The sequence below is a fragment of the Lepidochelys olivacea genome (genome assembly GCF_965140295.1).
Source record: "Lepidochelys olivacea isolate rLepOli2 genome assembly, chromosome: 6".
Lineage (NCBI taxonomy): Eukaryota > Metazoa > Chordata > Testudines > Cheloniidae > Lepidochelys > Lepidochelys olivacea.
Genome location: NC_140416.1, coordinates 92,891,332 through 93,179,689, shown reverse-complemented (window position 1 = coordinate 93,179,689; position 288,358 = coordinate 92,891,332). Strand labels below are relative to the sequence as shown.

The 288,358-nt window shown below is 41.3% G+C and overlaps 1 long non-coding RNA gene across 3 annotated transcripts; it reads right to left on the bottom strand.

Moving 5' to 3' along the window:
- Nucleotides 1-54,874: 54,874 nt before the first annotated feature.
- Nucleotides 54,875-171,402, bottom strand: LOC311523087. Of its 3 annotated transcripts, none has more exons than XR_014712256.1 (4): nucleotides 171,320-171,402; nucleotides 119,058-119,123; nucleotides 112,620-112,721; nucleotides 54,875-54,955 (listed from the first exon to the last, which is right to left on the bottom strand). It is a non-coding gene; the product is annotated as an uncharacterized lncRNA (long non-coding RNA). The 3 variants fall into 3 exon arrangements; XR_014712257.1 differs by lacking the exon at nucleotides 171,320-171,402 and adding an exon at nucleotides 146,144-146,218; XR_014712258.1 differs by lacking the exon at nucleotides 171,320-171,402 and adding an exon at nucleotides 127,515-127,606.
- Nucleotides 171,403-288,358: the final 116,956 nt, after the last annotated feature.

The window sequence follows — 288,358 nt, the reverse complement described above, 5'->3', positions numbered from 1 at the left end:
TGCATATCCTTCTGATAAAAAAGGGTGTTTGTAAAACATTACATAGATAGCTTTATTAACTTATGCTTTTTCGATATTCTATTTTCATTTTGAATATTTTATTGTTATGAATTAGAAATAAATCCTTCTGCAGCAGGCTAATTCAATTAGCTTAACTCTTTCCACCATTTGATGGCTGTCTCTGGAGGTACTGGCCCAAAGGGAGAGGTCAAATGTATGTTTGATACCAGTGCCCCCTTTCTGACAATGATAAAGGCCATGATTCAGCAAAGCACTCAAGTGTGCCCTTACGTTCATTCCTGTTCAGCGAACTACATAAGCATGTGCTTACGTTCCATTGGTGAAGGCCTTGATTCAGCAAGCTATTTAAACATGTCAACTTCATTTGGACTACTACATATGTTGAAAGTTACACATATGCATAATGAAAGGTTTCAGAGTAGCAGCCGTGTTAGTCTGTATTCGCAAAAAGAAAAGGAGTACTTGTGGCAACTTAGAGACTAACAAATTTATTTGAGCATAAGCTTTTGTGAGCTACAGCTCACTTCATCAGATGAGCTGTAGCTCACGAAAGCTTATGCTCAAATAAATTTGTTAGTCTCTAAGGTGCCACAAGTTCTCCTTTTCTTTTTACATATGCATAAGCGACTTTCTGAACCAAGGCACTAAAAGTTAAACAGCATTTAAAGGCAAGCCCTAGGGACAGTAAATCCATGAATCTGGATAAAGAAATCTAAGTCCTCTCTCACTGTCTAATCCAGTGTGCCAGCTCAGCAGCTTCAGAGGAAATCCAGCAGCATTCACAGTGTGTAGCTCTGGCAACATAAGGTTCTTGTTTTTCTTTGAGCAAACATGCCAAACCCACAGAAAACTGTTTGAATAATCATATTTCTTAACTAGATACGGTACAAGCATAAGATACCATATGATAGCAAGGGCTTCCTCTCTCCGGCTTCATATATTCAGATGTAAAGGAACTGAGTTATTAAGGAGTAATAAAAAAGTAAACACAGGATCTGGGTTGTAAGCAAAATAAATTAAGGAATGAAATAATCTCTCAAAACAGTGCATTTGGCTTTAAAATGTTTGGTCCAATTTGTTTATATATGAATTGCTCCTTCATACTCCTCATTTTTAAGGCCCTGCATATGTCCTTGCACATTCACATCTAGTCTCTCCTTTTCTTCTTTATGTCCTATACTCTATCCAGTCTATCCAATGTTTTCTGCTAAGTGTTCCCTTTGGGCTTACCTACACCCAGTTTTTGTACTGCTATACCTATATTTGTTTAGAAACAGATATAGTAAAATCAGGACAATCCCCTAGTGTGGATGGAGTTACATTGGTATAAAGATGCTTATATCAGTGTAAGCATATAAGCTATATTGTCCCTAAACTGATAAAGTGGTGCAGACATTGAGTGTAGACCAGCCCTAAGAGCAATGAGCTGGAGTTGGTTTCTGCTAAATTGAGCTCCCAGACTGGAGTGAATAGAATGGAACAGGGCATATAACCTGTGTAAGGCCTGTTGTTGTTTTTTTTTCCTAACTCACTCTCCATTCCCAGGCGCTCACATTTAGCACTGGGAACTCAAAGGACCAATTTGCTCTCAGTGAAGAAGTGGTCTCCCCAGCTAAAAGCAAGCATTTGGGTGGGTTTCCAGAGGGATACTAGCACGTTGTCCAGTAGATCTTTCCAAGGACAAGCTCAGCAATTCACTTTTGGCTAAATAGCATTCACTTACACAGTAGGAAAGAATAATTCCCTACACTGCAGGAATGGCTGGGTGAAATTTAATAGCCTGAGTTATGCTGGAGGTCAGACAAGATGATCATAGGGGTCCCTTCTGACCTTAAAATATATGAATCTATGGCTCTATGCTTGAAAGAATCCTCTAGATATTAGATACGGACTAACAGCCGGAACAGTGTGCTGAAAGGTAGGAAATTTTCTTTTCTTTTCCTGCATAAAGATCTGGCAGAAAAGAGATTGGATGCTGTTTTTCTTTTTTTCCCTTTCTTTTCTTTTTTACAATCTTCCCCCATATGCATTTCAGACACAGTGTCAACTTTTTCCTTTCCCCTAAGGCAACCCATGATTTTAAAAGCTTCTACCCTATTTGAATGAATTGTTTTTTATTAGATTTAGGAGTTACATATAATGAGTACAAGTATGCACCATTCAAGGATCTTTACAGGACAAACTGTACAGCAGAATGGAATGTGTACAAGGCACACATATATATATAATGTAATCACTTGAAATTAGTGTGATAACCAGGCTGTCAAGGTTCCTCCCCCACTCTGAACTCTAGGGTACAGATGTGGGGACCTGCATGAAAAACCTCCTAAGCTTATCTTTACCAGCTTAGGTCAAAACTTCCCCAAGGTACAAAATATTACACCCGTTATCCTTGGACTGGCCGCTACCACCACCAAACTAATACTGGTTACTGGGGAAGAGCTGTTTGGACGCGTCCTTCCCCACAAAATACTTCCCAAAACCTTGCACTCCACTTCCTGGACAAGGTTTGGTAAAAAGCCTCACCAATTTGCCTAGGTGACTACAGACCCAGACCCTTGGATCTTAAGAACAATGAACAATCCTCCCAACACTTGCACCCCCCCTTTCCTGGGAAATGTTGGATAAAAAGCCTCACCAATTTGCATAGGTGACCACAGACCCAAACCCTTGGGTCTGAGAACAATGAAAAAGCATTCAGTTTTTTACAAGAAGACTTTTAATAAAAAATAGAAGTAAATAGAAATAAAGAAATCCCCCCTGTAAAATCAGGATGGTAGATATCTTACAGGGTGATTAGATTCAAAAACATAGAGAACCCCTCTAGGCAAAATCTTAAGTTACAAAAAAGATACACAGACAGAAATAGTTATTCTATTCAGCACAATTCTTTTCTCGGCCATTTAAAGAAATCATAATCTAACACATACCTAGCTAGATTACTTACTAAAAGTTCTAAGGCTCCATTCCTGGTCTATCCCTGGCAGAAACCAGCATATAGACAGACACAGACCCTTTGTTTCTCTCCCTCCTCCCAGCTTTTGAAAGTATCTTGTCTCCTCATTGGTCATTTTGGTCAGGTGCCAGCGAGGTTACCTTTAGCTTCTTAACGCTTTACAGGTGAGAGGAGCTTTCCCCTGGCCAGGAGGGGTTTCAAAGGGGTTTACCCTTCCCTTTATATTTATGACACAGGCAATACTGAATCATGTGGTTCAATTGCCTTCAAAAATGAGAGAAGGGGCAGATTTGAACTATCCTTACTATACTTTAAAAGCTAATCATAAATGGTAAAGAGCTGGCTTATGTACTTTCACTGGCTTATGTACTTTTCACTTTCATCATTTAGTTCCTCCTAATTTTCATGAACAGCGAACAAACGAAGGGTAGACAATGGACAGATTGTGTTTATTCTTACGGATTAGCTTTTCAATTCAAACTGTCTGCTGCCTTCCAAAAAGTACAATTTGCTAGCTCCAAAAAGTGATCTTTCAATGAGAAAACAAAACAAACAAAAACAGTGTCACCATGTGGCCACACATATCTGTTATCTGTATACATTAAACAAGGAACCCACTCTCCCCCTGAAGCTCTGGTACAGGCCACTGTCTGAGACAGGACATTGAGCAAGACGGACCCTGGCCTGACCGCAGCTCTTATTTTCTTATGTTCTAATGGGTGGGGGCCATTACCACTTTGGGGCAATTTGTTTCCCCACTCAGGATAGTTTTCTGATGTGATTTTTTTTTCTTCCTCATGAAAGCCAAAAAGGGAATGTGAGGCCAAGAAGAAAAAAGTGCATTCGAGAGGGAAACAGGAAAATGTGAAGGTTCCTCTGTTTATGGGGACTTCATGCTCTCATCCACAGGTGATTTGTGCTAAGTCTCTACAGAGACAACAGAAGAAAGGGATTATCAGATAACTCGGTGGTTTTGTAAATAAAGACTCGGTGCTGCATCTAACTCCCTCATCCACACATAAAACCCTCGCACAGGAATTGGTGGTGCTTTCAACTTGACCTAGATGGCACGGCTGGAGGTATGGGTTAGAGTCCAGGTTTTGCTTTTGGTGAGGCTGGTGAACCACCCACCTTGCAGTGAGGATGCAGGCTAAACCATTTGAGTGCCGATAGTCATCCAGTGCTTTTCCACAATTCTTCCCATATCCCAGAATGACAGACAAGTTCTCCCATAATTTACTGGGCAGAATCATAGAGTGGCTCAGTTTACTGGAGCACAAAGCAGCATGGGGTATGCCCCCTGAAGTCCTAGTGGCACACAAGTGAGTGCAGCACCAGTGAGAACACAGTAACTTGTGTAGTTTTGGTGGCTGCTCACATCCAGGCTAGGCTCAGACTTGGCTGCTGATCACCTGGGCTAACTCTGCAGAGAAGACATATGCTAAGGCAAAGCAGCAGTAAGCCAAAGCTGCTACCATCTGGTTACTGTCATTTGATCTGTTTATCTGTGTTAAATATGTATAAATTACCAATCACCCATATCATCTTGAGATCCAGTTGGTGATCACAGTTCAGTCACTACCAGACCTGTCAAAAGATTACCATCATAATTGATACACAGTATAGGAGCCAATGATTGAATGGAGCAGAGATTTCAGTACCTTGGGTGAAATCCTAGCACATCACAAATTTTCACACCACAAAAACAAAACAAATCCAAATAAAAAAAGTTTTGCAAAAATCAAACTATCATGAATTCCCTTTATTCACAAATACAAAAGTCTACTAATAAAAAAATAACAAGCGCTTTTGGGTTCCTCTCAATTATTTGTTGCTAATTTGGGACAATCTCAAAGAGGCCTGATTTTTCAGAGGACGGATGCTCAGCTGCTCCTGAAAATCAGCCCCCTTTCATTTATCTCAAGTTAGTGAGGGGAGAAAAAGGGAGCTCTCCAAATCACTAGTCACCTTTGAAAACTGTGGGACACATTTGTTAAGTTCCTTTGTTTGAGAAAACCTTTCCCTCCCCTTCCAACCAAGGGCCAGTGGTACAAGATGCTCAGTGTCTCTTGCAAGGTTCTGTGCACCTTTGAAGATGCTTGGTACCTGGTAGGTTCAGGCCTTTAAGGCCCAATGCTGATCCTCTGAAAGTCAATACAAAACTCCCAAAGGGCCTGTGGTAACATGGTTGTGTATCAGACACCTCTGGGTTGAAATGTGGTAACTGCTCAGTGGTACATAGTAACACTGCAAAAACATTAGGACAGAAAGTGAAGAAGAATATATCCTTTTGAAATTACAGTGAGAATTTTATGTAGGCCCGATGTAATTTTATATTTTATTATCATAATTTAGGGTTTGTTGATGATAATCAGGCATGAAATGAAAAAGAAAGGGAAAAAAAATCCAAACACCAATTCAGTTTTTGGTTCAGACAGTGGTTTGTTTATAAAGCTTTAATGACTTCCACATTTTCAGCTTCATCTGGGGAGCTCCACGCCATTACAGTTAGCTGTGGATGGACTATTCGGTGTTTGTAGAGCAGAAAGAAACCACGTCTACAGATTGCTTTTCTTCTAAAGCCTTCTGTCCCATGGGGGCAACAAACTGGATTTTTACGCTGTTAAAAATGAAAAGCAACATAATTTCTCAACAATTATAAATAACTGCAAATGCCTGTGCAGATTTCATTCAGCACTACCTCGAGAGACATACTGTATCCTAACAGCCAGAACTGATGACCTTTCTGTTGAGTACTCTGGAGTCAGTACAAGTCTGGCTTCTTTTTTGGTGACCCAAACCCACTGTTAAAATAGCAAGGATCTGCAAACATTCTCTTGCTTACTCCCTTTCTTTCTTTATCTCCCACTTTTTGTCCACTCATACAACTTATGAGCCAAGGATCTTGGTGTAATTATAATATTTGTTGTCACAAGTATGGACCTTTTTGGTATACACACTTGTGACATACTCACCTCCGTGGTGCCCTTTTGGGTTCCAATGGGGCACTATTCACTTTCTCTGTTGTGGGGCCTCTAGTGGTCCGTTGCCCCCTCGTATGGATCTGGTGCAATGGTGCTCTAACCTTCTGGCTAAAGGCACACTTGAGTTGCACCCCTTTCAGGGTATTAAAGTCCAAAAATAATGGAATACTGTGAACTCAGATTTCAGAGTGGTAGCCATGTTAGTCTGTATCATCAAAAAAGAACGAGGAGTACTTGTGGCACCTTAGAGACTAACAAAGCATCTGATGAAGTGGGTTTTAGCCCACAAAAATCTTATGCCCAAATAAATTTGTTAGCCTCTAAGGTGCCACAAGTACTCCTTGTTCTTTTTTATGAACTCAGGATTGTCCAAGGCATTTTTGGCAGGACCCCACCCTTCTATTCAGAGTTTGTCTTCATGCAGCCAGTCCTTTTATTTAGTTCTCTTGGGCCTGGTCATCTCATCCACTGGAAGGCTCATCCAGGCAGCAAGTTGTCTCAGATGGTTAGCTGAAACTAGGTTTCCCTCACCTAGGGGGAAGTGGAACTCTGCTCTCTTTGTGGATAGCGCCAAACTAAGTAGGCTTTCTCCTTTTAACTCCACTCTCCACTACTTCATCTGCTACCAGTGGTAGCAGGGGCCAACCTGATCCTCATTAACCCTCATCTTGCTAGTGTGGAGCCTGTATGCCCCATCACAGCACTAAAACAAATATCTTCATATTCTTAGGGATTTGAGCCCTCCCCTCACCGCCCCCATGTACATAAAAGAATGATTACCAAAGATTCTGCTGTTTTTCTGAATGAAGGTTCAGGAGAGACCATTATGTTGATTCTGCCACACTTACTTTGCAAGTTGCATAGTTACTTCCTCTGCAGGCAGCCCTATTGAAATAAAATTTGGAACTGAACACAGCAGCCATTTAACAATGCACTGCAACAAGGACCAGAGATGAAGAAGAGAGCTGCATGCACTAAAAACTGCAGATTGTATTTACAAATTTTGCCAGGACCATAGGATTAACATCCTTAACTTTTGCAAAAGGGTCATAGGAATTTTAACATACCTGGGTAAATGGTAACTGTATGCATCTTAACAGCACAATATCCCCTAGCACCAAGATGAGGTGTTGGTTAATTACCAATTCAGGCAGAAGACTGCTACCTTATATGCCCCTTTTCTTAATTTGTGCTAATGGAACAATATTTTGCAAACACTGCATCTTTTTTAGAGCCCCGAGATACATTTCATTGAATATTTTGCAAGAAAAGTTTTGTTCAAATGCAATCTTCTACTGAATATAAAAGATTGCACCTATTTTTGACATATTCAGAACAATAATGGAAATATTATTTAAAACAGCCTTCTGACCATGTATTATTGAACATAGCTTTGCCACTGGAAAGAGTCCTGGCCTTCTTGTTTTTCAGACTTGGTGGATAAACCTGGGGGTGGAAGAATGTTTTAGGGGATGTCCCTGTCTGGAATGTGTATTAACAGCATTCTGATTACTAGCCAGGCAACTTCTTAATATTAAAATGATTATGAGGTTTGTGAAATAATAAAATACCACTTAGATCTGAATAGGGTGGATTGCATTAAATGTGTACGGTACTGTTCTGGGAATTGCAAGTTCAAGCAAAGTTCAGAGACTTACTGCTTCAGTAAAGAAAAACATGGGCATGGAATCAGGCTTGCATTAGCGGAATCCTATCAGAAAGGTATCTTCTGGCTTCTAAACAATAAACATTCCATACCAAACACATGGGCATTGGAACCAAGGTACAAATCCTGCTGAATGCCCTCAGTTCCCCCACACTAATTTAAGACATGTGAGGTAATTCTAGGGGAGAAGATTTTCAGGCCTGTATGACTTCAATGAAGACTATAATCAAGAAAATCTTTTCTGTCTGCTTCAGTTTCATATAATTAAAATCTGTCTATCATTATGGGCTGAGCTAAACTGAATGTCCTCTCTTTATAATGTGTGTGTGTGTGTGTTTGGTGACTCTCAAAGTCATAGGTAGTTCAGTTTACTGTACTAAAATGCATTTTCTACTGGTGTATTTAGAAATAATAAACCAGGTTTAAAAATTAAAAAGAAAGCTCTATGAACTTCCTCCAGCTGACCTCAGACCTCTCTCTCTCTCTCTCTCGCTGTCTGGACTTGTATGGCTGAGCACCTCACAATCTTTAATGTATTTCTCCTTTTTGTGGCCCATTGTTTTAAATGGTGCCTGCTGAACAGAGGTGTGTTTGGGGGCCTTTATTAAAGTATGATTGTTCAGCCTTTTAAGATCTTTGGCTAAGAGGTGTTATAGAAGGTGTTTCTATGCAAAACACTGTAGGGTATTTGGTAAGTACACTGCAATTAGCTACTTTCTTGCCTGAATCCAAAGTTCAGCATTGGATTTCAGATGAACCATGGAGCTCGATCTGATTTACTATTGTGTAACATTTTAGAATACCTAATATCCCTTATGGGCTTTGCTTTATTTCATCACCAGTCATGACTGATGAGCCCAGAGTCTGTACCACAGCTTCAGGGAGAGCAATCTAAACCGTATCTGAATGGTGTCAAATTACCCAGCTCTAACGCAGACATTCTTCCTCAGATGTAATTAATGAGGGCTTCTCTTATACAGAGCTCCCACAGGGATTCTGTTTACAAATAAGAAGAGCAATGTATTGCAGCTTCCTCGCTCTCCCTTCTGGCTGCCAATTCCTCTTCTCAGACAGGCCCAACAGTCCCTGTCTCACTTTCTTTTCATTGTTCTGTGAACATCATTGAAGGTGGCTTTAAGATGAAAAAAGTTAGTTCCAGTTCCTATCTCTCCACTTTGAGACAGCCAGCTCGCAAGCCAGGTTTGATCCAAGAAGGACTAGAAAAGCGGGGAGTGAATAAAGAAAGGTGTTCATAAAAAAACACAATAGGTAGCAGGACACATGGGCAGAAAAGAGTGAGGGCTGGCATAGGTGAGTGTGAGATGAGGACCTTGGAAGAGAAAGGAAAGACACAACCTGTTGTAGTTGGATGCATCTTGCAAAATCTTTATCCTGATTAATGGTGCAACCTCCTGTGACAAATATGGGCCAGAATCAAATCTGCATCTAATACACAATGTATAAGTTAGTTAGACATTTATGTAGCTTGCCCAAAATACTCCACCTCTTGCTGATAAAAGCATATGAATGTTTGTCTATGTGTATGGCTCTACCACGTTTATATATTTAACCCTCTAGATTTATAACAAAATATTTACCAATCTTGTTTAAAGAAGACACTCAGCACACAGTGATTTTCACCTGCAGTGCTCCAAGGGCTTCACGGAGCTAAGGCTAGATTGTGAGTGCACAAGAAATGGAGAAGTTGCAAAGACCTTTCTTCATTGCACCTGCACCTCTATGCTCAAGCACAACAGAATCACAGACAGTCCTTGTGCTTTGTGCTGGTTGGGAATTTTCCACCCAAATGATTTTTTTCATTGGAAAATTCTGATTCTTTGAAACAAAACTGTTTGCAGAAAAGTAGCAGTTTTGATGTATCTCCTGATAACTATTGGTGGGATGGGAAAACCATTTCCTGCCCAGCTCTGCTTGTCCTCATCTGAATGCTAGGACTGCACCAGATTAGCACCACTAGCCAACACAAAGGGTTCAGGAGCAGCCATGGATTGTATCTTTTGGAAGCACAAGAGCTCCTTGTAGCCCTCGGGGGACATGGCAGCTTCACATCACCCAAAACTGGGACTGTGCCTATATGTCAGTTTTGTTCCTATGTTAGTAAATGTCATCATCCCCATTATACAAAGGGCAATCACTCAGGGAGTGGTTTCCTTACTCAGTGACTGGCAGATGTTCAGCACCATGCAGTGTCAGGCACTCTTTCTGTATAGTACTAAGCTCACCATCATCATTCAGTAAATAGTAAACCCAATATTGTCATCATAAATAACAATGAGGAATTAACAGTGAGACATCTTCTGCCTACTGGAACCTGCAGTCTCTGTAGGCAACACCTGCTGATTGCAATTTAAGGTGACTAGAGCACATTTTGTACAATTCAGGGGCCCATGCTTCCTCCATGGACCACACTCTTTTCACTCCTGCACTCCGCAGTAGGCTACACCGCTCTCGTCAACTCATGATCCCATTTTACTACAATCCAATTAAACTGCCATGCTTTTCCCATGGATGCTGATGTTTGTGAGTCATCACAAGCTCAGCCTCCCTTTTTCCCCCTCTGTCCTTCAGTGACCTCAGAGTCAGATGCTTGTGACATCACAGTCTTGGTTTGCTACTATATTGTATATTGTAATGTCTTCAAAATTGTCTAGTGCCATCTGTCAGTGAAACCGACAGGAGGAAACAGGCTGCTTATAGAGATTGTAGCTTATATCTAGACACAAATCTCTAGATAACCCTCAAAAATCGGAAGGGAACATGCAGAAGAAGTTTATGACAGTTAACTGTAAATTTGCTTGTAAAATTGCATAAGCTCTTTTATTAATGCTATGTGCATTAACAGAGACGTATTCCATTTAAGATTTAATGGCAGATGGAATTTTATGGGAAGAAAATTGGATGTAACATGTCAAGGGAGGGAGGCTTCATGCAGAAAATGTCAAGGAGAGCCAAGTATTGTAAGAGTCATCTAGACTTCATGTGATCGTATTTTTCAGTCTGGCAACAAGAAGATCACTACAAGCCAACTCCCCATGTTCTTGGGCAATTCAGACAATGCAGAACTCAGTCCATGGGCTACACCCTTGCCAGATATAATCAGAGAAACTTCTTTTTCGTTCATTAAATACCCTGTCAGGAAGATAACCAGGAACAGGGTAAAAAGAAAGTACAGTCTTAGATTTATGTGCATTCTTTTATGAGGCTGAATCTACCTGTCTAACAATGAGATTCCATTCATCCATATGTAAAATTGGAGGAGTGGCAAGGAAGAGGACTATTTGCCTCCAAAGAAACTCTGCTTACTCAGGGTAACCATTATACCTGGAGGCATGTGAGAAGACAGAAATGATATTAAATACACTGAAGACTTAGATTTTCCATTTTATTCTGACTTTTCTGAAATGGTTTGATTGTGGAAAACAAAACAAATAAAAATAATCCCTTCCTCTCTCTCAAATGTAAGATATTCACTCCAAATGGGAGTTTTGTTTTCAGTGAATAGGGAACTGCTTTCCCTCCAGAAATGATCTCAGTTCTGAGGGAAGGAAAGGCAAATACTTCAAAATTTGATTTGGACAAAAATCTCTTTGGATCAAAAGGATGCAAAATTTTGCCTGCCACCTGATGTGAAAATGGCTATTTAATGGGGAAAAATGCCTGGGTTGTGAAATGGTCCACAATGAAGTGATGAATGATGCAAACAAAAAAATGCAAAACAAGCCTCATCCTTTTTGCACAGCTCCTATTTACATTTGACTCTCTCTCTCTCTCTCTTACGCACACACATACACACATACACACAGTGAAAAGGAGAAATTATAGAGAGGATCAGCAAAATCACTGTGGGGACTTTACATTTATATTGGCTCCCCTTGTTGGCCTTAATGTTGACTTGTCATTATGTTTACTCCTGAGAAGTGTGCCCTACTGCTTATGGATGGATTATTCTTTTCTGTGGAGAAACTATCTGACCATCCATCATTATGTCAGCCCTTGGCTTTACTCAGGTGTTGTCTATTTTCTTGGCTTGTTGAGGAAATGTTGTTGATCCATTGTGATCTGTTTTCCTGTTAGCTGTTTTCTCTGCTGTGGTATTGATGGTGCCCACAACACCCATTGGGGATCTGAGCCTTCATCTATTGAATGACCAGACTTTCATTGCTTCAGTGGGTGCTGAACTGAGTCTTGATTACTCTTCTTCATCTATATGTATTTTTATTCACTCTGCCAGGTAGGCAGGCAGAGCTTCAGAGTCTCAATGCGTGGATAAGACGATGGTGTAGAGAGGAGGGGGTTACATTTATTAGGAACTGGGGAAACTTTGGGATAGGTGGAGCCTATACAGGAAGGATGGGCTCCACCTAAACCAAAGTGGATCCAGACTGCTGGCACTTAGCATTAAAAAGGTTGCAGAGCAGTTTTTAAACTAAGAGATGGGGGGAAACCAATTGCTGCAGAGGCGCATGTGGATCCGACAGAGACTTCTCTTAGAGGAGAGTCTATTGATAGAGATTCTCTAGGTTTTAGTCAGGAGGAGAGGATGAAAGAGGACAAAGTATGGGCCAGATCAGATGAGAAACATTCACATAAAGAATCTGACACATCAGAAAAGGGCAGACAAATAAACAGTGACAAGTTTTTAAAGTGCTTGTACACAAATGCTAGAAGTCTAAATAATAAGATGGGTGAACTAGAGTGCATCGTGTTAAAGGAGGATATTGATATAATAGGCATCACAGAAACCTGGTGGAGTGAGGACAATCAATGGGATACAATCATTCCGCAGTACAAAATATATCGGAAGGACAGAACAGGTCATGTGGGGCCTGGGGGGAGTGGCAGTATATGTGAAAGAAAATGTAGAATCAAATGAAATAAAAATCTTAAATGAGTCCACATGTTCCATAGAATCTCTATGGATAGTAATTCCATGCACTAATAAGAATATAACAGTAGGGATCTATTATCGACCACCTGACCAGGACAGTGATAGTGACAATGAAATGCTAAGGGAGATGAGAGAGGCTATCAAAATAAAAAAACTCAATAATAGTGGGGGATTTCAATTATCCCCATATTGACTGGGTACATGTCACCTCAGGACAAAATGCAGAGACAAAATGTCTCGATACTTTAAATGACTGCTTCTTGGAGCAGCTGGTACAGGAACCCACCAGGGAAGCGGTGACTCTCGATCTAGTCCTGAGTGGAGCGCAGGATCTGGTCCAAGAGGTAACTATAACAGGATCACCTGGAAGAGCCACCATGGCTTAACAACCATGTAAAAGAAGCAGTGAGAGATAAAAAGGCATCTTTTAAAAAATGGAAGTCAAATTCTAGTGAGGTAAATAGGAAGGAGCATAAACACTGCCAAATTAAATGTAAAAATGTAATAAGAAAAGCCAAAGAGGAGTTTGAAGAACAGCTAGCCAAAAACTCAAAAGGTAATAACAAAATGTTTTTTAAGTACCTCGGAAGCAGGAAGCCTGCTAAACAACCAGTGGGGCCCCTGGATGAACGAGATACAAAAGGAGCACTTAAAGACGATAAAGTCATCGCAGAGAAACTAAATGAATTCTTTGCTTCAGTCTTCACAACTGAGGATGTTAGGGAGATTCCCAAACCTGAGCCGTCTTTTGTAGGTGACAAATCTGAGGAATTGTCACAGATTGAAGTGTCACTAGAGGAGGTTTTGGAATTAATTGAGAAACTTAACGGTAACAAGTCACCGGGACCAGATGGCATTCACCCAAGAGATTTGAAAGCACTCAAATGTGAAATTGCAGAAATATTAACTATGGTTTGTAACCTGTCCTTTAAATCAGCTACTGTACCCAATGACTGGAAGATAGCGAATGTAATGCCGATATTTAAGAAGGGCTCTAGAGGTGATCCTGGCAATTACAGACCGGTAAGTCTAACGTCAGTACCGGGCGAATTAGTTGAAACAATAGTAAAGAATAAAATTTTCAGAAGAACATAAATTGTTGTGCAAAAGTCAACATGGTTTCTGTAAAGGGAGATCATGTCTTTCTAATCTATTAGAGTTCTTTGAGGGGGTCAACACACATATGGACAAGTGGGATCCAGTGGACATAGTGTACTTAGATTTCCAGAAAGCCTTTGACAAGGTCCCTCACCAAAGGCTCTTACGTAAATTAAGTTGTCATGGGATAAGAGGGAAGATCCTTTCATGGACTGAGAACTGGTTAAAAGACAGGGAACAAAGGGTAGGAATAAATGGTAAATTTTCAGAATGGAGAGGGGTAACTAGTGGTGTTCCCCAAGGGTCAGTCCTAGGACCAATCCTATTCAACTTATTCATAAATGATCTGGAGAAAGGGGTAAACAGTGAGGTGGCAAAGTTTGCAGATGATACTAAACTGCTCAAGATAGTTAAGACCAAAGCAGACTGTGAAGAACTTCAAACAGATCTCACAAAACTAAGTGATTGGGCAACAAAATGACAAATGAAATTTAATGTGGATAAATGTAAAGTAATGCACATTGGAAAAAATAACCCCAACTATACATACAAGATGATGGTGGCTAATTTAGCTACAACTTATCAGGAAAAAGATCGTGGAGGCATCATGGATAGTTCTCTGAAGACGTCCATGCAATGTGAAGCAGCACTCAAAAAAATGAACGGGAGGTTAAAAATCATTATGAAAGGATAGAGAATAAGATGGAGAATATCTTATTGCCCTTATATAAATCCTTGGTGCGCCCACATCTTGAATACGGAGTACAGATGTGGTCCCCTCATCTCAAAAAAGATATACTGGCATTAGAAAAGGTTCAGAAAAGGGCAACTAAAATGATTAGGGGTTTGGAACGGGTCCCATATGAGGAGAGATTAAAGAGGCTAGGACTTTTCAGCTTGGAAAAGAGGAGACTAAGGGGGGATATGATAGAGGTATATAAAATCATGAGTGGTGTGGAGAAAGTGAATAAGGAAAAGTTATTTACTTGTTCCCATAATATAAGAACTAGGGGCCACCAAATGAAATTAATGGGCAGCAGGTTTAAAACAAATAAAAGGAAGTTCTTCACTCAGCACACAGTCAACCTGTGGAACTCCTTGCCTGAGGAGGTTGTGAAGGCTAGGACTATAACAGGGTTTAAAAGAGAACTAGATAAATTCATGGAGGTTAAGTCCATTAATGGATATTAGCCAGGATGGGTAAGGAATGGCATCCCTAGCCTCTGTTTGTCAGGGTGTGGAGATGGATGGAAGGAGAGAGATCACTAGATCATTACCTGTTAGGTTCACTCCCTCTGGGGCACCTGGCATTAGCCACTGTCGGTAGACAGGATACTGGGCTGGATGGACCTTTGGTGTGGCCATTCTTATGTGTTACCTTCCTTACTGTCATTGTTGACCTACAAAATGTATTTACAGTGAAGGATGCTGCTTATTCTGATACATAGAAAGGGAAGGACTTTGGACTTAATTCTGCTTCTACTAAAGTCAATAGGACTTTTGCCACTGACTTCTATTGGGGCATGATCCTACCTATAGTCCAGGCACTCCAAAAGAAAGTGTTAGAGTTTTTATTTTTTCCAGGTTAAAAACCAAATGTTTTACATAGGTGATGAATGTGTTGCAATTAAAGAATTGCCATATTATTTAGTACTACTTTGGAGAAATGCTACTCAAGTGCTTTCAGCAAGCTCTAGCTTTTTAAGATTATCATTTGAGTAAAAATTGTTCATTAAATGTCTGTTGGCACAGGCCCCTGGACTGAATCTTAGTGTAATGCAGTTAGGCTGTCAGCCCACTGCATCTAGCTACCTGTCTGAAAAAAATGTGATAAGGCTCTGTAGTTACGTCTGTGCAGTAATCAGCGGTTTTGGGTCAGAGGGATGAATGTTTTCACTGGGTTCCAGGCCTGAAGTTTGGCTTTAAATTCTCAATTTTAAACAAAACCCAAAAGCTTCAAGTGAAACTCATGTCAAAACATCAAGTTCCTCCTCGTTGTACATCAAAACCAGGAGAAATGGCAAGTTCCCTGTTTTTCATGCTATGTTATAAATTAGTCTGGATTCTGCATAGAGAGGAACTTTAGTTGGACCCCATATTTAACTCCATCCCCAAACATACTGGGGAGAAGAATCAAACTCTTTGCCAAAAAAAACCTGTTTGTTTTCATAGCTGGGCCTCTGTTTACAATGGTCAAAACTGCAACACTAAATCCAAGCACCTCTAAATATATATAGTTAAACGCACATTTTCCAGTTCAAATCCACTTTAGATAAAACTAGACCCTCTATCGAGCATATCATGAAACTTCAAACTCAGTATGTTTTGGATGGCTTGGGTTTCTTTTCAAACACTTCTGCACAGCTCCGCCAGAAACAAGTTAAATATTGTACTATGAAAGTTGTAGTGGATAGGGGGCATATGGTGAGGGGGGAAAATGGATAGTTTTCTACCAATGAAAAAGAAAAGAAGAGGAAAGCATAATGACCTGTTTGATCCATTTGTGTTCCATGAGTGTGTATTCCAACCAATAATACAAACCAAATTGTTTTTGTAAGGAAATGTATGTCTCTTGCTTTCCAGTTCCCTCTCAGATAGCACTTTACTCAACAGGATGGCATATTCCCATCCACCCCCCATTTCCTCGCTACACACCTATTTCATCCCTGTATGGCAGGTTTGAGAGATCAAACTCACTTCTCATGCCCTGATGGTAATGTTGTTGAACTATAGTGGAAAGCTCTGTTTCACCATAAACAACATAGGCCCATCCTCAATGGTTTGACTGAATAAAGAATCAACTTCTTTACGAGATGTTTATTTCTTCTCCATACTGAAATCAGGTAGATGTTTTAGTTTTGTTTTATACACACTGTTTTATTTATTTGAACAGAGTCTGCTACAGGGCTAAGGAAACAGTGAAATTCATCCTGAGAATTAACCCAGCCAAGGCCTGTGCACCATTTAAATCTCATGTCAGCCCTCTGCTTGGTGATAAACTTCATTCATTGTGAATAATCATCTGATTTCATGGAGCTCCCCTGTTAATTAAATTTCACGTAATGAATCTTTGTGGGTATGGGTTACTGATGTCCATTGTTTCATTCAAAATGCTGCTGCAAAGATCATTGTCCTGACCATGTTGAACCATGCCACCTCTCTCTCTTTGCTTCCCTCCACTGGGTCCCCCTTCTCCATCACATCAAACACAAGCTAATTGTCTACATTTTCAAGGCTCTTCATACTCTAGCACCACTCCACTTCTCATCCCTCATTCACAGCTGAGATGTTGAATCCTGCCTCTGCTCTGCATGCGATGCAAACCTTCACTGATCATGTGTTAAATTTTCAAACATCACCTTTGTGCTTTCCCCCTGTGCTGTGCCTCATGCTAAGGAGGAGCTTCCTGTAAACATTTGCAAAACTAAGACATTATCTTCATTCATATTACCCCTTAAAACTCTCCTTGTTGGGAGGTGTAGTGGGGCAGTTACCCCGCTCCTGAGATAAAAGGAGTGAGAACAGCTGAGGGAGGCTGAGGCAGGCGAGACATCAGACCATAGAAGGCGCTCAGTGCTGGAATGAGCTCATTCCCAGATGACCAGCAGGAGGTGCTGTGGTGGTGAGTCTGTGATCTGCTGCAGGAGGCCTACAAAAAAAAACTTGACAGTGTTTCAGTAGCTAGTGTGCTGTGACCACTGCCTATCATGCCGACCAGCACTGACTCCTTGTTTCCTTGTCCTCCCCTCGTCTGTATCCACCTGCTGTCTTTAGACTTAGGGTCTAAGCTTTCTCAGACAGGGATCATCTTTTAGTTCTGTTTGTACAATGCCTTGCAGAATGGGATCCTGTGTCTGTGGCTGGCACTCTTAGATACTACCACAATACAAACAATCAATAAGTAATTTTAAAACTCATTGGCATGTGATTAGCCAGTAAAAAATAAAGCCTCCAGGGATCTGAGCATCGATGCTTAACATTAACATTGAAGGTGTTTTGTGCCTTTCAAGAGACACTTGATATCCCAGAAAGCATCAGGACCTAGCTCTGCCATACATAAATCCTTGTTCTGAGCTCCTTTCTGCTTAGCTGTTGTGCCAGTTTTTCTTCCTCAGCAAAAAAATACACATAAAATAACACCGCCAAAAGCCTTAATTCTTGGAAACCTGCTAACAAAGTTATGCCATCTATTAAGACCTGTCAGTTTCTCTGAAAATTTTAAAGCTTCCAGAACATTGTAGTGAGCACCCAGCTCATTTAGAATGTAGCATAAATGTTTTGCCTTGCATAAGATCAGTGGCTTTATTTTTTTTAAATGGCTGGTGAAACAAAAAGTTATCATTTGTTATGCATTTTTTCTAATGAGTGCCCTTGGGCAAATGTGCATTAAAGATCTACATTTTCCTCTTAAGTCAGCTTGTAGTGTTTATAACTACAGTTTGAAGCTTCTGCATTGTGACAGGAAACGTAACCCAAGGCTTCAGCTCTCAAAACAAAATAAATAGTTTGGTCTGATTACATTTTGGACTCTTGTGTGAATTTCATTCACATGTATGGGGATGTTTGGAAACTACTGTAAACCCTTCCATTAGCGGAGACCATCAGAGAAAGAGGAATGTAAGAAATTAGAAAGTGGCTAGAACGACCACTCACGTTATTTCTACCAATTTTGCATCATTTCTTAGACCCCAGTCTTGTGCTACAAGATGTTTACCTATCTCATACAGCTGGAAGACAATACTCAGACCTTATAGTTGAGGCAAAGCATGGTCTTGTGGTCAAAACACAGGCTGGAGAGTCCAGAGAGCTGGATTCTAGTCTTGGTTCTGCCACTGATTGTGTGTGACCCTGGAAATTCACTTAACCTCCCTTTATCTCAACTTCCCCGTATGAATAATGCAAATAATAGCACGTCCCTCACCTCAGATACTTGTGATTCTTTTCTTTTAATGTCTGTTGTAAAGATCTTGGGGATCCCTGGATGAAAGTCTCCAATCAAGTAGAGAGTATTAAAATAATAAGAAATTGGTTGAAATGGTTTCCCTGTAGTGGAATATTCATAAATATTAAATCCTAGTTTTCTAGATTTCCCTCGTGCTGCCCTTGGTTAAAATGTTTCTTTTGTTCTTGTCACTACGGAAATCAAAACATCAAAATCTACACTCGGTAAAGTGCAGGGGCCTGCAGTTTCCTGGATCTTCTATAGACATCTTTTTGAACAAAGGCTTACTTCAGTTTCTCTGCAGTCCTCCCTTTTCTTTCCAAAGCAATTTTGAAAGTATCTAGATAACCTTTTTTGATTGCTTCTCCACTTTATTGTCTTTCATTCAAAACATATAATTCTTAGGTATCTATAGAAAGACATGTGTCCCTATACATAATGCATAAACCTTATCTATACATAATGTATAAGAACAAACATTGAACCATATAATGCAGTTATAGCATGAACCAGTGCAAAGCCATATATAAAGCAGTTTTGAATGGGATACCGGAGGGAAATTGCTCTAATCTGAAAATATTAGGAACTACTATTTTTCTGACTTGCACTCTGTGCAACCATAATAAAATCACATACTTCTGTGGACTTAGAATCATAGAATATCAGGGTTGGAAGGGACCTCAGGAGGTCATCCAGTCCAACCCCCTGCTCAAAGCAGCACCAATCCCCAAATAAATCATCTCAGCCAGGGTTTTGTCAAGCCTGACCTTAAAAACTTCTAAGGGAGGAGATTCCATCACCTCCCTAGGTAACGCATTCCAGTATTTCACCACCCTCCTAGTGAAAAAGATTTTCCTAATATCCAACCTAAACCTCCCCCACTGCAACTTGAGACCATTACTCCTTGTTCTGTCATCTGCTACCACTGAAAACAGTCTAGAGCCATCCTCTTTGGAACCCCCTTTCAGGTAGTTGAAAGCAGCTATCAAATCCCCCCTCTTTCTTCTTTTCCACAGATCCTAAACAATCCCAGTTCCCTCAGCCTCTCCTCATAAGTCATATGTTCCAGCCCCCTAATCATTTTTGTTGTCCTCCTCTGGACGTTTTCCAATATTTCCACATCCTTCTTCTAGTGTGGGGCCCAAAACTAGGCACAATACTCCAGATGAGACCTCACCAATGTCGAATAGAGGGGAACGATCACGTCCCTCAATCTGCTGGCAATGCCCCTACTTATACAGCCCAAAATGCCATTGGCCTTCTTGGCAACAAGGGCACACTGTTGACTCATATCCAGCTTCTCGTCCACTGTAACCCCTAGGTCCTTTTCTGCAGAACTGCTGCCGAGCCATTCGGTCTCCAGTCTGTAGCGGTGCATGGGATTCTTCCGTCCTAAGTGCAGGACTCTGCACTTGTCCTTGTTGAACCTCATCAGATTTCTTTTGGCCCAATCCTCTAATTTGTGTAGGGCCCTTTGTATCCTGTATCCCTCCAGCATATCTACCTCTCCTCCCAGTTTAGTGTCATCTGCAAACTTGCTGAGGGTGCAATCCACACCATCCTCCAGATCATTAATGAAGATATTGAACAAAAGCGGCCCGAGGACCGACTCTTGGGGCACTCCACTTGATACCGGCTGCCAACTAGACATAGAGCCATTGATCACTACCCGTTGAGCCCGACAATCTAGCCAGCTTTCTATCCACCTTATAGTCCATTCATCCATCCCATACTTCTTTAACTTGCTGGTAAGAATACCGTGGGAGACTGTGTCAAAAGCTTTGCTAAAGTCAAGGAACAACACGTCCACTGCTTTCCCCTCATCAGCAGAGCCAGTTATCTCATCATAGAAGGCAATTCGTCACACATGACTTGCCCTTGGTGAATCCATGCTGACTGTTCCTGATCACTTTCCTCTCCTCTGAGTGCTTCAGAATTGATTCCTTGAGGACCTGCTCCATGACTTTTCCAGGGACTGAGGTGAGACTGACTGGCCTGTAGTTTCCAGGATCCTCCTTCTTCCCTTTTTTAAAGATGGGCACTACATTAGCCTTTTTCCAGTCATCTGGGAACTCCCCCGATCACCACAAGTTTTCAAAGATAATGGCCAATGGCTGTGCAATCACATCTGCCAACTCCTTTAGCACTCTCAGATGCAGCGCATCCTGCCCCATGGACTTGTGCTCGTCCAGCTTTTCTAAATAGTCCCGAACCACTTCTTTCTCCACAGAGGGCTGGTCACCTCCTCCCCATGCTGTGCTGCCCAGCGCAGTAGTCTGGGAGCTGACTTTGTTCGTGAAGACAGAGGCAAAAAAAGCATTGAGTACATTAGCTTTTTCCACATCCTCTGTCACTAGGTTAAAAGAAAAGGAGTACTTGTGGCACCTTAGAGACTAACCAATTTATTTGAGCATAAGCTTTCGTGAGCTACAGCTCACTTCATCGGATGCATACTGTGGAAAATACAGAAGACATTTTTATACACACAAACCATAAAAAAAATGGGTGATTATCACTACAAAAGGTTTTCTCTCACCCACCCCACTCTCCTGCTTGTAATAGCTTATCTAAAGTGACCACTCTCCTTACAATGTGTATGATAATCAAGGTGGGCCATTTCCAGCACAAATCCAGGGTTTAACAAGAACATCTGAGGAAGGGGGGGTTAGGAAAAAACAAGGGGAAATAGGTTACCTTGCATAATGACTTAGCCACTCCCAGTCTCTATTCAAGCCTAAGTTAATTGTATCCAATTTGCAAATGAATTCTAATTCAGCAGTCTCTCGCTGGAGTCTGGATTTGAAGTTTTTCTGTTGTAATATCGCAACTTTCATGTCTGTAATCGCGTGACCAGAGAGATTGAAGTGTTCTCCGACTGGTTTATGAATGTTATAATTCTGATTTGTGTCCATTTATTCTTTTAGGTAGAGACTGTCCAGTTTGACCAATGTACATGGCAGAGGGGCATTGCTGGCACATGATGGCATATATCACATTGGTAGATGTGCAGGTGAATGAGCCTCTGATAATGTGGCTGATGTTATTAGGCCCTGTGATGGTGTCCCCTGAATAGATATGTGGACACAGTTGGCAACGGGCTTTGTTGCAAGGATAGGTTCCTAGGTTAGTGGTTCTGTTGTGTGGTGTGTGGTTGCTGGGGAGTATTCGCTTCAGGTTGGGGGGCTGTCTGTAGGCAAGGACTGGCCTGTCTCCCAAGATTTGTGAGAGTGTAGGATCATCCTTCAGGATAGGTTGTATATCCTTGATATTGCATTGGAGGGGTTTTAGTTGGGGGCTGAAGGTGACAGCTAGTGGCGTTCTGTCACTAGGTTGCCTCCCTTGTTCAGTAGGGGCCCACACTTTCCTTGACTTTCTTCTTGTTGCTAATATACCTGAACAAACCCTTCTTGTTACTCTTAATATGTTTTGCTAGCTGCAACTCCAGGTGTGATTTGGCCTTCCTGATTTCACTCCTGCATGCCTGAGCAATATTTTTATACTCTTCCCTGGTCATTTGTCCAATCTTCCACTTCTTGTCAGCTTCTTTTTTGTGTTTAAGATCAGCAAGGATTTCACTGTTAAGCCAAGCTGGTCGCCTGCCATATTTACTATTCTTTCTACATATTTGTCCCTGTAACCTCAATAAGGATGCTTTAAAATACAGCCTTCTCTCCACCTAGGGTCGGAGAAAAAAAGAGGACCACCTGATAATGAAGTACCTGTTTTAATACGTATGATGAACATGGTATAGATAGGTAGCTAGGTCTGCAAAGAATTTTCCCCTTACTATCACATTATTATCTGATCATTATTCTATAGCTGAAGTGGATGAAAACCATTACACAAGGTTGTGCTGGAACTTTGCCACTCTGGGTCAGTACAGATTTGATGATGTTTTGCAACATTCTCTCCTCACTGGATTCAGCTACCACTAGATCAGCATCCTAGTTTCTAATGGTATCTCAAAGACATTCTGCCACTCTGCCTGTCTATCACAATGAGTACTAAAGAATTAACTATCTGCATGTTACTCAAGGATATCACCTCCCATTCCCCCACACAAATCATGGTTTGAGATTACAAAGTGACAAGAAACTCAGACCAAGTTGTCTTTACATACTGCACTATTGGATAAACATTTAGTAGGCAGTATGTCATAGGGTACTCACTCACCATGGGTGGCACCTCCTCCTGGCTGCTCTGGGCAATAGCTCTCTTCCAGGTCTGACATCTCCCTATATAGTCTCTCCACCCATTGTCCTTCTTCTCACTCTGTGGTCCCGCTTTCGATCAAGGACTGTAGCTTCCTCATTGTGACTAAGCCTTCTGGTCAGGTCACAGAGTTTCACTGGACCTGCTGTCCAGGCACTGCCATTCTGCCAGTGGCTAGTAGGGGAATCTGAGTCCACCCACTAGTCTGGGTTCCAGCCTGGATGCCCCACAACCATGCTGTCAAGGTCTGTTCAGTCTCTACTCTTGCTGCTGTCTCCACCGAACTGCTTCCTACACACCTCCCACAGGAGTGCTTCTCCACCTTCTCTCTTCTGGGTACACACTTCCCTCAGGTGTTGTGGTTCAAATACAAGACAGAACAAAGCTTTAAGCAAGCAAGCAGGCTGGTCTGCCAACAGGCTGGTCTTGTCAGCTTTCCACCCTCTCCTTGATTCTCTCTCCCCGTGCATTACATTTTCCAACAGATAAAAGGAATACACTGGCTTTGTTTAACATTCTTATTTACCAATTTCTATCTACCGCATTCCTTGCTCTTGGGCCTTGAGCCCAGTCCTGGGAGGCTTCCCACAGTTCATGTCATCTGGGCGAGATTCCAAGGTTCATGTCCTTGAGAGGAGCCATGTGTGCACTGCTCCTACACAACACTCCGGGTGTGCCCTGAATGTTGCCAACTGCATGAACCTTGTATGAATGCTACATCCCCTTCTTTTTTGTTTGTTTGTGCTCTGCCATCTCATGGTAGCCATCAATTTGCTTTTGCAAGCCAATTAACTCCCGGACAAACAAGGTCATAACTCGTGGAGCCTGCCAGGGCGGGTCTCGACAAAGCCTTAACAAAAAGGAAATACATTGCACACAGCAACAGCAAAAAATAAGCCCAAGAAGGTAAAGTGTAATTGGCCAGGCCCCAATTAGCCATGCTAGAGTACTGGGAAGAGAGGTTCGCATAAGCAGCGAGCATCATCTCATTCCCTATTTCCTCAGAGTGATGACATACTGGAATAAGGCATGTACCTAACAATTCTTCAGCTGCTACAAAATCAGATAAACAAAAGTGGGTAACATTTGCTATTGAAGCCAATCTTTCCCATAGGTTATATGTCATTTGGGCCCGTAACGGAGGAGGCGCTCCCGAGTCAACCCCTACAGGAAATAGCAGGCACATAAGGCACACAATCAATACAGAATTAGCAGTGATTTGGGCATGAATGGCCACAAACAGAGTCTCAGGAGTCTCTGGCTGTTGGTTTGCTGCCAGTCTTCGTTGAGCCGCGGCGACCAATACTTTCACTGCTCCCCATGTCACGGGCTGGCTTGGGACGCTACGTCTCCTCCGTCTCCGTCCCGCCATTGTCGACCCGGGAGGCACCGCGTTCTCCTCCAAGGTCAGCTGAAACTCCAGTATGGGGTTCGATAGCCCCCGGTACCACGCCAGGTTGTTTCAGTGCCGGTCGCACACACCGGGCCGGAACCCACAACGGTCCTGCAGGGAGAGACACAGCAGCATATCCCCGACCCCAACTAATTAAAGGTACTGGGCCCAACCATTGCGGATCGGGCAGCTGACGGTAATAGACCCGCAGTCTTTCCAGTACCTCGGACTTATGAAAATGCCAATCCACGGGGGTCTGCTGATCTGTATTCAGTGTTAAATTATTTAAAGTAAACAAAAGGACATGCAATTGTTGCTGAATGTCTCCTAAGGTTGGGAGACGCAGCTCCCCTTGTTTTAATTGTTTGTCGAGCAAGGATTTTAGCGTGCGATTTGCACGTTCAACAATAGTTTGGCCTGTGGAATTATAAGGGATCCCGTGTTTGAGAAGGACGTTCCATTGGGCACAAAAGGTGGAGAGGGCTGTGGAGCAATAGGCTGGGGCATTATCTGTTTTTATCTGGCTCGGGCGACCCATAACAGCAAAACAGGCTAGCAAATAGTGAATAATTTTGGGAGTGGCTTCCCCACACTGTGGGGTCGCCCAGAGGCATCCCGAATAGGTATCAATGGAAACATGTAAAAACAAATAGGGGCAGAATTGTGGCACGTGAGTGACATCCATTTGCCACAGCTGATTCGCTGCGGTACCTCTGGGGTTAACGGCATAAGAAAAGGTAGGGGCAGCAGCGGCACAGTGGGGGCAGGAACGAACAATAGAACGTGCATGATCAGCAGGAATGTGAAATTGTCGGGCCAAAACAGAGGCAGACTGATGAAAAAAGGAATGGCTTTCAATGGGGTCAGAAAAGAGGGAATTTACCTGACCACGTAACGCGCGATCAGTGCGTGCATTGCCTTCAGTGAGTAGCCCAGGCAGAGGGGTATGACTGCGAATATGAGCAAGAAAATAAGGGAAATTACGAGTGGTGATGAGATACTGTAAGGACAAAAAACAGGTGGAGAAGGTCCACATCGACCTGAGGGGTAATGAGGGCAAGGGGTAAATGATCTATTACCTGATAAACATAACGGGTGTCCACAATTAAATTAAAGGGACAATCAGCAAAAAGTTGAAAGGCCAAAATAACAGCAGCCAGTTCTGAGTGCTGCGTGGAACGCTGAGGCAGTGTAAAATGAGAATGCCAACGAGGGGGGTCACCTAATTGATAGGTGACAACACCGCGATGTGGAGAGCCATCAGTAAAAAGAGTGATAGCTGCAACAATAGGTCGAGAGCGGCTAAGACGATGTACGATTAGTGGCACCTTTTGTGTGATCACCAACCGAGGATCTTTTGGGGGATTATAAGAAATCTCTCCCACATAATCACAAAAAGCAACCTGCCAGGCCAAGGAGGTGTGGTACAAGGAATCAAATTCACTACGTGACAAGGGGAACACAATGGCAACTAAATCAGTGCCCGTGAGTTGCACTGCACGGTGGCGGGCTTTACGAACAAGGTCGGAGAGGACGTCTAAATAAGGATAAATATTCCGAGGAGGAGTGGAAGACAAATATATCCGCTCTATGATAGAGATGGCTGTGTCTGTACGAGGTACAAACAGAGCCGCAGTAAGTGTATGAGGGGTGGCAAGGAGAACTAACCGCAGGGGACGAACCTCAGGGAGTCTATCCACAAACTGCTGACTCAACATTGCATTGATCTGTCGAATGCAGGCAATGTGCTCCTCAGTGATGGCAATAACTGCGCCTGGTGCCCGAGCTCCACGTAGGAGCTCGAAAAATGGCTGCAGCATCGATGTGGGGAGATGGAAGTAGGGTCGAACCCAATTTAAATGACCCAAAATTTGTTGTAATTTAACGAGGATTAGGGTTTGGGGTAGAACCACTTCCAGGCGAACAGGGGCAGCATAGGTTTGTAAAACCTTATGCCCGAGATATTGGTAGGGATAAGAGCGTTGAATTTTTTCTGGTGCCACTAACAGGACATTTTGGCCAAGAATCTGGGACAAATATTCAAGCTGTTGTGCCGTGATCTGGGGACTGCTAAGCAAAATATCATCCATATAATGGTAGACCTTTAGTGTGGGGTATCGGGCACAAAAAGGGGCAAGGGCCTGATCCACAAAAAATTGACACAAGGTTGGACTATTTTGCATTCCCTGGGACAAAACCTTCCACTGATACCTTTGAGAGGGTTGCTGATTATTATATTCTGGCACCGTAAATGCGAATTTTTCGCGATCTTGTGGGCAAAGGAGGATTGTGAAAAAACAATCTTTTAAATCTAACACACAAAGCTGATCGGTTTGAGGAATTAAATTCGGGTTTGGCAACCCAAACTGCAAGGGGCCCATGGGTTGGATGCGTTTATTTATTTCCCTTAAATCGTGTAACAGCCTCCATGCACCAGATTTTTTCTTAATAACGAACACCGGGGTGTTCCAAGGACTAGTGGAGCTCTCCAAGCGCTGTGTATGTAAATGTTGTTGCACAAGTGAATTAAGCGCTTTCAGCTTTTCTAGGGGGAGGGGCCAGTGGTCAATCCATGCGGGCTCTAAGGATTGCCATACCAATGGTAATGCGGAGGGCAAGGTGGGTGGGGGAGGGTTTTGTGCCATTATATATTAATATCAAGGGTGGTGTCCAGCTTTACAAGTAAGTCAGGGCCCCAAATATTGAGGTGGACAGGGAGCACAAAAGGGCGGATTGTAGCAAGGGCACGGCCTCCTGGTTTAGAGACCATGACCCAGACAAACTTTGGCGCCCGGGTTTGCTACCCCCGATCCCCCACAACTCCTTAGAAGGAACTGTTGGCCAACTGACCAGCCAGTCCTGATCACGAATCACCGTAACTTCAGCTCCAGTGTCCACCAGCCCTGTAAAAGGAAAATTATTTAAAAGAAGTGTTAACTGAGGTTTCGAGGGGCGGAGCAACGTTGTTAGAGCAACAAGTGGAGAGGACGTGTCGTGAGGCGGTGACTGAGACAGCATCGATCCAAAGCCGCCTCCACCCTGGGCTCAATCCTCTGCGGCTGGCACCTGATAGGGGACTAAAATCAATTGTGCAATTGACCGTCCATGCGGGAGCGACTGTGGAAGATGAGTCCACACCTGAACCTTAATAACGCCGGTGTAATCGGCGTCAGTGACCCTTGGGATGACAAAAAAACCCTGTTTCCCAGCTTGTGAGCGAGGGAGAACTAGACCCACAAATCCGGCAGGGAGAGGTCCCGTCACCTGTGTAGGTATGGCGCAAACCTCCCCCGGCAACTGAAAATCAGCATCCTCCTGCATAATCAAATCAAGCCCTGCACTTCCGGCAGTCACCGCCCTCATGGAGTCTATGGATTTTAAAGCAGAGGAACAGTTGTCTGAGTGGGGAACACCCCCATTTGGTCCTGGGTTCGGGGGGGACCCGTCGTGCGGTTTCCCGACCTGCTACGACACTGACTAGCCCAGTGATAGCCCTTCCGACACTTGGGGCACTTCTTTGATGGGCGGGCGGGCGCCGTCGATGAGCAGCACTCCCACTGAAAGTGACCCTCCTTACCACAGTGATAACAACGCTTCCCCTCCTTCCCGCTTTTCCGCAGGGCGGCGGCTAGAACCCCAGCTTTATGTGCTTGAGTTCCGATGTTTTGGCACGCCCGCAGCATGTCCGACAGCTCTAGAATGCCAGCAGCTTGTGCCACCTGGAGAGCACGGCGGCAATCCTCGTTCGCATTTTCAACCGCTATTTTTAACAATCTCCTGAGCTGCCACAGGGTTATCCACCTGTCGGAGGATAGCCTTCTGCAATCTGTTGGTAAAATCCATAAAGGACTCTGATGCACCCTGATGGATACTGGCAAAGCTTTTGGTAGGCTTACCTGAATCCAGGACCCTCTGGAAAGCATGCTGGGCGCAGGCAGAAATAATGGGGAAGACGGCCTGCTGGAGTTGAGACTGCATCTGAACGGTAGCAAACTGGCCCTCCCCTGCCAAGTGCTCACAAATGACACCTTGCTCTCTATATACCTGGGCTTGGCGTTCCGCCATCTGCCGATACTCACTAAGCCAAATAACATACTAACTGGGCGTCAGCATCATGTGCAACAGCGCCTTCCAATCTTCAGGGACCAGGGTGTACCCAGTACCTAGCCCTTCAATGAGACCATGTACATACGTGCTAGTGAGGCCGAACTCGTGAATCGCTTTCTTTACCTCTCTGATCACCGAGTAAGGCAAACTGACCCAGTTTGCAAGCTGGTTACCCTGGCCATCATCCTGCCAGGTCACCGGGCAAACTGAGACCAGATCAGCTAATTCCTCTGCTGTAAGATCTGGGCGAGTCCTCACTGCGTGAACCATTTGTTGCACCAGCGAAAGCCCCTGAGCAGATGCGGACGACCCCCCGGGAGGCCCCAGAGCATGGGGCCCCACGGGGGGATGGTGATCACACACCGGCTCTGGTGGGGAAGACAGGGGAGGCGGTGGTAATTGAGGCACTGGGGGTGAAGCAGCGGGAGGGATGGCTGCAGGAGCGGACAGGGGTGGCGAGATCGGCAGCCCCACTATTGGCGCGGGAGAGGGTCTTTCCGAGGCGACACGCTGTGTCGCATCGCCAGGAGGGGGGATAGCTGCAGGAGCGGACAGGAGTGGCGAGATCACTAGCCTCTCTATTGGTGCGAGGGAGGGCCTTTCCGAGGCGACACGCTGTATCACATCGTGGCAGAGGTGCCAGGCATGTAAAGCCTGCACAGGCGCCCGAGGCTCTTTGTGCAATGTCTGGCCCAACCGCTCCCAGTCCACTAGCTTAAGGGTTCCGGCTTAAGGGTACCAGGGGCATTGGGCACTCACCTCCTGTAGCAGGAGAGTGAGTTCTCAAGTGGGGCAGTCATGCTGAGCCTTACGCAGCAAATACTGTAGCTCATTACGGTGTTGCACTTGCAAAGAAGAGAGGGATCTTCCCATACTTACCATAACGAAAAATACTCACCGGGATCCGCAAAGCGGATGGGTGACGTGTCTGAAACCCTTGCCAGGCGAGGTGAGTGCTGAGGTCCCCACGTTTGGGCACCAGTTGTTGCGGTTCAAATACAAAACAGAACAAAGCTTTAAGCAAGCAAGCAGGCTGGTCTGCCAATGGGCTGGTCCTGTCAGCTTTCCACCCTCTCCTTTATTCTTTCTCTCCCCGCGCATTACATTCTCCAACAGATAAAAGGAATACACTGGCTTTATTTAACATTCTTATTTACCAATTTCTATCTACCGCATTCCTTGCTCTCAGGCCTTGAGCCCAGTCCTGGGAGGCTTCCCACGGTTCATGTCATCTGGGCGAGATTGCAAGATTCATGCCCTTGAGAGGAGCCATGTGTGCACTGCTCCTACACAACACTCCGGGTGTGCCCTGAATGTTGCCAAGTGCGTGAACCTTGTATGAATGCTACACTCAGGTCCAGGTTTCTACCTTTTTCCTGGGTTACCCTTCTTCCCTCTCTAACGCACAGAGAGTAGCTTTAGACTTCCTCACTGCAACCATTCCTGTTGCCAGCTTCCTGGCTTTATACTAGCCCAGCCGCGCACCTGCTCAGCTGAGCTCCATTTTCCAATCAGGGTTTGCTTCTCTAGCCTAAACCCCTCATCTGTCTCACTTATTGGCTCTTTCTCAGCTTCCTTTCCCTTTCAAGGCTGTTGTGGGGTGAACATCTTATCACAGAGTGGTGTCAGTTTTTCTAACCTTTATTTTAACAAAAACTAATTAACATGCCTTTCACTCACATTAAGATCTTTAAAAAAATAAATAACTCAAATGTGGAAGCTTTATTAGCAATCATGACGAACAATGACTTACAAAATAGTTCCATTACTACTTTATGTTCCTATTATCTTAATTCTGAATACCATTAATCAGCTTTGTTAATTGTATCAGTGGAAAGAAGTGGCAATAAAATGCAGGATGGGTCTGTAACTCAAACATGAAGCCCATAAAATGCTTCAGAATTGTCTTGAAAAGTCAAAAAAAGAATGACAATGGAATGAAAGCCTGCCACAGTTTTGAGGTATGAAGCTGTAAAGCGGAAGTGGAGATATAATTTATGCAGCTACTTGAATAGGGAATCCAAACAAACAAAAAAACAGATCATCCCAGCAGCAAGAATAGCGAAAGTGGTCAATTTTAATACCACCTATATGATTAGGTGTTATTTATTTACTGATCTACATGGACACCATAACTTAATAGAAGTTAAAATATACAAATACAGATTCAGAAATCAAAATCCTTGTCCCTATGAATTTACAGTCCAAAGCCCACGTCAGACACTGAATTCCATATGAGTGAACCTCTGTATCTGTAGAGCCCATAAAAAATGGCTTTATTTGAAAGCAGGTATTCCCTCACACAGAGCCCAGCAGTGAGAATGGGACCTATGGTCTGATCCTGGGCTCTCTAAAAATCAATGGGGGTCTTTCCATTGACTTGAGTGGGTTTTGGATCAGACCGCAGAGCCATGAGTATGTACATTAAAATGCAGCAACAGCAAATTACTAGCATATGCTCTTTAAAGGGACAATAAACTCGGTCAAACGAAAACCAAAACAATACATAGGAACAAATTATTTCAAATGTTTTTGTATATCAAGCACAGTGGAAAAAGGTTTTTTTTAAACAAAAAAGCATACCCCTGTGGTATTTTGCAATCCAAACTACGTAATATTGGACTAATGCATCTCAACCTAAAAGTGAAACTGAGTAGAAATTTAGAGCCCGCCAAAAGATGGGAAAAGAGAAAACCGCAGACATTTTGGTAAATTGAAAAGCATTTCCCATCCACCATGTTTTCTAATGATTCAATCTATTCTTTTGTTTGTTTCTCTATTTATTTCTTCTAGTTTAAAGAAAAAATCTACATTTTAATTTTTCTGATTTGGAAAATAATCCCACCTTGTGAATTAGCACACAACATTACACAGTAAGAAAACAAACACTAAAACAAAAATTGGAACAAAATAACAAACAAGAGAAAAAAGAAAAAGAAAACCCACCCAATTTTGCATAAGAATCAAAAGGCTGATACTTTTCCAGTTTATTTATTTTGTCACAAATATTTGAGATTTTGTATCTGAAATCTTAGCTTGTATATTTAGTGCAGTTATCCACCTAGTCTGTCCCCAATAGTGCCTGAAGACAGAGGAGATGGCCACAATGACAAATTGGAAGATATAAATCCTGCTCTATTTCCTCTCCCCCTGCAACTCCCCCAGTATTATAATGCACCTAAGTATGCTATACTTTCCATATCATTGATGGAAATTGTTTTGGCTGAGCTCTGCACAGATTGTCTAACTTTACTGAGATTTCCCTTTAAAGGCTATTAACATGGGGTTTCGATAGACAGTCAAATGTCCCCTGAAGTATGAGCAGGAGGTGGGGTCTTCTTCAGTGTCTGCCATTGGAATGATTGCTAAGTGGACTCAAAGTGGTATCACTCTCACATATGTTACTCCTTCCTTAACCATTGAGCTTCTGGATTTCATGCAACCACCTGGGCTGCTTAAAGAACTTTCATTTCTTAGGACCTGGGCAGCCTGCCTACCTTTTCACACACTTAATCAAACCAGACAGAGGGAACTTCAGACTTAAAAGGGAAAAGAAAAAAAATTGCTGATGGAAAAAATAACACAAGGTTTTGTTATTCTAAAGAGGGTTCACATTTGTTTTCAATATGGACCTTGAATATACTGAGGAAAATTGAAATGGTATGTTTCTTCGAAGGCAGCAACAACATAAAAATGAATGGAAAGGGTGATTCAAGACTGCAGAGAATATCCGGCGCACAATACCATTTTGATATGAGTAATTTCCAAGCCATTACTTTGCTCTACTTGGTTGCATTTTTCATGGGGGTAAAACAAACCAGGCTAATAATTGCTGCAGCCGGGCTATGTTCCCTTCATTGAAAGGCTTTTTTTCTTTATTTAAAGGACAGCTGTTTTTACCCATGCACTCTAGGTAATGCCACTGTTATTTTATCCACTGCTTGGCTTTTAGCGTAAGCCAGAGGCTGTGGTTATCAGTGTTGCCAGGAAATGAAAGGAAAGCACAGCATCTTTAGCCCAGGAGGTAAAATAACCCTCTGAAGTGAGTCATCTGGTCTGTTTCACCCTAGAGTAAAAGAATCTGTTATTTGCTAATTTCTGTTTATTTATTTTCGTATCAGATTTGCCTGAGCTAGAACAAGGCACCATTAGTAATACCATATGCAGACTTCACACCAATAAAGCAGACATTAAGTAAAAGCCAAATTTGTTCAGGATGAAGATTATATGAGTGTCTGTCAGTGGTTCAGCAGTCCAATACATGGTGTTTGTTGTCTCTTGCATTTCTCACTCCTCCCTGGGATGCTTCTAGACTAAACATGGCTTTTTGATTAGCTTGACACTACATCTTTGGCTTTTGAAAGTTTAGTTTCCACATCTTCCCCCCACCCCCAACTCCTCTCAGTGTTGGCATTTTGCTTCCAAAGTTTCTTTGCAAGCGTATTTTGTTGTACTTTTGTTAAGAGAGTGTCAAGGAATAAGCTACCAGCTTCTGTCCACCTAATTGTATAACTAAGCAAACTGCTGCAACCTTCATAGCCTTGGTTTAGGGGCATAATTTCTTGTTGCCATGCAAATGTTTTGATTGGAAAGGCCATGAAGCCAAAGGGAACTCAAGCAAACACCAAACTCTAAAGAACAATAGAAATCAAAAGTAGGTTATTCTCCTGCTTATCACAGATGAAAAAGATGAGCTCAATTTTGTTCTGAATCTAGTGACTAATATGTTGGGGTTTTTTTCAGAATGACAGTCAAGGAAGTGCCAGGAGGCATCCTTAGTATGTACTTACATTTGTTCATACACACCAACGAAATATAATTGGGGTATGCACCTCATAGTTACTGAGCAGTAAGCATCTACAACTCCCACTTAAGTCAATGGAAGGGTACTCAAGACCTCTGGAAATCTAGTCATTTCTTTGTAAGGGAATCTAATGTGATTTTGGAGGTTCCTGAAGTCTGTACTGCTTGCTCAAGAGTGTCTGTGCAGCACCAGATTCTACCTAGGGTTGTCACTGGTGCAATTTTGTTGCCGGGACAGGTTTGTACATCAGTGGCACATCTTTCATATCATAAAACATCATAATGATATGGCATCAAAATACCATCACGATTTGAGGTCTCTGGAAGTCAATTCAGGACCTGTTACCAACCTACAAGGTTGAGGTTTCTGAAAATGAAATGTTTTTATCCATTGCATCAATAGACCATTTTATGGTGCACCTGACCACCTATATAATCCAAATATATGGGTGGGTGGCTATAATTCATCCCTGAGAGGCAATATATGCCCTAGTATTACACCGTAGACAATTCAGATAATAATAACATGCTGCACTCATATTCCCCAATGTGATATGCACATAATGTGCCAGCATACACTCCCTTAAAAACAAAAAGGGCAGGCAAGGGGGAGGTAGAACCACTAAGACCATAAAATCCCAGTGTCTTTGAATTGTAAAAGGCAGAGAAGCTATCTGAATGAAACAAAACTGAGATCAATCCTTCAGTAATCCCCAATGTTAAGTGTAATAGAAATATTAAAAAGCAGCAAGGGAAAACCAAATCTAATTGATTTAATTTTTCAATCAAGAGTTCAGCAAGTTCTTTTTTTATTATTTTATCTTATCATGAAAAAGCAACAGATAAACTTTTCTCTGGTAAGTGGTTAACTTAAAATATCATCCATTCTATGGCTCCTACTCTGCAATCGGATCCTTGAGGGCAGACCCTGGGGCCTGCGTAGAGTCTCACTGCAGTAAATAAGGCCCCACACAGGCCCATTGGTCTGCCCAGTTACTGGAACTGGGTCTGTGTTAGGTGACATGCCGTATCTGATAGGTCATTATAGCTCAGTGATCATGGTCTCACTTGTTTTTCCTGGGGAATCATTAATTTGAAGAAATGGAGATGGAAGATTATTTTTAATAGGGTAAAAGAAAGGACAAATTTAATTTGGATTTTACCACAATAATGTTAAGTAATAGGCATGACTATTTAGTGAATGATTTTGAAAGACACATTTCTTGATTAATGTCACCTCTTCTTCTCTTCTGGAATTATCTGTGAAAAGGTGGTGAGTCTCAAATGTATTTGTTATTTGTAATATTTTGTGGAAGAGTTCCTAGGAATCCTCTTTTGTATATAGCTCATTCCTATATGAAAACATTTGTTATGCGTGTTCAGAATTCAAGCAGTTCTGAGAGGGCACTGTCGTTATTACAGTGGCTAGCTGTACCTCTGTATCGGTCTTTCTGAGTACACACATTTCAGGTCTTAGACATCTGCCTCCTTCCTGCATCTGGGTGGAATTTCACAATTCTCCCACACTTTGACTGCGACCATGGTCACATTGCCCAGTGTATGTAAACCGCTTATTGTCCTGCAGCTCTGACTGGGTTTGGGGCACCTCCATTTCCTCCCTTCAGGAATGAAATGACCAGTGAATAATACTGCCAAACAGCCTGTCATAAATACAAAGGGAAGAGTAACAACCTTCCTGTATACAGTACTATAAAATCCCTCCTGGCCAGAGGCGCACAATCCTTTCACCTGTAAAAGGTTAAGAAGCTCAGGTTTACCTGGCTGGCACCTGACCAAAAGGACCAATAAGGGGACAAGATACTTTCAAATCGGGGTGGGGCGGGAAGGTTTTGGTCTGTCTGTTCTGTGTACTTGCTGGACACAGATCAAGGAAGCAAGCAATCCAACTCCATTAGAATCAGTAAGTACTAGCAAGGGAATGTGTTAGCTTATTTTTGTTTTGGATTGTGATTTTTTTGTGCTGAGAGGAAGGTGTATTCCTGGTTTTCTTTTTGTAACTTTAAAGCTTGGCCCAGAGGGAAATCCTCTGTGTTTTTGAATCTGATTGCCCTGTAAGATTATCTTCCCTTCTAATTTTACAGAGGTGCTTCTTATACCTTTTTTCTTTCTAATAAAGTTCTGTTTCTTTTAGAATCTGATTGGGTTTTTTTATAAGTGTCCTGAAAATCCCCAAGGTTGGTCTCTGCTCATCTTGTTTATTCTCAAGCCTCGCCAGGAAAGGAGGTTTGGGGGCTTGGGGGAATTTTAGGGGGGAGTAGAAACTCCAAGTGGTCCTGAGTTTGTCTAAATCACTTCATGGTGGCAGCATTACCTAATCCAAGGTACAAGGGAGAATTTGTGCCTTGGGGAGTTTTTAAGCTAAGCTAGTAGAAATAAGCTTAGGGAGTCTCTCATGTGGGTCCCCACATCTGTACCCTAGAGTTCAGAGTGGGGAGGGAACCCTGACACAGCCATGTTCTTGAAAGAAAGCAAAGTACATTTATTTAGGGGCAGGAACAAAGCATTCAAGAAAAAAGGATTATAAAACCTCCCACGTGTAGTCATGTCTCTCTTACCTAAAGCATTACCATCCCATCATGGAGATGAAGACAGGCTTATCTTCTTCAGAGAGTCTGGTGGCTTCCTTTTTCTGACTGGATCTCTATTGTATCCTGCTCTGCTCCCCATCTCCCAAGCATCTGTTTCTTCTTCAAGGGTTGGTGGGGTTCCCCCACCTCTCCTACCACAGTCAAACAGTTCTGTAGGCTCTGTGGGATGGGTGGGAAGGGGGAACTAGGGTCGGAGCTAATAATTTTGGTATTGTCCCTTAACAAACCTTATATGGAAGCTGTTACATAACCATTATAAGCCATCTCCTCCTGTTCTAGAATTGTCCCAGATGATCTCTTGAGCCTTGTCTTCATTAGGAAAAGGTGTGTTCTTACCCTGTGTTAGCTAACAAGCGGTAACTAATATGATGTACAATCCTAAAGAAGATAAGCAATTTGCAGTTTTAACTAGGGCTGGCCAGAAAACAATAATTCCATTTTGTGAAAAAAATTGAGATGCGAATGTTTGTTTTCATTCCTACGTGAAAATGTTTTAACTAGTTCTTCTTTTTACACATTAGCAGGTTCAGATAAATCCTAAGCTCCACTGTAGTGGGTTACCTCAAACTATTAAATTGTTTGTAAGCTACAAACTGCCTGATTTTCATGAGGATTTTACCATATTAGATAACACATGGTAAGAAAACAGCTTCTTTGACTAGTGAAGAATCACCCATCTGGAAAAAAGACACTAACATTACTAAGGCCGTGTCTACACTAGAGAGTTTACAGCAGCCCAGGTGTACCAATGCAGCTGTGCTGCTGTAAGATCTCCTGTGTAGCCACTCTCTGCTGACAGGAGAGTACTCTCCTGTTGACATAATTAAACCACACCCAATGAGAGACCATAGCTATGTTGGCCAGAGAGTGTCTCCCACCAACATTGTGCTGTCCACATCAGGCTTCCATTGGTGTAACTTATGTTGCTCCGGGGGGTGTTTTTCTACATCCCTGAGTGACATAATTTATGCCAACAAAAGTGCTAGTGTAGACATAGCCTAAAGACTCATATTTGTGGCAGGTATATCACATGGTATTGCTTCTGTTCCCTGACCGGCTAAGCTTCGTTTTTAGAAACCGGTTGCTGGTATGAGTAATCAAGATTATGAATTTTAGATTTACTTTCCACAAATAGTCCGCAACATCTGCTGAAAATTTGCTTTTATTGCTGGGCTCCTGGCAGCAAACTTGTTCACAGAATATTCATGGGGAATGAATGAAAAAGGGATATGAACACAGTCAAAGTCAATTAATTTCAAACGCTGAACAAATATGCTTGAAAGGTTTTTGCTGTGTTTGCCCTGCTCTAATAGAAATATAAGAACTGACTTCCCCTATAAAGCATCTAAATGTATTTTGATGGAATGACTCACGTAAATAAGGGATTGAGCCCTAAAAGATGTGGCCAAGGAAATACAGGGTTTGTTCCCATTGAAATCAATGGGGATTTTGCTGTTAGCTTCAACAGGAGCAGGAGCAGGCCCATAATACTTAGCTCTTTTCATCTTCACAGTCCTTCACAAGCATTGGAAAAGATTTCCTGCAATATTCTGTAGCCTAGTACTCTGTCCATGCCCATCTCCCCTTGGCACACTACACACAAGCTCCATTCAGCAGAAAATCTGAGCCATTAACTAAATACTTACAGTGTGGCTGGAAGGGGAGTCTTAGCCAGTAATACAAAAGAGGAAACTGAGACAGAAAGGTTATGAGAAATCCTCAGGGGCACAGAAGAAGTCAGTGTTGGACCAAGGGTTATAAGAATTCAAGAAATCCTGACTCACAGGTTTGTACTTATACCACTAGACAATACTTCATCCTGGCTGCCTGATCCTTAATCCACATTAGTTCTCTGCCCTGTCCCTATTATTCAAAGGCTCTACACAGAGAAGCAATTCCAGAGGTCCTATATAACTTTGAATCCAGAGGCTCTTAGTCAGTATTTAGTCTCTCCTTACTCCCATTAATATCCATTGGAGTTTGCCAGAGCAAAGGGTAAATGAAAACTGCCAGAGGGCCTCAGGATTTGGCTCTACTTGCAGATCTTTCCTGAACGTATCTGGAGTATTTTTATATTCAGGATTTTAAAGTACTTAGTCATTCCCCATAACAGTTCATGTTCCTATTATTAAATGGCTAAGGAAGTAAGAATGGCCTTACGCGGTCAGACCAATGGTCCATGTAGCCCAGCAGCCTGTCTTCCAATAGTGGACAGCGCCAGGTGCTTCAGAGGGAATGAACAGAAGAGAGCAAGTTATTGAGTGAGTCATCTCCTGTTATCCAGTCCCAGCTCTTTAGCAATCAGAGGTTTAGGGACACTCAGAACCTGGGGTTGTATCCCTGACCATTTTGGCTAATAACTCTTGATGGACCTCTCTTCCATTAACTTGTTTGTTTTTTATCTGAGTTATACTTTTGGCCATTTTGTGAGATCACTTTTTGTAACTTTTCGTGGTCAGCTTTGGACTTAAATATCTTGAGTAATTTTGTATCACCTGCAGACTTTGCCACCTCATTGGTTGCCCCATTTTCCAGATCATTTATAAATATGTTGAACAGCACTGGCCCCAGTACAGATCCCCAGGGGGCCTTGCTATTAATCTCTCTCCACTGTGAAAACTGGCCATTTATTCCTGTCCTTTGTTTCCTTGCAAGTAGTTATTGATGCATGACAGGACTTTCTATGACTGCTTAAGAGCTTTTGGTGAGGGACTTTGTGAAAAGCTTTCTGAAAGTCCAAGTATGCTATATCAACTTGATCACCCTTGTCCATATGTTTGTTGACCACCCTCAACAAATTTTAACAGATTGATGAGGCATGATTTCCCTTTGCAAAAGCTGTGTTGACTCTTCCCCAAATAATTGTGTTCATCTATGTATCTCCTAATTCTGTTCTCTACTATAGTTTCAGCCTATTTGCCTGGACTTAATTTTATTGGCCTTGATTGTCTGTGGAGCCTTTAAAAAAAGTGTTCCATTAGCTATTCATCAGTCATCTGGTACAGAAGCTGATTTAAGCAATAGGTTACATGCCTCAGTTAGTAGTTCTGCAATTTCATATTTGAGTTTCTTCAGAACTCTTGGTGAATAGCATCTGGTCCTAGTACTTATTACTGTTTAATTTGTCAGTTTGTTCCAAAACCTCTACTGACATCAGTCTGCTATAGTTCCTCAGATTTGTCAACTAAAGCTGCCATTACTGCAGACTGCCTTTGTTAACACTCCTAATTGTAGACACTAGATGTGAGAATGACCTGGTGTGTCCACCATGGGGAGATGATTGCAAGGAAGCACTCAGGGGCTGGGACAATGTACCTTGCATCTGTGACTCTAATATATGGTACTATCGCAACCTATCAGTGCAACTCTTTTCTGCAGATGCCTGCTGCTTCGCATTGTGCACAGTACGTTTTTTCCCCTGAGTGAGTGTGTAGTGGCCACACCACCGAGGGTAATGCAGGTGGAAAGAGCTTTCAGATATTCAAGCTTGTTCAGAGTCCTTGGGGGATGATTGCTGTCATGTTTGAGTGCATTAGGAAGGATGATTCTTTGTGTGTGAATCCTCACCCTCTGAATGTGTGACTTGTCCTTTTGGTTCAGGCTCCACATTACTGGTTTGATTTTTCTCCTCTGTTCAGAAACTCATCATTCTCCATACAACTATTTCCTTACCCCACTCGATTAAGTGCTTATTTATTTTTTTCCTTCCTCACATCCTTCATCTTTGTCCACATGGGTATGTTTATTACTGGTGTGCTATTGTCATGGTATCAGCAAAAGACACACAATGAGATTCAATTTGGGGACATGCACTGCAGCTTGTATAATCTGTAAAATTTAAGAAGGTGCTCCCCAACCTTGACCAGATGCCTGTTTGTCAAAACAGTGACCCCCAATTATGCTTTCACTTACAACTGATGTCATCAATGCCAACGGAGTTACTCCTAATTTACACTAATGGAAGTGAGAACGCAGTTTGGGCCTAGTATCTGCAATCTGTCTTCTGATCATGCTTTGTAATGGCTGTTACATGACAGTAATAATGAATCACAAAATCACTTTCTACTAACACTGAACAAGGAACATTATTGGGATATGAAAAACACCCTTATCCATAAGGCTGGCTGAGAGAGCGAGCATACACGTGTTCTCTCTGTCCTTTCCCCCTCCAAACCTTTCTTGTAAAGCCTATGTCTTGAACCATCCTGCAGCCCCTTCATGTCTGGCTTTCCACCATGGATTTAAAGAACCTGTATACATTCCTCACAATGGCTAGTGTTACTGTTCCAAAGCTGCATAAGAAAGTTGACAAAAACAGAAGAAAACATCCTTAGCAGCTACAGAGAGCTAAAGAAGAGGAAAATGTTGGAGGTTATTATAAACTAACAGCTGCTGCAATGAATCAAAACTCATCTTCCTGGTCCTGAATCATTAGATATCTCCCAGATCAAAATACAAGGCATGCTGCCACTATTAATAATAGCAATACATTGTACTTTTGTAATATTTTTCACCCAAAAATCTCAAGTGCTTTACAGAGATGGATAAGTATTATTATTATTTCCATTTTACAAACAGGTAAGAAAAGGCATCAAGTGAAATGCTCCAACCACTATCTGGGCAACTTAAAATAATAAGGGTAATAAAATGTCATGGCTATCAGCAGAATCTGCCTGCCTTCAAGGGTCAAGAAGGAACTTTTTCTTTGCTTAACTGGCCATCTGTGTTTTGATGATTGTCTTTATCTTACGCACTTGATATTAACCACTACCCAAGACAGGATATAAGACTAAAAGGACAAATGGTAGATTCATCAATTATCTGTAAAGATTTGTAAAACAGGGAAAAAAGATCCTGTGACAGGGGGCACTCACCTTTTGAGGGCTGCCTAGTGACTGGGAGTGGTACTGCAAGTCTTTTCCCCCAACTCCTGGCACCCTGACCTCACTAGGTGGGTCTTCAGTAGCTCAGACCTCCAGCCACGCCACACCATCAACATGAACTCTTTCGGCATACCAAGAGTTAATCAAACTGTCTCACTAGGGTCTTCAGCCCCATCTATGGGCCCTTTAAATCCAGCCCTTCAAGTCAGACCTCTAAAGAAGCCTTGTCTCCTGCTCAGGGCTTAGGCCACTTTGCCAGTGGGGTAACCCAGCCCACCCACTATTCCAGGTTCCAACCCAGAATCCTATAAGCAGCAGACTTCCTTTAATTAGTTGCTGCTGCATTTCCTGGACCTCTTCCAACCTGGTCCCTTTACCTTCACCTGTTATCTTAGGGTTAAAGTTCATAGGTGCTCTTTCTCCTGGGTCCAATAAATCATGCAAGGTGAGCTCCTTTGGCCAGAGAGGAGCATCTTGTCCTTTCTTGCCATTTGGTCCCAACCAGGAACTGACCTCCTCAGCCCCTTCAGCTCCTTTTATCTGAGCCACCTGGGCTTTGATTCCATGAGGCCTTTCTAGGCAGCCCTGGAACACCCACTTCCACTGCTCCTTCCTGGGATAGGGTGCAGTAGGACAGCAGGGCTACCAGCAGGGGAATATGAAGGGCCAAATACACCCCATCACAGACCCAAAATACATGAGTAGAGGCTATTATTATACAAAACAAGCTGCTTATTTATTTTAAAAATTGAATATATAACAGTATTTTAGATAATTGTACACGTCTTAATGTTTTCAGATTTGGGGACTTTTTGAGCTCAATATGAGAAGGACAATGTTAGTTAAAATCCACACGTGAAAAAGAAATTCACAGTAAACCTGCTCTGTCATTTAAACATTTTTTTTTAAAGTATACACTGCTAAATAGAAAGAATTTCCAGACCTTTCCTATGTGTTCTGAAAGGTCTCTCTCAGTATTCAGACCAGGAATAGCTATGCTTGTGACCATGTATGGAAATTATTATCCTATATTGCAACCACAAACCCTGGAGCAACGTATGATGGTAGTGAAAGAAAGTCCAACATTGCTGAACAACAACCCCTAATGGCTGGTTTTAGTAATGATGTTGGGAGAAGGGAGACAATTTTCCTTGGCTGGAGTTTGGTGACAATAATGCTGAGTCTTTTTAACAGGAGTATTGGAAGAAGGGCAAGTTAATTAATTAATATTATTACTACACTTTCATAGTACCTGTAATCTGAAGATCTCAAAGCATTTTACAAACATTTATGAATGAAGCCACATATCACCATAGGTAAATATTATTATCCACATATTACAGCTAGGTAAAATGAGGCATAGAAAGGTTAAGGGACTTATCTAAGATCACACAGAGTCGGTGGTGTAATCAGGAATCACACCCAGAGGTCCTAGCTGTAACCCCTGAACAACACTCCTTCACAGATATGCTTTTCATGTCCACAAGACACTGTCTCATGGAAGATCCCTGACGGGGGGGAGGGAAACAAAAACAAATTTGAAACACGTATTTTCATAAAAGCATTTGAATAAAAAACAAATGCAAATAAATGAGGTGATTTGGCATATAAAACCAGAATGTTACATGCCAAGAGCATCCTGGAAGATTTTTCTTTAAATTAAAAAAAAATGACAAAGTGTTTTTCAGTTCAGAATGTGAAAAATGATAGAACAAGTTATCTTTTTTTAAGATGCAGACTCTACTGGAAATCCAAGTACTTATGAGATCCTATGTTAATGTAGAAATAATAAAAGATTTGTGAGAAGAATAGAAAGGTGACATTATAACAGAGAAAAATAGAAGAACATGAAGTAAACCAGCCATTCTTTGTTCTGTCATGGGTCCTTTGAATAAATAAACAAAATTGTAATTGCTCCTGAAGAGATGCCAACAGGAGACGTGATAAACTTTATCAAACATAGATCAGAACTGGGCAACTCCAGGGGTGGCAACAGAATATGGAGCCTTCCAACTCTGGGTTCATGTCTGAATGCAGTCCAGGCTGCATTGATAATGAATCTTATCAGTTGGTGTCTGGACTGATGTGAAATGTGTTAGTTATTTTCATCCAGAATGTAGTGGATAGGTGTCTACATTATAAAATCTGCTCTTATAATTGGCACTAGTTTGATCCCAAATTAACAGCAGTAAGATCAACTACTAAATGGCTGATGGACAATGAGCTACCCTCTTGCCCAGAGGTAGTCTCTGGGACAGACAGGCTACAGATATGTTGGTGATACAATGTTAAGAAATTTGCACTGGCACTGGCCGGGTTATGTCCTTTGTCTAAACTGAGTTCAACTCTACAAAGTCTTGTATGTAGCACCTGCCATACACTTAGAAAAAGAAAAAAAAAAGGAGCAAATGAATGTGAACTTAACTAGAAGTCAAACAAACAACAAAGAATACTTCAGTAAATATGGGAAATGGTCACAATACACATACTGACAGGTTTCAGAGTAACAGCCGTGTTAGTCTGTATTCGCAAAAAGAAAAGGAGGACTTGTGGCACCTTAGAGACTAACCAATTTATTTGAGCATGAGCTTTCGTGAGCTACAGCTCACTTCATTGGATGCATACCGTGGAAACTGCAGCAGACTTTATATATACACAGAGAATATGAAACAATACCTCCTCCCACCCCACTGTCCTGCTGGTAATAGCTTATCTAAAGTGATCATCAGGTTGGGCCATTTCCAGCACAAATCCAGGTTTTCTCACCCTCCACCCCCCCACACAAATTCACTCTCCTGCTGGTGATTGATTTGTGCAGGAAATGGCCCAACTTGATTATCATGCACATTGTGTAAAGAGTTGTCACTTTGGATGGGCTATCACCAGCAGGAGAGTGAATTTGTGTGGGGGGGTGAAGGGTGAGAAAACCTGGATTTGTGCTGGAAATGGCCCAACCTGATGATCACTTTAGATAAGCTATTACCAGCAGGACAGTGGGGTGGGAGGAGGTATTGTTTCATATTCTCTGTGTATATATAAAGTCTGCTGCAGTTTCCACGGTATGCATCCAATGAAGTGAGCTGTTGCTCACGAAAGCTCATGCTCAAATAAATTGGTTAGTCTCTAAGGTGCCACAAGTACTCCTTTTCTTTTTGCGAATACACATACTGTCATCCCGCAGCCAAGTGGTAGCAGATATTTTGCAGGTCAGTTTCCCAGCGGAGGAGAAATTAGTGATGCAGAGTCTTGATATATGCTTAGTGTAATTTGTTTTATTTACACAAATATACCGGTCTTGGAATAGAGGTGGTTACAAACAGCATTTAGGCAATTGCCACTTTCAGGCTGAATCATTTTCTGATTTCCAGAGAGCAAGTATGCCTCAAGAATTGACGCTCATCAGAAGCCAAAGCTCAGATCAAGCTCCCCTGCTGCTCATACAGCTCCATCTGCACAGAATCTTGTATAACCATGCACGACCAAAGCTAACAACAACACAGCATGGCTTCCTAGAACTGAAGATTTGCTTTCACAATACTGAACTTAGAAGACTACACATTCTCTAACAGGGCCACCTGCTGACTCCTGTCTTAACAATATCGATGAGTCTAATATGAATGAGTCTAATTAAGTGGCAAATACAATGTTTTGTCATATAACATGTATTCCCTTTCTTCATTTTTAAGGTTAAGAGTGGCATGAGGGTCATAACTAAGGCTAAGGGCGTGACATCTTAAAAGAAAAAAAATTAGGCGGCGTATCAAAGGAATGTTCCTAACGGTGAGGTCTATCAAACACTGAAATAATCTCCCAGGAAGTTGTGGAAGCCTCAAACCATGACTTATTTAACCTAGACTGAGTAAATCTCTGCAGAATATATACTGGCTCTCTAGACCTAATAGTTTTTCTTCTTTCTGTAGCTATGGTAGGTCAAATTCAGAGATGATAAATAAGGAGGTCCATGTTCCATGCTGTAAGTGGATATGAGGAGTTCATAGGGAGAGTAATGATGTTTATACTGGAGTAATTTACATGCTAAGGAACTAGGGGAAAGTATCAGTCACACCTCCGTAAACACTCTGAGCCAAATTAACTCCCCAGTTTAGCTACCAATGTCAGTGAAGTTATATCAGGGGATGAATTGGGCCCATGTACATCACAGAATTAGGCCTATAATTCCATTGTGATACTATTTGTCACAACAACCAAATCATTCTTCTTCCCTGATGTCTTCTCCAATCCCATCCTATAGAATCAGACCATCTTATGGGGGATTGCAAGCTTTCTCCTGGTTCCACACTCTGTTACCTAAGCTGCCATGCAGGGTTACTTGATGACCCCATTATCTGTACATGTTTGCAGCCACAGATCGTTACACCACCGCTCTGCTCGTTAGGCTGATGAGTACTGAGACAAATGAACAATCAGACATTCAGCAGTAGCCAGGATAACACCATGTCACCATCTGCTTCTGCAGTTTAAAAGAGCCCCATTATCAGTGTGCGTCAGCTAAGACATTAGGAAGCGAGATACTATTTTCTTTTAAAATAGTAGTAATAAAAAAGAAATCCTGTTTATTTTGAATAACAGCTGTCACCTGTTTAATACATAATTTAAACCTGGAGCAGATACTCCTGTCCCCTCCAATGTTTTTGTTTATTTGGTTAGGTTTTGTTGTTGTTGTTTTGGTTTTTTGTTTGGTTGTTTTGTTTTGTTTTTTGTCTTCAAGTGGAAGCTAGTTGGAACAACACAGTTGATAGGCCCGTGAGAATAAGCTGGTGAGTTATGATGACAAGAACCACTCTGAAGTGTCTGAATGGTGGATCATCGAGGAGAGAAAAAGAAAGATTAGGGCCTCAAATCTCTAGTGGGTAATTCAGTTCCTATCCAACATGCTGGATCCTGGTAAATTTATGTTATTATTTGGAGTATTGGACAAATGCTCTCCAAACAATTGTGATATTGTTAGCAGGATACTGTATTATGAGCTGGGCATGATTTTATTAATACCTGCTTTCTGAAGAAGTGGACAGTTTTATTTTAAGTCATTTTAAAACCGGATTACAATGCTGACATTGAATTCAGAGGTTCCAGCTGACGAGCGTTGCAAAAAGATTGAAAAGCTGTAGTATGCAATGTAATTTCAAACACTGATGTATCTAAACAAAATAAAGTAACTAACAGCCAGCTGAATGTTAACAGCTTAATGCTCAGGATGGCAAAAGGAGAAGAGAATCCTCAGTTGTGCTGATGTACAGATAATAATAATAGTAACAATATGTCCATCCTATCCCTTTTTGTGTATTTATATATATGTATGTATGTCTCAGTTGTGTTTATCTTTATAGGTTTAGATTGGAGCCTCTCCCTGCAGTCTCGTGCTTCTGCCCTGGGATTTGAAACCACCTCTGGCCATACAATTCCTGTGCACAAGGACTGGAGGACACTTGTGCCTAGAGTGGCACTAAGAAAATGATAGGGAGGAAGGAGGAGGGATTTCCTGGTGCTACCCTTCCCCACTGTACTGGCTAGTGGAGCTTGGCAAGTGCAGGGGAAGTTTGTGAGGCACCCTGTAAAAGGGCATAGCAGCTGCAGCTCCTTCTGTGCCCTCCTGGAGGCGGTGACTGACTCAGGGAGGCTGTTCCCAAGTTGATGTGCCTTTCTGGCTAGCGCTCCCCGATGTGACATGACATAAAACCATAATCTAGCCCACATTAAATAGTACATACTAGCATATAGCACCTTCCATCCCAATCTGAGAGAGCTTTACGAATGCAAATACAAACTATGTGCAGGGATCAGTTCACCTACCACAGAAATGCAGCTACCTCCTCTCAGGTCCTCCAGATTCTGAAACACCAGTCTCTACTTCTTCAGCTAAAGGAGAACTTTGATAGCTGCTACTTATAATAGTACATTTCCATATCCACTCTCTGGGCCATTTACTGAGAGGCCAAGAGCCCACACTCATTCATGTATACAAAGCCAGTACATTATTGCATCCCCTGTGGAATTACTAACATCATCAACTCCTCGAGCAGCTAGGTGCTTTGGGAGATCTCCCTTCAAAGCGCTGACCAGGTCCGATGCTGCCTACCCTGAATGGAGCTAAGTAGGGTCAGGCTGGGCACTAAATATAAATAAATAAAATGGATGTTTATTCAAGTAAATCGATGATCCCTCCCATTATCTGAATAAGGGTGAGGCCAGATCTGTTTATGTTCCAGTAGCAAGGCAGCTCGGCACAAACAATTGAAGGAAACCCCAGGAAGCCTGTGCACTGATCCTTTAGGCAGAGTTTTTGCCAGAGACAGACAGAAACTATTACAATAAGAATTTTTTCCTGTGACTTTCTGTTCCATTAAATGATGCCACCACTGAATGCATGCCAAACTGCTAATGAAAGAACTCTCATGCTTAGCAGACGGGGTGAACACTGGAGACTTCAATGTTATGTCAGCCTGCCTGGCTCCGGTGTTGGCTTTTGTCCAGAGAGGATATCTGTTTTGATTCCTTATATCAGAGCTCACAATAGACTGAGGCATGGGGGCTCGGGGGGAGGAGGAGAAAGAAATGCCAAGCAAGTGGCTCTATCCAAACTTCACAGCTGTCCAGCAACCTCTGTAATGGACTGAACCAAATCCATGCATTCGAGCACCCTCAAAGTTTAAAAAAGTTTAGATTCAGAACTCAGCATTGACTCTTTGGATATGTCAACTTCTTTTTCCTTAGTGGATGAAGATACAGTCCTAGGAGTGATGATGTTGGAATGATGGACAGTAGAGCTGGTCCAAATTTTTTCGCCACCAAAATTTTTGAGTTTGGAGCCAAAAAAAAAAAAAAAAAATCCCAAACCAAAAGATTTTGGCTGAAAATATTTTGAAGAAAAATGACATTTTTTGTGGAAAGCAGGCACCTTTTGAAAAAAAAAATTGTGTAATCGAAAACCCAATTTTCTGTGGAAAACCAGTTTAGTCGGAAGATTTTCAACCAGATATACCGGAGAGCCCTGTAGATATATGAAGTCATATAAGTTACTTTGGAATAGTGGAGCAGATTTATCTGGCTGTATGCCTGTCATTGGAATGGTGGGACCTTCTGCAGGTAAAAAAGACTCTAACTCATTTCAGAGGGAACTCTGACACATCTAGGGCGGCTTAACAGACAGCTATAGTTCATATACGCATTTGCTGAAGCAACAAAAGTTTGAAGTTTGTTTTTATTTCTTTCAGGGAAAAATATACTTTGAACAAACCCAATCCCCATGCCCATCCCTTTACTGCAAGTGACCTTCAGGGTGTAAACTCTTTGCACAGCGGCCATGGGAAGTGACCTTGCAGTTCTCAAACCAGTCGCTACATGACAGCCAGGGGACTCTGAGCTTTAACTGCCTATACTCAGGGCTGTGCCCAGGCAATAGCCCTATGTGCCTCTGCTCTGTTGATTATTGGATTGCTTTATTTTTCCACACCACTCCCTCCTTCTGCTTATTCTCCTCCTGCTGCCAGACTCCAGGCATGTTTATTCCTATCTAACACCCCCCACCCACCAAAACTACCAGTGCACACAGCAAATCTTCCCTCTGGAAAAGAAATATTTACAGAGGCTTTAAGTACCATAGCAATTACATGTTTATTTAGACTTGTTTGTGCTGGTAGTTGGACCCCAGAGGGCCCACTAGAGCATACGTGACCCTGTGTGGGGAATACAAGGTTTAAAGTATGTCACCAAGTAGAAAGAAATATTCCTGGCAGCTGAATTTGTAGAAATTCTGTCCCAGTATTCCAGACAACCATGGCATGGGAACTTAGTCCAAGCTATTGTATTGTATGTACAACAAGGTAAAGAATGTACCATATGAACTGGACTGTGGCTATGAAATACAGCTCCTTCCTTGAGTTTATTCAGGTAAAAGCAGCCTAGATGTCACTATTAACTTGCAGTAAAAAGTGCCCTTTTCACATGGGACACCCTTTTTGCATTAGTCTGTAAGGCCACCACTCTCTCTACTTTAATATCCCTCCTCAAGACCGATCTCTACTCTACATCTAGAAGAAATCAGCCAATCGATGACAGTTGGATTGTGTATCAGTTGAGGAGAACTGACTGTATTTTATTTTTAACAGAAAGATTTGGTATATTCAAGATTGCTCAAGCTGTACAATAGCTACCCTTGTAGGTTTGTTTCACTCAGCAGTGAAAGAAACAGATGCATTAAATAATACAATAAAACTAGTCTAGCAAGTGTGTCTGGCATATTGCCCACTATTCATTCTGTATGGTCAAATAAACCTAGAAAAGAAAAAAATATATATCAAGGCTTTCATATGTATTCCTTGTAGTAAAATGAATCCCATAAAATCACCCCTCTCTTTGGGGAGGGCAGACTGAGGTGTGTGTGTAAGGGAGATGAGGGAATTCTCTGTATTATGAAAGCTGGAAAATTTAGGGGCAATAAACAATAGACATAGAATGTCAGTGCCAGAAAGTTTTCAGGCAATAATTTAAACTTGTTTGAGCTGTAAATCTCAAGATATTTATTTTTTTGTAATGGGCATTTTGGGGCTGTGTGTTTATGGTATATAATTATTATTTATTTGCATGAGTCAATATATGTGCAGGGCACTTAGACAAAAGATGAGTTCCCTAATTCAAAGAATTTACATTCTAAGTATGAAGAAAGAAAGGAAGAAAAAAGAAAGGAAGACATGTTTTCTTTCTATAATCATCATAGTCATAATAAACACTTTTACAGTTTTTATTACTCTCACAGTTGTGCTTTCTCATCCCCAATAGTCTGTGGTGGGACAGAGCTGGTGACATCATTGTCTTTTTATGGGCAGTGATAAGGGTCTGAGTTCTTCATCCTGTCAACAGTGAGTGTGACTGTCTGAAGGGCAAGGATATGTCGGTGCACCTGGGACACATTTGTATAAATACACTTTCTGCCTCTCCATTGTCCTCAATCCCACCCACAGCCCACTTGACATGAGGGAGCAAGAAGGAGGGGGAAGCCTTGCAGCGAGAGGGACTGAGGAGGGAGGACGCTGCCTTGAGAATGCAAACACTTTTTTTTTTTGGTGGTTCACAGGACCAAAGCAGTGATTTATGGATCTGTCCTTTTTCCCAGTCAGATTCTTGTTCAGTTATCTCCCATTATGACCAGTGACATATATAAAATATTTGATTTGTCGCTTATCTCTACACTACTCTATACATACATATGGCCTAAGCAGAGAAAACATCTGCAGTGTGTGTCTTGTACATTTCCTTCTCACTAAACTTAAGTAAACAGACTGCAGTTCAGATCTGATACACTCCTTCTTGTTCCTTATTTATGTACAGCACTATCTCGGCCTTAAACACGAAATACATATAAGCCCTACATTAATAATGTCAGCTTCTGACTAAAAGGCATCAAATGATTTCCCACTGTGCTCATATTTGGCAAGGACTCTGACTGGAGACATCTCACATTTTTCAAAACTATACATTGTCCATTGTATAGTATAACATAGGTTTGTTCCCTACAATATTTGCTTTAATGTGAGGATTTTGTTTATTTGATTTTGTTTTTATATCCTTTATGCTACAATCAGGGATGGATGAACTAGCTTGGACTAAATTAGAAATGGCCAAAAATCAACAACCCCAAACTCTTACAGCCCCCAAATTTGAGGTAGATTGATGTCTCATACCCACATCTAAATTTTGCTAATGGATCCTTCCTTTATAGCAAGCTATCCCAAAAGCCCAGCTCGAACATGTAGAAACATTAAAGCACTTGAAAACTGACATCCAGATTGTTTGGCCTATCTCTGTGTCAAATAAGAAACAATAAAATGTCTTCCTGAAACTCAAACGGAAGTTAAAATCTTTATTTTTAGGTTCAAAAAATGTTAGGATAACATTATTATATTAATTAATATTTATATTATTATTCCTGTTCACTTTAGGTATTTCTTTATATCCCAGTTACAGAAGCAGAGATCCTAAAATCCTGTTCCAGAATCCCCACAGTATTTCCAGCATATCTTGAAACATAAAATGCCAGAAATCTCATGAGAAAGTTCATTCACATGATATTTCCCACCCAATTTTGCAGCCCCAAAAGAGATGATAATGAACACTTAAAGTTTTCAGTGGCCTTTCAAAATAAACCAAAGTTCCAAAATTGTTCAGCTGTGCCTGTCTTTAACCACAAAGTTCTTTCCTTTTGTATATTTAAATATTTTTATTCTATGAGGGGCTATATTTCCTCATAGCCTTTGTGTCATGACAGTGCCAATATTAATAGTTTTTACTTTAATAAAATAATATTGCACTTATATATTGCCATATTTTCAAGGATCCAAAAATGCATTACAGGAGCTAATAAATTAAGCCTTGAAAGCTTTCCTGTGTTGCAAAATTTATTTTCATAGATTAAAACATTTTCCTGCAGCTCTCAAAACATTGATTGATTAATTCCTCCTTACATCTACAGAAAGACTTTTCATTCTGTATACGACAAGCCTTAGGGGTGAGCGATGTGGTAAGGAGGCCTTGGACTCCTGGATCAGGGGTGTTGCGGATGAGCTCGGGATTGGAGCCCCTGGCCAGACAAGTGGGGATCAGGTGATGGCACCTGGATCTGCCAATCTGGAGGGGAAATAGAGGCAGCAGGGCTTGCTCCTGCAGAGCCAACAGGCCAGCCTCTGGGTCCTCGCTTCTTGTGGTCCTGGGCAGTGGCTGCGCCTGGTAGGTGATCAAGTGACTTGTGGACAAGGGAGCCCCCGGCACCAGAAACTGCTCTCTGTGCAGCCCACTGGGCTTTGGGGCCAGGAACTGCTCTTCACTCCCTGCAGCCCACACTGCTGTTCTCAAACTCAAATAAAGGGCACCAAAATACATGTTCACCCAGGGCAGAATTTTCCTTCAGGCTGGCCCTGATTCTGGACCGAACCCTCATCAAAATATATGTGTGTTTGAGTTAGGGTCTTGGATCAACTCATTATAGACAAAAGGGACAGGCATGAAGTTCAGATCTAGAATCAGATGTTTAGGATGGTTCAGATCTAACAGAATAAATGAATGGCAGAAGCAGAAATGGATCAGAACCCAGAAGTCCTGACTCTCAGGCTCCTTCTGTAACTCTTAACGGCAGGTAGTCTTTCCACCTGATGCACACTCATGTCAACCCCAGTAAGACTAGAGGGAAACATGCAGAGGAAGGTGGAGGCCTCAAAGGACTATGGCGAATTCCACAGCCAGCAAAAAATATTCTTTTGAGGACTCTCCTCCTCAACTGCCTTTTGCTGATTTAATACTGACTTTCCCTTTGTACTAACACAGATGTTTCTGATGTGTGGGTGTAAGATATAATTTTAATATAAGATTCAAGTTCTCCATTAACTTGCTTCCCTCTTTGCCAAGCGCCCTGAGAAAGAACCTGAGGCAAGGCAAGGAAAATGAGGAGAGTGCTTCTTTTTATATTTTTTAAAACTTGGAATGAACTGTTCTTTGTATCTTAAAAAGCAGCAAAGGATGAGAATGTAATACACCATAGAGACTCCCCGTGTATTGAACATACTGTCACAAATGCCAATTTGGAAATGGGACAGCCTGCTTGCCACAGTAGACATACCTTGGTTAAAAAGAAATGTGAAAATCAGTTACCAACCCCCCCCATCCATATGACATTCCCTGGAAGGACATCCACACCAGCCTTCCCTGTGAGCTTACCTGCATGTAGTCCATATGTTCAAATCATTATTAAATGAATATGCCAGAACACTACATTGTGTGTGTGAGTTAAGGTTGCATACATAACACAACATGAGAAAAAGTTATGGTATCTAAGATAATGTAACCTACTACTCCTTAACCCAGAGACCCACCCCTTTTACATATAGAACAACCATCATACCACACAGACAAAACACCACTATTTTAAGTCTGCCTCATATAGAGATGTGAGCCTTCCAGCCACTCCTCCCCCAAACAAGCGAGACTCCTCCCTTACTCTCTAATCTGCACTTTTGTGGAAAAATTACACCTCACTCATGTTTAGGTAATCTTGATTCTTTATCTTGTCTCTTACAGTGACTACTCACTCTCTGCCACTGATTACAGCTTCTTCAGTTTCGTTCCATACCACTGCCAGCCCTTTTTCATGGAATTCACTACTACTGCTTATGTTTCATGATATAAGCCACCAATTAACTATTTTAGGGTTAGGAAGAAAGTTTGTATAATTGTCCATTATGGAGGCTTTACACCTTACAGAGACTTCTCTTGTTGGGGATGGGATGTTAGATTAGATGGACCATTAATCTGATCTATCAAATTCTATATTCAAGGCTATTTAATTATGAAGAGCGACTGTCAAGGTTCCTCCCCCACTCTGAACTCTAGGGTACAGATGTGGGGACCTGCATGAAAAACCTCCTAAGCTTCTCTTTACCAGCTTAGGTCAAAACTTCCCCAAGGTACAAAATATTCCACCCTTTGTCCTTGGATTGGCCGCTACCACCACCAAACAAATACTTGTTACTGGGGAAGAGCTGTTTGGAAACGTCTTTCCCCCCAAAATACTTCCCAAAACCTTGCACCCCACTTCCTGGACAAGGTTTGGTAAAAAGCCTCACCAATTTGCCTAGGTGACTACAGACCCAGACCCTTGGATCTTAAGAACAATGAACAATCCTCCCAACACTTGCACCCCCCCTTTCCTGGGAAATGTTGGATAAAAAGCCTCACCAATTTGCATAGGTGACCACAGACCCAAACCCTTGGATCTGAGAACAATGAAAAAGCATTCCGTTTTCTTACAAGAAGACTTTTAATAAAAATAGAAGTAAATAGAAATAAAGAAATCCCCCCTGTAAAATCAGGATGGTAGATACCTTACAGGGTAATTAGATTCAAAACATAGAGAACCCCTCTAGGCAAAACCTTAAGTTACAAAAAAGATACACAGACAGAAATAGTTATTCTATTCAGCACAGTTCTTTTTTCTCAGCCATTCAAAGAAATCATAATCTAACACGTACCTAGCTAGATTACTTACTAAAAGTTCTAAGACTCTATTCCTGGTCTATCCCCGACAAAAGCAGCATATAGACAGACACACAGACCCTTTGTTTCTCTCCCTCCTCCCAGCTTTTGAAAGTATCTTGTCTCCTCATTGGTCATTTTGGTCAGGCGCCAGCGAGGTTACCTTTAGCTTCTTAACCCTTTACAGGTGAGAGGAGCTTTGCCCTGGCCAGGAGGGAATTTCAAAGGGGTTTACCCTTCCCTTTATATTTATGACAGCAACATTACACAACAGTTAATGACAGGATGTAAGGAAGACTACCCCATTCCTTTCAAACTGCCAGGGGGAGCAGAGGGATGTGTATGTAATATCCTACATTGGAATTTGGCTAGGATATTGGTTATCAATCCTGCACTTGCAGAAAGTGCCATGCAGTCTTCAATATTCTTGAATGGTTAGAAGCTCAGTATGGTTAGAAGGCAGCTTTCCCAGAGGTACAGTCGCTCTAATGCGATAGTGAGGCATCAAAAGAAGTAGTAACTCAGACCCCCCTGGCGAATCATGAACACCACCACTTCTTTCAGACTCCGAATTTTCCTTGGAGTTCTCCCATCCAAATCCAATCTGATTAACATGTGAGCTCCAGCATGATCACAATGCAAGGTTGTGTGACCACAGGTGGTATGCATTCCATAGCTTCAAAATGGTATGTTACAAATCATGCTTTGTCAGGATACGCTGCTGGAGAGGCAGAGGGAAAGACGTCACTGTAAGTTCAATAAGATTTGAAATAAATGATGGAGTTATGTTTAAGAAAAAATAGGACATTATGGCAAAATATGCAGTAATCCTCTTTATTTATGAATAAGCCAGTCATGTAAAATCTACACCCTGTGGAGTAACTGTAGGTGCTTAATTGACTGCCTGTAAGCAAACCATTACAACTCTATTACTCCATCAACTGCAGGGAAGACACAGTGGGGAAAAATAACTTGTAAGTAAAGTTTTCACACCCCTGCTTGGTGGTGAACTCCTCAGCTGCCTTTCGCTGAATCTGTAATGTATCTATTTTTTTATACTTTGTGTCTGCAACATTGGCATACACAGCACACCCTGCAATGACAATTGTGCCAGACAATTAGAAACGAGTACAGCCTTGTGTAAAAATGTGCAGTTCCTAGTAAAGGCAATGGCTTTAAAGGAAGAATTACCAGAGCAAGAAGCTCAAAAAAAGGTCCATTGACATTGTTTTACTTTTAAAGAGCGATTAGATGTCACTGATGGAGATTCAGCTGTTCTTGTTTATCCTCAGTTTGGATCTCCCTGGTGATCACCTCCCTGGAACTAAAGAAAGCTGCAAACAGAAGGGGAAAAAAGTGGAGAGGTAATAGATATTTTAAAAGATAAAATCTAACTTTTTATTGGCAGTAAAATATATGTTGCATGTTGAAAGGTCTCTTGCTAACATTAGGTATGTCTGTAGCACTGACCTTTCCATTTTGAGCTTATGGACAAAACTAAGATTTTTAGATCAGGGCCTCTATGCAATGCAATAATATCAAACTTTACATTCCTCCACTGCAGCTTACCTCATCCTAGTTATTGATTTGTCTGTTTCAAATTCCAAAATAGACCAGAAACAATAAGACATAGGGAAAAAATAATTATTTTCTGTCTCCTTCCAATTAGTTGAATATCCTAAAAAAATCCAGAGTCTTCATGAAGACCAATGACCCATGCAGGAGCAGGATTGCATTATGGGAAATGTACCCCAGACCTCTGATCTGCCCAACATTTCTATGATTAAGACTCCCGAGTCGATGAATTTTTTGAATGCATAAATCAAATCAATCAAATCAAATCAAAATAAAAAATGCAGGCTCTTTTTAAAAGTTTCCAAAACTTCCTGATTCTAGTTGAACCAGAAATTCCAACCAAAGACCAACTGGAATCCCAAAGTGCAGCAGCAAATGTGAACATGGAAAAAAAAGTCACAGTTTATTACAAGAGCGATGTACTCTTTTGAACCCCAGGACATATTTGGTTTGAATTCAGTTCAAGTTGTGGGAAAAGTTTGGGTTGGTTCATGTTTCATGAGAATGAGTTCACCAGTCACTACTTATCACTATAGATTAGTTAGTTCTTTCCTATGGTCCATGGACACATGCAGACATGGTGCAAACATGAAGAAGCAAACTCTGGAAACAGCTTTTAGAGAAGCTGGTTAGGTGTATGTCCAAAAACGTGTGTTTCCCTTTTAAAGCAATGGGCATGGAGAAGCAGTTGTTGCAACTCAGATTTTTGTAAGTCCTATGATTCTGTGAGTCCTTATTATTGCTGCTCTCCCAACAGATGCTCAGTTCTTTGTGTAGGACATTATCACTGTGAACCAAGGGAGTGTGGAATGGTGCGTGGATGGAAAGGATTTCACTTCAAGCTCTGAATGCAGCTGGAGGCTCAGCCTCAGAGTTCCAGGAGCAGAATAATTCTGCATTCCTAAATCACACATTGTTGCATTTTCTCCCCACAGCCTAGCCATCAACATTTGGTGGGAACGAGTTCACCAAAAAACCCTCAGCTGAGTCTTTCTGTGTTGAATAAAGCCCCTGAGGATGCAATTACCTAGAGAAATTTGGGGTGGAGAGAAGATACAGAAGGAACCAGTCTTTTCTCTTCCAAAAGATGTTTTACTACCCACACATTCATCTTGTTAGCCTTGATGGATTTACCCTTAATGCTTACAATTCTTTGTCATTAATCCATCATAAGAGATTTGCCTTATCCCACAGGGAGAGCCAAATATGGTTCTACATTTTTCTGTACACCATTTTCTCTCCATCTTTCTGTTTTCCCTGTTGCCAATATGTTTCCACGATAAATCTCAAAATGAGCTCAACACCACTATATATCTCCTTAGAAATTGACACCATCTAAGTGAATGATCTACTGCACATGAGATAAAAAAAATCCCCAGTAATGTGCAGGGAAACCTCTCAATATTAAGGTAGTGGAAGCACAGTTATGTCACTCGCAAACCTAACATCTATAGCAAGCGTTTTACCTTGATTTTCTCTTTACCTCTTTTCCTTAGAAAATTACTTAGAAAACTGGGGCCTGTTCCTAGTTTTTATCCCCCAGAAAGTAAAGAGTAAAACATAAATTTCTCAGCTCACACTTTTCAATCTGCTTAATTGCTGCCATTAATTCTGCTTAGAAACTAGGAGTGAGATTGCATAATGCTTTCTGCAGGGGGAGCATGCAAAGAACCTACTCCCTCCCTCGGGCATCCAAAGCCAGGGCCCGTCATAATCCCAGCCTCTGAAACTTTCTGACCACAGGGTCTTCTCCCAAAGGAAAAGGGGAGAGATCTAGACCATAGTCTTAACCATTGCATTTCTCCCTGTCTTGTTTTGATTATTGACTTGTCTGCTTTGGGCTACAAAAATAGATAGGAGACAATAGGAAAAACAATATAACTCTTTCCCCTCTCCCTCCAGGGGCTGCAGGGATCAAACAGACTACATCATTCTCATGGATGGTTCAGCCTGTGTAGTCCTGTACTCCAAGCCACTCTTTAGAGCTAGGAGTTAACTGGCCCTAGACAACCATCTATTGAACAGATGGAATGTGAAAAGAATAACAGCTCCCCACTTTAAGGAGCGGCTTGATTCTGTGTGGTGCTGAGCCCCGCTAATAAATATAGCATTCAGTAGGAGTGGAGAGGAGAAAGCACCATCCAGGATGGAGCCTTTGTTTTATATGCTTTATTCACAAAGCTTGTGAATGGACTTGACTACTCCAAACTGGATTTTTGTTTCACTGAGTTCATTGTAAATAAGGCAGGGGGTGCCATGAAAGGCAAACCAACAAAAGCATATTTATACAGACAACTCATAACAGAGCTGTCTTACAGGTAACAAGAAAGAATGAAATCTTCAGTCACCCTCTCATTCTTGAGAGCCAAGGGACCATCATGTGCCTTCTCTCACTTCCTTTTCCCTGGCAGGGAGCAGAGCTTTTATCTGAGGATTACAGATTTCATCACTGCAAGAGGCCTTATATACCCTTGTGCCATAGATTTCACATTCTAACCTGTGGTCTATCATTGCTACACAGAGATCATCTTTTGTGTTCTGTAGACTGAAATTTTGAGAGCCAAGCGTAGAGTTGGCAGAGCAGGTTAGGTGGGGATTTGTGTCAGGCTCTCTCTCTCTCTTTCCATGCAAAGAAAGTGGTGCATAGCATGGGGGACCTGTGGACATACTGGTTCTATGTCCACCCCACAGCATTGTTCCAGTTTTATTATCCTGTGTTTTCCTCATTTTAAATTGTCTCTGGAAATAGAGGTTTCACCATCTGAAAACATTTTACAAATAGTGAGTCAGCCCCACAAACCCTCTGTGAGGTTGGTAAGGTTTATTAGTTCTATTTTAAAGATGTTGAAATTGAGGCACAGAGAAGTGAAGTGATGTGTCCCAAAGTCACACAATAAGTCAGTGGGCAGAGCGAGGAATAAAACCCAACTCTAAATTGCATGCTGTAACTCTCAGACCACAATTCCTCTCTTCCAAATTTAGCAATTTAGTTTTTCCAAGGTTTATTCTTATCCTGCTCGAGAGGAAGACATTTCTGTTTTTTATTTGTTTCTGTGTTTTTTAATGAAAAACCCATGCACTCAATGTGTATTCAGAGATCTTAAAATGGCTTTCAGTACGATACTGAGGGCTCATTTTTATGATCTTAAGGCTGCAGCAAACACACGCTCCAGGCTTTTTTACTTTAATGTTGTTGTTTTTTTTTCATATTCACAAAACAGTGCCTGTCCCCAGAAAAAAATAAACGTGCTCCCTGGGGATTCCACTCTTGGAATCAAAGCATGGGTGCATGCATAGTATTAGTTGTGATAAATGAGGCCAGGTATGTTTTAATAACCTTCGCTGTGGAAGGCATTTTTGCACTACTCTTGCTCTCAGTCAGTTGCTGTGTATCTTGGCAAAGCCAGGTCTGTTTCTGAGGAAAGAAAACTATTTCCATCTTTAATAAGTCATTCAAAGTTTCCTGTGATGTTATAAATAATCGGGCAAGCAGCCGGCTTTATTCTGCTTAATTCGATATGGCAGATTTGGAGAGGAGAAAAGTTCAGTCTCAACATAAGCTCTGGAGCTGGACTTTGACCAAGTCTCCCCCCCTGCACTTTCCTGATGAGATAAAGTTTATCATAAAGCACACTTACCAAGGCAGCTGAGACAGGGCCTGGCCTTCGTGTCTATTTTCTGAAAGCGCCCTGTTCATACTCAAGTACCCTGCGTGCTGTGGACATGAGGTCACACTATGCCAGGTTTGCTTTGGGGAGTTGGCAGCTGCACTGACAGTGTTAGCTAATACACTTGCCATTCAGGGAAAAGAAAGTGCTTGCAACACAAAGTTTAAATTAGTTCATGAGTAATTGAAAAAGGAAGTGTAAAGTCACATCCCTTCATATGCACATAGGGCAATGCTTACAGTGCCTGGATGGTTGTGGAGGTCAGGTGCCCTCATGCCAAATTGAATGCCTTTTCTGAAGCTTGGGGAGGTGCAGTATTCTTCAGGGGACATTGGAAGGTTGTATATTCTAGGCATGCTAGAAGGTTGCATAGCTCATTTGGATGAATATTCATGGAGGAAAAAGTTGATTGACGAGATGCACTTCTTCATAACAGTGAGAGAATGAGTGGCTGTGTGGTCTAGTGATTAAACTGGAATTTAAGAGACTAGGATTCCATTCCTAGCTCTACTTGTGATGTTCGGCATGATCTTGGGCAAATCATAGAGTTTAAAGCCAGAATGGACCACCAGATCATGTAGTTTGACCTCCTATATATCACAGGCCACCAATACCATCCACCCCTGCATGCTAAACCCAACAACCAAAATTAGACTAATGTATTACAGTCCACAGGAGACTGTACTGTTATGTGCCACAGGCAGAGAATAGGAAGGACAGAGGTGCACCAGTGCCCAAGGACCTCAGAATGTCAGGGAAATGGCAAGTCATTTAAGCTCTCTGTCTCTGTTATTCCTTTTGTAAAACGAGGAGGATAATGATCTATCTACCTGACTCACAGATGTAGAGTGAAAATTAATTAGCTAATGTTTGTAAAATGACATACAAGTCCTAAGAATTATTACTATAGGCCAAGGCAGTACATTGATGATGACCATTACTTTGAACTAACAGGGACAGATTTTTTTTTGTTTGAATGCCTCAGGTTCTATTTGCAGATCAAATTCATTTCCAGAATACAACCCAGATGTATTGTTATGGATTTTTTAATAAAATTATTGCTTAAAGGTAAAGCATAATAATACAAAAACAACTTTCTTTGGTGAGTCATAATATTAAGTAATTTCCTTTTAAAAATAAAACTAAAACCTCAGTTTGTTCCCTTAGCTCATCTGGTGCTGTTCCCAAGGTGATTACACATCCAACTTGGATCTAGTATTCTTTCTAACTGACTCAGCATTCCTAAGAAAATGCTCAAATTTGGGAATCAGAATATTTTCTGGTTGAATTACCCTTTGGATCTGGAAAACTGGTATGAGAAAAGCAAGATGTTCTTGGAAAAATTATGACATGTCTTCCTATAGCTCCCACTGACTTGCTGAGAGAGTCCCAGATTAACCTTTCTAATCCTCTCTCCCTTATCTATCTTGCAATCAGGCATTTAGAGGGAGGGATAGCTCAGTGGTTTGAGCGTTGGCCTGCTAAACGTAGGGTTGTGAGTTCAACCCTTGAGGGGGCCATTTAGGGATCTGGGGCAAAAATTGGGGATTGGTCCTGCTTTGAGCGGGGGGTTGGACTGGGTGACCTCCTGAGGTCCCTTCCAACCCTGATATTCTATGATTCATTTGCCAGAATTTAGGGAATTTCTTTTCAGGATTGAAAATGCCCCTGTAGCTAGTACAATGTAGTATACAATGAAAGAAAAGTGTTACATTACTATATGTAAATCAAGTTATGGTTACATAACACAATCTGACTGCTGCCTAGAAATTCAGGGCCTGGTTCTGATTTACTGTTCAGGTAATATAAAGGGACCTGAAAATGGGAGTACACGCTCTATAAGGCCTGTTTACATGGCTAGAAGAGTGGAAAGCAGCTGGGGTGGGGATCCAAATCAGCCCCTTATAAATTTAATCCTGGCATGAAGAGAAAAAACATAGGCTAGGAATTTCAAAGGCTCCTAAGGAAATTAGGCCTCTAACTTTCATTGACTTTCAATGGGAGTTGAGTGACTAATTCCCTTAGGCCTGTTGAAAATCCTAGCCATAATGGTTGGCCTGTGTGTCTGACTGCATTGTTGTTTAGTGGCTGGCAGACTACTATTATGCAGAGTTTCCTTTAGGTAGAGGCTTGTATTTCAGGGACTCAAAGTCTTTGATTCTACACTTGATGCTGCATGTTTGCGGGTTAGCTGACAACTGTATTGTTTTTACCTGTGGTTTTCCTACAATATCACTTCTAACAAGCTAACCAGGGAGAGAGCTGGTCACCACTCTGTTTAAGTCAATAGTAAACCAGTGCCCCAGAATCAACCACACAACTAGCAGTCAAGTAACCTGTAACAAACCAGTTATCTCTGGGTCATCAAATTTTGATACATACCACTATTATTATTTGTATTACAGTAGTGTCTAGAGGCCTCAGCCCAGATAGAGCTTCTTAAATGCTGTACGTACACATAAGAGACAGCCTATGCTCCAAAGTGTTTCCAATTTAAGTCGAGAAGACAAAAAAAGGTAAGAGACAAGTAGCCCAAATGGGAAATGGCAGCACCAAATGGTTAAGTGACTTGCCTACGGTAGAAGTAGTCGGTGACAGAGATGTGATTTGAATGCAGAGCCCCACCCCCAGTATAGCCTAAAGCCTAAGCAACAAGATCATTCTACCTCTTTAGTCTCAAGAGCCCAACTTAAGATAAACACAAACCTCCAGTAGCCTGGGCTATCTACCAACGGACATCAGAAATGTAAATAATCTCTATCTCACAGAGAGGTATATGTCTCTAAAATCCAAGTTGGCTTGTGATCCAACCAAGGAATGGTGGGATACATAAAAAAACACATTCAGTCAATATCTGAAACAATCATAGATGTAAAACAGAGGAATGTAAAAAGCTAAAAGTTCAAGGTGAGTAATGATGATGGACTCTATCGATCTGATTAGCAAACAAACCTCTAAACAACTATTCTTTGTTCTAGTGAGGCAAAATTCACAGTACACTCAGCATCTGAGAATTTGTTAATTTATTACATGTGAGGCAAGGTCACTGGATGCTTTCCCCACAATCAATAACATTAGAAAATATATTAATTCCTGGCCTCTGTAAAAGTCTTGCAACCAGTAACACCTTTCTGGGGGGAGAGGGAGATGACTGGGAAAAGCCAAAATAAAATATAGAAAATGTCATTTCTAGATCCCTTGTTTGAATCCAAGCCAAGTTGTTAGTGATCAAAAGTTATAATCTGAAGCCCAATTTTCGAGCTTGAGTGTCTCAAGTTAAGTATCTATATCTAGTCATCTAAGGGCTGATTTAACCAACTACATTTCCATTTAATCCCTAAATCAAAACTTATGTTCCCTAATATGGATATTAGTGACTAACTTTAGGCATCCATGCAGGAAAACTGGGCCTTTGTGACTACCTGGTGGATAGTGTAACATGCATTTAGTGATATAAATCCAGTAATAAGTGTAGAGGTGATCCCTAGGAAGACAAAAAAAAATGTCATTGGAATTGATAACCTTGTCTATAGTCCCCCACACAAAAGAAGGACTTGCTGGGCCATGGAGACTGAAAACATAGTTTACACCTCTAATGGGACTGTCCCTTCAGGTAAGGGTTGAGGTATATTAGCAGGACAGCTTGCACAGTTATTGTCTTCCTGCTGAGTGATGAAATGGCACTGTTGATGAGTATTAAATTAGATTTTCTGATAACCTGTGGTGATGAGCAATGCACCCAACTGCCCGCTGAGGCTTCTTAAAACAATAGTCTTTAGTATTCCAACTTTTTATGAACCATGAAGTTATACAGCATGGATTCACCAAGGGCAAGTCATGCCTGACTAATCTAATTGCCTTCTATGACGAGATAACTGGCTTTGTGGATGAGGGGAAAGCAGAGAACGTGCTGTTCCTTGACTTTAGCAAAGCTTTTGACACGGTCTCCCACAGTATTCTTGCCAGTAAGTTAAAGAACTATGGGCTGGATGAATGGACTATAAGGTAGATAGAAAGCTAGCTAGATTTTTGGGCTCAACAGGTAGTGATCAATGGCTCCATGTCTGGCTGGCAGCTGGTATCAAGGGTCGGTCCTCGGGCCTGTTTTGTTCAATATCTTCATTAATGATCTGAAGAATGATGTGGATTGCAAGTTTGCAGATGACAATAAACTGGGAGGAGAGGTAGATATGCTGGAGGGTAGGGATAGGATACAGAGGACCCTAGACAAATTAGAGGATTGGGCCAAAAGAAATCTGATGAGGTTCAACAAGGACAAGTGCAGAGTCCTGCACTTAGGACGGAAGAATCCCATGCACCGCTACAGGCTATGGCTATGGCTATGGCTATGGCTATGCAGCAGTTCTGCAGAAAAGGACCTAGGGGTTACAGTGGATGAGAAGCTGGATATGAGTCAACAGTGTGCCCTTGTTGCCAAAAAGGCCAATGGCATTTTGGGCTGTATAAGTAGGGGCATTGCCAGCAGATCGAGGGACGTGATCGTTCCCCTCTATTCGACATTGGTGAGGCATTGGTGAGTACTCATCTGGAGTACTGTGTCCAGTTTTGGGCCCCACACTACAAGAAGGATGTAGAAAAATTGGAAAATGTCCAGCGGAGGGCAACAAAAATGATTAGGGGACTGGAACATATGACTGATGAGGAGAGGCTGAGGGAACTGGGATTGTTTAGTCTGTGGAAGAGAAGAATGAGGGGGGATTTGATAGCTGCTTTCAACTACCTGAAAAGGAGGTTCCAAAGGGGATGGATGTAGACTGTTCTCAGTGGTAGCAGATGACAGAACAAGGAGTAATGGTCTCAAGTTGCAGTGGGGGAGGTTTAGGTTGGATATTAGGAAAAACTTTTTCACTAGGAGGGTGGTGAAACACTGGACTGTGTTACCTAGGGAGGTGGTGGAATCTCCATCCTCAGAAGTTTTTAAGGTCAGGCTTGACAAAACCCTGGCTGGCATGATTTAGTTGGGGATTGATCCTCCTTTGAGCAGGGGGTTGGACTAGATGACCTCCTGAGGTCCCTTCCAACCCTGATATTCTATGATTCTATGGGGAGAAAAATAATTTCAAAACAATGTTTGCTGCCTCTGTGTAGTATCGTCTATTGTTTTAAAAAAAGCCAGCATAGGACTCAATCCTGCAATCCTGAAAGAAGTTTTAAACAGGGGAATCACTGACCTGGACATAGCATAGCTGGCTAAAAGATTTAATCATTGTAAACCCTGGCTTGGTACAACAGCTGCAATTATTTTATTTATACAAAAAGCAAAAGAAATTTCCTGGTAGAAAAGTACATTTCCTTGAGATTCATTCATTTTTGACTGGCCCTTTGTCTTGTGTGAATGTAGATCACTAGACTCTCTGAGGACAGCTCTTGCCCAATTTATATGGGTGCACAAAGCCCCCAAAAGCAGCAGAACCAATTCCTTCTTACCGCACAGTGGCAAGCAAGTCCTGGAGACACCATACGGGGGCCTCCACATCTTGTATAGGAAAAGCAGTCTCTGGTGGGACACACAGTTTGGGGACAGAGGCTGGTCCAGAAAAGTGGTAGGGAAATAGTACAATGGCTGTTCATCTGCACAGATCCCAGGGAAATATGGACAAGACCCAAAGGTCACCCAGTCGATCCCCCAACGGGACGAGATAGTTTTCCATCTTCCAAATGACAAGTACCAAACTTCTACTACTTCCCTTTGGATGTGACGGGGGGAGGTGGTTGTTTCTTGGTTGGTTTTGTGTTTTGTCCTTCATAAAATCTACAGATGGACCTAAACCACAAAAGTTAGATCTGTTTTATGAATTAAAATAATAAATTAATAAAATAACAATAATAAAAACTGTTTCATTTTCTCAGCAACCCAATCTAATTACCACCATCAGGTTCAATTGGTAAATTTCCTATTTTTCCCCTGAGTTTGTAAGTGAAAGACTTCATACTCCTATTTATTTTCCTTTCCACCAGTGCTGTCAAAGTGTTCCATGCCAGCTACTCCTACCACCTTCTTTTCCCTTTTATAAGGTTTGATTTGCCAGTAAAATAAATGTATCATATATGTATTGCCATAAAAGCTCACACTTCTGCATTTGTTTCCTCCTTTGTTAGCAGTCCATAGTAGCCACATGTTCACAGCATGGATTTCTGGCAGGAGCACCCTTCATTTAATTTCCTAGCATAGCCCTTACAATGGTGGCAAAGTCAGGCCAGCCAAATGCATTTTTCCTTCTATAATTGCTCAAAATGTTTTCATAAAGCCTTTGACTTTTTACAAACAAGGGAGTGATCACCAGAGACTTGTCCAGACACACGAAGGGTTGATGGTCAGTAGGTCTGAGGAGATCAAAGAACATTATTGAGAAGGCTGGAGTTTGCATATCAAGAAACAAATAGATGCTTTAGTTTTTTTTTTAAGTGTTGTTCAATCATTGTATTAATGTGATTTTTTCTAATTCTCAAAGGTCCTGAGCATAAGAAAGATCTGCAGCTTGAAAGAGACTCAAATGTCAGAAGCTTAAGGGGTCACTAGCTTAGTACTGGCAGTAGAATGATGGAGGGTACACACTGAGGGTGGGGAATTTGCACAGTATAGACATTTTTGCCCACTTTTTGGCAGCTGTCAATGCTAAAGAAAAAAGAATTTAAATTACATTGATTTTAACCTTCAGTTCTCAGAACTGAGGATAGGAATAATAATACTCTACACTTCCCCACTAAACAATATGAGGGAAATACCCTAAGGGGAAACTCACAGTTTCTCTACTTCCACACCTTTCATGGGAGGGGACAATCACCGAGAGATATAAACAGTATACAGTATTGTCACTGTTCCGCTTGCATGTTGTCACCAAAATAATTTAACAAAACATTCTGGAGTGGAATAATTTAATCCTATGGATGGAGGGGAACTACCAAGTGTGTGAGTGCTGTTGCTTATCTGACCTTAATCTAACCATTCATAGTACAGAGAAGATAGGTGGAAGCCTGCAAATGCCAGAGATGCAGTTTTTCACCTCCGCCCCATTGATGTTTCAGCTTTCAAGTCTTTTGGTGCAGAATGCCATTTGTCTGGCATGCATTTGCATCATTCAATGTAAAAAATATTTCCCCAAACAGGAAAGAAACTAAGAGGAATCTTGGTCTTCTAGTCCAATGACAGGATTATCGATGATGATTTCTTTAGTCATGAAAATTAAGGACTACATTGTCACAATACAATCCACTATTAGTATGGAGTGGTGCTCTGGGTACAGAGCAGGGAATGAACTGCTAGTCCAAGAATTAGTCCAGTCTCTGCTTGCTCCAGGGTTAAATCGATCCGTGCTAACCCATTACCAGGCACAGAGGACTTCTCCCTCTTCATAGCCTCAGCTGTGCAGTTCAGTGTGTTCTGTAGGGGATGATCGAGTCAATGCTCCATAGATTTCCCCCCTCTCAACTCCCGTTGCCCTGTGCTTCCCTCACACCATGTAGGGAAGTAAAGAGGCAGCTGAAATGCCTTTCTCCCCTGCTTGAGAACATACAAAAAGCAAAGATCTTGCCCTGAGTTTGCAGTTCAATCTTTCCTAGGTTTTCTGCTTGCATGTTACACAATCTTGGGTACATGTATCTCCATGGAGTTAAAAAATACATACAATGTGCACTTTGTCTTTAATAGAAAACTCTGGACCAGATTCTGACCTCAATTACACTGTCATAAACCCGCAGTAACTCCAATGATTTGAGAGGAATTACTCTGGATTGAAAAGGCATAAGACGGACCAGAATATAGCCATACAAATCTAGCAAAAAAACTGCAGAGCATTCACATACAATCAGCAGGTGGGATTTCCACATGGCTTTTTCTTTTTAATTGCACACTTAAAATATCAATTATTCATGCCCTAATCCAGTTTATGACATTATCTGGAGGATACAAATCACTATTTCATAAATTTCGTTCATTTCATTCAAAGCCTTGAGCAGTTTTCAGCTTCTACTTAGGTTTTTTGTCCTTTGTGACTTCAAAATGTAAGAGGCAGGTTATTTTTGTTTCAGTTTTGTTTCTAATATTAAAACAACACAAGTCTTAGTGGAGGGGGAAAAAAGCTGTAAGTGCCACTATATCTATGTAGCCTTGCTCCAAACACAAACATTCCTTCCAGCCATGGGGCAGTCACTAAGGCAACTTCACATTATGTCACAGCTAGTGACATGTTCCCTATAGTTATTGACAGGGCAGATATTTCATAGAATCATAGAATCATAGATTATCAGGGTTGGAAGGGACCTCAGGAGGTCATCTAGTCCAACCCCCTGCTCAAAAGCAGGACCCATCCCCAATTAAATCATCCCAGCCAGGGCTTTGTCAAGCCTGACCTTAAAAACTTCTAAGGAAGGAGATTCCACCACCTCCCTAGGCAACGCATTCCAGTGTTTCACCACCCTCCTAGTGAAAAAGTTTTTCCTAATATCCAACCTAAACCTCCCCCACTGCAACTTGAGACCATTACTCCTTGTCCTGTCCTCTTCCACCACCGAGAATAGTCTAGAACCATCCTCTCTGGAATCACCTCTCAGGTAGTTGAAAGCAGGTATCAAATCCCCCCTCATTGATCTCTTCCGCAGACTAAACAATCCCAGTTCCCTCAGACTCTCATCATAAGTCATGTGTTCCAGACCTGTAATCATTTTTGTTGCCCTTCGCAGGACTCTTTCCAATTTATCAACATCCTTCTTGTAGTGTGGGGCCCAAAACTGGACACAGTACTCCAGATGAGGCCTCACCAATGTCGAATAGAGGGGGACAATCACGTCCCTCGATCTGCTCGCTATGCCCCTACTTATACATCCCAAAATGCCATTGGACTTCTTGGCAACAAGGGCACACTGCTGACTCATATCCAGCTTCTCGTCCACTGTCACCCCTAGGTCCTTTTCCGCAGAACTGCTGCCTAGCCATTCGGTCCCTAGTCTGTAGCTGTCCATTGGGTTCTTCCGTCCTAAGTGCAGGAGCACTTATCCTTATTGAACCTCATCAGATTTCTTTTGGCCCACTCCTCCAATTTGTCTAGGTCCCTCTGTATCATATCCCTGCCCTCCAGCGTATCTACCACTCCTCCCAGTTTAGTATCATCCGGAAATTTGCTGAGAGTGCAATCCACACCATCCTCCAGATCATTTATGAAGATATTGAACAAAACCGGCCCCAGGACCGACCCCTGAAGCACTCCACTTGACACCGGCTGCCAACTAGACATGGAGCCATTGATCACTACCTGTTGATCCCGACAATCTAGCCAACTTTCTACCCACCTTATAGTGCATTCATCCAGCCTGTACTTCTTTAACTTGCTGACAAGAATACTGTGGGAGACAGTGTCAAAAGCTTTGCTAAAGTCAAGAAACAATACATCCACTGCTTTCCCTTCATCCACAGAACCAGTAATCTCATCATAGAAGGTGATTAGATTAATCAGGCATGACCTTCCCTTGGTGAATCCATGCTGACTGTTCCTGATCACTTTCCTTTCATGTAAGTGCTTCAGGATTGATTCTTTGAGGACCTGCTCCATGATTTTTCGGGGACTGAAGTGAGGCTGACTGGCCTGTAGTTCCCAGGATCTTCCTTCTTCCCTTTTTTAAAGATTGGCACTACATTAGCCTTTATGCAGTCATCCGGGACTTCCCCCGTTCGCCACGAGTTTTCAAAGATAATGGCCAATGGCTCTGCAGTCACAGCCGCCAGTTCCTTTAGCACTCTCGGATGCAACTCTTCCGGCCCCATGGACTTGTGCATGTCCAGCTTTTCTAAATAGTCCCTAACCACCTCTTTCTCCACAGAGGGCTTGCCATCTATTCCCCATGTTGTGATGCCCAGCGCAGCAGTCTGGGAGCTGACCTTGTTAGTGAAGACCGAGGCAAAAAAAGCATTGAGTACATTAGCTTTTTCCACATCCTCTGTCACTAGGTTGCCTCCCTCATTCATTTTTTATGCTTAAGATCCGCTAGGATTTCACCGTTAAACCAAGCTGGTCGCCTGCCATATTTACTATTCTTTCGACACATCGGGATGGTTTGTCCCTGTAACCTCAACAGGGATTCCTTGAAATACAGCCAGCTCTCCTGGACTCCTTTCCCTTTCATGTTAGTCCCCCAGGGGATCCTACCCATCCGTTCCCTGAGGAAGTTGAAGTCTGCTTTCCTGAAGTCCAGGGTCCGTATCCTGCTGCTTACCTTTCTTCCCTGTGTCAGGATCCTGAATTCAACCAACTCATGGTCACTGCCTCCCAGATTCCCATCCACTTTTGCTTCCCCTACTAATTCTTCCCGGTTTGTGAGCAGCAGGTCAAGAAAAGCTCCCCCCCTAGTTGGCTCCTCTAGCACTTGCACCAGGAAATTGTCCCCTACGCGTTCCAAAAACTTCCTGGATTGTCTATGCACAGCTGTATTGCTCTCCCAGAAGATATCAGGAAAATTAAAGTCACCCATGAGAACCAGGGCGTGAGATCTTGTAGCTTCTGCGAGCTGCTGGAAGAAAGCCTCATCCACCTCATCCCCCTGGTCCGGTGGTCTATAGCAGACTCCCACCACTACATCACTCTTATTGCTCACACTTCTAAACTTAATCCAGAGACACTCAGGTTTTTCTGCAGTTTCGTACCGGAGCTCTGAGCAGTCATACTGCTCCCTTACATACAGGGATGACTCTACTCTTTCAGTCTCTCTCTCACAGACACTTTGGACCAGATTCGCTACTGGTATAAATTGGCACCGCTCCACGGAAGTAAAATGAGCTGTTCTACTTTACACCAAGAGAGGATTTGGCCCAAAGTGTCTTTTTGTTTTGTTATTCTTTTTGTTTGCTGTGCTCCATTATCTAAAACAAAAATAGTCTATTATTATTATTTATTTATGATTACAGTAACATTCAAAAGCCCCAAATCAGGGCTCATATCCCATTGTGCTAGACCCTGCAGAAACACATAGTAAGAGACAATCCGAGCCCCAAAGATTTTACAAAGAAAGAGGAAAGAAGTGGGACAAGCATACAGCAAAGCATTCAGGGGGGTGATAGCCACCCATGCTTTTTAGTTTCAATACTTTTATTTAGAAAAGTAACATATTTTACAAATGGTGGGGGACAATCAAAATACATATTTGTTTGTACACATTTGTTATATGCACATATTGAACTGCATTATTGATTTAAATGCCATTCTTATACAAACTCCACATGAAAGAGAACCTATTCACAACTCAGGCCCACATAGGTGATAAAAGTAAAAATTGATCAAAGCACCAAAACTTGTCCCCTATAACTCCAATACATATCAACTGATCAGGAGACTAAGCAGCTTAAAAACCTCCATTGTGGTTTCCTACCCACAGGTGTCCCAACCCTTTGTCAATATCCATTTAAAGAGATGGACATTCACCAAAAAAAAAAAAAAAAATCAAAACCACAGACACATCATGTTGTGATGGTTCTTGGAGTATGCAGGACTATGAGTCACCTTCTTAACCCCCTGGCTCCAAGAAGAGGAAGACTTGTTGGTGTTTAACTGTGTGTCCGCTCCCTGACATCACCAGCCTGTTAGCCACCCAAACACTCTCTTCTGATCTATCTCAGCCCTTATTTTGCCATGCAGATTAACAATAGATGTACCCCAGTCCCCTGAGTCCCTTTAAAGCATTCCCCATAGTCTCCAGTGCCCTTATCCACTCAACACTCACATAGACTAACACATGTATTTGGACTTAAGCTTTTGTGGGCTAAAACCCACTTCATCAGATGCATGCAGTGGAAAATACAGTAGGAAGATAGATAGATATACAGAGAACATGAAAAAATGGGGGTTGCCATACCAACTCTAATGAGACTAATCAATTAAGGTGGGCTATTATCAGGAGAAAAAAAAAACTTTTGTAGTGATGAAGTGGGTTTTAGCCCACGAAAGCTTATGCCCAAATACATTTGTTAGTCTCTAAGGTGCCACAAGTACTCCTCGTTCTTTTTGCTGATACAGACTAACACGGCTACACTCTGAAACCTGTCAACACTCACAGAAATGCCAGGTCGACTGTCCCAAAGGAACAATGCTTCTGTGATTCAATTCAGGATCAGTTTCTTGTATAATATCACAGCACTGAGACATACTTACAGTGAAAACAATGATAGGTTTATTATCAAAGATTTGAGATATCAAAGATGAGTTATGATAATGGAAACAAAAGGGTTACATATCCAACGAAATCATAACATGATTTCTAGAGTCTAAACTTATCATGATAAAATTATGTCTAAAGAAGTTTCTCTCACCCCAAATGTCCTTTGGGGCATTTCTACCAAGCCTGGTTGAGATCCCATTTTCATGAATGTAAACACACTGTCAATTTACTTTCTAGCTGCCGGATAAAGAGCTATCTCCTTGCCTTCTACTTCTATCTCCAAAATTAATTGCCTGTCCTCAGGAAAGTAAAACAAAAACAAAATATTGCTTGTAATTTTCCTTGATTCCTGCTTCTTTCCTGTGGGGTACACATCCTCCTATCAACTCCATATGTAGATGTGTGGTTTACAATGCTTAATTTACATGCCAAACAGATAGACAAATGAATAAACATCTCTTGTCTGTCAGAAAACCTGTTTGTCAATTCTGCCATGCTGCAAACATTAAAAGATTAATTCAATATGCATCCTCAACTCTTTATTTAGTATCTGCACATACATTTCATAACGATATTAATGATCAGCATGATCCTGGCTTTCATTTAAGATCTCACATGACATTCTTTGGTGAATCAGAATCCATATACCAAGATCAAGATATTCTTGTAATCCCCTTTGCCAGTTGGCATTGAGGGGTTCATAGGTCACACATGTACATACATGGGAGATCCTCAGTCTAACATTGATGCTGACTTTTCTAGACATACTTTGCTCTTTACAGATGGAAAACATAAAGCTTTTTGACTACAAATTATTGCTATTTGGAAATATGCTATAAAATTTCCTGGACTTAGGGCCCAAACTGAAGCTCTGGATGTGAACATCCTCAGATTTTATCTGTCAAGTTCCTTGCACATAATGACATAAAAATAATCATCAATAATAATATGGGGATGTTTGAATCAGGATTTAAACCTAGTATCTCAGGCCAATTTTTTTTGTATTGAATGTGGGTGGTGTTGCACCCCAAATGAACTTTCCCAGATTATTTTCTATGTATTTTAGTTTCATTGTTTGAATTTTTTGATATTTTATGTTTATATTTTTGACTGGGTAGGCTATGCGGTTTTGTTTACAGGCTCTGTCTTTGACTTTTTTTTTATTGTAACTTCATGTTTCATTATTTCTGTTAGGATGCCAACAAACCCTAAGGCATGGATGCTTATAAATTAAAATACATTATTATTATTACTACTATGATTACGAAAAAATATTGTGTTATGCCCCTTGGGTCATGAATGAAATATACAGTTTTAGAAGAAAGGAAATCAATCATTTACATTATCACTAAAATGTAACAAAAAATGCACAAGCCTTTTCACATACAATAATAATTATACTTTGCACTCACATAGCTTAGCTGAGGAGCTCAGGATCTCAAACACTTTACAGACGTTGATTAATTAAGCCATACAATCCCTGTGTTACAGATGGGATAGTCAAAACATATACAGGTGAAGTGATTTACCAAAGGTCTCAATGAATTGTTGGCAGAGTCAGAACCCCAGAGTCCTGAATGTCTGTGTCTTGCTCAGTCCTCCAGAATAAGGCGAAGTAAAAATTTTTAAATGATTTGAAATAATTTTTCTCCAAAAATTGCTTTTTTTCTTTTTATAAAAGAAAACATATATATGAGCTGACCCCATTGAAAAAGAATTGAAAATTAAAAGAACTCTTAAAAAAACTTAATTATGAACAGTCACAAAGGAAACTAGCATGGTTTTTGGAAGGAGATAAGTGTATACTGTTCAAATGATAAAAACATTGGCTGAGTTGTCTCATTAAGTTTGCCTAACATATATAATTATTATGATTGATACCACATGGTATTCAGAAATCAATTCAGTCTTAAAAAATGTGAATTTTTTTCCAGTGGGTGGTTGGCTTGTATGCGTGTGTGAAGTTTGGTATTCTTAACAGTATCCAGAACTATGTCTATGATACAGCTGGATTTTCTCTGTTGTTTCTTAGGATCTGCATCCTCAGCTGGTGTAAATTCATGTAGTTCCATTGCCTTCAACAGCACCATGAAAATGTACCCCAACTGGAGATTATATTAAAGAAAGCAACAGTGCTGTTGCTATTGACTTTGAGCAGTACTCAGATCACCTTTGTTTTCCATTAATGTTTTGAGTGTGGATGAAGGATACCAGACTAAGATCCCTAGAATGAAATCCTGGCCCCTTTTAAATCAGTGGGAATTTTGCCATTGACTTGACTGAGGCCAGGACTTCATCCCTGGAGACTGAAGTCCTCTGGTTACATATATAAAATGGCGTTCAGCATTGATTTCAAATTCCCTTTTGTTTTCCATTCATGTTTTCAGTTTATTTACAGTGTGGAAGTCCTCTTAGTACATATATAAAATGGCGTTCAGCATTGATTTCAAATTCCCTTTTGTTTTCCATTCATGTTTTCAGTTTATTTACAGTGTGGAAGAAGGACACTAGCCAAAGAAGTATAGCATGGGCAGCAGCAGTGCAAGCTTCCCTTCCACCATCTTGCCAATAAATTCTGTACTAGATGGACCACATCTGTGAAAGAAAGCAGCTTTCCGTCTCCACATGCCATATAACCTTTGTCACCACAATCAAACTGTCAGCAAAAGGTGTCATTTTCATGCCTTTGGGGTGGGGGGTGGGCCGGGGGACACCTATATGCTAGAAGCTGAATCAAGCCCAGCCATCTCATTTCAGTCATCAGGTGGGAATGCTTTTGGGTCACTTCAACACTGGCTAGAATTGGTAATGACACAGAGATGAAAGGCTCTTATCTCATTACCATTCTCTGAGCCATTCAGTCTAATTTCTACTGCATTTTAGGCACCGTCCTGAGCACTGTAGGAGCACATAGAAACATTCCTCATGCTATGGTCCATGCTATGTCACCTCACCTTGAGTTTTGTGAAAGAGAAATAGCAGCAAATGCAAACATTCAGACCGGTGCTACTTTATAGAGCAAAACATTTTCAGGGAAAAAGGAAAGCTTTGTTGGAATAATCTGCTAAACCTGAAAAACAAGGCTTTGCAGCAGACAAATTCTTTGACCTGTGTGTTTATGTCAGACTTCTTTTGAACAATCATAGTTTGTTGATGCACAACGTGCAGTTCAATTTACATTTTAGAAACAAACCAATGCTAGACCAACCTCCCGCTTTTAGTTTGCAAAATCACAGTGTGTATGAACAAATTGTTAAGGTCCCACAAAATGTATTTTTATAGTATGTGTGTGGAGAGGAAAATGTGTATTTCTGATGTTATAATTATAGGGCTGTCAAAATTTATATTTACAAACCCATACATCAGAAATTTAAAACTCTCCCATAAAACTCATATAAAAACTAGCAAATAAGATTTTCAGGCCAGATTTATGGTTTGATTATGCTTTTAAAAACTTTATCTTGTGTATTGTGGAAATCTCCCTTGTACTAAAGAAGTCAGTAGAGCTGCCATGGAGACATGTTCCCATTTGGGGTGCAATATGGTCTAGTGGATTGAGCACAAGCCAAAGATTTAGGAACATCTGAGTTCTATGGTAAACTTCTAAAAAGCACTTAAGTGACTTAGAAGCCAAAGGCCAGTTTTCAAAAGTGACCTAGACATTTAGAAGTAGAGTTGCTAGGAAAACTTTTCATTGAAGGTTTTTTGACAAAAATGTTGTTTTTGTCAAATTCAAAATGCTTTGAAAAAGTATCAATATTGACAAAATTTTGTTAAGAAAAAACTGAAAGTAAGTTTCTGACAATATTTAAGTGTCACATTTTGATATTTTTGGAATAGAACACTTTGATTTTTCATTTTGAAATGACTTTTTAAAATAAAATTAATTGGTTTTATACACACACAGTTTTAAAAGGTTAAAACCGAGATGAAATACTTTATTTTTTCTAAATTAAATAGTTTGATAAACTTGAAACAATTTATTTTTACATAATTTCATAGGAATTTTTTTCATTCCATTTTGGAATGGAAACAAAAATTGAAATCACAGAATTTCCCATTAAATGGAAAATCAAGTTCCTGCCCAGCTCTACTTAGGAGCCTAAGTACAACTGAAAGCCAACAGTGTGACCCAAGAACCCCTTCCTGTCAACTTCATAAGGTGGTTACAGAAATATCTTGATTTTGGAATGTACATTCTGGTTCATCAAATCATGTCATGTAGGGTTTTAAATGAGAGCTGGAGACACCGTTATGAAATGCATATACAAATATTATGTAAGGAGTTATGTATATATACTGAAAATATGTTCTTAGATTCTGCAGCAAGATAGAAGTCACCAACAGAAGTGGAGAAACAGATTTCCTATCAGACAAATGAGGTTTATTCACCTGTCTCTCCATCAGGATATTAATTAATGTAAGCTACCACAATGGATACCTATTTACTTACAAAGTCATCAGAAAGACGTGAAGTCAACAAGGAGGCAGCGCACAGGAAAATGAAGTGACTGTGAGGGGGAAGGGTGGAGGGGTTTTACTGTCTCTGAGGACAGACAATGAATTTGGGGTATTATAAATAGAAAGCACCTAGGAAGTAACAGACAGCATATTAGAAAAGGAGTACTTGTGGCACCTTAGAGACTAACCAATTTATTTGAGCATAAACTTTCGTGAGCTACAGCTCACTGCATCCGATGAAGTGAGCTGTAGCTCATGAAAGCTTATGCTCAAATAAATTGGTTAGTCTCTAAGGTGCCACAAGTACTCCTTTTCTTTTTGCGAATACAGACTAACACGGCTGTTACTCTGAAACCAGACAGCATATTTACATTCATGAAAATGGGATCACAACCAGCCTTGTCTGCAAACTCTGCAGAAGACTCTGGGAGAGATAAGGCTTCTATAGACTGGAGGCTAAATTATTTGTTAAGTTTAATGTCTAGAAAGTGTGCTATAATTTTGCCTTATATGTAAATTTGAGGGGGTGTACTTGGCCTTTGTGGTCCCCTGCTGGCAGCCCTGCAGTCCCACTACACCCCAACCCAGGAAAGAAGCAGTAAAGGTGTGTCCCCTAGCCCTGCCTACAGAGGCTGCACGGAAGCAGCCAATCAAACCCCAGCAGGCTCAGATAAGAGGAGCTGTAGAGGCTTGGTGGGTCTGGCTGGAACCAGAAGGGTGAGGCAGGGTGCTGTCTTCTGCCCAAAGGAACTCAAGGGATAATCAGAGTCTGATTCTAGTTGCATTTGCTTAAACTGAGAGAGAGAGGACATGAGAACTTTAATCCTGAGGTAAGGGGTGAAGATAAAGGGGCTAAGTAGGAAGAGGCCCAGGGAATGCAACACCAACTAATTAAAGAAAGCAGTATGCTGCTGCTGTTTATAGGGTCCCTGAGATGGAACCTGAAGTAGCAGATGGGCTAGGTTCCCCACAGGCCACTAGGGAAATGGTGTAAACCCTGAGAAAGGGACAAGGCTCATTTGAAAGCTCAAGAGAAGGGCTGAATTTGAAGTGCCAATAGCTGGGACTTAAGACCCAGATGAGGGGAGATAAACAGTTTGGTTGGACTTTTACTACCCCAGAAGGGGTTCATTTTCATTGTATGCCCAGGACACTGGGCATATCTACTGCTAGTAGTCAAAGATCAATTAATTGCCAAAATTAGGCTATCCCATCATATCATCTCCTCCATAAACTTATCGAGCTTTGTCTTGAAGCCGGATATGTTGTTTGCCCTCACTGCTTCCCTTGGAAAGCAATTCCAGAACTTCACTCCTCTGATGGTTAAAAACCTTCATCTAATTTCAAGTCTAAACTTCCTGCCGGCCAGTTTATATCCATTTGTTCTTGTGTCCACACTGGTTCTAAGCTTAAATAATTCTTCTCCCTCGATGGTATTTATCCCTCTGATATATTTATAGATAGAAATCATATCTGCTCTCAGCCGTCTTTTAGTTAGGCTAAACAAGCCAAGCTCATTGAGTTTCCTTTCATAAGACAGGTTTTCCATTCCTCAGATCATCCTAGTAGTCCATCTCTGTACTTGTTCCAGTTTGAATTCATCCTTTTTAAACATGGGAGACCAGAACTGTACACGATATTCCAGATGAGGTCTCACCAGTGCCTTGTATAACGGTACTAACACCTCCTTATCTCTCCTGGAAATACCTTGCCTGATGCATCCCAAGACCGTATTAGCTTTTTTGACAGCCACATCACATTGGCAGCTCATAGTCATTCTGTGATGACCAATACTCCAAGGTCCTTCTCCTCCTCTGTTACTTCCAAGTAATGAGTCCCCAGTTTATAACAAAAAGAAAAGGAGTACTTGTGGCACCTTAGAGACTAACCAATTTATTTGAGCATGCACTTTCGGATGCATACCGTGTGCATCCGATGAAGTGAGCTGTAGCTCACGAAAGCTCATGCTCAAATAAATTGGTTAGTCTCTAAGGTGCCACAAGTACTCCTTTTCTTTTTGCGAATACAGACTAACACGGCTGTTACTCTGAAACCAGTTTATAACAGAAATTCTTGTTATTAATCCCTAAATGCATGACCTTGCACTTTTCACTATTAAATTTCATCCTTTTACTATTACTCCAGTTTACAAGGTCATCCAGATCTTCCTGTATGATATCCTGGTCCTTCTATGTATTGGCAATACCTCCCAGCTTTGTGTCATCCGCAAACTTTATTAGCACATTCCTGCTTTTTGTGCCAAGGTTAGTAATAAAAAGATTAAATAAGATTGATCCCAAAACCGATCCCTGAGGAATTCCACTAGTAACCTCCTTCCAGTCTGACAGTTCACCTTTCAGTGTGACCCGCTGTAGTCTCCCCTTTAACCAGTTCCTTATCCACCTTTCAATTTTCATATTGACCCACATCTTTTCCAATTTAGCTAATAATTCTCCATGTGGAACCATATCAAATGTCTTACTGAAATTGAGGTAAATTAGACCTACAGCATTCCCTTTTTCTAAAAAAATCTGTTACCTTCTCAAAGAAGGAGATCAGGTTGGCTTGACATGATTTATCTTTTGTAAAGCCATGTTGTATTTTGTACCAATTACCATTGACCTCAATGTCCTTAACTACTTTATCCTTCATTTTTTTTTGCAAGACCTCACATACTACAGATGTCAAACTAACAGGCCTGTAGTTACCTGGATCACTTTTTTTACCTTTCTTAAAAATAGGAACTATGTTAGCAATTCTCCAGTCATACGGTACAGCCCCTGAGTTTACAGATTCATTAAAAAATCTTGCAATTTCATGAGCCAGTTCCTTTAATATTCTTGGATGAAGATTATCCGGGCCCCCTGATTTAGTCCCATTAAGCTGTTCAAGTTTGGCTTCTACTTCGGATGTGGTAATATCTACCTCCATATCCTCATTCCCATTTGTCATCCTACCATTATCCCTAAGCTTCTCATTCGCCTTGTTAAAGACTGAGGCAAAGTATTTGTTTAGATATTGGGCCATGCCTAGATTATCCTTAACCTCCACTCCATCCTCAGTGTTAAGCGGTCCCACCTCTTCTTTGCTTGTTTTCTTCTTATTTATATGGCTGTAGAACCTTTTACTATTGCTTTTAATTCCCTTTGCAAGGTCCAATTCTACATGGCTTTTGGCCTTTCTCACTTTATCCCTACATGTTCTGACCTCAATAATGTAGCTTTCATTTCTGATCCCTGCCATCTTCCACCCCTTGTAGGATTTCTGCTTTTTCTTAATCACCTCTCTGAGATGCTTGCTCATCCAGCTTGGTCTACAACTCCTGCCTATGAATTTTTTCCCCTTTCTTGGGATGCAGGCTTCTGATAGTTTCTGCAACTTTGACTTGAAGTAATTCCAGGCCTCTTCCGCCTTTAGAGTCACAGGTTTTTCAATCCAATGAACTTCCCTAACTAATTTCCTTAATTTTTTTTAAGTTAGCCTTTTTGAAATCAAAAACCCTAATCACGGATCTATTTTTATTTATCCTTCCATTTAGTTTGAACTGAATTAGCTCATGATCACTTGAACCAAGGTTGTCTCCTACAATCATTTCTTCTATGAGGTCCTCACTGCTCACGAAAACCAAATCTAAAATGGCTTCCTCTCTTGTCAGCTCAGCAACTACTTGGTGAAGGAATCCATCAGGTATCGTACCCAGGAAAATCTGAGCCCTATTATTATTACTAGCACTTGTCCTCCAGTCTATATCTGGGAAGTTAAAGTCTCCCATGATCACACAATTCCCATTATTATTTACTTCTTTAAAAACATTAAAGAGGTCTCTATCCATATCCACATCAGATCCTAGCGGTCTATAGCACACCCCAAGCACTATCCCAGGGCAAGCTCTAATATGATTTTTGCCCAGACAGACTCTGTCTTATCCATTCCATCACTTCTTATTTCTTTACAGTGTACCTCATCATTGATATACAATGCTACTCCAGCACCTTTGCCTTTATTTCTGTTTTTCCTAAACAGCACATACCCTTCAATACCTGTAGCCCAGTCATGACTATTATTCCACCATGTTTCTGTTATCCCTATAATATCTGGTTTCACTTCCTGCACCAGTAGCTCTAGTTCCTCCATTTTATTACCCAAGGTCCTAGCATTAGTGTACAAACATCTTAATTTTTGCCCTTTGGCTTTGCTCACATTATTTACCCAATTGGGCATAGACATTCTACCACCAATATTACCTATTAGATTGGTATATACACTGCCCTTCCCCCTTATGTCCATTGTCCTACCCCTGGCTGTATCCTTTCTTACTTCATTTTCTTCCCTCTCAAAGAGAATAACTGGTGTGGAGATTACCTGCACATCTCCCAACCATCTCCCCCGAATTCCTACTTTAAAGCTCTCTTGATCATTTGTGCCATCCTCCATCCTAGAAGTCTATTTCCCTCCTTACTCAGTTGAAGTCCATCCCGAGAGAACAGTCCTCTGTCCATGAATGCTTCCCAGTGGCCATACATCCCAAAGCCCTCCTTATAGCACCACTGCCTGAGCCATCTGTTGAGCATCATAATCTTGTCACACTTTTGTTGTCCTTCTCTAGGAACAGACAGAATCCCTCTGGAAATCACCTGAGCCTTTATTTCCTTTAGCATCTTCCCCAGCCTGGCATAGTCTCCCTTGATATGTTCCAGTGAAAATCTAGCAATATCATTTGTTCCCACATGAAGGATAATCAACGGATTCTTTACAACTCCCTTTAGGATCCTCTTCAACTTCAGGTCCACATTCCGTATCTTAGCACCCGGCAGACAACATACTCTTCTGTTCTCTGGATCACCTCTTGTTACAGGCCTGTCTATTCTTCTCAGTAATTCTTCTCAGGTGCGTCTGCCTATTACTGTACCCCTTTCATTTCCAATATCCTTACTCAGTATCACCTGAATCTTTTGTAAGAATCTTATTATTGTCCTCACTACACATATATATCAGTGCTTTAATATTAAGCAAAATGTTGCTCCTGTGGGACTCATACAAGCTGATGTGTACACTGTCCCCTTTGGGGACAGCAGACCAGGTATTTCTGTGGGTATGGATACAACAGGGGAATCCTTCAAAGGGGCTCAAGGACTGGGGTGCACCTATTGTTAACCTGCAAGGCAAAGTAAGATCTGGTATAGCCCAGAGGAGAGTGCTTCACTGACTACCTGGCTGGTGGTGTCAGGAAGCTGAAAGCCAGTTAAACATAAACAAGTCTTCCCCATGCTGAAGTCAGGGGAGTAATAATGTGACTCACAGCCCTGAGTACCCTGAGAACCATCACAAATAGCACTACATTCCTAAGTGCCTAAGACATTTTTGAAATGGAATTTAGGATCCTAAATCACTTAGGTGTTTTTGCAACTATTAGCCTTGGTCTCTCACCTCTTCTACTGATTCTTTGTGTAGCCCTTAGTGATCTGCTTAACCTTTTCTTCCTCTCAGTTTCTCACACTGCTCTACCAGTCTTACTGGAGGTTAGTGATGCTTCCTGTGTTAATATTAAGTTTCAGAGTAACAGCCGTGTTAGTCTGTATTCTCAAAAAGAAAAGGAGTACTTGTGGCACCTTAGAGACTAACCAATTTATTTGAGCATAAGCTTTCTTGAGCTACAGCTCACTTCATTTCCTCCGATGAAGTGAGCTGTAGCTCAAGAAAGCTTATGCTCAAATAAATTGGTTAGTCTCTAAGGTGCCACAAGTACTCCTGTTCTTTTTGTGTTAATATTGTGAAGGATTAATAATGTAGTTGCCAAACACACCAAAAGTCTATGTACACTAAAAAATAACCAATATCCCAGCTAAGTAGCAAACTCTAAAAGATTTATTTAACTGGAGCTTAAAAAAGATGAACGGACTTTTCAAAGCCTTGAATACAGCATTTTGATTCCCCTCCCCTAATTTTCTCTTTTCTTTTGATGAAAGGTGGAAAAAGGGGTTTGGTGTCTGAGAGGAGAAAGACCGTGAAGAAAAAAAAATAATAGTATTTGGAGGGGATTTGTAAGAAATCAAAGTCTCCTGAGTTATGCCATCAGGCAATGTGCTGCTTTCAGTATATATCAGGGATCGGCAACCTTTGGCACATGGCCCATCAGGGAAATCCGCTGGTGGGCCAGGATGGTTTGTTTACCTGCAGTGCCCACAGGTTCAGCTGATTGCAGATCCCACTGGCCGCAGTTCACTATTCCAGGCCAATGGGGGCTGCGGGAAGCGGCATGGGTCGAAGGATGTGCTGGCCACCACTTTCCACAGCCCCCATGGGCCTGGAACAATGAACTGCGGATTGGCTGAATCTGCAGATGCTGCAAGTAAACAAACCGTCCCTACCCGCCAGCAGATTTCCCTGATGGGCTGCGTGCCAAAGGTTGCCAATCCCTGCTATAGTATAATTCCTGGATAGGTCAGCGAATAAGATGGAGGTTCCTGAGAGTAATGCAAATAATTCACTCCCACCATATTCTCAAAAATCTGAGCTCTAATTTCCTTCTGTGACAATGAATTGTGCTTCTCTTTTCTTCCCGCTAGCCGCTATTTCTTTGAAAACACAATATAGAGTCCTAGGGTATGGTTTGTTTTCCTATTTCACCACTCTCTATTCTGCAGCACCAACACAGTGCTAGCTATCACTGTTTTAGAAAACAATTGTCAAACATATTTCTGCTTCACATGTTTTCATGTGTCTATGTCAAGGTTCCTTCCCCACTTTGAACTTTAGGGTACAGATGTGGGGACCTGCATGAAAACCTCCTAAGCTTACTTTTACCAGCTTAGGTTAAAACTTCCCCAAGGTACAAATTAATTTTACCCTTTGCCCTTGGAATTTCCACTGCCACCACCAAACTTTAACTGGGTTTACTGGGAAATGTAGTTTGGACACATCTTTACCCCCAAAATCCTCCCAACCCGTGCACCCCACTTCCTGGGGAAGGTTTGGTAAAAATCCTCACTAATTTGCATAGGTGACCACAGACCCAAACCCTTGGATCTTAGAACAATGAAAAAGCATTCAGTTTTCTTACAAGAAGACTTTTAATAGAAGTAAAGGAATCACCTCTGTAAAATCAGGATGGTAGATACATTACAGGGTAATTAGATTCAAAACATAGAGAATCCCTCTAGGCAAAACCTTAAGTTACAAAAAAGACACACAGACAGGAATAGTCATTCTATTCAGCATAGTTCTTTTCTCAGCCATTTAAAGAAATCATAATCTAACACATACCTAGCTAGATTACTTACTAAAAGTTCTAAGACTCTATTCCTGTTCCGTCCCCGGCAAAAGCAGCAAACGGACAGACACAGACCCTTTGTTTCTCTCCCTCCTCCCAGCTTTTGAAAGTATCTTGTCTCCTCATTGGTCATTTTGGTCAGGTGCCAGCGAGGTTACCTTTAGCTTCTTAACCCTTTACAGGTGAGAGGATTTTTCCTCTGGGATTTTAAAGGGGTTTACCCTTCCCTTTATATTTATGACAGTCCACACTGCAGAATTGTGTTTAATATAGCCACAGTAAGGCATCCATCCTGATTTCAGGTCATTACTGGTTTCAGCATGGTCGGCAGGATGGGTGAGGAGAGTAGAAGTCCATTGAGAGAAAAGAGCCCCTAAGGATGTTACCCCAAATAGGGAAGGAATAGAGACCAGTATCCAGGGTCCCCACCTTCTGAGTAGTGGGAGGGCAGGAAGAATGCAGAGAAAGAGACCTGGGCTTCTGGTATTTGTTTGCAAATAAAAAGAGTACAAAAACAAATTGAGTGGCTTCCCAGGGTTTAGTTTAGTTTTGTTTTGATTTCTTTACCAAAAATTGCTCCATTGATCAAAGTGACAATTTCCAAGTCCATAATATGGTTCTTTGCCTCAGGGGTGTGTTGGAAAGAAACAGTAAGCAACAAGTTATTTACTCTAGAAATAATGTTTCCTGCACATATGCACCAGGGTCTTTTGCTTTTGTTTCTTTTCCCGGTTGAAATTTTCAAAAGGTTTTTTAACATGTGAAATTAGTGCACACTTCAATCAGAATAAATATTCAAAATCAGCTTTCTAACAGTCTCTTGACTAAGGATGTGTAAGGGAGAACTTGATGGCTCTAAAGAAGTCATTATATTCCATCAAATCAATAATATACATGATTTTGTAAAGCCGTTACTCTAGGACACAAACACACTGTGTATGACAGACTGTAAGTATAATTCCATGAGCTCTTCCTCAGGTCTGAGAAAGGCATCCGATGAAGTGAGCTGTAGCTCACGAAAGCTTATGCTCAAATAAATTGGTTAGTCTCTAAGGTGCCACAAGTACTCCTTTTCTTTTTGCGAATACAGACTAACACGGCTGTTACTCTGAAACCTGTCATTGTGCTCAGACTGATACGCTGAGTACTTTTTCCAGACCTAAGGAAGAGCCATGTGTCACTTAAGAGCTTGTCTTTCTCAACAACAGAAGTTGGTCCAATAAAAGATATTTTTACCCACCTTCTCTCTCTAATATCCTGTAACCAACATGGCTACAATAACAGTGCATGCTATAATTCCAAGGCAGAAATATGGTTGACTGGATAAACTATAGGAATTTTTAAGAGTCTCCAAGTCTGTACACACACATTCATCTATTTAAAATAATAGGCCTGATTTTGCAGGCATTACTCAGGCTATAATCATATTGACTTCAGCAAGAATTTGGAGAATTTTGGGGCAAAAATGTTTTATTTTAAGGATAGTGATGTGAAAGGTGCAGTGAAAAGTACCATATTGACGGATTGTCATGGAGAAGGAGGCCATTAATCTGAAAATCATGCCTCAGACAGCAGAAATGTCAGGTTCCTCCACATCATTGTTTGACCTGGAGATACCACTTTTAGGGGTGAGAAAGATGTTTAGTTTCCATAAAGGATTCAACCCCTTGTCTTTTTCTTGGGCTGTGGTAATAATGATGCCAATTCATGCCCTTTGTGTTGATGATTTTGTCTCTGGACACTAGGTATTAGATTCAGTCATCTTCTTTCATGCCACAGAGCAGCGGTTAGAGAGTAATGGGCTAATAAATAACATTGGCTAATAAATAATACAATAAAATAATAATAATTAAAAATAAGCTTGGCTTGATACGACCCTGTAATGATGAAATAGGTGGTTCTGTAATCCTAGCAGGGCCTGACCCAATACACAATAAAGTCCCCACACTGACTTCAATGGGTGTTGGGACTCCTGATAAAAAAGTAAACAAAAAATGGTCTCCTGATAAAAAAGTAAACAAAAAATACTAATTTAAATGAGAGTTCATACATGCTCCAAAGGATTTATTTTTCTACTTTAAAATGTTCACTTTTGTAAATTCACAAAAAATGTATTTAAAAATGCCCATTAAAATCATAAAAATAAAGTAGAGTATTTGGCTTAAACCCTCAACTCTCAGGAAAGTCAACACTATTCCTGAGACTTCATCATTAACACACTTTCTTGTGCCTCAGCATTCTTGATGACTTGATTCCCTAAAAGAGGTCCTCAGAACAGTGTGGGAATGGGAGGGGAACAACTTTATATTTCCTGTCAGCTAAAATACCCAGGCACAAGAGGAAAGGTTTAACACCAACATGCTATTTTTACTAACACACACACACACACACAAAATTGTCTAATCAGAGTTCTCCTCTGGTGGTCGCTCATTTCCAGTCAGCAGGCAATGCCAGTGTCATGCTGGGGTCTGCTAGCATGGTGCACCAGATCTTGCATTACAACAAAAACACATGGCACATTAATCAGGAAGGAGAGGGGGGCACCTATTTTTGTTCTCATGTTCATTCTGAAGCACAAATTTGCCTACAGAAAAATTATTTCACAAAAGCATTTAATTTGCATTTTAACTTCTCAATATGTTCTTTATGTATATCTATGTAACCCAGTTTTTCTAAATCTATAGCTTGTTATCTACATGTAGCTAAATACATCAAGTTTGGGAAATTCTTTTTATAAAGGGGGGTGGTCTGAGTAGTCCTTACAGTATTACACCAGATATACCCTGGTGCAACTGCTTTGAAAGACTAGTGAGGAAACAGGTTCACACAGTGGTAAATCAGGCCCTCAACAAATAAATGACTCCTTCAGGACTTGATCCCATGGTCTATACCCAAGCAAACCTCCCACTAAATCAATGGGCCAAATTCTGAAGACTTTACTTAATCTTTATTCAGGCAAAATTCTCATTGAAATCAGTGGGCTCACCTTGAAATCCTTAGGGCCAGATTCTGACTGCCCCGTATGCAGGTAATCAACTGTGCGTGGTAACATGACCCAGGCAGAACTTCAGTGCCTGAGTTCAGGGCATAGATGCTGGAACTAGGGGTGCTGGTGGTACTGTCATATCCCCTGGTTTGAAGTGGTTTCCATCATATACAGCAGTGGTGAGCAACCTGCGGCCCGCAGCTGCATGCAGCCCACCAGGTCAATCCACTGGCAGGCCATCAGACAGTTTGTTTACATTTGCACGGCCCCCTGCAGCTCCCAGTGGCCATGGTTCACTGTTCCCAGCCAATGGGAGCTGCTGGAAGAGGCAGCCAGCATGTCCCTGCAGCCCGCACCGCTTCCCGCAGCTCCCATTGGCTGGGAACAGTGAACCATGGCCACTGGGAGCTGTGGAGGGCCATGCAAATGTAAACAAACTGTCTCACAGCCTGCTTGGAATTGGGGAGGTAGTAAAAGTGAAAAATAAAGAGGAAAAAAAATGTTTAAGAAGCTTTTATGAACCTCAGCAAAGACTCAATTTTGGGTCTTCTTCAAGCTTTAGATGAAAGTTCTTCTTTTAATCCAAACTACTTTAGTCACCCCTAGTTCCTTGTTGTTTTTATTAATTGTATTCTACATTCTTCCCAACATTCTTATTCAATTATAATTTATCATTTGAATGAATATGATTTATGTAAGTATTCTAAACCAGTGCAGCACTTCACTAGACAACTACTGTATGTAGAACTTACTCAGTTTCTTGAGCGTGCCCAATTCTTTATTCCTTCTCCACCCAAAACCTTCATGCCCTTATATTCCTTCTCCACCCAGAACTTTTGTGCCCTTATATTGCAGGTATAGGCATTAAGAAGCTCCTGCTCAGGCTTATGTTTACTCTATATAAATATTTCTGGCTGTATCTATTCCATTACTTTCTAAATAGAACAAAAACTTTCAAGACCCCCTTCCCTATGATTGGCTACTATGTGTATATACACGCATAAGGGAAGCCCTCAATATGCTCCCTGATCCTGCATTCAGTACATTCTCACTCTCCTGCTTTAAATCCCTACAGACTCACTCTTTTAGACTGGCCTTCCAATGCTGTCTTCCATTTATGAGTTTTTACCCGTCTTTGCTCCTTCAAGCTAGCAATGTTATAACTTGCAATGAGTTTTAAAAAAGTTTTAAAAGCTACAGATGTAATTCAACCTCAGAATGAAACAAAGCTAACATATGTATGCAACTAAATTACAACTCATGATCTTTTGCTGATATGCTTCTTCTTTCACACCATACATTAAGGCACAATTTCTTAACAGTCGGGATGTCCACATAGTAGATGGGTGGGAGTTTACCTTCAAGCCTCGATAGACAGACATGCATTAGCTTTGCTCAAGCTAATGCATGGAAAATAGCAAAGTAGACATTGCAACAAGGCCAAGGCACGTGCTTCCCATCTGAGTTAAAACCCAGCTGACCCCGGGTCCATACTCAGGTGGCTAACCCATGCTGCAACATCCACACTGCTATTTTTAGTGTGCTAGCTGGAGTAAAGCCAGCATATATCTGTTTACCCAGGCTCCCAGATACAGTTTAGACATCAAACTGGTAAATAACAGACAACTAATCTAAGAATATGGTGGGTTCTCCATCATTTGAAAACTTTAGATCAAGAGTAGATATTTTCTAAAAGATATGTTCTAATTCAATAAGAATTTATGAGCTAGGTGCAGAAATTATTCGGAGAAATGTATGAGGTCAGTCTAGATAATCATAATGGTCCATTCTGGCTTTCTAAAAATCTATGAATCTATCATCTTTTGACACATTTGACCCCTCCTTTCTGTCTATGTCCAGCTGAGGGTCCTATCCTTCAAGGTGACCAAGATCATTGGAAGCTGTTCAGAACTTCTCAGGTGGCACTCAGCACTTCAAGGATCAAGAGCTTACAATCTCATATTTCACATATGTTTAGCTTTATTCACATGCCTAGTTGTACTTAATGGAATTGTCACATGCCTGTGTGTAAACGTTTCCAGGACTGTGATCTTAGACTGCAAGATCCTTCTAAGTTTTTTAATGAAATATGAAGGAAAGAGCATGGGGTGGGGCATCAGGGAGTCCCAAGTTCTAGTCCACCTCTGATACTGTGTTGGTATATGGACATGGGTTAGTCACTTCATCACTGCCTCGGTTTCCCCATATGTAGAAATGGGGAGAATAATTTCCTTCATCTCTACCATATGGAGTTTTTGTGAAGATGCAATAGTTTATATTTATACAGCACTGTGGAATGCTTAACACTATATAAGTAGTAAGTTTTATTTTATTTTATTTGTATTTATTTATTTATTTTATTTAGTTAGTTATTTAATTATTTAATTTATTTTGCAAAGCACCATTCATCCCTCTGGCACCTCAGCTGTAAACAACAATAACTAAAAATGTTTTCTTTCTTAAAATCGTCAACATTTATTCATAATTTTGTGTGTTGGTAAAGAAATGGCATGCGTTTTCCCTCTGAAGTACTGCATCAACACAGCAGTTTGTTTCATTAAGTGCTAGCTGCTCAGTGTGTGTCACAAAATTAAAGCCTGAGAAGATGAATCATACACAACGGCAGAGGTCAAGGAGCCGTTTATTTTATGAATGTCACTAACAGGCATAATATTTCTCTGAATCAAGGAAATAGTTGACTCTTATCATTGCAAGCCTCTGTATAATTAAAGGGTATCTATCCTTCCCAAGGTTTTGTTTGTATAAAATTGTTTTTTAGAAGGGGGAGAACCCTCTCATTTTGCTATTTTTGTGCTGCAGCATTTCTTAAATGACAGTAGTTTGGACGCTTAAAGTGTCAAGGGTAGGATTAATAAATTCAAGTTATTTTTAAAGAGAGCGAAAGACAGTCAAGGAACTGTTTAATAGCTATTTAGCAAAACTGGATAGGATATTTTTAAATTGAGCCAACAAGGTTTATAATGTGAGCTAAACATTGCAAGTTGGGCTGGGAAAATGTATCAAATAAATCACCAAGTGCCATCCCTTTTATAAACTTCTTTGGATTCCCAGAGTATTTAACAAAATTGTTACCATGTGTTAGTTACAGTATGTGAAAATGTAGTAAGAAATGCATTGACTTGTCAATTTGTATCTTGGCTGGAGCAGTCACAGAGATCCAAGGCAATGCCTAGTGCATCTTCCACTCAAGGGTTCCTGCTGGCTAGGGCAAAAATCCGCCTCTTGATGCGCTATTGAGCTGCTTCCGGAAGCAGAAACAGAAGCCCAGTGCTCCCCTACTGTGCTTGTTACCAGCAAACACTTGTTCCTTATGGCAGCATACAGAGTAGGTAACTGGATGCTAGGCATGCTCCTTAGCTTACAGACCATGCTCCTGCTTGCCACATCTCTTTGAGCATGAGGGAGAGATTCTGCTCCTCTCCCCATGTCCCTCTTTCACACCAGTGCAGCAGGAGGAGTTGGTAATCCTAAATATATCAACGGATGTGTTATCAGATGTGTTTGGCTGTGTGTGTGCGTGTGTGTGTGTTTGTGTGTCCCTCTGTGTCTCGTCCCAGGTCTGTGCAGACAGCTGGCATGGCAGACCTCGAGTGAACTGACCTATGACCACAAGATCCATTAAGGTACGAAGACACCTGGCCAGGTTTATTGTCAATGAGACATGGTCCTGCAGATTCGACAGGACCACTAACACATGTATGCCCATTACAATGAACACAGCTCAGTGAATGGTGGGACTTTCCATTGCTCCCTAGGCTGGCCAAAGAGAATCCCTCTGAGATACCTCTTTATAAACTGATACAAATAAGTTACATAGTAACCCTCTGTTGTATCTGGGGGCCACCCATTATCTTGTATATGTTGGTTCAATCAAAACATCTCAATCCATGTTGTCATCCTGATCTTATCTTTAAGATGGGTCAGTGTCTGTTATCTTTGGGGAATGTGCTGGTATTGGGGTGTTCTGGTACCATCTTTCTGGAAAGTGTTTGCATATGTGTTCTTGTGCCTAGCACTGCTTAGGAATGTGTTTCTGCAATATCAAACCTGTTCTTGCCAGATTCTGTGAACAGGCCCTGCCTTTTGCTCAGCAGCGCTTTGAGCACTACTTTAGTTTAGGTCTCAGGCATCATACCAGGCCTCTAATCGAAGCACTTATGTTTCAGACTCTCTTCCTACTACAGGATGAAAATGGTTTGAACAAAGAGGGAATATTATTTTGCTGGTAAATTTAAAAATAAGGGTGATCCTGATCCCACTGAAATCAGTGAGGCCCTATGTTGTTTTGCAATGGACTTTGATGGGAGCAGGAGAAGACCATAATATATGTAGGATGCAGCAAAACATGTATTCAAATAACAAATGCCATTATTATTGTGCTACGTGAAACAGTGCTTTTGGGACCCGAATATTAGTGGGAAGGGAGAAGTGGCCTGCTGAGCTTAGAGACAGTAGCAGGCCAAACCCTTTGCTTGGGGAAGATTCAGACATGAATCCAGACTCAGCATCTCCAAACCATATCTACCGGAGATCATCATAAAGGTGGGGAGGGACAAAGATTGAATGGGAAAACTATTGAAGAAGTTTGGTCTGAGGCTGATACCCAACCTCTTCCTTTCACTACATCTTGTTAGTGTCATATAGCATTCCCTTTATACACATGTGCAACTACAACTGATGAGTATTCCTTATTAGTCTCAATGAAAGTTGCACTGACAGATCAAGGGCAGTCTGTGGGCTCTGGCTGTCAAATTAATTTGTTATCATTAAAGGACAGTGTACTAAGATAAACCCCCAAGCACAACATTGATGCTTAAAGAACATGTTTCACCTCAAAATAAATGTTAAGATACATTCTCTATTGGGGAAAAAAAGAAACTTGCTAATTTCTGAGTTTTCTCATATAGGAGAAATGGGGAACCATAACTGATGGGGAAGCAAGGCTGGAGAGACAGGACAAGTAGAAAGACAGAAATGGCTGGGGATGAAGAATAGGGAGACAATATTTAGATATCAGGATGATAGGTGCATTAGATAGATAACTTAGCTGTATTAATTGAAAAATGTCACTTGCTATTAAGGACAAATCCTGACTCCTCTTACATGTCTAGCCACTGTCCCAGAAGCAAAACCACCATGTGGCTTCGGAAGGCTCTGCAGAGTCGCTCTACATCTTAAGAACTTTGAAGCCTATTCCCCTGTTGATCCCACACAGTGGAGCTTGGTCTTGGAGCAGTGGAATAGTAGTCCTTGGGGTGGTGAATCTGTCATCATGTTCCACAGAATAGAGATGCAGAAGTAGCAAAGGCTACTGCAACCTGAGAGCCAGTAAAAGACAGATTTTGTGGGATCAACGTCTGGTTACTCTGTTTTGATACAGAATTGGAGATGATTATGGCCATAAAGATGTTTGCATGAAAACACCATGTAACCACCCCTACTGCTCATCCCCCACCCAAAGACATCACCTTTGTTTCTATGATTACAATGTTGCAAATAGAAGATTGTGACCTTGGGTGAGGAAGGAACAGTGGGAGCAAAGGATGTCTTCAAAGAAGGAAATATCCTGTTTCCAAGCAGATGTCAGTAATAAAGAAGGAGCTAAGAGAAAATACATGAAGTCAGAGGCAGGACAGTTGTCACTGAGTCTAATGTTTTTGCAAGTTTTCCACTAGCTTCAGCAGTTCTCTTTTTTTTAGAGGCCCCTTTGAGTCTAGATTGAAAGGCAGTCCGGGCTGTAGAAGTGATTCTTTGACAGCCTAACCCTAGACTATTCAGTTTGTTGAATATGAAAGTGAGACCTTTGTAACAAGGAAGTGATGAGGAAGCTCCAGGACCTCAGGAAAATGAAATAAGCAGAAAGGCAAAGGGGAATCTATTTTACTACTGAGGCAGTTAAATGGGGTTATGATCTCCAGCCCAAAGATGGGACATGTCAGAAACCTGCCATGCACATTTCTTGCCTGGCGCTGCTTTATGAATCCCAAAGCAGCTGCTATACCACTGCTGTCAGGAAAAGCCTCACTCAGCTTATTGTTTTGGACTTTATAATAGTAAATATTAATGATATAAAATTAGAATTCTTCATGGCAGGGCCATCAATCTGTCCCACGGGCCTTATAAACTATAAATTTATGTTGATCTTTGACTTCCAGATTATATCTTTAAACTTTAAATTCAATGGATATATCATCTTAAAGGTTAAAGGAATTAGCTCGCAGTCACACATACATATACATCATATATATTCAGACTGCCTCTTCTCATGGTTCATATTATTTATATGTGTATGTATGGGTATATGACCATGAGAAGAGCCAGTCTGCATTCAAACCTCCTGCATTCAAACCTTCAATGCTCCTATTGAATCTCCCTGGCTAAGCACAGATATGCAGATCAGTACTTGTACGAAGTATTGTAGCAATGTCAGTCCCAAGATATTAGAGGTCGGTGAGGTAAGATCTTTTATTGGACCACTTTCTGTTGTCTCTCTCACCAACAGAAGTTGGTCCATTAAAGGATATCACCTCACTCAACTCGTCTCTCTAAGATCATTGAATCATAGAATATCAGGGTTGGAAGGGACCTCAGGAGATCATCCAGTCCAACCCCCTGCTCAATCCCCAACTAAATCATCCCAGCCAGGGCTTTGTCAAGACTTACCTTAAAAACCTCTAAGGAGATTCCAACACCTCTCCAGCTAACCCATTCCAGTACTTCAGTACCCTCCTAGTGAAAAAGTTTTTCCTAATATCCAACCTAAACCTCCTCCACTGCAACTTGAGACCATTACTCCTTTTTCTGTCATCTGCTACCACTGAGAACAGTCTAGATCCATCCTCTTTGGAACCCCCCTTCAGGTAGTTGAAAGCAGCTATCAAATCTCACCGCATTCTTCTCTTCTGCAGACTAAATAACCCTAGTTCCCTCAGCCTCTCTTCATAAGTCATGTGCTCCAGCCCTCTAAGATCAGGACTTGGACAGTGTAATGGTCCTCACTCGGGGTCTGGTTGGGAAGTGTTGCCTAGTGGTCACAGCCACAATCCCGGACTGCCAAGGGGGTTGAGGGGAGGAGAGCCTGGGCCCTCCTACTCCACCAGGCTCCGACCCAGGACTTCTTTTTCTTATCTCTCCCCCACTCCCTCCTGGGGTCAGTTCAGTCCAAGGGCTTCACCTGGTGGGGAAATCCAAACCAAAAGAAGTAAAAGGTTGTTATCAATGTCCACGGTCACAGGATTCTTCCCTCTATGGTTGTCTCTGAGGTGGGCCCTCCCTTCCTTCAAGGAGGGCCTCTTTGGGCAGCGGTGTCAGAGCCTTTAGGCTTCCCTCCACTCTGCTGAAGCTGTGGGCTGCTGGTTTACTCACTTCCAGCTCTGCCCCACAAATGAGCTACTTCCCTACCTTTTAATTTCTCCAGCAGATGGAGCATTTGCTGAAGGTGTGGTGGGGCTGGCTAAGCCCAAATGGATCCCTTAGTCCATTGTTGCTCAGTGTGGGGTTTGTAAACCCCATTACACACTCGCCCCTTCAAGATGGAGCCTGGGGAACTGGGGCTATCCCATTCCTCCCCCCCCCCCCCACTGCCCACCGCCCTTTCCATGGAAAGAAGTCAGCATTCTGGTGGGCTTTCCTGGCTTGATGCTGAGTTTGGAATGTGTAGGGCTGAAGAGAGAGGTACCATGCATCAGATGGGGGGTTGTGTCCTTCATGGTGGTTAGCCATCTTAATTGGGCATGGTCAGTGACAAGTTTGAATGGGTTTCCCAGGAGATAGTGTCTGAGTGAATCTACGGCCCATTTTACTGCCAGGCCCTCCTTTTCTATGACAGAGAAGGCTCATTCTCATGGGAACAGTTTGTGGCTCAAATAGAGCACAGGGTGTTTCTCCCCCTTTATTTCCTGAGATAGAACAGTGCCCAGTCCCACATCAGAAGCATCTGTCTGCAAAATGAATTATCTGGAGAAATCAGTACTTAATAGGACCAGTTCTGTACAGAGGCATTCTTTCAGTTCTTGAAAGGCTTTTTCACAGGCCTTAGATCAGTGCACTTTTGTGGGGCTGTAGTTTGTAACCAGATCTGTGAGAGGGGCTGCAGTCATCAAGAACTTCAGTACAAACCGGTGGTAGTAGCCAGCAAGTCCCAAAAAACTCCTTACCTATTTCTTGGTGGTAGGGCATAGGGTGTCCTTGAGGGCCTGGACTTCATCTATAAGGGGCCGGATCTGGCCTTTCCCCAAAATATATCCCAGGTAGGTGGTTTCTTCTGTCCCTATTTTACATTATACAGGGTTTGCTGTTAGTTCAGCCTGTCACAGGGAGCGGAGCACGGCTGCAACTTGGGCCAGATGTTCTTTCCGGGTTTGGCTGTAGATGAATACATCATCTAAATAGGCTGTGGCATACGAATTATGGGGCTGCAAAACATGGTGTTAAGGCGTTGGAACATCGTGGGTGCCCCATGGAATCCAAAGGGCATAGTTTGAAACTTGTATAGGCCGAATGGAGTGGCAAAGGCAGTTTTTTCTTGCAATTCTGATAAGTGGGATTTGCCAATATCCCTTTGTTAAGTCTAAGGTGGTGATATACCGAGCTTCACCCAGCCAGTCTAGTAGTTCATTCACATGGAACATGGGGTAGGCGTGAAATTTGGAGATTACATTAACCTTCTGGAAGTCAATGCAAAACCGGACAGTCCCATCTGGGTTTGGGACTAATATGACAGGGCTTCGCGACTCACTGTGGGATTCCTCAATGACCTCAAGCTCCAACATGGTTGGGACTTCCAGTTTTACTGCTTCACACACTTTCTGGGGAAATGGCTGGGGGTTCTCCCAGACGATCTGCCCATGTTGCGTCTGGATGTGATGGTGCATGAGGTGGGTCCTTCCTGGTTGGGAGGAAAACACTGTTGGGAATGCTTTCACTAGGCTCTGCACCTGGGATATTTGTTAAGGGTGAAGTTGTTTCACCACCAGTATAGCCTCTGGGGACAGGAGATAAGGCACTTGGGGCCCCAGTTCTGGTTCAGGAGGGTGAGGGGCGATGAATAGTCTTTCTCATTCTTTCCATGCCTTCAGCAGGTTGATGTGATAGACCTGGGTGAGCTTCTGTTTGTCAGGTTGTTTAAGCTCATAATTGACTAGCCCAACTTGGCACACAATTTCATAGGGTCCTTGCCACTTGACCAGTAGTTTAGACTCCGTACTCAGGAGAAGAAGGACCCGATTGCCTGGCCTGAAAGTGCATACCTGTGCTCCCTTGTTTGTTGGGCAGTGAGGAGGTTTTCTTTAGCCAAAGCTCCCACAGTCTCAAGTCTCCCCCATAGTCTCAACACATATTGTACGACATTTTGAGTTCTCAGAGTTTGTTCTTCCCACATCTCCTGGACCAGGTTGAGGATTCCCTGGGGCCCATCTCTCATATAAGAGCTTGAATGGAGAGAAGCCTTTAGAGGCTGTGGAACTTCCCAAATGGCAAACAGGATGGGTGGGGGGATTAGTTGATCCCAATGGCGCAGATCTTCTGGCATAAACCTTTTCAGCATCTGCTTCAGAGTTCTGTTGAAGCGTTCAACCAGGCCATCCATCTGCAGATGATAAACTGAGATATGGAGGTTCTTTATTTTCAGAAGATCACAGACCTGTTTCATCAAGCGGGAAGTGAAGTTCATGCCTTGGTCAGTGAGACTCTCCTTGGGAACTCCTACTCAAGCAAAGACTTTCAATAGTTCATGGCAATAATCTTCGCATTGGTGTTACTTAGTGGGATTGCCTCAGGATAGTGACTAGCATAATCAACTATCACCAATAGGTGTTTGTATCTGGTAACACTTTTTTCTAGGGGGATGACAAGGTCTATACCAGTTAGTTCAAAGGGGTCATCGGTGACTGGGAGAGGGATGAGAGGGGCTTTCTTCCACCTTTTGGCCTGACCAGCTGGCATTCCAAGCAGAAGTTGCAGAAGTTTGGTGCAGCTGTGGCAGGGCAGGGCTGGCTGAGCCCAAAATGATCCCTTAATCCCTTGTTGATAAGTATGGGGTTTGTGCACTCCATCACAGACAGGAAATCTCCAAAGAAAACGCAGTGTGCTGTCTGAAAATCCCATGGTTCTTTTACACGGATAGCATATTTTAACCCTGATGTCCTGAATAAATTCCATTTGGGGCAAACACACTGCATCACCCTATTCTGTCCCTGCAGTTTCTATCTAGGGGCATGTGTGGGCAGAGATGAGGTATTCTTCTTTAGTGCCTTTCCTAAACTGCATGTAATGTTTCTGTGCTCTGTTAAATAGCTATCATTGGTGGGAGTGACAGAATCCCTGAAATCCTTACCTGAGTCTTATTCAAGACCTGATCTAACTCCGACTGAATCAAAGGAACATTTCCCATTTTCTTCAGTGGAAGTTGCATCAGGCCCTCAGCCTTTACTCAGGCAAAACAGTTAAAGAGGTCTATGGGAGCTACAGTACACTGAAGACTGAGTAATAACATCGGTCTTTAAGCAGAAATGAGATTCTGACACTGATCCAGCCCTTGTTTCATTGAGTAAATAGGTTTATTTAATGTTAGACAATGTAGAGGTCTACTAAATAATGCCAAAGGGAAGTTCTGCTTAAAACTGATAGCACCATGTCTCCAAGTAAGTACTGCTGGATTTTCCCCACATCCTATATGATATATCTGTTGAATAAGATGTAATTTGCTTGGGTGTGTTTTGCTTAACCTGCTGAAAAATATTAAATTCCCCCCTCCCCAATCTAAATGAACTGTGTACAAAATCAGCAGTATGTATGCATTAATGAAAGATAAACCAGGAATCTTGTCATGATGTATAAAAATACACACATAGGCTATTTCTTGTCCAGAAAGAAAATCATTCAGAAGTTTGCTTTCCTGTAGTCATAAATTTTAAAATTTCTGTCACCATGAGGTTTGCATTATACATGTCCCATTGGTGTGGAGAAAATCAAGAGACAATGCCATTAATAGTGATAAATAAATAAATAAAATTATCAGAACAGAACCAGCCTGTTAATAAACCTCAGTCAATAAACCTCAACCTTCATTTTTTTTTTTCTTTAGATCAGAAACTTTGAAAAGCAGATGAGGAAAAGAGATACTGGAGACAGAACCAAATGGTCTCAAATCAACAAGAAGAAATCCAATTAACACAAGTGCAAAGTACTACACTTAGGAAGGAAAACACACATGTACAACTTCAAAATGGGAAATAACTAGGTAGGTGGTAGAACTTCTGAAAAAGATTTGGGGATAGTGGGTCACAAACTGAATGAGTCAACCATGTGATGCAGTTGCAAAAAAGGCTAATATTCTGTGGTGTGTTAACAGGACTGTCATATGTAAGACATGGGAGGTAACTGTCAGACTCTACTCAGCACTGGTGAAGACTCAGCTGGACTACTGTGTCCAGAAGTGACAACTTTCTCATTTCCCCAGGGTGCTCGACCCCAACTCTGCCCTAGGCCCTGCCCCCACTCCACCCCTTCCTAAAGGCCCCACCCCCACTCTGCCTCTTCCTGCCCCCGCTCCACTCCCACCCCGCCTCTTCCCACCCCGTTCTGCCCTCTCCCCCAAGTGTGCACTGTCCTTGCTCCGCATCTTCCTGCCCCTGTTTCTCCCCCTCCCACCAGCACCTCCTGCACACCGCTGAATAGCTGATCACCAGCAGGTGAGAGGTGCTAGAGGGAGGGGCCACCAGTGGGTGCTAAGCATCCACTATTTTTTTTCCTGTGGTTGCTCCAGCCCCGTAGCATCCATGGAATCAGCACCTATGACTGTGTCCAATTCTGGGTGCCACAATTTAGAAAAAAATGTGGATAAGTTGGAGCGTGTCAAGAGATAAGCAACAAAAATGATAAAAGGTTTAGAAAACCTGAGTTATAAGGAAAGGCTAAAAAATATGGGCATGTTTAGTGTTTAGAAAAGAAGACTGAGGGAAGACCAGATTACAGTCCTTAGATACGATAAGGGCTGTTACAAAGAGAATGATGAACACTTGTTCTGCATGTCCACTGAAGGTAAAACAAGAAGTAGTCTTCTTAATATGTAGTGGTGGAAATTTAGGTTAGATTTTAGGGGAAAAAACGTTTCCACTATAAGGATAGGTGAGCACTGGAATGGGCTTTAAAAGGAGGTTGAGGAACTGGGGATGTTTAAGAACAGGTTGGTCAAATACCATCAGGAATAGTCTAGGTTCACTTGGTTCTGCCTCAGTGCAGGGAGCTCAACTTGATGACGTCTCAAGGTCCCTTCCAGCCCTACATGTATATGATTCTATGATTGAGCATTGAGCTACAGAATATTCTTTGGAAGGCTAGGTTCTTGGTGTAAATGGGTACAACTTAGATGAGACATATGGATCTGTACCCATTTATACAAGGGGAGGATCTGACTCTGTGCTTTGCAAACACAAAGATAAGGAAGGAAAGTCAGCTGGAAATCAAAAGATACCCAAAGAGAAAGTTGGAAGGAGCAACACAATGTGAGTTTTCTTTAATCAAAGAAGCTGCCATGCTATGGCAAAAATAAAACTGAAGATCTTCAAAAGGCTGATGACCATTAACTATATAAACCATACACAATAAACAGTGATGGATGAAACTCAGAACTTTTGAAAGGCACTCAGAATTTTTCTACTTTCATTAAAAACTTCCAATTATCTTCTATGTATGAATAGGTTAGAAATCTAATGAGAAGAGGCTTATTTGTGAGATTATCAGTATTTTCTAGTTTCCATCAGACTGGAAACACACACGTTCTGATTTTTAGTCTTGATTCTGATGATCATAATCAATATCCTGACTGTTTGCTTACTTTGAAATTTCATTACAAAAATGGCTAGAGAAAGTGGTTACTGTCTGAGTTTTTGGAAAACAGATGGAACTTGCAAGACGATCAGATTAGAAATAAAGACAAATTTTAGGGTAATTTTCCAGTAACAGTTTTCCTACAGATGTGGTATTCCCTATAATTTGCAGTGTTTAAATCAAGAGTAGATGTCTTTCTGAAAGATACTCTAGCTCAGTCAGAAGTTTTGTCTTGATGCAGGAATCACTTGATTCCTATGGCCTGTATTATACAAGAGGTCAGACAAGATACTTTTTTAACAGCTATGATCTCTCCCATGAATCTTATTGCTTTAAAGTGGATTCAAATCCTGTTGTTTTTTTTAACTCTCAGAAATAGGGATTCAAAGCCACTTCAGTCTCCTGCCAGTTCAGAACAAAGCCAGCAGACAGAGACCACATGAAGTAAATAGGCATCTACGATTTATAATAAGGCCAGCAGCTGGGTTAAGAGCTGGTCTAAGGCCTCATTTTATCAGCCTGACATTCCCCAACCACCACCACCAATAGCAAAGGCACAAGTAACAATGTAATTTTTAGGAGGTGACAATTTTAGGGGTTGTCAGCCTTTACATACAATCATTTAAGTCATCTTTCTAAGCTAAGACTATGACTCTTCCTCAAGATACTGAAATACTTAATGATTAGTCCCTGCCCCAATAAGCTTATCTTTTTGTTCTGTGTGTGTACAGTGGATAGCACAGTGGGGCCCGGGTCCCAGACTGGGGCTCCTAGCTGCTACCACAATATAAATAAACAAACAACAACATAGCTGCTGACCTGGACCTTATTCAAACCAAAGAGCTAACAGTGAAATATAACACTCCCCATACCAGGTTTTAATATTGAAACGTACAGCAACTAAGTATATGGGTCTGTGTATGTATGGTTTGTACAGCTGGTACTAACTGTTACAAGAATCTCTCTCTATACACTACCGAGGCCTTCTTTCACCTTAGTACAGGGATCGGCAACCTTTGGTACACGGCCCATCAGGGAAATCCGCTGGCGGACCGGGATGGTTTGTTTACCTGCAGCGTCCACAGGTTCGGCCAATTGCAGCTCCCACTGGCAGTATTTAACAAAGTTAAATGCAGTATTTAACAAAGAACAGAGATTAAAATGATAGCAAGCAGAAATACTGGCAACAAAGGTTTACATATAAAATAAAATCATAAACTGTTCTCTAGAGCCTAAACATAATATAATGGTCTCCTTTTGTCTAATAAGGTACTGTTTACCCAAAGACCTTCTCACAGCATTTTTCAAACAGGATGTCTGAGACCCTCCTTTCATAAGACCAAGACCTATGGCAGTTTGTTTCCACAGATGAAGGATGTTTCAGGGGTTTCTCTGCCCACTAGATATATTAGGCCAGTCCTTTATTCTTCACCTGTAAACAATATTCTCTCTGTCCCTCTCCCCGCCCTGCCCATGTTCACCTCCCCTTGTTAATTTCTTCTCCTGAAATCCCCACAATCTCTTCATTAGCATTTGACTCAGTATACAAATAGACTTCCATTGTAGGACACACAGTGGTCAGCCACTGTCTCCTACTCCTATCTACTGTTTGGTGGAACTTGCATGTTACCTCTGTGTTATCTGCCTTTAACTTCAAGGCTTTATATCTGCATACACATCTCACAAAGATTACAATGACTAGTGTAACACAGGCTTTTAGTAGAGACCTCATATGCCAGCCTTTAGTGAATCATTATGCATATAACTGACCTGGCCTGTTGTCATTTTGTTTAATTATTCTTTATACAGCACAAAAGAATGAGGGGCCTATTGCAAATGTGAATGGTTAATTAACCGATGGTGATGAATGATTATGAATAGTCCCAAATTTCTCTTCATGCTCTAATTCCCCTCCCTCTTCACCATTTCCCTGTTACTACAGTCATTTTAATGGGTTTTTTACCTATGTTTTTAAAAGCATGAGTAGAGATTTCCCTTAAAGCAGATATCAACAATAATGTGTGGCTCATCCTGCAGACAGCACTGTCATTCATGGAATAATCTGAGTAAGCAACTTGCCCCAAGAGATATTTATACATTACCTTTGCAATGTGTCCACGGGGCCGAATGAAAAGGCAAATTAGGTAACACTAAATCCATCCACTACCAACCTCAACACTTCATCATTTGATACACACCGCTACCTTATTAGGGCATATATGTCTCTCCTTCCCCTCGGTAAAATGTGTTGATAATATAGCAAAACTGTCTGCAATAGTTTCAGACCAAACAAGAATCTTGTATTAACACAGAATGTTAAAATGTGTTATTGAGTTTATTTGGTTATGTGTGACTGTAGTTAGTGCATTGTGATGTGTGTCTTTTTCCTTCCACTCCCAAAAGGAGAAGAAGCCAGTTCTCCAGACAGATCACTGATTAATGTTCACTACTCTAAACTTTCACTGGCTTCAGGCATTGTTTATTTAAAATATTCAGCTGAGTCTCAAAGCCAACAACATTCCCCCAGGGTGCCCATTAGGCAGAAGGGCAGCACAGTTGTAAACAATCTATTTTGTAAAGTCGAGGAATGTGATAGAAAAGACATCTAAGTGATATTTGGTAAATATTTCATACTCTGGAATGCACAGCTTGCAGGCAGAGAGAAAAAATGTGGAAGACAATTTAGAAACAGTTTTCCCAGAAAAGAAACCTCTCTACAAATATTCCAACAATAAAAAACAAACTGATACTGGTTCAGGTGACCGGTGAGCAATAACAGTTGCAGAGATTTGGAGATCCCTTTGCGTGTTCCATATTCCAATATACAGAGTATGTACCTATAAAAAACCCTAGCCAATGAATGATGGCTTGCAGGGCAGATGAAGATAACTGGTACTTACTTTATTTATAATAAAAATATAATATACTATAATATAATATAATTATAATAATAACAATAATAATTAATACAAACTTATGTATATGTATCAACATTATTATAGGTGATTGTGTCTTTCTCCTCACACTCTTTTTATGTCTTCTCAGATTATAAACTCTTTGGGGCACTGATTCTGTCTCTCTTTGTGTTTGTACAGCATCTAATGCAATGGGACTGAGGCCTTTGAGAACCACCACAATATAATGTATTACCTTTACTACTAATAATATTGTCAATACAACTTGATGGAAGTTGGCAGTTTCAGTCATCAGGTGATCATGAAGCCTAACTTTAGCACTGAGTTTCAAATTTGAATGAACTCAAAGATTTAAAGTGAAACTCATCTGTGTATAGTTTGTTTCGCCTATTATTTTCATGGCTTTGGATGATTTGTACATCTGGCCAAACTGTGGTAAACATGCATTATGGATGTGATTCTCACTTGCACTTAAGCCCCCTTTACAGTACAAGAATAGTATAAAGGGGCCTTTGTGTATATGACCTATGAATTTAGCTACCTCGATTTCCCCTGGCTTTAAAAAAAAAGGTGGCTCACTTAGGTCACTGAGTAGATGTTCGATTTCTGTGGAATGTACTCATTTGTGTTATATGACTGGTTGCGTGGGTCATACAATATTATTTTTGCCCACTAATTGTTTTTAAGCATTTTAAGCAGAAGAATAATGAATGATAAGTAATGACTAAGGAACTCTAGCAAATTTTCAGGGGGATAATCACTTGTTTTTAAATTTTCAGGATTCAAGAATCTTTCAATGAACTCCTCATGGTAAATACAAATACTGTAAACCCACAAATCATCACAGTCGAAATTAAGCACTATTAATCATGAAAAAAAGTCTCATTTTTATACTCTTTGACCATCTCTAAAGGCTTTGAGTCCAAATAATAAAGCAGACATACTTGCCCAGAACTCACCCCTTGTTCATGGAAAGAATTGCAAAATTCAGCAAACTTTCTGGTGATAACTGAGTTAATTTCAGTTTTTAAATGAAATCCAGAACCAGCCTAGTTTCTTCTAGTTTTAGGTTACTCAAAAATTTGAACATCTTGGAAGGTAATCTTTGACATGCATTGATCAATTTTTGTTGAATTGCATCAGACTGCATGTGAACTGCGTCTGTTGTATAGATATTCTGCTGTTCTTAGTGTGTTTAACAACCCAAGTAATTATATTTGGGCACTTCCGAACTAACTCAACAGCAGCTAGAGGTTGGCATTGCTTGCAGTCCGGAGCACCCTTTTCAAAATGGAGGATCGGTGAGCTTTGGTCTCTTCAGCTACATCCCATCTCCTTACATAATAATAGTGCCTGTTCCATATAGATACGACTTTTACATATTCCTAGTTATAACGTTGTGCCAATCCAGTGGAGCAGGCACATATACAGATTAATTGTAATTAAAATATATATACACATTCAAGAGAAATAATATCCAGTAAAATACTCCATACCTTCTGTCAAGGTTCCTCCCCCACTCTGAACGCTAGGGTACAGATGTGGGGACCTGCATGAAAACCTCCTAAGCTTATCTTTACCAGCTTAGGTCAAAACTTCCCCAAAGTACAAAATATTCCACCCGTTGTCCTTGGACTGGCCGCTACCACCACTAAACTAATACTGGTTACTGGGGAAGAGCTGTTTGGAAACGTCTTTCCCCCCCCCAACTACTTCCCAAAACCTTGCACCCCACTTCCTGGACAAGGTTTGGTAAAAAGCCTCACCAATTTGCCTAGGTGACTACAGACCCAAACCCTTGGATCTGAGAACAATGAAAAAGCATTCAGTTTTCTTACAAGAAGACTTTTAATAGAAATAGGAGTAAATAGAAGTAAAGAAATCCCCTCTGCAAAATCAGGATGGTAGATACCTTACAGGGTAATTAGATTCAAAACATAGAGAATCCCTCTAGGCAAAACCTTAAGTTACAAAAAAGATACACAGACAGAAATAGTTATTCTATTCAGCACAATTCTTTTCTCAGCCATTTAAAGAAATCATAATCTAACACATATCTAGCTAGATTACTTACTAAAAGTTCTAAGACTCCATTCCTGGTCTATCCCCGACAAAAGCAGCATATAGACAGACACACAGACCCTTTGTTGCTCTCCCTCCTCCCAGCTTTTGAAAGCATCTTGTCTCCTCATTGGTCATTTTGATCAGGTGCCAGAGAGGTTACCTTTAGCTTCTTAACCCTTTACAGGTGAGAGGAGTTTTCCTCTGGACAGGAGGGATTTTAAAGGGGTTTACCCTTCCCTTTATATTTATGTCACCTTTCAAAGCTGACACGTGGCTCCCTCTGCTCACTCCAGTTACGTAAATGCCCATGAAAGGCCTTGTAATGTGCTCTGAGGGTGAATGGTTTAGCTCCTGTCAGATCAAGGGACATAGGAGTGAATTCCAAACTCAAGGACCCTGCACTGAGAAAGCCTTGCCATTAGCTCCCTATAAAATAAATAGGCAGGTTGTTAGCTTGATAGCCTTAGCTGGTCTCACATAAGGGGGAGACTGTCTATAAGGTAGCATGTTCTGAATCCTTTACCAAACATTGTAAATAAGTCAACTTTAATTGCACCCATAAATTAGCGAGAAACCAGTGCACAGATATAATATGCACTGTGTGAGAAGCACTGACTAAGAAGCAATAGATGAAATTTCAGAGTCAACTTCAGGTATGCCCAAAGTGGAAGACTTGCAATACATCTAGTCTGGAGATGACAAGGGCCTTGATAATAGTGGTAAGAGCCACATCTGAAAAGAATGGTCACAACCTCTTATGCAGAAAAGTGCTTTCTGTCGCTGTTATCTAGGTGTGTGTATATCAGTATTCAACAAAGAACTAAAATTAAACTTGAAAAAAGGTGAATTGGTTGATCACGTCTAAAAATTTATGCTCAGGAATGAGCAATACTTTTGCTAACTTTACCAGTGAAATAGTCTGAAATGTCAGAGAGAGAGAATAATCCAGATTTATTATAATCAATATTATTTAAATGGAAACTAATTCAAGTTTCAACATGGATGTACACAAGTAAAAGTGTAAATTGTTGCATACAGGTTGTCATAAATATAAAGGGAAGGGTAAACCCCTTTGAAATCCCTCCTGGCCAGGGGAAAGCTCCTCTCACCTGTAAAGGGTTAAGAAGCTAAAGGTAACCTCGCTGGCACCTGACCAAAATGACCAATGAGGAGACAAGATACTTTCAAAAGCTGGGAGGAGGGAGAGAAACAAAGGGTCTGTGTCTGTCTGTAGTCGTCTTGGCCGGGGACAGAACAGGAATGGAGTCTTAGAACTTTTAGTAAGTAATCTAGCTAGGTATGTGTTAGATTATGATTTCTTTAAATGGCTGAGAAAAGAATTGTGCTGAATAGAATAACTATTTCTGTCTGTGTATCTTTTTTGTAACTTAAGGTTTTGCCTAGAGGGGTTCTCTATGTTTTTGAATCTAATTACCCTGTAAGATATCTACCATCCTGATTTTACAGGGGGGATTTCTTTATTTCTATTTACTTCTATTTTTTATTAAAAGTCTTCTTGTAAACCACTGAATGCTTTTTCATTGTTTTCAGATCCAAGGGGTTGGGTCTGTGGTCACCTATGCAAATTGGTGAGGCTTTTTACCAAACCTTGTCCAGGAAGTGGGGTGCAAGGTTTTGGGAAGTATTTTGGGGGGAAGGACGCGTCCGAACAGCTCTTCCCCAGTAACCAGTATTAGTTTGGTGGTGGTAGCGGCCAGTCCAAGGATAACGGGGGTAATATTTTGTACCTTGGGGAAGTTTTGACCTAAGCTGGTAAAGATAAGCTTAGGAGGTTTTTCATGCAGGTCCCCACATCTGTACCCTAGAGTTCAGAGTGGGGGAGGAACCGTGACACAGGTGAAAAGATCTAATTTCAGGCAGGATTAAGAACCACTCTGCAACAAATATTATTGAATTAGCTATAATGTCCAAGACATCAAGCTAAACTAACCAGAGAGGAAATAAGATACATAGGAGCTATCAAAAACCTCATATAGTGAGGTATTACAGTACAAGTCTTCCAGCTAGCTGCAGTTCAGATAAGAAGTTCTTGCCAATAACTTTCAATCTGCAAATAAGTATTGGACAAATCCTGCTGAATTACATAAGAATCCATGTTTACTTTTAAAATGATCACTTAGGTTCTGATCCAATGCATGGTGAGGTTAGTAGAATGACTCTCATTCACTTCAAAAGGAGTAGATTCATCATTTACTAGATTAAAACTGGAGATGCGCTGAATGATACTACATCCAGCAGATAAAAAGGTGAACAATCATTTTTTAAAAAGAAATATTAAAGGTCCTAAATTCTTTAGAGAATATGGATCAAATTCTTGTCTAACATTAGTTCAAATACATTTACCTCAGAATGTGGATCAGAATTATGTACCCCCTTGTGCAATCTGAGTAATTGACTTTGTATAGTAAAGGAGGTTTTAAGGAACAGAATTGTAGCAACAGCAGCTACTCTCCAAGTCCCCATCCCCGCATCCCCTCCATCAGTGGATCCATATAGCCAGAAACATACCAGTACTGCCTAGCCTTCCTGCCCTGAAGCTGTGGAAAGTCACTGCTAAGAAATGAATCTCAGTGCATAGGGAACAACAAAGTCACCTTGCATGGATATTCCGTGGGCTCCCCCAACTGTAGGGAATTTTAATGGCTTTGTTGTATTTAAGGCAGGGGACAGGTTTGGGATATACTACATGTGTTGAATTCAGAATTACAAATGAATTTTCTCTTTTATATATCTGCCAAGACCTACATTCAATCTCAAGACTTTTCCTTGCCAATCATTATTGAAACCATCTGAACACCTAAACCAAAGCATGTATCTGCACTGTATTTCAACATTTTGCCGGGAAATACAGCATCTTGACCTTAAACTTGGCAGGTACACTTCTCATTGACTGATTTTCAAATGCTTTGTTTTGAAAATCTATCAGTTTGCAAATGACATTGAGGAACACAATCTCACTCTATGTCCAGCTACAACTGAGAAGGATTGCATTTTCCTGGAACTTATCCATTTCTTGAAAAATATTAAAGTTAATATGATGATCAAGAAAGGAGAAAAGGAAAGTAATGAAGATAGAAAGGTGCCAGAAACTATGCCAGTGAAAGTCACACAGACCCAACATATCTTGTTTTCATTTTAAATCTGACTATGCAGAAAGTACTTTTAGAGGGGCAAAGATAACTAATTTCTCATGCTCAGGTAATGGTTAGTCTTTCTGCTAAGAATCTGCATTAACATCAGCTCTTGAGATTTTATCATGAATCTCACAGTATTTGTTGGAGTTGTTTTCTTAAAGTCCCAGCTCCTGGAGTCAGTTGAATACATGAGAATCTCAGCTTTCATTTTGAAAAAGAAGTAAGTTTGCTGTCTTCATGCTTACAGATAATACTTAAAGGTTCAAAACTAGATGGCAAATAAAAATAACCCTATCTACATTGTGAATTTTAAACCAATCTCCTGATTTTTGGATGGCAGGGGAGCTGACTCATGATGTTTGAACTTTTCAAGTCAGCAGTACTGATACTGACAAGGGTATCAAATAGTGCCAATGGCTTTGATGATTTTTAATCCATTATAAAAAGGATTGAGACCATTAAATAACTCAACACAAGCCAAACCTCCATATGCTGGAGAGAACTTTAGGTCTCAAAATGGATTTGATATTGAGGCAAAAGGCTTGGTATCTCATTACCATTCCCTGGAGACAACCAGTTTCCCATCTCCAGCAACTTTAGTTCTATTTTATCTTATTACTCCTTTATGATGTGGAAAAATAAAAGTGAATTTCTTCTGTAATGTAAACATTTTATAGGTTAAGTAACTACTAAATGCAAGGCTTTTGCATTATTTTTGGATAACCGGAACCTATATATAATTCATTGCCTATACTTCTTTTAACTCAGTAGAGTGAACAATTTTAATAAGATTCAACTCTGCATAAGTTGGCTTACTTATAATTTAAGTAAGAGCAGGTACCATCTGTTGAGTCAGACACACAAGCCTGCTGCAACACAGATCCAGGGTCTGAATCACATCCCCAAAGCTGCAGACTTTAACTGAAACCACTCAGCAGGTACTCCTGTCTTCAGCACCCAGACACCCAGCTCCCAATAGGATCCAAACCCCAAATAAATCCATTTTACTCTGTATAAAGCTTATACAGGGTAAACTCATAAATTGTCCACCCTCTATAACACTGATAGAGAGAAATGCACAGCTGTTTGCTCCCCCAGGTAATCACTTACTCTGGGTTCAATAATAAACAAAAGTGATTTTATTAAGAATAAAAAGTAGGATTTAAATGGTTCCAAGTAGTAACAGACAGAACAAAGTAAGTCACCAAGTAAAATAAAGTAAAAACACGCAAGTCTAAGCCTAATACATTAAAAAACTGAATAAAGGTAAATATCACCCTCAGAGATGTTCCAATAAGCTCCTTTCACAGACTAGCCTCCTTCTTAGTCTGAGTCCAATCCTTTCCCTGGTACAGTTCTTGTTAGTTCCAGCTCAGGTGGTAACTGGGGTTTTCTCATGACTGCAGCCCCCTTTGTTCTGTTCCACCCCCCTTTTATATCTTTGGCCCAAGGCGGGAATCCTTTGTCTCTCTCTGGGTTCCCACCACTCCTTCTAAATGGAAAAGCACCAGGTTTAAGATGACATGGTCAAATGTCACTGTGAGACCTCTTTCTTCATTACCCACAGGGTGCCCCCCATGTCCACAAGAAGGCTTGCAGATAAATAAACCATCTATAGCCAATTGTCCTAGTCAATGGGTGCCATCAAGATTCTAAACCACCATTAATGGCCCACACTTTGCATAATTACAATAGGACCTTAGAGTTAACTTCATATTTCGAATTTTAGATACAAGAATGATACATACATACACATAGGATGAATACACTCCATAGATTATAAGCTTTGTAATGACAGGTTTCAGAGTAACAGCCGTGTTAGTCTGTATTCGCAAAAAGAAAAGGAGTACTTGTGGCACCTTAGAGACTAACCAATTTATTTGAGCATGAGCTTTCGTGAGCTACAGTAATGATACTTTACAAGAGACCTTTTGCATAAAGCATATTCCAGTTACATTATATTCACATTCCAAGCATATTTTCATAAAGCATATGGAGTGCAACATCACACCATCCATCTACTTGCTGGTTTGTGTTATTTATCTAACCTAAAATTGTCTCTTTGTGATTTGGTTGAACAGGTTAGAATTGATAAGACATAATTTGCTCTTCTAAAGAAAAAACATTAACAGAAAATACTGTTAAAGATAGGCTCCTGGATAAAATTTTCAAAGGCACTTGAGTGTTTTAGGAATCCAAGCCCTCTTGTCTTTCAGTGACATTCAGGCTCCTAAATGCCTATGTCATATTTAGAAGTGAGACTTGGGCACCCATGAGTCCATAACCTAAATAAGTGGCCAGATTCTCAAAAGTGTCGTATCCCTAACAACTCTCACTAAAATCAATTGACACTGTATGCACTCTCAGCAATTGAATTAAGCATCTAATCATGGGCACATTTTTAAAGATTCTGACATGCTTGAATAAATATCCTAAATTATCTGTGGCAATGCAGGTCATCATCCAAAAAGTGAAGACTTGTCACATGTCAATAATTATTATGAGGGAACTAGGTTTCCCTTTCTGATAATCTAAAATGAGGCAAAAGTAGAATGATTACATAGGATATCATTTGTGTAATGCTGTAACATTCTTCTTTCCACTGGAGGTGGGTCAAGTTAAGTAACAACCACCATAGCCTGTCAAAACGTTTGATTCAGCTATGCTCTTTAACACTCACTTTATTGTTCCATTCTTGAACATGGAAACAACACTAATTCTCTTTAAAAAGAAGATCCACCTTTCAGAGGAGGACCTGAGGAGTGCAAGGCCTTGGTTCTTCCTGGGGTTAATCAGGATAGACCAGATCCAAGCATACAGCTTCTATAAACTGAGGATTAAGGTTGAGGGTACCAACTTCTGCTTCTCCCATTCTACAGGATGTCAGAATGGAAAATGAGTCAACATATATTTTATAGGAGAATTTGAGCAAACTTGTGTCATCAGGAGAGTGTATCAATCCTTCAAAACAACCAACTCATGTGCCAGTAGTTTACTTCAACAGCATGGGGAAATTCATCCCTGGTGTAACTCCAATGAAGCCAACAGTTAGCCTAGTGAGAAATTTAGTGCAATATTTCTATAGGCCTATAAAATCAAAGCAAGGTCACATTTTTAAATATAACTAACAATCATTGTCTTAAAACAGTAAAATGAAGGACTTAAAAGGAAAGATGGTAGCATTTAATTGAAAAGTGTGACTAAAGCCTTCGTTATAAGTGTGTTTGGCTTGGGACCTCTCCATCATGCCTTCTGTGTACAGCACATTATTATTCTACTACAGGTCAGCTCAGCCCATGGGTTTCTTGACATTCTCACTGAACTAAGCTCACAGATACTAAATTCATAAAGAAGTTAGTGGGGTGGGAGATCAACCAGATTTGTATCAAACTAGTTCAAAACTTCCAACTGGCAATAAGCTGAGGCCTTAAATAAATAAATAAAACAAGAAGGAATTCTTAAGTGATATTCAAGTATAAAATAATGCATGTGGGTTACTGGAAGTACAGGGCTTATTTTTATCCATGTAAGGGAATGAAATAAAGGATAGCACCATTAAGCCATTCTTTTTGCTTATGTGCATTTACCATGGGTACAATGTCTTTGCTGGACTATTAAATCCTTAATTAGAAACATTTCTGCCAAGCTGTGCTACTGCGTTCATAAGAAGCAAATAAGATCAAAGACCTAGAATTTCTTTTCCTTTTTTTCCCCTTTGTTCTCCTTGTTAGTGAGGTCGAACGTAAGCTTGTTATCCAAAATTATGTGCTGAACAGCACTGGGTGGTGGTTTGTTTTTAAAGGAGAAATACTCTCCATTAATAGTTGTTCTAGATGGACTTTACCTCCAATGCAACTCACCCCAAATACACACTGTACTTAAAGTACTCCAACCAAGTCAATCAGAGCAGAGATGCTTTATCATCTGGGATAGGACTGTTACTTTCTCTTCCCTGCACAGAGTACATGACTAATCTGGATTGGAGATTGAATCTCGGCAGTCCTTTAGGGTATATCTTAATTATGCTGCTCTTCATAATCACTAATTAGTAGCAGTGAAGGATGATAAGTTTAGACTTGCATACACACTGGTTTATGGGATTATATTAAAAATACACTAATGACTTCTATGGATTGATTTTTGTCCTAGTCTGGTCTATTTTTTTTAAACTGGGGTTAATAAAAGATGCCTGTTTCAGCCTCAGCTAGGAGCATACCTTAGAGATAGGGACATTGGAATAAATTAATATTTACTATGTTCTCTGAGTTCCTCAGAGGATGTTTAAAGAAGGAAAAGTGTTATTATTTAACTTGGCAAATTAAGATCCAAATTAGCCATCAACAAATGAGAAAAATATATATGCTCCTTTTCTCATGTATTCAGTTATTTTTTGGTGGTGACTATGGGGGAAGGAAGGATGTAGAAAATGTCAAGGACAGGGCTAAAATATATATAATTGTTGGAGTGAATGGCCTGTGTAGAAAATGAGTTGTGCAATTTCATATATAGGGCCAAATTCAGCTCATGTGTTAGTGGGTGAAATTCCCATCACTTCAATAGGAGATGTGACCATTTACATCCATTCTGAATTTAGTCCAAACAGTAAAAAGAAAAGGAGGACTTGTGGCACCTTAGAGACTAACCAATTTATTTGAGCATAAGCTTTCATGAGCTACAGCTCACTTCATCGGATGCAGTCCGATGCTCAAATAAATTGGTTAGTCTCTAAGGTGCCACAAGTACTCCTTTTCTTTTTGCGAATACAGACTAACACGGCTGCTACTCTGAAACCAGTCCAAACAGTGTTAACATCGATTGACTGAGAGAAGATAACATATGGGGACAAATTATCTGCTGGCTTAACATCCTTGTCTTCAGTGGAGTTTTGCCGCTGCATAATTTGGCCTTTGATTTATCTTGTATTTCACTTGCTAACGTGCTCTCTTATATATAGAAATATGTAGTTATAAGGGTAGCAAGAGTGAAATCAGAGCCATAATTTTGCATCTGATTTTATGTTTATAATGCCACAGATCTTTACTACATGAAATCCTCTTAACCATAAGAGGGATAATGTTTTCAGTGCTCATTGTTTGAGGAAGGATTAATAGATTTAATGGATTGGCAAACAAAGACTTCAGTTCATTGTAACATTTTTATTTCTTCATCATTTTGTTTTCAAAGATGTTAAAGTAAATGGATGTGAGTGAAGACAGCTTAAATTAACTGCTGTGATAATGGAAACGGTCTTTCCAAGCCAGAAAGCAAAGCTACTGGCCAACTACCCACACCATAACAAATCCTCAGAGCTACCTAATGGACAGATGCTGCTATTGTTCTGGCTGATGCCTCATAGACATATTTCACATCTGGCATTCGATTGCTTTGTTCACCTTGTTTGGATTTTAAAATCTGGACAGACAAATTGACTCGTGATTAGCATAGAGCCATGTATGTGCTTGGCAGAGGCTCCCTTGCATTGAATTACTTGGCCCAGTGGCTTGCAGCAGTGATCAGCTTTGCAAAAAATAATTAAAGTATATTGGAACAAACTCTGCCCTTCCCTAAGCAGGAGCAACACTCACAGAAGTCAATGGGAGTTGTGTTCAATTATGATATGGTAAAATTTGGCCCAGTGTCTCTTCAGCAGAGCTAGGAAAATACCTTAGTTCTCAATGGGTTTGTCTGTGTGCCAGAAATACTTAACATAGTTTTGCAGACTTTGCAGTTTGAAATGGTTTAGGCTGAATGAACCCACAGTCAATTCTTGTTACCAACTCTTGGGCAAGAAACAGATTCAAGTATGTCACCATTCAGGACAACTGCATCTGAATTCCCCCTCCATGGTCCACCAAAGGCATCTATTTTTAGGCTTCCAGCTGTCACCCATTACCTTGCTTGGGAAGAGGCACATGTGTCTCCCCCTCCTGATGGGGATTTTTCCAGGCTGAACTGTTCCATGTGTACATTGGGATATTCCCAGTAAGCGAAACTCCTGAAACAGACAAATATCTGCATGTTGCTTGCTCTCCAAAGGCTTTCAGCATAATTTCCAGCAACTAAGTTACCACACCTTTCTAAGCAAGCACATTTATTCTTAAGGTAAAAACATTACAGAGAAAACATATAAAGCTCCTGCATGCATGGTAAAAGCATCAGTCATATGAGGGCCTCAGTAGGCCAAAGTCCTTCCAACCATTCCCAGGAAGGATTTTTTCCTGGGGATAGAAGGTCCTGTCCATTTGTCCATTTGCTGGATAAGAAAAAAAAAAGGTCTTAAGTCAGAAACTCAGGCTATTTGTCCATTATCTGTTGGTCTCTGGAGAATCCAGTTTGAACTCTCCAGCTGGAGACATACTCTGTGTTACAGCCTGAGTGAATTTGCATAATCACCCACACTGTTCTTAGTTCCTTGAGGAGCTGGGGTCATCCTCCCTCATGGAATTACATCCAAGCCCTGGCCCAAAATGATACATAAGAGATATCTTCCACAATATGTCTGGTATATGTATGGGTTAAATGGTACATCAGATATGTGTCTACTTGCCATTCTGGGAAATATTATATAGACTTTTGCAGCAAAGGCAGATCCTTATGCCAAATTCATCAGCAAAGAGCAGCCTTTGAACACAGAGCAGAAAAGTTGATAGAAAGCTTCACAGAGCAGAATAAGGCACAGTCTTTGAGATATGAACCCATAAAAAAATCTAATGAAGAGAGTGGAGGGAGTAAATGAATGTAAACATCATCCCTTCAACCTAGATTTCACATAACAGTAGCAAAATAATAATTAAAATACCAGAGTGCTTTAAAAAAACATTAGGGAACTCTGGTTGATGCCAATAACTCTTGAAAATGGATGATGTAAAAGGTTGAGCTGACCCTTTAAGGGAGTTGGAGTTCATATGTACATGTGCCAGGCTTAGCACATCTTCCCTAGTGGACGGTAGGAATACAAGTGTCACATGATGGGGAGCATGTGACTAAGAACCAGGGCTGCTAAGAAACATAAGGGTGGCCTATGATCAGTCAGGGGCAGCAGTGAACACACTTTCAGCAATGAAAGTGAAAATTCCACAAAAGAGCAGGAAGAATATCCAGGAAAGGGCCAGTGAGGAGACCTGAGTTGAGTCACACTCCAGAATGTTTAACTAGAAGGCCTGGAAGAGGGACCTGAAGGAAGTAGTTGCCATCTAGGAAGACTGGATGACCAGGAGCCCATTATGAGGAAAGCCTCAGCAGAAACAGGACTAAGAACCTTGTGCAAAGGGGGGAGGTCCAGTAGGAAGGGTGGGTGGAAACTTTTTGTGTAATTTTGAACGTTGTGTTAATAAACCAGACTCCCAAAGGTGATAGTTAATGAGACTACAACTGCAATGTGAAGTCTGAAAAACTGGGGAGAAGGAGAAACTGAGGTAGTGGCAGGGCTAAAGAAGCCATACCAGGTAAGCCCTTCTACAGATGGTGATGCTATGAAGCCACAGGAGGGAAAGAAGGAAATAAATGAATTTATTTAAGGCTCTGAGTATTAAAACAGAGCCCTGGAAACTGTGAAAGAACTGTAGGGATTATTCTATTGTCTCCTTTATGTCTCTCCTGGGTTTTTCTGTATTTTGCATCTGAAGCAGAAAATTAATCTATCATCTAATTGCCATACCTCAAGGATAAGCAACAAATTTGCTTACATCATTTCTCTTACCTCCTTTTCTACCCAGCTCTCTGATCCCCTTTCTTACTCAACTTTAAACAAATCCAAATGCTGTCTTTTCCATTACACAAGATGCACTATTTTTACTCTGATTTTTTTTTCAAATATTTATGAAATTATGCACAGGGGACCAAAATTATAGAGTCTCTGTGAATATAACAGTCCTATTAACCTCTGATTGAGGTGGGGAGGTTGTTTCCTTGTTTTTTCTCCAGTTGCTTATACTTATAATTGACATTTAATCACACCAAGTTCATTTTACTTGCAGAAGCCTGGAAGCTATGTCAGGATTCTGCTTTGGTGACTAAACTTATTTACATTTTTTTCCTAAATGTTTGTAATGTCTTTCAGCTGTTTATTAAATGTGTATTGTATGTGTTTCTTTATAGGGTATAAGAAGAAAAAAAGATTAGTCATCAGGTCATTGTGAGATATTGAGGATGACCAAGGTCAATTTTCTCTTTAAATTCAGGACAGAAAACTATAACTTCAGTTTAAAAATCATATTTATAGAACAATGAATAATATTATAAAAAAGAACTGGAATCTATTACAGTAGGACCAAATTCACTACTATTGTCCATACCTAAAAACCCAGTAAAGTCCACCCATTTGCATCAGCAGTGGATTTGGCCCACAGCATAAAATTAGTTCTCCAGAGTGTGGAGATGTATTTGAGAAGGGCTGTCCACGTTTTATAGGCAATTTTATGCATGTTAAGCATTAGTGTTGAGCCCTCTAACAGCGGTCAAGATGTCCAAGATGAAAAATTCAACTCTTTGTTTAGATCAGTAATCCTCTAATGCCTGAGGTTGTTCAGATGTGATGTCCAAGTTTGTCCAACAGGTCATTTTCAAAGTTCAGCTACAGGTTTACATATTTCAATCCAAATTTTAGAGCTGTTCAGATCTAGGGGTTTGGTTTGGATCCTCACTAAAAAGCACAATACTTATATCACAAAACCTTCAATACAATCAGTTTTACAAAGATACCATAGGAAGATTAGACCATGAAGGCTGAGCTCCTCTCCCCACTGTAGAGTTGGTCTCCCTTCAGATGAGAAATGGAATAGACTGATGGGTGTCATATGAGGAAAGCTTTAGCTTTCTGTCACATGAAGCAGCTGGGACCTTGTACTGCAATCCTTGCATCTTCCTCTGACTCACTAGAGTCCGAGCTTATTCCTATTATGGGTTTATAGCTCAAAGACTGTGCCTTATTCTGCTCTTGAATGTCATGTTAGGACACAGCACTATGATTCCAGATCTGGAATAAGCAAGATCCAGGTTGCAGTGATTGGTGAAACCTCAAAAACAGAATTGTTCCTATCTGAAAACTTCAGATCCAAACTTCCCAAGACTGGAGGAGTTTGAGTTCTTTATTCTGGTTCATGTGCTCTTAACAGGTCAAATTCAATTTGAATTAGTATCCAAAGGTCAGACATTTAACTACATATTATTCAGTGTAAGCACTATAAATAAAAAGCTTCTCTCATGGTTTCTCAGAACTGCCACCCCAAGACACAACCAAGAATTACAGAGACAGCATCAGGATGAAAAGTTATGGCGGAAAAACATCAGAAATTTTCAAAGCTCAGTTTGGGTGACTATTCAGGCTGGCTCTTGGCTTACTTGCTCTGGTTTAACAATCCCTAGTTTTGAGATGAAGTAGACCTTAATAATTATTAGTACTAAGGAGAAATCAGGAAGATTTTGTTTTATTCGTATGTTGTATGGGATCAATTTATTTGAGTTTATGTTGATGAAGAATTTTTTATTACTTCTATTTAGTTGTTTTCTTTCCCTGGGGAATGCAAGTTGACATGATGGAAAGGATTCTGTGCTCCAATGACCCTGAGAACTATGCTGGTGGGAGTTTTAACTTCTGCTAGGGTTACCCAAAATGGCAGGTCAAAAGGTGAGGACCAGACAAAAAGTAATTCACTGGTCCTCCAGGATGGGGAGTTGAGTGATACTCCAATTTACATATCCTCATAACAAAAATTAAGTTATAGAAACACAACAGAATAGTCATTCTGGAAAACAGTATGTCAAAGAAATGTACTTTCAATGTATCATCATAGGAATGAGGAGTCTTGGTGAAAGCCAACAGGAAGCCAAGACACTCAGGAGTTCTTTACTATTTTAAAACAAACTAGGAAAATAGGTTTCTGGAACATTCTGGTTGCCACTCACAGAGAATAGAATTAATTATGATTCCCAAAGCAAAAAGATCAGCTATAGACTGGGAACCAATTAACAGCTGATTGCTTCCAGCTAGGTTTCAAACCTGATATATGAACATGACAATTATAGAGAGTCACACACCAACAGACAACTACAATGATGAGATCAAAGATCAGTTTGACAATTGCCTACACACTGATTGAAAATATTTCCAAGCATGGCATCGCTTAGAAGGGAGGGACTTCAGTGCCAAGGTTGAGGATGACAACAGTGGAGTGGAGAAGGTGATGAGGAAGGAGAATTGGTTCCCAAAATCAGAAAGGTGAGAGACTGGTAAAACTGTCTTGTATCTGGACTCCTACCTGGTGGAATACTATTCACACACAAAGATATCTATAAGGAATACTATTCACACACAAAGATATCCATAAGGAAACTTGGAATTCCCCAGATGGAGTCACCAGGAACCAGACTGACCAACTATATACAGGAAGGAAATTTAGATCAACTCTCCAGGATGTCAGGGCATACAGAGGTGCTGAGGATGGAAGTGACCACAATTTGTGTGGCAACACTGAAGATCAAACTTAAGAAAAACAAGAGCACCAAGAAAATTGACAGCAAAAGGCTAGCAGACAAACATTATAGAAGAATTTCAAACTGAACTGAAGAACAGATTTCAGGTGCCATGAGTTATAGATCCATCACAAGAAGTCAACTTTTACACACTATGGTCCCATCTGTATAACAGTACAGTATAATAGATACCACTATAACTACAGTTCGTTAAGAGCCAAAGTAAAACATCAACTCCTCAAAAACATCTCCAGAAAAAGAAGTAGCAAAAAATCTGAAGATAACAAGGGAAAAAGCTGTAAAAAGCAGAGGAAGAAGAAACAAGAGGAAATACAAAAAACTAATGACACCCACAAAGAAATTACATTCAGAGCAATTGTAATAGTTCCACATCATGACATCTCACATCACAAAGAGAAGAGAGACAATAAAAAAGTTAAAACCTCTGAATGCTGCTAGTTAAGACCAAGTCACTATGGAAACATTTAAAGCTTATGATGATGAGGGCATCAATAAAATCACTGAACTTTTCAACAAAGTATGGGTCCAGGAAAAGCTCCAGGATAATGAAAATGGAATTATAATGAAAATACCAAAGAGAGGTTACCAAACCAACTACAACAACTGGCAATGTGTTACACTCCTTTCAATAATAGGCCAAGTCTTCAACAGTATCATCTTAAAATAAAGATGAATAAAATAAGAATAAAAATAAAGTGATTGAGGCAAAGCTAAGGGAAGAGCAGACTTTGGATTTTGAACCAGAAGATCATGGGTCTATCAAATTTTCACCCTAAGCATAATCAAAGAATGTTGAATGGCAAAACCCACTTCTTATAAATTTCTTAGGAAAGCATTTGACAGCCTCAATCTAAATTCACTCTGAAGCATCTTGAACTGTTATGGTATGCCAAGAAAAATAATTAATATCATCTTTATATCAAGCCGCAGATTGCATACTTAAGGTAAATGCAGACTTTTGTGAATGGTTTAACAGACACTGGTGTAAAATAAGGATCTGTGGGTCAAAAACAGTACACTAAAACATTTGGCATAGCTCATCTAAGTAATAGATCAACCAACATGCAAGCAAAAATCAAACGACTGTTCAGCATTGAAAAATGGATGGGGTTAATAATAGATTCTGAAGAAACAAATCTAATGAGAAAGCCTGAAAATCCCAATTGAAGCATTACTTTGGAAGGCAAAGGAATGCACAAGGGGAGTCAATTCCCATACCTTGCCAGTAACATGCAAGCCCATGGGGATATCCAGAAGGAAATAATATCATGAATTGGGAAGACAGCAGCTGCATTCACCAGCTCAAACAAGATTTGGTCGTTGAAAATCTACAATTTAAAGATCAAACTAATCTTCAACTCAAATGTTATTTCCACCTTAATATAAGGATGTAAAAAGTGGAAACTCCCAAATGTACAGACAGAAATCTAAATGCTCAAAGTAAAATTCTGCTTCTGTGCTTATGGCCCTAAGGTGCACAATCCAGCAGTCAGGGAATTACAGGACAACAGCAATGCTCTGGCCACACATTTTCCCCTGGACTACACCAGCTACAATAGATTGTACTGGTAAAGAGTCACAAATCTTATTCTATACCACTTGGAGGTTCTTTATTACGCTGGCCTTTTAGTCCTTTTTGCCACCTGAGCAGTGCAAAATAGCTACAGTTGGACTGATGATGTGGCCCATTGTCTATAGTTTTTTTCATGTACTGCATGCTAGATACTAACAGGAGAGGATGCCAGGCTTGTAATAAGCTGGCTCTTTATTAAGAAAGCTATTCACAGAAGTGCTGCAACTGGAGCTGGTATTCTAGAAACTTGAATACAGAATAACTTACTGGTGCCTCTTCCAGACTCTTCCATTCTGCAACCTGTGCTCCTCCTTCCACGTTCCAAGCAGATTGCTGAACATAGGGAAAGGAAGAACAGACAATTACACTAGAAGTCTTCTAAACCAGCTGCTTGTCATTCAGTTACATTATGTAGGCACTTTATTTTCTTCTTAATTAGCAAACCACATTTAGAAGTATGTTTACTAGGGATTCTAAAAGCTTGTCAGTAATTTTCACTCGGGCTTCTTAGTTTTCTAAGTCTACATTTGGCAGAGATCAGTGAAGTAAATTACTCACAAGAAAGTGCCAATCAAGTATGTAAAACTCCCTGTTTCCTACAGGCACAGCGCTTCATTAAGTTTATTACTAGGTTGATGCTAGCTTTGAAGTGGCCATGTTATGCAGTAAGCTCTGGCAGCCTCTGGCTATCTTCTGCCAGGTCTGTCACTTCACAGTCTGCATCTGAGTTTCAGTGTGCGTAAATCAGTGATTCTAAAGGAGATCTCATGTGAACAAGTTCCTAGACAGGAAAATAATCTTTAGCATCGGCAGGCTATCATGCTTTTCCATACCCCCCACCCCAATAACACAGTCCCTTTCTGCACTGTTAGCAGCTTTATTTACAAGATAAAGTTCTCTAAGGTCTGAGTAGTAATCCATTCAGACCACACACACACACACACACACACACATGCAATCACCTGCTAGATGACGGGAGATATATATTGGGAGACACATGTTTGAAAGAGCTTAGAGCCTGAGTATCAACTTCTCAGCACCAACAAATGGAGCCAGATTTTCAAAAGTGTACATTGAGGCACTTAACTAAGGACCAGATTTGGGGCAATTTATCGAAGTTAAGTGGCTTGCTCAAAGTCACAGAGAATCTGTAGCACAAGTGGGAGGAGAAATTCAGGAGTCATGATTCCAAGTTTTGTGTTATCCTTACTTGTGGAGGAAATGTAGGTTTTCTCCAGATAAAGTGATCGCCAAGGTCAATGAAAATAAAAAAAGGAACATAACATTTCCCCCTAAAACTAGCTCTTCTTCCTAAGAGCATGTATTCTAATCCAGCAAAAATTATCTGCATTGAAGTTGTCCCAGAAGTTCGCTTTGACACATAGTCACTTGATAAACACATTATGCAACAATATCTCAATTACTGTATTTCAGACCAGAGCTCAGTCTTGATTTGTATGTTGCTTATTTCTACAAAATGCAGCCTCGCCAACAACATGAACCTTGAGAAGAATGTCAAGTAGAGAGAAAAAGTTGTCTTTGTTGTCTTATTGAAGTTACATCTTGCTGAAATAAGTGCTTACATTTATATAAAACCTTTCATTTCCACGGATCCCTAAGTGCTTGGCAAACAACATGTATATATGAATCATTTTGCATAGAAAGGAATCGTTTCACCCACCACTTAAATGAAGTCACCTTGTTGCGTGGAAAATGGCACAACAGATTAGGACAAGAGGTGAAGGTTGAATGCCAAAAATAAAGTTTGACAAATGAAGAATTTGATCACTCTCTCAAGTCAGGAAGTGAGGCTATTCCTTATGAAGAGACCAAGATCAAAACACAAAGAAACCCCAACAACCTAAAATACTGTTTCAGTAGACGGAAAGATATTTATAAAAGATAGATGCAGGATTTAACACCTGACACTTAATCAAATATAAAACGAATAAAAAGATAAAGCTTATAAACAGATAAAAGCTCATTGTTGTGCTCCATGCAACAGCTTTTTGAAAAGATTGCTAACGGCAATTTAAAAAGGGAGATAGCTCCCTGGTATTTCTGAGGTTGCTGTACTGGCTCAAATACTATGGCATAGGTGCTTGGACAGATTCAGTTAGATAGAAACTATGTGGTGTTTTCCTCACACAAGATAAAGTATCTGCTTTCAGCCTAGATTGCTTTGCAAGCCTGGTTCTCAGAAAAAGACTTCCCACTTTCCTCAAGACCCTGTGTCATAATAACACTCCTACTTTAAGGGCTTGACCCTGGGCTCATTGAAGTCAATGGCAAGTCTCACCTTGCCATTAATGTGCAGGATCAGGGCCTGAGACAGGACTGCCTTTGGAGCCCGTTGTAGTCTCACTTTGACTGGTCATGCTTGCCACGGAGTGGCTAAGCATATTGCGTATTGGTCAGTGCAGCAAAAGCCCTTTTACAAACATTAATCAACCCTGATGACACACCTGAGAGTTAGGTAAGTTTTTATTACGGAAGTTTCACAGACTGGTAAACAGACAGGTTAAATTAGGCTACCTGCAGGATCAGTGTCAGACCTGAGAAGAGATGCCAGGAGTCCTGCTGACCTCCAATTCCCTGAGGTAACCAGGAGATAAATTTCCCACTCCACACTAACATAGAGGTAACTTAGTTAAACTTTTCTGGACCAGTTCTATCCCAACTCATATTAAATTTACCTGCAAGGTTTTCCTCATGCAAAGTCGAATCTCAGTATATCTTCACTATAGCACGTACATAGCAGAGGTCATTGCAGTTTAAAGAACTCAGAATCTCTATTTCTTTTAAAGAACATATAGTATTTTAATTGTGCATACCACAGCACAATTAATAATAAATATCATTTATGCTTAATAGTCATACTAATAATTTATGGAGGTGCCTTTCATATATTTTAATCCACAGTAGCTACGGATACGCTGCTCAGAAAAGCATGCCAAAAGGGACCCATTTTACCATTATTTCTGATGAAGGACAACAGCTGTAGCACTGTAATTTACTTTCCTTACTTAGTCTCCTACCTAGTGGCAGGAAACCCAGGGCTACATTACTGGAAATTTCACAGTCTTATTATTGAAAATGGCCTGGCTGGCCAGAGAACTGAGATTCTAGTTAGTGGTGGTGAAACTGAGGATGCTGAATTGTTCATATATGAACACGGAGAGAGGGAGATTACTCGGACAATCGCTTCGGGTTTGCCCTTTGATAAATGCAGTTCTATTTCTAACCCAACTTCTGCTGTCATCGCAGAGGTCAGGATTGGGATTTCAGCAGTGGCAAGTATTAGTGCCCTTGAGCAGAGTTCATAGTCACTTGACATCAGAGTTGAGTCAAGCATGCCAGACAGGTTATGACAGTGTTGGGGGACCGAGTGGAGAGGACTGCCAAGACTTTTCATTGGGTAGGGCTCTCTTATTAATCCTTTAATGCATTATTATTTGAGAAACAAACACTTATTTAAGTAAAATGGTGGTTTAATTGCAAAAGAATTAATATGTATATGACCATGCCCCCTCTCACCTCCCAAAAAAAGATACAGATTCCAATCTCAGCTGAAATCATTTGGGAACATTTAAACTTCCAGGGCCAGATGCCCAACTGTGGCTGAGGGATTGGCACAAATTAAGGGAGGCTGACACAAAGGTGTCTTTTTTCGTCCCCTGATGTTGGGGCTGGTATATACTAACCCAGTCTGTAAGAACTTAAGATTGACCATAGTGGTTCAGATCAATTGTCCATCTAGCCCAGTATCCTGTTTTCTGACAGTGGCCAGTGCCATATGCTTAAGAGAGAATGAACAGATCTGGGCAATTATCAAGTGATCCATCCCCTGTCACCCAGTCCCAGCTTCTGGCTGTCAGAGGTTCAGGGAAACCCAGAGGCTGGGGTTGTGTCCCTGACCATCTTGGCTCATAGACTTTGATGGACCTACCCTCCATGAACTTATCTAATTCTTTTTTGAATTCCATTATACTTTTGGACTTCCCCTGGCAACAAGTTCCACAGGTTGAATGTACATTGTGCAAAGGAATATTTATGTTTGTTTTACACCTGCTGCCTATTAATTTTGTTAGGTGACCCCTGGTTCAGATGTTTAGTGAAGAGGTAAATAACACTTCCCTCTTCACTTTCTCCACACCATTCAATGTGCAATGGGACAACCAGAACTGCATGCAATAATTATGCTGTGGGCGTACCATGGATATATATTGTGGCATTATGATATTTTCTGTCTTATTATCTATCCCTTTCCTAGTGGTTCCTAACATTGATAGCTTGTTTGACTGCCACTGCACATTGAGTGTATGCCTTCAGAGAATTCTCCACAGTGACTCCAAAATCACTTTCTTCAGTGGTAATAGCTAATTTAGACCTGTTCATTTTATATTTATAGTTGGGGGGATTATGTTTTCCAATGTGCATTACATTGAATTTCATCTGCCATTTTGTCACCTCATCACAATTTTTTGTGAGATCGCTTTTGCAGTCGTAACTCTTGCAGTCAGCTTTGGATTTAACTATCTGGAGTAATTTTGCATCATCTGCAAACTTTGCCACTTCACTGTTTACCCCCTTTTCCAGCTCACTTATGAATATGCTGAATAACACAGTCCCAGTACAGATCCTTAGGGGATGCAGGGATCTCTTTCCACTGTGAAAATTGACAATTTATTCCTTCCCTTTGTTTCCTATCTTTTAACCATTTACTGATCCATCAGAGGACCTTCCCTCTTATCCCATGATTGCTTAGTTTGCTTAAGCATCTTTGGTGTGGGCCTTGTGAAAGGCTTTCTGAAAGTCCTAGTACACTGTATCAACTGGGTTACCATGATCCACATGCTTGACCTCAAAGAACTCTAATAGATTGGTGACGAGTGATTTCCCCTCATAAAAGCTATGTTGAGTCTTCCCCAACATACTGTGTTCATCCATGTGTCTGATAATTCTATTCTTTACTACAACCAATTAGCCTGGTATTGAAGTTGAACTTATGGGCTTGTAATTGCCAGGATCACCTCTGGAGCCCTTTTTAAGAATTGGGTTTATATTAGCTATCCTCCAGTCATCTGGTATAGAGACTGTTTGAAGTGATAGTTCTGTGATTTTATATCTGAGATCCTTCAGAACTCTTGGGTGAAGACTATCTTGTATTAGTAACTTATTACTGTTTAATTTATCAATTTTTTCCAAAACCTCCTTTATTGGCATGTCAATCTGAGACAGTTCCACAGATTTGTCACCTAAAAAGAATGGCTCAGGTGTGGGAATCTTCCTCACATCCTCTGCAGTGAAGACACATGCCAAAAAATCATATAGCTTCTCTGCAATGGCCTTATCTTTCCCAAGTGCTCCTTTCACACCTGGACCATCCAGTAGCCCCACTGATTTTTTAGCAAGCTTTCTGCTTTGATATACTTTTAAAACCATTTTGCTGTTAGTTTTTGAGAATTTTGGTAGTTGCTCTGAAAATTCTCTTTAGGCCTGCCTAATTACACTTTTACATTTGACTTTCAAGAGTTTATAATCCTTTCTATTTTCCTCAGTAGGATCTGACTCCCAATTTTTAAAGTATGCTGTTTTGCCTCTAACCACTTGTTTTACTCACCTCTTTAGCCATGGCACCATTTTTTGTCCTCTGACTGTTATTTATTTATATTTTTATTTGGGGGTATACATGTAGTTTGGTCCTCCATTATAGTGTTTTTAAGTACCTTCAAGGCATTTCACTCTTTAAATTTTCATTTAACTAGCTTCCACATTTTTGTGTAGTTCCCCTTCTTGAAGTTAAATGATACCATGATGGTTTTTTTTGGTATTTCCCCCATATACATACAAGCATGTTAAATGTAATTACGGTATGGTCACTATTACAGAGCAAAAAGAAAAGGAGTACTTGTGGCACCTTAGAGACTAACAAATTTATTTGAGCATAAGCTTTCGTGAGTTACAGCTCACTTCATCAGATGAATGCAGTGGAAAATACAGTGGGAAGATTTTATATACACAGAAAATATGAAAAAATGCGTGTTACCATACACACTGTAACGAGAGTGATCAGGTAAGGAGAGCTATTACCAGCAGGAGAGGGAGGAAAAACACACCCTTTCATAGTGATAATCAAGGTGGGCCATTTCCAGCTGTTGACAAGAACGTGTGAGGAACAGGGGGGGGGGGGAGGGGAAATAAACATGGGGAAATAGTTTTACTTTGTGTAATGACACATCCACTCCCAGTCTTTATTCAAGCCTAAGTTAATGGTGTCCTGTTTGCAAATTAATTCCAATTCAGCAGTTTCTCATTGGAGTCTGTTTCTGAAGTTTTTTGTTGAAGAATTGCGACTTTTAGGTCTGTAATGGAGTGACCAGAGAGATTGAAGTGTTCTCTGACTGATTTTTGAATGTTATAATTCTTGATGTCTGATTTGTGTCCATTTATTCTTTTATGTAGAGACTCTCCGGTTTGGCCAATGTGCATGGCAGAGGGGCATTGCTGGCATATGATGGCATATATCACATTGGTAGATGTGCAGGTGAATGAGCCTCTGATTGCGAGGCTGATGTGATTAGGCCCTATGATGGTGTCCCCTGAATAGATATGTGGACACAGTTGGCAACGGGCTTTGTTGCAAGGATAGGTTCCTGGGTTAGTGTTTTTGTTGTGTGGTGTGTGGTTGCTGGTGAGGATTTGTTTCAAGTTGGGGAGCTTTCTGTAAGCAAGGACTGGCCTGTCTCCCAAGATCTGTGAGAGTGATGGGTCATCCTTCAGGATAGGTTATAAATCCTTGATGATGCGCTAGAGAGGTTTTAGTTGGGGGCTGAAGGTGATGGCTAGTGGCGTTCTGTTATTTTCTTTGTTGGGCCTGTCCTGTAGTAGGTAACTTCTGGGTACTCTTCTGGCTCTGTCAATCTGTTTCTTCACTTCAGCAGGTCGGTATTGTAGTTGTAAGAATCCTTGATCTTGTAGGTGTCTGTCTCTGTCTGAGGGTTGGAGCAAATGCGGTTGTATCCTAGAGCTTGGCTATAGACAATGGATCGTGTGGTGTGGTCTTGATGAAAGCTGGAGACATGTAGGTAAGTATAGCGGTCAGTAGGTTTCCGGTATAGGGTGGTGTTTTTGTGACCATCGCTTATTAACACTGTAGTGTTCAGGAAGTGGATCTCTTGTGTGGACTGGTCCAGGCTGAGGTTGATGGTGGGATGGAAATTGTTGAAATCATGGTGGAATTCCTCAAGAGCTTCTTTTCCATGGGTCCACATGATGAAGATGTCATCAATGTAGCGCAAGTAGAGTAGAGACATTAGGGGATGAGAGCTGAGGAAGCATTGTTCTAAGTCAGCCATAAAAATGTCGGCATACTGTGGGGCCATGCGGGTACCCATAGCAGTGTCGCTGATTTGAAGGTATACATTGTCCCCAAATGTGAAATAGTTATGGGTGAGGACAAAGTCACAAAGTTCAGCCACCAGGTTTGCCGTGACATTATCGGGGATACTGTTCCTGACGGCTTGTAGTCCATCTTTGTGTGGAATGTTGGTGTAGAGGGCTTCTACATCGATAGTGGCTATGCTGGTGTTTTCAGGAAGATCATCGATGGATTGTAGTTTCCTCAGGAAGTCAGTGGTGTCTCGAAGATAGCTAGGAGTGCTAATAGCGTAGGGCCTGAGGAGGAAGTCTACATAGCCAGACAATCCTGCTGTCAGGGTGCCAATGCCTGAGATGATGAGGAGTCGAGGATTTCCAGGTTTATGGATCTTGGGTAGCAGATAGAATACCCCTGCTCGGGGTTCTAGGGTTGTGTCTGTGCAGATTTGCTCTTGTGCTTTTTCAGGGATTTTTTTGAGCAGATGGTGTAGTTTCTTTTGGTAACCCACAGTGGGATCAGAGGGTAATAGCTTGTAGAATGTGGTGTTGGAGAGCTGCCGAGCAGCCTCTTGTTCATATTCTGACCTATTCATGATGACGACAGCACCTCCTTTGTCAGCCTTTTTTATTATGATGTCAGAGTTGTTTCTGAGGCTGTGGATGGCACTGTGTTCTGCAGGGCTGAGGTTATGGGGCAAGTGATGCTGCTTTTCCACAATTTCAGCCCGTGCACATCGGCGGAAGCACTCTATGTAGAAGGTCCATCTGTTGTTTCGACCTTCAGGAGGAGTCAACCCAGAATCCTTCTTTTTGTAGTGTTGGTAGTAAGGTCTCTGTGGGTTAGTATGCTGTTCAGAGCTGTGTTGGAAATATTCCTTGAGTCGGAGATGTCGAAAATAGGATTCTAGGTCACCACAGAACTATATCTTGTTTGTGGGGGTGGGGGGGCAGAAGGAGGGGCCCTGAGATAGGACAGATTCTTCTGCTGGGCTAAGAGTATAGCTAGCTAGATTAACAATATTGCTGGGTGGGTTAAGGGAACCACTGTTGTGGCCCCTTGTGGCATGTAGTAGTTTAGAAAATTTAGTGTTCTTTTTCTTTTGTAGAGAAGCAAAGTGTGTGTTGTAAATGGCTTGTCAAGTTTTTGTAAAGTCCAGCCATGAGGAAGTGTGTGTGGAAGGTTGTTTTTTTAATGAGAGTATCGAGTTTTAAGAGCTCATTTTTAATCTTTCCCTGTTTGCTGTAGAGGATGTTGATCAGGTGGTTCCACAGTTTCTTTGAGAGTGTGTGGCACAATCTGTCAGCATAGTCTGTGTGGTATGTAGATTGTAATGGATTTTTTACCTTCAGTCCTTTTGGTATGATGTCCATCTGTTTGCATTTGGAAAGAAAGATGATGTCTGTCTGTATCTGTACGAGTTTTTTCATGAAGTTGATGGATTTCCACTCCATATGGCTAAATTCAGTGCCTTGCATAATGACAGGTTTCAGAGTAACAGCCGTGTTAGTCTATATCTGCAAAAAGAAAAGGAGTACTTGTGGCACTTTAGAGACTAACACATTTATTTGAGCATAAACTTTCATGAGTTACAGCTTACATCATCGAAAGCATGCAGTGGAAAATACAGCGAGGAATCATAGAATAACAGAGTTGGAAGGGACCTCTGGAGACCATCTAATCCAACCCCCTGCCCAGAGCAGGACCAATCCCAACTAAATCATCCCAGCCAGGGCTTTGTCAAGCATGACCTTAAAAACTTCTAAGGAAGGGGATTCCACCACCTCCCTAGGTAACGCATTCCAGTGTTTCACCGCCCTCCTAGTGAAAAAGTTTTTCCTAATATCCAACCTAAATCTCCCCCACTGCAACTTGAGACCATTACTCCTTGTCCTGTCATCTGCTATCACTGAGAATTGTCTAGATCCATCCTCTTTGGATCCACCTTTCAGGTAGTTAAAAGCAGCTATCAAATCCCCCCTCATTCTTCTCTTCTGTAGACTAAACAATCCCAGTTCCCTCAGCCTCTCCTCATAAGTCATGTGTTCCAGACCCCTCATCATTTTTGTTGCCCTTCGCTGGACTCTCTCCAATTTCTCTGCATCCTTCTTGTAGTGTGGGGCCCAAAACTGGACACAGTACTCCAGATGAGGCCTCACCAGTGTCGAATAGAGGGGAATGATCACGTCCCTCTATTTTATATACACAGAGAACATGAAACAATGGGTGTTACCATACACACTGTAATGAGAGTGATCAGGTAAGGTGAGCTATTACCTGCAGGAGTGGGGGGGAACTTTTGTAGTGATAATCAAGGTGGGCCATTTCCAGCAGTTGACAAGAACGTGTGAGGAATGGTAGGGAAGGGGAAATAAACATGGGGAAATAGTATTACTTTGTGTAATGACACATCCACTCCCAGTCTTTATTCAAGCCTAATTTAATGGTGTCCAGTTTGCAAATTAATTCTAATTCAGCAGTCTCTCCTTGGAGTCTGTTTTTGAAGTTCAGCTGTATTCACTTCTTGGACCACATCCTCTGCTCCACTTAGGACTTGATCAAGTATTGCCTCTCCCCTTGTGGGTTCCTGGACTAGCTGCTTCAAGAAAAGCTGGACAAGCACAAGTCCATGGGGCCAGATGCAATGCATCCAAGGGTGCTGAGAGAGCTGGCTGATGCGATTGCAGAGCCATTGGCCGTTATCTTTGAAAATTCATCGTGATCTGGGGAGGTCCTGGACAATTGGAAAAAGGCAAATATAGTGTTCATCTTTTAAAAAGGGAAGAAGGAGAATCTGGGGAACTACAGAATGCCCAGTCTCACCTCACTCCCTGGAAAAATCATGGAGCAGGTCCTCATGGAATCCATTTTGAAGCATTTGGAAGAGAGGAAAGGGATCAGGTACAGTCAACATGGATTCACCAAGGGCAAGTCATGCCTGACCAACCTGATTGCCTTCTATGATGAGATAACTGGCTCTGTGGATATGACGAAAGCAGTGGCCATGATACACCTTCACTTTAGTAAAGCTTTTGATATGGTTTCCCTCAGTACCTGTTCCAGCAAGTTAAAGAAGTATGGGCTGGATGAATGGACTATAAGGTGGATAGAAAGCTGGCTAGATAATTAGGCTCAACTGGTAGTAATCAATGGTTCGATGTCTAGTTGGCAGCTGGAATCAAGCAGAGTGCCCCAGGGGTTGGTTCTGGGGCTGGTTTTGTTCAACATCTTCATTAATGATCTGGATGATGGGATAGATTGCACCCTAAGAAAGTTGGCAGATGACAGTAAGCTGCGGAGAGAGGTAGATATCCTGGAGGGTAGGGATAGGATCCAGCGTGACCTGGACAAATTGGAGGATTGGGCCAAAAGAAATCTGATGAGGTTCAACAAGAACAAGTGCAGAGTTCTGCACTAAGGAAGGAAGAATCCTATGTACCACTACAGGTTGGGGACCAAATGGCTAAGCAGCAGTTCTGCAGAAAAGGACCTGGGGATAACAGTGGATGAGAAGCTGGATATGAGTCAACAATGTGCTCTTGTTGCCAAGAAGATGAACAGCATATTGGGCTGCATTAGTAGGAGCATTGCCTGTAGATAGGGGGAAGTGATTCTTCTCCTCTATTCAGCACTGGTGAGGCCACATCTGGAGTATGGTGTCCAGTTTTGGGGCCCCCACTACAGAAAGGATGTGGACAAATTGGAGAGAGTCCAGCAGAGGGCAACGGAAATGATTAGGGGCTGAGTACATGACTTATGAGGAGTGGCTGAGGGAACTGGGCTTATTTAGTCTTCAGAAGAGAAGCGTGAGGGGGGAATTTGATAGCACCCTTCAACTACCTGAAGGGGGGTTCCAAAGGGGATGGAGCTAGGCTGTTCTCAGTGGTGGCAGATGACAGAACAAGAAGCAATGGTCTCAAGTTGCAGTGGGGGAGTTTAGGTTGGATATTAGGAAAAAACTATTTCACTAGGAGGGTGATGAAGCACTGGAATGGCTTACCTAGGGAGATGTTGGAATCTCCATCCTTAAGAGGTTTTTAAGGCCCGGCTTGACAAAGCTCTGGCTGGGATGATTTTGATGGGATTGGTCCTAGTTTGAGCAGGGGGTTGGACTAGATGACCTCCTGAAATCTCTTCCAACCCTAATCTTCTATGATTGTATGACATTATCTGGAAGGAGAATCACAACTGTGGGATCATTTCCTGCTCCAGCTTGATGATCTCCTTCTCTAAGACTTTCATCCTCCTCAGCAGCACCCAGAGGCTGTTGGATTTCGGATGGGACTGCTCTACTATGTCCCAGAAAGTCTCTTGCATGTACCTCTCTGTCTCCCTTAGTTCCTCCAGTTCAGCCACTCTGGTCTCAAGAGCCCATCCTCCGTCTTTTAATTGTTTGCACCACGTGCACACATTCAGCACCTGCTCACAAGGCAGATAATCAAACATGCTGCATTCAGTGCAATAAACTGGATAGCTCCCACAGCTGCTGGACTTCTGCCTGCATTATTTTTACTCTTGCTGGAGTTTTTTGTTTGTTGTTTTCAGACTAAGTTCAGAGAAAGTTTGTTGGGTGTAGAGGTTGGTAGTTTTTCTCTCCTTGCTTCTATTTCCTTTCTAGGGGGGTTTCTGGCACCCTTCTAGGAGTTATGTTGTAATCCCGCAGCCTCCTCTTCCTACATCTGAAATCTCACTACTACCAAACTCTCCTAACCTTGTTAGCTCACACTGTCACAGGGCTCTCTTTGCTCGGGAGCTGGACCTGGCAGGCATGCCTCTCTAAACTCCCCCACAAAACGCCCCTCTTGGCTGTTCTGGTTCACTAGCTCCTCTGGTCATTTAGGAGCGGCTTTTTAAACCCTGGTTCTCCCTGAGTTAGCCGCACTCTTTTGCCAAGGGATCCTAAAGGGCTCAAAGTATAGCAGACTAGAACGCTCTACAACACATACAGTGCTCTACAACACAGCATTCTCTACAACACATACAGTGTCCTCAAGGGGAGGTTTTGGCAGCCAATCCCCAAACCAGAGGCTGGGAGAAAGTGGACAGGGGCCACTACACTTGTTCTACATCACTCAAAGCTTCCCCTTCAGCAGGGTAGCTCCTTTAAGAACTAATGCCCTGCGTTTAGAGCAGCTTTGTGCCAGTGGAACAATGGAAAGCACGCACAGTGATGCTCATAATTGGAATTATGCTCTCCTCTTTTTATGCTATTGCTACTCTGTAGTGCTAGTGGTTTTGTCTTCGCAGCCTGCTCTCAAATACAAGCAGTCTAAATCTCATGGGACATGCTCTGAGCCAGCCTGCACAGCACATTCGGAGTGATTCAGTCCAAGTCACACTTTTTGAATGGTCCCCGAGAGCCATGACTTTAAATAAAATGAACCACTCTCTGTATTAGACATTAAGTACTCCTGTGTCTCAGAAGCATATGTACGGCTCTGGGACTTATACAATTCTATTCATTTTATATGGTTGCCCCAGCTCTTTGATTTCCTTTCTTTTAAAGTTTCTGAGCAAATGTAATGGTCCTGAAAGTGACAGAGTGAAAACACTGGTTCTGCTAGCTACAGTGTAGGCAGGTGCAATGCAGATTTTCATGTGGAGGGATCCCACTGCACTTCAGTTCTGACCTTCATCAGTTGTGGTATGTAACATTATTAGCCTTATGACATGTCATAAAACAAGACTGAAACTGGGAGTGTGGAGAGGCGCATCAAAATGATCTAACTAAGAATGCACATCATCATGTGATGAAAATAAGCCATGTTTTATTTTTATGTCCTTTTGATTTTAAAATGTAAATTAACAGCCTAAGAGCTTTCAAGGATTCTAAAGCAGACAAACACTGTATATAGGAATCACTTCACCTACTACAGAACTGAAGACACTTCATTCAGGAGTGGAATGAAGCAGGTTAACAGTACAGAGCAACACAAGGCAAGTTTAAGACAGGAAGTGAAGGATCCTGTAACCAATTAAACTTCATAGGAATTTTAGGCAATGGGCCAAATTGCCTAAAAAAAATTAGAAATATTTTTCACACCCATTCTGTTTTCACTGCCTGTGAGCATTCATGCATTTGATTTTGACTCATAAGAATGCTCACAGGGGCCCTGATCCAGTAGTCAGTAAAATGAGTGGGAAAAAAACCTCCTTGATAGCTATTGGATCAGACCTCAAAACCACATTTTATGTTACATGTTACAATACTCACAAACATCGAATTGAACGTGGGAGTATTTGCACTGGAACTGCTATATTAATTTGGGGTGGGACACGGCTTAATGCAGCAGCCAGAAACAGGTCTCAAAGCCCTACTCCTACCACTAAAGACTAGAGCTGCTTGGAACATCTTTCCCATAATTGTGTTTCACTGAAGTGGAAACATTTCACAGAGAAATGTTAGTTGTAAGGGTTTTGTTTGTTTGTTTGTTTGGAGGAGGTCAGTGAAGACAGGAAGGGAAGAGAGAAGGAAAGAAAGACACAGACACTAACTACAGCTGGGGTGAAGAAGACCCAGGTTCAAATTCCAGCTCTGCCTGGAGCAGAGGAGAGGTTTTTTTTTTTATCCCAGATCACTTCAAACTGGGATCCTTGAAAGCTCTTAGGTAAAATTTAGTTTGCTCATTTATAGTTAAAAAATCAAAATAATATAAAAATAAAACACTGCTTTATAGAATCCTTAGCTAGATCCTTCTGCTACACTCTCTCTCCTCCCTCAAGATTTCAGTTCAGTTATCTGTTCACAACTTGTTTAATGACTTCATGATGCCCAAAGTGTTACGTGCCAGAACTGATGTAGGTTGGAATTGAAGTCGTCGGCATCACTCCATGGATCTTCCACATTGCAGATTGCACACTGTGACAGGGTCAGGCCAGATGGCTATCGGAGAGTAATAGAAGGCAGATATATTAGCCCCAGGCTAAGTAGGTCCCTTTTCCCTGGGTAAGGTAATAGGGAAGGTTCCAGAACAATCAGGAACCGTCTGGAGACAATTAAGGCAGGCTGAATAGAACACCTGCAGCCAATCAAGAAGCTGCTAGAATCAATTAAGGCAGGCTAATCCGGTCACCTGGGTTTTAAAAAGGAGCTCACTTCAGTTTGTGGTGTGCATGTGAGGAGCTGGGAGCAAGAGGCACTAGGAGCTGAGAGTGAGAACACGGACAGTTGGAGGACTGAGGTGTACAAGCATTATCAGACATCAGGAGGAAGGTCCTATGGTGAGGATAAAGAAGGTGTTGGGAGGAGGCCATGGGGAAGTAGCCCAGGGAGTTGTAGCTGTCGCACAGCTGTTCCAGAAGGCACTCTAGACAGCTGCATTCCACAGGGCCCTGGGCTGGAACCCGGAGTAGAGGGCAGGCCCGGGTTCCCCCCAAATCCTCCCAACTCCTGGTCAGACACAGGAGGAGTCGACCTGGACTGTGAATTCAGAAAAACGGCCAAGCTGAGGGCTGCCATGAAGCTCCAAGGCAATCAAATCCGCCAATAAGTGCAAGACCCACCAAGGTAGAGTAGGAACTTTGTTACAACACACACACACACATACACACTCTTCCTGACATAATTCCATTTTTGTGAAAATGTTCCAAAGTATTTGCTTTCCAAAAGTATTTCCTTAATCTTGTTTAATAGCACTCACTCCATGAGAGATTCAAAGCATAGTGATGTCTTAAAACCATCTCCTGAGTCTAAGATTGAAGCTTATTCAGTCATGAAACAGATGTAATATCTTGTGACTTCTGATCAATCACAACTAACCAACACAGTTCTAATTATTGAATGTCAAGTAAATAGTATTTGCAAGCAAACTGATCAATCCATAGAGTTTAAAAAAAAAAAAAAACTTCACAAAAACTGAGTATATTTGCAAAACATGAGAAGAAAAAGAAGCTAAATTTGTCAAGTGAATTATTTGCTAGGAATTATTTCCTCAGAACTAATCATTAAACTAAACCCTCTTTACTCAACACGTTCTGTATGAAAAACTGTTTTCATTTCTTCCCAGTTGCATAAAGGTCTTTCATTCAAAATTTCACTTTATTCTACTAATTAATTACTGATGCCTTTGCAGCTCTAACTTTAAAATGTTATTTGAAAGGAAACATGTTTTTGAGTCAATATAATCATCAAATTGTTGTTTTTTCTCAAAGGAAAAGACAACGCTTAGAGGAAATTAATCTTATGTCTGCACTACATTTGTTGCCATATAAAATGTGTTTATTTCTTTGTTTGTTTGTTTGTTTTATTTTTGGCCTTAGGAGAGTTTACAGCATTGCTGATATACATTTCATTTATAAGTTATTATATAATGTGTTTTCAAATGAGCTTCTCTTTCTTGGTATCATATGATTTTTTTTATTTCAAAAAAGTTGGAATACAGTGAAGTGCCCTTCTAATCAAAGTGCTATGGTAGGTGTCTAGTGAGTTTGCTGTTCTTTGGTCAAACAGCCTGATTTTGATCTTATTGCCAGGTCTGCTGCCTCTTCAGTGCTCCCTCATGGCCAGTTGTGGCTCTGCAGCACCCTCCCTCAGTTTTCCTCTCATACAGGGCTCCTCAAGAACTCCACAAAGGCCTAATAACACCATCACTTCTTAGAGGTTTAGGTTATTAACAAAGTTAAAAATAAACACACAAGAGACTTCCACCCCCAATCTCAAGTTGGGCACGGTATCCCTGAGGTGTCTGTCTATCTTTAAGTTTCCAAGATAGGCATAGTTCTTCAGCCCTACCCAGGCCACTCGCTGCAGCCCATCCTGGGCTCCATTAAACACTCTCTGTTCTCATCTGAGCAACCACTCTTAAGTCTTTCTACCTGCATCTTCCACAGGCTCACAATGTCCAAGTGACCCCATAAGCCCAAACCCTTCCCCTTGGAAAAGGGTCTCCTACAGGAACCTCCTGCTCTCTGCGGCCTTAGCCACAGTTTCCTCTTCCTGTTGCCTTGGCTATTTAGAGACACCAGTTGTCCTCTGTCAGGCCCCATCAAGAGGCTGTTAATGAGGATCTAGTGTGCCAGGGCAGTTCCTCCTTAAAGGGCTCAGCTCACCCTGTGACATAGCCAGTGAAGCCAGTGGAGTTCTGCCCACGTAAAAGCAGTGTAAGCGAGAACAGAAGCAGGCCCTCAGCATCTGAGGTTTACTGTAATTCTGTACAGTGTTCTGGGCTAGATTCTCCAGTGCAATGTTGGGGTATCCTTCGGACACAACAGATGGACATGCAATTAGGGTATCCTATGTCTTCAGACACAACCAATGGACACACAGGAATACACGGAGACTGGAATCTTTGGTTACGGTTGTGCATTTATTGTAGCAGAAGCTCAGTTTCACCCTGCAGAAGCATAGCAGTACCACCGATTCACCTCCCCTACATCCCGAGGCATGAGCACCAAGATCCTTTTGCATTTCCCCTTTATTGTAATCATCAGCCCTCCCCCTCCACAGGTAGGCAATTCTGGTCTCGGTCCAATAATTGCCCTCCAATTTTCCTGCTAAATTCCCCAACCCTGTTTACGTTTACCCTCACTCATGACCATTGTTGCCATGATAAGGGGTTCTTATTGAGCACTTAGCTGTCTATCAGTGAACACCTGCAAGCTTGTGGTTTTGCTGGTTTCTGTCTGCGTCTTCCACCGGCAACTTACCACACAGAATCAATGTCAGATAGAGCCAGCCCCTACACATGCAATATGACCACTTTTCCTAGCACTGCTGGCCCTAAAGCTGGTATATCCAATCCCAGGATGCTCACCCCAGTGGCAGGTGGGGGGATGGCATAGTGATGAAACTCCAGTCTAGAAATTCTTACCCACAGATCTCTCCTGATGCTGTCATATGTGCTGTGGCCAGAGGAAACTGGGCATGTCCAGGAGTCCACTATGCTGCACTGCTCTCTAGTGCATACTCCCTATATTACTAGTGCAGGATTATTTCATACAGGATCTTTCCAAGTGCTTTCTACAACTGAGCTTTAAATGTCCCCAAATTATAGGGTTTATACCACTCCCCTTGAGACAACATTCTACAGTGTTGCCAACTCCTGAAATTTTATCACGAGTCTCATGATATATGGATGAGTTCAAGTATCTAGGGGTCTTATTCATGATCGATGGGAAGCGGGAGCATGAGATCAACCAGCAAATTGGCCTTCTGGTGGCAGTGATGTAGGTGCTGTACCGATCTGTGGTGGCAAAGCGGGAGCTGAGTTCTTGGAAAAAGCTCTCGGTTTACATATTGATCTATGTCCCCATCCTCAACTATGGTTATGAACTTTGAGTAATGACCGAAAGGACGAGTACAAGTGGACGCGGGTACAAGTGGTGGAAATGAGGTTTCGCTGCAGAGTGGCTGGGTTTACTCTCTGAGACAGGGTGAGGATCTCGGCTATTCAGGAGGGCCTTGATTTAGATCTGCTACTCCTTCAGATCGAAAGGAGCCAGTTGAGGTGGTTCAGGCACCCGATAAGGATGCTCCTGGGAGGTTTCTGTTGGAACTCTACCAGGCGCATTTCACTGGATGTTCCACATTCCCTGAGGCTGATCCAGGACACACTGGAGGGATTATATCTCCCAGCTGTCTTGGGAATGCTGGGGAATCCCCCAGGAGGAGTTGGAACCTGTTGTGGAGGAAAGGTAGGTCTGGCGCTCCTTATTCTCCATGCTGCTGCCATGACCCTCACCAGGAAAAAGTGGCATAAAGGAAAAAGAAGATGAAGAAGTCTCATGATATTTGGTATTTTTCTTAAAGCCCCATCTCCTGGAGTCATGTAACAGCATGAAAATCTTTCATTTTAAATAAAAATAGGTTTTTAGCTCTTATAATTGTGGAAAAAATCTGGAAAATATGAATTGTAATCCCCAAATTCTCTTTAGTTTTAGGTGTCCAGAACTAAACAGTCAGCCCATCCAGTCTATCCTACCTCATTCCTATAGCCCCCATCACCATTGTATCAGACCACCTGCCAAGTATTTAAAATAATGAAGAACAATAGCAATACAGATGTTTTCAAGAGAGCCATACTGAGAAGTCCTTCCTGAAGCACTTTCCAGAGGTAACTATTATTATCCTCATTTTAACAGTAGGGAGACAGAGGCCCAGAAAAATTAAGTAACTTGTTCAAAGTTACACAGCAATCCACTGACAGAGTCCAAAACCCAGAGGTTCCAATTCCCAGCTAAGTGCTCTCACCATTAAATGTCTGCCTCCCATTGGGCTTTCTTCTGTTTTTATTATTATATTCTATGGTCAGTATAACAATAAAACATTTGAACAGAAGGAACGCAGCAAGGGTCAAATGTAAAGTTGATTGTATTACTGTAAAATCCTATACTTCATAGCCATGATGAATGTTCTTCATTTAAACTTTTGAATTTGAGATTCTTCAAAGTGTTGTGCCCCTGTATGTATCACAACCTGGGAGAGGAGTTTAATGTTGCTTCAATTTGTTTGGGTTTTTTTCTGTGACAGAAGAAAAGCAGATTTGCTGATAGCCTCCCTGATGCCTCACAGAAATCTTTGAAGCTCACGCTAATTAGCTGCAATTCTGCTAATATATCCGTATTTTCTTGCTTTTATTTATTTCTCTTGTTTTTTATGACTAAGAATATTTCCAAGAAATCGGGCTCTTACCAGTTGGTTGCTTTTAAGTTCATCTGCTCCTGCAGCTTGTTCTTTGCTTAAAATCATACTCCCATGTTAGTGACACTGAGCCCACTCCTGTAGTCATTAGGCCTTATGTAATGAATCCATGCACGGCAGACAGCAGATACAATTACTATATAAATCAAACACACATGGGGGAGCCAGGAATAGAACCATGATCCTTCAGTTTCAAAACACTACAGGGTCTGCTCATTTGTGCTATGGCCAGCTGGTCCTTTACCTGCTCTGTGGGGCAGCCGCTGCAAAGCAACAACATTCACTAATAGCTGCAAACTCAGTATTTCACACTAACTCAAGAAAAACTCTCTTTGACTTCCGTGTATTTCTCACTAATGCTAAGCTCTTAAGTAGTAGCATCTGTCCACAATGCTTTCTATTATCTTCAGTAGGTTCTCCTATCCTGGCAGATGATGACCTCGCCTTAGGGCTTGTCTACACTGGCACTTTACAGCGCTGCAACTTTCTCGCTCAGAGGTCTGAAAAACACCTCCCTCAGCACAGCAAGTTTCAGCGCTGTAAAGCACCAGTGTAGACCGTGCACCAGCGCTCAGAGCTACGCCCCTCGTGGAGGTGGGGTTTTTTAGAGCGCTGGGAGAGCTCTCTCCCAGCTCCCAGCGCTCTGCCACGACGACACAAGCCACGTCAAAGCTTTAAACGGTTGCCAATGTAGTCAAGCCCTAAGTTACACAAGCTTTTGTCATCCCTCGGCTGAACTACAGAAACGTCATATACATGGGCACAAAAAAACATCAGTGCTTAGGAACCTCCAAGTAATACAGAACACTGCAGCACATCTCCTCAGCAACACACACTATCTCAAGCACATCAAACCTTTTCCCCATCCCTGCAATGGTTTCCCACAGAATTTGGAATCAAGTTCAAGGTCTCAGTCCTTATGTTCAAGGTGCTCCATGACCTGCACCTAAAAGACTGCTTGAAGCTCTGAAATGAAGACCATGATCAACATCTTCACTCCTCTGGCACAACAGAACTTCCTGTAGTAAGGGTGTCATAAATATAAAGGGAAGGCTAACCACCTTTAAATCCCTCCTCGCCAAAGGAAAAACCCTTTCACCTGTAAAGGGTTAAGAAGCTAAGATAACCTCGCTGGCACCTGACCAAAATGACCAATGAGGAGACAAAATACTTTCAAAGCTGGAGCGGGGGGGGGCGGAAACAAAGGGTTCGCTCTGTCTGTGTGATGCTTTTGCTGGGACCAGAGCAGGAATGCAGGTCTGAACTCCTATAAAGAGTTTGTAAGCAATCTAGTTAGATATGCGTTAGATTCTGTTTTGCTGATAAAATAAGTTGTGCTGAATGGAATGTATATTCCTGTTTTTGAGTCTTTTTGTAACTTAAGGTTTTGCCTAGAGGGATTCTCTATGTTTTGAATCTGATTACCCTGTAAGGTATTTACCATCCTGATTTTACAGAGGTGATTCTTTTACTTTTTCTTTAATTAAAATTCTTCTTTTAAGAACCTGATTGCTTTTTTCATTGTTCTTAAGAACCAAGGGTTTGGGTCTTTGTTGACCTATGCAAATTGGTGAGGATTTTTATCAAGCCTTCCCCAGGAAAGGGGGTGTAGAGCTTGGGGGGATATTTTGGGCGGGGGAGAGATTTCCAAGTGGGCACTTCCCCTGTTCTTTGTGTAACACTTCGGTGGTGGCAGCTTTTAACCTAAGCTGGTAAGAATAAGCTTAGGGGGTCTTTCAGGCAGGTCCCCACATCTGTACCCTAGAGTTCAAAGTGAGGAAGGAACCTTGACAAAGAGTATAGTTAAATTGTATGGGAACCAGAACTTTCTTGAGGACTGGTCCGACAATGTGAAATGAACTCCTGCAGACCATAAAAAACCTCACCACCTTCTGCTCCAAGTGCAAGACATGTTTTTTTGACCTTGACTTCTCCAACATAAATGTATAGCAACAGGAATATTTATTAAAAAAAAAAAACCCAAAGAGGATGAGAGAACAAACGCCACGTGACAGATGAATAGTTGCATTACTTAATGCATTACTGGAAGGTGCTCATATACTACAGTGATAAGCACAATATAAGAAGCTACACAGAATAGGATGTTTCGCTTGAGTAAAGACTGCAGGATTGAGTCCATCATATATAGAGATGAGTGAAATTATTCAGAACTTTTGCCCAAAGCAATAGGTTGTATGGGCCAAATTCAGTCTCTGACAGTAGATCTCCCAGTTCTAATTAATTCTTTCACATCATTTCTGCTTATTTTTCCTATATGCAGTATTTTTGTATTCTTCAGTCAGACATAAAGCATTAAATGAACCCACAGAAACGGGAGAAAAGAAACAACCTTCAGATCTGCTATGGGAAATGAGTAGTTGTTAATACAGAAATAGTCACTGAGAGGGAGGATGAGGGAGCACTGGAGTTCAAACCACCAACTTCAGACAACGGACCAAAAAAAAGAACATATGAGTAACGTATTTCCATCACATTGACCATAGTGTAAGTTCAAGGAGAGATCCCATTATAAAATTTGAAAGCCAAAGTCATCTGGAAATGGTATGAAGGGCTGAAATGAAAGATCAGTGACAAAACTTTCACTTTAATGAATCGCCAGAATGATCTTCCATGCTATATACTGCAGCAAGTGGTGTCTGTTTATTCCCTGTATTATCAGATGTTCAAGTGAATCATCTGCTAGACAGGAAAAGATTTTAGTTGGTTAGTGTGAATAAGGTATAGTGTATAGGCTTCTTTTATGGTTTTCTCTTTACATTTAGCTCACTCTGATGTTCTTTCCTTGCTGGGTGACATCGGGAAAGGATGCAGTCAAATGATAAGGATGGAACAAAGATCCCTTTTGTGTAATAAGCAGTATATCACTTGCAGAAATGACTATAGGAGTTGGTTGCAAAAATCTCTTTCTGCCCTGTATAAATGCATAACTGTCAGGTTTGGTGGTAAATAAATTAAGGTGTGTAGATTTTAATTACAAAATAAAAGTTATGGCCTGTTCTGTGGGGAAGGTGTTGCATTTAGGATGTATGGCCATTGGGCCATGTCACACATGAGTTTTAAACCATTTAGCAAGTATGTGCCTAATTTGAGTACATAATCACCATTACTACATATTCACATACATAACTGCATTTGCAAAGACCACAATTAGCCATTTACACATGCAAGTATGCAATAGAGTTGAGAGAGTTAATATCTCACAAGACTGGACCATAGAAAACAGTAGATGTGACACACACCAGCCCGTACATGACATGGTTCGCTATTCATTCTTCAAGTTCAAGAATGACTATGACATCACTGATTGGTTTGGTTTCTGTGAACACGTCAGTGGCTGATCAAGACAATTTGAGCTTTCAATGGTTTGTGGCACACTGAACAAGAGATTCCACTATAGGTTTCTTGATTAACAGCGGATATGCTGCTGTTGTGATATTTATGCTGCTGGCACTTCTGCTCTATCTCAGCAGTTCTCCTTTGCCCATAGACTGTAGCTCCAATATGGATGAGACTTCACCAGGTACAATGATCATGAACGAGATCTTCCCAAAACTCTGGGTCAATGCTGAAATGCCTCAAGTATAACTTAAGGGAGTCCTTGAAACGTTTTTTTTTTCTGGCCTCCCTGAGAGCGCTTTAGCTCACCATAACAGATCATCTTTTTCTTTCAGTTGCTCATCTGACATTCTGGTGACGTGGCTTGCCCATCTCATCTGTGATTTCATCAACAGAGTATGACATGGTAAGTGTCTGCTGTCAGTCTCTGCTGTCTGTCATCTGCTGCACAATGTTCCTTTGTTCCTTTCTGGCCAATAGTGGGACATCTGGTAGTACTGGCACAAATGGGAAATGCATCACAACAAACAGTTCCAAGAAACATAGGAGTAAGTAGTTCTGTGGAAATGTCAAACAATGACAAAAGTGATTTCACTGCACATTGACGTCTCATTTTCTATTAAAAACAATATGTAGCACATAGATAAGCCATAGAGCTCAAACCACTTTGTCAAATTAGGTAAGCATTATAAACCACATATTTTATACATGAGATGACTGATTCATAGATTCTAATGCCAGAAGGGACCATTGTGATCATCTAGTCTGACTTCCTGTATAACTCTGTTCGCAGCACTTCCCCAAATTAATTCCAGTTGAGGGACTGTCTACATGGGAACACTCAGAAAAATTAATCTGAATGAGCTAAAATTGTGACTCAAACGTGGATTAGTTAAACTTCATTAGATACCTTGTATGGATCTTCCCAATCAGAATTAAAATGGACTCCATTTAGTTTAATTCACTTAAGTGAATTGAGATAAATCAAATCTGGGCTATTTCAATTCTTAATGAGAGAATCCACACAGAAAGTTTAAAGGAGTTTAAGTAATCTGCTTTTAATTCAGACCTTTAGTTAATTCAATTAACTTTCCTGAGTGTCCCTATATTGAGAAACCCTGAACAGTAAAGAGGTTAAAATGAGCTGTTCCTAGTCACACAAAGAGTCTGCGACATAGCTGGGAACATGGCTCAGGTCTCTGGATTTGCAGCACTGTGTTCAGTCCATTGAGGTATGTCTACTCTGAAGATGGGAGCAAGCCTCACTGTCCACTAGACAGATTTGTGCTAATGGGTCTCACACTAACACTAAACATTGCTGTGTGGACATTATGGCACCAGTGGAGGCTCCGAATAGCTACCTGATCTTAGACAGAGAGGGTAAGGTGGCCTTGAATTTAGGTGGCTAGCCTGAGCCTCTGCTGGTGCCACAACGTCCACGTGGCTATTTTTAGCATTCTACCATGAGCACCACTAACACAAGTCTGTCTATATGGGTCGGGAGGTTCGACATACTCTGACGCTAGCCAACCTCTTGGTATGAGCAACGGGATTGTGTGGAAGGGATCTGTTTAGGTATGTGGGGGTTGAGAAATGAGGGACATAGAGATTTAGAGTAAGTGTGAGATATCACTGGTGACTGAATGAAAAGTGGAACGATGACTGACCCTATAAAAAAAGACTCTTTAAAAACATTTCCCTCATCTCCCAAAATATGTTCCAATGACTGAAGAAAAAGGGATGAACCCCATAGTAATTTTGACTGCCCCTAATTTTAAAATGTTATTTTGTACAATATTTTCCTTAGTTCTATAGCTTCCTAATTCTTTTCATCAAGCAACCTTCCCCTTCATTTCCATCCTCACAACTCACTTCTTTTGTTCACTCCTCTATCACAAGATGTTCTGGTATTATATATTCTTACTTCTGATTGTTTAGAACCAGGTTATGACTCCATTTCTCACACTGAGAGTAGTTCCTTACTCTATAAGTAGTCCACATGACCACCCATAAAACAAAGGTACTACTTAATGTGAGTAGCAGTGGTACAGTCTCATTCTACATGCTGTGTTGTATATATCTAATTTCTGTGTGTGCCAAGGGGAGGGGGGATGATCCTGGTTTTTATTCCTGGCTCTGTCACCAACTTCCTGTGTAACCTTTGGCAAGTCACTTTTCTACATAGTTCAGTTTCTTCACCTACAATTTAACAATAATGACCTTCTTCACAGGGGTGAGACTTTATTACTAAATATTTGTAAAACCCTTTGAGATCCTCAAATGGGAGGCACATTAGAAATTCAGTGCATTATTACTGATCCATACTGTAAACTCATTGAGGCATCACCTTTCTTCATCTTGATAATGGAACATGTACACCTGTAGTCCCATACAAATAGGAAAATACTAAGATCACTCTCTCTTTCTGGTTTTGATTGTGCTCTGCTGTCTATTACATGGACTTCTCATACTCTCTAAATTTACATTGTACAGATGCTCAGATGTATGGTGGAACTTCTCATTGACAGGCCACTTTAAGATGTGTTTTGTCAGCTCATGGTATATGTGAGCATATATTTATATGTGTAATTTTCTCAAAAAGCTGATGTGTGCTGCATGAGGCCACGGTCATCAAACTTTCAAACATTTGTTCAAGGAAAAAATATTAAATATTTTCAAAAGTTAAAGTGCTAGAAGTCTAGCAGTAGCAACTAGAATCAACCATTTATGCCAGAAGGACTGGCACAGTGGTTTCAGCACCAAATTTAAATGAATGATATTAGGATTTTGTGACAGTGATCTTGATCAAAAATAACCCTCTCTTAACAGCTTGGTATGTGATATTTTTCCAGGCAACTGCCCTCCTACCCCCAGAAGTGGTTGAATTTCATTGGTGAAATGGCTGCTGCATATTTAGTTTGTAAACCACTTAAGTATAATTTGAGATACAAGAGAATATATTAAATTTAAGATCCAGAATCTGATATCTTAACACTGAAGTTATGGAGGAAAGTACTACTTAATGTGAGTAAGGTACTATTCAATGGGTCACATTGTGATAACCTTTATTCCTGATGTGTAGTGAAAATAGTCAAGGAACAATGTGCAATTCAGTTTAAAATGAGCCTCAGAAGACACTGTCGATTGCTACATGTAGCATTCAGCGGCTCATAAATAGCAAACACTTCGATGCCCCAAACCTAAATGACAACAGACAGAAGTGCTACTTCCCTTGCCAAATTACTTTGTTCAAATTGACAAACTACCAGTACTTTAGAAAAGGATTGAATTCATCTTTAGACACACTGCAACACATGAGATGCTTAGTCTGATTAAATCAATAGCACTGCCGTTTAAATCATAGTGCAAGCTTATTTTATTTCAAGAACAATTGTCCTTCTTGCACTACCATTTTTTGGGGGGAAGAGGGTGGGAGGAAGGATGGGGGAGAGCTCCAGCATAGTGGTACTAGCCACAGTAAGGCTTTTCTATCACGACACCTGTATACAATAGTCTTCTCGTTAGAGTGTTGGCTAATTCCTCTTTCTTGAAGAATAGGTTCAACTCTATGAACATTGCGTGACTGAAAGAAAAATTACATGCTTTACTTGTAGTTACCTATCCATTAATTTTACAGATCCGCCCAATAATGTCATTACGGGTTCTGCAACAACTATTGGCCTATTTCCTGAAATGTACCAAACTGATTCTTCCTACCCTAAATGTAGAAATTCATACAGATAAAGAACATCTCACTGTTATATTTGTCATAAAGGCAAATCAGCTGTGCATCCATAAGTAACACCTCAAAAAAAAAAAAAACATTAGGCTCACAGAGATTCAAAATGGAGAATGGAAGAGTCTGATCTGGAAGTACCAGCTCCGAAAGAGGGCTCATACTAGAATGACATCAGAAGTACCATGCTATCGTGAAATATTATTACTGAAAGCCATGATTTCTGAAAGTGGTATCACCAGGAATAGGTTAGTGCCTTTAACGGATAGGTGCTCATTACAATGCTTTGCCCTTATATAGCACCTTTCATTTCAGAGTACATTTCAGAATACAATGACACACATTACTAAATTAAACTACACAATCTCTCAGAGAGACACAGAAATACTACTGCACTCATTTTGGGGGTGTATATTCTGAGGTATAGAGATGTTAAATAATCGTGGAATTAGGTCACACAATGAGCCAATGGCAGCCTGGGAAGCAGAGGCCAGCAATGATAATCTTGACCCCAGCTCTAACAACTAGCAAACTATGGGCAATAGAGCCTCACACAGTAATAGCCACCTACTCCTCATGGTTGGCTGTAGCTTCCATTTGTGGCACCATCTTAGCTTTTGTTAAGAGCATTCTCTCCTTGCATTATCTAAATTCCAAACTGTAATTTCCCAGACATAACAAGGAATACAAATATCTTGGCCTGGGGATGGAACAATGAATTCCATGCCTCAAGACCAATCATTTATAAATTTGATAGAATCACTTTGCTATCCAACAAGCGATGATGAATAATGCCCTCTCCTCCAGCTTTATTTTCTCACATGTAACTAGCTGGTTTGATATCTGCATTTTAAAATAAATGTCATTAGTGTTAACACCAAGGAGCACTTGCTGTTTTGTGCCTTGAGGGCATTTTAATGTAACCTTTCTGCCAGGTAGCGTTGGCAGCAACCAGGGTTGGGTTCAATATCTAAGGGTTCCTCTTAACAGTACAAAGCAGAACTGTCTCAAGCCCCCATCCAATAATTTGGGAAAACTACACATCACCTCTGGGTGCATCTGAGAGGCAATACTTCCCACATCTCGAGTGCTGAGTCTGTGTATAACAAAAGACAGCTTTTAGTAAAAGGAAAAGGGAACTCAGCATTAATTTGTGAAAGCACCACAATTCAAAAAGCATGTGACCATAAGCAAACACTACCCCAACAGTATGTTAAGCAGTGTCCTCTTCCTCAGTTTCCCACCTTCTGGTATGAAAGTCCGAAGAATGAATGTCCCTTTAACATGACACTCACATTCCCCTCCTCTGCACAGCTCACTCAGAATTGGTTGTTGTTGGTCAGTGAAGATCCAGAGTTCAGAGGTGCATTCAGGGTTCACTTCTCACCCTGAAAAGGAGGTGTTGAACAATGTCTCTGCTGTTGCAACTGGTTTACTGGTAATGCTATCTCTGCTGCTGTTTGCTGCTTCTTCCCACTGCTGCTGCTGTTTTCCCTGCAACTGTTTTCTCTGTTATCACTGCAGCTGCTTGCCACTCACTGCCACTTCTGCACTGGCGTGTTCTGAGGTTCCATTGCTTAGGCCAGCCTTATTGATTTCACTGGGTAGCAGTGAACCTCAGTGTTGTTTTTCACTGGAACACTCTCCGCACACTTGGTCTAAGGCTTAGTCCCTAGATCTGCTCCTCAATGATTCATCACTAGTCCACACCACGACAAGAATACTCTCTCTCTTTCATTGGGATTTGGCATCCCTACTCCCTGCTTAGTAAGTGAGATTCAGTTTAGGGTGACCCCCTCAGTTAGAACAGGCTAAGTACATTTCTGCTGCCCTTTATGCATACAATAAGGATAACATTTCAATGCCCCTGTATTCAATACTAAAGTGAAGTGCAACCGAAAATTAGCCCAAAGTGATCACTTTGGCAAAGCAGTCCATATGCTGAGTACTTAGGCAGAGTAGGCGTGTCTATGCAAATACTGTCTGCTCCTGAAGCCTTTTCCCCCCATTCATCACTCGAAGTTAGGGGAGAGCTCATTCAGACCCAGCTTACATTAAAATATGAATTCCATAAAGTATGTCAGCTCAGAACAGCATGACCTACTTGTATGTATGTGTCCTGATTTCCATAGGTGCTGAGCTACTCCAATTCTCATTAAAATCAATGGGAGCTGCAGCTGCTAACACTTTGAAGAATAATTCCAGTAATATTTACAGCCAATCCAAATGAGAGAGGTCAGGAAAAAAAAACAACAACATTGCCACAGAGATCAAGCCTTACTCACAAGAAGACTTTTGGTCTCGTATATGCATCCTCTGACCTATTGTTTCTTTCAAGGGGGTCTTGAAAGAAGTAGTTAAAAATAGTTTTAGGAGGCCTTACCTTGGCCAGGGCTCTTTCGAATCTCACAAGCTAAGCAGAGCCATACCTTCCAGTCAACATGAGGACTGAAAAATCTACTCGGAAAAGCCAGGATGCTGTGAGAAATGGCTGAAATGATTCAATATCAAACTAATACCCTTGCATAGCATTAGGAGGCACTGTGCTGCAAGAGGAGCCACCTTTTGATGAAGTGAGGGCTACTGGTTATCATTAAAAACCCTATGATACTTTGTGAGAATAAGGGTGTTAGCCCTGATGTCTGGGACAAATACCAAATTGAATAGTCACATTCTACCTATCTAAAAGTCCCCCTGCAGTTTCAATTATAGAGTATTCATTGTTATTGGATCTATAGGGTTGCTGCATAAAGGCTTTTTCCACCTTCTACCCCAGCAGCAAGTGAAGTGATCTCCGAGTTTGTGAAGTTTTTAAAGCTCTTTCAATGAAAGGTAGTCTATAAATATCAGTTATCTGATCAGCTCAATTTCTGAATGCCACATAAAGAGGGATAACTTGATACTCTTCCCAGACCTTTTTTGTGCAATCAAACCTCCCTCCTCTGCATATTCTATTTCCACCTTCTAATGATTGGAGATGTATAATCAGATCTCAGAAATGAGGCATGCTGCTGCATCATTCATAATGAAATGCATTCTTTCTTACAGCGACACAGGGTGCAGCTGGCTTCTATGCTGTTAGCAAGAGCATCAATCCAATAAGCAAACATTCAGTTTTAGCTGATGTGCTTTTCTGTTTAGCAACATTTGTTTTAATTGCTGGGCAGATAGGACCAACTGTACCCAATACATCTACCTGTCATTTCAATGTCTGGGTGCATAAAGGCACAGAAAAATTAATAATGACCAATGTAATACTTATCCATTATCAGAGGCTGCTATGTAAAGAATATTTAGTAAGTGCATGGTGATCACATCAGCTAGGACACTACATTGTTGGAAGCAATTACTATTTATGACGCACAAGATTCAAAAGTAGCATCAATTTGAGCTGCACAGAGGAGGATAAAACAAACCCACAGAAGAGCAGTGTTCCTAAAATACTCTAACATGCATTATTAATTTTTTTCCCCCACCCACCTTTTGCCAGAATATTAGAGAGACAAAGTGGGGTCATTTCTATGTTTATGAGGGATACTAAAAATTCCAAAATAGCGAGTGGGCAGCATGGATATGATATAGAGACAAGGTCAAAAAGAATAAATTTCTACTCTTCACACACACACACACACAAAGAGACATGGGAATTGCTGCTTAAGACATTCTCTGTTCTTTCTCTACAAATGTGCAATGGAGCTTATTCAGAGCCAGTATCTCATATGTAATATATTTAGCTAGCGTAACAGACAGAATATTAGCTCTTAGTAATATTTTGCAAACACTACGCCTGCTTTGGGCTCATCGCAGGAAGGTACAAGTGTTCAATAAATCAAATCAAACATGGTTATTGGGTAACCTAACAACTATTATCTCACTGGGCCTGATCCCACAAGCACTCTGGGCCAGATTTTTAAAGATATTTAGGAGATGAAACATTCAGATAGGAACTTGGGCACTTTTGGAAATCCCACTAGGTGCCTAACTACCATTGTCCAGTAGGCACCAATCTACATCTTTAGGCACCTAAATAACTTCAGAAATCTGTCCCTCTGTTACTAGAACTCCCTATATATATATATATATGAGCATGGGGAGAAACACCGTTGCGCAAAAGGATATAAGACCAACAAATCCTTTTATTTGTGACCAAGGCAGGTTTGAATCCCATCTCCTAGAAGTAAAAACAAGCCAAAAGTGAGGAAGATTTGAAATGTTGATCCTTCTCCAGTAGCATGCCTCCAGTGTTTCAACATCCTTTCCCAGCTGTTAGCCTGTGATAAACCCCTTGTAGCAGGGATAATTATGATCACCAAAAGGAGGGGGGAAAGGAGTGAAAAATCTGTTTGTTTGTTTTCCATTTAAGCAAAAATGTTTTCTTATACCAAAAGAAGGAGGCAAAAAGTGCTTGATAATTTTATATGAAGTGCAGGTGTTGGTAATGTTTATATGTTGAGCATCAAAAATATACTAAGTGTATTGTAGAAAGCAAAATGATCAATTTATGTAATTTGAAGGAAGGAGAGGGGTTGTAAATTTTCCAACCGGCCTAGATCCTTGGAATTTTACCAAAAAAATATTTAAAAAATTAAAAATTGGCTCTGTGTGATTTCCCTGTGAATTTTATTTCCCATTTGGTGCCATCTGGTCTGTTTCAAAGTATATTTATTTAGACTTAATACAATTTCTCTTCAAATATTACTGTACAATCTTTAGTATACAACACAGATAAACACCAGCTGTTTTTGGTCAAAATAATGGCCCTTTTTATAAATCTTTTTTGTTTTACAAAGTTTTTGCCTCTTTTTAAAAATAATCATTGTGATTTTTCATTTTTGTTAAAAAAAATTCTTTATAAGTTTATCAACATTCTTAATTTTACCAAAAAAAATTCAGTTTTTGCAGTAAAGAAAAAAATTCAATACATATTTCAAAACGAAAGAACTTGTGGGTTCTTTAAAATGAAAAAAATGGCTCTATTTGAACCCAGCACAATGGAACCAACTTTGAAATTTCAAGATCTTGCACCATTTTTTTTCTTCCATTTTCCAGGAATCTCTAATAAAATATCCCAATATGAATCTAACAGAAAGGTTCTGCCAGTACCAACAAGACATGATATATTCATGCCTAATGTGCCAATACAAAACAAATTCTTCCACAGGGATTAAAACCTCCAAATCAATCACCCAAAGCCCAAGAAATGAGGCTTGCAATATTCCCAGAAAGTTAAGGGCTAGTCTCCAGTGGAGTGATACTGATTTACATAAACTGATGAGCAGGCTATAGATCAGCACATTCTCAGACCAAGGGGAGAAGCCCAACCAGCAGACGCTCTTCTAAGAACTAGAGAACTGTGATACTGTTTACTCTCCAGAAACATCATCTCTCTGGCAGGGGTGATTTAGAAATATTCTGAAAGTAAGTGAGCCCCATCAGGAGCAGAATTATCACCACAAAACTCCTTCCATTTGGTGGTGGACTTTTAACAAGAGACTCCCAGAATCCCTCTCTGGCATGTCTCTTTCTTTGTCTCACCTCCCAGGCTTTGTCTGACTTAGTACATCAGTCTTGGAATCTTTGCTCTACTCATATGGAGTCCTCTGTCCAGTAAATGAAAACAGATAGAGGTAGGGTGGCTGCTTTGCAGCTCTTTGTTTCCTTCCTAAATCCACTGAAGCATGAAGTTTCACTAACAGAGAAATTAAAATACATGGTTCCTTGGTTTTCAGGAATGCCGCATTGATTTAAGATTAAGCTCCAATGCTGCCCAAGCCAGAGACAGGGTTAGGACAGGAGACATAATGGATACACCAGGCCAAAAGTTAGGATAACAGATAAATAATCAACCATTGCAGAAGAGGAACTATATGGGGAGTAAGATAATGCAGATTACTTTACGCTGGAAATTGAAATAGCTTGTGGTAATGATTAAACACTGAAATACACTGGTAGTTTGAAAGATAACAGCAGAAAAGCATCCTTCCCTGCCTTGAAAATCATATCCTGAAAATGTTAGGATTATTATTATTTTATTTGAAACATTACCTTAATATAATAAAATGTGCTTGGCTGATTTTCCAAAAACATTTAAAGGAGATGTTTTCCCATTTGGGCTTCCCATTAGCTATAACCAATATGTGTATTTATTTAAAACTTTTTCAGGTTCCTCAGAGCTCAACTCATTTTCTTTCACTTCTACCTCTAAAAGAGACAGCACACCTTTTGCAATCAAATGCATGCATCATGGGCCTGATTCGATCTCAGTCACACAAAGTAATGAGGGGTAACATCACTAAGGTCAGTGTCATTTGACCACCATACAAATTCATAGTTTTATTTTTATTGTACTTCTAGTTAATCTCTTTCTTATTAACTGCTAGACAAGAGAGGATACATTTCCATGCAACAGGACCTATCTGGTGGCTGTGCTCTGACAAGTGCAAGAGCTGGGTTCAATTCCTCATTTGAATCTATTGTTTCTCCAAGCTACCAGAGTTTGGGAAATGCTGCAGGAGCAAAGCATTCAGTTCTCACATCACTGAGCAGTGATCCCTTTTGCAGCCAACCCAGATAGTATGTGAATATTGGAATCATGGTCTATTCCTCCTTAATCCATAACCCAGGGTCAGTCATGGGCATATATTTTCTGCATGTGTTGGAGAGGGAAGGAATGGAGGTATCATCAGAGTTCCTACAGGTATGCAGAAGTGTTTTCTTGATGTGCAGGGGAGGTCCCCATATTTTAATATGCAGACGCATGTGTGGGACATACTGGGGCACAATACAGACCAGTGAGGGGCTGTGTCACCCCTCCCCTGAAACCTTGAGTACCTTACAATGCCTTCCTGTAGTAGCTCCCACCTCGGCCACTCACAAACAGCCTTCCAGCATGCAAGCCACACCCTGAGTGTCTGTGGGTAACTGCAGTCTGCCAGTCACACCATGGCTCTCACCAGCCTTGCTTATAGTGCTGGGTGACCTCAACACACATGCATTCCTAGATTTTCCCCTAGAAATTTACATCCTGTACTGCCAGCCCTCTTCGGGACAGTACAAATATATTAAGTCCATTATTCCTTTAAGGTATTGGTTCTCGACCTACGGCCCATGGGCCACATGTCCCAGCTCAGCTGTGTGCTAAAGGGTGGTCTACATTCCGGGGTCCCACCAGGTTCCCAGCTGCCCAGTGTGGAGGGGTATGAACTGCCATGCCGCCCAGTGCTGCGGGGTTGGGGTGAGGGCTGCTGGCCCACCCTGCGTGGTTGGAGTCTGGGGGTCGGGGCTGCCCACCAGCCTTGCAGGGTCAGGGGTCCGGGGCTCCTGGACAGCCCCACATGGCGAGAGTCTGGGGTCAGGGCAGCCAGCTGGTGGGGGTCCGCAGTGGGTATCCAGGGTCCAGGGTCAGGGTCCAGGCTCCTGCTGCCCTGACACCCGGCCCCTGGGACCCAGGTAACACATCGTGGGCCGCATAATGTGTAATAAGTTGAGAACCACTGCTTTAAGGGAATAATATGTCAGTTTATTATTGTAAATGGAGTTACCCCCAACCTTCAGCTGAAACACACTAGATTAGATAAAACAGTAACACAAGTTTATTAACTACAAATAGATAACTTTTAAGTGAGTATAAGTAATAAGGCATAAAAGTCAGAAATGATTGTAAGTAAAATAAAGATAAAACACTAATATCCGCCTAAGAAACTATCTTAGTTGCAAAGCCAACTTTCTTAGCACATGCTCCAGCATATTACTGACCAAACTTTCAGGTCAGGACCCCTCCCCCAGAATCGAATGGCTGTTTCTTTTTGTCTTCTCAGATGCAGAGAATGAGGTGGGCAGGGAGAAATATAGAGGTGTCTTCGTGTCTTTGTCCTTCCTTTTTTTATAGTTCCTGTCCCACTCTTGAAAAACGATTGCAGCTGAGAACCAGGAGATAAAGAGACTATTGGAAGGATGTTCCCTGCTGTTTTTTTTTCACCTATTTGAACTTCCTTTGTTTTCTCTTCCTGCTTGATGACTGTTTGCTCCCTAAGTGCAAATTACGTCAAGCACACATTTAATTGTTTAGGACAGACCTGTTTGCCGACTTCTGCTTGGGCAGGGCTGTGGGGTTTGGAACATGTATTAATAAAATCATAGATGGGAATCTTATAACTTCACATACAGTATTCTCATACATATTTTATCAAGTGATACTTTACAAGGCCATATTTTGTACAATATTATTACAATAGTGTGAAAGGTGTGAATACAGGTGTGTAGTCTGTCACAATGTGTCATTTCTAAAACTTTATGGCCAGAAATATCACATTTTAAGGGGAAGGGGTAGGAGAGGGGAAAGAGTGAATAGACTGGGAATGGAAGAGAACTTCTGAATTGTCAACCTGCAATGGCAAGACAAAACAGTGAAGAAATAGAAATCATTCATTACTGTGAGAGAATGATAGTGCAGCACAAAAGCACATAGGATCTATGGCTCTTAGTGATGGATAAGAAGAGCTCTCCGCCAGGGCAGACCAACACATCTTGCAACTTAATGCTTGAGGTTACCAACTGTACGGCACGATTTTCCCTCTCACCTGGGACTGGGGAAAAACACATTTATTTTGCAGAAATTATGGAGAGGATGTGTTGCAATAGATCATATCTAATCCATCCACATAGGACTGTTCCCTACTGTATGTTCCCTAGTGCCAAGTTCAAACAAATTCTAACTATCTCAAACACAGGAGATTCAGACACATCCCTTCACAGATTTTTCCACAACCTAACAGATTCCTACTGAACCAAGTTCACCTCTGCATGGAAGGGATGGCTGGGAACAGAGATGGTTGAACCATGTAAAAACAATTTTGTGGTGGACAAAATGAAATATCAAAGTTGTTTCCACTTTGCAGGGTTCAAAACAGAACTTTTGTTTTTTGGAACACCTTTTATGAATTGTGTTTTGGAAAATGGCAAATTTTCAATTATTTTAATTTTGATTTTTCCTCTCCCTCTTTTTTTGATACTGAGTGCAATAAAATGAAAGCTGTCCACGTTTTTGCTTTCAATTTTCATTTTTTAAAATTCTCATGGTTCTTTGTGCTCTAATAAGCTGAGCCACTATATTAATTCTTTCCCAGTGGATTGTGAACTTGTCTCTCCTTTCTGAAGACACAGGAGAATTATGGGAAGGGTCTGGAGGACTAGCAGCCCTTGAGTGGAGCTAGCCTGGGTCCACACTGTGGATTGGTTGTGTTAGCTGCTGGCGAGTAGTGCTAACTTGTGTTTTAGCTTATACTCCTTTTTGGGTCAGCTGACTTGAGTTAAAAGCACCGCCACACTTGAGTTAATGGTTTTTGTATGAGGACAGGAGTCATGCTGAGGGCCAATTCAAATGATAATTCAAGTTAATTTTGCAGTAAAGACAAGCCTTTTGCTCTGTCAGAAAGAAGCCAAAAAAAACAGCTCCCCCAATGGTCCAGTTTGGAACTACTGCTCCTGTTTTAACTTTCTCTTTGAACAAAACATTCAATTAAATAAGAATCTGGAATATGAGTTTTGCCGTAATATTCTAGAAAATAAACACCAGTATGGACAAAATGGCCTTTTTCTTCAATGACATTACACATGGAACCCCAATGATTTTTCCACTATGCAGACTACATTTTTTCCCTTTCTCAGTTTCTTCCCATTGCTCTATAATGGTGCCAATCCACTTATTTACATGTGAGACAGTTCCATCCCTCCCCCCAGCCCTGATTAAATATAATAAATGGTTCAGCATGGTGCATTTGCTTAATACAGTTATACACAGTCAATTGTCTTCACTTCTAATGGAACATTATGCACATTAAACTTAGTAAGGCTTAAATGCTCCATCTGCTCTGAAGACAGAGTGTAAAATACTGTCTTTGGCGTGTTTTATGCTGTACTGTGCACGTATCGTTATAATGTATTGAATATAGTAAAAAGTCAATAGCGATCAGAACAATTTTGTTTTGTAGCTTTAGTTCTTGGATGACTTGCATGTTGAAAGAGGCTTGTTTTGAAGCTAGGGAGCTTTGGCATCATTCTAAATTAAGTCCATAAAATATACTTGGTTTTGGAAGTAGAAGACTCAGTGAACTGGTCAAGTGACATGGAACCTTTCATCCCTGGCTCACTCACTCAGATTCCACCCAGGTTGCCAGTGATTGAATGTAATCACGATTTGATGACTGCTTAGTCATGCACATGAAATGAGGTGGTCACGTCTGTCTAGTTCCTATTGAATCTTGGTGTTTCTACTGGTGTTCCTGTCACACACAGGATGAGAAAAACACTACCAAAGCTAAGGAATGATTGGGTAATGCTGACTGAATGACCATTTACTCCCAAAAATGATCTTTCCAGGTCAATATGGAGTCACTTCAGAGGCAGTGTGAGGGAAGCTTGCCTTGATATTTCCTAGGTTGTATATTTCTGGGAAAATTGCATACTTAAATGTCCAGAATGATCAGTCCAGCACCTTTCACCAGCTCTAAATCACTTCTGGTATAAATAAAACTATTATTTTTATAAGTGAAGCTCAAAACAGGCAGAAGAATTGTGTGTATGTGCGTGCATGCATGTATGTGTGCGTGCATATGTCTGTTTTGTACATATATTAATAATAATCTCAATGTAGGAAAAACATAATTATTCGATATATAAGTAAATTGTAAAGTCACATTTTCAAACTTTACACACACATACAAATGCACATGCATGCACTATGCATGCAATACTTGCATTTAACAGGACAAACAGTTAAACACCGTGCAAGTCAAGAATTTTCACAAACACATGGTGTGCACAATCACCTGGTAAGTGCATAAGAGCGGGTATTAGCCCAGACTAATGCGAATTGTATTATTTCAGCAGGCACAATCCTTTTTCACAGGTATAACTTATGAAAATTCAGCCCACAGTCAATGCCATATTAAATCGGATGAGATGCATGTGTAATGGTGATAAGTCCATTTTTCCTAACAGAAACAATTTTCAAGACCCCAAATAGTAGCTAGCTGCTAGGATGTAAAAGGGTGACATTATTAATAATGCTACAGTCATTTCTAAAGCACTCATCACTGTAGCCAGTTGGATGCATTTTATAATGCATACATTTTCATATGCAAGAACACCCTGGATAGCTCACCCCCCAGTATCTCTTAATGAGTGGGTTAGACTCCATGTGGTGCAGCCAATTTATCAGAATAGTGCCTGCATGAAGAGATGATTTTTGCAGTTTGCCCTGAAAATAGCAAGGTATAGACTCAATCTGATCTTTGATGAGAGCAAGTTCCAAAGCAACAAGTTCCCAACCAACAAATCCTGTATGCTGGCTACTATGAGGTTTGTCCTAGGCTTTTGTCAGGCACAGTGACCCCACTGACCACGACTGCCATGGCAGGGCATGGAGAGAAAAATGACCTTACAAGATGCCAAGGCCCAGACCATGCACTCTATAGGAGGACCAAGATCTTCAGGGCCAAGACCCTTATTTTCAACTGGGCTTCAACTCAGCCTCAGATGAAGCATGGGCACAACTGGGAGTACTTCTATAGGTCTGCCTCCACAAGACTGGTAGTTACTAGGTGTATTCACCCATGTAAACTTTTGCTTTTTTATGTACTATGTCTTGAAATCTTTAAGGACTCTGTACTCTACAGAGAGAGGCAGCCAGATAATTTACAGCTCAGTGCAAAGATTGTTTGCTCTGCCATGGAGACTTTACTTTTGTTTTTTCTCACTCCCAATCTAAAATTCAGATCATTCTGACCATAATTTTCTGTCTACAATTTTTGTTCAGAAACAACATAACAACAGACGCAAACTTGCAGCTCTGCCCATAATTAACAGTGGGTAAAAGATTGTGGATGCAGTGATTTGCAGATTTAAACTTGTACCCACCCCCCCACAAAAAATAGAGGCTATCTTTGAAAAATTAGAGCTAACATGTCTATTACAAAGTTGTTTAATACAACTAAATAAATGAGAGAGTACACTTGCTTTGTAATTAGGTATCTTCTATTTCCTTATTCTTTGAGAGATTAAAGCGAGTATGGTTTATTACTAATGAAACTAGAAAGCTGCTCTTGAAAACAAATAGACACTCCAGTGTTTTGAAACATGTGGCTTTAGTTTTGATCAACATTTGGGGATACTCTCACGTTTGCAGAAATACATGGAAACGCCAGGAAACTAAAAGAAGTTTTACCTACTTTCTGACACCATTCAGAGAGTTTTCTGATCTGAGGGTTATTAATTTTTTCTTTAGTCTTGGATGAATTAGGAAGCCAAGATCTTTGAGGTGGAAGTCAATTATGTGTAAAGAGAGTCCATTATTTACAGCACCATTATGTCCCCAATTCAATTATGAAAGTCTATCCCAGTCGTCTGGAAATCACCCAGCCTTATTAACTAACATGTCTGGGTAAATTAAAATATTATGATTGAGGTAAATCATGGACCACCCAGAGGAATTGAACAGGAGTCTGATGTCTTCTTCAGTACATTTCTCATACCGTAAACTCCATTAAAGAAGACATATTATAAAGCAGAAAAGAATAGAGATGGCAAGATTTTTGCATGTGTGTGCTAGGAAAAGGCAGATTTGAAAGTCTGAGTTTTCTCTCTGAGGAAAAGAAAAGAGGGTCTAAAGAGTCTGCAACTAACAGAAGAAGAGATGAGGATGCTACTGTATTGTCATGATTAAAAATTATAAGGCCATTGTTTCCCACTTGTCAAAGCAGTCTGATAAAAAAAACAAGTGGCTCTTAGCAAAATGCTCTCCTGGATGAATCACTGGAACAAAGACAAGAGTCCACAACAAATCACTAAATAGATCCTTCAGTTTTCTGTTTTCCTGCTTGCTGATATTTTTATATTCTCATTTCAAACATTTTAGTTTTGCGGTTTAGCAGTAGCAACAATGACAAACATTGACCATTTAGTACCCAAGTGATGCAACAGTCTGATACCAGTGTCAGAAAAAGACCTCTGAGAACCTGTTCATCTCCTTATTTAGGAACCAAGTTAGCAAAGTCCTTCTTTGTTTTTAAGTCTTTGTTTGCAACCTTGAAGTATATTTAGTTGAAACTAGCAAATTCCTGCCATAAGGTCAAATAAGGACCAACATTATCATAAAACAGGATTTTTGTGCCCTCCACTGGATTATGTAAACTGAACACACTTTCACCCTGAGCTCTTAGCACAGGCTTCAAGTGGTCTTGTCATGGGTAAAACATGAGTAAACTTAGAACTGTTCACTTTTGTTCTCAGTGTCACCCTTACTTCATTCCTATTCTTGCTCTCTGCCTTCTATCTCCCAATTAACTTGCCTGCCACCTTCCTAGTGCACCTGTGTACTCTGCCTCACCACTCATCCCCGAGTAGCAGAAGAGTTGTTCTGTTTCATATTCCTTACGGAAAGAGGCCCACATGCACCGTGCCCACCATGTCGCAGCCAATGGCCCAGCTCTTGCAATGTTCTGTGTCTTCCCTAGTGGCCTCCCCAGTCTGAGAGATGGGGTGCATATCAGTAGATGGGGTGGGGCAAGTACAGCATGTCAGGAGTGTAGCTGATGGAGCATAGACAGGTGGGCATAGGGGTCCACCAGTCAGCACTCACTGTAGCAAAAAAGCAACTCTACTAGCCAATTCTTGACCTTCAGAGCTGGCCAGTCCCTATTATAATTATTTATTTTGTGTGTTACTGTGGTGCCTAGGAGCCCTAGTAATGTACCAGGATCCCATTGTGCTAGGTGCTGTACAAACAAAGAACAAGGAGACCAGTAACTAAGGTGTGAAACTTGTATAAACTGTGCCTAACAGTTGAATCCAGCTTCTTTTAAAAGGTCCCTGGATCTTGAGAAACACTGCGGATGCATGATTTATAAGGGTCTAGGGCTTATCATTTAAAGAAATTGTGTTGTCCATCCTTGTTCCCTATGGGCAGTAGAGTCTTCACTTTTTAAATAGAAAGAGTTAATTTCAAGGAGTTACATTATAACGTCTGAAAAATGCAGATAATTTAAGATGAATTGTTCATGCAGAGAAATCGATTTTACAATTAAATGAGAGATTCAACACCTTTTTTGCAATTTAATAAATCATAATAACAGAAGACATGGGTTGGGGCTAAACTTCTCAACTCTGCTGTCTACCTGCAGACATAACCAAAACACCCCTGGGGAATAGAAAAACCATAACTCCTTTCCCTTTCCACTGAGCAGGGACATTCATTCACAGGAATGACAGACACACAGACAAAGTCAGATTTGCCTTTAGGAAACAAGATCTCAATCCACTTTTCAGTCCAAACAAAGACACTTTGCCTAGTGCTTAGAAAAGGTGATTGCCATGATTCCAACTCCTGGCCTCTTACTCCTAACTCGGACAATGGCATGTTGTGTCTACTCTCAAAACCCCAGTTTCAATATCTATAAAGTGGGGTTTATAAAAATGAATTGCCTACCTGAAAGAATGTAAGTCTAAATTAATGTCTGCAAATTACTCTGTGATCCTCAGATGGAAGGAGATAATTAATTCCTGAGTTAAGTTGGGGGTGAACATTTAAATATAGATGCCACTTTGCTCAAAATCTTGTACGTGAATTTATTGCTGGTGAAAGATGCCAGTCTGACAGCATTAGAAACTATGCAGACAGCATGGAAAGCAGCCGCACAAGCTTCCTCCATGCCAGATCTTGCCAACATGCCTCTGTTTTGACATGCTGACAGGTACTGCCAGCTATATTGGTTGTTTTGGTGATATGGATATTTGACCATTAAGGAAATGGACTGAGATAAAACATTTCTCTTATCTGAATATATGTCATTGAAGAAATAGGTCACAGACATACCTACAAACCCAATTATTGAAAGGACCTGTTTATTACCTTCCTTCCTATTTTCTCCTTGACCTCCAGCTCTTCACTTGACATTGCTCTGAACTCACACAATAAAAGTAGGTGGGCAATTATTTTAAAATACAACAATGACTATTCCTTTTCTCTCTCAAGACTAGCTCGTGTAACATTGTTAAGGTATACACACTTTCAGCAAAACAACCTTACTTGGAGCCTTGCTGATGGATTCCCAACTGGTTAACACTAGATATCAAAGTTAGTATTGTCAAACTAAACACCGGCCTTTGATATCATTCCTGTTTCTGTGGAAGCTGTGTACTTGACTTCTCCGCGCCCCCCTTCCCCAGTTTTAGGTTATGGATTTGATGTTGTTGAGGGGGAAAAAATAAGGAAAAGGGAATCACTGCCACAGATCCTGAAACTGTGACTCACCAATCTGTCGTCTTGCTATGATCTAGTTACAGTGAAGAAGATATCAAGCTTCCCCACATACCAAGAGCACTTCAGTTTGCAAACTCAAGATCTGTGCAACTCTGATGAAAGTGGCAACAGCTGAAGTGCATAGGTGTCTTACAAGGACTTTAGATGGTGCACTTCCCTTTGAGTTAGTTTTGTTTTATTGTCCCTGACTGTGGCTATGGAACACCATCTTTGGAATGAGACACAAAACCAAAGTTCTTACTACTTATCATCATTAAATGAGTGGCATAGCACTTTTTCACAAACCACAGATGAATTCCAATTATTTTGAATTCTACTTCTTTAAATTCTAAGTTTCATGTTCCAAACTGTGGTGTAACGTTCCTGTTCCCTGCCACATTCCACCCTAGAGTTAGCTGCATTTCAATGATGGGTGAAATTATTCCTGTATTTACAGTTTTTAAAGAGCTTTGAAAGATTATTTTACATTCCTACAGCATCTTTCAAAACAAAAGCGTTTTGAAGATTTTTCGTTTTGTTTTGTGTTTTGAGGACTTTTTATGCTGATTCATCCTCCAAATACAAGGAGTTTACAAAACAAATCCCAGATCTAATTTGCTTTGAAGGTCAACAAATTATTTAAGCTACTCAACCACTGCCTATTGCAATGAGATGTGTCCCTTTAATAAGCAAGGAGTTATTACATTGACCAATTACTTTAACATTACATTACACTGTCCTACACAGTAAAGCAGCCTGGTCACAACAGACATGCACAGAGTGCAAGAGAATGGTATTTTCTCCCTTTTCTTTTTTTTTTCTGGCTAGCTGATTATGCAAAGTAGTGTAAAGGTCAGTTCTTCCCAAAACAATTGCAGAGTCCCTTTTATAGTTCTTCTGTTTTACCACCAATAAAAGAAAATTACAGGGGCATATGAAGATGTCAGAAATATGCAGCTTTCATGGGTTTTTCCAGCACTTAGGATGGCTCTCCATAAATTAGACAACTGAGTAGTATGGAATAGGACTGGACAACTCAGGAAGTAGAATAAGGCGGCTTTCAAATATACTATAGTTTACTGAGATTCAGCCTAGTACATTAGTAATCTACTGCTAAGAAGGCCTGATGGTGTTCTAAATAAGACAGATAACTCATTCCTGTTGCTAGGTGGGAAGTGGGCTTTTCACAAGAACCATCTCCTATGGGCGTTACCTTTCTTCATAGTCTCAGGAGAGAGGTCATGAAATGAATATCTCCGAAGACTGTTGCCTATAAATGGTCCTTTTCCAGACACATCTGAGGGGCATCAAGACACCACCATGGTACTGTAGCATGTGCTACTGCTCTCCATGCTGTACCTAACAGAGCTGGGCACTCCTGAGTTTTGATCCTCCTCTTGCTTGTGAAATTATAGTTGAAGACAGTTGTTTATTCTCATTTGATCATATCCAAACCAGTTTGTCTTTCGCAAGAGCTTCTTTATTGCCTCATGGAACTCATAGGGTCCCAAACTTAACAAAAAATAGAAATTCTTTCTAAGTCTAGGCTATGATAACAAAACCAACACAAGCCCAATTATCATGCAGGGGACCAGATATACTGGAGGAATTAGTTCACCAGACTTTGAAATCCTCACAATCAATTTGCCACAAACTCAACTGTAACTGTCCAGTTCCAAAGCAAAGATAAAAGTAGTATGTATTCAAGTGTGAAATCAGAAACAGTCAATGGAAAATCTACCAATGTAACATCATTGTCCTTTTCAGGGAGGAAAATATGCTATTTCCAGACAAGGTTCATTGTTGAGTGCAGCATGCTTTGTTCTCCACTGAAAACAAGACATATCTACAACTTGAAGAGATTAAATGAACCACAGTAGCTGATAATCTGAATGTATTCATCACCTCAATTTCATAGGAGGGATGTATTTGACCCTAACCCTGCTCAATGCTCATGCAGTGATGACTCTGCTAAGAAAGTATTGGCTAGAACAAGTGGCTTCTTTTGTTAGGTCCTTCCACCAGTTTGTGTATTTGTGTGGGATTTATCATGAGAGGGTAAAGAGAAATCTTTTTACAATGGCTCTCCAGGACAATGCTTTCATTTTCGGAGGTGTGGCATTTTAAATCACATGTTTTCTAAAAGTCTATAGGAAATTTAGAGACATTGAAGCACCAGGATTCATCTGTTTTGAGGGGGTGGGGGGATTAAAAGGCCGTTCTGCTTTAAAAAGAAAACAAAGGCATCCAAATGGAAACTCTACTTACTTCTTGGCCAGTGAAACAGGGTAATGGAGGCTTGGGCTGTTTGGCCTCATCCCTTCTTTATTCTCTTAGCTACAAGAACAGTTAAGTGAAAGAAAACCTCCCAGAGAGACTAAGGGGGAATATTTAGGAAGATTAAGTGCTGGCTTTCCATGATTCTGACAAGCAATGGGATGGATGAGGCATTAGAGATGCTTAGAAGAGAAAAACCATACGGACGACAAATGGAACCTCCCTAATAGCACAGTAGTTATTTCCTTTGGATTCTTTCTGACGACAGACAAAGGAAAATAAGTATGCCTGGACAGGTTGGTAAATGTAACCTAAACTGTGCTGGCAAAAGAATGCATAATAATTATAGTCAGTATTGGTTGCCCAACTCTTCTCAAAATACTGTTTTCATTTACTTGCCAGACTTTACCTGTTTGGGCTGAAATTTCCGCTGTTGGCTGTTTTCCTCAGGCTGATTTATTTTTTAAATTTTTAGCTAAAATAGCTCAACCCCTTCTGAGAATGAGATTAAGGAGATATATTTTGTTTTCCTATGGTTAAAAAATATTCTTGCCACTGTTTAGCTGAGAATTTGTCATGCCTCCTTGCTTTGGAGTAAGGGATTAACTTTTGGCAAGGAGGTCACCTTGGTGTCAGGGATGTGTCTTTCGCTAAACCTGTGAAAAAACTTCACTTTATCTAAATGATAAGCCTTTGAAAAATTGCATTTTGCACATGCTCAGTGGAGACGTGTTAGAGTTTGGCAGCTGAAGATTCCAATTGCACTGAGCATGCTCCAGCCAGGCCTACCGGGATTGAGCAGGTGTTTCCCTGTAATTATTGCTCATAGTTGTTGAACATGAGAACTGAGAGCAGGAAGACTGTATCTCTCCTGTGCTCTCATCTTCTCCTTCTGATGCCAGCACAACATGGAGGAGGAAACTCCCTTATTCAAATGGAGAGGAACCAAGAGCCAGACTTAGAGCTGGGTGGAAGGGGGAATGGAATGGGACAAGGACCCAGGGGTGAGAATGGGACGTGGAACTGGTGGAAGGAGAGACACTGGGACTGAGACTGGATAGCCGAGACAATGGAAGCAAGGAGACAGAGGAGAAGTATGGGCTTGGGAGCTGGGGTAGGTAGAATACTGTGACTGGCCTTGACTTCGCCACCTTAACTTTCTTTTAACATCATTTCTTGTGTGTAATTTATATATATATACTATGAAGCCAATATTCTATTTCTTGAGGATTCTAGTTATGCAGAGGTATAAGGGGGAAATAAGACTTTAAATGGATACTGTGCTTCTACCTTAACTATTTTGTATGTGTTTATTTATAAACTGTATGTATATGGGAGACAGAGGCAAGACTCTGCAAGTAGAAATGGAAAAGAAGTAGAGGCTGAGGAGTGTGCACATTGTGAAATCATAGAATATTAAAAATGTAGGCCTGGAAAGGACCTTGAGAGGTCACCTAGCCCACCCCTCTGTACTGACCCAGAATCAAGTATACTTCGACCATCCTTCACAGTTTTTGTCCAACCTGGTCTTAAAACCCTCCATTGTCAGGGATTCAACCTCCTCCCTTAGTAACCTATTGCAGTGCTTAACTACCCTTATAGTTAAAAAGTTTTTCCTAATATCTAACCAAAATCTCCTTTGCTGCAGATTAGGCAGATTACTTCTTGTCCTATCTTTGATGGATATGGACAACAATTGATCACTGTCCTCTTTATAACAGCCCTTAATATATTTGAGGACTGTAATCAGGTCCCCACTCAGTCTTCTTTTCTTGTAAGTAAACATGGACAGTTTTTTAAACTTTTTCTCATAGGTTAGGTTTTCTAAACCTTTTATCATTTTTTATTACTGTTCTCTGGTCTCTCTCCAGTTTGTCCGCATCCTTCTTAATGTGTGCATCCCAAAATAAGACACTCCTGTTAACATACCACAGAATGATTTTAGCCTTTTTTTTTGCATATTTAATTTGTGATCCACTATCGCCCACTTTTCTGCAGTTCTACCACGTAGCCAGTTACTCCCCATTTTGCAATTGTGCATTTGATTTTCCCTTTCTAAGTGTAATACACTTCACACTTGTCTTTATTGAATTTCATCGGATTGATTTCAGACCAATTCTCCAATTTATCAAGATCATATTTCTGTGAATAGCAAAAAAACTATACTGCATATGTTTTAAAATATGTAAACTATAGACACTAAGTATTTTAAAATTGCCTTAATTTTCCCCTGCCTGCCCCCCCCCCCCCCCATTTTGGTCCTTTTTTAGTTTTTCTTTTTTTGTCCATTAAATTGAAGAATAAACTGGCTGGAGGGGCTATCCAGCAGGCAGACACTCTAACTTTTCTCATGGCACTGCCAAATCATCTCAGTCCTAATATGTAGCAATGCCCCCTCCCATCATTTCATGCAGTTTATGGTCTCCCTCATTCCCAAGAACAGCCCGGCTGTTCGAACCCTGGAACCCCCATGCTGTTATTTCAATTTACCCAATTCCTAATGAAACCTGCTTGGTTATTCTAGTCCTGGACTTCTCCAATACATTATCCTAACTCACAACAACACTTTAGATTCCAGCCTTTGGCTGCTTTTGATCGGGTGCCAAACGGTGACATGGTTTAGACTATGATCAGGAACAAGGGGCCTAATGCTCTTTGGCACTAATGCCTTTTTACATCACTCTGGCATTGTAAAGGGGCCTTAATGTGAATGTTTAATTAAGGATCCTTTCCGCTGCCAGAATGATGCAAAGAAGCCCAATAATCAGGCATAACATTTTTCCTAGTGAAATAATCAAGGTTTAAACTGAAATCTAATGCACTAACAACTGTGCCACCTAATACCTAAATCTCAGTTCAGCTCTTTACAGGTAAAGAAGTAAAGGGAAACTGATTTAAAAGGCAATTTGTTTAAAAGAGAATGATGTGTTATATGTAAGCCTTCCCCAGTGATTTATTTGTGCCACAGCTGAGCCTTGGCACCCCTAAGCTCGGCAGTTCAAAGTCTCAGCATCTCAGGCCTTGCTGCATCAATAAATGTAAAAAACCTGCTTGAGCCCTAGTACCTCTTTCACTATAAATTAAGCACTGGCCTTCTCCCTATCTTAGAAGAGCTCTCTTCATTTTTCAGATTTAGACAAGTAACTTTCACCCATTCACAATCACCTGGATGCAAAACAACTTCCCTATCATGTGTGTGACTTGCTCCTGCCCTCCAAAACTGAAGATGTTCCTAACAGGGCTCCAAATTAGTTATACCAGGATTTATGCTACACAATTAGAATAACATCATTTCTATGCAAGGATTTGATCATGCAAGATGTTGAACACTTTCAGCAGGAATTGAGGATGCTCATCAACTCACTCGACCCAGGAAAACATTCATATATAAAAGGAAAAAAAGAAAAAGAATTTGCCAGCACATTTGCTTCCAGGAGTATTACAATAGCTTTTTCTTTTGTGGCATGATTCCTAGTCAAATTATGCAGTGATTATTCTATTTTGGTTACTGCATTGAATATAGAGCTTAATTGCTCAAAGTGAAACACTTGGCTATTGAATTTAGAAAAGAAAGAAATAAGAGTCATTTTGGCTGAGCCTGTCTTGCAGCAGTGAGACACCATGCTATCATTTTGGAAGTTCAGCTTAGAGGAAAAACTCTGGTTCCTGCCTGGATCACAACCCATAGAGACTGAATGCATTTAAGAAGCAATGCTTCTCTTCACTCTCCTGGGGGAAGATACTGCCTGTCTGTAATAAGTTAACTATGCAGTAGTAGAATCATAGAATATCAGGGTTGGAAGGGACCTCAGGAGGTTATCTAGTCCAACCCCCTGCTCAAAGGAGGACCAATCCCCAATATTTTTTTTATTATTTTCCCCCCAGATCCCTAAGTGCCCCCCTCAAGATTGAACTCACAACCCTGGGTTTAGCAGGACAATACTCAAACCACTGAGTTATCCCTCCCCCTACTGAGGGTACTGTTGCTTGGATGGCACTTAGACTTGACCAAGGATGAGCTGATTCGCTAAGTATACTGTATCTCTTGGAATAGTAGGGTGGCTATACCTCACAAGTAGATGGATAACTATTTGGCAGGGGACTGAACAATTTCCATCCATATAAGCCTCAGGGAATAAGGCACAGGCAAAAACCTAACTGAAGAGGCTTGATTATTATCCAGAGAGGGTAGATGTCAGATCCTCAGCCCAGGATGGAAGCTCTTAAAACAGCTTCTGTTATTGGAGTCCCCCATCTTAGTAGGCATATGAGAGTCACTTTGTTTCAGTGCATCTTCTTCTGCAAATGTATACCAATGAGGAATCCGTGTCTGAACATCGGACAGATGTGGCCGTGAGTTTTTGCCACAGCCTGTTTTGTTTGCTCATGCTTCAATTTAGCTTTTCTTCTCTTCTGCTGTTCTTGCTAGCTTTAACCACAGACAAGGTACATAAGTAGGGCCCTACCAAATTCGTGGCCATGAAAAAACATGTCACAGACCATGAAATCTGGTCTTCCCCCATGAAATCTGGTCTTTTGTATGCTTTTACTCTATACTATAGAAATTTCATGGGGGGAGACCATCATTTCTCAAACTGGGGGGTTCTCACCCAAAAGGGAGTTCCAGGGGGGTTGCAAGGTTATTGTAGGGGGTCGCAGTATGGACACCCTTTCTTCTTCACTGCCTTCAGAGCTGGGTGGCCAGAGTGGGGCAGCTGCTGACCTGAGGGCCCAGCTACGAAGGCAGCAGTGCAGAAGTAAGGGTGGTAATACCATACCATGCCATCCTTACCTCTGCACTGCTGCTGGAGATGGATCTGCCTTCAGAGCTGAGGTTCCTGGCCAGCAGCCACTGCTCTTCTGCTGCCCAGCTACAATAACCTTGCGACCCCACCCCACAACTCCTTTTTGGGACAGGACCCCTACAATTACAATTACCGTGAAATTTCAGATTTAAATATCTGAAATAATGAAATTTATTATTCTTAAAATCCTATGACCGTGAATTTGGTAGGGCCTTATACACAAGAGAGGCTGAAGTAAAACCATAGAATAGAGAAACTAAAAGAGAAATGGAGTAGCAAGTATTAGAGTGAAGGTGAACAATCAAAGGAAAACATAAAATTTAGGTATAAAGTGTTATAACTGTGGTTCCCAAATATTTCTGTATTTAGTATATGCTCAAACAGAGCATGTTAATGTTTTTTTTTACTGTAGTCATGTGACCTCTTAACTCATGTTATATGTAGATCTGATTTTGCTTTAAATGTCCAAACTTTAGGTTTTATTTTTTTCCCAAAAGAAGATGCAAATCTTTTAATATATCTAAAGGATCTTATCAACTCTGCATGCAACAAAAATCCTTAAAATGCTGAAAAATAAATGAAGAAATTGCCTCAGCTTTATGCTGGAAGAAACAATTAATATGAAGTGCTATGGTTCTTAATAAGCAGATTCATCTTTTGTGTCATTAAAGCAAATATAACTGAGATTGAGGTTTTACTATTTGCTTCTTAATTAGAATGAAAGTCACACATATTGGGAAAGTTAAATTAACATGTTATCAGAAATGCAGTGTCAGGAGAGTTTCACATTATGCTGCCTTTAAAGTTGTGGGGTTATCTTGGGATAAATTAATGATAAAAAGGTAGGACACAGAATTATGCTCACTATTCACGTCATTCTGCTGGAAAAAGAGAGCTGCAGGATACAGGCTTACTGGGACACTCTTTCCACTTTTTGCTCACTGCCAAGTCCATAATTTTATGGAGATAAATTCCCCAGCTGGAGCTCAGGGAGTTACATGCCCTAATCCAATACTTGTGAAAAGGGGAAGAACAGTAGTCCTGGAAACTGCAGTTAGCCATAGATTGGTTAATACAACATGGACAGTCGCCCACACTTATGAGGGGCACCCAGTTATAACTTCAAAACACTTGACACTGAAATGTGCAGCAAAAAGGAAAAGAACAGCTGTACCACCATCTCCAACCCCCTGAACTGAACAGCAAAGGGGGAAAATAGGACTATGAAGACAAAATATAATTTGTATATTTAATACTGGCAAAACGTGCTGGTGACTGAAGTGTTGTATTCATGAAGGGCCTGATCCAAATTCAGTGATGTCAATGGGCATTATTCCATGTACTTCAGTGGGCTTTGGATCAGGCCTGCACCAACAGATTCAATACAAACTTCCTTACAGCACTGTCAATATGCCTCGCCCTCAACCCTGATGTGGAGGGATCTTCTTCTCAAGCACAAGATGGCCGTTCAGTCTCTATGACCTATTCACTCCTTGGCTGCTCTGCTGAGAAAGCCAGCAAGGGTTACAGCTGGTTTCTAACTGTGGTGGTGGGATGTTGTGGTGATATGACACCTGTCCCCTGGGAACAGGACTGAGACTCACTTATTTCATGCAGGCCTCTAAAGAAACACACTCTTTTCGCCCCTGATTGATCTACCCTAGGCCTAATCAGAAACACAGCTTTGTAAAAAAATATGTACCTGTACTATATTTCCCTATTCCTCCTCCAATCTCCCCTCCTCCACACACACACATTTTTAATATAGTGTTTATATATACAAAACCTAACTAAATTTACTTTTATTTTGGCCAACATAATTTGGCATTTCTGATACTTTTTTTATGAGCTAAGGCAGCTCAGGATGTTCAAATATCTCAGAGGCTCAAAATCACTCAAATCATCCTGTCCAGAAGTAACTGGACATTTCATGAACTGGTATTTTCAAGCATTAAAGAAAGCACATACTTTTCAGTTCTGAAAGACTTCTCTGTTAAATAACTAGCTTCAAAAGCCTGGTGATCTTCAGTCAAGCAGGCCACTTCCCCCCAAGCCAGCTCAGCTGTTGCCCCTCTTATCATTTTTTTAAAACTAAAAGAAAACACACATAAGCTGCTTTATGGGTGTCTCATACACATTAGATTATTCTAAAGTTTATAAAATAGGGAGTTCTTTGAATAAAAATATCAAACAAACTCTTTATAAGATAATTACCAATGGGCTCTGGGTTGTAGTTAATGGGGATATTTATACTGCAAATACTAATTTGATATATTTGAGGAAATCATCCATTCTCCCTTAAGTGATGAGGGAGACTTTTTTCGGGGAAAGGGGGGTGCAGATTAATGTTTTTTGTAGCATGAAGATCATCATTAAACAATCTCATTATCTCTGTTTGAATGAAAAAGCAATGATGCAGAAGCAGCAAATTTCAGCATACAGATGGTATATTAGCTTGCATCCAGTATATTTGTAATCATTGTGCTTATTTTTATATAGGCTTTGAGGCTGAACTTCCAAATGCTGGATTATTTTTCCTGCACTGTACTCTATACCCTTGGATTTCCTGCCAAAGTTCTTCAAAGTTACCAGAATCCTGTAGTGTTCACACCACTGCAGACACTAATGAAGCTAACAGTTGAACAAAATTTTGCAGAAATACAGTGCTTAGTGCTCTCTTCATCTTTGCAAACCTTAACTGATCACCCATCACAATATGTGTAGTTGGTATTTTGTTATCCCCCAATCCTGAGAAGGGTAAATAAACACAGTGAGGTTAAGTGACTTACACAAAAAATCAAGTCATTGTCAAAGCTGGGACTATGCAGGAATTATACCACTGTAACCACACGATGAGCCTTGCTGTAGCTCAAGAAATCTGGTGTTTTCACTTGCTACTGTAGCTAGGAGTACCAGAGTAGAAAGCACTGACTTTCATTGGGCTTTAATAATTGGTAATATCTAGCAAGACTAAGCAAAACAGAGGCTCTGTGTTATATAGTGGGAAGAGAACCACTAGTTAGTTGGTGTTGGTCCCACTTTGAGCAGGGGGCTGGATTAGATGACCCCCTGAGGTCTCTTCCAACCCTGATCTTCTATGATTCTAAGTCACAGCCACCAAGTGAGGGAATCATTATTTTTACAGCCACATGCTGAACTCACTCCTAGGCACAGAGAGGAGCCAGCCAACTCTATACCATCCTTCCTTTTTTACTGGAGCATCCTCCATGCAAGACATCCACACTTGGGGATGGTGCAAAAGGGAAAGGGATGGGTAGGATTAAAGGGATGCTCCATGCTCCATCCCAGCAACCACCATAGTCTCCACCTCCATAAAATGGAACCCACTTCAGGGGGATTGCCTGGGTCATCCACCAGCAGATTCTCTCACATTCTAGGTCCCCACAAGCAGGCAAACTTCATTCATTTAAAGGTGAAGTACACAGAAAACAGTATTCCCCGTTACATAATCTATACCTTTATTATCCTACAAATTAGTTTCAAGATTTTTTCCTGTACAAATCAGGTCAGTCCTAGAAAGCTGCAAAGGGTAATAACTACTAGATATATAACTGTCTCTTATTTTATTTTTTTTATTACAATTTATTTCTACCTTCCAAGAGATCTAGCACCAACAACATCCATCTTGGAAGATGTATGCAATGATGGGGGCAGGAAGGATGTGTTATTTATTCTATTATTTATTTAATAAACAATATTTCTTTATTCAAAAAGAGAGAGATGATACTGGATGTAAATGAAAAATTCTTATAGCTAGGAGTGACACACCAAAAAGAAGCTTTACCTGACAAAATCACTAATATACATAAAGCACCTTGGTCCAGTGGTCAAAGCATTCTGTTAGGACTTAGGGAACCTGTGTTCTATTCCTTGTTCTATCCCTTATCTGCTATATGAACAGAGCTATCAGAAACTTTCTAAGTGACTTTTGGTCCAAAACTTGCATTTTTCTTTAAAATGTTTATTTTTAAAGAAAAGCTTTTTTTTTTTTTTTTTTATAAAATTGAAACACAAAAGTGTACCTTGTTTGGTTTTGGATTTTTTTTCTCTCGGTGTTGGTTTCCAGTTTTCAGTTTTCGTTTTTCCTTTTTTAAACTCCTTTTACCCCTCCTCCCTTGTTTTTAGTGACAAAATAGAAAAAGGGTGGACTCAGAAACTAAGAACAGAAAATCAAGGGGGGGAAATCATGACAACCAACTCCACAAAAAAACTGAAGAGAGAAAACTCAAAAATAAACAGTTTTGTTTCAAACTTTGAATACATGAAAATACTAATTTTAGAAAGCATTAGAACAAACATAACTTTGAAATTTATAAAACTTCTTACAAAACTCTTTTTTCCATTTCTCAGCCAGCTCTGCCTGAGAACTTGGGCAAGTCACATCCCCTTTCCAGCTCACTTTTCCTGTCTGTAATATGAAGATAACAATATGTTGCTTCCTTTAAAAGTGCTTTTAGATCTATGAGAGAAAAGCACTAAGTATGATTATTCAAAAATGTAAAAAAAGAGAGAAAAGAATCATGATCAAAATCTGTTTCACAAAATCTAAACTATCTAGTTAAAAGCAGCTTCAAAATATGGCAAGGGACAACAAGATAAGACAGAAACATTTCTAGCTGCTGGAAACACTGACAAAAGAAATCTCTGAAACTAGATATGGACAGAGATACATACAGACACACAGGAATGAAACATCTTGAACTCTTTTTCTCATTAATGTTGTGCCCAGGCTCCAGTTTAAACAGAAATGCCCAATGTCATAAAAATAATGTACCACCAACTAACCCTTCTGTAAACACAAGAGACGATGATTAAGCCTTTTAGTTTGAAAAGGCTGCTGTTTAGGAAAAGACAAACAGATTGTTGATGAAGTCATCAACCTCTAACATAATTAAGCAGTGCAAGCAAAAACACACGGAAAATGTAGCTAAATCATTTTTCCTCTTAGTTAAGTTAATAAAAAACAGTATTTTCTTCTCAGGAAGGATGGGCCCAACTGGTTGTCACCTGTTTAGTTTGTATTCTGGATCCACCCTTTGAACAATAAACCTAACTTCAGTACCAGGTAAATTGGTTTAAATTATAGTAAAGAAGAGAATTATCACACCCATAGATAATAAAATTTGTTGGGGAAGAGTCAACAGTGCTTTTGTAAAGGGAAATAATGCCTCACCAATCTATTAGAATTCTTTGAGGGGTTCAACAAATATGTGGAGAAAGGTGATCCAGTGGATAGAGTGTACTTGGACTTTCAGAAAGCCCTTGCCAAGGTCCCTCACCAAAGGCTCTTAAGCAAGAAAGCAGTGCTGGGATCAGAGGGAAGGTCCTTTCATGGATCCGTAAATGATTAAAAGACTGGAAACAAAGGGTAGGAATAAATGGCCCTTTTCAGAATGGAGAGAAGGTAAATAGTGGGGTCCCCCAAGGATGTGTACTGGTACCAGTGTTGTTCAACATATTCATAAATGATCTGGGGAAAGGGCTAAACAATGCAGTGGGAAAATTACACAATAGTTAAATCCAATGCAGCCTGCAAAGAATTACAAAGGGAATCTCAAAAAAATGTGTGACAAGTTAACAAAATGGCAGATGAATTCAATATAAATAGATGCAAACTAATTGACATTGAAAAAATAATCCCAATGATATATAAATAGTTATGGGGTCTAAATTAGCTGTTAGCTGAAGAAAGCTCTTCACTGTGGAGAGTCCTCTGAAGACATAGACTCAATGTGTAGTGGTAATCAAACAAGCTAACAATGTTAGGAACCACTAAAAAGGGATAGATAAGACAGAGAATATCATAATGCTGCTATATATATCCATGGTACATTCACACCATCATTACTGAACATAGTTCCAGCCATCCCATCTCAACAAATATGTATTATAATTGAAAAATGTACATTGAAAGGCAACAAAAAATATTAGTAATATAGAACAATTTCTGTATGAGGAGAGATTAAAGGTCTGGTCAGCTGAGAAAAGAGACATCTAAGTGGGGATATGATAGAGGTCTATAAAATCATGAATGGTGTGGAGAAAGTGAACATGGAAGTGTTATTTACCTCTTCACAAAAACTAGAACCAGGGATCACCTAACAAAATTAAGAGGCAGCTAGTTTAAAACAAACAAAAGGAAGTAAAGGAAGAGCAGTCCAGAACAGTGAAGAAAATTGGCAGCATGTGACCTCCAGAAGAAGAAAGAGGAGCATTCATGTACCCCCAATGCAAATAGAGGTAATAAATCATTTTCATGCTCTCTGCACGGGTACTACAGCAGAGAATGGTTTGGAAGAGTTATCTGAGGAAAGGGATCAGAAGAAGACCCCATCAACAGGAAGGCATGGGATGGTCCAAGAGGAGGAGATGGGTAGTGGTAGTCAGGGACTCCCTGCTAAGGGGGATGGAGTCATCCATCTGCCGTCCAGACCTAGGGTTACCTAGGGAAGTGGTGGAATCTCCATTCTTAGAGGTTTTAAGGACCAGCTTGACAAAGCCCTGGCTGGGATGATTTTAGTTGGGGTTGGTCCTGCTTTGAGCAGGGGGTTGGACTAGATGACCTCCTGAGGTTTCTTCCAACCCTAATCTTCTATGATTCTTCAAACAATTCATAGCCAATCTGTGGAACTCATTGCCACAGGATATTGTGAAGGCCAAATGTATGATGGAATTCCAAAAATAATTAGATAAGTTCATGGAGCAAAGGTCCATCAATGGCTATTAGACAAGATCATCATGGATGCAGCCCCATGCTCTGGGTGTTGGTAGCCTCTGACTGCTAGAAGCTGGGTGTTGACGAGAGGAGGTGGAACACTCCATCATTGCCTGGACTGTTATTCCCTCTGAAGCACCTTACAATGGCTTCTGTCTGAAGACAGCTTACTGGACTAGATGGACCATTGGTCTGGCCCAGTATGGCTGTTCTTCTGTTCCCATTTTCCTCTTCCTCCTTTCTATAATATACAAGGAAGTTGCTACAGATTTAGGCTGAGGTTCCCAATGATTAAGGTTAGCAGAAGCCTTATCCAGCTGTAATTAGTTTTGTGCTTTTAAGTTTTCCAAACTTGTCAAATACTTTTCTGGGATTATCTCTCTAGCAAGAGAGATCTGTAGGATGTTTGTCTTTGCTCCCACGGCATGTCTGTGTCAGAAATCTCACACACTCCAAAAGCAAGACAAAAGGCTGGCTATTTTTAAATTGTTTTTTAGTGTGGAAATACATGTCCCCCTACTTTATTCTGGCAGAGTGAGTCACTGAAGTCCAAGCGTGGAGTCCTGTATGAAGTGGTCTCTTTCTTGTGTTTTTTTATTGTCAGGAAGCTTTACGGTTTCAGTGGTTTGCTTCATGGGCAGTTCTCGCACCCCCAAATTAAAAGTGTTCTTTCTGTCAGAAAGGAGCTGAATTAATTGGCTGTGCTGTGAGATCAGTGCAATTGATAGTAACGTGATAAACACAGACCCTAGAACTCTAGCAGTAGTAATTGTCCTGAATGGAGAGAGTTTCTCCTACTGAGCTTTTTTCAAAATGAATGCCCTCCCACTGACTTCAATCGAGACAGGATTTTAGCATGGTCTTTCATTTCAGTTACATGTGCAAATGTAGAACAGAGCACATGAACTATATGATCACCATATGGTGATCTTAGCTTCCATGTGGATTAAAGACATTCCACCCACACCGGTAAAATCATTAGTATTCTGGGTGAGTTACAGAATTCCATTGCATATTGCAGCCTCAAACAACATGATCAAGTCCTAGCTTCAGTCTTATGCAAATGTTTACTGTCTTGTGACCATTAAGCTTGATGGTATGAGTGTGAGATGAGGTTTTCTTATAAGCAACGGCAGCACTCGTTATTTAAAAGACTATACTAATGTTACTTCTTCCCAGCCTGTGGTCCCAAAGCTGGTAAATAGAGAAACTGGGTCCAGAATGTAAAATCTCTGAAAAGGGCTCTGCATGGCTCTAGTTGCTATTTTCAAGATTTATGGTTCTAAATATACACTGGCTAATATCCCCCTTCTGAAATGGTAACTCTACAGACTGCTTGGCATGAGTACAATCGTTCACAGCTGTCTGCAAGTTGCCATTAAATACAGAACAGCATTTCTAGCTGCTCCCCGCATACTATCACCAAACAATGTTCAGCTGATTCCTCTCTCTGCACAATTACTCCAAATGATCAAACCAACCCAGAGAGCCAACTGCAGCTGTACAAAGGAATAACAAAGGCAAAATGCACGGATTCATTTCAAGTAACCAGAAGTCGGGGTGCATCTAGAGTTCATGACTCTTTGGTACAGTACCCTAGTTCCATGTTATTCTTCTCCTAATTTCAAGTGACTTAACAGCCCAAGAGAGATCGAAACAGAGAGCACTCTGAGATTAGTCCAGGCTTCTTCAGTCTATCATTACAATATTTCATCTGTATTTAGTCTGCATCTATGCATTCCCCTTACCCCACCATCTCCCTCACCTGTGCAAGATAGTGACCTATAATATATTCACCAATGATATGTTCAGTCCAGTTTTAAATGTGTCGGGTTACAGTCTCTCACTACTTCCATCTCTTTGAAAATGGGAAGTATTACAGAAGTGCTAAATATTATGATTATGCAACACAAATTGTATTAGCGCTTTTGGCTGCCGTATCACATTGTGAACTCAGATCTGATATGTTGTTCCACTTATCACTCCATATGTGTCTTTCAACACTAGTGCTGTCCAAGTGTCTGCCTCCCATTCAAAATCTGTTTTGGATGAGGGACATGTTCAGAGAAGCATAAAAAAAGTGCTTTCCCAAGCCATTCCTCTGAACTAGGTCAGATAAACTTTGAGAAAGTCATGGGCTGTTGGAAAATGAAGTTCTGTCAACACAGAAATGCTTCATGACATTGGGTTAATTTCACTAGAATTTCATTTTAGAGAGGGGAAAAATTCCAATAAATTTGAACATCAAGTTCCAACATTTTATTAGACAGCAATATTTTTATTTTTCATTTCAAAATGACATTTTGTTTGGTTGGTTATTTTGTAATATAACCTATGTATGTATATATATATATATATATATATATATATATATATATATATATATATATATATATAGGCACAAACAAAATTAAACATTTAGATTGACCCAAAATGATTATTTTTTTTTTGGAATTTTCCTTCATGGAGAACTTTCACCTTTTAGGTTTTTTGCTCCCAATCAGAGTGAAGCCACATCTCAAAAACCTTTATGAAACAGAACTTCCATTCTCTGCACAACTCTGTTCTGAACCTCCTGAAGGGTTTTCTCTCGAATTCGTATTTATAGTCAGAGAAGTTTTATGACCAACATGATGCACTTAAGTTGTTTTGACCCTCTAAGCATGCTGCAAGTTGATAAGCAGATTGAAGACCAGGATGTTACATACTTGCTGCATAATATATTATCTTTCTAGGAAACGCTTATTGGAAATATCCTCAGGACAGGAACAGCAATGAGAGAGCAATCAAAAGTAGGCTTGATATGTATGATTATAGAAAGAGACACACAAAGTGGGTGAGGCTATACCTTTGACTGCATAAACTTTGTTGGTTAGAAAGACAAGCTTCTGAGCTTACTCAGAGCTCTTCTTCAGATATTCTTTTGACCTGAAGAAGAGCTCTGTATAAGCTGGAAGGCTTGTCTCTCTCATCAACAGAAGTTGGTCAATAAAAGATATTACTTCATCCACCTTGTCTTTCTAATTCCTTGGGACCAACATGGCTACAAGAATACTGCATTATAGATGTATTCATCAAAAACAGGTAAAGAAAACAGTTTTCTCAAAGGGAGACCTTGCCAAAAATTGCCTTTATATAGGGAGAGGTTTTTCTAAAAAGAGTATTTATCATAGAAAGTTGTGTTGTTGAAAATAACATTTTTTTCTGGATTTGGAAGAAATAAGGATTTCCTATCAAGGGTGTGGATCGGGAAGAAGGATATTGACAAACTAAGGGTTCTTTTTGAGAGCACTGCCTGCTAAAAAATAACAGTCCTTTTATTATTCAGAGTAACAGCCGTGTTAGTCTGTATTCACAAAAAGAAAAGGAGTACTTGTGGCACCTTAGAGACTAACCAATTCCCGAAGAGCTTGGATTGGTGAAAATATCAATCTTTTATCAAGAGCAGAGCCTGGGTTGAGAATAATGTGCTAATGCTAATTTCAGTGGCAGGGTTGGTAATGGTCATCTTATGTTACGCTTTACTCTTGATTAAAGTGTCTCCGTCTGATTCTCAAAATATGACGCAGATCATCTAGCTGCAGCTGCTTTTCTCTCTGTCCTTTGCTCTGCTTGAAGACAACATGGATGCCTGCCAGTGTCCCACATGATATCTGGGTCAATTTGAATAATCCTAGGGCTCTCTGTGAAGTCATATGATTGAATCACCTCAGTTGCAAGGCTCAAGATACAGGTCATCCTCTTCCCTTGCTGCTTCTCATGCTCTTCTATGAGAGCGAAGCAGTTCATTCCCATGGGGGATTCAGATGAATAGCTGATATATCCAGAATAGTTGTATGCTGGTGGGGAAAGTTAGTTGAATAGTGTGGAGAAGGATTTCTATTAAACAGAAGATGGAAATCTTCCAACTTGCCACAACCAGGACTTAGATACGGAGGAAATGTTTTTTTCAGAGGTTCAATTTATTGCCGTGGAGTAAGCATGAAACAACTTATACTCCACTTCAAGAAGCACTAGAGCATGAGAAATGAATATTACACTTGCAGTTCAGTGAGACCCTGTTGGGCTGGGCACCCATGATATGGGGACCTGCTATGTCTGTTGTGTGGCATCATTATCTAAACCAAGCCTTTGCTATCCATGGGGGGTGCTTGAATTGTAGAGAGTTGTCACTTTCACTATCAGTCAAGAAGTTTCTCATGAGTTAAAATTTTGCCCCCAGAGTTGTTAATCATATTAATTATAGAACAGCTCCCATTTAAGCAATAATGTGGTATTCTATGCTAATGGGGGTCTGATGGTCAAAGAATCTCAGGGCTACGTTTCCAAGTGCTTGGTACCCACAGCTGCAGCTAGATTTTCAAAAGGCCTCAGCTCCTGTTTGGGCATCTAAACACAGGCCAGAATTTCAAAAGTGTTCAGCAACAAGCGGCTCCTACTATCACTCTTCTGAGCTCTTTTGAAAAACGTGCAACTTATTTTGTTGCCTAAATGGGGAATTGACCTATTTTCAAAATCACATTTGTGACATACAGACACAACATTCACATGAACACCCAGATTAATCATGTATAGCAAAATTCTAAATAATATTGTTCAGCTCAAGAGTAGATTTGATTTAATTATACAGTGAAACTAGTTACAATTCCAGAATGAACCAGTGTAGTAAGACTTGGACAATTAGTAGGTTCATTCTCCACAGCTTTGCACCTTGTATAATTATTTACATCTTGGTAGCATTTTACACCAACTTTGACCAGGTGTAAATAACTACACAAAGAATCGGTTTTTAAATCTACATACATTTCAGGTGACTGCAAATATTTCCCACAGTTTCAATTCTCATTGGATTCACAAATTCAAGTTTTCCTTTGAGGTTTGGGTTTGACTGAAACACTAAAACCTCAGGCAAAGATGTCAACTTTCATCTTGTTTTACGTCAGTGACATTTGAAACCAGTAAGTATCCTAGATTCATTCCATTTTAGGCCCAGATTTGCTACAAAAGGTTCCTAAAACACAGTGAGCTATTTCTCAAACCTGGATTGCACTTTCATTGTAAGATTTGTGTAGAGTAGTTGATTCCTACAAACTCTGTGGCCTGTACTTTATGCCATGGGATAAACATCCACAATATGTAATGAACATATTTTCTTATGCACTGAATGTGTTGCATCCTCTTTCCTTCTCCATTGTCTAGGTGGATCTTACTGTGTAGGTAGAAAGAAGCAGGATGATTTTGTGACATCACTGAACATCACCATCCATGAAATATTGTTATTTGTATTATAGCAGCAATCAGTGGCCTCAGGCAAGGTCATGCCCTAGTGTGTTAGCACTATAAAAGTACATACAAAGACACAGCTCCTTCATGTATATCTTGTCTTCTAAGGCAAGTGACACACCAAAGGGTGACAAGGAAAATGATAGAATCAATATATACAGTTTGTGTATGCATATAACAGGAGCCACTTTGTTAAGACTAGCTATAGTATGTATCTACAATCCCAACTGCTCCCTCAGCCTAGTCATCATTAATTAGCCATCTCCTTGTAAGTGTTACAGTCAAGGTGGCTCTTGAGGAGATATGTGAAGATTTGTCAATTCTGCTGTGATTCCCAGGTGTGATTGAGGGCGGGGCTGACTGGGAGCTCCAGCTCCAGGGCAGAAAATGTCATGGAGGTCAACAGAAGTCATGGATTCCATGACTTCTGTGACGTCCGTGACATAATCATAGCCTTACCAATGACCTACCAACTGGTGATAGTACTATTTCTGATACTGATACTCCTCTTTCTTTCACCTCTATCTCTTCTCATCTTACAATATGTTGGCCAATTATTGTGGGATGGGATTTTCAAAGCCACCTAAGCGACTTTAGATGTACAAAGAGAAAAGGAGGACTTGTGGCACCTTAGAGACTAACCAATTTATTAGAGCATAAGCTTTCGTGAGCTACAGCTCACTTCCTCAGATGCATCAGACTAACACGGCTGCTACTCTGAAACCTGTTTAGATGTACAGTTTCCATTAGGAATTGTGAACATAACCTCTTTTTAAAATCCCAGTCAGAAATATAATGGGCAGGGTGGTAGGGTTTCAGAGCCCAGGCTCCAGCCTGAGCCCCAATGCCTACACTTCTGTTTTTAGTCCTGCAGCATAGCCCTGTAAGGCCAAGTCAGTTGATCCAGGCTCTAAGGGTATGTCTACGCTCCAATTAGACACTCGTGGCTGGCCTGTGCCAGCTGACTCGGGCTCAGGCTAAGGGGCTCAGGACCCTGGGGTCTAGGACCCTGCAAGTTGGGAGAGTCCCAGAGCCTGGGCTCCAGTCCAAGCCTGAACATCTACACTGCAATTAAATAGCCCCTTAGCCTGAGCCCCATGAGCCCAAGTTAACTGGCATTTAATTGGTGTGTACCCTAAGCATTTTGCCATTGACTTCATTGGGAGCAGAATCAAGCCCTATATGTTTAGTCTGTCTTCCTGACGCAGCTTGCTTTTTGTCCCTTTGGCAGTCAACATGACTGCTCACTTGGCCTTTATTTTCTCTGTTGCTTGAACTTCAATCAAAAAATAATGTAGTGAGTCTATTAAAAAAAACACACAGAACAAGGAAACAATGCAATATTCCTAAATCTAGCATAGAAATATAAGTTTAGTGCTAATGTTCATTTCCACCCCCGTAAATAGATGTTAAATATGAAGCGCCATTCTACAGATGGTGAAAAACATCAGAACGCCAGCCACCGCAGCTGTGTGTAACATTGTTATCCAGTTCTGTGGAATACACCTTCTTGAGTAGATGCCAGTTTAATAATGCTACATTATTTTAAATTTGTCTAGCATTCCCTAAAGTAACAGGCACCATATATTATCCCCTTTTAATGCTATTTCCTTACTGGATACATCTGGAGACTACATTATTGCTCAACAATAGTATGAATGGAACAAAAAACACTTTAAAATAATTTCTCCCCCTTGTCTGCATCTGGAACAGCATAACACACACTGAAATATCAAATATTCTTTGATGCAAAATCACACAGATTAAAGCAAAGGGAAAAAACTTGGGACCTTCTAGATCTACAAACTGTGTGTAGAAAGAAAATGTCACTGAGTTTGTTATCAAAATGATGCCTAAAACAATTAGGGCCTGATCCAAAGCTCACTGAAATACATTGAAAGACTCTCAATTATTTCAGTGGGCTTTGGATCAGGCTCCCCAGTGAATCCAATGGTGTCTTTGTACAGTTCAAGTAAAAACAAGTAGACATAAAGCTTCTTAATTCAATTTTTGGTGGGGAAATGATCAGAAATATGAAATCCCAAGAGATAGCGTTATTGTTCCAGATCATGCATCATTGTGCAACTATAGAAGCCATATACAGTTTAGCAATTTCCTATTGAGATCAATTATATTACTCACATGAGTAAGGGTTTCATAAATGGCCTCACCGAGCCTGACTGTGCTCACAGTGGTGAGCATTTACTCATGCAAGTGGTCCAATTGTCTTCAGTGGGATTACTCACACATCAGTGCTCACCAATGTGAGGAAAGGCTGTGAAAGAAAAGCAAATACATCTGAGCTCTTCGAGGCTGATCCAATAGCCATTGACTTCAATGGATCAACCCTTTAGTGAACACATTTTAAAAGAAAAATGAAGTATGAATAAAAATGAGTAACTGTCTCCTTTGTTGCATACTACTCACTCAGTCTGCACGAAGAAATCCCTTTGATATCTGTCTTATTTTTTCCCAAGATACAATCAACACTTCCAGTCAGAATGTCTTTTGCTTTAGATTAAGAGACCACCACCGCTAGAAAGAACAAAAGTATAATCTCTGCGAGAGAGGACACAATGAGTGTATCTCCTCTGTGACAGTCTGCACTGAACTGAATATAAAATAACTGCCAGTTTCTGTAGGCTACTCATAGAATTCAAGGTGCAGTCCACAGAAAACAAAGTCAGAACAGTTACATAGATAGTTAAACACTTGCAGTGCATATTTCGGTGTATGCAACTCCCATTGAAATTATTTGATCAATATGTTTTTCAGTTGTTTTCAACTTCTATATCTGTGGCAAATATCATGCACTTTATGCCTTGGTACGGGCTTGTCCACACTTACAGTGCTGCACCCAGCAGTGCAGCTGCGTCGCTGTAGAGCTTAGTGAAAACACTACCTGTGCCAACAGGAGACCTTCCCCTGTTGGTGTAGGTGCTCCACAACCCTGAGAAGAGGTAGCTATGTTGACAGGAGAAGCCCTCCTGTTGACATAGCGTGGTCCACATTGGTGGTTAGGTTGGTATAACTACGTCACTGAGTGGATGCAGTTATATTGGCATAAGTTGGTAGTGTAGACCAAGCCACAGAGTGTGACATGACACGCTTTACAAACTAAAATATGCCTGTTCTTTTGTTTCCAGTGAAGACAGACATTAGCAGAGATCAGGAGACCCACATATGGGGTAATATGGTATTATTTCTGTAGCATATTTCATCCAAGGATCTAAAAGCACTTTATGTTTTGTAATGAATCTACTAGTGGGAGCTAAGGGGTAACTTATTGGCATGAAAGTTCAGGTAAGGATTTGAGCTTCCTTGTTAAAGGGGCAGTAAAGTGAGTGGATGGACACTACAGTGCTGGGGCTATACAAGTATTATTTAAAAGTGGTTGGAAATTTTCAGACAGAACAGTTTTCCATCAGGAAAGGCTGATCTGAAAAAAAAAAGTATCAAAGAGCTTTGTTTCGATAACATGAGAATGTTTTGTTTTGATGTGATTGTTTTGACTTCTGTATGATACTATAACAAATAAAGTACTTCAACGTTATTGAAACGGATTGTTTTGATAATGTTGTTTCAAGACTTCTGAGACTACTTTCCTCCCTGAATTTCATTTCGTAGGAAATTATGAATTTTTCTTCCCATTCTGGACAAAAGGAAATTTGGACATGTCAGACTTTCCCCTGGAGGGGGAATTCTGAATTTTCAACACCTCCAGTATTGTTGTTATGTTTATTATTATCAGCATTGTTTGTATTTTGATATTACCTGTGGAGTCTGATCATGGACAAGGACCCCAGCATGCTGGGTGCCATACAAATACAGAACCAAAACATGGTCTCTGCCCCGAAGAGTTTAAAATTGAAGTTTAAGACATGTAGATAGACACATAGGCAGGGAGTCTTGTGAAGCTATGAATCTCTCATCCCCTTCCTCTCCAGATTTTCCCTGGAACTTCCAAGTGGAACAGAGCTGTTTCCCTGTTTATCCTGCCTTGGGTATCATGTTGAATGGGGAATCGGACATTGAGTTCTTACATTAATTAGGTTAGCCTCACAACACCCCAGAGAGGTAGATTTAAAAAAGAGGGGCGGACTCACATGTGACTTTTCCCCTGATTTGTAAGTATTTGTGCTTTAACAACTCACAAAACAGTGAAAAGCATATGACTATAGTCTCAGGAAAATTCAGACTCAGTTAAGTAGCTGAGACTCAAGGACTGAACTATTGTAGAACACAAGTAGTCTCCTGTGATTCAAAATGTAACATTTTCTGGGACATTTAAGAGCCACTAATCTGTGTCTTAAGACCATCAAGCACTTCCCTAAAGAATTATAGAGCACATATAATTAATTAAGGGGAAAAGCAGTGCTGCGGCAGTGCTAGGCGAACTCTGTTCCATGCCAAGTGCTGTGCACAGTACTACAGGGACAGCCCTTTTTGCTTCAGCCAGCATTGTGTCTGATCTGCATGTGCTTTAGGTCACTAACCAGGCTACCTCACATCAGATACTAAAGAGATTACAGCTGAATCCAAACTATCTGGTCTGGTTTATGAGATAAATCAGCTAAATGAGCCAATGTCTGTTGATGTCTGATTTATACAAATCCACTCTATACATTGAAGCTGTCAAGAATTAATGTCTGATGGAGGTTCCAAATTGAGATAGATTTTTGGGATGGAAATAGACAAGCATTCCTCAGTTAGGAAAGGAGCGATATTCCAAACTACATTGCATAACATGCAGCCATCCTGCCTGATGAAGGGACGAAGGGTTAATTATGTGCAAACCAAGAGTACCAAATGATGAAATATAATGGATCACCTAACCTGCTCAGTGAATAAACCTGCTCCTCATATATAGGTCAGGAATCATATAATATACCTGCCATTGTTAATTTATCCCAGTAGCTGTTTCAAACACACTCAGATTATAAATATTCAGTGAAAGAATGCATGTGTTTCAGAGCAAGATTTACCATGCAGGCAGGATTTAAACAGAGTTGAAATTATGTCATTGTCCACCAGGGCTGAGCTGTTGTATTAAGGGTATGTATTATTGTGGGATGGGATTGTCTGTAACCTCTCTAGGGGAGGATATGACAGGTATTGGAACCCCATGCAGTATCTTGGGGGTCCATTATTTTAAATGAATGGGGAGAGCTACCATAGCTCCTCCGGGAAATAAAAATAGTCCATGGTGATTAAGACGAATCAGCCAGGTTGTAAACCCCCTCCCCAACCTCCTGGGGAGGCTCACATATACTAGTTCATATTAAAGTTCATATTAAATTCTCCAAATACCAACAGATAAAGAAAGGACTTTTGGATAGACATTGTGAGATTAAACTGACTCTGAGACTTCTTTCTGTTCCAGCAAACATAGAACATTCTGTGCAAGGGGAGCCACCAATCTTTGTGGAAGGGTTGGAAGGACTTGCCCTACTAGGACTCCATAAGATTGATGAGCGATCGATGATAAGATTTTTAGCATGCATGTAATTTTATTTATAACATGTTTTCTTTGTCGTGCTTTCACCTTAAGAATAAGTGTGCATGCTTATGAAAGACAGTATGGTAACCTGTAACTGCTGGCAATTATGCAGTTCATAGCCTTTGTAGAGAAAGCAAAGCACAGATGCTAGCCTGTTTAGGCAGTCTGGCTTGCTGGGAATATCAGAGTAAGGCAGGGAACTGTGCAGCTTTTAAAGATCCTCTAGTCAGGAGGAAAGAGACATAGGTCTTTGCCCAAGGGATGTGAGAGCTGAGGAGTCAGGAGCCTAGAGTGGGTTTCCTCGAGGGACCACAGAGGTGGAATGCAGGTGCAATTTCCCTGAACTGTGACATATGTTCTCTTCCCTAAAGAACTGGCTGTAACTAAGTTGCTTGACCAGTATCCTAGGATAACTCACATATTTTTTCCCCGGACGGTTTTTAATCATTACTTGTCACAACCAGGACATGGTCAGTCATACCTAGTGGTCAGAGTGGGAGTAAGAGCAACTCAAGTACCTGGAGATCAGAGGCAGGCCAGTGGGTAGACCAAAAGTCAGACATCAGGACCCAGGCAGTGTCAGGTTACCAGAAGATCAGGGTCAGCCACTAAGTTATAGACAACAATTGAATAACAAAGTCAAGGACAAACCAGGGTCAGAAGACAGAGTCTAAGGTCTGAAGCACAGACAGACAAGCAGCTTAGGTTGTTGCTCAGACAGCACCCCTTCAGGCCTTCCTGGTTTAAGTACTGGTGCTGGCCAATCAGTGAGATGTGAGGGGATGCCACTTAGGACCTGCTGGGTGATACGTTCTGCTGAGCCCAGCCTCACAGGGTCTTCCCAGAGGCTTTTGCTATAAGCTTTCTGTGGTGATTTGGTGGTGTCTATAGCCCACGGCCCAGGTTCCAGCACTTCAGGTTCTGACATCATATTTCAGCTGTACATATCATTAATATTTTGCTAGCAGGTCACCATTCAGTCTTCAAAAAACATGAGTTGTTTAACAACCCTCCCATGTAATTTATCCCACTGGAACCTGTGGAGTGAGCTGTTAGTGAAGATCTAAGTGCCCAGTGCAAAGCAAGCAGGCTTTAATTCTTTCACACACCACCTCAGTACAGAGTTCTTGTTTTGCTATGGGAAGGGGCAAAGCTGGAAAAGCATGTTGGAAAATTAGATTGCAATTAGGAGGCAGGTTTTATGGGTTTTTTAAAGTTATTTCTTTATTATCATACACTTAATGGAATATTAGGAGCTCAAATTTCATTTATTCTGATCTTCAGAATGGTTGAAAATACTTTGAAAAAGCTATTGTGACAAAGTTCCTCCTCTGCCTTGGTGGGTTCTGTGCTTTCTGGCAGATTTGCTCACATCAGAGATTTATGGCAGTCCTCACTTTGGCTCCTTTTGTTAGTGGCACAAACCTGCCGTTCACTTGGCTAACCTCATCACTGGCCAGCATGGGGGAAAGGAGGAGAACAATCCCTGCAGTCTCTGCTGGCCCACCTAATGTGTTGGGGGACAGGCCAGAGATCTTCCCCTCTGGTGGGACCCACAGTCCAGATCAACTCCTCTTATATCAAATAGGGAGTTGTGGGGATAGGGGGAACCTGGGCCCGCCCTCTACTCTGGGTTCCAGCCCAGGGCCCTGTGGATTGCAGCTGTCTGTAGTGTCTCCTGTAACAGCTGCGTGACAGCTACAACTCCCTGGGCTACTTTCCTATGGCCTCCTCCAAACACCTTCTTTGTCCTCACCATTGAACCTTTCTCCTGATGTCTGATAATGCTTGTAGTTCTCAGTCCTTCAGCAGTATGCCTCCTCACTCTCAGCTTCTGGCACACCTCTTGCTCCCAGCTCCTCATGTGCACCTCACTAACTGAAGTGAAGTCCTTTTTAAAACCAGCTGCCCTGATTAGCCTGCCTGTCCTAATTGATTCTGATGGCTTCTTAATTGGCCCCAGGTGTCCTAATTTGACTGCCTTAATTGCGTCCAGCAACTTCCTGATTGTTCTGGAATAGACCATTATCTTACTCAGAAAAAAGGGATCTGCTTAATCTGGGGCTAATATATCTACCTTCTTTCACTCTCCTGTAGCCATCTGGCTTGACCCTGTCACACAATATATTACAAGTTGGATGACTGGAAAATAATCACTAAACAGCGTATATATAGACATATACATACATTAATTTACTAATTGCCTTCACATAGTCACGCTAATGTAGATCACTGATTAATTTTAGATTATTTCTGTGTTGGTTCACAAGTTGCATTGGGAGACTCAGGCTCAAACTAGCAGCAATAACAAGATCGACAAAAACTATAGGAAAGTAGTCAAATAATATATTATGGGCAGAAAAAAAATTCCAACTATTTCTTAGGGTTAGAATATACTATATTTTATGGAATTGAAATCCCATTGTAGATGGTGTGTCTTCATTCCACAGTTATCAAAAGGAATCTAACAGAAGGATCTTTCTTATGTGGAGAATCATTGGTTCACAGCAAGGCATTGGGAACATTCAGATAATGTGTTCTATCACTTAGATTGAAAGATCTTTGGGACAGGCACCAGCTTTCTTATATATATGTAAATTTGGGGCTGAGAACCAAAGGGATCCTAAATCTTGATTGGTGCCGCCAGGAATTATTGCAAATATATACATCATAATATTCCAAAATAGCTAGATAGATCGATGGTTCAGCCATATATGTTTAAAATTACCTATTGCAGAACTACAGCAGCAGCTGAGGTCTGTGTTTCACCCTCCTATGTTTAAAAGTGTCTGTGGTGTAAGGTAAGTGTAGGAGAGGGTCTGGTACTGCATATTTACATGATTCAACACAGAACTCCTAATTTTCATGATATTCTCCTGATATTTGTTGTTGTTCTTGCAGCCCCAGCTTCTGGAATCAGATTATTACCTCAGAAAATGTTGACCCCTTGTATTTTCAGAGAAAAGTTTGAGAATGTGAATCCTAAAAGCCACAACACCAGAAAGCAAGTAAAAAGAACCCAATTATTTATTATTTGATTTGTAAGCCCCTCTTGTGATTTTTGAATGCTTGGGGCTGTCAACACTGCATGCGAAGAGTTCCCAAGAGCAGTATTAAACATGCCCATCATGACCACCCATACTTTTGCCTCCATTTTCAATCTATGCACATACCTGACTGCTGCCTATTCAATTTCATCTTTGCTGCTGCTGTTACATGTAAACACCATTCTGCACAGCCTAGGGAAAATATTTATGTAATATGTATGTAAGCTCTGCTAGAGAGCTGCATGAGAGTGATGTCACCATGGTAGTGCATGAGACAGGATGTGCAAGTGACAGAAGAGTGAAGCTGGTGATGCACAAAGTGCTTCCAAATACTCAGGCAAACTGAAAAGACAAAGGAAGGTATATTTTTCTCAATCGCTCACAGTTAAAATAACTTTAAGGGTTACACTTGCAACAATAGGTATAAAATGTCCATATAAAATTATTATTTCCTAGCTAACCCTTTAATGAATTAACTCTTCCAACATCCCATTGATACAGGTAAGAAATAGACAATACAGGAATCACATTGGCCATCACTGTAATTAAATCACCTCTGTGGCAACCAAATACCATTGGATCTATCTTAACTTTGAAACCTGATATCAAAGTAGAAAGAAGCATCTATTAGCCACCTAGATCAGGAGCTCTATGTAAGCAAGTTTGCAATCTGTCCTCTCAGTGTAGGTTACCACCAGCACAGGTAATTTAACTCCCCAAACTTACTTGGAGAGATTTAGCCCTTTCTCGAATCATCCTTCATAGGATTTTACAGATTTTAACTGTATTTTTCCTGTTTATCACATACAATATGCAAATACTGATGATCATGCTTCTGTGATTAATAAACTTTCATCCCATGTTAGAAGAAGAGCTACATTAAGGAGATGTTCAGCACACAACCAGACTCTTATATTTTTGTTATTTTCATCTTTGGGGTACATATGATGATGAAGTGCTCACCCAGCTTTAATTGCCAGAGAGATCAACCACTCTGAACTTGGCTCTCTGCCACGTTTCTTGAGATCTTCTATTGCTTTTCTGTTCAAAGTCCTGAACCCAGACAGATACCAGAACCAATGCATAGGATAAGTTGGTATTGGCCTTACTGGATTCCCTCATTTGTTATCACAGTAAGATTTGCAGATTTAAGATTGGGAAAATCTATTTTGTGTCTCCGTTTCTGAAGTTTAGAATAGTTGAACATATTCATATGCAATAGATATTATTAGGCACTGTCATTGTTATCTGCTAATGGATGGGGCTGGAATGTTCTTCTGTTTAGTTCACACTTCCAGTAACATGCTGCAATCTGCAGGGGATTTCTACTCCAAATATGCCTGGATTCTTTTACAATAGCTCAGGATGGAGTGTCCCCACACTCATGATTTATTTGAAAGGGGAAATGTGGATATTTTTAAGCCTTATTTGCCAGCTGGGCTTTTTTGACTGTTCCACTTTGTTTTTAACAGTGTTACAGGTTCCAGTCTTTAGTTTTCATTAGACATACAGGGGTGAAACATATAGGATGTGATTCCTGAACAATGTACCTGGGACGTCACTTGTGTAATATGTCACAATTTTGATCAGGTCCTTCTCTGCCCAGGTTTCTTACAATGAGAGTGACCCGGATCTATCTACCCCTGGATCCAATCCAAGTCCTCTAAGAACACAAGTTGTCATGTTAAATGCATTTGTTGCCTGTATACTCTGGCCTGTAAATGGTGAACTACTGACTCTGCTCCTAATGCTGCATTGATATTGTAGTTCCTGTCCAAATTCACCCTGTTTCTGAGATGTATTTGTTCTTAATTCAAATAATAAGATAAGACTACTTTAAAACATATACCTTATTCTTAAACTCCTTCCCAAGTCCTTAGTGTCTCAACAAATGCTTCAAAGGATCACTATGTGATGTGCCACAAACCAGTGGAACCCAGTAGTAAAGGAGGAGGTGTTGCTTTGCTACTGAACAGCATGGTACTTTCTGTAATGGTTGCCAACTACAGTATAAGTTAAAGGTGTATATGTACACCCCTTCTTCTGCTAGATGGAACCAGAACTGCTCAGGTCTGTGCCACAGGCCATCTACTGCAACAGCTAAGGCAGACTGTCCTATAGCTCAAGCGGTAGGGGCCTATGCTTTTGAAGAAGGTGGGTTTGTATTCTATCTCTATTGTCATTTTCTGAGTGGTCATGACATGCAGCTTAGTGATAACAGTTAAGCTCCAAGGTGGCCACAGATTTGTTATATTATATATTTAATCTTTATTATTACATTTGGTTTGGTGCACAGATCTCCCAAAACAATCCATGAGAATGATTCAAAGAAAGAGCAGAAAAAAAATATAAGCAGTGTTTGTAGAACTCTGGTTTCACATACAACAATCCTAGAAAATCCTCCATCAGCCCATAGTCCCAGAACCAAACTAAGCTGCCTCCAGTCATCCTTGAAAAAGTAATTGTGGAGGGGGATTGAAGAGCATTTTGTAGATGTCAATTTTTTGGAGCCTTGAAAATACAACCAACATGCAGGTTCTCTATTTATCTCAATTTCCATGGCCTGTATTCAAATGAATCTCAGTTTCCCAGGCAGGATTAGAGGTGTCCAGGGCTCACAGCCGTCACCAAAAGCCAAAACTTAAAAATGGTCAGTGATGGATGAACCTCACGTTTAGTTTCAGATAGGAATCTACATCTTTGAGTACTTATGTGAAGCTCTTGACCTGTAAAACTGAACAAGCATTCTTGTGAGATTTTCAGTACGTCCTGACCCTGGTCAGTTTGGGAATGTCCCAAGACAGCCTTTCCCATAGTATTTTGTCTCTTTGAGTTCTGTCTCAGCACAAGAAGTTCAGAGACATGGATTAAAAAATAAAATAAGAAAATAATTTGGAGAAAATTAAGTTACCTGAAGTTTTTCAGATTGCAAAACAAATTCTGGTTGGGGCAAAGATCAGTTTATTCTTGTTTTATTCAAACCTCTCTATCCTGATATTCTCTGATAACAAGAAGAAAACCACAGGTTAAGAGTGATGGAGAGAATTTGAAAGAACAATATAACAACTAGTTTTGCAAACTCCTGGTCCTTGGATTTCCATATGGCAGGAAGAGAATCATTGCCATAGAAATATGACTTGTTACAGTAGCAGGAGTGTTGTCTAGTGGTTGGATCAAGAAACTAGTATTGAGGGATCCTGGGTTCTAGTCTTGGTTCTGTTACTGAAACCCTGAGTAAGCCACTCACAGACAGATCTTCAAAAATGGCCATTGATTTTGGGTACCTCCATTTCTGAATGATCTAGTGTCTCACCCTCAAATTCTAGATGACACAGTCTCATGTTGGGCACTCAAAAATGAGGTACCCCAAATCAGTGGCCTCTTCAGAAAATGTTGACCTTAATTTCACTTGGTTTCATTTTAGCCAGCTGTAAAATGGGTAGAACTTAGCTACTCAATAGAAGTATAGCAAATGTCATTGTAACAATGTTATTGTTTGTTGAGCACTTCCAGATCCTCAGATGAACGGTGCTAAGTGTAGTGTAATGTCATTAGTATTTCTGCTTGCTTGACTCTCTACCACACCAGCCTTGCACTGAAACTTTGGGGGCATTATTGGCAGTAATTTTAACAAGTTGGAAAGGGCAGTAGCAAATTCATTGATCTCTGCATGGCTGGCTTAGCATGAGTATCATTAATATTTAGCATTTATATAGCCCTTTACTACTTCAGAGTACTGTACCAGTATTAACTAACTCATTTTCTATGTTTATTTAAAATTACAAAATGAGAACAATGTGGCCTTGACTGTCTCAGAGAGGAAAGTGGATTCTCTAGCTTCTTCTCCTGAAGGATCATTGATGCTGTCTTTAATGTATGTATTCAGCCTCTGATAGTGCAGCTTTGGGCATCTCAGAAGTGTATAAAATAATAAGGCCTAAACTGAGACAAATGGCTTCCCTCAGCCACAGTGGGAGGACATGTAAAAGCTGTGATCTGGTAATGTCTAACTTTGAACACTCTCAAACACTTATGCGTGAAAGCTTGTTTCTAATGCAAATGTTGCAGTTCACATTCCGGTTTCTCAGTCCTTAGCCTGGGAGAAGAACAAAGAGAAAAAAAATAAAAGGAAAAAAATAAGTGCAGGGAATGTATCATAGTTGCTGTTATTTAGAGTGTCAGGCTCTTAAGGGAGGAACCTAGTCTTTCTGTGGTCTGTACCGCACCATAAGCCTTCAGTTGAGAATCATAATATAGAGGCCAAATGTGGGCAACATAACTCTTGAGGGAAACATTCGTCTCTCCCTACTAGATAGGGCAAGCTCATCCCTAACTAGAAAAAAAAAACATTTTAAAAAGAAAAACAAATAACCCAGATGGAATCACCCTGCATTTCAATCACAGGGAGACTATCTGTAAATTCATAGTAGCGTTACACTGCCCTGACAAGACAAAAAACAAAACAAAACAAAAATCAAATAGACAATGTTAGATTTGGAAATCATGAATACAACAAGAGCCATCATTGCCTTTCAATACCCATCTCTCTCTTCCATTTCAGACTCTGCTGTATTAAAGCCTTCATGTGTTAATAAAACCTGATGTCAATCAGGCCTGTTAGCATTCCTACAAGGGACACCTACAGATCCACCCATCCCTGTTAGCAAAGTTGATTGTTTGGAGAAAGAATATATCCCCATCACTGCCAGCTCCTCTGTGGGATCCTTTATATCAGCGGTTCTCAAAGCTGGTCCGCCGCTTGTTCAGGGAAAGCCCCTGGCGGGCTGGGCCAGTTTGTTTACCTGCCGCGTCCGCAGATTCAGCCAATCACGGCTCCCACTGGCTGCGGTTTGCTGTTCCAGGACAATGGGGGCTATGGGAAGCAGTGCAGGCCAAGGGACATGCTGGCCGCCCTTCCCACAGCCCCCATTGGCCTGGAGCGGCGAACTGCGGCCAGTGGGAGCTGCGATCAGCTGAACCTGCGGACGCGGCAGGTAAACAAACCAGCCCAGCCCACCAGGGGCTTTCCCTGAACAAGTGGCAGACTGGCTTTGAGAACCACTGCTTTATATCACTACAAAAACAAAGAGGTCTCTTTGTTTTGGGATGTGAAATCTCATTTATCTGATGGCTTTCCTCATGTTGTAGGATCATACTTGCTCTCTTCTAACATCCCCTGCTCAGTGTCCTCTTAACTCAGATTTCCTTGCACATGTCCCTGCCCACAAAAGTGTCCGGAGTTGCTGAAGCAAAAAAAAAAAAAAAAACGCCGGAGCGGCCAAAGCCGCAATATCAGGACAAATGGCGTCCCGACCATGCATCGGTTGGGACGTGGGACAAAGACCTAAAGATCGGGACAGTCCTGATTTGATCGGGACGGCTGGTCACCCTACTATACACAAATATCACTCATCTAAAACCACAAAAGTTGAAAATCTCTAGTTAAAAAACCAAAATATGAAATGGAAAAAAAACATAAAAGATGAGCTGCTTGATTTTTTTCAATGTTAGAAATAACAAGACTGTGCTGTCTTATTTATGTTGAGGCTAAGATAAAGGGACAGGGCTCACTTCCTGGTGTAAGGATAGGAGTCAAGTAGAAGAATGACTCATGCTAATGCCTGAGGATCTGAGTCTGGTGGTAGGACCCACAGAGGTACTTAGGTGTGTAAGTCCCTTCTTTAGGCCCCACTGTGACGCACAAAACACTTGCTTAGCTGCTACCAAACCTGTTGGCACCTAAACTCACTCAACACCTAAGTTTTTCAGTAAAGGCTCCCAAGATGCCTATGTTTCTGCCTCTGAGCATGTACTCTGCTGCCTCCGAGTAAGCATCCAGGCACCTGTCTCCCACCTACGCCCCAGTGTGACTCATGAACCATGGGAAGATAGGTGTTTGGTCTATTAAAATAGGTGTTTGGGGCCTGATTCAGTAGACATGCTCAGAGGCTGCCTAACTCCACACAAAATGGGGAAGAGGAGGAAGTCCTTCCTTATAACCATTATCCCAGTGGTTAGAGTGCTTGCTTGTCATATGGCAGATCCCTGTTTAAAGCCCTTTGCCTCATCAGGAGGAGGGAAGACTTGAACCAGGAGTCTCCCATAGCCCAGGTGCTAAAGGTTATCAAGGAGGGCTTCTTCCCTCCCAACTCTTTTGTGTGGGCAGCCTCCAAGCACACCCACCAAATTGGGTTCTGCATATGATATAAGCAGCCAAACAGCTATCTTTCCCCAGTTTGTGAATCACAAGCAGAGATAAGCATCTCCCTGCAGCCCAGACTTAGATGCTCAACTTCAAGAGACATGTGGCGCTTAAGGCACACTCCTGCCATCAGCATTTCCCATTGGCTAGCTTAGACAGATCCCTGCCTACAGTGCTGGCTGAGTGGATCATAGTCTAAGGGCTTGTCTACACTACCACTTAAGTCAATGTAACTTAAAAGCGTCACTGAGGGGTGTGAAAAAACACCTCCCAAGCGACATAATTTACATTGACTTACAGTGGTGTCTACACTGTGCTATGCTGGGGGGAGATACTTCTGCCTTTCACTGAGATGGAGTAATTACATTGATGGGAGAGTGATTTCCTGTCGAAAAAGCGCGTCTTCACCAGATGTGCTACATCAGCGCCGCTGCATTGATACGGCAATGCCAATGTAGCGTGGTAGTGAAGACAAGCCCTAAGATGCCTGGAGCTTGGGTGCCTAACTCAGTCTTTGTGGATTGCAGTGTTGTTCCTGTGATTTTCTAGGCACCTAAATCCTTAGCATGAATACCGGCTTAGGAGCCTATGAACTAAATTCTCCCAAACCCATTTGATCTGGATATTCATGCACTGAATAAAAGTGCTGTGTTATCCAACCTGCTCTCACCATGAGTGAATTGAAACTTCATTGCTTTGCACTTTGAATAGTCATTTACACCACTGCAAATAGGTTGTAAAAAACACTACCCTCAGAATGGTAGCATTCGACACCCATTGAGCACAGGTGTAAATGATGACACAAATTGCAAAGAAGTGGAGAATTAGACCCTGCTGGCTGCTCTTTACCTCAGAACATGGTCCAGACCAGTTGTGCTTTCCCATTTCCCCCATGTTTCTCTATTTAAATCAGTGATGCAGCTCCCCACTTTCCTCCCTTGTACACTGAGAACTAAATAAAAGCAACGTGAGTTACAAATCTTAGCAGAAAAAGGCTGTGCGGAACTATTAAAAAAAAAAAAGCTTAGAATTTTTTTGTTAGTGAGATCCAAACCTTTGAGACTTGAAGGCAAACTAGGGGAGGAGGAAGCCTTAAATATCCTGTGACATTCCTGCTGTCCAGATGAATAGAAGCAAACAGGACATCTTTTCACCATTAATTCACGGAACCAAATTGAACTGAATCTAAAAAAAAAAAAAAAAAGATTTCACTAGAAAGAGATTCTGCAGTTAAACCATCAGCTGGATTAATGAAATCCAGACAAGAAAAAAAAATCTCATGAAAATATTTCTACTGCTATTTCTTTCCATTAAGGGAACATATGTTGTTTTAAAGTAATTGCAAGTTAAAGTTACAACAATTTGGCTGGGGAGAGGGAGGGGTCTTTCTAGTTTTGCTAATGCAGGGATAGAAGAAAACCTTATTGCATGATCAGTGTTGTCAGATGTTGGCTGCATGTGTGTGTTCTTTCACTATGCTGTCCCAGCTCTGTGCAGATAGCGGACACAGCAGATCTCGGTCGAACTGCCCACAAAGACTACAAGACTTGATTAGGAGCGAAGGCACCCAGGCAGGCTTATTGCTGACGAAGCATGTTGCTAATGCCCTGGCTCAATGGTTACAGGACCACTAACACATGTATGCTGATGACAATGGACCAGCTCATGAATGGTGGGACTTTCCATTACTGCCAGGCTAGACAAAGACACTCCCTCAGAGACCCCTCTTTATACATTGATACAAACAAGTTATGTATTGTTCCTCCAACATGGTTAGTTACCACCCTTTACCTTGTATGTGTTGATTTGATCAAAACATCTCTATCCATCATCCTGACCTTATCTTTACGAGGGAGTTAGTGTGTCCTTGTATCACCTTCAGGGAGTGTGTTTGTACCATACTTGGCATTGGGGTATTCTGGTACCAACTTTCTGGAATGTATTTGCATGAGTGTCCTGTACATAGCACTTCTCAGGAATGTGTGTGTTTTTGCAATACCAGCCCTGTTCTTGCCAGATTCTGTGGGTCTGCACATAGGCATGTTTTATAACATGGCCCACCTTCTGCTCACAGCCTGTCTCTTGCTAACTTTACTTTATATTAGCAAGGCTTGACCACTACTTTAATTCAGGCCTCAGGACTCACATCTGGTCTCTTATACAAGGTCTCAGGGTCTCTTTCTATTACAACCCAACTCGCTCCTTAATTTTAGATATAAAGGTGAACAATGGGAATGGCATATATCAATCCTATTTAATGTATTTTATGGCATTGTAAGATTACTGTGTGCATTTAAATGAACCTCACTTAGGAGCAGGCTCAGCATAAACTGCCTGGCTACAATAAAATATGTAAAGCCTCATTCTGTTGGCAAATATCCTACGCTATTATGTAACAATATAAATATCTTACATATGTTTATTACATGCAAACTAGGTTGCATAGTCAAGCATTTGAAAGTTAGAAAATACCAGAGTAATGGTTGTTCCTGTAATTTTATTTCTGTCCCCTTCTGCAGCTATCCTGTGCACTGAATGAGGCAGGCATCCTGTGGAGAGAATAGTACACAAGTTTGGAATTAAAGAGTATATTATGATGCGCAAACATACACAGAGGACAGAATTAAAGTGGCAGCACAAGCAATCATTAATCTAGTCTTACTTAACTTCTGCATGTTTGAGTTTGCAGTCTAAATGATGTTCTTTCAACATATTTTTGATTGTATATAATTTCCTGTGTGTTTTTAAAAGAGTAAATATAAAACAAAATCTATTACATACAACTGCAACCAGCCATCTATCATGCATCAACAGCAGAATTTGAACACTGAACTTTCAGCACTGTCTGAGGAGTGGGAATGGGGGTCCTGCCCCAGAGGTGGGGATGGACTGTTGGAGCTGTATGATGGGTTTGGAAAGGTGTATACTCAAGGTGAAGTGAGTATGGCCCTCTCCCCCTTTCCTTTTCTACAAGAGGTTGCTCCCAGCACACAGTGTGTGCTGCTGCTGTTGCTTTGACAATTACATGGGCCCAGACTTTGAGAATGTTTCTATTCATATATTATTTTGCCCTGCTGCCAAATTTTTGCTGACAATGCAAGTGACAGAAATAACGACTTCTAACGCTTTATAACTCAGCCAAACCAGAACAGAATTCCATGGGGAAAGCAAAATCAAGTCTCTAGCCCCAGCCTTTCTCCTTTCCAAATTTCAAAGGCCTACTGCAAAGGAGAGGAGAGAGACTCCCCAAGAAATCACAAGATAATATAAAGTGTTAGTCCATTTAAATACAGATGTTGCCACCAGATTCCCCTATAATTAATTCATCTTTCTGCTTAGGTCCAAATTCTGCAACGAGCTCCATACCTGGTGTAGTTTGCAGGATCAAAGCCTTTGATTGTTAAGCCCCAGCATTTTCTCTACAGCTCGTTGTGTATTCTGAGTATTGTATGAATACATATAATAACGAATGAATGAATGAATGAATGAATGAATGAATGAATATAGCATCTTTTAGAGAAAATGATTACAAAAATATTGAGGCCCTGATTTGCCAAGTGCTATGCATGTGGTAACTTGAATAAAGCTAAGCATGCACATAAGTCTTTATAAGTTTAGGGCCTTACAAGACTAATAAACCTGAGCCAAAGTTTTCAAACCTGAGCACTTAAATCTTAAAATATTTGAACAAGTGTCATGATATTCATGGGTGATGAGCCCCAACAACTCACTTTGGTGGGATTACTGAGTGCTCATCATTTTGAAAATCAGGCCACTTATTTAGATTCCTACACATGGATTTAGTTGCCTAATTTTTGGTAGATACATTTGAAAATGTTGGCCCTAATTTTTGAAATCCATGCTCCCTTTTGTCAATTTTCTCTTGCTAATAATTACGAGTTGAGTTATTGGCCAGCACAAATGAGGATGTGCTTGCACCCACAGATCAGGTAGTTAGACTTCCACATGAGGTCCTTATTGGAAGGTACAAATGAAGCACCCACTATCAGATCTCTCTAAAATTAAGATTTTAAACTTAATTAACATCTTTCATCCACCCACCCAGACACATCAGCCACTTCAGTGCAGCCACCTCTAGAATGACAGAGCAACTCTGAACAGCAGTGTAGAATAAGCAGTGAAGAACAACATCCAACTGAAACTTCAGGTGAAATTTAGGGAGGCAGAATATAATTATCCAAATTCTAATCTGTGCAGGATGCTGGAATTAACATCATGACCCTTGAGAACATCCCTGACCTGAATCTCTGATGATCACAAATGGCCTCCATTTTGCATCTTATCCAAAAGAGAACATGTATAGAAACACCGGGCCCCTTAACAACCTGTGGCATTGATTCAGTACCAGAGGGAAGAGTGCTACCTAACAAATCGCCAGAACCACTGTATGATGCACAATCAGTAGGATCAGTGTCTATGTTTAAACATGTATATTTTGTGCACACTTATTGTGTAATTTAAACTCTTGTATATGTCGTTTGTGCTAGGTAGGCCCTACATTTTTCACAGTTCTTTGAGCTAGTAGATCTTGCACTTGTTCCGAACTAAGAGGGCCACATTTCTGACAGGGCAGTTATTAATTCTAAATATTAAAGAAACATAATTCCCATTGAACTGCACAGTAGGGTTTACATAACATATTTCCTTTTGTGGAGTCCAAATCTCTTCCATGCTGCCATTTAATCCCCATTTTAAATCCTGTTTGAATATTTGAAGCAACCATCCTGGGATCTAGGAACTGTGAGTATTCTGGGATTCCCTGCGGGAGTCACGTAGGTAGTTCACCAACTGAGTCTGTTTTAATCAGTCTTTAAAGACCATTTTAATAGAAACAATTGGGTCATATTCCAATTCTTATGTTCCTAAAACTGGATGGACAGATTTGGACAACAGCTTCTCAAATGAGCAATTATTCTACCCTCCCCTTCTTTGGTAGGAAAGCAGATGGTAATTATTGATGCCAGGCAAGACTAATAATCCATCTTTTCACAGGACATACACAGCATAGTAAATGCATCCACTTCCCCAGTCACATGCCTTAACCATTCCCTGAAGGAACAAACTTTAGGTGTGAATGGGATTTCTATCTCAGAGTCCACTCAACCCTTGGTCTTTCTGCTGAGACTGCCAACAAGTTTGCCAGTTGTGGCAGGTTTTGTGACCTGTTCACTGGGACTGAGACCCACCAAAAGGGAGTCCTATGGCACCATCCCACCTATACTGGATTTTCAAACATCACAGGCAAGAACTGGCGTATGGTTGTATTAATAAATCCATTTTTGGCTCTCAAAATGTTTTCGGTAAACATGTAGGTTCAAGGAATTGAAAAGCAAAGGGGTGGTACCGAATTGGAAGTTAATGCAGAGAATGATCTTCCACCTTGTGCATGTTTCACAGCTCTGCCACGGTAGTGAGGCCGAGTGGCCTCCCTCTAGACTTGAGAGCAAGGGACCTCCACCCTCCCCCTGGTAGGCAGAGCTAGACCTGCCCACTCCCCCTCACCAGAAATACCAGGGCAGAACAGGAAGTATAAAGGGCGGGGGGGGAGGGGCTGCAGCTCAGTTGAGCGAGAGCCACAGAAGGAGACAGACTTCTCCAGTCTGCTGTTGACCGCCACAGCTGAGCCCATGCTGTGCAGCACCCTGCTTCTGGAGGAAACCGACCCTTGAGAGGAGTTGCCAGGACTGCCATCCACAGTATACTCTGGGGAGACAGAGGACCCTTGGACCACAGAATCCCCTCTCCAGACTGTGGTAGGGAGTAGCCCAGGGAAACCAGATTTTAGTCCAGTTTTGTTGTCGGAGTAGCGGTCAGCGTGTTGCAGCTGGATTCCCCACTGATCCAGTAGGAGAACACTCTGCCACTGTTAGGGCTCTGGGCTGGGATCTGGTAGAGTTGGGTGAGCCCGGGTCTCCCTACTTCTCCCTGCTTCCAACCCCACCCCTGGGGTGGTGGCCTTTGCACCCATAGGCCAGAAGCCCTGTCCTTGGCTTGTGGCTTGCCCTCGTCAGGAGATGGTGAGCCTTAGATTGAGTGTTTGCTGGCTGCCTTAGCCAGGAGCTTAGGCTAAAGCCTGCTGCCTGCTCTGCCCCGCACAAAGGGCCAAAGCCTTAGGCTGTTAATTACCGCCAGCCCCAGCCAGGAGACTGTGGGCTAAGGACTGCTCACTGCTCTGCCCCGCCCGAGGGGGCTAAAGCACCAAACTTACTGGTTGTTTCTCTCTGCTAGGCAACTACAGTGTTATAGACTTCTTACTGCTTGGCCCTGCCAGAAGGAGAAAAGCCTGAGTGCTGATGCCTGACACAGTGAGGTGAAGTTGCCTTCCTCCCGACTTGAGAGCGAGGGACCACTACAGCCACCGATTAACTGTTCTGACAACAAAATGAATAGTCATGGTGCTGTTTGTGGGTGTACCAAATACTTTCCTCTATGGACAGAATGAACAATAACTCAAACATAAATAACAACAAGAAATTGCTGGTGACATTTTATTCAGCAAGTCAGCATTGAGTGTAATGAGTGTATTTTTCCTAAAGAGTTCCTCACTGATTGTTGATATTATGGCTGATTCCAGCGCTACTTAATAACTCACCTTAAAATAATATTCTCCATGGGTGAAATTCACTCTGCAGAGGTCCTGCCCATAAACTCTGCACCACTTAAATCCTCAAATTACCCTTAAGTGGAATTCATTAAGTGAGCCTGGGGTTGACCATTGGCACAAGGATGAATTTCACCCTGTAGGAACAAATCCCAGATTATAATAAACCAAAAAAAAGCTGGATCTTGAGATCTTCCTTAATTTTCATGAGAGTTTGCCTTAGTAAAATCTCAGGATTTGACCTCAGAAGTACAAGCGGTGACTCTATGCTGCATAAAATCTTGTTACCCAGGCAGTTTAACTTGTGGCTTTCTTCAACTACCTCAAATTCCAAAACCCATAGAATGCATCTAAAAAGAAATCAGCTCTGTGTATATGTGTGCCGTGTGTGTGCATGTGTGCTTGCTTACATACATGAGTGCATGCATATTATTCTTCATTCTGCTTAAAGTTATTTGTTGTCACTAATCATATTCTAGCAAACTATAGAATGGAAAATATGCCTGAGTTGATGTACAGCATATAGAAAAGCTACACAAACATATACTAGTGATTTCAGAAACCAAAATGAGCCAAACTCTCATCTGCAGTGGAAAGTTCCAATTCATTAGACCTCCACATCTGAGAGTGAGTGGGGGACTTGTTTGCTGCATTTATGGGAAAATGATATTCCCTGTTATTATTTAATTTTTGTGGTGCACCGTAAGTATACAGGTTTCAGAGTAGCAGCCATGTTAGTCTGTATCCGCAAAAAGAAAAGGAGGACTTGTGGCACCTTAGAGACTAACCAATTTATTTGAGCATAAGCTTTTGTGAGCTACAGCTCACTTCATCAGATGCATGCAGTGGAAAATACAGTGGGGAGATTTATGTACATAGAGAACATGAAACAATGGGTGTTACCATACACACTGTAACCAGAATGATCACTTAAGGTGAGCTATTACCACCAGGAGAGCGGGGTGGGGGGGAACCTTTTGTAGTGATAATCAAGGTGGGCCATTTCCAGCAATTGACAAGAACGTCTGAGGAAAAGTGTGTGTTGGGGTGGATAAACATGGGGAAATAGTTTTACTTTGTGTAATGACGCATCCACTCCCAGTCTCTATTCAAGCCTAAGTTAATTGTATCCAGTTTGCAAATTAATTCCAATTCAGCAGTCTCTCCTTAGAGTCTGTTTTTGAAGTTTTTTTTGTTGAAGTATTGCCACTTTTAGGTCTGTAATCGAGTGACCAGAGAGACTGAAGTGTTCTCCAACTGGTTTTTGAATGTTATAATTCCTGATGTCTGATTTGTGTCCATTTATTCTTTTACGTAGAGACTGTCCAGTTTGACCAATGTACATGGCAGAGGGGTATTGCTGGCACATTATGGCATATATCACATTGGTAGATGTGTAGGTGAACGAGCCTCTGATATTGTGGCTCATGTGATTAGGCCCTATGGTGGTGTCCCCTGAATAGATATGTGGACACAGTTGGCAATGGGCTTTGTTGCAAGGATAGGTTCCTGGGTTAATGGTTCTGTTGTGTGGTGTGTGGTTGCTGGTGAGTATTTACTTCAGGTTGGGGGGCTGTCTGTAAGTAAGGACTGGCCTATCTCCCAAGATCTGTGAGAGTGATGGGTCGTCTTTCAGGATAGGTTGTAGATCCTTGATGATGCATTGGAGAGGTTTTAGTTTGGAGCTGAAGGTGATGGCTTGTGGCGTATTGTAGAAACACATCAACACTTCCCCCAACCCTCACCTAAACACACTGAGGATCTGACTGGGAGGGGGGTTGCTCTGGGTTTGGAGGGGAGAAGGGAGGTTCTAGTGACAGAAGGGCCAGATTAGGGTGTTTGTATCTAGAAGCCCTCTCATTTAGACCATCAGTTTTGATAGCAATTAAAATCCTTGGTGGCCAAGACATAGTGCTGGCCTGGAGCTGAAAGTTGGAAAGCTACATGAAAGAAGTGGCTTTTATAAAGGGATTTGAAAAAGAAAAGAGGGGACATCTGGAGTACAAAAAGTCAGAGGTGGGCAGGGACAGCTTTTGTTCCACAGACATCAATGTAAGTGTTGATCCTGTCTAGCACAGGCACATGTATAAACACAGGCAAAAAGTGATGAACAGAGCACGGAGTGCCAGAGCATTTGCTCTCAGACCTGCATGGTCACCAGATTATTCCTGCCTAACAGTAGGTGCTTGGTGTAAAGGGAGGGTTTATAGCTAAACATCTCAGTAGCATGCTACACTTTAGCCCATGTCTCTTCAGCACCTCACTTCATTTTTACTCAGCTCTCTTGACAATTAGGGAGCTGATTCACATTATGTGCAAAATACTGTCCCTCTCACATGACCTTACTTACAGCTATAGTCCAACTCACACTTCTGCTGGAAGGCAACAGGTTTGTATTCTTTGCTACCCACTCCAAATGGATTTGCAAGATCAAGACCACAAAATATGCAGAAATTATTTCCCACCCAATGTTCCTGGGTCAGCATTTGGTGTTTTACCTGTAAGAATTTTGGCATAACAATTGCTTATGAAATGGACTGTAACAGTGAGATGGCCTGTGCTGTTGACAAGTCTTGAAAATATCTAAATCCTCATAATCTTGGGTATTCTGCTATGAGGAAATAAAGTACCTTAACTTTTTGCAGTTAGTTCTGTTTTTCTGGCTGGAGGTCAAGGAAAATGTCTGCTTAACATCCTACAGCTTGATCAATCTGTGTTAAGGAAAAATATGGCAACAGAATGATGGGGTATGGAGAATAGCGTGACTGTAGCTCAAAAGAGGATGGCAGAAAGCACTATTGTTGGAATTCCAGTACTTGTAAATTGAAGCCAGCTGCTACATGCTATTCTGTACGTTGTTACAAATTCTTGAAAGTGACTTATAGAGGAACAATGTGTTGTTGACTATTTTTAGTGAGTGTGACCTTCAGTATTGCAAAGGGACTTCAAAATTATGCTTGCTGTAGAACTGTTGGGTCCGATTTTCAATCTAAACATTCCTAGATCTCTAGTTTTGTGCCTATAAAATTCCACATGCAAATAATTTTACATATAATTTTGCATTCATAATTATTTGCAGGTGCAATCAAAAACACATAAACTTCTAAGTGCCTCATTTTTAGATGGAGTTGGGAACCAAGATAAATAAATTGCAAACTGAACCCGCCACTTTTTGTGCCTGCAATTTGACCTACTATTAGTGATATGGCATCATTGTTGTACAAGGCATTGTGCACCAGGAGAAAGGTGAAAAACATGTATCAGGTCTTTGCTACAAGAAACTTATAATTGCAGGTATCATAGGCCTCATCCTCAACTGGTGCATGAGCATAGGTCTATCTAGCCCATCATGTGCACAGAACAATTCAAGCTAAAGCCAGATGTTCTGGTACAATACAAACACAGCACAATGGGTGTCATTACATCCAGAATACTTCGCAGTACAGGATACACATTCAGGAGTTTCTAGGAGGAGGGGGGGAAGTTGAGGCTTAGTGAAAATTAATTGCAATCACCTGCTGATCTAAGTATCCAGAGTGTCATGAAAGAAGGTGCAAAGCCAGAAATGAGTGAAAGCAACAAATTGGAAATGATGGAGGACAGGGAGTGGGTGGACACAGAATGAGATGATGGCTGAGGTACATATATTAATCCTCTAGAGCCCCAATGCACATTGGACATTCCCTCATTTATCTAGAGGAGTTGCAATTCCCATTCTAAATAATAGAAAGCTCCCTTTGGCACAGCAGCAAAAGTGCCTCAATCACTGGCTTTAAAAAGTGCTGAACATTTAAGGTGATAAGTTTGCCAAGTGCTGTGGGGATAGAAACTTCAGAGGGGGGTAGCAATGTGAAATCAATGATCTAATGTGTGGAGAAGTAAAACGGAGGTCTGTAAAAAATACCAGCTGTCTCTACGAGCTATACCACCATACCCACTAAACGGTGCTGGAGTCTGGATTTGCACCCTGGAATATATACCTCTTTTCCAAGAGCAGTGATAATGTCTTGCCATATGGTCAAAGGATGGCTTGTCTGAACAGTAAGTATGTCACTCTTGAATTATCATTGTAATATTAAGTCAAAATTGAAAAGGGAGAGGAGCACAGAGCAGTAATAAATGTTGCCATTGTTAATCTGAGTTCCCTCACTCCATTAAAACTGTCTTCATAAAGATTAGAGAGAGAGCATTGGCTTTGTCCTTCTTCCAGAGGAGAAAGTTTGGAAATAGGCATGTGGGTTAACATTTGCTGTGGTTCCCCTTCTTGTGACTGGCAGCAAGGCAGTAGTTGGTAGGACCACCCTGATAAAATGGCAGGAGGTGGCTAGTTGAGTTTCCACTGAAAAAAGTAAGTACAATCCAAGTAGCTGATAAAATAATAATAGTGGATAATTAATAACTAATTAGGAAACCAAATAATGTAACCATGTATATGTAGAGTGGCTCAATAGTCTACGAATGAAGTAAAGCAAAGCATGGTTAAACTAGTCCCTCATCATTCCAAGGAGCATGAACTGAGTTGCTGAAGTTTGCACCGTGGAACTTTTATATTAGACCTTAAAATCCCATTGCCCTGTTTGCTGCTTATTAATACTGATGACGTGCAGGAAGGCTTCAGAAAAGTAGGGATTGTTTTAAATTTCCCCTTCTCCCTCAGAGGTTTTCAGTATCCAATTATTCAATGAAAACAGTCGATCCATCAAATATTCAAAACGTGTGACTGGAGCACTAACATCACATGGTATTATTTCTATTTTCCATTTGGATCCCCAAACACTTATGAACAGGAAATTGCCCAAACAAATCACGGGGCAGCTGTGCTTGGGTGATCATCCATTTGTTTTAATGCAGAGATCTGCAACCTTTGGCTCACGGCCCACCAGGGTAAGCCCCCTGGCAGGCAGGGCCGGTTTGTTTACCTGCCGCATCTGCTGGTTCGGCCAATTGCAGGTCCAGGCCAATAGGGGCTGCAGGAAGCGGCGGCCAGCACATCCCTCATCCCATGCCGCTTCTCGCAGCCCCCATTGGCCTGGAACGGCAAACCGCGGCCAGTGGGAGCTGAGATCGGCTGAACCTGCGGACGCAGCAGGTAAATAAACCAGCCCAGCCTGCCAGGGGGCTTATCCTGGCGGGCCACGTGCCAAAGGTTGCCAATCCCCGTTGTAATGTGACACCCAGATACAAACTCTGGGGTTGGAACATGGAGAAAATATATCTCTATGCAAGAGATTTTTCTGCTACTTGGGCATCTCCACACCCATGCAGGCAGCTACTTGTGAACAAGCATATTAGTATAGATATTCAGGATTATTTCAGAGATGAGTCAAAATAAAATAAGGATCTAAATTTGTCATATAATTAATTTGGAAAGATTAATTTTAGCAGCTCTTAGACCTGATGGTACAATTTTTTGTTTTATTTTGTCCTCCTCACAAAGTTGTCTCAAAAATTATATATACAGGGTTGGTTTTTTAATCAACATCCTGGCAAAAGGGTTCTTTTAGGTTGTCTGAGTTTCTCCCACATACACACATTAAATTTTGAATAAAAGTATTTGATTTGGGGGTGAAATAGTAAATTAGTTTTAACTCTCTCTCTCTGCTTGCATTTATTATTAACGTAAATAAGGAGCTTTGCAAATTTCTGAGATGGCCTGATGTTAAAAGTACCAGGAAATATATTCTTTTCAACTACAGATTATGGGAACAGGCAGCCAAATGAAGTAAGCCTCTCAACTTCCATTTCATACAATTCATTTTCCAACCTCAATTTCTATGAAACCCATTGCTGAACTCCAGAAAATAATTATTGCACTCTTGAAATCTACTATGCAGTGGAGGTCTCTTTAAAAATAAATTTACTGAAAGCTTTCTGATTGGGTATTGTTGATTTCTTGTTAGGACATTGGACCACAAAGCAGATAGTGTAACAAGCTTGGTAATGCGTCTGAGACTGTTTTCTAGCCTTTCCCCATAGAGGTTCTTGGATCCTTTCAATGTGGCCGTATAAAATATAAATGAAGTCCTTTATGCACTGCTGTAACTCAAACCCTGTTCCAGGCCACTACTGGAAATGAGATCTGCAGTCTCTGTGCGTTCTCATGTTGGGGGGAATAAATGCAATTACTTTGGAGTATATAGACAAAAGAATACTAAATCCTGAACACACACACACACACACACACACACACACGCTATTTGTTATGGTTAGGTTAAGGTACAAAATCATCCTGAATGCCTCTTGGAGTACACAGCCCATGGCTCTTTACAGTAACAACATAATACAAAAGTGCTCTTTCAAAGAGAATAACCAGAACAAACAGATTACATTTAAGATGAAATATAAAGGCCTCTATTGACATTGGATTTTGAACCTTGTTCAGAGAGATTTCTAAATTCATGGCAGATGGTAAATAGAGATGGCTCCAAACCAAAACCCAAAACACCTCCAAAGTTTGGGGGTTCAGAATCTGAACTCAAAGCTGGGAGGAACAATTTTGGTTCCTATCTCTATGACATGGAGGGAAAATTTATTCCCAAGCATGCCTGGTGCATGGAAAAAGAGGAAGAGGCGGGGTTAACATTCAGCTCCCAGTTTTGCCGTTTGAATCTATATCTAAACAGTAACTAAAGGAACGAGATCCCTGCTGCTTCAGCCTACATTCAGAAGACCCACCTATTCCCTGAATCATTAGGAGTACAATGCAACCAAATCATGTGTTTGCTTTGTGTTGCACTGTATTTTATTTGCTGTGCCTTTAGATGATAAATTTACCAGGACAGAGAGCTGTGAATTGTTTGGCATAGTAGACCTATATCAGCATGTACATTGACGGTGCATTATAAAAATAAGACATACAAGGAACAATCAATACGACTAATAATTAACTTTCCGGAATAGCCAGAATAGGCTGAGGGCTCTTTGTGTCTGTCCCTGTACTTGTGTACAAAGGGGTAAAAGATGCAGAAAGCCTTCCCCCCACTTGCATCTCTTTAAAGAGACTGGGAATAATTCTAATCCTTGCACTAGAGTATCTGAGGGATTTAGAAGGGAACAGAGCAGTGCCACACCCCGCTTTGTTATGAGATGTCACAGTGGCTGAAATCCATACTCCCAGAGGCTTGCCCGAGGCCACTATCTCCAGCAGCTCTCTCTGGGGCCGTGTGACTCTATATTACCCCTTATTGTGAGCTGTATATTAAAGGAACCATGCTTGTAAATCTGTCAGGAACCATTCATTCCAAACATGCAGAGTACCATAGATAATAGCAGTGATAGTATTTAGCCCACATAATCTTCATAGTCCTTCACAAATATAAATTAATGCTCATAATGCATCTGTGAATATTCTTCACACTACCTTAGAGATTGAAAAAATGAAGCACAGAGTGGTTGTCACCTCCCCAAGGCCACAGAAGTTATCAGTGTCTGAACTGGAACCAAAAAAAAGCAAAAGGTCCTTGCTCTCAGTCTTATCTTGTCTCAATTATATATTCTCTATAGCAGGAATTCTCAACTGTTTTTGTACTATTACCTCATACCCACTTGCCCACCACCAGTCCCTCTTCATATGCACCCCAGCACACTAAATCTGAGTTCCCAAGTGCTTCAGAGCAAGGGCTCTGAGAAATTACCTACTAGTTTATGAGAGGAGTTCTGCCTATCTGACAAGTTCTCGTCTTAATTCATAAAGCAGATTCTCCATCACCCGAACTTTAGCACTGATCCAAAAGAGTCTTATATACTGTAGGTAAATCTGGTGTATATAATAATGGTTTGAGACAGTCAGGGTGCTTAGAGTCAGTGAACATAGTGGTCTGGTGTACTGGTACTTATCTCAAGCTGCTATCTTGTTCTACAGAATCTCAGTTTTCCTTGAAAAGCAAATGTAGGTATCTAGCTGTGATAATTGTGAAGAAAACTTCAAAAATGTGAACTATACATAACTAATCTAGACAGGAGTCTACAGAAAGCCTGGAACACAGTGTGAACTGCCTCATTCCTCTCTGTGACGTATTAACTCAGATGTGCAATGATGACCTTTTAAACATCAACACTATTTCAATCCTCATGTGAAGAAGAGGAGAGAGGATGAGATGGGCACAATTTCTGGTGAGTTGCATCTCATTTTGGTGCCTCAAATGTGTGGTGTTTGGGAGACAACACTGTTTTCCCCCATTTAAGAAGGAGCCAAGCCAAGCAGCCTATACAGGTTGAGGGGGGAAGAAAGCCAAGCTCAAGAAGACCAATAGATTCAAGAGAGCATGCACAATCATATTTTAAACAACACGCACAATGTACTGTGAGTGATGGCTCATTCTGACAACTCATGTAGAAGGAGTTTTTTTCTGTGGGTAAGATTTTAAAGAATACCACCACCTTTTCCCCACAATTTGACCTCTGACCAGCCATAATGGAGACAAGTATTATGCAAATTTTTATGCTAATTTACATCAATCCTGGGTACAGCCGTCCTTGTCATTCCAGTCCTGGCTCCCCTGCCCTAGAGCAGGGGTTCCCAAAATTGGTTTGTGGGCCGCAAGACACTGTTTACCTGAGCATCCGCAGGTACAGCCGCTTGCAGCCCCCAGTGGCTGCGGTTCTCCGTTCCCAGCCAATAGGAGCTGCTGAAAGTGGTGGCCTGGTAAACAAAGTGCCTCACGCCTGTTAGGGGCTTACCCTGAACAAGCTGCAAAACAAGTTTCGGAACCCTTGCCCTGCAGAAATAGTCCCTCCAAATTACAGTACAGTTACATTGCCACTATCTGTGCTGTACCCATTCTGTGAATAAAGGAAGGACTTGAGCCTTCAAAGTTGTCAAGATAGCACTTTTTATTAGAACTAAATTATTCTCACTCCCAACAAAAAACTTAAAAAATAATCCAGCAAAACAGGAAGCTTTAACCAAGTGAAAAGAATATTCAGTCAGACAATGAACAAATTAAAATATGTCCTTACTTTGGTCCTTGCTGAAAAACAATCCTGCCTAAACATACCCTACAAAACAGAGAGAACCATTTAGCATGTGATAGTATCAGGCCTTCTCTTTTTGTGTTTATCTGTCTATCCATTTGGCTTTCAAAAGAAAATGCATGGGCATATTTAAAGCAAACCAGCAACATGATTAATAAGGACACCACACTGAGACACATAAAACTGCCCTGTCTCCTTCATCTGTTCTCCTGGTGCAGTGATTAACCTTTGAGTTTATGAGTATTTTTGCACTTGCTTCAAATAAAATATTTTATGAGTTCTTACCTCCCAGGCAACTTGAATTAAACTTATCAGGTCAGGAAGATAGTGGCCCATAATGTCTGTTCCCTCGGAAATCATATCTGGCTCCTCACTACATTATCAGAATATTCTTTGCACAAAACAGATGGAAACATCAAGGCAAGAGACAAGACAACTTGTTAAGGTCACATTCCACCCTCCTATACATCAGTCATGCTTAATTGATTCCTAGCCCCACCTAAAGACAGATTGCAATACATTATGAGGGCCGAGAGTATGAAAAGATCATTTTCATTTCCCCATTAATTCCCATTTAGAATGGCTCCTGCCTCTGCAAAAGTTTCTTTGGCAGCATACTTGTTAATGACTGATCGCTGCCTTTCAACCCAAAAACAGGGCACAAGCAGGCAGATTTATTTTTTTGTGAAATGTCTCCCTTTCTGACACAGCATTTCAGGTATCCTGCTCTTAGTGTCATGCTAAACAAACAAACAAACAAGGAGACTGAAAGAAAGTGACTGAATTAAGCCCTGGAGATTTTGCAGGTAATGCTGTTTAGTTTCCTCCTCACACTCGTGACAGCACATCTCCTTCCACACTGTACATAGAGAGACTCAATCATTCTGATGCTTTCCCCAAGCCTTGTCTTTTGAACACGGTGGATGAATAATTTGGTGTCAAATCTGAACCTACCTTACTTCTCCAAATAATTTAGGGAAATTGAAATAACATGAACGCAGGGCTGTAAATATTTTTAGAAATCTTACTGGCTTTTCAGAATGTGCTTTATTTTTTATACATTAGAATGTAATGCTCGTGAAAAGGGACAGACTGACAACATTATAAATTCTGTTCATAAAATAGTTAACATAGAAGCACAGGAAGAGCCATATCTGATCAGACTAAGGTCTATCTACTTTTATTGTTTTATTAGAGCTGGTTGGAAATTTTTTTTGGATGAAAAGTGCCTTCATCAGAAAATGCTGATTCCATCAAAACCAAGGCATATCAGTTTTGACAAAACTTTTTATTGGAAAGGTATGGTCAAAACCAGACAGAACAAGCTCCTAGAATAGCCAATAGTCCAGTAGTTACATCACTCACTAGGATGTGAAAAACTCAGTTTCAAGTCCCTGCTATACCTGTCTTGAACCTGGGTCTTCTACATCCCAGGTGAATTCCCTGACCATTTGTGTCTCTCCCCATTACCTTGTGTATTTGTGTGACAGTTTTCTAAAGGGTTCATTTTCATTTCAACGAGGAACAAAAACAAATTTTGAAAACAAAAATCCGAAATGCGTTTAGTTTTTTTCACTCAGCCCTAGTCATGGACCAGGACCCCATTGTGCTAGGTGCTGTACAAACAGAGAAGACAAGGATGAACCCTGTCCCCAAAAGCTTACAATCTAAGTGTCTAGTTCATTATCCTCCCTCCAACAGTGTCCTGTACCAACTGCTTCAGAGGTACGTGCAAATTCAGTATAAAGACTGTCATGTATTGTCGCCCAGAAGGGACATTTTGTTCCAAACCCAATCAGTGACAGTAAAAGTGTCCTTTACATATGTCCCATCAAAGAACTTTACTCCCAATATGGAGGGACTGACCAATAGGAGGGAAAGCAAGTAGTTCAGCAGGTAGTTCATTCAATCCTCTGCTCAGGCAGCTTACAAATGGGTGGGTGGAAAGGAAACCACTTTTACTTGTGATTGGATTTACGTGGACACAACCATACACTAGGTAACAGACTGAACATGCCAGCTCATTGCAAATATTATTGGCCACTGAGAAGTTCTCAGGATATAACAACTTTCAGTTCTGATGACTTCAGTGGGCTAGATTTAAACAGGTGATCTAGATGTAAAAGGCTCTGCAGTCCATTAGTTTGTGTCATCCAAGTGCCTCTGAATACACTTTGGATTGCTGGAGCTTGGAATGTAAGTGGCATTCGGGGCTCTTTAGTTTAGTATCCGTATGTTCTCTGCTTGTACCGTAGATGTTTGGATAAGACCATAAGGATGCAGCAAAGATCATGCCAAAACATTCTCGTCTGAGCTAAAGTTATGGCACGAGGGCCACTGGCTACGTTGTATGTTCACCCTTTAAAAAATGTGAACCAGATGTTCCGTAGTGGTATAACTGGAAAGTAAAAGCTTGAATCTTTTGTTTGTAACTGCTACTAACACCTGTCTCATTTCCCTCAGCACTGCCCGGAACCTTTCATTTGTGCTGAAACAAAGGAGTGGGGGGGGGGGAGAAATTACTGTGTCTGTCTGTCCGATCTACTTCCGAAATTGGCTCCAGAGTGAAGTTTGCTGAACAGAGCAGCAGCACCTCTGCAGTATTGTCTGCATCAGAAATATACTGTATATATACACACTGTAGAAATCTTTTTTCAGAGCTCAGTCATTTAGATGTAAACGGTCACAGCTTCATTGCAAGATACTGTCAGGTCAGGAGAGGGGGAAAATGAAACAGATGAATTTCCTTTGCAGTTTCCCACTGGGATAACTCTGTTGAAATGCCAGACCAGCTCTACTGGTTTCTGCATCAACAGATGGTAGACGGCATTCCTTGTGTTTATTTCCCATTCGGTAAATTGCAGGTCACATCTGGTCCAGCCTCTGTGTGTTCTGAACAGATGGAAACTCACGTTCTTTATCAGCTGTCATGAAAAAGGTATAAGGAGGGGAGAAAGGGAGGTGGAATGGAGTGAAAAGAAGAAACCAGAGAGAATGCCTGAAGATGACACAAAACTTCACAGCTGATGAGGTCTGAAGATACTATGGTGGCAATTGTGATAGATAGATAGATAGATAGATAGATAGATAGATAGATAGATAGATAGATAGATAGATAGATACTTAAAACACTATTTTGATTGTTCATTTACAAGAAAGTAAATAAGCCCAAGGGCTTCAAGACTCACATTGTGTTCCATCTAGATTTGACAGTTAAGGAAGAGAAGACTCCCAAAATTGTCCCCGCTGCCCCTCCTCACAGGGCAACAGAGAATAGGTAGGAACTCCCCAAACTAATACACATTTTTCAGCCATTTGCCATCATGGTGTTTGTTTTAGACAGAGATGTTTGAAAAATGCCATATAAAAAGTTGGCACATTTTTCGTGCGTGTGTGAATGAGCGAGTGAGTGAGTGACAGAGAGAGAGAGTGACAAAGAGAGATGTGTTAAAACATTATATGGCATTTTTTATCATCTCTATTTTTAAAAAAAGTTAATACAATTTAATACGTGCATATGTCTTGTCATTTCTTTGTGACATTTTGGAATTTTGGTGACATTTACATTGCATTCTGAAGTTCAAAAGTGGTAGACAAAATACAGATGCAAAAAAGTGCAACTATTTTGTTGATTTTTTGGTTGGAATTTGAAATTTGAATTTAAACTATGATAAAAGATTCAAATTTTTGAAATGTCAACCCACTGCAATTTAAAAATAATTACATTGCCTATAAGCTGGTAAGTGGCTCTGGATCCAAGTCATTTCACGTGTGTGTGCACACCCACATGCTATACTGCATATGTAGATGCACACTCTAAACACCAACTTTGCACACACACATCCATACCACACACAAATACACAGAAGATTATGATTTTTAGATTATGTATTAATTAGATTGATTAAGAATCCCAGTTACCACTTTGAGGGTTGACAGGTTCTTGTCCCAAGATCAGGCCCAGTATTATTTAAATTATTATATATTTGGGAACCCCAATGTGCACAGTTGCAACACTCACACTATAGGAACGCTTTTATATTTACAAATATAGTTTATTAATACATTTAGCACAGTCACTAACACCCTGACTTAGTAAGATAGATAGAGATACTAAAGAATGTACCTCTGCACATCCATATACTCACACCATCCCTTGTAGAACATCCTGAAATATTAGCCATCATCTTTCTCTTCACCATTACTTTCCCCATCATCACCAGTGGCCATCATTGTGGCACCTCCCAAGGACTAGATCTCTCTCTCTCCTACCGCCCCTAGGCCAGGATGCCTTTTTATAATACGTTACAATGACGCCGCTACGTTCGATGCATATTCAGTAGGGGATTTTTTTTCCTTTTCCTTATTTGCATTTCCTCACCTCACTAACGTTGGTGTGACTTTTTTCCTATAGGTTAGTATATCAGTGATCTCAACTGATTATCGTGTATGTCCTTTCATTACCATGGCCCTTTTGTGGTTAGGAATCACATTTGTTATTTCTGTCTTAACTAGTTATTTTGGTTCTTTCCAAGTTCCAAGTTGTGGTGTACCTGTTAAGTTTAAAAGGGTATGGCCCCTATGCCAACCTGCTTCAACGCATCATGTATGTTAAAGGTCACAGACGTATATGGTCCTTATGGTTTAGCTCATCACCTTCTATCTAGGTGAAAGGTCCCAAACACATTTATGCTGACTTTGCCTTAGCTCAACATACAGGATGTGGCCTGTAGGTCTCTTGTTTTACAGCCAAAATATACTCTAATATAAACCTATACACCTTTTATAAATAAACAAATAAACACATAACAAAATAAGAAACATATAAGAAAAGATATATATGCAAGCAAGCAGGCTAGCCTTAGATGTATCTCAAGTACCTGTTATGTACGTCACTTCATTGCCAGGACTCTTCTGTGGTTAACTCATGTACCTGTGGTCAGAACTTCCCCTTAAACTTTATTTTCAGCTCCCCAAATACTTGGGGTTTTCTGTTGGGCCATTTATCTGTGCAAAGTTTATCTGTTCAAAGTGCTTAGGCCTCAAGCCTTATGCTAACTTGCTGAAGCTAATGTCTGACAAGATACAGGCCTGTAGGTTTCCTGCATTACTGCTGAATATAATACAAAGCAGAATATAATGTAAAACAGTAAATATGATAAAGGAAAACTACCCAACTGGGCTATAGGGGCAAAAAACAACGACAAAAAAACCACTATCTTGGTGCCATGAAGGAAGGTTATGACCAGACTGGAGTGCCAGAAGTAAGTGACATAGAGCATACAAGAGAGTATGTGCAGACGTTTGGAAGTATGGCTTTGTGGGATATGAGGAACTCTGTAGCTTGCTACCATGAAGCACAGTGAGTTTAGGCCCTCTCTCTTTGAACAGGCTGTTCTGACACAGAGCCACCATTCCTGGCATTTGAGTGGCTTACACAACTCTGGAGGCTGCAGATATATTTTCCTAGGTACCATTACTTGACAATAAATAAATAATAATAATAATAAATAAGTGCTACCTCATAATGGAATGCTGCCTCCTGAGCAAAACGGCTGCACAATACACACAAAAGGGACAAAAGACCACCTCAGGATGAACAGGAGGATCACAGAAGAGACAAAACAAAAAAAGAAAAAAATAGAGATGGTGTGGATAGACTAAAAGCATATGAGAGTGTCCCATATGCATGGATCATTGAGACACTGAAAATGCACATTCCCTTTCTGTGGTTAATCAGAACACTTGAAACTACCTGGAATGGACTCTCACTGATGGGAAAGAGGAAGCTTTCAAGGGGATTCCTCATCAACAATGTTCTTAGCGATAGTGATACTGCTGCTGACACGGCTGCTCCATTAGATAAATCGTGGTTATCATATCAGCAAAAAGCAACAGCCAGTTAACTATTGGTTATACATGGATCATCTGAAACTTTATGGATGGACACAAAAGGAGGGAAAAGAGATTGATGGCATGTAGAAAAGTTTGCTAAAGATAAAAAGCTATGGGTTGGGTTGGCTAACTGTGCAACAGGATCTGTAAAGGAGAGCAAACTGGTACAATTAGATGATGTACAAGTAAACAAAAGTATTATTCAAGGTATCTCTCAGCATGGCCCCTACAAATACTTTGGAATCAGGGAACTGTTAGAGTTACAACATAAGGAAGTCAAAGAAGATGGGAGGAAAGAATATTGCAGAGAAATAAGAACTATTCTAAAGACAAAACTCAACTTGAAGAATTTGATCTGAGCAATTAATATGGGCAATACTAGCAGTATAGTAACTGCTGGAGCGATCAAGTGGAATCAAGAGAAGACAAAAAAATTGACATCCAAACAAGAAAGTTCCTGGCAATGCACACAGTAATGAATATCAAGTAAGATGTGGACAGGATGTATATCCTATGATGTGATGGAGGAAGAGGTCTTCTATCTGTCGAGGAAGCAGTTGACAATGGATAATATAACTTCAAAATATATGAAGAGTCAGCCAGAGTTAAAGATCATCAGGTTGCAATAATGAGTGATGGCCAAATGTGTATCCCACCCCAAGAAAGCATACAAGAAGGGAAAAGGCAAATTGCCAAAAAAATACTCAAAAATATGCACAGAAATTAATGCATGGACAATGGTGGAGAGAGAATCATAGAATCATAGAAGATTAGGGTTGGAAGAGACCTTAGGAGGTCATCTAGTCCAACCCCCTGCTCAAAGCAGGACCAACCCCAACTAAATCATCCCAGCCAGGGCTTTGTCAAGCCAGGCCTTAAAGATAATGTCATAGAATCATAGAAGATTAGGGTTGGAAGAGATTTCAGGAGGTCATCTAGTCCAACCCCCTGCTCAAACTAGGACCAACCCCATCAAAATCATCCCAGCCAGGACTTTGTCAAGCCGGGCCTTAAAAACCTCTTAAGGATGGAGATTCCACCACCTCCCTAGGAAACTCATTCAGTGCTTCACCACCTTCCTAGTGAAATAGTTTTTCCTAATATCCAACCTAGAGCTCCCCCACTGCAACTTGAGATCATTGCTTCTTGTTCTGTCATCTGCCACCACTGAGAACAGCCTAGCTCCATCCTCTTTTGAACTACCCTTCAGGTAATTGAAGGCTGCTATCAAATCCCCCTTCACTCTTCTCTTCTCTTCTCTTCTCTAGCTTGAACCTATTAGTGATCAAAGAGTAACTAATCCATGGCTTGCAGAAGGATACCTTAAAAGAGAGACAGAGACTCATTATGCGTGCACAAGAGCAGTCCTTAATGTTTAATTATGTTAGACAGAAAAATTGACTAACAGAACTGCTTCCCAAACTGCACAACGTGTTCCAAAAAGGAAGAGACAGTGGATCATGTGTTGAGCACTTGCAGGAGCCATGCTGGGAGAGAATATATGAACAGACACAATGAGGTCACCAAGTGTCTACATTGGAGCCTACATTGGCAAGTACCAGGAGTGGTGGGTGAACCACAGGCTTGGGAGGCTAGCCATCAGCCCAGCCCACCCCTTCCACCTGAGGTCCCACCCCTCCTGCCCCTCCTTCTCCCGCAGAAGCCCAGAGTCCCTCCTTTCCCCCACAGCCACCAGCCCCCTCCCCTGGGCACTTCAAGCCCCAGAGCAACCAGCAGGCAGCATGTGGCCTCCCCAGCCTGGATGGGCAGCGCACAGCCCCCTTTTCCCCCCTGTCATAAATATAAAGGGAAGGGTAAACCCCTTTGAAATCCCTCCTGGCCAGGGGAAAGCTCCTCTCACCTGTAAAGGGTTAAGAAGCTAAAGGTAACCTCGCTGGCACCTGACCAAAATGACCAATGAGGAGACAAGATACTTTCAAAAGCTGGGAGGAGGGAGAGAAACAAAGGGTTTGGGTGTCTGTCTGTAGTCGTCTTGGCCGGGGACAGAACAGGAATGGAGTCTTAGAACTTTTAGTAAGTAATCTAGCTAGGTATGTGTTAGATTATGATTTCTTTAAATGGCTGAGAAAAAAATTGTGCTGAATAGAATAACTATTTCTGTCTGTGTATCTTTTTTGTAACTTAAGGTTTTGCCTAGAGGGGTTCTCTATGTTTTTGAATCTAATTACCCTGTAAGATATATACCATCCTGATTTTACAGGGGGGATTTCTTTATTTCTATTTACTTCTATTTTTTATTAAAAGTCTTCTTGTAAAACACTGAATGCTTTTTCATTGTTCTCAGATCCAAGGGTTTGGGTCTGTGGTCACCTATGCAAATTGGTGAGGCTTTTTATCCAACATTTCCCAGGAAAGGGGGAGTGCAAGTGTTGGGAGGATTGTTCATTGTTCTTAAGATCCAAGGGTCTGGGTCTGTAGTCACCTAGGCAAATTGGTGAGGCTTTTTACCAAACCTTGTCCAGGAAGTGGGGTGCAAGGTTTTGGGAAGTATTTTGGGGGGAAGGACGCGTCCAAACAGCTCTTCCCCAGTAACCAGTATTAGTTTGGTGGTGGTAGCGGCCATTCCAAGGATAACGGGGGTAATATTTGTTACCTTGGGGAAGTTTTGACCTAAGCTGGTAAAGATAAGCTTAGGAGGTTTTTCATGCAGGTCCCCACATCTGTACCCTAGAGTTCAGAGTGGGGGAGGAACCTTGACATGGTGGCACAGTGGTGGGATTAACCTGAAATCATTTTGAGATCCAGTTGAGATTTTTTGAACTAGAAATACAGATTTTAAAAAGGAATTTTTAGGAAGTCCAGAAGGCAGCTTTGAAACTGAAAGCAGCTTGGTTTCTCTCTGCTTTGTGGCCAAGCAGAGACAAAAGGGGATTATCTTGTGAATTGCAGGTTTTCTTGCCTGGAGGCAGGGTACTTAACTCCTGCAGGGAAATTCACAGTCTTCCAACCCAGAGGTTTTTTTTTTTCTTTTCTTCCTAAAAGTAAATAGGGGGTGTGTGCTCTACCCATTTGCCTGGAGACAAAAGTGGCAGGGTTTTTTTTTTAGGATTTTGATTTTTTTGTTTTGTTTTACAAGGAGCACAGGTTTGAAAAGAAATTTTTTTTTTTCTTTGGGCTGGGTAAGCAGTTTTCCAAGTAGTTGGAGGTTTTTTGCTTTAATTTGGGCCCAGAGCAGAGACAAGGGAATTGTCTTTTTCTGTAGGCTGACAATCACTATCAGAGAATAGGTACTCTATTCCAGCACAGCAAAAGTTTACAGCCAAGTTTTGTTTGTTTATTTCTAAACCTCGGGTGTAAAGTTAGTTAAAAACAGAGAGGTTAGAATGGCCAAATCCTCAGCTCGACTACAGCTGGAATTAGCCAAATTTCAGGCTGAGGAAAAACAAAGGGAACATGAAAGACAGATAGAACTCATGCGGCTGGAGAAGGAGGTACAGGAGGCTGCCCACAAGAGGGAAATGGAGGCAAGGAAGCATGTGGAGGAGATGGAGAGGATAAAGGCCCAGCAGAATATACCAACAAACCCTAGCAATCCTTCTCCAGGTACCACTTCCCATCCCAGAAAGTTCCCCACCTACAAGGCAGGTGATGATACTGAGGCCTTCTTAGAAAACTTCGAAAGGGCCTGCCTTGGGTACAACATCTCTACTGACCAATACATGGTAGAGCTGAGGCCGCAGCTCAGTGGACCCTTAGCTGAGGTGGCAGCTGAAATGCCTAAAGAACACATGAACAAGTATGAACTGTTTAAATCCAAGGCGAGAGTCAGAATGGGGATAACACCCGAGCAGTCTCGTCGGAGGTTCAGAGCCCTAAGGTGGAAACCAGACATGTCATTTACCCGACATGCCTACCACATTGTAAAACATTGGGATGCCTGGATATCAGGAGCAAGTGTTGAATCTCCAGTAAATTTGCCCTTCCTAATGCAAATGGAACAATTCTTAGAGGGTGTTCCTGAGGAAATAGAAAGATACATCCTAGATGGGAAACCCAAAACTGTAATTGAGGCAGGAGAGATTGGAGCCAGATGGGTGGAGGTGGCAGAGAAGAAGAAAACTGGTCGCAGTTGGAGCGGAGACCAGAAGGGACCACCCCAGACCACACCCTATTACCGGGGGCCGCCCAAAGCCCCACCTACCTCCCAAAGAACCCTCCAGACCCCTTATCGTCCCACCACCCCGTTCTCCAGCAACCCTCCTCGCCCCAGTGACCCGTCAGCTGGACGATGTTTTAAGTGTAACGAGCTGGGGCATGTAAAGGCCAACTGCCCCAAGAACCCCAACAGATTACAGTTCATTGCACCGGAATCACACCAGAGGTCCACAGGCCCAGATACCTCCCAGATACCCTTGGAGCGGAGGGAAACTGTGAGTGTGGGCGGGAAGAAGGTCACCGCGTGGAGGGACACCGGAGCACAAGTGTCAGCTATCCATGCTTCCTTAGTGGACCCCAATTTAATCAACCCAGAGATCCAAGTGACGATTCAACCCTTCAAGTCCAACTCTTTCAATTTGCCTACAGCCAAGTTGCCTGTCCAGTACAAGGGCTGGTCAGGAATGTGGACTTTTGCAGTCTATGATGATTATCCCATCCCCATGCTGTTGGGGGAAGACTTGGCCAATCATGTGAAGCAGGCCAAGAGGGTGGGAATGGTCACCCGCAACCAGGCTAAACAAGCCGTGAGGCCTAGCTCTGTTCCGGAAACTTCTATCAGGACCCAGTCAGAGGTGATGGACCTGGACCCCAGGCCAATGTCTGCAACAGCAGTAGTGGATCCAGTCCCAGAGACCCAGACGGAACCAGTCCCAGAACCGGAACCAGCCAAACAACCAACACCAGACCCCGTGTCAGCACTGAATCCAGTACTTGCAACCTCAACACCAGAGGGCCCCACCGAACCTGAACTGGCAGCAGCCGATAACCCTACACAAGAGGCTCAGCCGGAGCCTGAATCCCAACATAGTGCACCAGCGGAGAGCGGTTCACAGTCAACAGAAACAGCTCCATCCCCTATATCGCTTCCAGAGGGACCAAGCCTAGGCCCACAATCCCATGAGGAACTGATGTCTCCAGCATCAAGGGAACAGTTCCAGACCGAACAGGAAGCAGATGAAAGCCTCCAGAGAGCTTGGACGGCGGCACGGAGCAACCCACCGCCTCTCAGCTCTTCTAATCGATCCAGGTTTGTTGTAGAAAGAGGACTTTTATACAAGGAAACTCTTTCTGGGGGACACCAGGAAGACTGGCATCCTCAGAGACAGTTGGTAGTTCCAACTAAATACCGGGCCAAGCTCTTGAGCTTAGCCCATGATCACCCTAGTGGCCATGCTGGGGTGAACAGGACCAAAGACCGTTTGGGGGGGTCATTCCACTGGGAGGGAATGGGCAAGGATGTTTCTACCTATGTCCAGTCTTGTGAGGTGTGCCAAAGAGTGGGAAAACCCCAAGACCAGGTCAAAGCTCCTCTCCAGCCACTCCCCATCATTGAAGTTCCATTTCAGCGAGTAGCTGTGGATATTCTGGGTCCTTTTCCGAAAAAGACACCCAGAGGAAAGCAGTACATACTGACTTTCATGGATTTTGCCACCCGATGGCCGGAAGCAGTAGCTCTAAGCAACACCAGGGCTAAAAGTGTGTGCCAGGCACTAGCAGACATTTTTGCCAGGGTAGGTTGGCCCTCCGACATCCTCACAGATGCAGGGACTAATTTCCTGGCAGGAACTATGAAAAACCTTTGGGAAGCTCATGGGGTAAATCACTTGGTTGCCACTCCTTACCATCATCAAACAAATGGCATGGTGGAGAAGTTTAATGGAACTTTGGGGGCCATGATACGTAAATTCGTAAATGAGCACTCCAATGATTGGGACCTAGTCTTGCAGCAGTTGCTCTTTGCCTACAGAGCTGTACCACATCCCAGTTTAGGGTTTTCTCCATTTGAACTTGTATATGGCCGTGAGGTTAAGGGGCCATTGCAGTTGGTGAAGCAGCAATGGGAGGGATTTACACCTTCTCCAGGAACTAACATTCTGGACTTTGTAACCAACCTACAAAACACCCTCCGAACCTCTTTAGCCCTTGCTAGAGAAAACTTACAGGATGCTCAAAAAGAGCAAAAAGCCTGGTATGATAAACATGCCAGAGAGCGTTCCTTCAAAGTAGGAGACCAGGTCATGGTCTTAAAGGCGCTCCAGGCCCATAAAATGGAAGCATCGTGGGAAGGGCCATTCGTGGTCCAGGAGCGCCTGGGAGCTGTTAATTATCTCATAGCATTCCCCACCTCCAACCGAAAGCCTAAGGTGTATCATATTAATTCTCTAAAGCCCTTTTATTCCAGAGAATTAAAGGTTTGTCAGTTTACAGCCCAGGGAGGAGACGACGCTGAGTGGCCTGAAGGTGTCTACTACGAAGGGAAATGTGCTGGTGGTGTGGAAGAGGTGAACCTCTCCATGACCCTTGGGCGTATGCAGCGACAGCAGATCCAGGAGCTGTGCACTAGCTACGCGCCAACGTTCTCAGCCACCCCAGGACTGACTGAACGGGCATACCACTCCATTGACACAGGTAATGCTCACCCAATTAGGGTCCAACCTTACCGGGTGTCTCCTCAAGCTAAAACTGCTATAGAACGGGAGATCCAGGATATGTTACAGATGGGTGTAATCCGCTCCTCTGAAAGTGCATGGGCATCTCCAGTGGTTCTAGTTCCCAAACCAGATGGGGAAATACGTTTTTGCGTGGACTACCGTAAGCTAAATGCTGTAACTCGCCCAGACAATTATCCAATGCCACGCACTGATGAACTATTAGAGAAACTGGGACGGGCCCAGTTCATCTCTACCTTGGACTTAACCAAGGGGTACTGGCAGGTACCGCTAGATGAATCTGCCAAGGAAAGGTCAGCCTTCATCACACATCTCGGGCTGTATGAATTTAATGTACTCCCTTTCGGGCTGCGAAATGCACCCGCCACTTTCCAAAGACTTGTAGATGGTCTCCTAGCGGGATTAGGAGAATATGCAGTCGCCTACCTTGACGATGTGGCCATATTTTCGGATTCCTGGGCAGACCACCTGGAACATCTACAAAAAGTCCTTGAGCGCATAAGGGAGGCAGGACTAACTGTTAAGGCTAAGAAGTGTCAAATAGGCCTAAACAGAGTGACTTACCTTGGACACCAGGTGGGTCAAGGAACTATCAGCCCCCTACAGGCCAAAGTGGATGCTATCCAAAAGTGGCCTGTCCCAAAGTCAAAGAAACAGGTTCAATCCTTCTTAGGCTTGGCCGGTTATTACAGACGATTTGTACCGCACTACAGCCAAATCGCTGCCCCACTGACAGACCTAACCAAAAAGAAACAGCCAAATGCTGTTCAGTGGACCGGAAAGTGTCAGAAGGCCTTTAACAAGCTTAAAGCGACACTCATGTCTGACCCTGTACTAAGGGCCCCAGACTTTGACAAACCGTTCCTAGTAACCACAGATGCATCCGAGCGTGGTGTGGGAGCAGTTTTAATGCAGAAAGGACCTGATCAAGAATTCCACCCTGTAGTGTTTCTCAGCAAAAAACTGTCTGAGAGGGAAAGCAACTGGTCAGTCACTGAAAAAGAATGTTATGCCATTGTCTACGCTCTGGAAAAGCTACGCCCATATGTTTGGGGACGGCGTTTCCACCTGCAAACCGACCATGCTGCACTAAAGTGGCTTCACACCGTCAAAGAAACTAACAGAAAACTTCTTCGGTGGAGTTTAGCTCTCCAAGATTTTGATTTCGACATCCAACACATCTCAGGAGCTTCTAACAAAGTGGCTGATGCACTCTCCCGTGAAAGTTTCCCAGAATCAACTGGTTAAAATCGTCCTTGAGATGTGGAAAATATTGTTAGTCTTTATGTACTTGGTAGTATATTTAGAGATGCATGTGTCTTATTAACTCTGTTTTCCTAGAGCTCCAGGAAGAAATCCCAGCCAGTGTTTCACCCTAGCTGAGATTTGGGGGGCGTGTCATAAATATAAAGGGAAGGGTAAACCCCTTTGAAATCCCTCCTGGCCAGGGGAAAGCTCCTCTCACCTGTAAAGGGTTAAGAAGCTAAAGGTAACCTCGCTGGCACCTGACCAAAATGACCAATGAGGAGACAAGATACTTTCAAAAGCTGGGAGGAGGGAGAGAAACAAAGGGTTTGGGTGTCTGTCTGTAGTCGTCTTGGCCGGGGACAGAACAGGAATGGAGTCTTAGAACTTTTAGTAAGTAATCTAGCTAGGTATGTGTTAGATTATGATTTCTTTAAATGGCTGAGAAAAAAATTGTGCTGAATAGAATAACTATTTCTGTCTGTGTATCTTTTTTGTAACTTAAGGTTTTGCCTAGAGGGGTTCTCTATGTTTTTGAATCTAATTACCCTGTAAGATATATACCATCCTGATTTTACAGGGGGGATTTCTTTATTTCTATTTACTTCTATTTTTTATTAAAAGTCTTCTTGTAAAACACTGAATGCTTTTTCATTGTTCTCAGATCCAAGGGTTTGGGTCTGTGGTCACCTATGCAAATTGGTGAGGCTTTTTATCCAACATTTCCCAGGAAAGGGGGAGTGCAAGTGTTGGGAGGATTGTTCATTGTTCTTAAGATCCAAGGGTCTGGGTCTGTAGTCACCTAGGCAAATTGGTGAGGCTTTTTACCAAACCTTGTCCAGGAAGTGGGGTGCAAGGTTTTGGGAAGTATTTTGGGGGGAAGGACGCGTCCAAACAGCTCTTCCCCAGTAACCAGTATTAGTTTGGTGGTGGTAGCGGCCATTCCAAGGATAACGGGGGTAATATTTGTTACCTTGGGGAAGTTTTGACCTAAGCTGGTAAAGATAAGCTTAGGAGGTTTTTCATGCAGGTCCCCACATCTGTACCCTAGAGTTCAGAGTGGGGGAGGAACCTTGACACCCCCAGCCCTAGAGCACTGGGTTGCATGGCCCTTTTCCCCCCAGCCCAGCACTGGGCATCCCCAGCCACTCCAAGTCCCAGCCCCAGGAGGCTTCCCAGAAGAAAAGCAGCCTGCCTCGGCTGAAGCCAACTAGTGTCAAGCAGGAGGGGACCTTGGAATGGAGCCAGGGCGGGGCCACGCAGGGCTCTTTGGGAAGGCGCAGCCTTCCCCTGCCTATCCTACCTGCCACCCATGGCAAGTAGAGATTTAAATGCACCTTGTGGTATTATGACCACTGAATTGAAAGCGTTCTAGAAAATTAAGAAGCTAAGGTATCATGGGATCTGGCAATTGTCACAGATCAAACAGTGCTGGCACACAGGATTAACATAGTTGTTGTAAAAAAGAAGACAACCAAGATGATGTTAATTGATATTGCCACACCAGCAGATAGAAATATAGAAAAGAAACAAGAAGAGAAAATGGTGAAATATGAAGAACTCTGGTATGAAATGGAATGATTATGGAAAGCCAGAACAAAGACAATCCCAAGTGGAGCACTTGGAAAAATCCCAGAAGATAATGGTCTTAGGCACTACGTGAATTTTAAGGAAAGTCAAGGGTGAACAAGTGCCTCTGAGCACCTAAAATGCAAGATTTTTGTGGAGGGTTTAACAAAACTCCTGACTACCCAAACCTATGGAGTCAGTTCATGGTCAGGAATTATTGATTGCTCAGAAGGATAAATTTTAGACAATAGCTTTCTCCTTTTTATGCTTAAAGACCATGTAATACTGAGGGATAATAAATAACAATAATAATAATAATAATAATAATAACCTGCTCAGAAACAACCTGTTCAACAATTTTCTAGAAAAAAATTACCACTTTTTTTGCCTTTGTCTTTCAAATGGACATGTTATCCTTCAGCTCAAATAAAGCACTCCCTGGGCGTTGCTTTACGATGGATTATGCTATGAACCATACTTGAAAAGAATGAGAATAGTTAAGTTAAAGCAGTATATAAAAGAGTTGCAGGCAGATTTTTCTCTCCTTTTGTTCCAGACAGGCATGAAAGCCAGCATGGAGGCCTGTACCTAGCCATCATCTTAGCAGCTATTCTGGAGGAGGAGGAACTTTTTATAACCCCATGATGCAAATAACATATCTGACACATGCTGGCTACCTCACGGTAGTATTTCCTGCTCTTGAGCACCATCAAAGAAAAAATTCTTTTTAAGGGAGTGGAAAAAAAATACACTACTCTGCTAGTAAGTTGAGAATCTTGTTTTACTTCCTTTGTTTGTTTGTTTTTAAAACCAAAACACTTTTGTGAACTAATTTAAGACCCAATCTCAGATCCTTAAAAGTCCATTCCTATTTCACCAAAGCACTTAAAGCACCTGGTTAGGTCCTGTTGACCTCAGTGCTGAAATTACTTTGCTGAATCTCGGCCTAAAGTAGTCCTCATGCTTAGTAAGAGACCTTAGTTTTAAAAGATTTTTTTGAATGCCTTATCAGAACTGCACCTACAAATATCTGCCAGATGGCCAATATAGGAATATTTAGGCCCCACATTTTCAGTGATTTGGGATGATTCACTTTTTGGGCAGAATTGCTAAGCACCAGATCCAGCTGAAACCAATAGCAGCTGCAGATGCATATCTGAACACTAGGCCCCAGATATCTCAAGTTAGGCAAGAAGATGGATAAAACAATGATGGGAGCAGAAGAGGGTAACCATAAGCAATGGTGCTGGCACAGCAAAGGGGGTGAGGTAAGTAAGTGACAAAAGCAGAGATGCATATGGAGAGTGACATGAAACCTAGAAGAAAAGAAGGACCATATAATGATTGCAATAGGTGATGGGGTGCCAAGAGCCAAGTTGAAGAATGGAGTGATGTGGTCCAAAGAGATTGCAGGAAAGAGATAATATATAGATGTTGTATTCCAAATGGACTGCTAAGGATCAGTAATACATTTCAGATCCCCTGCATTATCCAATCCCCTTTGGTAAATATTAATAAACTATTCTTAGAGAAGGACATTGCTTGGCTAGTCAAGTTATACTAAAACTCAGAGGTGGCATTGTGTTTTGAGTGCTGCTTAAGAAAACAATATATCTCTAATTCCCAAATAAAATTTTTCAGTTGAATAAACAGTTCACTGTTGTAGACTTAGAACTATTAGCCTATAAATATTTACATTTAATAATTGGGCCACACCATTTGCAGCTCATACACTCAACTTCATCCTTTTCTCCTGTTTTTGCTTTTTTAAAACTTTTGAATACTTCCTTGTATTCTGAAATGTATTCTGATACAGATTTTTTTGTTTTCTTCCCATTTTAGTGTGTCAAATCTTTAAACCATTATCTGCTAACAATAGCCTGAAATGTGTATGTGGTGGGTGTGAGATTCATTAGTATGTTCAAATGTCCATGCACTTCAGAGCTTGCATGGGTGCCCGTTTATTGTGTGTATCTTCAAGACTAATACATAGCCTTACTTCAACAGGCAGCTTTGCATATACACACAAACTAATGTATTATTGTAATACATATATCACACGCAATGTATTGTATTTTTTCTAATAAAACAAGTTGCTTCTATATATTTGAATGATACAAAAGTAGGCTGAAAATCAGAAAAAAACTGACTAAACCAATTTTTGTCAAAAAATTCCTGGGTTTTACAAAAAGTATGAAACTGAAAACAAAGGAGCTTATTGATGTGCACTGCTCTCATTCCAACTATAGGTTAGATCAGCCAGAGGGCTGCTCTAATTTCTGCCAGCTGGCTACAATTCCTAAGGAATCAAACACCAGCTGAACACAGCTGGAATGCAATGTCTTCTGGTCTACACCAATTGACCTTGGCATACTTCTATGTGATGGATGTGGGGCTGCTCTCTGATCATTTATGAATACTGTACGTGACCTGGTTATTGGGATGTTGGTTTAGTATAATAGCAGGCTGTAAGGGAAAGCAAGAAGAAAGAATGACAAATAGCTCCAGATAAACCATTCTCCAGTTAAGGGTTGTTAAGAGACCATGCCTGAGCAAGTTGCATTGAAGATTCTACCTGAACTTTATCCAATTTTGTAGAGCAAATGCTGCAATTCAGAATAGCAACAGGACTATATAGCTACATCTTTCCAAAGGTTAGGCAGTTTTCAGTCTGATACCCAGAACCTGGTGGGGTGTTTGAAAAAGTTAGGTTTGCCCAGCCCACCACAACAGGATGGTTAGGCTTTACATAAGATGGACATCCTTGAAGCTGTATATGTACTCCCTATAGCAGTTAATTACAATATGTCTGTACATTGACATAGGAAGAATTATTTTGATGGCCAGGTAATGCTAGTTCACAATTTTTATAATGATGGGCACACTCCATAAAGCAGGAATAGGCAACCTTTGGCCCACGGCTCTCCAGGGTAAGCCCCCTGGCGGGCCAGGCCGTTTTGTTTAACTGCTGTATGTGCAGGTTCGGCCAATCACAGCTCCCACTGGCTGCGGTTCGCTGCTCCAAGCCAATGGGGGCTGCGGGAAGTGGTGCAGGCCAAGGGATGTGCTGGCTGCTGCTTCCCGCAGCTCCCATTGGGCTGGAGCGGCGAACCATGGCCAGTGGGAGCTGCAATTGGCCAAACCTACAGATGCGGCAGTTAAACAAAACAGCCCGGCCCGCCAGGGAGCTTACCTTGGTGGGCTGCGGGCCAAAGGTTGCCTATTCCTGCTTTATGGAGTGTGCCCATCATGATAAAAATTGTGAACTAGCATTACCTGGGCATCAAAGTAATTCTTCCTATGTCAATGTACAGACATATTGTAATGTACATATACAGCTTCCCTTTGCTGAATGGAATCAGTACTGTTCAGTGGAGTACTATTGGTGGTTACTGAAAAGCCTAATTTAGCTCAACTGCAGGGGTCTGTGTTTTTAGAGCACAAAGTTCTTAGTTTTCTCCCTGCTGTCACCATGGATTTTCATGTGGATGTAACATACTGATGACCTTGAAGCCCTTCTGGACCACAGTTCTATTAGAAAATATACTCAGACTCATACCAGGAAGTGACCCTGGCATCTCACTAAATGGAGGCATATTTAATCCAGATTTAAAAAAAAAAAAAAACCTGCCTGAGAACATCAATCCACAAGCAATTTAATTATGCTTTCTGTTTTCCTCACATAGTATGATTGTATTCCAGACTTATGTTTTGGCTTCTACATCTCAGACAAATGGATGCAATTGTGCTTCTCCTGGAGCCTTGCAATTGGTTAAAACCCTTTCATGAACTGTGCCTGTTCTTAATAAAATCTATTAATCTAATCTTTAAAATAAAATGGGCTTCTTGCCACTGTCCTAATCAGATATTGCTTGTGTTTTTGGGGTTGTTTTATTTTGTTTCCCCTGATCATTTCCCAAAGTTTAAAATTATTCCTGCTAATATAGGAGATCACATAAGGGATAAACCTCCCATTTTTACTATGTTGTGAGAGTGGAGATTTATCAGAGCTGCGTTTGAATAATATGTCCCTCTTGTATAGCAACAATAAAAAGTAAAATGATCTGAACATACTGTGATCAAGTCTTCGAGGTGCATTGCATTTATTATATGACATTCTTATTTAACAGTTACCAGGGGTACCTGATCTGGAGAGATGTCAACTCTGATATTCATTAAAGTAAAAAAGAATAAGCCCCATCAAAAATAGTTGCTTCAAAAACAAGTGGGTAAAAACAGAACCAATACCAAGGTCAGACCAACCCATAAAACCCTTGAGCATTGCTGGTTCAGACATTGCCATGGTTTTTGATTCCTGGCAGAAACAGCTCCTTACTGCTTACTAAATACTAGTTCACACACATCACACAAAATTGTACATGAACAGTCAGGAACATCTTGCACTTTTTGTTAACGCTTAGGTGATAAGAATTAGTTTGATCTTTAGATAAAGCACAGTGCAGATATCTGGGACTCAGTTCTCTAATGCCCTAAACTTGTATATTCATTAACACCAGCACAAACACTACCAAATCATAAAGGTTGTATTTTACACCCATTTTGCATAGATTCCTGAATACAGATGATTTCCTTAAAACATAAATTCAAGTTCTTCAGGGAAGAAACTGTGTCTTATCAAGTGTTAGCACAGCACCTAATACAATGGATCTGTGGTGGAGTGAAAAGTCGCCAGAATTTTTTAACATGGGCAAAACAATGTATTTTTCCCAAGCCTTGTTCTCAGAAATGATGTGACAGTTTTGGCTGAAATTTTCCAGAATCCTTTAGCCTAGAGCAGACAGCCAGCAAGGAAAATTTTAGCCAGAACGGTTACCATTTGGTACAATTATAAGCAACTGAAGACACACTCTTATAATGGGAAGTTTATCGAGCACCCTTAATAACAGGGTTGTGCTATCAGTCCCACGTATAATAATAGCGGATTGTATATCCCTGCTGCAGCCATATAGATAGAGATATGTATTTTCCAGTCAAACACATCTTCCTGAAGACTCTGACTCCATTACTACCCCAAAGCAGTAAACAATACAGTGAGCCGTTCTTCAGCTGGTGTATATTGTCATAGCTCCATGGACACACACTAATTAACCATCAAGTGAAAATGTTCTGATTAGAAAGCCAGTTCTGACTGGTCTGAAATGAACAACAGAGTTTCCCATAGCAGAGTGCACCAATGTCTCATGTCATCTGGTACCCTGCCTATAGCTGTTTTCAGGACTTGAAGAGTGATGGGAAAGAGAACATAAAATAGTTTGCATTTGGTAAATTGTGCAGCATTAGTGGGGAGAAAAAAATTCTCACTAGCCCCCAATGCTGTTCAATTCATACTCTGAAACTTGAGGTTCACTTTCAGACACGTTGAAGTTAAGCAGACAAAAACCTTTTGTCCATTCTGCCTTCCTAATGCAGGGCTCTTCCTTGCAGAATATTGTGATGTTTTGTTTTGTACTGTCTTAGGTAGCTGAAGCTATGGGGCTTCCACCACATTCCTTAGGATACTATTTGAAAACCAAATAGATACTTAGTTTAAAAGATTGTCCTGATGTCAGCCTGAATTTTCCTTTTCCAGATTTCATCCTATTTTATACTCTTAGTTAAAGAGATTCCTGTCTGAGCAGCTTTATAGGCTTTTGCTCTCTCCCTTTGAGAGAAATACCCACAATTACGATCCTGTTTCTTGTAGTCATTGTTAAGTAGTTTTAATAATTTTACACTGTCTGTACTACATAACCATCTCTTTAAAATCCCAGTCGGCTACCTGACTTGATTTGATATAGAAGTGAATCTAAGCATTAATGATACTTTAGGTTATTCCTTTTTGTCAGTTCTAAAAAAATCTCACCTATTTTCAAATTTAAATCACAACACAAATCACATCAGAATTTGTTTTTACTATTATCCATGATGAATATTTCACTTCAATATAAAAATGTCTTTAAGTAACTAATAAAGTTAGCTAGAATATACTGATAGCTGTGCTCAGCGAAAAGACATGTTGAAAGCAAATGTATCTGCATAAATATAATCTAGCTAGTTTATGGATGGGGACTAGTGCTTGGATTCACAATAGTACTTAGGCACCTAAACCCCAGATTTAGGCTCCTAGGTCCTAGTTTTAGGCATCACTATGATCCACGAAATCCCCGCTTGGCTGCCACCCAATCCTATAGGCACCTGAACTCACTTGGTGCCTAAATTTTTGCTGTAAAAATTCCCTAGGAACATAAATTACTGCCTTTGGGCATGAGGATTGCAGCTGCACTCTAGACAATCAGATGCCTATCTCCTGCATAAGCTTCAGTGTGAGCCACAAACCAGGGGAAGATGGGTACTCTTCTGCTTAACTCACCTGCGAGGCCTGATCCACTACGCATGCTCAGAGGCTGTCTACTGAGTAAGGTCCCATTCAAAAATCAGGCTGGAGGAGGCGGCGCTCACTTTATAACTTTTATCCCAGTAATTAAGGCACTCAGCTAGAATGTGGGAGCACCACATTCTGTTCCTCCCCTCTCTGAATGATGCAGAGAAGGAATTTGGGCAGGGGTCTTCTACCTCTCAGGAGAGGTGTGCTAACTACTGAGCTATGGGATAGTCTGGTGGAGGGGCTCCCTCAGTCTCTCCTGTTGAAGCTGTTCCACTGCGGATAAGTAATTAAAAAGTCATTAGAGAAGGGGGACTGGATCTCCCAGGTAGAGGCCCTAACCACCAGGTTATAGAGTCATTCTCACTCTCTCTTGCCCCATGCCCCTAATTATTTGTACAGTGAAACAGCTTGCACAGGAGAGACTGAGGGAGCCTCACATCAGAATACCCAGTAGCTCAGTGGTTAGGGGCCCCCTTCTGAGAGTTGGGAGACCCCTCTTCAAATCCTCTCTCTCCATCAAGCAGAGGGGGAAATTGAACCTCTTCCACATCTCAAATTGAACCTGGGTCTTCCACATCTTAACCACTGGGCTAAAAATTATAAGGTGGGCATTGACCCCACCACCTCTTTCTCTTTGTGTGGCTATTTGGTACAAAGCAAGGCAAGCACCTAACTCATTCTCATGAAGAATGACTTGAATCGCATCACTCCAGGAGAGATATTTCATGGCTGTGGATCGCAAGCAGAGATAGGCACTTCTGTAGCTCAGACTTAGGAGTCTATCACTGTGAGAGGGGCAGGGCTTAGGATGGACGCCTCTCCTCGGCATCTCCCGTTGACTGATTTAGGTGTCTCCTATGTCGCATGCTGGCTTTTGTGAATCTCATGTTTAGGTGTCTATCTCTCCCCATAGGGAGCCTCTGCACCTAACTCAGGCTTTGTGGATCCCAATTTTCTAGGCATGGGGCATTGCATATAATAATTAAAAAATGTGCAAGCCAGCTAATGCCAATATAGACCACAGATGTCACTCACTAATTTAAAGACGATTAAAAATACAATAAAATAACCTAGAAGATCCAGATACAATAGGGTGTAACCAGGATAATTTCTGCAAAAGAAAATTGTGTTTCACCAGTCTATTAGAACTCTTTGACTGTGTCAACAAAATAGTGGCTAAAGGAGAACCAGCTGACATAATTTATTTGAATTTTCAAAAGGCCTTTGAAAAAGTTCCTCACAAGAGTCTGGTAAAGCAATTAAATAGTCATGGGGAGAGAGGCAGAGTATTGATTTTGTGCCTCAGTTTCCTTATTTACAGAATGAGGATAACAACACTGTCCTAACTCACAGATTTAAGTGATATTTCCAAACTGCTCTGGGATCCTCAGATGGCAGGGGATACATAAAAACATGGTATTATCCTTACAGTATGATTGATTTTGTAGGGGGTAGCTTTTTTAAAAAAGAATGTTTTTCTCCCCTTCATTTAAATCATTTCCATCTCCTGTAGAAAGTAATGTCTGAGGCTAAATAAATGGTCACTCTAAAAATCCATCACAAGCTCGGGATGTTACTGCAAAGTGTTCAAGCTGTGAATTTCTCTTTTATGACATCATTACAAGAGTCTTCCTTCTGTCCCTCCCCCCACAGCTAATTTCTAATCATATTGTTTTATATACCATTTATAAGTCAGCAATTCTGGCTTGTTTAGATTTCATTTTCTGCCTGAGATGCCATGGGCAGCTGCAACAGCTCCAGGTAATGATGCACTTAGCCTAGGTTTACATTTCCTGCATGTTTCCTGACTTAAAACAGCTCTTAATTCTAAGTAATCCCAAAATCTTGCTGAATTGCCTCCATAAAACTGCTGCACACATGGCTCACTGCCCACACCTGTGCTTGCAAATGTCTGGTGCTGCTGAGCGCTGGTTTTTTTTTTAGTGCCAGAATATATTCCATCCCTGATTTTTACATGGGATTTAGCGTTAAGGGGCTATGTGCGAAATTCAACATGTCAGATTCTTGTGCTTCTCTCTAATTCACCCATTAAAAAAAATACTGAAGTACAATGTCAAACATTTAAGATGGTTTCTTTTTTTTCGTCATAGGAAGAGGAATATGTATGAAAAAAAGAATGAATATTAACATGACTGTGTCACATATCTGTCTATCCCTGTGTGAATAAATAGCTGATGCATCTTAACATCTAATTACTGCACAAAGATTCTGTTTCTATACTAATGTAATGTCCTATTTGGTGTGAGGTAGGTAGAGTTTGGGACTCTGGAATGGTTTGGTTACTCTGTCAGGAGAGAAATTAGTCTGCCAGGAACACAGTACCGGTAGAGACGACTTGTATGATATTCTCCATTCAGAGAAAGGGCCAGATTCTGTAGAGCAGTTTAAAGTTGTAAATATGGTACATAAATCAATGAATGATAAAAGGATAAGAACAAAGGAGGGAAGAAAAAGAAATTGGAGGCACGATGGTTTAGAGAATGCTTTTCCTATCCTCATTCTGCTTAGCGCCTTAGGAGAAAGTCCAGGATCTACAGTGTTCCTTCATGTGCCACTTCTGCCACTACCTCACATCCAGTCTTTCCGAACTTCTTCTCAACAATTATTAGCCCATACCTTCCTTTACCTGAACTGTTGGTCTGTGTCTTGTCCTATGTCCCTTGCCCTTATCTGTCTTAGGGTCTGATCTTGCAAAGTGCTAGGCACCTTCAACTCAGACACTTGGTTTGTAAGCTCTTTGTAGCAGTGAACATCTGGATGATGGGGTGGATTGCACCCTCAGCAAGTTTGCAGATGACAGTAAGATGCGGGGAGATATAGATATGCTGGACTGTAGGGATAGTGTCCAGAGTGACCTAGACAAATTGGAGGATTGGGCCAAAAGAAATGTGATGAGGTTCAACAAGGACAAGTGTAGAGTTCTGCACTTAGAATGGAAGAATCCCATGCACTGCTACAGGCTGTGGACCGACTAGCTAAGCAGCAGTTCTGCAGAAAAGGACCTAGGGATTACAGTGGATGAGAAGCTGGATGAGAGTCAACAGTGTGCCCTTGTTGCCAAGAAGACTAATGGCATACTGGGCTGCATTGGTAGGAGCATTGCCAGCAGATCGAGGGAAGTGATTATTTCCCTCTATTCGGCACCAGCGAGGCCAGAGCTGGAGTACTGCATCCAGTTTTGGGCCCACCACGACAGAAAGGGGGTGGACAAATTGGAGAGAGTCCAGAGGAGGGCCAGAAAAATGATTAGGGAGCTAAGGCACATGACTTATGAGGAGAGGCTGAGGGAAATGGGCTTATTTAGTCTGCAGAAGAGAAGAGTGAGGGGAGATTTGATAGCAGCCTTCAACTATCTGAAGGGGGGTTCCAAAGAGGATGAAGCTCAGCTGTTCTCAGTGGTGGCAGATGACAGAACAAGAAGCAACAGACTCAAGTTGCAGTGGGGGAGGTCTAGATTGGATATTAAGAAAAACTATTTCACTAGGAGGGTGGTGAAGCACAGGAATAGGTTACCTAGGGAGGTGGTGGAAGCTCCATGCTTAAAGGTTTTTAAAGCCTGGCTTGACAAAGCCCTGACTGGGATTATTTAGTTGGGATTGGTCCTGTTTTGAGCAGGGGGTTGAATTAGATGACCTCCTGAGGTCTCTTCCAACCCTGATATTCTATGATTCCTTACTATATGTTTGTTGGGCACTATCTATATCTGCAAAGGACCACTGTAACATAGCACGGGACATTTGTGCTAGAAGATTATTTTTAATGATACGTTGTAAGAATTGAAAGTTATGGGGTGGGCTCAGTCAATTCCCTAGAAGGTGGTTATCCAAATGTCTAGATCACAAAACCCACCTTGTCCTGATTTTATAGGGACAATCCCAATATTTGGCACTTTGTCTTACATAGGCACAGAGGTGAAAGTAAGCCGGTATGGCTTACCAGCAAGAGCCAGTACACAGCCGACTGTACCAGGCTTCCCCAGGCTGGCAATTTAAAAGGGCCCTGGGCTCCGGGCAGTGGCCAGACCTCCTGGCCCTTTAAATCACCATCAAGAGCCCCGGGACTCCCACCTGCTGCTACCGCTACCATGGGGCTCTGGCGGTGATTTAAAGTGCCCAGGGCTCCCGGCTGCCGCAATCACAACCGGAGCCCCAGACCATTTAAATCACTGACAGAACCCTGGGGTAGCGGTAGCAGCAGCCAGGAGCCCCAGCCCCTTTAAATCTCAGCTGGAGCCCTGGGGTAGTGGCCAAGAGCCCTAGAGCTCCATCAGCGATTTAAAGGGCCCCGGGCTCCAGCCCTTTAAATCGCTGCCAGAGCCCTGGGATAGCACTGGTGGCACCAGTGGCAGGGAGCCCCAGGCCCTTTAAATCACTGCCGGGCCTTGCTGAAGGGCTGGCTGGAGGAATCTGGCCCCAGCCCTACCTCTTCATCCCCAGGCTCCGCCCCTTCTGGTTGAGCTGCCCCCACATCTTGCTCAGGACCCCAGCTGCCCTGTGTACTGGTCAGTCCCTTAAGTTACTTTCATCCCTGCATAGGCACCTACTACTCACTACCCCCGTCCTGATTTTTCACTGCTTACCCTACCATCATCACACCTGGTAGCCTTGTTTGCCATCTCAGACTACTGAGCGCCTGACTGGAGCTGGAAAACAAACTACCGCCTCTCCCTGAGAGCTAAGACTTTATTGTATTAATTTAAATGAAATATATGGGCCCAACAAGTCAAAGGTGTTAACATGCCCCTGTAATTGCCAATATCAAACAGTTTTAAGCAGATCTGGGTTTCAGAAACAGAGACCTCAGCCAACATAGTACTATGGCAAACACATCATTAAACATATTTTTAACCCTTTGTTAAACATATGGAAAAGAAGGAAAAACAGTTAAATCATTTGAAACATCAAGTATTAAGTGAGGCTTTCATAGAATCAGCGTCCTTTTGAAAACCTCCAGAGAAGAAGCTTCCACAACCTCCCTAGGCAATCTGTTCCATTGTCCTACTGTTCGTACAGTTAGGAAATATCCCCTGCGATTTAATCCAAATCTACTGGGCTGTAGTTTGAACCCATTGCCTTTTATTGTGCCCTGTGTGACAAAAGAAAACAACTATTCTCCATCTTTTTTTTTTTTGTGGCAGCCTTTCAAGAATCTGAAGACAGCTATCATATTGCCCCTTAATCTCCTCTTTTCCAAACTAAACATGCCCAGTTCCTTCAGCCTTTGCTCAACTGTCTTGCATTCTATCCCTTTGCTCATCTTTGTCACTCAGCTCTGGATCCTTTCCAGTTTCTCCACATCTTTTCTATACATTGCTGATCAAAACTGGACACAGTACTCCAGTTGAGGCCTAACCAGCACCGAGTAGAGGAGTACTATCACCTCCCCTGATTGCATGCTATGCCTCTGTAAATGCAACCTAAAATTGCATTTGCTTTTTTTTGCAACTGCATCACATTGCTGACTCATGTTGTGGTTGTGATCCACCAGAACTCCCAGATCCTTCTCAGCTGTGCTGCTGCCAAGCTAGTTTTCCCCTATTCTGTAATTGTACATTTGATTTTTCTTCCTTAAGTGTAGCACCTTACATTTGTCTTATTGCATTTCATTTTGTTGACTATAGCCAAGTTCTCCAATTTATCAAGATCCCTCTGAATTTTACCTCTATCCTCCAAAGTATTGGCAACCCCCTCAGCTTCGTGTCATCTGCAAACTTGATCAGTATGCTCTCTATTCCTACAGCTAAGTCATTTATAAAGATGTTAAACAATATCCCTTGTTTCCTTTCCCTCTTTGCTCAAGGGAGTTTTTAGAAGGAAGACCCTGTCTAACGCCCTTAGTTGGTATTAAAAATGGTAATAACTGTATTATTTAGGGAAACAGATAAAATTAGTTGAGATGGGCTGGAACTAGTGTAATTGCTCTTGTTGTTAAAGTCCAGTCCCATTTCCTAAAAGCCAAAACAAGACAAACTCACACAAGAGGGAAGAGAAAAGAACAACAAATGCAGAAAATGCAGTTTCTGTCTCTGGTTTTGACTCTCACTTGCAATCTCACTGCTGGAGAACCATGGGTCTAGCACACAGTACTGTCAGCCACTCTGGGACCTGGCAAACATGCCCCAATGCTGGGCTGTTTAGCTGCCTCTTTCTGGTCCCAGGGTGACAGCAGAGTTGCAAAGTAGTCAGTCATTGCTGGATAAGATAGATTCTTATTTGACAGAAGGAAAAAGGAGAGAGAGAAAGAAAGAGAGGAAAGAAAACAAGATGGGGAAGGAAAAGGACACATGGTGTGCATGTGCGTGTGTGATAAAGTCTCACATCCCAAGTGGTGTTTGGGATTTAGCTGAAGCAAGTGGGGGTATCAATGTCATCTGGGTCCCACTTTTGGCCCATTCTGGTCAGGACACCTCTCAAGATCAGGATGTCAAAGGCCTAACAATGTTACAGTAGATCCCAGGATCCCAGAAGATGAGGGGGGTGGCAGCTATGATGGTGAAGGTCACTCCTTTCCCTTCTTTCAGCAAGTCACTGTTGCAGTCCATTCCCCCAAAGTATTTTTGAGGACCACAAACGGGAGCAATAGGCAGCATAATAGCTCATCCCCCTCATTATTTTGTCCATCAATTAGGCCTAATGTCCAAGTAATCAGTTTTGGTTCATTGATTTCCAGTCCCACACTTCTCTTGTTTAGCGGGCATGATCTTAAAGTTTTCGAATTATATCCGTAGGGCTTTTCTTTTACACTAATTCAGTATTTCTCTCTCCATTTTGCACCTTTTCCCGTGAACATTTGTTGTTATAGGTTATTGTGACATTTTATGAACTTTCACTCACTTTTCACAGTTGAGTTTATAATTAGGGTAAATCTATAGGCCCAGTTATCACAACTACCCTCCAACATAGGTATGTGTATGTGAAGGGAAATGGGTGCTGCTATTGCTTGTGCTGTACCGATTTAATGGATAAATAAAGAATTTTACTGTCCATGGTGTTAATATGATAGCGTTCACCAGCAGTACATTTATTTAATTGTGAAAAAAAGAGAAGATATATATCAATACACTTGTTAAAGTTTTCCATGAAGCCTGGGCATCTCCTTTGAATATGAAAAGGAAGCACTATAAGGAGAAACTATTTAAAGATTATATTGAGCAAAAGGCTTCTCTGAGCTGGAGTTTGGAAAGTAATTTCCTCCTGTGCATCAGAACACTTTTAGGATTGCCCACACATTCGTTATGATAAATCCTTTGTGCTGGGATCAGAATTGAGGCAGCACAGTCCATTTTTTAATCAGCAAAATCTAGCCAGTCTCAGAATTCAGCTGGCTCTTTTAAAAATGCTATGATTATTTTATATTTAAATCATTTAGTTTTTGTCTTTATGTATCGTTTCAACATTATCTTCCTACCACAGGCCACAGTTCTTCCCTTTGTGAGTCTGCCCACAATGCCACTGGCTTTGTCCTGATCATGTTGATAAGATGCAGGCTTCCCCACTGCTAATTCTGATTCCAATTAAGCAATACAGAAGGAGACTCCAGAGCCTCAGACGAAGGTCCCTTAAGAGTAAGATCTTTGCAATACATACTTTATCCCAGTGAAGCATTTTGTTATGTTTGAAACTGACTATTCTGGACCCATTCTCTGCACATCATCATCACCTCTTCTCCTCCTCCCCATATTTCTAACAGTTCAATGAAAGGCCAGGGAAAAAAAAGAAGCTGAGAAAGAATGGCAAAGAGGCTCAGAGAAACTCAGGAATTGATTTAACAAGCAACTTACTGTGTCTGGATGAAGAAACAGAAGGTGGCTACAATATTATGACCATTGATGACATTTGCAGTTAAACTGCATTAAGAGAAATCAGATCTCATACCTCGGGGCAGAAAATCATATGAAGGAGTCAGGATTTAAATTAATTCTTCCTTAAGCTTGAAAAAGGGCTGGGGTGGAGTATCTTCCATGCACAGTAATTTCATTTCACAGGAGGAATTTAGGAGAATCAGGCCAAACACATTACAGGAGAGTTTCTTCTAAAGAATCAGGGACAGTAATGGTCAATATCCATGGTTTGGTGTTGTATAACATTAAATATTTGTTCTTTGTAGCTCTCAAAGTGCTTAATGCTGGTAAGTAAATGTTATTACCTCCATTTTACAGATGGGAACATGGAGGCACAGTCAAACTGCTCAAAGATAAACCCACTGTGCTGTGTCTGGGCTGGTCAATGGACTCGGACTTGTGGGGCTCAAGGTGTGGGGCAAAAAATAGCAGTGTAGACATACCCCTAGATAACATACAATTTGTTCTACAGAAAGAGTGTGGCATGACCTCGCGAACAGGGTACAGGACTGGGAGTCAGGTATCCTGGGTTATATTCTCAGCTCTGTTGATGACATATTGTGTGACCTTGACCAATTTGCCTTTACGTCATCCGAAACTAGTTGAGCAGATAACAAGTATGAAAAATTGGGATGGGGGAGGGGATTATCGGCTCCGATATAAGAAAAAGCCCCAAATAACAGGACTGTCTGAAACCTGGATAGCGGGGAGGGTCTTGGAGCCTGGGCTCCAGCCCAAGCCTCAATGTCTAGACAGCTATTTTTAGCCCTGCAGCCTGAGTCCAAGTCAATTGAATTGGACTCCGAGACTCGGTGCCGGGGTGGGGGGGAGAGTTCTTTCCAGTGTAGGCATACGCTATGTATTCCTAATGATTAGAGATAATAAAATGAAATGAAAAATCCATTATCTTTCATAGGCTCGTTACCAGCAGGTTTAAATCTGGCTGATCTAGGTGTAAAGTGATTAAACCTATATTAAAGAAAAGTCGTGCTAAAATTTCTATATATTTCTGAATGGAAACGCATATCGGTAACTAACAAGAGGGTCTTCTGGGCAATAGTTCTGGATGGCTGCTCTGCTGCGTGAATACTAAAAAAAAAAAAAAAACACTTCTCCCTCTACCCCCCTTTATAGGGAAAATGAGATTTTTCATCATCCAGCTCAAGCCAATTTTCTTCCACATTTTTCTGAAAGTATGATTTAATAAATATTTATTTGGTAATGCTTCGAAAGCTCCCCGTGGTTGAGGGCTAATCATGGCTGAATCGAGTCTCTTCTCGCACCGACTGCTGAAAAAGAGGAGAAAAAAAGGCTGGCAAAATGGAATATTGTATTAGTTGATAGAGAGAAGAACTGCCTTTGCTGCAATCAGGAATGGAGTTTTCAAATCACACTTGCTTACACAGCAAAAGGATTTTTTGTCTCCCTTTATTCTTCATAAATCTTCTTACCCTGTTTGTTTATTTACTTTTCTATTCTTAGTACTTGCTTGCTAAATCCTTTGGATCAGGAGCTTATAGGGCACAAGCAGTCAGGAACCAAGGGATGAAGGATGTTTGTTTGTTTGCCTTTCTGTTTTAAAATATACACTATGGAGAGGTATTTAAACACACTGCGTGGAGAGGGAAGGTGTCTTTGTGGATTTTGGAACCAGTTTTCATTGAACATCATTTCACTGATCAAGTCTGAATTTATTTTGGTTCCTGTCCTTTTGCTGAAGAGAAGGTATGTGCTGATGTAAGCAATAACATCTGATGCAAATAAGGCTAATTTGTGGATATTTTATTTTCAGCCATGCTCGCACTTATGAAAATCTTATACCTCGATTCATCAATAATGGCACAGACTTTTAAACAAGTCCGTGACATTCCTTCCAAGTACTTCTGAATCTTCCACTTGATTACTTTTAGAAGTGAATTGGGAAGTTGTTCTGATGTCTGAAAACATATTAAAAAAAACTTTTGTGGATTTAAAATATTACATACTGTAGAAAGAAGCCCTGAAACAGCAAAAGAGAAGAAGTAGCTAGCAAACTTGGTTTATATGCATTGTATAGATACATACACTTAGACAGCATTAGATCAGTATGTAGCCAGAAAGGACCTGTTCTTGCTCCTATTCGAGTCAATCTTAAAAGTCCCATTGACTTTCATAGTTCAGGATCAGAACCTCAGAGACAGTCAGGCAGAGATGCAATAAACTGAAGAGCCAGATGATAAATTGCATTTATTGTGCACTTTTGACCACCTCTCCTGCACTCTGCCCACTAATGCATCTCCCCCAGGGCTTATTCTTACATTCCAAACCTCTGAGGAGCTTCCAAACTTCAATTTTATTTTCTAAATCAACATGCCAAGAACAAATGTCCTGTTCTGACTAAAATTACCCTGTCCCAAGACCTAGGACAGGCAATATTCCATTCTGCACCAAGGACATGTTTAAGGCCTAGTATCTTATTACTGGGCAAAGGGAGCTAAGGGAATTTTACATCTTTGGAAAATGGAAATTTCCAGTGAGACACAAGCACTTGCTTCTAACCCTAGAAGTCCCAAGATACTTTGTAGGGCTTTAAGCCCAGTAAAACTGTGGGAATTCTTGAAAACTAAAACATATTTTTTGATAAAGGCAGGTTAAAAAAGAAAAGGAAGAAATGTCCCCCAAATAGAACATTTGCACTGCCTACTATACAAAATATATGATAGTGTGTTGTGGTATAAAGCTTTGATTAGCATGCATTTGAGATTAACTGCAGTTATGAGTAATGCAGCCATCCTAAATTAATGCTGATAAAACCTTCAGTTCATACCACAGCACATTTCCTCTATTAAAAAAAAACACTAATGCACAAGCTGCTGTGTATGTGTAATACTGCCCTCCACTGGAGGGAAACATAATCGCACAATCATGTGTCAGAGGCCCTACATTGCTAACAGCACATGGAGAGTCTACTCTAGCCAGATAAGAAAGCATGTTCCTTTGAAGTGGGAGGATATGTATTCTATCACTGAGGTTGTTGGGAAGAATTCAGTGACTAGACTGTGCAAAATAGGAACTTCACAGTTGTCACTATCTAGCCATATAGATTTGTTACACTATCGCACATAGCTATATCCAGATCCTTTGCTCCTACATAATTCCTTTCATGGGGAGCATGGATCAACATTCATGTTGAACTCCCTTTCAGTACCTGGCCCTGGCTGGGGAAGCTAATGATCCAACCAGTAGACCAAATTCGGTGATGAATCCTGGCCATGTGTCACCTAAGGTACATTGCACATATGTTAAGAAGAAGTTCCTTTCATCTGAGCATCTGCAAAATGTTTTACAAAGGTGAGTTTAATTAAAGCCATCATTTCACCACAGCATTGATTTCTCTGTGGAGCCATTTCCACAGATTGCTCTGACGCTGTTTTAAATCAGCATGTGTTGAATCCTTTGGGTTTTTTAGATGAATCAATATCTGAAAAAGAATAATCCCTATATCACATAAAAGGTTAATCTTTCCTTAGAAACAACAGCCACTAACAATTAATCCATGAGAGCCTGAAAATTAAACCTGGATCCTTTGGTTTCAAAAGCTGTAAACTTAGGGTCAAAATACACTGTCTATCTGCATTTGTGCCTTTGATATTCAGAGCCCCTTTTGAGCCCCTCTCAGATATTGTCTCCACCTAGATATCTGAGTGATGTCTCTGTTTTCACTTCAAAGTTCAGTGGGAGCTCATTCTGTGGAATGTTAAAGAGCATTTTGATGGCCACATTACATAATAAACTGTAATGAGTAAGCAGGTGAAGTACACTGTCTGGATTTTTGGATGGCTATAGAGAAAATACAATTAACCGACACCGAATAAATGCATTTTTACATGTTGTCCAGTTCTTGCATAATGTCGTATGCACATTATGAGCTAGATCCTCCACTTGTATAAACTGACATTGCTCTATCAAAGTCAGTGGGACTATGCCAATTTACACCAGCTGAGGATCTGGCCATAAAATTCCATCTTCATTCCCTTTTTTCCCTATTTGTACTAACTGTGGTAATGTATTGTGTGTGTGTGTGTGTGTGTGTGAGAGAGAGAGAGAGAGAGAGAGATGGATTGGTAGCATCAACCCTTTTTACATAGGAAATCTAACGCCTGTCACATGGCTCCAGTGACCTTGAAGAGAAAAGGACTTATCCCAGTTCCTTGAAACCTCCAGTTCATCCTTCTTAACACTGCATTGATATTAGAATCCATGACCAAGTGCGGCCTGAAGAAACACACGATTGCAGACCTAGTAAACACCAACATAAATATTTCTGGAGGGGGCTGTTCTGAGGGATGGAGCCATTTGTCAGCACAGGTGTAGCAGGGTGAGTTAATAGAGAGGCACTGATTTTCAGCAATGAGCTCATGCGACAAAGAATAGCTGCTGTCTATTTGCAAGGCACTGACGAAGGTTGGCATCTGGGTACAGAAGGGAATTAAGCATGAAATTAACCAGCTGTGCCACTGAAGAAACTACTGGATAGGTTTCCAATCCATTCTATTGATAGTCACACAAGTTTGGAGACCTACAAATGTGTCTCCGTCTATGACTATACACACACACACGCCTTGGTGTTCTATTTCAGAATCCATCTTCCATTTGTGCCATGGAAACTGAGATTTCTATTTTTGACACAGATCCATCACACAATAGAGGTTCTACCACTAGAACATCTTGGACATTGTCCAACGAAAGAAAAAGAAAATATAAAACCAGAGTAAAACACCTGCATCTCCATCCTAATGCTATGTGCCACTCAATGCTGAAAATTTAATACAAAATCTCTCACACAGTGAGATATTCTTTTGGTCAGTTGTTCTGGTACCCATGACTATGTACAGAGGTCTAAAGCAGCAAGAGCAGGAAAAAGACTAGTTAAAGTGACTTGTCACATACAACACAATATAGTATGAATAATCACTTTCAAACGTGGTCTTAAATAACAAACGCATGTAGAGCTAAGGTGAGTGACAGGGACACCTAACATTTTGGACTAGAGGTGCCACTTCTCTGAAATATGCTTTGATGCCATATCCAGATAGCTCTCACCCATGAGGTTCAGCCTGAAGCTGTCAATGCCTGAAAGTTTTCTGTAGTGGCTCCCCCTTCACTTTCTGCTGTGTTTGAAGAAGGCAGAGAACCTATGCCCATAAAGTGTCAAGATTTTTGTTGTTTGAGAGCGAGGATGGTTGACGTTTCAAAACCAATCTGGGCCAAGTAAAGTGGGTACCTCTTATATACACCTTTTTTCTTCTTCTCCCGTTCCTAATTATTCATCTTAACCCTCCCTTTAAACAGGTTCTCTTCCTCTTAATGAGCTTTTGCTAGGCCTGGTATGGGCTCTCTTCCCTGGCATTCCCCTGGCAGCTGAGACGTTCAGCACAATCAGGCAGGAATTGTAAGATCTTATACAAATTGATCCATTGTTGAATATATCGATTTAACCTTGCCACATCCACCAGGCCCCACACCCAAGCACCACCAAAATAAATGGTTGAATGACAGTCTGCTCAGTAAAATCCTGTGATTAAGCTTGCAATTACTGGCACCATCCATAAATTCAAAAGTATAAAATTGGATCATTTATTCCCGTGAATTAGTGTCCCTGTTAATAGAGTTCTAAATATATAATCACAAATGGCAAATGAAAAATCTTAAACAGGCCCTCACTGTGCAGTTATTCCCAGTTCAGACCAGGGAAATTGGCCAGGCTCATTCACCTTTGGGAACAATGTCTTTGATTCCCCCACTGTTGGGTGTTCTGGCTAACACTTACTGCAGTAAAACAGGCAGGCAATGGGTTTTATCAAGCTCTGTCAGATCTCAAAAGGATCGTGGGATTCCCCTTGTTTATTTTTTTCCTCCTCTTGGTTTTTGGTATAATGCAGATGCCAAACATGAGGTCTTCAGGGGATGTTTAATTTGGATCTGGGCCACCGTCTCCAACTTGTTAGCACAACAATGTCATCTGGAGAAACACACTGTTCTCTACAGGTAGGCAATAGGAGCACTAGTATTCAAAGTTACTTGAACTTCTGCCAGATCTGTCTGTGAATACCTTGCTCAGCAGACTGTCTGGAGTTTCTTCTTAAACAATGCACTTTAGAAAATCATAGCCTTTGATTGCGATGGGTTTTGTTGCAGTAAGAAGGGCACTAAAACAGTGTTGTATCATGAAAGACTATCTGATCCTGTTAGTTGTCAGCATCTGTGCGACGGTTAGTAGAGCCCTTTTGAGGTTATTGAAGTGCTAATGTGCATTAAACTCTGAAGTGTTGTGTTCCAACATGGCTAAGCATCTGATTTCAGCCCTCAAGAGCACAGCAGTTCAGACAGGGGCTAAAACTCTTCTACACTTGCTCTTCATTGTATCTAGGCATTGTCATACATATGCTACAGTGGTTACAAGTAAAAAGCCAGTATTTGCCAACAGTTACCTCACAGTGATATGTGAGATTATTATTCTAATTAGTGAGCTAAATCTCTGTGAAGTACTTAAGTATTATTTGACCCATTCTATACAAGACTAAAGTTGAAGTGACTGCCCATGGTCATAAAACAAATTGGTAGCAGAATTGGGAAGAAAACCAAGACTCCTTCTCATTTCAAATTAGAACTGGGAAACTAGTGCACAAAATTCTCCATACATAATTGTTCAAATTGTCAAGAAGTCTGTTTCGGCAGTGCCTGTGTCCATGGTATGGCTGCTTTCCATGAATATTCTAATGAATGTTTTTATTGCCAGAAACATTCATAGAAAGAGGAAATTTTAAGCACATATTGGAGAATATTTGCAGAAAGAATTCTGAGCTATTAACTTAATTATTTTAGGAGAAATCCAAGCTTAACACTTTACACTCATCCAAACAGGGAAACAAAACACCATTGTGATCTCTGTGTCCAATCAAAATTGTCCCACACAGTTCATATAGGCCCCAATTCAGCAAACAATCCTGATTCAGTGAACAAATCAAACACATGCTTAACTTTAAGCACAGATACTGAATATTCACTATTGGCAGCTCACAAACAAGCTATTGGTTAAGCATTATTTACTAAAGATATAATTCTGAATAATGAAGAAAACGCTAACCCTTGAACAAAATCAACCACAAAAGGCTAGATTTGTGCCAATTCATAAGGTAAAAATCTTCAAATAAATTAGTGGCTATGAAGTATACAACCTAGCTAGTGCATAATTCATGTTAACTAATTAAGTCCCCTGTATTAACCACTAGACAAACTACAGCTGTTTGCCTACATGATGATTTGTTCACATATTTAAAACACTTGTATTATCTTTTTCCAAGTGGTTCCACTCAAAACCGTCTAAGCAGAGGTCTTGGAATCATACCCAGTGTTTCCACTGCTATGCAGTATTAGGGAACATGCAGCCTTTCAAATGTACTGTCCTTGAGATAGGATTGTTACACTAAGCAGGTTCCCATTGCCCATTTCTGCTCGCTGTCTCTGTCTATGGTATACGTCCCATTGTATCCTAGTTTCCTGTTCAACACTCCCTCTCAAAACTGTGCAAGATTGTCATTAAAAAAGGCAAAACTTACTGAAAGTTTAAAGGATTTAGAGACCAGCAAGCCCAAGGCTAAATGTAAGCCAAAACCAGGACTGAGTTTCATAGTCAATGGGAGTTTTGCCTATGTAATAAATGACAGACATATATTGGATCTGATTCTGATTTTATGGACATGAGATTAATGTAATTGACTTCAGTGGACCTAAATCCTGAGTTGCACCAGTGTAAGTGAAATCAGAATCAGGCCTGTTGTGCTTAAAGGAAACAACTTTTAAAATTTATAAAATATAAAATATACTGTACTGGTTATGGGTTTTAGAGTTGGTCATCAAGACAGACTCTCTTTGGAAAATTTGAAAGAAAAAACATATTTCAGGCTAACCCTTGTATGCCAAGTGGTAAAATAGTGGAATACATTAGAATGGAAAGACTAACAGTCTTCACCAGAGAAGTGCTACCAGAAGCCACTATACAGTACTTATTAAATACCCTTGACCAAGTAATTGCATTCTCCCAGGCACAAAGTTGGGTCTCAGTGTGTCCTAGAAAGCATTTCATTTTAAGGAAGATTTACTTTGGCAAAATGTGCTCAATGGAATCAGCTTTTACTGGTTTGAATCCTAATATTAGTTAAAAACCAGGAGATGCAGCATCAGCATTAAAATCCATTAGCACATTTTTCGATTCAGTAGGCTACAGTTCTTTTTTCATCAGTAGGACACTATGGGGGCCCATTCTCCCCTTTAGCCACATGTGTAACTCATATTCACAATGATACGAATAGACTAAGATGAAACTCTCCCGAAGCATGGAGAGTTTGAAAGCGTCTACTGTTCCTTTCTGTAACTGTAATACTGCAGCACTAGGTGAAAACACAATTTTGCATTATGCTACACAATCTGTAACAGAATAACCACACACAACACAAGAGTTAAAATACAGGAGTCAGAGTAGCAGCCGTGTTAGTCTGTATTCGCAAAAAGAAAAGGAGTATTAGTGGCACCTTAGAGACTAACAAATTTATTTGAGCATAAGCTTTCATGAGCTACAGCTCACTTCATCGGATGGTATACGTCCCATTGTATGGTATACCTCCCATTAGCCACTGAATGCATCCAATGAAGTGAGCTGTAGCTCACAAAAGCTCATGCTCAAATAAATTTGTTAGTCTCTAAGGTGCCACAAGTACTCCTTTTCTTTTTGAAAATACAGGAGAAATCTCATGAAAGGAGCTGCTTCTGGGAGATTTCCAGGCCAATTTTGCATCCTCAAGAGGTTAAGAGATGTTTTTCTCTACTTTTGCATGCTTTCTTTAATCCAAACTGAATCTTTACAAAGTTGGCCCAGCATTAGTCAAGACCTCATGTTTTACATCTGGCTAGAAAAATAATACACACCAGCAATGTGCATATTATAATTAAAATATCCAGATTTTATAGCATGTCAAGAAAAAGATTCCCCATTGTTTCATATGTTCCATAGGAAATTGCCCTGTCACTGACAATTGTAAGGGGATTGCAATGTTTCAATTAAGCTTTCTTGTTCTAGGTGCTGCATGTAACATATGGAATCTGAAGAACTTCACTGAGCTGAAATTCAGGGGAAGAGGTGCATTAAAACTAGATGAGATATGACAAAACTTATAAAGCAGAACCTGCCATACTGAGTCATGATAGCAATGAAACATTGCTCACAGTAAAGCTTCCAGTCACACGTAATTTCTTTCTCTGTCTCTGCCTTCCTTGAGGTCTTCTCTAGAGAAAACTGGCCAGCTCCTTTCTGTCTTCACAAATGTACCCTTCACACAGATGCACACAGAAAAAGGGTACATTAAGATTAAACAGACCAGCAATCTTGTCTGTGTGCTCCAAAGTAACCTTTTACTCCCAAGCAAGTTTCCAGGGATGGGGTCAAATTCTCTTTTCAGTTAAACCAGTGTAAATGCAGAGTAACTTCACTGAAGTTAATGGAGTTGCTGTGGATTTACATTAGTGTGAACATTTATACATGGAAGATAGCATCTTCTGCCTGAATTGAACCTTGTGTCTTTCCTCTGTACACAATGCAGTAAAAGCTTTGGTATCCAGCATATTGGGGAATGGAGGGTTCAGATTAGTCAAAATTCTGGTTAACTAAGAATTATACCTGCCAATGGAGGGATGGAGTTGGGGTGTGAGAGGGGGCTTGGGGCAGGGGGCTGGGAGGGGTTTTGGGGTGCCGGATCCAGGTGGTGCTCACCGTGGGCGGCTCCCCGCAAGAGGCGACACATCCCTGCTGCTTCTAGGTGGAGATGCGGCCAGATGGCTCTGTGCACTGCCTCCGCCTGCAGGTGCTGCCCCCGCAGCTCCCATTGGCCACTGCTCCCAGTCAATGGGAGCTGCAGAGTCAGTGCTCAGGGCAGGAAAGGCACTTAGGAGCAGCAAGGACATGTCACTGTTTCCGGGGAGCCCTGCTGAGCCAGGTAGGGACCCTGCCAGCTCAGCATCAACTGGACTTTTAATTTGTATTGGGTGATATCTGAAATGCCAGTTTCTAGAGCTTTCTGATTGGTAAAGTGTTGGATAACACTGCTTTTACTGTATCAAGAATATGAGAAAGCCACCTGGACACAGTTGGGTTCCAAATAACCATGTTTGCTAACTATATATAAGCATACAAGGCCTTGCTACATATGCACCCTGCTGCTCTGTTACATTCTGGTGGTTCTGGGGTTAGATGATTTTGTAGCATTTCCATAATGTAAGCAAATGTTAAGTTACACAGCAGGTTATAGGTTTTAGCCACCATTATAGTCAGTAAAACTGCAACCTCTTTCTCATCACACATATCATTAGATCTTACATACTGCGCAAGCTTTTTGACATAGGCGGCGCAGTCCCCTACTGAGCTATTAAACAAGCCCATTTCCCCAACTGCCAGAAATTTTTTGTCCCTTTTCTTTACTCACAAGAACAAATCCTAAACAGCTAGCAAACTGGAACATATTTCTTTACATTCACCTGTCAATCAGTTCAGATTCTCTCCCCAAATACACATAGGAGCTCACAATCACAACTGAATCAAAATGCCAATATTAGGTAACTCCTTAGCATGGACAATAAAGTTTAAGGATTCTTCCAAAGTAAAGGCTGGTCTCTCATATCTATATTGGTGCAAATCCAGAGAATGATCATTGAATTTATTCGGGTTACTCTAGATTTATACCTCTGAATAGCTCCCTATTATCAGAAACTTCAGGATAATTCCATAGTGGACTGAAGGACAAAATCAGCTCACTCCCATTCAGGGTCTATATGAAGTGGACAGTGGACTAGGAATGTCCCATAGTGATTCCCATCCCCATCTTTGAATTTCCGAGATCCTTTTGAGAAAGTTGCAGGACCCAGATCAATTGATGAATCTGGGCTAAATTCTGCCCTCATGTACACCTATATAAATGTAGATTAGAGGAACTCCACTGAAGTTAGCAGTTCGGGGTATATGTGTGTCTATATATCCTAGGGTTGCCAACTTTCTACTGACACAAAACTGAACACCCTTGCCTCGCCCCCTGCTCCACCTCTCCTCTGATGCCCCACCCATGCCCCTCCCTTTCTCTGAGGCCCCGGCTGCGCTCACTTCATCCTTCCCGCCTCTCTAGCTTGTTCTCCCCATCCTCACTCACTTGCTTATTTTCACCAGGCTGGCTCAGGGGGCTGGTGTATGAGAGAGTGAGGGCACTGGCTGGGGGTGCGGGCTCTGATGTGGGGCTGGAGATGAGGGATTTGGGGTGTGGGAGGGGGCTCTGGACTGGGGCAGAGGGTTCTGGGGGTGAGGCCTCCATCTGCGGGTGTAGGCTCAGGGGGGGGGCTGGGGATGAGAGGTTTTGGGTGCAGAAGGGTGCTCTGGGCTGGGACTGAGACTTTTGGAGGGCAGGAGGGAGATCAGGGCTAGGGCAGAGGGTTGGAGTGCCAGGGGGGAGTTAGGGAGCTGGCTGGGGGTGCGAGCTCTAGGGTGGAGCTGTGGACGAGGGGTTTTCAGGGCAGGAGGGGAATCAAGGCTCAGGCAGGTGGTTGGAGCACAGGGGTGGGGCTCAGGGGTGCAGGGTCCAGGAGGCACTTACCTCAAGCAACTCCTGGAAGCAGTGGCATGTCCCCCTTCCAGTTCCTATGCAGAGGCATGCTCAGGTGGCTCTGAGTGCTGCCCCATCTGCAGGCACTTCTCCCACAGCTTCCATTGGCATCCCTGGTCAATGGGAGCTGTGTGGGCGGCTCTTGGGGTGGGGACAGAGCCCGCTGACTGCCCCTACACATAGGAGCCGGAGGGGGACATAATGGCTGTTTCCCAGGAGCCACGCAGAGACTATCAGGGAGTTTGCCAGCCCTGCTGCATGTCACCGCCAACCAGACAGTCAACTGCCCAGTCAGCAGTGCTGACCGGAGCTGCTAGGATCCCTTCTAGACCAGGTGTTCTGGTCAAAAACCAGACACCTGGTCACTCTAATATCTCCATGATCATACATATAATACACACATACGTATCTCTTCATGATCAGTTGTTGCCACTTCTTGTAGTTGGTTTTCTGGCCCCCAAATCTGCCTGCCTATATAGTGGCTCCTTAACTGCTCTCAAGAAAGACTGTAAATGGTACAAGTTTTCCTTTTGGAGAAGAAGAAAGCACAATGAAGACCAGTTGAGATAAAAATTATACTATATGGCACAAGGGGAATTTATTACATTGTAAGCAAATGAATTCTATTTGTTTTCCTTTCTGCTGATGTATTTTTAATGGAAGTGTCCTGTGAGGTAGCAGACATTAAGTGACAGAGAGCATTAGATATTACATTTAGTTATGAAGGGAGTTGAGAGGCTCAGATACAACCAATCAGAAAGGAAGCAGTCTGGATGGCAGGGGGTACAGAAATTAGATTAAAAAATAAAAACACAGCATAAACATACATACACTTCCATTGCTCATTTTGATCGCAATCCCCTCCAGTGCTCATGAAAGAGATTTGAAAAAAGTTATGAGGTAGGAGCCACCAGCATCATGCTGAAGGGATGAAATAACAAAGAGAGAGAGAAAGAGAGAGAATATATGAATAACGAGCTGAAGAGAATGGGATAGAGAGGTACTGAGGAAGGAAGACGGAGTTCCTCAGGCAATGGATGCAGCAGAGAACAGAGGATAAGGAGAGCAGAGAAATTACAGGAAAAGGGTGGAAATCTGCACAACACAGAGAAAATCAGAGAGGGGAAGAACTGAAGAGTACTACAGGTCAGAAAAGCTAAAATTAAGTCAAATTGATTTTTCACTACTTCCTTTCCTTCCAAATCAGTGATGAAAAACCATTAAGGCACCAAATCCTCAGCTGGTATAAATCAATGATGGCTGAATTCAATTTAGCTCTGCTGGTTTAAACCAGCAAAGAATCTGACCCTAAGGTCCTTGAAAGGAAGTAAGGAGCTGAGAATTACCAAATAAGGACAGCAGCCAATTTGGATTTTCTTACTGAAGCCATTTGTGATAGAGGGATTGGAGGGCGAAGGGGTCTAGTGGTTAGTGCACTTGGTTAGTGACCTCCAACTCCTTGTCTATCAGGGGGCAGTAGCAGTGCCTGGTTCCTGATCCCAAGCTGGAAGTTTTTGGGTGTCCGATCAGCATCTGGGCCTTTGCCCTTAAGTGGGGCATGGTAGGGGGACCTGGACCCTTCTTCACCACCAGATCCCAGCCCAGGGCCCTGTGGGAAGTAACTTCAGCAAGGTCCTTTCTATAGAGATTAAGTCCACTGCCCCAAGCTACTTCTTGCTTATGTGGTCCTTCAGTTTGGAGTGTGACTCTTACAGTCAAAATAGTCAGCTTCACAGACAAAGTCCAAATGACCAGGACCCTGCAAGACCTGCTAGTTTTCAAAGTATGTGGTGGCTAGAGAAGGTACAGCCTGGGGGCCTTACCCACTCTGTAGTCCCCTCTAAGGCTCCACCTTCTGTCTGGTTTTCTGTAGAAGGATTCTTCTCTCCTGCATCCTGTCCTGGGCTTGCAATCTCCTTTTAACCTGCTTCTCCAAATGGAGCATGTTTCAAGCTTGTACCGGCAGGGCTATCTGGGCCCAGGATTGTCTTTTAACCTCTTTGGGCCAAGTGTGGGGTTTGTATACCCTATCACACCATCATTTAAAAAAGAATTCTCCTGTCTGCAGAGTGTTCTTCCCTCTGAAAAGCTCCCATCTGCATCAGTTGTAGAAAGAGAAGGCATCGAATTGGGAGGGGAGATGACCGGGGATACTTCCCTTGGTCCCAGGCCTCTTTAATGGAAATTATTTGGTAACTTTTGATTGAAGAGAAAGTGTGAGCAACCACCTTGCTTTTTACCTTACATTGCATGTCCTCTTATTTGAATGTTTTATGTCCCGATATGCGAAAAGAGCAGGAAAGACAGGTTAAAAAGTGGTAATGTTGCTACACACGCTTTGTAACATTTGTTCTATCAAGCCTGAGGCAATATTTCAACGAGCTGCTTCATCCTCCTTTATTACATTTTTATGAACAATAACAGTCACAGAAGCTAGAGAAGGCCTATTAGATTATCAAGTCTCTCTCTTGACTAAGGCAGGATTGTTCCTTACGGTACATTTCATAGTGTTTTATACAGCACAGTTTTCAAATTATTCAGGTGATAGGGCTTCCATGTCTTCCTTAGAAAGGCTATTCCATATAAATCACACTTAGGGAATTTTTTCTGAGATTCAGTCAAAATATTCCTCTGCTCAACTACACACCAACGGGGAGGGCAGTATCTCTGGAATTCTGTAAACTTGGAAATACATTTTGCTAGAGTTCCTTTTAATCCCTTTTCCTAAATATTCTTCTACAAGGCTGTTAAGGATCTTGATTAAATGTAGCCCAGAGGTTTTTCATTCACAAATGTACAGAAACCAGAATATTTCCTGAGAGGAGACCACAGACTAGATATAGTGATTGCTTAATATAAATACAGCAGTAACAAATCTTACCATCCATACCTGATTCTCTGAAAAATAATCTCCTCCAAGAGCTGGGCACATCTGTAATAATTAATCCAAACTTTTACCCAAAGTTCAACCCACACCTTTTGAGGTTTTGTAAGAAGTTTAGTTAACTTAGTTTCCTTTTTGTACTTTTGAATTACCAACTACCATCCAGGAATAAAGATATTATTTTCAGACCAGTTTCCAGATCCAATATCTTGGACATTCTGGATCAATATCTAATTTGTCAGATGCTTATCTGAACCACAGTGAATCTTCAAACTTTTCACAGTACACCTATCAAAATCTGCCAGTGTTTTGTAGGTGAAGGACTTAAGAGATATGAACCCATTCCAACACGGTGTGGTTAAACTGACTCTCTTCCAAATCCAGATGTTTCTATCACTCATTGATGGAGATGTGCAGGATAATCAATGTATCTGCCATCTGCTCCTACCATCTGTGTGCCTGTGGAAAATATAAAACTACCTATAGTTTCACTCTGGGGTATTGGTACCAGTTTAAATCCAATCAGGAAAAAAAAAACATTCACAAATGCTGAACTTGGACATTTTCCATGACTAGGAGGTCTCACAGCAGAGATCCAAAATGAATAAGGAAAATACTTCTTTAATGGGTTGGTGGGGAAATAAGGACTGAATAATATGTTGTCTAAGACCCTGGTGAGCAACCTGTGGCCCGTAGGCCGTATGTGGCCCATCAAGGTAAGCGGATTGCGGGCTGTGAGACATTTTGTGGACATTAACCATCCCGGGGCTGTGGTTCACCATTCCCTGGAGTTCCCATTCGCCATGAATGGTGAACCGCAGCCACTGGAATCTGCAGGGGGCCGTGCCTGCAGACAGTCAACGTCCACAAAATGTTTCGTGGCCTGCAATCAGCCTACCCTGATGGGCCGCAGATTGACCACTACTCGTCTAAGACAAAACTCTTATCTTAACTCTATCCTACCCTATCTAAATAGGTATTGTGCACTATACTATGCACCTGTTCAGCATCTGCAGCTCCCATTGTCTATACTGTGAGATATAGGTGGTCATTGTGACCTTACATTCCATATTCTCTATGGAAAGATGCTTATGATATGGATATGGCATAACAGATATTTTATGCAAGATAGGTCTTATAAGTTATCATTGGAAAAGTTATAATTTACTTAATTTGATTATCCAATTTGTATGCATGTATCATTTCTGAATCTAAAGTTAGGAAATTGACTATGTAACAATTACAACTGTGTGTGTATTTGAGAGACACCCACCAGAAACCAGGCCGTCAGCCGTGATGGGCCATTAGGAAGAAAGAATAAGACTTTGAAGATAAGACTTTGGGGGTGGGGGGAGGAGAAGTTGTGCATATCTTCCTCCACATTGAGGGAGGGGCGAATTTATGAGCTTACATTGTATAGATTTCTCTACAGCTCAAGACAATATTATTTTGGGTGTACTTTTCAGAGGGGAGCTGCACTTGAGTGCTGGGCCATTTCCTAGCTGAGTCTTCTCATAGAGAGCTGTTTGCAGACTCTGTGTGATTCTACAGCTGGTGCACCCCTATCGTGTGTGTGCTGCCAGAGGCAAAAACATGAAGAGGGAGGCCAGGTTAGTGGAGCAGGCGGGTTTAGTGAAATCCCAGTACACCAGGTGGCATCCCAGAAGGGGGTCCAACCCATCACAGTCATAATCTCTTGGGATTTGGCCACATTGCACCCATTCTCTCAGGAAAGCAGACAATGGAGACAGGAAGTTTGGGAGGTGGCAGTCAGCTACCAGACAGGATGCATATACTGATGGCTGGTCTTGTGGTTGAAGAACGGGGTTCTCACTCAGGTGATCTGGCTTCAAGTCCTGTAGATACATAATTGGTCTTTTCTGCTTCAGCTCTATATAGCCTTACTTATTTAAATACTTCATCTCTTGAGTTAACATTGTGCCACAACCTGTTCTTTAGATCTTTGTCTTCTCTGGTACATGAAGATAATCTCCAGAGATTCTATGCTAATCATGTCAACTATTCCTTTGAGGAAGACGGGGTACTAATTGGTTCAAGAGAAGCAGGTATTTCGCCTCTGCTCAGAAACCCATTTCTTGAAGCGGACAACCTACCCAACTACTGACCCCAAACTTCCACTATTGGTTAGTATTATGGGAAAGGTAAATCTCATAATATCTGGTTGTCTCCGACTTTCTTGATCATTATCAATTAAGATCCAATCCTTGATCCACCCTCCCGGTTAGGGTTGAGGAACACTGGCAGAGAAGCTTGCACCAGTGCCCTTGCTGTAACTGTATACTGGATACACGAAAGAGTGCAGTAACAGGGCTGCCAATGTGACATTCACTAGCTCTAAATTAACATGAAATAGCAGCTCAGAAAGGCCTTTCACCTTTCATATCAGTTCTTTATCAAAAGTAAGTGTAGTAAACTACTGGAAAAGATATCCAGAAACCTCCTTCTCTCCCTTTATATGTTAGGACCATCACTTCATTTATCCAAACAGAATCCCTCAAACTGTTCTCAGCTATTTCATCACTGGAGGAGCTTGCCTATATCTCTATCGACTGAAAAAATATTCCTGGGAAGCATATTAACTACTTCAATGTTGCCCCATGTGCTGAATTCATATACAGCACTGCATTAAGGGACAACTAGTCTACTGGGCAACCTATAGCTGTCAATATATCCAAAGATCTGAAAGCATTTGTTAAATATGATGTGTATATATATATATATATATATATATATATATATATATATATATATTCTTCTCATGCTGAACACACCTCTTATTTTACTACTTTCAACATTTCTGCACATAAATTAATCTCAGTGGTAACTAATTATGAGTCTTTGCAATGGTTCTCCTTTTTTATTAGGTGGAAGAAATGTCACACCTGGCATTGCAAGACTCCTCATATCAGTAGTCCGTAAATCACTTTTACAGCATAAAATCTGATACATGATTTTCATGTATCATGCTAACAATTCTTAAATAACCTAAGCCTTGGACTAACTAATAAATGCAAAATGACTTCACCAAAGAGCTATTTTGTAATGAAAGTGTAGCCGAGTCCCCCAACCAGGCTAACTCCGCATCCATATACATTTGTTTTTTCTATTTATTTTTACCCTAGTACTCCTTTATTCAGGACCAAAAATGTCATTAAAAAGAGTTACATTTGCCTGTCAGTGCTCAGAGCCTTCCCAAACATGCAAACTAAAAACCTGCACCTCTCGAAGCCAGGAAATACACTCAACCAAAATATAACCAAATAAAAACAAAATCACAAAAAATTAGGAAAACAGGAATGGCATATTTAAGGTAATATCTCCCACATCATATTCTCATGCATCCTTAACTCTGGTACCTTTGAGCACCATTCTAAGGAATGCTTCTGAAAAATCTTAGTGACATACCCTTCTCTGAGATGTGCGGAGTTCAGTGACGAAAGCAAAGACCAGTTTGGGGGCAAGCCATTTTACATGTTTGAAATCCTCCAGTCCCGGCCCTCAGAAGTTCCTCAAAAAGATGTCTTTAGCATATCCCTAACTCAGCCTTATGGTTTAGGGTGAGGACTGCAAACCCACTGCTTGGTCTCCCGTTTAATTGTGATATACAGAGGACAGTGAGAGTTCACAGGTGGGTTTAAATAAAAGTGCATATTTGGAGCTGTTGTGGGCACTTAGAAACTGGAGTTTTGTTAATATGGGTAAGATAATGTTATATTCCCAGACCTATTGACTTCTCCTGAGAGGCAGAGTTAAGATTGTGGTGGGGAACAATCTAGGAGAAATACATATTTTATTATATACTAACTAGACAATGTGTTCCTGTAAGCTGATGGACAATTTCACCAGCCAGGGAGGGAAGTAAAGATGCAGACATTAAGACCTTTCCTCAAGGCTTCGTTTGTCCACACACACAAAAGCAAATAAACTGGAAAACATTGGCCAACAATCTGCACAGGCTTTCCTTGCTTTAACCAACCACAAGAAGAAATGACATATTTTCTCTTAGGCCCTTTTTGGTCCAGCTTCACCTTCCTTTTATACTCTGTCCCAAAGAGCCATGTGACAGCCAGGAGCCTGTTAATACTTTACAGACTGCAGAGCCCTTACCTTGCCACATGAGCTTTGTGCTTACCTCCAGAATGCAGCTGTTAGACATATATCAAGGTTCCAGGGGCTTCATTTGTCCCTCAAATTGTCCTTCAGACACCACTTGACTAAGCAATCTAAACCAATGAAGGGGCTGAGGCAAATGTTTGAATTCAGGTTCAAAACTATATCCACACTCTCTTTAGAGTGTTCAGATCCATTGTTTGGGTTCAATGCCATCTTCAGCCTAAATCAAGCTGTTTCACAGCGTTCTGTTGATTTTATTAGTTTTCAGCCTACTGGAAGGAAAATTGGCAGCTGTCATGCTAGAATGTTATCTTAAAGCAGTTTTCCATCAGAAATTCCTGTAATGTAAGCTCAAATGTTTCCACAGAAAGGCTGAACTACAGAAATGAAGAGCTCAGACAAAAATGTTACACAAATTAAAATTCATTACGTTTAAAAAGTGTCTGCTAAAATTTGCATGTCTCAGATAATGATTCCATAGCAGATCTTGTGTCATGGATGGCTGATACATCAACCTCTTTCCTCCAGAAGGTTGGGTTCAGCAATGGAATATATTAAGTTGGCACAAATCTTTCTGTTTTAACTTATTCAGTATACATTTGTCCATGTGGTGGACAAACCACAATATGTAGTTCAGTGATAATAAACGATTGGCAGCCTCTCCTCACTGGAAAGGCACATGAATGGAATATGCAGCAGGTGTGCTTTGAAGGTCAGAGAAATGGGATGCATTGGTGGACCAAACTAAAGCTTATTCTGCATCTATCCACATGGTGTCTAACTTCAGTCTCTTATATTTGATGGCACACTCATTGCAGAGTTCATAAAAATGAAGTCAATAAAATAGTAAGAAATAATAAAATAACCATGAAAAAGGAAAAGCTCTCAGTTCTTTGGATGATGCGGATCATAAAGACCAAGACAAAGTGTGTGAGAGCTAGAGATAATGCATTATGGTTCAAAGGGGTCCAGTTGTAGAAGCAGCTTCCAGAGAACATTAGATTAATCCACAATCTGACCACTTTTAGTAAATGCTGCAAGATCTATCGCTTCAGAAAGGCTTTTCTGACATAATCAAAGTGACATTGACAACAATTACGTCTTCTCAGAAAAAAATCAATCCTCCAGAAAACCACAAATTATTAAGAGTGTGATCACCAGGATGCTGTATTGCTTTATTGTTTTCAGTCAGACCCTACCCACAAGGACCAACTTCAATGCTTATTCAGTGTTAATCAAAGTGGGCTAAATAGTAGCTTCTTTGGTGCAACACTCCACTGACATCAATGGAGTTATAATGGGAACTAATTTTGTTCTATGAGTTCACTTTGTGGCATTTTAACCATCAGTCTATCTTCAGGTTTTTTACCAGTATCCACAAGATCTGAACACTTCTCATTTTAGATAGGTTAGCAAACTAAGGTCTCTAGTGGACTTCTTGAACTCACTTCTTTAATTATGGGGCCTATACTTGGGGTGGGGGTTTAAGTTGGTTAATCATCTAGTTTATTTTTGGTTTTCTTGGTTTCGTTAGATGCTGTAAATGTCATTTTAATTATGATGGAAAAGCTTTACTTAAAGTGAAAGGTCTTGCAGCATTTCCTAAAGCTTCTCAAATACTGGCAGCCAGTACATTAAAAAAAATTGGCCACATAATGAGTCATACTATAACTGTTTTGTGAATTACCTAAGAAGTGTCTAATATGAATGAATACTAGTATTATTATTGACAATAATATTATGACAATACTGGAATCAGGTTCAAAACCTCATATTTAGATGGATCACATCATAACTGAAATAAGCTTTATATGAGAAAAAATGGGAAGGGGTTATGAGGTAATGAACACCAATTTGACTGTATATATGGAAACCATTTTCTGCTTTGTTTTTCTATTTGACTCCCATTCTGCATACTCACTAATCTGACTTCAGATATCTACAGTGATGGAACTTGCATTACCTCCCATGGTAATTGCCTCTTACTGTTCACAACCTTTCCTTAGTGTAGCCTAAACATTTTCTTCCTTAGTTTCAGGCCACTGATCCTTCTCCTATCACCTTCTGAGACTGTGGATAATTCCCTGCCTTCAATTTCCTTTGTTACCTTGAAGGTATGCAAAAAAAGATGTTGTTGACTAACCAAACAACCCTGAGTATTATTTAAAACAAGGACTATGCAAGATATTAACACTTTCACTGCTATCTAAAAGATAAACTCTACCCATATTCATTGAACATACGGTTCAAGCAGCATTATTCTAGGTTAAAGAAATAGCAGTAGAGCTTTGACACAGTCAAAGTGACTTTTCCTCTCTGCTTACTGTCGGGGAACTGGCCTTCACATTGCACTGTGGCCGAAAATAGTTTATAATGGGAAATTCCTGTAATGTTAGCTCAAGAATTTCTGCTAATAAGCTAAAGGAAAAAAGTAAGGAGGATAAAGTATTCGGTCATAAACTTCTGCAATGCCAATTAAAATGCAGTCCCATGTTGCATAAGCAGCTGCCAAACTGCAAACATTTTCAAACAGTAATCCTAGGGAGGAGCTGAGCTACACATGGCTTAAAGAATTAACCTTTTGGAAAGGGAGATGGGACTTTCACACTGAAGGCCCTATAGCCTAATGCTCATTGGATTTATTTTCATCAAAAACTGAAAGCTGAAGATTTTTTTGTTAAAACCCAAAATATGGATTTGAAAAATTCTACTGTACTGACTCCTGGGAGTTCTAGTTTGGGAACCTCATCCCTCCTAGTCTCCTCTATAACCCAGGATCCCCAGCTAGACAACATATTCAACAAAGCACTACAATCTCTCTTCTTGCTGATCTACTATGTGCATCATGGAAGTTCCCGGATGTGGTGCATAATGGGGGATGTGGGGAAGTCAGGAGGAGTCTAGCCCACAGAGGAGAATGCAGAAATGACACACCTGAAATACAACTTCCATGATACACTTGTGGCAGAATTTCTTAATTACAATTTCTGTTTTCGGACACAATGTTCTTGTTTTTGGCCAAAAATGGAAAAAGTTTTGTTTTTTCAGTGTTTGATTATGAGATTACTAATTTAAATTTTCCACAGAAAGCAGACACTTTTTGTAATAAAATAATAATAAGAAGAATAAAATTGAAACCCAATTTTCTATTAAAAAAAGAGTTTTGATCGAAAATTTTCAGCTAGCACTAATTGTACCTCCCTTTTTTGAGATTGTACCAGGACATACCTGTCACTTCCCACCTTACTGCTTTCAATTGACATCATTGTGAGTAATTGCCCTTAGACAGACCATTACTATATCATGCCATTTCAGTAGATCCTCCTGTGTTTAAGGATCTGCTAGTTTTCCTGTATAGGCTTTATCTTAGCCTCTAAGTTCCTCTGAAAAGGTCTAATCCACCTGACATTACATTCATGGTCTGTGGTAAGAGGAACAACTTTTTGCAAATTTTGAGGTGAACTACACTAGTCATTTCTAAAGTATCAGATGTAGAAAAGATAGGTGTAAAGGAAACAAACTGGGGACATTTTTAATGCTTTTTTGGAGGAAATTTCTCTCCAACTTAAAAATGTCTAAATCTAAAAATTTCTAATTGAATTTATTCACCCATCTTTGCCAAGATCTGCTGTAAAAGACAACTTATGGAGGGTGGGATTGTTTATTTTGGAAAAAGAGAAACATCATAAAGTTCCATTGGGTTCAGGAAACCTTTGGAATACCACAAAAAGTGTGATGGAACTCTGCGTACCCTGAGACTAATCAGGGGCTGGCACTACGGAAATCTCAAATTCTATTCCCAGTTCCACCTCCTTATTTGCTCTTACTTAAATGGATTTGCATTTCTATAGCATCTTTCAACCAAACTGCAACATTTTCAAACATTAATTACATCTCACCCATGCTGAGGCAGGTAGCCACAATCATCCCTATTCTTCAGAGAGGTAAACAGAGGCTCTGAGAGATTAGAGGCCCTGACCCCACAGAAACTTGCACAGATAAATAAGTTTACACAGGAGTAGCCTGCTCACTCTCTGAGAGCAATTTAACCCTGTGCAATGGGTGAGTGCAAGTCCTTTTATGAGGACATTATGAGAGGTGTGGAGAAAGTGAAAAAGGAAAAGTTATTTACTTGTTCCCATAATATAAGAACTGGGGGCCACCAAATGAAATTAATGGGTAGCACGTTCAAAACAAATAAAAGGAAGTTCTTCTTCACTCAGCACACTCCTGCCGTGGAACTCCTTGCCTGAGGAAGTTGTGAAGGCTAGGACTATAAGAGGGTTTAAAAGAGAACTGGATAAATTCATGGAGGTTAAGTCCATTAATGGCTATTAGCCAGGATGGGTAAGGAATGGTGTCCCTAGCCTCTGTTTGTCAGAGGGTGAAGATGGATGGCAGGAGAGAGATCACTTGATCATTACGTGTTAGGTTCACTCCCTCTGGGACACCTGGCATTGGTCACTGTCAGTAGACAGCATACTGGGCTGGATGGACCTTTGGTCTGACCCAGTATGGCCATTCTTATCTTCTTATGACATCACTGGTTCGTAGGCTCTGTAACCGTTCTACCAGGTAAAGCCAGCAGCAATCAGAGCCGGGTTCAATATCTATAGGTTCCTTTCCATTGGTACAACATGGAACCAACTCAAGCCCCCACCCGGTAACTTGGGAATTTCACACACCACCCCTGGGCGCCTCTGAGAGGCAATACTTCCCCATTCACAAGCACAGAATCTGAGTGTAGAAAAGATACTTTTAATTAAAGGAGGGAAGTAACTCAGCATTAATTTGGGAAAACACCGCAAACAGGGTTCATAAACATAAACCATGAGTAAAAGACCCACCCCAAGTAGGTTGGGCAGTATCCTTTTCCACTCGGGTTCTAAGTCTAGCAACCCAAAAGTCCCTTTCAGGTGCCCGACCCTCCTCTGCACCCCAATCACAGTTGCGGTCCTTGGTCAGTGCAGACCCAGAGTTCAGAAGGGCATCTAAAGATTTTACCTCCCACCTTGGGTAGGGTACTCACTTCACTGCTCAAGCACTCGCTCGCCGCCCCTCCTGCTGGATGCTCACTGCTTCTACTAGCTACCCTCCTGGCTGCTCCTTATGCCTATCCACCGCCGCCCTGCTGGGTGCCTGCTCACTGCTATTGCTGTGCCTCTCCACCAGCTGTCCTGCTGACCACTCATCATGCCTCTCCACCACACCAGCCAGTGGTTCACCAACTGACTGTCAGTCGCCTTATGCTGCCACCTGCCTCTCTGCTGTGACTTCTGCACATCAGTTTCTCAGTGATTTTTTTAGCTCTTTGAAGGCTAGGCAGAAACAGTCCTACCACAACTGATTTCAGCTCTGATTGGACAAATAACATAACAAAGAGGCTCCTAATGAAAAAGCTCTATTCTTTGAACAGTGGGGAGGAACAGGTTTAACCAGTCTAGGGAAGATCCTTGACTGTGTACAGCCTCCTTGCTCTGGATACCTGTCCCCATCCATTTTACTTTCACTGTGCTCTGATATTTGAGCCCCTGACTTAATGAGGTTCTTTCAAGTGAGGGTGGCCCCCTCATTTAGGAGAGGTTAAGCACAGTCATCCTTTCCTGCATTACTACTATAATTACAACATTGGTAACCATATTTCACTACCCCTGCATTCAGTACAAAGGTGATTTGTACCCAACACCAGCCAAAGTTGATCACTTTGACACCGCTGTATGTGCTGAATATGTAAACAGAGCAGGAGCAAACTGTATTTACATAAAAACACCCAAGTCTCTCCGGCTCCCAGCTAACTGTCAGGGAAGCATTCATTCAGACCCTGCTTGCAGCTCCATGCTGGTCTTCTGCACAGGATGAATTACATCCTTAATGCAGAAATAAAGGTGCAAAGGCAGATATATCTGTATATCTAAACGTGTCCATTGTTGTCTAATCCCCCACTCCACGGAAATACAGTTCCCCCAGGATGGAAAATGACAGTGATTTCACAATATACAATACCAGCAGAGAGTTGTTTAAAACAGTAAGTGAAATTAATTCATCTATCTCTCTCAAATGTCCCTCATGTCAAGGTTGTCATTTCAAGGCTGTCTCATTTCAATAGTTTGTTCTTCTTTCACAGATAGAAGTTAGTCCAATAAAAGATATTACCTCAACCTCTTTGTCTCTCTAATACCCTGGGACCAAAATGGCTACAACAAGATTGCAAACCTCTTTTCAAGGGGCATCACTCATTTTAGTCCCAAAAATAAAACTACATTCCAAGCAAATTCAATGTCCCCTAAATATAATTTCTGAACAATTTTACATCAGAAATAAAAAATCATTAAACTGATGTAACAGAAAAAGTAATTCACACTAAAGGAAGGAATCCCACAGAACTTTAAATTTTCTGCATGAGTAATTTTTTGCATCCCTCATTTTAAGCCTATGCGACACATTGCATGCTACATGCCTTGGCATGTTGAGAGGTATGACAATCTAAATGAAACAGGAAAATTTAAGCAGAAAACATTTACATTCCCAAAGCCAGGATGCCCAGGCTAACATCCCCATTCTTGAAAAAAGTAGCAATGGGACAGTGTCGCCTCCTGGAGTTGTGACATGTTGCCCCCCTTAGGATGCCACCTGATGTGCTGAGATACCACTGAGCCTGCCTGTCACGCCAGCCTTGGTCTCTTTACCTAGTATGGCTGGGTTAGGCTCACAAGCCTCTCCCAGCCAAGCCCACAGGCAGGACCACACCCAGCTGCACAAAGAGAGACAGAGATCTGCTCTGGAAAGATTCAGCCTTGGGGGCTTGCCCCAACACTCTGATGCCCACTCCCTCTAAGGGGTACAAACCCAAAGGTTTTATGAAATTCGCCCCTTGTCTCAATGTGGAGGGAGATATGCACAACTTCTTGCCCCTCCCCCAGTTAGAAGTTTCATAAAATGCGCTGTATTATGAACAAGAAATAAGTTTATTAACTACAAAAGGTGAATTTTAAGTGAATATAAGAGATAACAGACAGAACAAAGCAGATTACTGAGCAAATAAAACAAAGTATGCAAGCTAAACTCAATATCCTTAAGAAACAGGTTACAAAATGTAATTTCTTACTCTAAATGTTATTTTAGGCAGGCTGCAAAGTTTCTGTTGTTCAGAGTTCCGTTATATTTCTTTTCAGACTGGACCCCTGTCTCAGTTTGGACCCCCCTGCCCCGTCTTCCCTTCAGGTGGCTTTAGCAGTCTTTCTTCTTGGGCAGAGAGGCCATCGAGAGGACGGTCTTCCTCCCCACCCTTAAATGGCTTTACATAAGGCGGAAATCCTTTGTTTCCCACACTTGACCCCCGCTTCCCTTGGAAACTTACAAGAAGTCCCAAGTAATGTTTCGTATAATGTTTAATATAAAAAAAAGATATAAAGCCAGGTCACTACATTGTTTCTCCTTCTAAGGATACAAGTCCTTCCACACAAACGGTCTGAAGCATTCTTCTCTGGCACTTCCCTAATGGTACCTGTTAGGATATAGATATTCAGGCCTGTCTGCAAAGGCCTATACTTTAAGAATTTAGGTGTATTCTTATCACTTAGCTAGTTATAGTAGTATAAAAGAAAAAATCAAAATCACAGTCAGCTTGTTTACAGGCCTTCTCTTACAGTGACAGTCTGAGGCCCTGTTCTTAGGCTGAGGCCTCTGGCTAAGCAGCAGAGGCAGCCATAAACTGGGAAGCGAGCAGTCACATCCTCACATTCCAAACTGGTCACATTGAAATAAGGTGCTATTGGGCTGATAGGAATCCAATCCTGTCCTGATAATGCTGATCACCTCCAGAGAAAGGGAAGAACCTAGATGATGTAAAAGGAAACTTAGTTTGATAGCATCGTGTTTGGCAAGAACTCACTTATCAATAGCTGGGATGTGAAGTCCTCATTTCTTTGTTGTTCTATCCCTGTAGTCCCCATTTCCCTATTGTTTGTCTGTATAATCTCTGTCTGGTTCTGTGATTGTTTCTGTCTGCTGTATAATTAATTTTGCTGGGTGTAAACTAATTAAGGTGGTGGGATATAATTGGTTAAATGATAATGTTACAATATGTTAGGATTGGTGAGTTAAATTTCAGTAAAATGATTGGTTAAGGTATAGCTAAGCAGAACTCAACTTTTACTATATAGTCTGCAGTCAATCAGGAAGAAAGGGGGGGAATGGGAATGGGGATGGGGAAATTGGAATCATGTTTTGCTAAAGGGGGAAAGGGAACAGGGACACAGGCAAGGTTCTGTGGTGTCAGAGCTGGGAAGGGGGACACTAAGGAAGGAAATTGGAATCATTGCTTGCTGGAAGTTCACCCCAATAAACATTGAATTGTTTGCACCTTTGGACTTTGGGTATTGTTGCTCTCTGTTCATGCGAGAAGGACCAGGGAAGTGAGCGGGTGAAGGAATAAGCCCCTAACAGTACTACTTCCCCAGTGGACGATGGGGAAACCCGGGCCTGCCGGGTTCCAGTCCAGGGACCCTATACATGGCAACGGTGTTGCTCCTTCCTAGGACTCCTTCCTACAGTTTCTGGTCCCCTGTGGATGAACCAGCTCAAACTCCCTCCTCCCAAGGAGTAACTACAGATGGCTGAACCCGGTAGCCTCAAACACACCACCCTACTCTCAGGCAGTGACTACAGACTACTTCCCTGGAGCCCCTTTCTGTTGCCACCCACTTTCTGGCTTTATAAACCCAGCCCAGTTCCTCCCCAGATGGACTTCATCAGCCAGTTAAGCCTTATCACTCCCTGGCTTTTCTCCAAGTGCAGGCTATAGGTTAATGGCCTAATTTATCCCGTCAGGCCTTGTGCGGGCCTGGCCACCCCATCACAGGGGTAATTTAAATATTATAATTTTACATACTGTCTAAAAGACAGTACCTGTGGCACGACAGTGAAGCACTGGCTCAGTACTGAAGCCAAATGGAGAGTGCTTCCTATTTCATCCTCCTAAGAGATGAGTGTTCTCAACTCTAACAAATTTGACAGGGTCTAGAAACACTCAGTAGCAAACCAGGTGTGTTAGTAGTGTGGCAGGAATGAGACCTTTATCACCCACACCACTCCAGTTTTCCTTAGAGCTCTCCCATCCAGTAAGTTGCGGATGATACTAAACTGGGAGGAGTGGTAGATACGCTGGAGGGGAGGGATAGGAAACAGAAGGACCTAGACAAATTGGAGGATTGGGCCAAAAGAAATCTGATGAGGTTCAATAAGGATAAGTGCAGGGTCCTGCACTTAGGACAGAAGAACCCAATGCACCGCTACAGACTAGGGACCGAATGGCTAGGCAGCAGTTCTGCGGAAAAGGACCTAGGGGTGACAGTGGACGAGAAGCTGGATATGAGTCAGCAGTGTGCCCTTGTTGCCAAGAAGGCCAATGGCATTTTGGGATGTATAAGTAGGGGCATAGCGAGCAGATCGAGGGACGTGATCGTTCCCCTCTATTCGACATTGGTGAGGCCTCATCTGGAGTACTGTGTCTAGTTTTGGGCCCCACACTACAAGAAGGATGTGGATAAATTGGAGAGAGTCCAGCGAAGGGCAACCAAAATGATTAGGGGTCTGGAACACATGACTTATGAGGAGAGGCTGAGGGAACTGGGATTGTTTAGTCTGCAGAAAAGAAGAATGAGGGGGGATTTGATAGCTGCTTTCAACTACCTGAAAGGGGGTTCCAAAGAGGATGGCTCTAGACTGTTCTCAATGGTAGCAGATGACAGAACGAGGAGTAATGGTCTCAAGTTGCAGTGGGGAAGGTTTAGATTGGATATTAGGAAAAACTTTTTCACTAAGAGGGTGGTGAAACACTGGAATGCGTTACCTAGGGAGGTGGTAGAATCTCCTTCCTTAGAGGTTTTTAAGGTCAGGCTTGACAAAGCCCTGGCTGGGATGATTTAACTGGGAATTGGTCCTGCTTCGAGCAGGGGGTTGGACTAGATGACCTTCAGGGGTCCCTTCCAACCCTGATATTCTATGATTCTATGAAGTTAAGCCTGTATTCTAAAACATTCAATTTTCCTAGAGGCAGTCAAACCCACAGAAAGCATCTTTTATGTTTTGACTGTTTGTTGTTGCTTTTTGTGACAGAATTACATAACTGTTTAAGTTCCAATCTAGAAGTTTTCTTAGTGATTTGAAAATAACACTAATAAAACCAAAGAGACAAGTGGGATGAGATAATATCTTTTATTGGACCAACTTCTGTTGGTGAGAGAAACAATACTAAAACTACTACTAATAATAATAATTAATAATAAAATGAAACATAAGGGGACAAATTCTACACTCGGCTACATATCTGTACAGCTCCACTGAAAGCCAGTATGGTAATGGTATAAATGACAGATGCAGTTAGCCCATTAAGTTGTCCCCAGTGAAAGTGATGGAAGTAACATCAGTTCACAATTAACTTTAAATTGTTTCTCTTGTTTCTTCAGAGACCCAAAAAGCAAAACTTGCACTGTCATGATAAGTGAAGGCTTAATCACAAACAAAGAGGATTTCAAACATATTCTTCCCTCCTGTTGTAGCTTAGCCTATCGCAGTTGAGCAAGATGACATCATCAGTAATTGAAACTGATGGAGCAGCTAAGATAACATTCCCCAACCCAATATAAACACTGATGGATGCTCCAGAGATGTTTTACATTTGCTAGCCTGAGATTTGTTTTATTACACTGACAAGGGTGACCTTTACAATAACATATTTGCTATATAAAAAAAGGAAGGAAACCCTTTATAACCTGACTTTATTGGCTACAAAATCACTTCCCAGTAACTGATCTGATTACAACCAAAATAACCAACCAAAATGCAACAGTTTACCTGTGATCAATTTAATGTGGTAGTAAAATGCTAATTGTGGACAAAAACGCATTCAAGGTTTGTGGTATTGTCTATAAAATGTGCACTGAAACTAACATTCAATTATGTGTAGCGCATATGGGTAAGCAGATGGCTGAAGGATTATTTTTAAAATCAGGACTTTTGCTGACAAAATATAGAACTGGTAGGGTGTGATCAGAAAGCTAAGAAGAAGTTATTTATGGGGCAGTAAGCACATGTGCAGTAATTGGATTCTTGCTAAGCAGAAGATAAAAAGGATCAGTTTAAAAAGTCTTGTGCGTGGAGTGATGAAGAAATAGACAGGCTTTTTCCTAGATACAGATACAACTTCCAAAATGTTATTCTGTTCACTTTTTTGCTGAGTATTAAAAGTAGGTATCTTTTTAGGTCAAGCTGCTTAAGAGACTGAGTTAACATGACTCTGCTGATTTATCAAACCTCCAAACTAAATGCTCGAGGCTGTGCACAGTTAGAGACTCAGGGCAGATGGGAAATTTTCACTTTCTAAATTAGGCCTTGATGAACAAATTTTGATCAAATAAGATCATTCAAAAAGTCACGCTAAGTTCCAACTCCATGTTGGTCCCAGGATATTAGTGAGACAAGGTGGGTGAGGTAATATCTTTTATTGGACCAAATTCTGTTGGTGAGAGAGACAAATTTTCAAGCCAGAGAGTTCTTCTTCAGGTCTGGGGAATGTATTCCCAGGGTCACAGCAAAATGCAAGGTGGAATAGATTGTTTTGCATAAGTAGATAGCACATAGTGTCAGGGATCATTTAAGGTAGAGTGACCCATTAACACCTGTGCAATCATAGGACAAAAAGAAAGGGTTAGTGGATTACAGGTTGTTGTAATAAGCGATACATTCAATGTCTCGGATCTGTCCATAATTTTTAGTGTCTAGCATAGTAATGAATTTAAGCTCCCAAGTTTGTTTTTTGAAAGTGTTGTGCAGGTTTCCTTTGAGGATGAGAACTAACCCTCTTTTTTGTTTTGGCCCTCTGACTGCAGTGGTGTTAACAGGCAACTCTATTTTCAATGACAGGTTTCAGAGTAACAGCCGTGTTAGTCTGTATTCGCAAAAAGAAAAGGAGTACTTGTGGCACCTTAGAGACTAACCAATTTATTTGAGCATGAGCTTTCGTGAGCTACAGCTCACTTCATCGGATGCATGCCGTGGAAACTGCAGCAGACTTTATTTATACACAGAGAATATGAAAAAATACCTCCTCCCACCCCACTGTCCTGCTGGTAAAGCTTATCTAAAGTGATCATCAGGTGGGCCATTTCCAGCACAAATCCAGGTTTTCTCACCCTCCACCCCCTCACACAAATTCACTCTCCTGCTGGTGATAGCCCATCCAAAGTGACAACTCTTTACACAATGTGCATGACAATCAAGTTGGGCTATTTCCTATGGGGGTGGGGGAGATGTGAGAAAACCTGGATTTGTGCAGGAAATAGCCCAACTTGATTGTCATGCACATTGTGTAAAGAGTTGTCACTTTGGATGGGCTATCACCAGCAGGAGAGTGAATTTGTGTGGGGGGGTGGAGGGTGAGAAAACCTGGATTTGTGCTGGAAATGGCCCACCTGATGATCACTTTAGATAAGCTATTACCAGCAGGACAGTGGGGTGGGAGTAGGTATTGTTTCATATTCTCTGTGTATATATAAAGCCTGCTGCAGTTTCCACGATATGCATCTGAGGAAGTGAGCTGTAGCTCACGAAAGCTTATGCTCTAATAAATTGGTTAGTCTCTAAGGTGCCACAAGTACTCCTTTTCTATTTTCAATGGTTCCTTACAATATGTGAGAACTACTTTTGCTAAACAATCTGTACTATCTTGCATTTTCCTGTGAACCTGGGAATAATTTCCCCAGACCTGAAGAAGAGCTCTATGGGGGGGCTCGAAAGCTTGTCTCTCACCAAGAGAAGTTGGCCCTATAAAAGTCTCTAATTAGTGTGCTAAAGCTTTCCTTCTTGAATGTCTGAAGTACTAGAGGGTAGGGATAGACAAACAGTGACAGCTGTGGAGATAAGTTATGGGTTTGGGTGGATCTGGAGCTGTGAGGGGGCCAGGTGCATGAAAGGAGAGGAGAGTGGGATAAAATGATGCTTTGGAACTAGTGGGTTAAGCAAACTGTAGCCCATGATAAGACAATTCTGTAACAGGCTTTGGGCCTATAAGATATTTAGCTTGGCCAAATGGGGCTCAGGCTGAGGAATAGGTTGACACAACTAATTGCCAGGTGTCCTGTTTTTCAACTGGAGTATCCAGTTGAAAAGGGACCCTCCTCAGCCTCGTGAAAATGAGTGAGTGAGGGTGGGGGAGAGCGAGCAATGGAGGGAGGGGGGAGGGAAAGAGCGGGGCGGGGCCTCTGAGAAGGGCCGGGACAAGGGTGTTCGGTTTTCTGCGATTAGAAAGTTGGCAACCCTTGGAAAGTTGTAAGGTTACAGTAATAGTTCTGTGAACTGCTGTTATTTTGGAAAATATGTTGCAATATATCAGTTAACACCACAAGATGACACTAGTAACATCTTGGGGAATTCTAAATTAGTTGCTATGGTAACTATATAACATAAATGTTAATAAATACTAAAGGGACTAATAAGGAGCCTATGGAAAATGGGGAAACCCTAAATTAGTGTGGTGTGGACGTATGGATAAGGAATAAGGGGTTGGAATCCTTATGCATATGAATGAGCCTTAGTGGGCATAAGCATAACTCAGGATAAAAGGTGTTGCCCAGTCTGTGCACAGGGAGACACCAGGATGACAGCCACTTCTGATGATGATAGCAATGAAGATGAAGAAGATAATGACTAGCAATCCGGGGTTCCCCAGCATCACATCTCCCAAGAGATGTGAGATCTGAGTGATGCTAGTCATAGGGCTGAAAACCTTGCACTCTCTATCTTCTTTCATATTTCAAAAAGAAAAGGAGTACTTGTGGCACCTTAGAGACTAACCAATTTATTTGAGCATGAGCTTTCGTGAGCTACAGCTCACTTCATCGGATGCATGCCGTGGAAACTGCAGCAGACTTTATTTATACACAGAGAATATGAAAAAATACCTCCTCCCACCCCACTGTCCTGCTGGTAAAGCTTATCTAAAGTGATCATCAGGTGGGCCATTTCCAGCACAAATCCAGGTTTTCTCACCCTCCACCCCCTCACACAAATTCACTCTCCTGCTGGTGATAGCCCATCCAAAGTGACAACTCTTTACACAATGTGCATGATAATAAAGTTGGGCCATTTCCTGCAGAAATCCAGGTTCTCTCACCCCCTCACCCCCCTCCCAAAAACCACACACACAAACTCACTATCCTGCTGGTAATAGCTCATCCAAAGTGACCATTCTCCCTACAATGTGCATAATTAAGGTGGGCCATTTCCAGCACAAATCCAGGTTTTCTCACATCCCCCCCACCTCCATACACACACAAACTCACTCTCCTGCTGGTAATAGTTCATCCAAACTGACCACTAAAGTCTGCTGCAGTTTCCACGGCATGCATCCGATGAAGTGAGCTGTAGCTCACGAAAGCTCATGCTCAAATAAATTGGTTAGTCTCTAAGGTGCCACAAGTACTCCTTTTCTTTTTGCGAATACAGACTAACATGGCTGTTACTCTGAAACCTTTCATATTTCAGTGTTTGTGAAATTGTGTATCTGCTTAATGGATTGTTAAAGGGACTTGTGAGATACCACAATTGTTTCTTGTCTGCTTCTTGGGTCTCTCATTCCAATAATAATGATAATAATATTCCTGATGTTGTAGCCTTCACGAGATTGAACCGTTATTGACTAGTACAGTTTAAGAAAATAATTAATATAATCAATACATCAGTCCATTAATAAGGCTACAAACAAAACCCATCATTATGGAAACTTTTTCTTCCTTCCAGAAGGTACAAAAGGCTTTCCCAGCTCTCCTGTGTCCTCCCAATTATATTTATTCTTCTGGGAAGGTAGGAATTGTTTCTTCTAATTTTCTTTTGACTGAATCTCAGCAAATCTTGTCTGTGTTTTTTGCTAAAATATCCCCCCCATCCCCCAACTTCTCTCCTTCCAGTCTTTCCAGTTCTGTTCTAGTTCATTGATCAATGAGACAGGTTTTAGGGTGACTTACTTATTTCACTAAGAACAAGAAAGAACAAATTACAAAGTAAACACAGCTCTGATACTGCTGTAAACCACTTTGTCTTATATGACCTCCTTCAGCTCCTGTTGCTGCTTCCTTCCTGTATGCATGAGGAAGTCAACAGGAAGTGTGGTACTGCATAGAGTCCTGAGAATATGTGGCAATTTTATGCTGAAGCTTCTCCCTTGATAACACAAGACCTTCCCCAACTTTTGTCACGCTTTCTTTGTCCCAGGAGATCACACACACACATTTAAAGAGGCAGACACCATTTACACTAAAGATGAAGCACTAAGACTTCATTTTGCTGTTAGTTTTTCTGTCCTTCACTTATTGTCTATACATACTTCACTTAAGATTCCTGAGGCTTTAAGAAGCCATAGAAAGACATAGTGTCAATCATGGGCATTTCCCTTTCTGAATGGAATCAGAACTGCTCCTCTGCATCATAGGCCTTACTCTGCTAACAGCTAGAGAAGAGTCGCCTGTACCACTAGTGAAAGAGGCCTCAATTTTGGGAGATGATGGAAGCTGAGTTCTACTCCTTTAGACTCTGTGGCATTTCTACTGACCACAGAGTGACAAGTGTGATGTCCTAGATAACCAGAGATTTATGACAAAATGTGTTGAACAAAGCTACGAATTCCTACGCTGAAGGATTTATAAACAAAAGACAAAAAAGTTGATGCAATACAATGACCAAACACAATGTGGTGCACAGTCAAAACAGGGAAGATTCTCAAAGGCACAATAAGGCAACTGGGTGCTCCACTCCATGGAAAACTGAAACCTGTCATAATGGAAGTCAGACATCTAACTCCGCCTTGTGCCTTTCAAAATCTTGCCTCAGAACTGGAAGACCCACTATTGTATGTTATATAGGCACCATGCAAAATATGCGGCACTCCAGAAAAAATATTATAAGTAATAATGATTAAACATGGAATGAGGTGCAGAACAGATGATTTTTCTAATAGAAACACAGGGGCAAGGTTGCTATGTTTAAGTGAAATCAGACAAAGCTTCTCCATGAGTTAGGTCAACAATGTCTCAACACCAACCAAGAGCATTTTTTCCTCAGGGTCTTGATGGAGTATGTCCTGACAATAGAGAACAACACAGTGTTTCATCCATCTATATGGCAAAATGGGAATAAACTTCAGACTGCAATGAAACTTCCATGGGGTATCTGCTGTCTAGGGTGACCAGATAGCAAGTGTAAAAAATCAGGATGGGAGTAGCAGGTCATAGGTGCCTATACAAGAAAAAGCCTCCAAAATCAGGACTGTCTCTATAAAATTGGGACATCTGGTCACCCTACTGCTGTCTCATTTCGGGCAGTGAATGAACTGAGTCATGGTGTGTATTAAAGTTCTTATATTCATTTTAAAAAAAATAATTCACTGTTTTGCCTGAAGTCAAGTTATAATTTATAAAATATATTTATTATTAACACAAATGTAGATAATGTTCAGTAAGCAAGTCCCTGCTCATCTTTTTGTGCCCTTGGCCAGATCCTCAACTGGTGTAAAATAGTATAGCTCCATGCTTCAGATTAGGTGTCTGGCCTTAAATTTTAGGGAAACTACTCCTGCCGTGAATAAGGTAGAAAGGATTTGGTCCAATATCTAGAATATGCTGCTAATTATTGTTCTTTCCATTTAAATCTATATCAGGGCTACATTTGAGATGTTCTATTAACGATGTGATCCAGCCAAATTTATTTCCTATACTTGCTAGTGCTCAAAATATTAAACCAAAGAGGTTACTCTTTCCAGGTAAAGGTAGGCAGGTCAGTATTGCTGTGGTACACATGCTGTACTGGTAGCTGTTCTGAAGATAAGCAGAGATCTTCTGTCTCTAACTCTGCCAACTTGATTCCTTTCATCAACAATAAATTCATGCCACAAAAGTTGTATAAAGAGAAAAATAAAGCCATGCAGGCAAGTTTAAACCAAGGACCATGATCTCTGATTCACATTAAACTTAAATCGCTCTTGGTGTTTCTAGTGCTGCTGCCCCCATGGTATCTGGAAGTCAAGTGGCTGAAACACCACTGAATTCCCCATTCTTATTCTTTCAAGGTTCTGTTTGTACTGACCTTGAGTCAGCTCTGAATCATAAAGGTGAACAGAGCTAGGAAAGTCTCACAAATAATGTCAAATTGGCAAAGAGTATATTTCTGATGTTGCTGTGAAAAAGAACTAGGTACTGCTACTTATCCTGGAACACCTGCCTTTGGTGATCAGATGCCCTGGGCTTGTATGTAGGGCCCTGGGTACTCCCAAGTATAGTGTGACCAAATTCTGCAGCAGCATTCATGTATTGAATTTTGTCTATTGTTATGAGACAACTTTCATTCTTATCCTTCCACACTAATACACTTAGGGATGACTCATAATTGACAATACTAATTGATGTAAAAATCTGATTATTCTCAGTGGTGTTTATTTTTGAGGATAGGTTTTTCACTATGCTCTCCAAGCAGCTTAGCTTCATTCCCCAGGTCCCAGCTCCCATGATGTTGTCCACAAGGCCTGACTAAGACTCCCTACCCCATCACATGTACCAGGGAAGTGTGGAACTTGTAGCTGGCTTTACAAGAAGCTCTCTAGACTTCTTCAAGCAGCCCAGCTCACCAGCCTACACTTCCATCTTCCCCTGTTCCCAAAATGAAAACTGGATGCCAACTCTGGAACCTGGACGCCTTACTGCATGTTTCATGGAATGGTGTAGGGAGTACATGCTGTAATCCACTGAACGCCCTGTGTGGGGAAAATGGAAGAGCAACAGATAGCTTCAGGCTGGTCTGAGCATGGCAAGGTGACAGAAAACAAAACATTAGGTATTTGGCTGCAGCAAAATGACAAATTTCACTTCAAAAAAAGTGAACTCCATGACCTCCAGGCCATAGTCCATATGGCCTTGATTGCAATGAATGTGGCAGTTTTACATTTCTCAGAGCTGGTATTTCAGGCTCTGTGCAGACTTAGATTTATGTTACTCAGGAACACAGTGACTGCAAATGTGTACATCCACTGCACAAGGGGCAGAAGGAGGAAGGGAAGCTTCTTAACTTCTACTCCTTTCTTTGCACCCTAAGGAGTAACTGGGCACAAAATGGCCATCAGTGTCTTTGTAATCTGTTTTTGTAACATTTTTATTATAAATTATTAATTAATAGTCCCATGCAAGTTGGTGGGATACTACTTTATAAGTCAAATTAATTGTGATAATAATATGAAGCATAATACCAAAAATGGGGGGCTCTGAGTGAAATAATTCTTTCCTCAGTAACATCTATGTGGCATGAATTCTCATCAGTCAAATAGTTTGAATTTATGAAGTGAAGAGATATCATTTTGTAAGCTCAGCTAAAAAACAATTCATCTTTATTTAGCTTTAATAGACTGCATTTAAGAAAGGATAGAATGTTCTCACTTGAAGGAAACTCCCCTACGCTTGGGATTCAAGGGGAGAAAAGAGCCTATTAACCAAGTGAATATTGCTTTAACAGCACTGGTTATGTTATTATTATTCTCAGAAACACTGCCACTGATTTCATAAGGAACCAGACAATTAAGGGAATTCAACAAAAACTCAATAGGATCCCTTAGCAGAGACAAAATTGGATTGCTATGAAGGATTGAGTCACACCTCCCCCAGCTGGTTCCATTAGAAAGAAAGAAAGAAAGAAAAAGAAAATTTGCCTTACTGGAAGACATTCTTTAGTCAGACAAGTTATTGGGCTAAATATAGAGGTAAGTGGGTGAAATTCTATTGCCTGTGATATACAGGAGGTCAGAATTTATGATCTAAATGGTCCTGTCTGTTCTTAAGTTAGTTAGCTACATGGTTAAGAAGCTGCCTGGAAATAAATTACATGTCAAAGAAAACAAACAAACAAACAAAACCAGCCTCACTTTTCTTCCTTTTCACTTTCATGATGGTTTATTCTCTTTCTACCACTATAGACAACAGAAAGAGATTCATTGTCTCTCTGTGTCTGTAAAAATAACAATGTTATGTGATTGATGGTTGCTGTAATGCCGGGGTTAAGCATTTGCCATTATCACTCCTGAACCGTTCAGGCCACTGGAGATGTATGTTTTGTATGTCGAATTTCAGGTGATGCAGTGTTATGGTCCCCTTCTCGCAAGAGATAACTCCAAAGAGCTGCCACACAGGACTCAGTACTGCTAATACCAAGTAACAGGAAATGGCTCCCTGTTCTACAGATTGTGGCACTGGAAATGACAATGACAAAAGAGAATGGAAAAATAGTACGAAATAACAATTAGTAAGAGGACTAAAAATATGCCACTGTGACTAACCAGAGTAAAAGAGGCAGTGAGAGGAAAAAAGGCATCCTTTAAATATTGGAAGTTAAATTCTATGGAGGAAAATAGAAAGGAGCATAAACTCTGGCAAGTCAAGTGTAAAAGTATAATTAGAAAGGCCAAAAAAGAATTTGAAGAGCAACTATTAAAAGATTCAAAAAAATAACAGCAATTTTTGTTAACTACATCAGAAGCAGGAAGCCTGCCAAACAATCAATGGGGCAACTGGATAACAGAGTTGTATAAAGGAGCATTCAGTGAAGACAAGCTACATGCAGAAAAGCTACTTGAATTTTTTGCATCGGTCTTTAGAGCAGAGGATGTGAGGGAAATTCCCACACCTGAGCCATTCATTTTAGGTGACAAATCTGAGGAACTGTCCAAGATTGAAGTGTCCACAAAGGAGGTTTTGGAACAAATTGATAAATTAAACAGTAATAAATCAGCAGAACCAGATTAGCTCTGCAAGACCAACACCCCTTCTGGGGTTATACTCTGTCTCTTTCTCTCAGTTTGCAGCTCCTCTTTTGCTCCAGGAACTGCAGCTTCCTCTTTATGACTTGGCCCTCTTGCCAGGTCACTACCATCCTCCCCTTCCAGGGTTCAAAGTCTTCAAGCACATACCGTCTCAGGCATTCTGCTCTCCACTGCTTGGTCAGTGCCACTCTGCAATGGCTGATAGGGAAACCTAGGCCTGCCCTCTACTCTGGGTCCCAGCTCAGGGTCCCTCTCTTCAGCAGCCAAGGTCTACCCTATCCCATGCCTTACTGCTCTTCCCCTGAGCCTTTTCTACTTTTTTTGGTTCCTCCCTGCTCTTGGGGTTTGCCATCCCAAACTCCCTTGTCCCAGGGAATAACTGTAGACTAACTCTATAGTCCCAAACACACCTCCCTTCTCCCAGAGCATGATTTCACAGTACTGCCCTTCAGCCCCTTTTTCTGATCTCAGCTCCTGGGATTTATACAGGCCACTCCTGTTCCTGTCCAGCTGAACCTCATGTCTAATTAATCCCTGCTCCCTGGCTTCTGCTCCAGGTGCATCCTACCTGGCCACCTTAACCCCTTCAGGTCTTGTGTTAGGTAGACATTCTCATCATAACATAAGACAAGAATGAGGGTGTGACACTGAACCCCATATTCTTAATAGTGATATTATTATGATATGTTTATAGCATAATTATGATGCATTTTATGCAAGACTGGTCATGTAAGATGTCATTGGAAAAGTTATGATTTGCTGAATACGATTATCCTGTTTGTATTCATGTATCATTTTTGTATCTGAAGTTATGAATATTGACTATGTATCTGTATTTCAAATGTAGTTATACCTGGGTGACCCGCCACTAGGCAAGATGCTTTCAGTCTAGATAGTGGGTGGGGAAAAGCCAACTCAGGGTAATGAGCCATTAGGGAAAACAATAGGTCTTAGGAGAAGCTTATCCATCACCTGGTGAGCTTTCCTGAAAACGTTCCAGACAGCCTGTAAGTAATGGCTGCTATGACTCAGCAAGGTATGCAAGGGCCTGTGACTAGGCCCATGACTCTGGACTCCATCTTGAGGTGTCAGTGTTTTTCCACAAACTGAGTTTGGGCCAAAAAATTCATGCCATATGCTAAAGCTATGTAAGGCAGGGAACGACATAATCTGTGGTTCTTCACTCCCCACACAAGAAGACTCTTGGAAAGATCTGAGGAACAAAGACTGAACTGAGGGAAGTGCTGGACCCAGGCTAAAGGGATTTCTAGTCTGTGTATGAAAATCCTGGGGATTCCAAGCTGTAAAGCAAGTACAGCTTGTACCTTGAGAATCTGCCAGCCTCCTTCTACCATCACTCAGGGTGAGAAACTACTAATTCAAATCCTTCTTAATATGTTAAGCTCAGTTTGCAGTTTTGTTTATTTACTAGGTAATCTCCTTAGATCTGTTTGCTATCATTTATAATCACTTAAAACCTATCTTTTTGTAGTTAATAAATTTATTATATGTTTTAATTTAAAACCAGTGTGCCACAGGTGCCGACTTTCCAAACTGCTGGGGGCTGCTCGACCCCTGGCTCTGACCCAGGCCCCAGCCCCATTCCACCCCTTCCCCAAGGCCTCACCCTGCCCTGCCTCTTCCTGCCCCTGCTCCATCCCAGCCCTGCCTCTTCCTGTCTACTTCTTCCCCCTCCCCCGAGCGCACCATGTCCTCGCTCCTCCCCCTTCCTACCAGCCTCCTGCATGCCATGAAACAGCTGTTCATGGCAGGCAGGAGGTGCAGGGAGGGAGTGGGAGGCACTGATCCACAGGGACCACCAGCGGGCAGGAGGCACTGGGGGTGGGAGGGGGAGATTCTAATGAGGGGCTTCCGGTGGGTGCTCAGCACCCACCATTTTTCCCCAGGGGTGCTCCAGCCCCGGATCACCCATGGACTCAGTACCTATGTAGTGTGCCTTTAAGTGAAGTATCTGGGGAAAAATCTCAGCTTCGTCTAGCAAAGGCTGTGGCATTTCCTCTCCACATTGAGGGGGAGGAAAACTGGATAATAAATTCATACTGAGTTTTGACCACGGTAGGATGGTACTCTGAGGTCCTAGACTGGGAAGCTGTGGTGATTATTTTGGCCGGAGCCTCTCTATTGTTAGTTTATGTGTTGGCTCATCAGAGAGCCTGCATATAACTGCAGCTGGGTGTGTCCTTACCTTTGTGAATGCTGGTGGAGGCGTAGGACCAGGAGCGGGTCTGCAACTGGTCACAGAAGCACAGTGTGAGAGGGATCCCAGGCTGGTGGGTCAGAGAGCTCAGTGATACCACAGTTCCAGGTGACACCCCAGCAGAGAATCCATCACAGAGGCGTCAACAAATGAAATTAATAGGCAGCAGGTTTAAAACAAAATGACGTACTTCTTCCCACAGTACACAGTCAACCTGTGGTATTCATTGCCAGGGTATGTTGTGAGGGCCAAAAGTATAATTGGGTTAAAAAAAGAACCAGATACATTAACGGAGGATAGCTCCATCAATGGTTATTAGCCAAGATGGCCAGGAGCACAATCCCATGTTCTGGGTGTTCCTAAACCTCTGTCTGCCAGATGGATGACAGGGGATGGATCACTTGATAATTGCCTAGTTACATTCATAGAATCATAGAATATCAGGGTTGGAAGGGACCTCAGGAGGTCATCTAGTCCAACCCCCTGCTCAAAGCAGGACCAATCCCCAATTAAATCATCCCAGCCAGGGCTTTGTCAAGCCTGACCTTAAAAACTTCTAAGGAAGGTGATTCTACCACCTCCCTAGGTAACGCATTCCAGTGTTTCACCACCTTCCTAGTGAAAAAGTTTTTTTCCTAATATCCAACCTAAACCACCACCACTGCAACTTGAGATCATTACTCTTTGTCCTGTCCTCTTCTACCACTGAGAATAGTCTAGAACCATCCTCTCTGGAACCACCTCTCAGGTAGTTGAAAGCAGCTATGAAATCCCCCCTCATTCTTCTCTTCTGCAGACTAAACAATCCCAGTTCCCTCAGCCTTTCCTCATAAGTCATGTGTTCCAGACCCCTAATCATTTTTGTTGCCCTTTGCTGGACTCTCTCCAATTTATCCACATCCTTCTTGTAGTGTGGGGCCCAAAACTGGACACAGTACTCCAGATGAGACCTCACCAATGTCGAATAGAGGGGAACGATCACGTCCCTTGATCTGCTCGCTATGCCCCTACTTATACATCCCAAAATGCCATTGGCCTTCTTGGCAACAAGGGCACACTGCTGACTCATATCCAACTTCTCGTCCACTGTCACCCCTAGGTCCTTTTCCGCAGAACTGCTGCCTAGCCATTCGGTCCCTAGTCTGTAGCGGTAGGACCCTGCACTTATCCTTATTGAACCTCATCAGATTTCTTTTGGCCCAATCCTCCAATTTGTCTAGGTCCCTCTGTATCCTATCCCTGCCCTCCAGCATATCTACCACTCCTCCTAGTTTAGTATTGTCAAGGTTCCTCCCCCACTCTGAACTCTAGGGTACAGATGTGGGGACCTGCATGAAAAACCTCCTAAGCTTATCTTTACCAGCTTAGGTCAAAACTTCCCCAAGGTAACAAATATTACCCCCGTTATCCTTGGAATGGCCGCTACCACCACCAAACTAATACTGGTTACTGGGGAAGAGCTGTTTGGACGCGTCCTTCCCCCCAAAATACTTCCCAAAACCTTGCACCCCACTTCCTGGACAAGGTTTGGTAAAAAGCCTCACCAATTTGCCTAGGTGACTACAGACCCAGACCCTTGGATCTTAAGAACAATGAACAATCCTCCCAACACTTGCACTCCCCCTTTCCTGGGAAATGTTGGATAAAAAGCCTCACCAATTTGCATAGGTGACCACAAACCCAAACCCTTGGATCTGAGAACAATGAAAAAGCATTCAGTGTTTTACAAGAAGACTTTTAATAAAAAATAGAAGTAAATAGAAATAAAGAAATTCCCCCTGTAAAATCAGGATGGTATATATCTTACAGGGTAATTAGATTCAACAACATAGAGAACCCCTCTAGGCAAAACCTTAAGTTACAAAAAAGATACACAGACAGAAATAGTTATTCTATTCAGCACAATTCTTTTCTCAGCCATTTAAAGAAATCATAATCTAACACATACCTAGCTAGATTACTTACTAAAAGTTCTAAGACTCCATTCCTGTTCTGTCCCCGGCCAAGACGACTACAGACAGACACACAAACCCTTTGTTTCTCTCCCTCCTCCCAGCTTTTGAAAGTATCTTGTCTCCTCATTGGTCATTTTGGTCAGGTGCCAGCGAGGTTACCTTTAGCTTCTTAACCCTTTACAGGTGAGAGGAGCTTTCCCCTGGCCAGGAGGGATTTCAAAGGGGTTTACCCTTCCCTTTATATTTATGACAAGTATCATCCACAAATTTGCTGAGAGTGCAATCCACACCATCCTTCAGATCATTTATGAAGATATTGAACAAAACCGTCCCCAGGACCGACCCCTGGGGCACTCCATTTGACACCGGCTGCCAACTAGACATGGAGCCATTGATCACTACCTGTTGAGCCCAACAATCTAGCCAACTTTCTACCCACCTTATAGTGCATTCATCCAGCCCATACTTCTTTAACTTGCTGACAAGAATACTGTGGGAGACCGTGTCAAAAGCTTTGCTAAAGTCAAGAAACAATACATCCACTGCTTTCCCTTCATCCACAGAACCAGTAATCTCATCATAGAAGGCGATTAGATTAGTCAGGCATGATCTGCCCTTGGTGAATCCATGCTGACTGTTCCTGATCACTTTCCTCTCATGTAAGTGCTTCAGGATTGATTCTTTGAGGACCTGCTCCATGATTGTTCCAGGGACTGAGGTGAGGCTGACTGACCTGTAGTTCCCAGGATCCTCCTTCTTCCCCTTCCCATTTGAAGCATCTGGCATTGGCCACTGTCGGAAGACAGGATACTGGTCTAGATGGACTATTGGTCTGACCCAGTATGGCCATTCTTATAGTCTTAATGATTAGAAGGGAAGGGGCAAAAGGCATGATAAAATGTGCAGAAAAAGATAACAAATGTTGGCTCATGGTCCTATGCAGCTATGTTGATCCCAGTTATATGGCAGAGACTCTAGAATCCCATTGTAATGGGGAGGCCTGTTCCTTTAAGCACCAGAGGCCTGGATCCAGCCAGCCCCATACTATTGATCCTGCTTGCCACCCCTCAGGTTAATAAATAGAATCAGCTGGGTATGGAGAAGCTAATTCGCTTATAAAGAGAGGCAAAAAGCTGTAGAGAGGAGGATGCTCAAGAAGAGAGAGCCTACAGAATCTGCTGGGAGTGAATAGATTCCAACATGGAGCCTGAAGTCTTCAGAGTAAATGGATTTAGTCAGGGAAGGCTTGGGAGACTGCTGCCGGCAAAGACTGGGAGGATGGACTGGATGGGAATTTTTGAGAACTTTATTTAGGGACAGATTCTGTTATTTTGAAGCTGGAGTGAGAGACTTCAGCAGAGGCCTTCCAAGGCAGGGAATGGATGTTGGGAATGAGTAGGCTCCTGCAGGGAATCTAGAGGTATCACGTGAAAATTGAGAGATGCCAGAGGGAAGTGAGAAAGACTATGCAGACTACTAGAAGAAAGTAAGTTTCAGGATAAGACCCTGACTCTTCAGGGAAAAGACTCCAGGCAGGGAGACCCCAGTGGGAAAATAGGGACTTGCTAAAGACTTGAGAATTTTATTTTGTGAATGATTTTGTTATTTTGATACACCCAGCTCCCAGGAGGCATGTGGCTGAACCAGTGAAGATTTGTCTAGTCATTTTATTTAGGGAGCCCTGAGATAAATAAGAGGGATAATGAAGCGGGGCACCTGCAGAGCAATCTCAGGCTACAAGAAGGCGCTTGGGAGGTGGCTGACCCATTTTCATCCTCTTCCCTCTCTGAATCCTCAAACAGAGTCCCACAGTCCAGTCCATCCTGCATTCTCTTTGTGTTATTTACTCATGTTTATATTAAATCTAATTGATGTTAGCCTCCCATTCAAATGATGGAGTGTCTCATGTTGATGTATCTTGCCTGGTGGTTCCTTGTGGGCCTATTAATGCTCTCAGTTCTTTAGGACACTATGTCCAGTGCATAATTGCAGCTACCTTTCTTACTGCCTGTTTGCCAAACTTGGCAACCTTGTCCAGGACAACCACCATCAGGACTAGCTTTTTGCTTCCTAACCTTAGGTGGAACAGGCTGGAGGTAGCAACATTTTTAGTACTGGCCCCAGGAAGCAGCAAAGGGTTAGTCTGTCACTATTGTACACCATTCTGCAGATCTGACACTGCCATTCTGATATTCAAAAGTCAGATTAGCTTGTATTTGAGGGTTATCCCCTTTTTAACATCAAACTTTTTGCCTGCTGAAATCTGTGTTAGGGGCAGACTAACTGGTTAGCGGAGAAGCAGGGTCAGATCCTGAATAGGTGTAAATTATCTGGTATGTCCCTGTTGACTTCCATGGATCGATGCCAATTTACACCAGCTATGGATCTGTTTCATAAACTCTAGCAAGCGATCCTGATAATGTTCATAAAATTCTAACTGCAATTTACCGAGGTGCATGTGCATTATTCCTCATCATAGGTCTGAATGTCAGCTTTAAGCTTAGAATATAAAGCCACGGAACACGGAAAATCAGTAGGCCACTACAGACAAACTCTTATTGTTCTCCAGTGCATACATCAGCATGCTTTACCTGCTGAGACATATGATTGTGGTAAACAAAAGGTCTCTATGCATAAAGTTCTCATTGTCAGCTCATGGGTTTGTATGTGTGTGGTGGCTGGTTAGCTTTACTGGTGACTTTCTTAGATCACATGCCTCTACCCTAATGCCGGCCAAATGAAAGGCATAGGAACATAAGGAAAACATTTAACAAGCCTCTCTTTCTTACCCTATTCATCAGTTGCAGGTTCTGTCAACATGAAGACAAAGCACAGAGAGTCAAATGGATGCCGAGCTGTGTATAGACATTCTGTAAGACTAGAAAGTGTATAGTGCAGTACTGGCATGGTGGTTAATGTTACAGACATTCTCCCTGTGGGGGAACTTAACTATATGAAATTAATATGTCATGGCCTAGGCTTGCAGCAGTACTTACAGATGCATTAGTAACATGTTTTATTAAATTTCAGTCTAACATTTCCATTTCTCTCCTAATCAGTATCACTTTGGGTGTTGGACGGTAAATTCAGATCAGTCAAACCCACTAATGACCAAGTATGGCGTTGGAGCAGTATGGAGTTGGTTGACAGGGATGAAAGTACACAGGGTGCAAGAAACAGCTGCAAGATTAGATCTCTACTGGGATAAAGCTTGTAATTCAGCTTCTGATGGTTCATAAGATATTAGACCATATGCTCATCTGAGGTCTGGCAGAGAGGGGACTTATGGGGAGAATGCAAGCATGGAGGTAAAAAGTGAAAAATTCTGCAGCCTCCTCAGTGCTGCTGAAACAAGTGTGGAAAGCCAAAGTGGTGAAGGGAGTCCTGAGAGAATGTATTCAGAGCAGATTCCATGTATATTTTGATCTTGTGAGATGCCGAAGACCCTCAATTCCTAAGGTGACATCAGCAGGAACTATGTGCCCTCAGCCCCTCACAGGGAGGTGCCCTTACTGTGGGGCAAATGTACTGGTGTGCACAAACCTCCCTCCATATCCACAGTGCACTGGTGAGTCCAGGTGCTTATATACCTACCAGTGAATACAGTGGTGTGTGACATGGTCCTTTGGGGGGTTCTTAGTTACTCCTACTGCCAGTCAACTAACAGCTCACTAAGAAAAGGAGTACTTGTGGCACCTTAGAGACTAACCAATTTATTAGAGCATAAGCTTTCGTGAGCTACAGCTCACTAAGAGGCTCTCAAGAGCCATACTAACAAGAAAATTAAAACAGAGATAGCTCTGATACTTTGACGCTGAAATGGGTCCCAGAGTTCCCCAAGAAAAGTGAAGCTCCTGATGTATGCAGCACACAGTGTTCTTGATGACACACCATCCTCAGCTCATTTTCTCATATTGGACTGTGAATAACAAAGTACCATGGTCAGTCTCCCTGTTGACTGTTCAGCCTCTTTTCCACAGCCCTCTGTCACCAAAGTGCACAACAGACCCAAAATTTCAGTTTATCACATGGTTGCAGTAAATAATTAATTTCAAATATCTCAGAAGCCCATGTGTAGTATAAAGCACATGCATTGTAACTGTAGTCATGCAAAACAGATGCACTCACATGCATAAGGTGTGCTTGTGCAAACTAAATGCACCTACGCACACAAAGTATATTCACACAAAATAAGTATACTCACACAAAGTATACTCATACAGTATAAATGCACAACGTTTCAAGATGGCTGGAATAAGCAAGCCACAACATTTTCATGACTCTGCCCCATCCTCAAACCATTGCAAAGACCAGGCACAACTGTGTTTGGCTTTTGGGCAGCTCACCTCCTGGGGGGCTTTCAAAGATAGAGCTATCTCTGCCTGCAGTCACTTCAGGGTTAGGGAGACTGGTATTGTTTTTGTTTTCCTTTTCAAAATGTATGAAAGATAATGGGAAGGAGAGAAAAGGAGTGTGACTGCAAAGTGAACCCCAGACCGAAGTCTGTAGAGCCACTGCTGTAGATCCTAACTGAGTAACTCTAGGAAGTAGCAGACGCAGATCATCCTTTCTATACATTTTTAAAATATATAAAGCACCTAAGAAACTGAACAAGGAAAGAGGAGTTGCCACCAAGCCCCAAAATAGTATTTTAAATGTTCTCTAGATGAGCACCTTCTGTTCTCAGTCTGCAATGGGCACACATGTACTACCAGATTTGTTGCCCCCTGCTTGCAGTGTACTCGGAATTCCCAAAATAGATGTGCCATTATGCAGAGTACAATCAGCAATCCAGCAGGTGCAGTTAGACAAAGAGCTCCAGCAACAAGTTAATAAAAGACCTAGTGAAGACAGAAAAAAAAAGAAACTGCTAGTTTCCATTAAAAAAGTCCCCTCTGTGGAAATGGAAAACATTGTTCTCTGGTGTATATATACAGCACACGTCTAGCCATAATTAAGGACCATATATTTTGCTGGAGTAACTCCATTGTCTTCCATAGAGTTCTGGCAGGAGAGAATTTGGTCCATTTTTAAAATTCTGCCTTTTTAAAATTTGTAACCATCAAAATGTACTGTTTTGATGCTGAAATATTGCAATATTAAATGTGGCATATATTATATGACATATAATACTAAGTATACTATGCATATAAATATACTGATTGTACACATGTAGCCTCCTCTCACACTTACCCTTCTGGTCTCAGTGCAGCCCTATAAGAAGCCCCTCTTGGGCTTCCAGTAACTGAATGCAAGCATGTCCTCAAGACCATTAACAGACTTTAGTGCAGATAGGCCATAACGAAGTCCCCAAACATAGTCCATACCCACCCTAACCCCCATGTGTGTAGTCTTTAAAATCCAGCTTTGATCTTACCATACCCTTTTGCCACACCCAGACTCTTTGTCAGTCCTCTTTTGTCCTTCTGCCAGGACAATCACCCTAGTCCTTCCTTCTGGGGTGCATACCTGCTCTTCGCAGAGAGAATTCCCACAGCCTCTCTGCTGGTAACATCCTTGCCAGGAGATCATCCCTAACTTGCCCTGACCCTCTCACTATACCTCTTTCTCTCTCTGGTCCTGGAGATGTCAGAGAGTAAGCTCTTCCACTGTTCCCCTGTTTTCAACACTCTCTGGCTCTTGGCTGCAGTTCTCTAGCTCAGATCCAGCTGCTGCTCCTCCTGCCTTCATCCCTCTTCAGCCATGGCTCTCCAGCTTGGAGATACCAGCCAGAAAACCCCTCTTACTGATCTTCTGCACTCAGTCTTCTCCAAGGAATCACCTTCTTTCTCTGGCAGCTCTACTCTTCTGCCCTTTCTGACTGAGCCAGTGTGCTCTGACTCATCATAAAAAAAATAAGAACATAAGAATGTCCCTACTGGGTCAGACCAATGGTCCATGTATCCCAGTATCTTCCAAGAGTGGTCAATGCTAGGTGCTTCCCAGGAAATGAACAGAACAGGCAATCATCAAGTGATCCATCCTCTGTCATCCACTCCTAGCTTCTGGTAATCAGAGGCTAGGGACACTCAGAGCATGGGGTTGCTTCCCTGATCATCTTGGACCTATCCTCCATGAACTTATGTAATTCTTTTTTTAACCCAGTTATAGTTTTGGCTTTCATAGCCATTGGCAATGAGTTCCACAGGTTGATTGTACTCCCTTTTGTTTGTTTTAAACCTGCTGTCTATTAATTTCTTTGGGTGACCCCTGGTTCTTGTGTTATGTGAAGTGGTAAATAACACTTCCTTCTACACTTTCTGCACATCTTTTGTGATGTTATAGACTCTATATTTGTCTCTTTCTCAAGCTGAATAGTCCCAGTCTTTTTAACCTCTTCTCATATTGAAGCTGTTCCAGACCCTTTATCATTTTTGTTGCCTTTCTCTGTACCCTTTCCATTTCTAATCTATCTTT